The 207777-nt window shown below is 46.7% G+C and overlaps 6 protein-coding genes and 1 long non-coding RNA gene across 13 annotated transcripts; 4 read left to right on the top strand and 3 right to left on the bottom strand.

Annotated features, from left to right (window-relative positions):
• The first annotated feature begins 2902 nt into the window (after positions 1 to 2902).
• Positions 2903 to 16742, top strand: LOC119184015 (neprilysin-1). The gene is made up of 5 exons (XM_075874464.1): positions 2903 to 3343; positions 8509 to 8763; positions 11023 to 11345; positions 13553 to 13868; positions 16335 to 16742. Exons 1-5 carry the CDS (start codon positions 2903 to 2905, stop codon positions 16740 to 16742), a joined length of 1743 nt encoding a protein of 580 aa, XP_075730579.1.
• Positions 16743 to 22968: 6226 nt separating this feature from the next.
• LOC142772265 (neprilysin-1-like) lies at positions 22969 to 51181 on the top strand. Its single transcript, XM_075874463.1, has 8 exons — positions 22969 to 23040; positions 27326 to 27399; positions 28178 to 28637; positions 29744 to 30316; positions 39930 to 40214; positions 42739 to 43061; positions 45253 to 45568; positions 50774 to 51181. Exons 1-8 carry the CDS (start codon positions 22969 to 22971, stop codon positions 51179 to 51181), a joined length of 2511 nt encoding a protein of 836 aa, XP_075730578.1.
• Positions 51182 to 63059: 11878 nt separating this feature from the next.
• On the top strand, positions 63060 to 85624 carry LOC119184014 (neprilysin-1). The gene is made up of 7 exons (XM_075874462.1): positions 63060 to 63089; positions 64156 to 64692; positions 65796 to 66368; positions 72380 to 72634; positions 80099 to 80421; positions 82609 to 82924; positions 85217 to 85624. The coding sequence occupies exons 1-7, from the start codon at positions 63060 to 63062 to the stop codon at positions 85622 to 85624; spliced, it is 2442 nt and encodes an 813-aa protein (XP_075730577.1).
• A 14862-nt stretch (positions 85625 to 100486) lies between these two features.
• Positions 100487 to 123165, top strand: Strip (striatin interacting protein). 5 transcript variants are annotated; one of them, XM_075873667.1, is made up of 17 exons: positions 100487 to 100623; positions 101010 to 101076; positions 101158 to 101232; positions 102244 to 102499; positions 104308 to 104483; positions 105401 to 105528; positions 106927 to 107115; positions 109707 to 109817; positions 110810 to 111169; positions 111853 to 111924; positions 112028 to 112102; positions 113040 to 113137; positions 113746 to 113973; positions 114642 to 114708; positions 114792 to 114896; positions 116364 to 116568; positions 118191 to 123165. In XM_075873667.1, exons 1-17 carry the CDS (start codon positions 100618 to 100620, stop codon positions 118481 to 118483), a joined length of 2511 nt encoding a protein of 836 aa, XP_075729782.1. In that variant the 5' UTR covers positions 100487 to 100617; the 3' UTR covers positions 118484 to 123165. The 5 variants fall into 5 exon arrangements, with proteins under 5 accessions (XP_075729782.1, XP_075729780.1, XP_075729779.1 ...); XM_075873665.1 differs by having other exon boundaries at positions 100508 to 100623; positions 100986 to 101076; positions 109710 to 109817; XM_075873664.1 differs by having other exon boundaries at positions 100508 to 100623; positions 100986 to 101076.
• Positions 123166 to 128818: 5653 nt separating this feature from the next.
• Positions 128819 to 130546, bottom strand: LOC142771796 (uncharacterized). The gene is made up of 2 exons (XR_012886160.1): positions 130389 to 130546; positions 128819 to 129537 (listed from the first exon to the last, which is right to left on the bottom strand). It is a non-coding gene; the product is annotated as an uncharacterized LOC142771796 (long non-coding RNA).
• Positions 130547 to 132820: 2274 nt separating this feature from the next.
• Positions 132821 to 165737, bottom strand: LOC142771799 (ras-like GTP-binding protein Rho1). Of its 3 annotated transcripts, none has more exons than XM_075873669.1 (5): positions 164268 to 165737; positions 142276 to 142442; positions 138201 to 138401; positions 137526 to 137708; positions 132821 to 136179 (listed from the first exon to the last, which is right to left on the bottom strand). In XM_075873669.1, the coding sequence occupies exons 1-5, from the start codon at positions 164305 to 164307 to the stop codon at positions 136141 to 136143; spliced, it is 630 nt and encodes a 209-aa protein (XP_075729784.1). In that variant the 5' UTR covers positions 164308 to 165737; the 3' UTR covers positions 132821 to 136140. The 3 variants fall into 3 exon arrangements, with proteins under 3 accessions (XP_075729784.1, XP_075729785.1, XP_075729786.1); XM_075873670.1 differs by lacking the exon at positions 164268 to 165737 and adding an exon at positions 143336 to 143472; XM_075873671.1 differs by lacking the exon at positions 164268 to 165737 and adding an exon at positions 142789 to 142807.
• Positions 165738 to 174740: 9003 nt separating this feature from the next.
• On the bottom strand, positions 174741 to 196332 carry ben (bendless). The gene is made up of 5 exons (XM_037415903.2): positions 196178 to 196332; positions 195534 to 195635; positions 189063 to 189207; positions 187518 to 187658; positions 174741 to 175812 (listed from the first exon to the last, which is right to left on the bottom strand). Exons 1-5 carry the CDS (start codon positions 196205 to 196207, stop codon positions 175775 to 175777), a joined length of 456 nt encoding a protein of 151 aa, XP_037271800.1. The 5' UTR covers positions 196208 to 196332; the 3' UTR covers positions 174741 to 175774.
• Between the last annotated feature and the right edge of the window lie 11445 nt (positions 196333 to 207777).

The following is a 207777-nucleotide window of genomic DNA, read 5'->3' as shown; positions in this document are numbered from 1 at the left end:
GCTGTAACTGCACGGCACCATGCAAAACCTACGAAACCAAATGCGCTGCACATCCTTCCAGACGGCCTTAAAGTTGGTAGCCGCTGATCGTAGTAGCCGCTGACCGCACGGTGAGCTATCCTGAGTGAGTACGCTCCGGAAAACAACTTGCGTAGCCAGTCCTGTGCAGCAAATCGACTTGCAACGCGATCGCCTTCGTCATGGGCTTCTTCGCGCAGCGTCTGAAAGCACCGACGTTCTCGCCGTACCATTCGTGGTTTCCGTAGAGAAATATAATTGCAAAACATTCATTACAGTGAAAAAATGAAACAAGGGTTAGAAGCAGGTGGGTGGGGCCCCTAATCCAGGGCTCCACTGGCCTCAGCAGCCCGCCGCGCCTGGTCCAGGAGCGCTACTGGGGCCTCCTTTCCCTCTCTGGCGAGTAAGGTCTCCCACTTCTTTATCGTGAACTTTTTCGCCGGAATCTGAGGCGTATTAATTTTGGCTAGCCTTAACTCACATTCCCTTGCAATGTGAGCAAGTGTTGGCTGTACTCTACACCACGGGATAAAAAAAAACGCAGCGTTCGCGTTAAGTAAAAGAGAACTGCGGGTATCTGTATACAGTCGGAGTATTCCGTTTCTCGTTGCCCATTAGCAGCGACTGGCATGTTCCACAAGGAAACGCCGGTCCACCACTGCGTACTCTGCACCTCCCCAGGTTTCGCTCCTACGCAACGCCGCGATGAGCGTCAGCGTCAACGTCACTGCCAGTGTAAGCGATAGCACCCGCTGCTTCGCATCTACACGTGGTTCTCTTTAGCGGGAGATGGCGTAATTTTTAATTATCTGACCTCCATTATTCTAAATTTCCATATGCATTACAGTTTTATATAAAATTTGTACTGTTTCCTTTGAATGACCATTACTATTCTAAAATTCTATGTCATTGTATAAGATCACTCAATTCTCGCCCAACCCCAACTGTGGGTGCGAGCCACAGTAGAAGGTGAACAAGAACAAGATTGCCTAGCACGAGCTCAGAGAAGAAGAGGCGATGAAGGCGATCACGAGCGCATGGTCAGCCTCTTCCGCCTGAGGTCGTCGATCAGAGCCGCTTCGAAAAGCCTCCTGCTTTCGCCTAGACTCGCGTTAGCTACTGTACGGGACAAGTCAAGCCCGAACTACGGGATACTGGTACCGCGCCTGTCACTACCCTCAGGCACCTACTAGGGGAGTACGTGTACCAGGAGGAGCACCAGACCTGTTCCGGCTCGGTGCACGGCCCTGTCTGGCGATTCGGTAGCGACCATCGAGCTCCCGTTGAAGGACCGTGTACCAGGAGGGCCATTGGATCTGGGCGTAACCCATTCTCGCAACCACCTTCGGGGGCCGTCGAGCAAGCAGCGACGCTGGACGAAGACGTCGACGACGTTCAGGACGCCGGGGGCGTGCTGTCATGGTGCGCGACGCACGTGAGCCCGTGCTTGGCGACGCTGGTAGCGAGTCTGGCGTATGCGAGCCTGTACGCGCTGGTGCCGCACCTGGTGACCACAGTGGTGGCGCCACGCTGCTTCGCGCCCGACTGCTACGACTTCCCGAAGGAGCTAGCCATGGCCATGGACGCGAACGTGGACCCGTGCACCGACTTCTACCAGTTCACATGCGGACGATGGAGCAAGGTATTAGGTCACCACCTGCGCATTTCTCCCTGGGGGAAAATGTGATAGTAGGACCAGCACACGTATGATAACGCCACTGTCGTAATGTTTCACAACGATGAAACATTCGGAATCGCCTTCATTGTTCGCAAATATCTTCATGGTGACATGGAGAAAAACAGAATGAATCAAGAGTCCGTTGCTGCTATATAAAACGTAATTAAACAAATAAACAATGTACGTAGGTATATCATTGGTTGTACAAAGAGTAGATGGGAAGAATATCGATTCCTTCTCTTTAATGTCACTATTACTACGCTACCGATGGAAGCTTCAAAGTATCCCTTATGCCTACGTTGCCTTTACTGCAAGATGTGACACTCACGCTTTGTCTTTTGCTTCGGTTCATAACATGTATGACAGGCTCCTGACTATACTTACTGCACAATTGCTGTTTAAAATATTGAATCAGATCTTTATCGACTTTGTCCTTCTGTCGAACGAAGAAAATCAGTTTTGATAAAAGAAAACTTTAGAGTATGGGATAAAACTACTCGAAAATTCTTTAAAACGTACATGTCTAGTTCAACGAATAAGTTTACATTGCACAAAAACAAACGAACATAGAATAAAGGGACAAATAAGACCACAGGGGCATGCTAGTTTCTTCTGCTCGTCCTCGCTTTTTCATGCCATTTTTAACTTCAAAGTAGGAACAAACTAGCCCGCAAAGACGTCCTTTTAATGTTGTAGTTCGAAACGGAGTAGATTAGAAGGGATGTATATTAGTGAGACCACTCGAACAGTACCACTCAATGATGAAAATCAATGTTTCCTTGGTATAAATATTATGAAATATACTTCATAGCAATGATATATCATTGAATGACGCACGCGCTAAGGTATCTGGTAAGCATTGAAATACTAACTAATAAGAATTTATTCAAAGAAGAAGTTCATAGCTAGCCTGTCAAGTGGGCAGTTCTCGAGCAAGTTACTTCACAAGAGCATTCTTCTCATCACCGGAGATAGTTTGACATCATGATTTTATCAGCGCTGGTAATTCTCGCCAACAACAATGCTGTCTAATATCAGAGACCTGATAACCTGGTACATCCTGGACATTCCCAGGTGCATCCGATGGACACGAACCAGTTCACGAGCCTCCAGCGCAAGATCTTCTTCAGCCTGTACACCGACATCAGGCGCCAGCCGAGCTCGGCGCCGAACCGCTCCGGTGAGAAGTCAGCGCAGGCCTTGCGCATGTGCGAGGACATCTTCGTGAACCGCGAGGAGAACCTCGAAGGGCTGCGCGCTTTCCTTGGCGACCACGGCCTCGGCTGGCCCGACGTGCCCTTGGACTCAGCCGAGTTCAACGTGCTCGACGCCCTCGTGGGCCTCAGCCTGGACGCCGACGTGCACTTCTTGTTTCAGATGAAGCTGGTGCCCAACTTCCGGCAGGACGACCGGCTGATCCTGTCGCTGAGCCAGAACCAGGGGCTCATGCTCTGGTTCCAGCACAGGATCCTACACCTGCCCGGCGCAGCCCTGGGCAAGATGCTGCAAAAGCTGGCGGCGGCACTGGGCAACCCGGGTCAGGACTACGCGTCCCTGGTCGAGGACATGGTCCAGATGGACACCGACCTCATGTCCATGTACTTCGAGTTCAAGGAGAAGGACCTCATCGGCTACTCGCAGTTCCAGGTACGACGCGTCGAAATGAAGTAAAATATTTATTTCTCTCGTCACTGTGGGCAGAAAGAAAAGGACGTGAAAGTGTAAAGCCGCACGCTGTGACTTGAAAAGACATCATTGTTCCACAAATGAAAGCATGCCGAAAAAACAGCTTATCATTGACAAACGCACAGAAGTACAGAAACCATCGAAACACCTCCTTGATTTTTGTAAATGCGTAGAGAAAAAACACATGCAGCATGGATCATACAATCTCCGAACCACTCGTACAAAAGTGCGAATGGTCTTGCAGCATTTCCTAACATTTGCTATCGCATTTTACTATTCAACGTAATCACTATCGAAACTTACAAAAATAGAATGAAGCGCCATCCATCAATGCAGTAGTGGTGGAACACTAATGTATCAGTGTATGATTTAAGTTTAGTGATAAGGGTGATGGGCGTTGGCAGGGGGGTGCAAAAGGGGGTGCAAGAAAAGATAATGCCCCTTCAAGCGACACCATCCTTCCCCCAACAGCCATGCAACGCAAGTTTGCAGCCTCCAAGGCGATATCCTGTCGACGCCCATGATCGGGGCTTCTTTGACCTACCTGTATGAGCAGGAAGTACAGTTCTCAGCAATGAAGACACAACAGTCAACCCGTCGTCATAACACAGCCAGCCAGCCAGCCAGTGCAAAACATAGGTCGACAAAACTTGTGGAGCTGGCTCAGATTTGCTCGTAAAATATATATTGCGCCTACGGTGTACTCAGACTCACCCTCACCAAAATACTCTTTAGCCGGAGTGAATAGGATTCACACTCATGAATATTTTCAGACAGACTCACTCGGGCACTCACAATGAAGGGTTCGGTGAAGGCCTGAAGTAACGCCAGCCAGCCTCAAAAGCAGGTCAAGATAAGTCAACAAAGTCTAAAATAATACAGAGAACTGAAATAACCATTAAAGTGATTACCACAATGAAGTTGTTACAAACCAACATAAATAACCCCAAAGTAATCACAATAATAAATATAAAATACCTGAAAGTGTTTCGTAAACACGCGGCGGACACTTCAGCCACGCAACAGGTGGCGCCACTACCTCGCCAAACAAGCGATAGCTCCTTCTTCCGGCGCTTCACTGCTCCATCTGATATGGGAAACAGCCTGACCAAACTCGCTGCGCATAACACGTATCTCATGTCGTAACCAGAAGGAATTCGATAACGCAGAGCAAAAAGTGCGCATGTCACCCATTGAGTTTGCGATTCTATATTCTACTCGTGCCGGGGGAAACCGTACATGTTTACCTCTAACACTGACACCATCGGCGATTTCGTTAACGGTGCAGTGGACACTCTACGAACGGTAATCACCCACTGTTTATGCTACGTACGTACTAACTCAAATTCTACAGTTGTGAAACTTGAGCTGCACAGCTGTGTTAAGCGCATGTTTCAGATTAGCATTTAGTGAAAGAATTGGAACGTTTATTTAGGGGCGAAGCTCCTTAAGGCGACACCCGATCGTCCTTTGTAGTAACCACCTTTATCGGGCATGTGCCTCAAAGAAGTTTAGTTCTTGGAATGTCCGCTAGATGGCGGTACCTGTATATAATCAATATATAATGAAAATATGCGGGACGGTGGTACTTGGAGTGTTTACTAGACAGATGGACAGAAACACGGACGGACAGATCGATCTACGGATGGCCACACGGACAGATGGACGGAAGCACTGACGGATGCACGATTGGACGGATGCATGATTGGACGGACGGACGCACGGAAGCACGAATAAACTGACGGACACATCGCCCCACTAATCATCATTCACTCGGTGGATATGCTGTAATTTTTTCATCAACGCGTTTTCTCTTGTAATTATTGTGCGTGTTTAGAAAAAGATGCTAACGATTTAGAGTACTTCGAACACGGCTAGTCACGGCAAGAATGCTCGCGGACTAGAGGGGGGCGGGGGGAGTTGAAAAGTGGTTAACGATTTCTAGACTGCTTAGTACTCTACTATGGGAAAGCATAAATCCACCCCGTGTGTCTAGAAAAAGTAGCTCACGATTTAGAGTACGAAGTACTTACTATGGGAGAGCATGAAACCGTCCCGATGGCCTCAATGAATGACGTCGAGAGCCTAACCAACGATGTCGGATTGGTTTAGAAAAAAGTAGTAAACGTTTCAGAGCACTCGGTACTCTACTATGGGAAAGCATACAGCCAACCCTTGGGTACTCTATCACGGAAGCTTTTGGCTAAGATCAAAGTGTCAAGAGAGGGGGGGGGGGGTAGAGAAAGTGAGTACGATTTAGAGTATAGGATACTCTACTATGGGAAAGCTTAAAGCCGTCCCGTGAAGCAAAAAGTCAGACTAGCTGAAATGGCTTATTGTCGTAGCAATACAAGAACGGGGAAGTTTAGAAAAAGGCGGTAACGATTTAGAGCACAGGGTACGGACGAAGAAGCAGCAGATGAAGGTGTCAGTGGAGCCAAGCTGCGTAAGCGAAACCCTTGCACAAATTATCTTGAAAAAACATGGTGCTACATCTGGTTACATTTCAGAGCTGAGCAGTCTATACAAATGGTTTCTTTTGTAACTTATACAATAAAAAGTGCTAGTAAAAGCAAATTAACCTTCGATTTTATCCTTTAACAAACGACTACATAATATTCAAAATGCTCGGAGCAGTAAATTTAAATGTCTCACGAATTCTTGAAGCAAGGGAAGGGTGGTAATAGTGGCTAACTGGTGTAACAGGTTCTTGAAGAGAAAAGAGAAAAGTAAGCTCCGTAATGCCTAGTTCACACTGAAACATCCGTTTTCTACAGCGACCGAAATTCCCCTGCCGCCGAAACGCAGCATCGTTCGCACTGGACGCGCCCCGCGCCGCCGAATATGCCATCTACCACGGGGCGAACGCGGGATGGGTGCGCTGTCACCCGGTTGTTGTCGCGGCTTGCAAACGCTACTACGCTATCCGTTGGTGTATACTTCGACGATTCTCGTACGCAAAAACAAGAAAAGACAGTACTGCTTACTTTGCTGGCAAGTGGCTGTCTTGTAATGCACGAAGAACAGAAAAACCACCGACGCCAGCGGCGTTGGTGGGTTTGCTTTGCTCTGCAAGACAGCAATAAGCTCGGTCACCTCTTTCACGAAATACGGAGGCGAAGTAGGCACAGAGTAGGTTAAACTCCCGTCGGTTTCAACACTCAGTTACGTGCACTGCGGCATAACAAGTAAGTAGGGCTTGGCCGCCATTTTTCAAAATTCCTTGACTAGCGCTCCTATTGGTCCGCGGTGACCGATTCGGCGGCAGACACCGCAAAAATCGGTCAGAGAGCGATCGGCGCGGAGAGGGCCCTTTCGGCGGAACTCGCCGCCGCCGAACCGGATTCGGAGCGCTTTCGGCGGCCGGAATGCTCAGTGTGAACGCGGCCTAACTGTCTGCATCAGAGTGCAACACCTCAACAGTAGCTCGCGAGGGAAGTGGGTAAGGAGGGGTCAAAAAGATAGGTATAAAGGGTAAATGGATAGAGGGAGGCGCAGGGACAGCGAATGACAGAAAACGAAGGAAGTAAGGAGGAGATTGGAAAGATGGACACGGTCGCATGAGTCCAAGGACGGGGCACCACTCAGCGAAAGCTCTTGTCGGCGGCAGGAGATGGCGTAGGGCGAGCTAGTCGGCCAGAGCTGCGCTGTCGCCGGAGGTCTGGGGGGTGGGGCACAACCGGTCGGCACGAAATTCAGCGAGCGAACAGGTTCAACTAAAGCCTCTGATAGACATGCCAGACATACAAATGAATGATACAATAATTGAAAAAAAAGCATCAGCTCTACGCGAGATCGCTAACGTATTACTCATCGCGACTAACTTTAACTGCGACTCGCGGCTTGATCCAAGTCTGAGTGACTCCAAGTGAGTCGACTCATGAGCCCATTAGTCAAGAATTGGCTTGTTTCACAGTGTCAATGCTCTTTCACGCCAATGTCTTATGCAATCAGTGCTCTTCCTGACGTCTTTTAATGAAGTACTTTAGAATACAAGTTATGAGTGCTTGCAAGCGAGTAAGAAACAACATTGAATGTATTTATATATTACGAGCTTCTCTAGCTGGCCGGGCAGAGGTCAAAGCAACCTCCTACGCAACTCACACCTCTGATCTATAAATATTGTAACGGTGTATGAATACTGCTCTGTAATACGTATGAGTATACACGTGAGTATATATGTAGACCCAGATAAGGCTGATACTTATGGTGACGACGAGGAGATAGCACTCAAAATATATATCTTGCACTTTGAACTCATTTGGACTCACTCATCAAATTTTCCCTGAGCCGTACTCACACCCACGAAAATGTTTATACTCCGACTCGCTAAGACTCACTCACCAAAATAGTACGCAATCAGACTCGCTCAGACTACAGCTCGATTCGAGTCGAATCCGAGTGAGTTGACCCATCAGTGAGTTCGCCCTCCTATGGTGCTGAAAAGTGAAGACAGCTGCGCACGTTTTTAGGGACAAAGCTCCTTATGCCGTGGGTCGTGCGTCCGCGATGCATGTTGTTGTTGTTGTTGTTGTTGTTGTTGTTGTTGTTGTTGTTGTTGTTGTTGTTGTTGTTGTTGTTGTTGTTGTTGTTGTTGTTGTTGTTGTTGTTGTTGTTGTTGTTGTTGTTGTTGTTGTTGTTGTTGTTGTTGTTGTTGTTGTTGTTGTTGTTGTTGTTGTTGTTGTTGTTGTTGAAGGCGTGTCAGTCAAAATCACATTGAAAAAGTAATGGGCAAGTTGTAGGCAAAGTAACCACTGGATTCGAGATTAAAATATTGGATTCCAAGAAAAGGAAAATTCGCGAGAGGAAAAGGCGAATTCCCGGATCACAATAAGAAGTTTGTGCGTGCAACGTGGCATGCACCAAGCACAGGACCGGTTTGAATGGTGGAAAACTGGACAGGTCTTTGCCTACGGTCAGGCAGAGAGGCAGAATGACGATTGTGATGATGATGTGGGAGGGACGTCAGCGCAAAGTAAACGGGAAGAATACAGGAAAGTTGAAAATTCTCACGTTACTAGCGCTATAGTCCTGTCTATACGTTGCCGTGTTTATTTAGCTGCGTTCTGTACTACGAATGTCTACCAACTGTCTAGCCTTCGCACGCTGTTGTGCGTGACACGCAGGAGCTGGGCGACCTGAGCGCGGGCCGCGTCTCCTCCGAGCGCTGGCTGGAGGCCATCAACCGGCACCTCCCCGAAGAGGCCCAGATGGGCGAGCTCAGCGAGCTGTACATCATTGGCACCGCCTACTTGGGCGTCGCGGGTCGCTTCCTGGGCAAGTACGCTCGCGAGCAGGACCGGCTGCGGCTCTTCATCGGCTGGCACGTGGCCCGGTCGCTGATGCCGCTCGCCTCGTATGAGCTCACCAAGGCACTGCAGGTGGGGTTCCCAACCTCCCCGGATACCGCGGAACTGTCCAGACAAGTCATGCAGAAAAAGAACTTGTTGCTTGAGTTAGCTAACCACTTACAAAATTATTTGACCACGTAGACGCAGCACTTTTACACACGCGCGCACCCAGGTAACTGTGAGTGTTGTATACAAGGAGTGTTCAATTGAAAAGGTACGATGGGACACTGCGGATATAAATGATAACTTTATTCAAAGTATGTGCCTAATCTAAACGATCCCATCAAAGAACGAGCCGAAGGATTCCTTGTTCCCAGTATTCGCGTGACCGTGACGAGAGCAGTCCTCAAAAGCGTCTTTCAGTATGTGGCCCGAGTTTAAGCGATTCCCTTTTAGATGTAGCGTTAGCTACACTGGCCAAGCCAAGGCCAAGCCAAAGCGGTTTCGCGTGCACGTACGAGAGCCGTGCTGCGCATGCGCCAGCAGCGATGACTGGGCGTACCTCGCCAGGCTGCGAATGAATAGATCGATGGCAACTTTATTGTTCCGCCAGATAAGGAGCTTCCCTCCCCCTGCTCTCCTTCCCTGGCAACACACACGCCTAGGTGACGGGGGCCGGCACCTTCGCAATTAGAAGCAGGCGAAGAGGTACTGGCTTCTTGCGGTTTCTTCGGCATTTTAGAAGATTGACGTCATAGGCGCGGCAGATGCATTTTAGTTGTACCCCGTCACTCGTGTACCTCGAGTCACGCAGTCCTCTTGGTCGCCTTTGCCGCGGCGCTCCATACCGATAGCGGGGCATTTGCCAGTATAGTATACCGATGGAAGAGGAGAGCGAAATTGCTGCTCAGCGGCGCAGAAGAGCAGAGAAGCTTCATGATGATGTGAGATGTAGGGTGTAATGTCCCAAAATCACCATATTATTATGAGGGACGCCGTACTGGAGGGCTCCAGAAATATCGACTACTTCGGGTTTTTCAACGTGCACCCAAATCTGAGCCCACGGGCCTACAGCATTTTCGCCTCCATCGAAAATGCAGCAGCCGCAGCCGGGATTCGATCCCGCGACCTATGGGTCAGCAGCGTAGTGCATTATCCACTATACGACCACAGCGGGGCGATCGGAAAATCTTAACTCACTTGGATCCCGAAGTAGTTGTCGGACAATTCACTGTTGAGCGCAAGAAGAACGAACGGAAGACTAAACGTGCAGCGGAGACACCGGAGCAAAGGAAGTAACGTGTGGCAATGTGGCTTCACCAGGAGGCCGATTGACTGACTCAGATACTGTGAAACTTAGCGAAAGCGACAATATGACTCGGACTTTTGAGACGGACTTCGTGAACAATCATTTTGGATATGTGTTCGACGTGTGTGAAATACCAAGGCACATGAAATACTTGACCCCGGCAATCAGTACCATGCGTGATAACTTAAGTTTAGCGACACCCCCTTAGCTCACGCTGCGTTTATGTTGGCATAGCCGAGCAAAGCCACTGCTGAGTTTTGTAGATGCGAAGCAGCTTTTTGATTAGCCTGTGTAACGCTGTCCCTTACGTTCGTACGAACCACTTCGCCACAGGTGTTGGAACGGGGCCAAGTAGGTCAAGTCACAGCTGCACGCTGACATAACTCTCTCCCTCACCCGCAGCAGTTGCCGGCCCCTCGGCCTGCTCGCAACACACTTCTCTGTTGCTTCACCCTCTCCACCACCCGCAACGCTCGACCACACGTCGAACGGAAACATCCTTTCGGTTCAATTATCTGCGGTGAAAATTGAAACCCAACCCACCTCCCGTGTATTTGCGCTTCGAAGAAACATTTACACGAGTGAACGCTACACCGAGTTTCGCTTCAAACCGTTCTTGTAGTACCGGCGTCAACGCCCTTTTCAATTGGATTAACGCCATGCGCACCACTGCCACTTCGCATTCCATCAGGTTTTCCTTCGGGCAGACATTCACCTACTTCACTACATTTTCTCCACTGCGAAAAACAGTCCGTATGTGAACAGTGTGTTTACATCTACAACTAATCCTTATAACTAATTCCTATGCACTCATTGCCAAGCTTTGCTTTTTTTTTCTAGTACGTTCAATATTGAATTCCGTTTGCGTTGTGTAACATTGAAATGCTGTATAATTTATTATTTGTTTGTTAGTGTTAAAGTTAACCGAGTGTCCCGCTGCAGTCACTCTACTTTGGGACCTTCACCTACATACCACTGACCATGGACCTTTGTATCTTCAATTAATAATCGGCTGAAACTAAACTAAACCCTAACTGCAGGCCGAGACGAGCGAGGCGCAGATGGCCGTCACGTACCTCGAGTCGTGCATCGGCCGCGTTTCGGAGATGGCGCCGTTCGCGTTGGCCCACTTCTTCTTCGCCAAGTTCCTGCCGGCGGGAGCGCTCAAGACAGCCGACCGCATGGTGAACTCGATACGCGACTCCTCCCTGCTCGCCTTCCGCAACCTCTCCTGGATGGAGGACTCCACGCGCAGGCAGGCCGTCAACAAGCTCTCCTCGCTGCACGAGATCGTCGCCTTCCCCAAGGAGCTGTCGTCGGCCGAGGCGATCGACGCCCACTACTCTTACCTGCCCAAGTTCAGGTCAGCCACAGCATTAACGCACACCGAATCGTGACGCTTAATACGCCGAAAAAAAATGATCGCAACTCTCTCGGAAGGGAATAGCACTTTGGAATGGGTAACGACGCGATGGAAGTGGCAAAAGTCTACTAAAGACAGGTACATGTCCACGGAGTCACTCTATGAAACGGAAGTTACTAAATCAGTTATAATGGGGTGGTGCACATTCGGTAGCCATTCTCAAATTATGGATGATAGTTTGCTACTATCATTCAAGAGGAATGTGCAGAACAGCTGCGTTTCACTGGTGCCTCCTTGAAGCGGAAACCTGGAGGCTTACATAAAATTGAACTCGAATTGAGGACGATGCAGCGATCGATGGAAAGGAAGATGGGCGTAACCTTGAGGGACGAGAGGACAGGGGCCATGGTACAATTGGGTTTGTAGGGCATCTTAGTCGTAATGAAGAGGAAGAAGTGGGCATAGTCAGAGCGTGTAGCGCGTACAGGCAAGATAACCGCTGCTCACAGAATGTATTCTTGAAGGAGGCAAACGAGCGAGGGGGGATACCATCAAGTGGGCAGACCGAATCTTACTGATGGCTCGATAAACCTGGCCACAACAACAAGAGGACCGGGTTGATTGGTGGAACATGCGAGACACCTTTGTCTTTCGGTGGACGCCATCATGCAGTTGACGATGAGTATGATGACGACGAAAATGAAGGGGAAGAGCAATCCAAGGACAAGCGCAATACGCGCTTGTCCTTGTGCTCGTCATTGTGTTGTTTCCCGTTGTCCTCGCGTTCTTTTTCGAATACCGTTACGCTTTCAAGTGGCTCTATGGCTGGAGAAACAAAAGCAGCACAAGTTATTTGTGGCGGTCATATACAATATATTACATCTATCGCGACTACAATCCGGGGGCACAGGTCATTGTGTACACAAAACTGAGGGGAATTCAGGACTTAATTTCAAAGCACAGCTATAGGCTGTACCCGAATAAACGATTAGGTGCACGTCTCCTGTAGTGTATGTTATTAATTATTTTTCTAAATAATTCGCTAACATTTTATATGAGCATCAATACAAGATTACCCTGCAAAAAGTGCATTAGGATTGAAAGACAGAGCTGATCAACCGTGGACAAAGGTTGTTGTATAGCATATCACAAGAAAACGAGTTTTTAGTTAAGGCTTTTGTGGTCCTTACGAACAACAACCAAATCGGACTGATCTTAATTCTATCAGCGAGATGTCTTTCAACTCGCTTTCCGGGTAAACTAGAGGGGTCCCTTTAATTTAAAGTATGTTTAAAATTTTGTATTACTGTGCCACCACTTCTGTTGAGCAGTGGACGACATATGCGCATTGAGGGAAGTTTAGGCCGCTACGCAATAATGGTGCGAAGATTTGGGAAATGGCGGAGCTGGTGGCGTTGCCCTCTTCTTTTTTCTCCTCCTGATACTAGCTTCCCTTTCCCAATTCTTACTATTATATACGATAGGCTATGCTATACTATATCGTACTGTACTACACTATACGATAGGTTATACTGAACTGAATTATACTATAGGGTATACTATACTATAACATATTATAGTATATTATACTACATGATAGGCTATACTATAATATACTACATTATGATATAGGCTATATTATACCATACTGAACTACACTGTACTATAGGCTATACTATACTACAATATAATATAGAATATACTATACTTTACGATAGCCTATACTATACAATACTATGTGATAATATTCAGTAGGCTATATTACACCATACTATACTACACTGTACGATAAGCTATACTATGCTATACGTAGCTATGCTTGCTCTTTGTCCTTGTTTGGTATCTGTGTTGCATCTTTTTTTTCTTTTTCGATTTCTTTATCCTTTATCATTCTCTTTTGCTACCCTTTTTTCTCCCTTTTTCTCTTTGTCTCTTTCTCCTTGCACTCCTTCTCTCACCTTCTATTTTTTTTTTCTTCGCGTTCACTGTCTCTCTGTCTCTGCGCTCATTCTCTCACCAATCGGAGTTATGGCCACACACGCCATATAGGCGCACGTCTTCTGGGACGAAGCACGAGATGAAGATGACGAAGAAAGCACGAGCTGGTACATGATCACAAGTTTGCAGGTGTCGTGAACGGGCGTAATGAAAGAAGGACTCTACGGCTTTACAACCACGCAAACTTGCGGCAAATATTCTGTACGCAGGCGCCCGTTTCTGCGCACGTACACGGAATCGCTTCGCGCCGCCCTGGCGCAGTCCAAGCCCCTTCTGCGAGGCGGCCGCGGCAACCGGTCCATCAACCGCGAGCTGTACCTGCACGCGCAGCCCATACCGGTGAACGCGTTCTACATGTTCGCCTACCACGTGATGTTCATCATGCCGTCCATACAGTTCCCGCCGTACTTTGCGCGCTCCCTGCCCACTGCGGTGCGCTACGGGGGCCTAGGTCACGTGGTAGGCCACGAGATCACGCGCGTCTTCGACCCTTTCATGGGGAACATGGACCAGACCGGAGTAAAGGTGCGCTAGCTGGTTGCAGTTTGTAGACAAGTTAGGGCGTTAGTTAAACAGCACGCTATAGAGAAATGTTTGCTCGAATCGCATGAAACGCACATTTGTGATAGCATGTAGTTTACTGAAAGTGGACGCTTGGTTAGACAGAAAGGACGAAAAAGTGTTCCTAAAAGATACCAAGTATTATTTGCCACTCTCAACAGATTTGTGCAGTGCTCCTTGGGAATTTACTTACTGTTTATCTGTATATTATGCACATCGTAACCACAATGTTTGTAGTTCATGTGCATTGTTTAGTCAATGTACAAATAATTTACATTAGCTCAAGCAGCTAACTAAGTAGTTCTTCCACTCGAAAATGGTCTTACTGGACTAAAATACAGCGCAACGTGTAATACTAGGCCTAAATCATCGCAGTGTGACTCGCTATAATGCGCGCAATATAAAAAAAATGTTGCTCTTATCTTCCTCATTCAAGAATCGACACTTTACCCCTAAAGACATACGAAACAAATTTTTACAAGTTTTCTGCACTCTCGGATACGTTAAAAAGCTATTTTTCACTCAAAGGAAGCACCTGTTCTCGTAAAATACTGCCTATTCCAATCAAATATATAGATAACCTATCTGATCGAGTGTGCAAAAGTAACGAATTCCGAAACTCTAACGGCGAAGTGTGTACCTACTGTGAAAACTTGTCGTTAGAGAACAACGTTTACGAAAGGCTTCGCGATATTGTACAGACATACGTCGCCTCATGACAAAGAAATGTGCTCAATTCAGGATTAGTATTTCGGCAGCTACTTTGAATACGCACGCATAGAATCTCCAAAACACTAAAAACAAAGGTAGTTGGGCTAAACTTTCAGTGCTAGACGAGCCACTCGCATAACGGCCCGTCAAACAACCCTGATTTTCAGTACTTGGCGAAAATACAGCGACCGGGCACATGAAGAGAAGAAACCTTATTAAGAAGCTCACATTTTTAATAATATTGGGAAACTTGGAGGCCCTGCTGCACGCTTTCATCGCGGCCAGAAAAGCTGGCGATCGGTAGTCTAGGCTCCTGAGAACACATGAACCAGACGTTATAGCACAGTGCACGGCCTGAAACCCAACTTCTCAAAGTCGCGTAGAAATCGCTGCCTCGTCTCTCTTCAAATGATGCCGTATACCCGAATAGTTGCGCCATATGCCCCATGTGCATGGCCGTTGGCTGATTTCAGCATCGTGAGCGCGGCCTCCGAGATGCAACGGTGTGCCGCCGGCTAATCTCAGAGGCCTTGTCGTAAGCTGCATAGTTCCTGTGGCCTCCGCGAAATGCCGCCACGTGCCCGCACGTGCTCACCATCACGCTGAAGCTGCGCATTCGAAGAAAAAAATGAAGAGAAAATTGTCAAGGTCATGACGCACGCTGACGAAGGGAAGCATCTCTTTCCCCCTCGTCATCGCCTTCCCTGCGTAGCTTTCACCGCGCTCGCTGATACGATAGGAGAGAGGAAGGTCTTAAAGCGTGCGATACGTCAACTCCGCTATCGCATGAAGTGTTCCGATTAATAAGCTCTTTTCATGAAGTCATTAAACCATTACTAGTAAATGTGCTGCAAGACCCCTTTAAAGTGATTGATTTATATGTAGTGCTTAACGTCCCAAAACCACGCTATGATTATGAGAGACGCCGTAGTGGAGGGTGCCGGAAATTTGAACCACCTGGGGTTCTTTAACGTGCACCCAAATCTGAGCACACGGGCTTTCAACATTTCCGCCTCCATCGGAAAATGCAGCCGCTGCAGCCATGAATAAAAAAGGTGAGCTGTTCATGAAAAATCGTATGCATGCGAAAACTGTCCAAGGATAGAACAAGGGAAAACATACAACACACGAGTATCCGGTGTTTACGCTATCTCGTTGTCTCGTTTACATCGCCAACTTTTTCACTATTGATCGGGAAGGCTTTTTAGGGGAGAAGCTCCTTAGGGCGTGGGCTGTGCGTCCCCTTTATGTAGCCACCTCTAGTTTAGTTCTTGCAGTGTTCACTAGATGGCGGTACCGTCTCCTGTATGTAGCCACCTCTCGTTTAGTTCTTGTAGTGTTTACTACATGGTGGTACTTGTAGCTGAGGATGAAAAGATGCAAGATGTTATTAAACTAGACGGCGGCACTTGTAGTTGATGATGAAAGATGCGAGATGTTATAAAATAGGAATGATGTCACATATGGCGCGTGTCATTGGTTGAAGGCATTCGTTCGATTTAGTGCGGCGACGTACGCTAGGGGGAGCGATGTAATAAAATCGAGTGGGCAAAATGTACAGAGGATTCATGGTTTACCAGGTTTACCTCCGGAGCTTCGCCCACTCATCATCATTCACTTCGTGGATATGGCGGCACTTTTTTTTTTTTTGCCTTGAAGAGGGCAATTTCGTATGCAGTGACCTTCGACAAGTTAAAGGCCCAACCTCTGTCCCGACAGGTGAACTGGTTCTCGGAGGCCTCCCGGCTGAGCTTCATCGGGCGCCTCGAGTGCCTCGTGAAGCAGTACAGCGAGGCGTCGAGCCACTACCGCGAGCCCAGCTCGCTCACGCTGTCCGAGGACTTCGCCGACAACAGCGGCCTCGAACACACGTTCGCCGCCTACCGGCGAGCCGTGCGTCGGGGCTCCGGGGCCTCCGGGGTGGCAGGCTTCGGCAACGACCAGCTCTTCTTCCTCGCCTCGTGCCACAAGTGGTGCTCGGCGAGGGCAGAGCTCGGCTCGCCCTACTACTCGCCCAAGAACCTGCGCTGCAACGTGCCGCTCATGAACAGCGCAGAGTTCTCCGTCGCGTACGGCTGCCCCAGCGGGGCCCCCATGAACCCTGCCAAGAAGTGCACCTTCAAGTGAAGCTCAAACCGCGCGCGTATTACGTATACATAAAGAATAGCTCACGCAAAAAAAACGTGTTTGCATATATTTTTTACTATCGTATATACATTTTGGTTTTCAATGCAAAGCGATTTATGGGACGTAGTATATAGTTATAGGTGTTCAACGTGTCATGATGTGGTTATCAGGCCTTGTAGATCGTCTCCTGCAATTTCGACCACATGGGGTTCTTCAACGTGGCCCTGCATCTAAGTACACAGGCCGCAAGCATTTCCATCTCAATCAAAAAGGCAGCCCCCGCGAACTTCAAGTCAGCCTTATTTAGGCCATTTTACACTGAAATTCGACTTCGCTTCCCCTGTTTGGGGGAAGCACTATGGGATTTCAGCGATGTTAACTAAAACGTAGACGCTGTCGTAGAAAAGTACGAATAAGACGAGGTATGTACTACGCCATCTATTATTAACTGGCTCATTCATGACAGGGTAAATTCAATATCATCGGGAAAATCAGTTGTCCGGTAGTGAACATGATGGTGATAATGACAGTGCCGATGAAAACAATAATTTTGTCTTGCGGACTTTAATAACTGCGTTTGCTGTTGCATTCTGGGAGAGCCTATTGCTCTACCATCTTTCAGTACATCGCATTCGAAATCGTCGCACATTTGTTCTAAACAGCTGGAAAATGCATGATCTTCAAGGTCCAATCAACTGAAGCAGTCACAGGCTGCGTTCGGTTTGTATATTAATGCGGCTATCTTTTTTCTGTGACTTGCCGTCGGTTGGTGCTGTCAGTAAACTGGTTCACGGCGTAGTTTTTGTCCACATCGCCTTATGAAATGTGAGGCCACGAGACGGCTTTTTGCTTTTCACAGTAGAGCACCAAGTACTCTCAATTGTTGACAACTTTACTAGTACCTGTAAAACCAGCTTTGACTATAGAGCTAACGTATCGAGCTTACGCGGGTCAGTGGTGGCCAACTTAACCATTGGCTACCATGCAGTAATGTAGCCCGATGTTAATTGTTCTCGTAACAGCGGAATAAACACATGTATACGCCTCTGCCTCCATCACATAAAATGCTTCACATAGGGCTAATACTAGGCTAGGAGAATTTTATTGCATAGGTCTGGGCCTAGAAGTGAATGGTGGTATTACTCTTGGAAGGATAGTTCCATTTCACAAATACTGTCCATCCCACGAAACTATTGATCTGTGCAGGAAAACATTGTAACACGCATTGCAACACGCCGCTATCTCAATCTTTTGTTGCGATAGCGGGTTTTCGCCATCGCTGTTATGTTGCGTATTTTTGTGTTAATATATTAAAGCATGAAAGCAAATTTCAGAAGAAAAATTTTTCTGAAGCGCACAACCAGGGATTCGAACCCGACACCCCTCGCTCTGCAGCGCACCGCGTTAGTCTAGCACGCAGCGTACGTCATCTAGCATACCAACCGAGCTATTTATACACCGTTCCTGGTGGTACGCAGAGCTCGGAGATGCTTCATAATGTTCGCTATCACCCGGAACATGGCACGAAAGGCACGCTTTAGAGGTCGTCGCCCCAATCGCGTTTCGTCAGAGGTTGGATGCAGGGCCGCCTTCTGCTTGTACTTCGACCTGCAGGGCATGGTCGCTTGTTCTCCTGCGCTTATCTCGTGATGGGGGAGGATTTCACGTCTTGTGCCTTCACCGAAAAGTTTGCGTTGATGCTTTCGTCCGCATGAGGGCCAGTTGGTTTTGGTGCAGCGGCCACGCTTTTAAGAGGAATGAGCTGTTAAACAGAACACCCAAAGCAGGGTGTAGTTGGTTGTGCGTCGTCGACAATTGCAGCGCGCTGCTCAGACACACAGCTAATAGCTGCGACAGTTAACAGTTTGCGCTGGTCTTGAGTGTGGTCTTTTCGTGCGTTTTCGTGCCCGGGCGATGCGCTGCATGTTTGGAGCTGCTTGTCGTTCTTTGCGTGACATTCCAATTTCTTTCTCTATGCATTCATTGCTTCACCCCTTCTTGCTTCACCCAGGCCGTTCAGGCAGCAATACAGATTGGACTTATCTTATTACCACGAACTAAGTATTTGTTGTGCATCTAGCCACTCAGTCTAACAGCACATTTAGTGCAGGTGAGCTTATTACATGTGTGCTCTAGCAACACGTGCCATTACTGCTGCACCACAGGGCGCACGAATACATCGGTTGTCTTTACATCTGGCTTCTTTAAGTTTACCCTTTATGCGAAGAGGCCAACTTGTTGTATTTGGGCGCACGTTAAAGAACCCCAGGTGGTCTAAATTTCCGGAGCCCTCCACTACGGCGTCTCTCATAATCATATCGTGGTTTTGGAACGTTAAACCCCACACATCATCAATCTAACTTGTTGTGTTTTTGTATTATGCTTTGTATTCAGAAAATTTCTGCCATCTACGTGTACCAACGCTTTTTCGTATCAAAATTGCATTGCAATGTTAATATAGTTGCGACTACAATGCGAGTCTCCTTGTTTGAATACGCGCATGCGCCGTTGAGTCGCTGCCCGAACCCTCTTTTCTTTATCTATGCCGCACTAGAAAGCACAGAAACACGTGCTTTTACGTGTCGCTTCTCCTTTATAATGCTCTTTGTGAGGAGAAGCCTACTTTCGTCAACACATCGTACCATATCATTTTTGGTGCTATTTCATACAAAAATCAAAGTGAATTGTAAGTATACTCAATAATTGGTAGTTTTTTTGAACACACGCATGCGTTGTTTTGTCTCTTCCCTAACCTTTTTCACTAGCCACTTGACCAATGAGACTCGGGGGAGGCTCCACTATTGAAAGGGGCCCTGCAACATTTATATTGCAATAACAATCATACATATAATCTCAAATGGATGTCGTCGTCACCGTCAGCGTCCGTATAAAGTTCACAATGATAAGATCCCCACAGCGCCTCGGACGTTCTACCCGCGGGTAATAGTAGGAGGAGGGGGGGGGGGGGGAGCGAGATTGAAGCGGAGGTCAAACGAGGCAACCCGTCTCCGTCACTCGCAGGACGCCAGTACGCATGCGGTAAGATACTCTCACCTGTTAAATCGGTCGTCGAATGCTCAAGCTGAAAAAAAAAATATCTCACCCATCTTTACCGAGCGTTCATTGCTATCACATTGGTATCTCGCTGTATTGGAAGCTGCAGCGGGATACGTGCTGCGCTCTCAACGCGACGAGACGGTGCAAAAATAATGCATGGAGCGGCCGTATTCTCTTACACCCGGGTTTTGTAGAGCTGCGTGAGAACACATCCAAGAGTTAGCTGCTGACCCCCTTCATATTGCTACGTGCCAGTGCATGGAGCTGAAGAAGACGAAGCAGATAGACTGGCAAGAGCTAATCTGTGTGGCTGGCGCTGCTCGCCTAACCGGCTGTAAATACATCGGTGATCGGTGACTGCCCCTCTGAGTCAGTCTCCTTCCCGTAACAATATATATTTAAATAATGTTGCTTTCGCATTCATAGCTTCACCCTTTCGGGTAAACTGCGACTTTTTTTTAATAATCCTTGAACGACTTCATTAAAAGGGCTCATCACCTCACGAATCAACTCCCGCGATTTTTTTTTTATTTTTTTAAGAATGCGTCAAGGAGGCGGAGTTAAGTGAGATGCCGCACGCGTTAAACGCTTTCTCTGTCCTTTCGTGCCAGCGAGCGCACAGAAAGCTACGCAGGCAGGTACATGGCAGGATGGGCAACAGGCTGTGTCTCTTCATCAGCGAGCATAATGACCTTGTGCACAACGTTTAATGCAGATATCTTTATTAGTTAATATTACTTTGCATCCCAATTGTTTGGAGTACAGTTTCATTCATTGCCTATTTGTGTTGCTTTTTGTCTTTTTGTACAAGCTGATCGGGAATGTATAGCTCTGCATATGCGTTCTTAAACGCCAACTCCGGCAATTTTTAGACGTCAATAGGTATCAATAAAATTTGCTGGGTATTTTCATTTGCACGTTTCCATCATTCGTCCCTAATTACAGGCTGAAGAGATACGCAGAGTTTTTACGAATCAATGTTATAGATTGGCCCGACTCTCCCAAGTGGCTTCCAACAATTACTGGCAACATTGTGTGTGCGTGTGTGCGCGTGTGTGCGCGTGTGCGCGTGTGTGCGCGTGTGCGCGCGTGTGCGTGTGCGTGTGCGTGTGCGTGTGTGTGTGTGTGTGTGTGTGTGTGTGTGTGTGTGTGTGTGTGTGTGTGTGTGTGTGTGTGTGTGTGTGTGTGTTTTGCTTGACTTTTTTTCTATGTGTAAGAAAAATGAATCAGATCTTAAATTTTAAACAGTATTTCTATGATATCTTTGAACGCCCGGCTTACTATTAATGTTATCACGAGCGCGGGGACGTAGCGGCATCTCGCGGCAGCCAGGGTTAGTATGGTGTTCACGATGCTGATATCAACCAATAGCCATAGGCTTCGGGTATATGGGACACTATTTATGTAATAATAAACATGACGTCAACTTAGGTCACCGGGAATCGGTGGTTGTGAAATGAGAAGAATGGCTTCTTTACTCCTGCTACTCTCTAGAATACTCGAAGTGTCAACCAACGTCATATTTGTTATTCTGATGCTCATTCATTCATTCATTCATTCATTCATTCATTCATTCATTCATTCACTGTTTATTCAGACAAAAACGATGATTGCCTAGGTTGAAGGGACTAAAGGCAGTATTATTAAAGCAGTTTCGTAATGTCGTCCCGAAAAAGTTTGTTTGGCTTGTTCCTCGACATTTTGGTGACACCTACTCCGAAGGATATGCCATGAATTGGCCATTAGCCGTCTCAGCTAACGCCCCTCGGCTTCTTCCTCTTCCTCTCGTCATTTTATGGCTCATGCCAAACGCAGGGAATGGGCCGAGTAGTAGCTGAACGTTTTCAGTATTTTCTCTAGAGTTATTACTCGTATAAGCTAAAATTAACTAGTATAACGATTTTAAGTAAGGATTATTGATAATGAAGTATTCGCAAAATTGAAAATTTAGCCACATATTTTTTTTAGACTGACTGATGAATTCCTCAATGACGAAGGAAAAATCTCCGTGAACGTCTTTGACGCCGTTTGTAGTTATCTTCAGGTAACGAAACAAGTGCGATTTCAAATTCTTATTTATGTATTCATTACTATTGATGTAACGAGACGAATAGCTGCAGATGTGTTGTCAGGCCATCTCCATGACTTTGTGTTGCAGTTGGGCAGGCAGGCGCATGCTCCCCACTAGAGATTGTTTCCAACAATGGCAGGTGGTACGCACCTCCACTTGCCCCAACTGCGCCATGATTGAGACCAATCGACATGCGACGATTGAATGTGTGGTCGCCCACGTTTTCTGGCGTGCGGTCCATGCTGGTTCTCGTAGACAGAGAGTGCGAAAATTCGTGTCCGACGGCCGACTTCCACGTGGGCACTTCTCGGCTCATTTAATAGTTGCGGGCCTGTTCAGCCTTTGGCGAAACCGATTACAGGCACCGGGGCTGAGAATTGCCGCCGGCGTGCCTTGTGGCCGATACTGGGGCGAATGAGTAGAGATCCTAACGTTCCTATCTGAGGAGCTTTTCTTCTTAGGGGAGCACGAGTTTCTGCGGCATTGGTTGTGCCCTTTCGTCAATGTTGAACACGAGAAGGCAAAACTCATTTCTCGACCGACGTGGTGCTTGACAGCGTCCGGCGAGTATTTTTTCTTGCTTTGTTTGTAACACATTGTCTTTAATTGCATATATTGTATCGTTGTACCATTGTATTCATTGTGTAAACACATCCGATTGTGTTCTTTTGTACATGAATTCCACGTCTGCCATATAACTAGGTGTAATGATTTGTTCACTACAACGTTGTCATGTTTGTCGTGGCACGTAGATGTATTGATGTCTATGCGCCCCTAATAATTAGATTGTTATGAAATTTTTGCGTTTTGTACATAGTGTAAATAAACGTTTTCAAAACAGTAACAAATTATTTTTTTAATTTTATGTTATTTTACTTTTTATTTTTATTTTATATTTGTGGGATGCCGTGTCAATAAAAGCACGAATGCCAACATGAAACATAACGACTGTTTATTAACGTGGTAGCGGGGCGAGCATGCCGACGCTGCGCTCGAAAGGTTAGAGAAACAATCACAAAATCGAGCTTGGCATCTTGGGTTTTATAGCCAAAATTGGTGACAGAAGCCTCCGGCGACACTGCGGTGGCGCCGTCCATTATGGGAAGCGTGTTGCAGCAAGTGACCGTGCCACGCCGGCCTATATCCAGCGACGAGACAGAGGCTCCGCAGGTTTGTGTGCAGTGGTCGCCACATAATCACGAGAAATTGTACGTCTGATATGAATTGGGTGAAAAACATATATTACACTTGTTTTGCTTTATGCACGTTGCTCTGTTGGTTATCAAAATTCACTCATCGAAAATATGAACTAACTCATATCATCAACTCGTTGTCAGTTTTTCAAGCTTATTTGAGTGTCTGTAACACACTAGCTGGTGCAGAAAGCGAACACGACTATATATATATTTCGCGTGGTCACCTCTCCAGATACTAAGTGAATGTCGTGAGTGAAGCGTTGCAACGAACCAGCAAAAATGTGTCAATCACATTTACAGCGAAAGCTGTAAATGTGAAAAAACACAACAAGGGTGCCGTAGTTGTCCGCCGCTGCTCCCGCCGGTGTCCGTAACCGCTACAGCACGAATTGAGGGAAAAAAAACGAAATGATTTCTTCGAACCTGAATCTTATCTCTGCCAGCCTAGCATTCTACCACTGAGCCATGTCGGTTTTTTCATCATCATCGTTATTATTATTGTTATTATTATTGTTATTATTATTATTCCTCTTTAACACCCTCTGGGTCTTGAGGGTATACTATTAAATAAATAAATGAAATGTAATGAAAAAACATTATTTCAGTCTTGCAATACGCGCTTAGCGCGTAGAGGGCGTCTCCGACGTAGGAACCGACAGGGAACCGACAATGTGCCATCCAGCCTGCTGGACGGCACATTGCTGGTCGGCGAGAAGTGAACTCCTTGAGGGACCTCTCCCACTTGTTTGAGGTAGAGTCGGGAGGAGTTTTCTACACTCCCAAAGCATGTGTATGAGTGTCACCGTGTGTCCACATGATGGGCATGTGTCACTGGGGTATGCATCAGGATAATAAACGTGAAGCGTGGCAAGGTTTGGGTACGTGTGTCTGTAATAGGCGTAGGGTTAATAATGCCTGCGGTCTGTTAAGTTTCGGATGTGGGGGTGGAAAAATGCGGCGTTCAAGGTAAAAGTGCTTTGTTATGTCATTGTACGTAATGGGTGCATCCCGATTGGAGCCAGCCGGTCCCAAGCACGGACAGCCCCAGCGTACGTAACAAGCTACGGCACTTCTGCCGATTCTGACGATTAAGCCAACCGGTTTCGAAGCCGGAAGACCAGCGCACCTGCCGAACAGTCAAGACCCACTCCTGAGCTGTATCAACCTGGACGCATATCAACTCCACCCGGTCCGTGCGTATGCATGACACCGTATCTCTGTTAGAGATTCGGGACCACCCATTGTAAAGACGTGCCATCGCCGTCCCCACTATGACAATCAACCGAGGAGAGTAGAAACTATGAGAACTGCTCTGGTGATAGTTACGAAGAAAAAAGGCACATACATTTCTCCATGAAACAGCCTTTGCTAACAGCTTGGTGCTAGTGAATCACCGCGTTGGCTTCGCTGAACACGAAAAATGACGATGCAGCAGACTAGATGTACCGATAAATACATTTGTTGTCTCTCATTGCATACTAATATATAAATGTAGACGACGTTCAAATTTATTTCAGCGCACACCTCTCTATGCCATCTGCGGTTGACGAAGAGCTCAACAGCGTAGTTGACGCAGGTATACTCTCACCAATAAGTGCACGAAGGATAGCTACATGCATGCTCGTTCTACAGCAGTTGCATACAGCTACGAGTTGGGAATACATGGCAGCACGTGACTGTGCAGGAACCATAACGAAGAAGCCAAGCCTATCGTTCGTAGCTTGAACGTTGCACGAGCCTGCAATAGCTTCTCCTCGAGTTTTCTCAGTATATGCAGCGACATTTACAGGAATAACGCACACCTAAACTGAAATCACTACCCATGAAAACATTTCTGTATTTTTATTGTGCTTTGCACTCACGTCACGAACGGTAATGTTTAATGAATTTTTTTTAAAGTGCTGATAAAACACGAAAAAGCGAAAAATTGGCAGATCCCACGTACAGTAGGAATCGATGATATGCGAAGCACAAATTAGAAAGGTTGATATGTCACTTTAAAACCAGCACAACGTTACGAGGTGGAGGTAAATGATGCCGTACATGACTTGCGTGTCATAATTATCATGTTTGGATGTGTCGTTTACCTTCGTCATTACGTGACGTGATACATAATTTAGTATATGTGGAGCTAGCGAAACAGTCGTGAGCTGCTATGAGCGCAGTATGATGCCATGTTCTTACATGACACGCGTGTCAGCTTTATCATGTGTTCACCAGTCGTATATTTCGTCATCGATTAACGTCTGGTAACACCAAATTTGGTATATGTGGAGCTAGCAAAACGGCCGTGAGCGCATCATGAAGGGCCCAATATACATCAATGTAGTGTTAACGCGCACGCACGCAGGGCACAGCGACGCTACGTCAGCAAAACGCGAGCACTCTATAGTCTGACGGCAGGTGCGACCGGCACGACCAGCGTCCGTCGGCGCGGCCCGACGGCAACCGATGCGAAATGCGACAAGCTGCATTTCGCGCCGATGCGTTACCCAGACAACACTGCGTCTCCCTCTTTTCGTGACGGAAGGACGCCGGACGCGGTGAAAGACGCATGTGTCAAAGCGACGCAGCGCGGCACACGCTTGCGAGTATATGGCAGAACCGGCACTTGGCGTCGTAACGCCGGCGTGCCGCATCGAAATGAACGCCTGCGAGCACGCGCACCGCGTCAAGTCGGTATGTATTGGCACCTTGACTGTGGCATGTAGTCATGTTCACACATGACACACATCTCATGATTATCATGTTCGCACCAGTCACATATCTTCGTCATCCATTTACGTCACGTAATACCAGATTTGGCATATGTGAAGCTAGTGAAACGGCTGCGAGCGCATCATGAGTGGGGCATGTAGTCATGTTGTTACATTATATATACGCATGTCATGATTATCGTGTTTGTATGTGTCATTTACCTATGTCATCCGTTCGCGTCACGTAATACCGAGTTTGGTACATGTGAAGCTAGCGAAACAGCCCTGAGCGCGTCATGAGCGTAGCATGTAGTCATGTTGTTACATGACGTGCATCTCATCTTTATCATGTTTGCACCAGTATCATACTTTCGTCATCCATTCACGTCCCGTAATACCAAATTCGGTACAGGTGAAGCTAGCGAAACGGTCGCCAGCGCATCATTAGCGTGGCATGTAGTCATGTTGTTACATGACACGCATCTCGTGATTATCATGGTTGCACCAGTCACATACCTTCGTTATCTATTCACTTACCGTAATACCGAGTTTGGTATATGTGACGCTATTGAAATGGCCGAGAGCGCACCATGACCGCGGCATGTAGTCATGTTGTTACATGACACGCATGTCATGATTTTCATGTTAGGCTCTGTCGCTTGTGTTCGTCATGCAATCATGTCACACCATATCAGTTTTGCAAAATGTCATATGAACGAAACCACCGCAAGAGCTACAGGACCATGAAATGTAAATCATGACATTCATGGCATCCATGTCATGATTTTCATGTTATGACTACTCAAATATTTTCTTCATGCAGTCATGTTATGTCATACTTGTTTAATATCGATACCATTATCGAAACGACCAGGAGAGTTAAAAGTCATAGGTGGCTAGATAGATGGATACGCTCAAAGTCACCGAAGTTTGCTAAGAAATGCTTCGCATTTAAAACTCGTTAGTGAGGTACACTGAGGAAAAGAATAATGTAATCGTACTGAACCAGTTTTGCCTGCAAAGCACTGAATGTTCATCTTCACAATAGTGTGATGCTTTTGAGATCTAGGTTAAACTGGCACAACCTTCCATGTGGCCTGCCTCGACAGATGTCACTGGGTAGCCTCGTTGAACTAAGCCATGCTCAAGGCAGGCACGAGGCAGTGCAGCTGCATGCGATCACCCGTCCGACTTATCCGTGCGGCCGCTGTAACCACACGGCACCATGCAAAACCTGCGAAACAAAATGCGCTGTACATCTTTCCAGGCGGCCTTAAAGTTGGTAGCCGCTGATCGTAGTAGCCGCTGACCGCACCGTGAGCTATCCTGGGTGATGACGTTCCGGAAAACAACTTGCGTAGCCAGTCCTGCGGCAGCGAATCGACTTGCAGTGCGATCGCCTTCGTCTTGGACTTCTTCGCGCAGCGTCTGAAGGCACCGACGTTCTCGCCGTACCATTCGTGGTTTCCATAGAGAAATATAATTGCAAAAATGAAAGTGGAAAGTGGAAAGTGAAAGTGGAAAAATGAAACAAGGGTTAGAAGCAACTGGGGCCTAATCCAGGGCTCCACTGGCCTCAGCAGCCCGCCGCGCCTGGTCCAGGAGCGCTACTTGGGCCTCCTTTCCCTCGCTGGCGAGTAAGGTCTCCCACTTCCCCATCGTGAACTTTTTCGCCGGAATCTGAGGCGTATTACTTTTAGCTAGCCTTAACTCGCATTCCCATGCAATGTGAGCAAGTGTTGGCTGTCCTCCACACCTCGGGGAAAAAAATACGCAGCGTTCGCGTTAAGTAAAAGAGAACTGCGGGTATCTGTATACAGTCGGAGAATTCCGTTTCTCGTTGCCCATTAGCAGCGACTGGCATGTTCCACAAGGAAACGCCGGTCCACCACTGCGTACTCTGCACCTCCCCAGGTTTCGCTCCTACGCAACGCCGCGATGAGCGTCAGCATCAACGTCACCGCCAGTGTAAGCGATAGCACCCGCTGCTTCGCATCTGCACGTGGTTCCCTTTAGCGGGAGACGGCGTAATTTTTAATTATCTGACCTCTATTACTCTAAATTGCCATATGCATTACAGTTTTACATAAAAGTTGTACTGTTTCTTTTGAATGACCATTACTATTCTAAAATTCTATATGATTGTATAAGATCACTCAATTCTCGCCCAACCCCAGCTGTGGGTGCGAGCCCCAGTAGAAGGTGAACAAGAACAAGAACGCCTAGCACGAGCTCAGAGAAGAAGAAGCGATGAAGGCAATCACGAGCGCATGGTCAGCCTTTTCCGCCCGAGGTCGTCGATCAGAGCCGCTTCGAAAAGCCTTCGGCTTTCGCCTAGACTCGCGTTAACTACTGTACGGGACAAATCAAGCCCCAACTACGGGTTACTGCTACCGCGCCTGTCACTACCCTCAGGCACCTACTAGGGGAGTACGTGTACCAGGAGGAGCACCAGACCTGTTTTGGCTCGGTGCACGGCCCTGTCTGGCGATTCGGCAGCGACCATCGAACTCCCACTGAAGGACCGTGTACCAGGAGGGCCACCAGACCTGGGCGTAATCCACTCTCGCCACCGTCTTCGGAGGCCGTCGAGCAAGCAGCCACGCTGGACGAAAACGCCGACGACGTTCAAGACGCCGGAGGCGTGCTGTCATGGTGCGCGACGCACGTGAGCCCGTGCTTGGCGACGCTGGTAGCGAGTCTGGCGTACGCGAGCCTGTACGCGCTGGTGCCGCACCTGGTGACCACGGTGGTGGCGCCACGCTGCTTCGCGCCCGACTGCTACGACTTCCCGAAGGAGCTAGCCATGGCCATGGACGCCAACGTGGACCCGTGCACCGACTTCTACCAGTTCACATGCGGACGATGGAGCAAGGTATTAGGTCACCGCCTGCGCATTTCTCCCTGGAGAAAAACGTGATAATACGACCAGCACATGTATGATAACGCCACTGTCGTAATGTTTCACAACAATGAAACGTTCCGAATCGCCTTCATTGTTCGCAAATATCTTCATGGTGACATGGAGAAAAACAGAATGAATCAAGAGTCCGTTGCTGCTATATAAATTGTAATTTAACAAATAAACAATGTACGTAGGTATTTCATTGGTTGTACAAAGAGTAGATGGGAAGAATATCAATTCCTTCTCTTTAATGTCACAATTACTACGCTACCGATGGAAGCTTCCAAGTATCCCTTATGTCTCTGTTGCCTTTATTGTAAGATGTGACACTCACGCTTTGTCTTTTGCTTCGGTTCATAGCATGTATGACAGGCTCCTGACTATATTTACTGCACAATTGCTGTTTAAAATATTGAATCAGATCTTTATCGACTTTGTCCTTCAGTCGAAAGAAGAAAATGAGTTTTGATAAAAGAAAACTTTAGAGTATGGGATAAAACTACTCGAAAGTTCTTTAAAACGTACATGTCTAGTTCAACGAATACATTCAACGAACACAAAAACAAACATAGAATGAAGGGACAAATAAGACCACAGGGGCATGCTAGTTTCTTCTGTTCGTCCTCGCTTTTTCGTGCTATTTATAACCTCAAAGTAGGAACAAACTAGCCCGCAAAGACGTCCTTCTAAAGTTGTAGTTCAAAACGGAGTATATTAGAAGGGATATATATCAGTGAGACCACTCGAACAGTACCACTCAATGATGAAAATCAATGTTTCCTTGGTATAAATAAAATCAAGTATACTTCATAGCAATGATATATCATCGTATGACGCACGCGCTAAGGTATGTGGTAAGCACTGAAATACAAACTAATAAGAATTTATTCAAAGAAAAAGTTCATAGCTAGCCTGTCAAGTGGGCAGTTCTCGAGCAAGTTACTTCTCAAGAGCATTCTTCTCATCACCGGAAATAGTTTGACATCATGACTTTATCAACGCTGATAATTCTCGCCAACAACAATGCTGTATAATATCAGAGACCTGAGAACCAAACACATCCTGGACATTCCCAGGTGCATCCGATGGACACGAACCAGTTCACGAGCCTCCAGCGCAAGATCTTCTTCAGCCTGTACACCGACATCAGGCGCCAGCCGAGCTCGGCGCCGAGCCGCTCCGGCGAGAAGTCAGCGCAGGCCTTGCGCATGTGCGAGGACATCTTCGTGAACCGCGAGGAGAACCTCGAAGGGCTGCGCGCTTTCCTTGGCGACCACGGCCTCGGCTGGCCCGACCTGCCCTTGGACTCAGTCGAGTTCAACGTGCTCGACGCCCTCGTGGGCCTCAGCCTGGACGCCGACGTGCACTTCTTGTTTCAGATGAAGCTTGTGCCCAACTTCCGGCAGGACGACCGGCTGATCCTGTCGCTGAGCCAGAACCAGGGGCTCATGCTCTGGTTCCAGCACAGGGTCCTACACCTGCCTGGCGCAGCCCTGGGCAAGATGCTGCAAAAGCTGGCGGCGGCACTGGGCAACCCGGGTCAGGACTACGCGTCCCTGGTCGAGGACATGGTCCAGATGGACACCGACCTCATGTCCATGTACTTCGAGTTCAAGGAGAAGGACCTCATCGGCTACTCGCAGTTCCAGGTACGACGCGTCGAAATGAAGTAAAATATTTATTTCTCTCGTCACTGTGGGCAGAAAAAAAGGACGTGAAAGTGTAAAGCCGCACGCTGTGACTTGAAAAGACGTCATTATTCCACACATGAAAGTATGCCGAAAAAACAGCTTATCATTGACAAACGCACAGAAGTACAGAAACCATCGAAACACCTCCTTGATTTTTGTAAATGCGTAGAGAAAAAACACATGCAGCATGAATCATACAATCTCAAAACCTTTCGTACAAAAGTGCGAATGGTCTTGCAGCATTTCCTAACATTTGCTATCGCATTTTACTATTCAACGTGATCACTATCGAAACTTACAAAAATAGAATGAAGCGCCATCCATCAATGCAGTAGTGGTGGAACACTAATGTATCAGTGTACGATTTAAATTTAGTGATAAGGGTGATGGGCGTCGGCAGGGGGGTGCAAAAGGGGGTTGCAAGAAAAGCTAATGCCCCTTCAAGCGACACCAGCCTTCCCCCAACAGCCATGCAACGCAAGTTTGCAGCCTCCAAGGCGATATCCTGTCGACGCCCATGATCAGGGCTTTTTTGACCTACCTGTATGAGCAGGAAGTACAGTTTTCAGCAATGAAGACACAACAGTCAACCCGTCGTCATAACACAGCCAGCCAGCCAGCCAGTGCACAACATAGGTCGACAAAACTTGTGGAGCTGGCTCAGATTTGCTCGTAAAATATATATTGCGCCTACGGCGTACTCAGACTCACCCTCACCAATATACTCTTTAGCCGGAGTGAATAGGATTCACACTCATGAATATTTTCAGACAGACTCACCCGGACACTCAAAATGAAGGGTTCGGTGAAGGCCTGAAATAAAGCCAGCCAGCCTCAAAAGCAGGTCAAGATAAGTCACCAAAGTCTAAAATAATACAGAGAACTGAAATAACCATTAAAGAGATTACCACAATGAAGTTGTTACAAACCAACCAACATAAATAACCCCGAAGTAATCACAATAATAAATATAAAATACCTGAAAGTGTTTCGTAAACACGCGGCGGACACTTCAGCCACGCAACAGATGGCGCCACTACCTCGCCAAACAAGCGATAGCTATTTCTACCGGCGCTTCACTGCTCCATCTGATATGGGAAACAGCCTGACCAAACTCGCTGTGCATAACACGTATCTCATGTCGTAACCAGCAGGGATTCGATAACGCACAGCAAAAAGTGCGCATGTCACCCACTGAGTTTGTGATTCTATATTCTACTCGTGCCGGGGGAAACCGTACATGTTTACCTCAAACACTGACACCATCGGCGATTTCGTCAGCGGTGCAGTGGACACTTTACGAACGGTAATCACCCACGGTTCATGCTACGTACGTACTTACTCAAATTCTACAGTTGTGAAACTTGAGCTGCACAGCTGTGTTAAGCGCATGTTTCAGATTAGCATTTATTGAAAGAATTGGAACGTTTATTTTGGGGCGAAGCTCCTTAAGGCGACACCCGATCGTCTTTTGTAGTAACCACCTTTATCGGGCATGTGCCTCAAAGAAGTTTAGTTCTTGGAATATCCGCTAGATGGCGGTACCTGTATATAATCAATATATAATGAAAATATGTGGGACGGTGGTACTTGGAGTGTTTACTAGACAGATGGACAGAAACACGGACGGACAGATCGATCTACGGATGGCCACACGGACAGATGGACGGAAGCACTGACGGATGCACAATTGGACGGATGCATGATTGGACGGACGGACGCACGGAAGCACGAATAAACTGACGGACACATCGCCCCACTAATCATCATTCACTCGGTGGATATGCTGTTATTTTTTCATCAACGCGTTTTCTCTTGTAATTATTTGCGTGTTTAGAAAAAGTTGCTAACGATATTGAGTACTTCGAACACGGCTAGTCACGGCAAGAATGCTCGCGGACTAGAGGGGGGCGGGGGGAGTTGAAAAGTGGTTAACGATTTTTAGACTGCTTAGTACTCTACTATGGGAACGCATAAATCCACCCCGTGTGTCTAGAAAAACTAGCTCACGATTTAGAGTACGAAGTACTTACTATGGGAGAGCATGAAACCGTCCCAATGGCCTCAATGAATGACGTCGAGAGCCTAACCACCGATGTCGGATTGGTTTAGAAAAAAGTAGTAAACGTTTCAGAGCACTCGGTACTCTACTATGGGAAAGCATACAGCCAACCCTTGGGTACTCTATCACGGAAGCTTTTGGCTAAGATCAAAGTCTCAAGAGAGGGGGGGGGGGGGTAGAGAAAGTGGGTAACAATTCAGAGTATAGGATACTCTACTATGGGAAAGCTTAAAGCCGTCCCGTGAAGCGAAAAGTCAGACTAGCTGAAAATGGCTTATTGCCGTAGCAATACAAGAACGGGGGGGGGGGGGGGGGGTTAGAAAAAGGCGGTAACGATTTAGAGCACAGGGTACTCTACTATGTGTTTAGAAAAAGTGGTTAACGATTCAGAGTACTTAGTACTCTACTATGGTATGGCTACGAAGGAACAACAGATGAGCGTGTCAGTGGGGCCAAGCTGCGTAAGCGAAACCCTTGCACAAATTATCTTGAAAAGGCATAGTGCTACATCTGGTTACATTTCAGAGCTGAGCAGTCTATACAAATGGTTTCTTTTGTGACTTATACGATAAAAAGTGCTAGTAAAAGCAAATTAACCTTCGATTTTATTTTTTAACAAACGACTACATAATATTCAAAATGCTCGGAGCAGTAAATTTAAATGTCTCACGAATTCTTGAAGCAAGGGAAGGGTGGTAATAGTGTCTAACTGGTGTAACAGGTTCTTAAAGAGAAAAGAGAAAAGTAAGCTCCGTAATGCCTAGTTCACACTGAAACATCCGTTTTCTACAGCGACCGAAATTCCTCTGCCGCCGAAACGCAGCATCGTTCGCACTGGACGCGCCCCGCGCCGCCGAACATGCCATCTACTACGGGGCGAACGCGGGATTGGTGCGCTGTCACCCGGTTGTTGTCGCGGCTTGCAAACGCTACTACGCTATCCGGTGGTGTATACTTCGACGATTCTCGTACGCAAGAAGCAAGAAAAGACAGTACTGCTTACTTTGCTGGCAAGTGGCTCTCTTGTAATGCACGAAGAGCAGAAAAACCACCGACGCCAGCGGCGGTCACCGCGCTCCTATTGGTCCGCGGTGACCTATTCAGCGGCAGACACCGCAAAAATCGGTCAGAGAGCGATCGGCGCGGAGAGGGCCCTTTCGGCGAAACTCGCCGCCGCCGAACCGGATTCGGAGCACTTTCGGTGGCCGGAATGCTCAGTGTGAACGCGGCCTAACTGTCTGCATCAGAGTGCAACACCTCAACAGTAGCTCACGAGGGAAGTGGGTAAGGAGGGGTCAAAAAGATAGGTATAAAGGGTAAATAGATAGAGGGAGGCGCAGGGACAGGGAACGACAGAAAACGAAGGAAGTAAGGAGGAGATGGGAAAGATGGACACGGTCGCAGGAGTCGTAGGACGGGGCACCACTCAGCGAAAGCTCTTGTCGGCGGCAGGAGATGGCGTAGGGTGTTACGAAAGACGGCGACGCCAACACGGTCCCGAAGGCGCCACTGCTTCCAACTCCACCGGGAAGGTCACCAGCCGTTTTGTAGCGTATGTTTCTCAGCTCGCGACTGCTTCTGCGCAGAGCTGATAAGACGAGCGGACGAGACGACGGTGAGTTAAACAAGGTTTATGTACAGCATATATACAGAAGCATTACAAATTCGGCACTGGGGCCGACAGAGACTCGAAGAGCCGAGCTCTCCTAACACATAGGTCTGCTCTCAAACGGGTTCCCTCTGACACACATGTCAGCTTTCACCTAGGACCGCCGATCGCGACGCGCCGCAGGGCTTCTTTTATTTGCACCGGGTCCAACCAAAATGTCCAATCAGAAGCGCCGCTGGTCGTCAGGGCAGACTCCTCCAATGGGGTCGCCGCGCAATGCGTCAGACCCCCAGACATGAAGACGCCAGTTGTTTACTCGACGGGTCGCTTGCCGAGGCTGACTCACTGCACGTGCACGCCAGAGAGGCGCCGTTGAGTTGTTGATCGCGTCAGGCGGACTGGCCTTGACACAGATTGCCTTTTTCAGAGGCACGGCCGTTCGCTGTGGACTCGCAGGCATAACAGCACCCCCGCCGCCAGACAATGCGCCGAAAAGACGAGCTGCTTCCACGGGGCTCGGATGACGGGCGCGCTCGTTCGCCAGGTCCCTCCAGGTTCGCCTCCAGGGCCAAGGGGAGAATGCAGCTCCAGACTCTGTTCCGGGAACACATCCCATTCTTGACGACAGATCCCAGCTCCACTGGCTTGTCGCCACAACTTGCTGGCCAACTTCGCTCGTCTCTTCTGACCATCTTCGGTTTCAGCACTTGTCGATGGTTCTGCAACTTGCTAAGAACGGTTCGACAACAGACAACACACGACACAAGCAAGCGCCCTCGGTCACCCAACAGAACACCAGACAAAGTATAGAACAACATATACCTACCTATCTACGTGTCTATCGGAATTTTGTTCCCTCTACATCAAGAGGCACATGTGGGACACAAGACTCTTAAAGTAAGAACTTGAATTTTTCACACTTACAACAACGCAACGAATTAGAATACCACATGAAGTTGGCCCTTGAGATCACTCTGAACGAGAGCGCTCAGCCCAGGTCGTGATGAGGTCAAAATTTCGCCCCGAATCGCCAGCGAGAAACCGAAAGGTTTAGAAGGTACTAGCTAGAACGCACTGCTCAATGCACCTACATTAGCGTTTAGCTTTCCCTTCTTTTTTTTTTGACAGCGAACGTCAAAGTTGCGCTGTGGAGCAACATGCTCCACCTCAGTAACCGGCCACTTTTAGGCGACGATACCTATGCGGCACCAAGAGCGGCTCACACTTGCGACGTTGCACAGGGGAACAACGATACGGCTTGCTACAAATTGACTCCTCACCGCTTAGCTCGATATCGTGTTCGATCACCCTCGTGTTTCCGGGGCGGTCCGAAAACACGTCTCCAAACTCGGAAACAATCCTTCTCGGGTCCTCCTTCCGGGCTTCACTTAACCTAGGCTCTAGGTTTATCTGCTCCCAGATTACTTTCGATCCCCCTTCGATTACCTCACTAGTCCTCAAAACTTCCGCTCCCTCTTTCTCTGAAGCACGTAAAAGTAAATTTACGACTGCTTTCAAGTTACTGTGATAAATTTTGTTCCGCCGCCTTCCTAATTTCACTTCATAATTCATATCGGGAAGCTTCGATATCACTTTGGCGGGCCCTTCCCAATGAATCTCAAGCTTGTTCCTTTTGGACGGCTGCAGCAGCATTACCAGATTATCAACTTCAAAAGCGCGCTTCTTCACTGATTTCTCGTAGTGCTCCTTCGACAGCACTTGTGCCGCGTTTTTGTGGCTTTCCACTAGCGCTTCAATCGAGAGATCCTCACGCTGCTCTCGAATGAGCGTCTCTCGATCAACTCTCGGCAGCTCGCTCCAACTTTCCGCTGCAGGCGAGAGCGTTGCAACCCTTTCACTCTGACTCAATGGCGCCATGTCGTCTCCCCCTACGCATACCTCGCCGGCCGCTTCCGCGACGGGCCGCTCGCGTGACCGCTCACATGACTCATGCGGAAAATTTCCTTTCTGGGGTTCCGTCGACCCGCCGACAAGGTCACTTGAGAGTTCACTGCATTGAACCAGATCAAGCTGCCGCGATAGCTTCCGCGCTTGCGATCGCGTGAGGGCCATGCACGCTAAGTTGGGGAAGAACGATTTTCCCTGCTCTTTGAGAAGCTGCTCTGAGTTGTTGGAGAAAAGATAAGGAAAATGATCATTTAGCGCGGCAGACACAGTCGCTTCGGTGCGAAGCTTACCGAACGGGCCTTCAATGACAACCGTGGCGATTGGTAAGCGAACACTCTGCTCCTCGGCGACTTGCCTGATCCACGCGCATTCTCCTGTAAAGTCATCCGGAGACACCAATGAAGGATGGACAGCGTCCATGGTTGCCGCTGAGTCTCTAAGTGCTCGGCACGTTTTCTCATTCACCTTAATTTCGTGGAGATACGGCTCCAACAACCGCAAGTTTTTTTTCTGATTCTCGGATTGTTGCGAAGGCAAACTTTTCCTGACAGTTTCTCGCGATGTGTCCTTCCTTTTTGCAGTTGTAGCAGATTAGCGGCTTCCGATTGTTTTCCAATTCAAATGCCTGTGTGGTAGAAACCTCACTCGATTTCTCCGCTTCAGTTTGCCCTTCCCCTACACTGTCCTTCGTAAGACACTGGTCCTTCTTGAAATTACGGTGCGGAGCGGGTCTCCGTTGATCAAGTTTCTTTGAAAAGCCCTCTTTTCTCTCACCCTTTTCAACGCGCACTGCCCTGCTGTGCAACTTTCGGCGAGTATAATACTCCTCAGCTAACTCTGCTGCCTTATTTAGCTGTACTTCACCAAGTCTGTCCTGCAGCCAAAGCCTGACATTATCCTCGATGCAGCGGTAGAATTGCTCCAATGCAACGCATTCCACCACTCTATCGCGGTCGTCATAAACACCTTCGCCCTTGAGCCATTCAATTAAATCGACCTTAAGACGAAACGCGAAGTCAACGTGTGACTCATTCCCCTTTTCAGCATACCGGAACCTTTGCCTGAAAGCCTCGGGTGACAACTTATAACGTCTTAAGAGCACTTCCTTGACCTCGTCATAGCTCTCAAACGCTTCCCTCGACAAGCAAGTTATCGCGTCGGACACTTCGCCGGGAAGAAGAGCTAACAGGTTCTGCGCCCAAAGAGACCGCTCCAAAGCGTTTCGCTCACAGACGTGTTCAAACTTGACGAGATACTTCGCCATGTCCTCGCCTACTACGAACGGTGGCAGTTGGTCCCGAATTCTGAAACCGCTGACCTGAATCGTCGGAGAAGCTACGCTAGGCGCCCGCGAACACTGTAGGATTGCCAATTCTAGTCGTTTCATCTCGAGGCGCTCCTGTCTCTCGGCCTCCTCGCGACGTTCGCGCCTTTCAGCTTCTTCACGTTCGCGAGCTTCGCGCCTTTCAGCTTCTTCGCGAGCTTCGCGCCTTTCAGCCTCCTCACGTTCGCGAGCTTCTCGCCTTTCAGCCTCCTCGCGGCGTGCTTTGATATCCACCCAGGCCTCATCGACTTCCTCAGCCGACACTTCCTCATCCTTCATGATCTCAAGGATCGCTTGCTTTCGTTTCGCACGGCCCAAAGTAATGCCGAGTTTCTCACAAATTTCGATGAGTTCCTTCACTTTAAGGTTCTCCATCGTTCACACTAGCCTCTTGCTGTTTGCCCCTGTTAAGAATCTACTTGCCGTACCCACTATAAGCCTACTAGCAAGACGCGCAAGCAATTTTTCACACTCCCGTGTTTACCCCCTCCGCATTAACTTTGGTTTCAAAGCGCTTCGACTTGGCTTGAAACGATCAAAGCTCTCTTCAATGCTTCACACAACCCTTCTCTAAACTACTACAACCTGAGCTAGAGTAGTCTGGTGAACTGAGGGGAAAACATCAGGCACTCACCGCATCGATGTCGCTGACGCCGGCCGATCCAGCAGCTGCCAACCACTGTTACGAAAGACGGCGACGCCAACACGGTCCCGAAGGCGCCACTGCTTCCAACTCCGCCGGGAAGGTCACCAGCCGTTTTGTAGCGTATGTTTCTCAGCTCGCGACTGCTTCTGCGCAGAGCTGATAAGACGAGCGGACGAGACGACGGTGAGTTAAACAAGGTTTATGTACAGCATATATACAGAAGCATTACAAATTCGGCACTGGGGCCGACAGAGACTCGAAGAGCCGAGCTCTCCTCTCTAACACATAGGTCTGCTCTCAAACGGGTTCACTCTGACACACATGTCAGCTTTCACCTAGGACCGCCGATCGCGACGCGCCGCAGGGCTTCTTTTATTTGCACCGGGTCCAACCAAATGTCCAATCAGAAGCGCCGCTGGTCGTCAGGGCAGACTCCTCCAATGGGGTCGCCGCGCAATGCGTCAGACCCCCAGACATGAAGACGCCAGTTGTTTACTCGACGGGTCGCTTGCCGAGGCTGACTCACTGCACGTGCACGCCAGAGAGGCGCCGTTGAGTTGTTGATCGCGTCAGGCGGACTGGCCTTGACACAGATTGCCTTTTTCAGAGGCACGGCCGTTCGCTGTGGACTCGCAGGCATAACAAGGGCGAGCCAGTCGGCCAGAGCTGCGCTGTCGTCGGAGGTCTGGGGGGTGGGGCACAACCGGTCGGCACGAAATTCAGCGAGCGAACAGGTTCAACTAAAGCCTCTGATAGACATGCCAGACATACAAATGAATGATACAATAATTGAAAAAAGCATCAGCTCTACGCGAGATCGCTAACGTATTACTCATCGCGACTAACTTCAACTCCGACTCGGGGCTTGATCCAAGTCTGAGTGAGTCGACTCATGAGCCCATTAGTCAAGAATTAGCTTGTTTCACAGTGTCAATGCTCTTTCACACCAATGTCTTATGCAATCAGATCTCTTCCTGACGTCTTTTAATGAAGTACCTTAGAACACAAGTTATGAGTGCTTGCAAGCGAGTAAGAAACAACATTAAATGTATTTATATATTACGAGCTTCTCTGAAAGAGCTGGCCGGGCAGAGGTCAAAGCAACCTCCTACGCAACTCACACCTCTGATCTATAAATATTGTAACGGTGTATGAATACTGCTCTGTAATACGTATGAGTATACACGTGAGTATATATGTAGACCCAGATAAGGCTGATACTTATGGTGACGATGAGGAGATAGCACTCAAAATATATATCTTGCACTTTGAACTCATTTGGACTCACTCATCAAATTTTCCATGAGCCTTACTCACACCCACGAAAATATTTATACTCCGACTCGCTAAGACTCACTCACCAAAATAGTACGCAATCAGACTCGCTCAGACTACAGCTCGATCTGAGTCGAATCCGAGTGAGTCGACCCATCAGTGAGTTCGCCCTCCTATGGTGCTGAAAAGTGAAGACAGCTGCGCACGTTTTTAGGGACAAAGCTCCTTATGCCGTGGGTCGTGCGTCCGTGATGCATGTTGTTGTTGTTGTTGTTGTTGTTGTTGTTGTTGTTGTTGTTGTTGTTGTTGTTGTTGTTGTTGTTGTTGTTGTTGTTGTTGTTGTTGTTGTTGTTGTTGTTGTAGTTGTTGAAGGCGTGTCAGTCAAAATCACATTAAAAAAGTAATGGGCAAGTTGTAGGCAAAGTAACCACTGGATTCGAGATTAACATATTTGATTCCAAGAAAAGGCAAATTCGCGGATGAGAATAAGAAGTTTGTGGGTGCAACGTGGCATGCACCAAGCACAGGATCGGGTTGAATGGTGAAAAACTGGAGAGGTCTTTGTCTACGGTCAGGCAGAGAGGCAGAATGACGATTGTGATGCTGATGTGGGACGTCAGCGCAAAGTAAACGGGAAGAATACAGGAAAGTTGAAAATTCTCACATTACTAGCGCTATAGTCCTGTCTATATGTTGCCGTGTTTGTTTAGCTGTGTTCTGTACTATGAGTGTCTACCAACTGTCTAGCGTTCGCACGCTGTTGTGCGTGACACGCAGGAGCTGGGCGACCTGAGCGCGGGCCGCGTCTCCTCCGAGCGCTGGCTGGAGGCCATCAACCGGCACCTCCCCGAAGAGGCCCAGATGGGCGAGCTCAGCGAGCTGTACATCATCGGCACCGCCTACTTGGGCGTCGCGGGTCGCTTCCTGGGCAAGTACGCTCGCGAGCCGGACCGGCTGCGGCTCTTCATCGGCTGGCACGTGGCCCGGTCGCTGATGCCGCTCGCCTCGTATGAGCTCACCAAGGCACTGCAGGTGGGGTTCCCAACCGCCCAGGATACCGCAGAACTGTCCAGACAAGTCATGCAGAAAAAGAACTTGTTGGTTGAGTTAGCTAATCATTTTCAAACTTACTTGAGCCCGTAAACGCAGCACTTTTACACACACACGCACCCAGGTAACTGTGAGTGTTGCCTCGCCGTGGGGGTCTAGTGGCTAAGGTACTCGGCTGCTGACCCGCATGTCACGGGTTCGAATCCCGGCTGCGGCGGCTGTATTTCCGATGGAGGCGGAAATGTTGTTGGCCCGTGTGCTCAGATTTGGGTGCACATTAAAGAACCCCAGGTGGTCAAAATTTCCGGAGCCCTCCACTACGGCGTCTCTCATAATCATATGGTGGTGGTTTTGGGACGTTAAACCCCACATATCAAATCAACTGTGAGTGTTGTATACAAGGAGTGCTTAATTGAAAAGGTACGATGGGAAACTGCGCATATAAATGAAAACTTTATTCAAATTATGTGCCTAATCTAAACGATCCCTTCAAAGAACGAGCCGAAGGATTCCTTGTTCCTAGTATTCGCGTGACCGTGACGAGAGCAGTCCTCAAAAGCGTCTTTCAGTCTGTGGCCCGAGTTTAAGCGATTCCCTTTTAGATGTAGCGTTGGCTACACTGGCCAAGCCAAGGCCAAGACAAATCAGTTTTGCGTGCACGTACGAGAGCCATGCTGCGCATGTGCCAGCAGCAATGACTGGGCGTACCTCGCCAGGCTGCGAATGAATAGATCGATGGCAAGTTTATTGTTCCGCATGATAAGGAGCCACCTCCTCTGCTCTCCTTCCCTGGCAACACACACGCCTAGGTGACGGGGGCCGGCACCTTCGCAATTAGAAGCAGGCGAAGAGGTACTGGCTTCTTGCGGTTTCTTCGGCATTTTAGAAGATTGACGTCATAGGCGCGGCAGATGCATTTTAGTTGTACCCCGTCACTCGTGTACCTCGAGTCACGCAGTCCTCTTGGTCGCCTTTGCCGCGGCGCTCCATACCGATAGCGGGGCATTTGCCAGTATAGTATACCGATGGAAGAGGAGAGCGAAATTGCTGCTCAGCGGCGCAGAAGAGCAGAGAAGCTTCATGATGATGTGAGATGTAGGGTGTAATGTCCCAAAATCACCATATTATTATGAGGGACGCCGTACTGGAGGGCTCCAGAAATATCGACTACTTCGGGTTTTTCAACGTGCACCCAAATCTGAGCCCACGGGCCTACAGCATTTTCGCCTCCATCGAAAATGCAGCAGCCGCAGCCGGGATTCGATCCCGCGACCTACGGGTCAGCAGCGGAGTGCATTATCCACTATACCACCGCAGCGGGGCGATCGGAAAATCTTAACTCACTTGGATCCCGAAGTTGTTGTCGGACAATTCACCGTTGAGCGCAAGAAGAACGAACGGAAGACTAAACGTGCAGCGGAGACACCGGAGCAAAGGAAGTAACGTCTGGCAAAGTGGCTTCACCAGCAGGCCGACTGACTGACTCAGATACTGTGAAACTTAGCGAAAGCGGCAGTATGACTCGGACTTTCGAGACGGACTTCGTGAACAATCATTTTGGATATGTGTTCGACGTGTGTGAAATACCAAGGCACATGAAATACTTGACCCCGGCAATCAGTACCATGCGTGATATATCAAGTCTAGCGACACCCCCTTAGCTCACACTGCGTATATGTTGACATAGCCGAGCAAAGTCACTGCTGAGTTTTGTATATGCGAAGCAGCTCTTTGATTAGCCTCTCTAACGCTGTCCCTTACGTTCGTACGAACCCCTTCGCCACAGGTGTTGGAGCGGGGCCAAGTAGGTCAAGTCACAGCTGCACGTTGACGTAGCTCTCTCCCTCACCCGCAGCAGTTGCCGACCCCTCGGCCTGCTCGCAACACACTTCTCTGTCGCTTCACCCTCTCCACCACCAGCAACGCTCGACCACACGTCGAACGGAAACACCCTTTCGGTTCAATTATCTGCGGTGAAAATTGAAACCCAACCCACCTCCCGTGTATTTGCGCTTCGAAGAAACATTTACACGAGTGAACGCTACACCGAGTCTTCAAACCGTTCTTCTAGCACCGGCGTTGACGCCCGTTTCAATTGGGTCAACGCCGTGCGCACCACTGCCACTTCGCATTCCATCAGGTTTTCTTTCGGGCAGACATTCACCTTCTTCACTACATTTTCTCCACTGCGGGAAACAGTCTGTATGTGAACAGTGTGTTTACATCTACAACTCATTCTTATAACTAATACTTATGCACTCATTGCCAAGCATTGAAAGTATTTTTGCTTTTTGCTTTTTTTCTAATACGTTCAATATTGAATTCCGTTTGCGTTGTGTAATATTGACATGCTGTATAATTTATTATTTGTTTTTAAGTGTTAAAGTTAACCGACTGTCCCGCTGCAGTCGCTCTACTTTGGGACTTTCACCTACATACCACTGACCATGGACCTTTGTATCTTGAATTAATAATCGGCTGGAACTAAACTAAACCCTAACTGCAGGCCGAGACGAGCGAGGCGCAGATGGCCGTCACGTACCTCGAGTCGTGCATCGGCCGCGTTTCGGAGATGGCGCCGTTCGCGTTGGCCCACTTCTTCTTCGCCAAGTTCCTGCCGGCGGGAGCGCTCAAGACAGCCGACCGCATGGTGAACTCGATACGCGACTCCTCCCTGCTCACCTTCCGCAACCTCTCCTGGATGGAGGACTCCACGCGCAGGCAGGCCGTCAACAAGCTCTCCTCGCTGCACGAGATCGTCGCCTTCCCCAAGGAGCTGTCGTCGGCCGAGGCGATCGACGCCCACTACTCCTACCTGCCCAAGTTCAGGTCAGCCACAGCATTAACGCACACCAAATCACGACGCTTAATACGCCGAAAAAAATGATCGCAACTCTCTCGGAAGAGAATAGCGCTTTGGAATGGGTAACGACGCGATGTAAGTGGCAAAAGTCTACTAAAAACAGGTACATGACCACGAAGTCGCACTATGAAACGGAAGTTACTAAAGCAATAAGAATGGGGTGGTGCACATTCGATAGCCATTCTCAAATTATGAATGATAGTTTGCTACTATCCTTCAAGAGGAATGTGCAGAACATCTGCGTTTCACTGGTGCCTTCTTGAACCGGAAACCTGGAGGCTTACATAAAATGGAACTCGAATTGAGGGCGATGCAGCGAGCGATGGAAAGGAAGGTGGGCGTAACCTTGAGGGACGAGAGGACAGGGCGGGCCATGGTACAAACGGGTTTGTAGGGCGTCTTAGTCGTAATGAAGAGGAAGAAGTGGGCATAGTCAGAGCGTGTAGCACGTACAGGCAAGATAACCGCTGCTCACAGAATGTATTCCTGAAGGAGGCCAACGAGCAAGGGGGGATACCATCAAGTGGGCAGACCGAATCTTACTGATCGCTCGATAAAGCTGGCCACAACAAGAAGAGGACCGGGTTGATCGGTGGAACATGCGAGACACCTTTGTCTTTCGGTGGACGCCATCATGCAGTTGACGATGAGTATGATGACGACGCAAATGAAGGGGAAGAGCAACCCAAGGACAAGCGCAATACGCGCTTGTCTTTGTGCTCGTCATTGTGTTGTTTCCCGTTGTCCTCGCGTTCTTTTGCGAATACTGTTACGCTTTCAAGTGGCTCTACGGCTGGAGAAACAAAAGCAGCACAAGTTATTCGTGGCGGTCATATACAATATATTACATCTATCGCAACTACAAGCCGGGGGCACAGGTCAACGTGTACAAAAAACAGGGGGGAATTCAGGACTTAATTTCAAAGCACAGTTAGTCTGTACCCGCATAAACGATAAGGTGCACGTCCCCTGTAGTGTATGTTATTAACTATTTTTCTAAATAATTCGCTAACATTTTATATGAGCATCAATTCAAGATTACACTGCAAAAAGCGCATTAAGTTTGAAAGGCAGGGCCGATCGACAGCGGGCAAAGGTTGTTGTATAGCATATCACAAGAAAAGAAGAAAACAAGTTTTTAGTTAAGGCTTCTGTGGTCCTTACGAACAACAACAAAATTTGACTCGTCTTAATTCTATCAGCGAAATGTCTTTCAACTCGCTTTCCGGATGAACTAGAGGGGTCCCTTTAACTTAAAATATGTTTAAATTTCGTATTACTGTGCCACCACTTCTGTTGAGCAGTGTACGACATATGCGCATTGAGGGAAGTTTAAGCCGCTACGCAATAATGGTGCGAAGATCCGGGAAATGGTGGAGCTGGTGGCGTTGCCTTCTTCTTTTTCGTCCTCCTGATAGTAGCTGCCCTTTCCCAATTCTTACTATGCTATACGATAGGCTATGCTATACTATACCGTACTATACTACACTATACGATAGATTATACAGAGCTGAATTATACTATAGACTATACCATACTATACCATATTATAGTATATTATACTACACGATAGGATATGCTATACTATACTACAATACACTATACTATACCATACTGTACTACACTGTACGATAGGCTATACTATACTACATTATATTATAGGATGTACTATACTTTACGATAGCCTATACTATACAATACTATGTGACAATATTCAATTGGCTATACTACGCCATACTATAGTACACTGTACGATAGGCTATACTATACTATACGTAGCTATGCTTGCTCTTTTTGTTTTTGTTTGGTATCTGTGTTCCATCTTTTTCGATTTCTTTATCCTTTATCATTCTGTTTTGCTACCCTTTTTTCTCCCTTTTTCTCTTTCTCCTTGCACTCCTTCTCTCACCTTCTATTTTTTTTTCTTCGCGTTCACTGTCTCTCTGTCTCTGCGCTCGTTCTCTCGCCAATCGGAGTTATGACATCACACGCCATATAGGCGCACGTCTTCTGGGACGAAGCACGAGATGAAGATGACGAAAAAAGCACGAGCTGGTTCATGATCACAAGTTTTCAGGTGTCGGGAACGGGCGTAACGAAAGGAGGACTCTACGGCTTTACAACCACGCAAACTTGCGGCAAATATTCTGTACGCAGGCGCCCGTTTCTGCGCACGTACACGGAATCGCTTCGCGCCGCCCTGGCGCAGTCCAAGCCCCTTCTGCGCGGCGGCCGCGGCAACCGGTCCATCAACCGCGAGCTGTACCTGCACGCGCAGCCCATACCGGTGAACGCGTTCTACATGTTCGTCTACCACGTGATGTTCATCATGCCGTCCATACAGTTCCCGCCGTACTTTGCGCGCTCCCTGCCCACGGCGGCGCGCTACGGGGGCCTAGGTCACGTGGTAGGCCACGAGATCACGCACGTCTTCGACCCTTTCATGGGGAACATGGACCAGACCGGAGTAAAGGTGCGCTAGCTGGTTGCAGTTGGTAGACAAGTTAGAGCCTTAATTAAACAGCACGCTATAGAAAAGTGTTTGCTCGAATCGCATGAAACGCACATTTGTGATAGCATGTAGTTTACTGAAAGTGGACGCTTGGTTAGACAGAAAGGACGAAAAAGTGTTCCCAGAAGATACCAAGTATTATTTCCCACTCTCAACAGATTTTTGCAGTGCTACTTGGGAACCTACTTACTGTTTATCTGTATATTATGCACATCGTAACCGCAATGTTTGTAGTTCATGTGCATTGTTCAGTCAATATACAAATAATTTACGTTAGCTCAAGCAGCCAACTAAGTAGTTCTTACACTCGAAAATGGTCTTACTGGACTAAAATACAGCGCAACGCGTAATACCAAGCTTAAATCATCGCACTGTGATTCGCTATAATGCGCGCAATATAAAAAAATGTTGCTCTTATCTTCCTCATTCAAGAATCGACACTTTACTCCTAAAGATATACGAAACAAATTTGTACAAGTTTCCTGCACACTCGGATACGTGAAAAACTATTTTTCACTCAAAGGAAGCACCTGTTCTCGTAAAATACTGCCTATTCCAATCAATTATATAGACAACCTATCTGATCGAGTGTGCGAAAGTAACGAATTCCGAAACTCTAACGGGGAAAGTGTGTACCAGCTGTGAAAGCTTGTCCTTAGAGAAAAACGTTTACGAAAGGCTTCGCGATATTGTACAGACATACGTCGCCTCATGACAAAGAAAGGTGCTCAATTCAGGATTAATATTTCGGCAGCTACTTTGAATACGCACGCATAGAATCTCCAAAACACTAGAAAAAAAGGTAGTTGGGCTAAACTTTCAGTGCTAGACGAGCCACTCGAATAACGGCCCGTCAAACAACCCTGATTTTCAGTACTTGGAGAAAATACAGCGACCGGGCACATGAAGAGAAGAAACCTTATTAAGAAGCTCACATTTTTAATATTATTGGGAAACTTGGAGGCCCTGCTGCACGCTTTCATCGCGGCCAGAAAAGCTGGCGATCGGTAGTCTAGGCTCTTGAGAACACATGAACCAGACGTTATAGCACAGTGCACGGCCTGAAATCCAACTTCTCAAAGTCGCGTAGAAATCGCTGCCTCGTCTCTCTTCAAATGATGCCGTATACCCGAATAGTTGCGCCATATGCCCCATGTGCATGGCCGTTGGCTGATTTCAGCATCGTGAGCGCGGCCTCCGAGATGCAACGGTGTGCCGCCGGCTAATCTCAGAGGCCTTGTCGTAAGCTGCATAGTTCCTGTGGCCTCCGCGAAATGCCGCCACGTGCCCGCACGTGCTCACCATCACGCTGAAGCTGCGCATTCGAAGAAAAAAATGAAGAGAAAATTGTCAAGGTCATGACGCACGCTGACGAAGGGAAGCATCTCTTTCCCCCTCGTCATCGCCTTCCCTGCGTAGCTTTCAGCGCGCTCGCTGATACGATAGGAGAGAGGAAGGTCTTAAAGCGTGCGATACGTCAATTCCGCTATCGCATGAAGTGTTCCGATTAATAAGCTCTTTTCATGAAGTCATTAGACCATTACTAGTAAATGTGCTGCAAGACCCCTTTAAAGTGATTGATTTATATGTAGTGCTTAACGTCCCAAAACCACGCTATGATTATGAAAGACGCCGTAGTGGAGGGTGCCGGAAATTTGAACCACCTGGGGTTCTTTAACGTGCACCCAAATCTGAGCACACGGCCTTTCAACATTTCCGCCTCCATCGGAAAATGCAGCCGCCGCAGCCATGAATAAAAAAGGTGAGCTGTTCATGAAATATTGTATGCGTGCGAAAACTGTCCAAGAATAGAACAAGGGAAAACATACAACACACGAGTATCCGGTGTTTACGCTATCTCGTTGTCTCGTTTACATCGCCAACCTTTTCACTATTGATCGGGAAGGCTTTTTAAGGGAGAAGCTCCTTAGGGCGTGGGCTGTGCGTCCCCTGTATGTAGCCACCTCTAGTTTAGTTCTTGCAGTGTTCACTAGATAGCGGTACCGTCTCCTGTATGTATGCAAGCTAAGTTTTGGAAGAGGAGTGAAAGTGGGAAGGAGACAAGATGAGCAACTACAGGAAAATTTTTATCCAGAAAGGCAAATTGAAATAGCCACTAAGCAAATTGAGAAAGTAATCACGGAGGATAATAAGACAGTGTGGACATACACGAATCTAATTAGACTCTTTGAGCTAGAGCTTGCTAAGACACGTGACAAGTCACCCCGGAAAAGAAGACACAAACCCAAAAGTTGGTGGGATGAGGAAGTTAAGAGAGCCATAGCAAAACGTCACGAAGCCTCTAGGGAACACAGACATGCTAAGCAGCGGGGTGAACCGACAGATGATGTTGAAAGAAAATGGGTAACCTTTCTAAGCTGTAGAAGGGATGCATCCCTTCTGATCAATGAAAAGATTAGAAGGAAGGGAGCTCAGTGGCTGGCAGAAGTACATAAAAAAGATAGAAAGGCAGCTGCGAAATTTTGGAACCATCTAAACTCCCTAAGAAATAAAACGAGCCTAGGGCAGAGATTTATAACTACAGCCCAAGGTGCTAGGCTAGAAGGGGACGAAGCTATTGAATATATAAGAACAAAAGTGACAGAAAAATATCAACAAAGAAATACTTTATGCACCACAATAGACGAGGACGAATCAAGTGGTGCAATGGCTCCATTTTCACAACAAGAGTGGGAAAGGGCTGAGAAAAGGGTTCCTAGTAGTACATCAACAGGCCCAGATGGCATTCCAATTAGGCTGATAAAGACATTAGGTCCGAAGTCTAAGCAGGCTTTGAGAGAGGCAGTGAGCACAATAATAATCGATGGTGAAGTTCCCGATGGATGGAAACTTAGCAGGATGAGCATGATCTATAAAGGAAAGGGGGACAAAGCTGACATAAACAACTACCGTCCTATAACAGTGACATCAGTGGTCTACAGCCTGGCGATGCAGATTATAAAGGAAAGACTTCAGGCGTGGATGGAGGATGAGGGGGTGCTGGGGGAACTGCAGAATGGGTTTCGGAAACACAGGAGGTTGGAAGACAATCTGTTCTCACTGACGCAGTGCATCGAAATAGCAGAAAAGGAACACAGGCCCCTGTGGCTAGCATTTTTGGATATCAAGGGAGCGTACGATAGCGTGGTTCAAGAGGAATTGTGGGGAATACTGGACACACTAGGCGTGGAACATGTAGTCACTAATCTTTTAAAGGGTATCTATAAAGGTAACAAGGTAGTTATAAAGTGGGAGAAACAGGTATCCAAGCCTGCAGAGGTAAAACGGGGGCTTAGGCAGGGGTGCCCCCTGTCACCCTTATTATTCATGATGTACCTACAAGGATTAGAGGCAAAATTAGAGGGAAGTGGGCTGGGCTTCAACCTCTCTTTAGTCAAACAAGGAAAGCTTATTGATCAGACACTACCAGCATTAATGTACGCAGATGATATAGTGCTAATGGCCAAAAACAAGGAAGATTTGCAGAGATTGATGGACATATGCGGTAATGAGGGAGATAGGTTAGATTTTAGATTCAGTAAGGAAAAATCAGCAGTCATGATTGTCAATGACAACGAAGGTAGTGAGCTTAAAATACAGGAGGTCACGCTAGAGATAACAGATAAATACAAATATCTGGGCGAATGGATGAGCAATGGGACCGAGTATCTGAGGGAACACGAAATATACGTGATGACTAAAGGAAACAGGAATGCAGCAGTCATGAAAAATAGGGCACTGTGGAATTACAATAGGTATGATGTTGTGAGAGGAATATGGAAAGGGGTCATGGTTCCTGGGCTGACGTTCGACAATACGGTCTTGTGCATGAGATCAGAAGTTCAAGCAAGATTAGAAATTAAGCAACGTGGAATAGGTAGGCTTGCTTTAGGAGCTCACGGGAATACACCAAATCAGGGAGTACAAAGTGATATGGGATGGACATCATTTGAGGGCAGGGAAGCTAGCAGCAAGATAAAATTTGAGAAGCGATTGAGAGAAATGGGGGAAGAGCGTTGGGCCAGGAAGGTTTTCAGCTACTTGTACATGAAGAATGTCGATACAAAATGGAGGAAGCGAACCAGGAAGTTGACTGGTAAATACTTAGAAAACAGCAGGTGGCCAAACCAAAAAGAACTATCGGTTAAGAAGAAAGTGAAAGAAACGGAGACTGACATGTGGAGAATGGGCATGATAAAGAAGTCCGCACTAGAGATCTATCGAACGTTTAAGCAGGAAATCGCCAAGGAAAGGATCTATGATAATACTCGGGGTAGTTCTCTATTGTTTGAGGCCAGAACGGGAGTACTGCGAACCAAGACATGTCGGGCCAAATACGAAGGGGTAGACACAGTATGCAGTGCGTGTGGAGAGGAAGAAGAAACTGCCGAACACTTGATAATGTTCTGTAAAGGGCTTCACCCTATAGTTCAGGATGATGGCGCAGAGTTTTTCAAAGCACTTGGGTTTAGGGACCGGGAGGGCAAAATAAACTTTAAGCGGGTAGACTTAACTAGAAGGAGGTTATCTGATTGGTGGCTAAAGTCAAGGCACGAGTGAAAATTAAACTCTTCACTGCAAAGTACGAATCCTCAAACTCTTTCTTTTTTTTCTTTTTTTTCTTTTTTTTCTTTTTCTTTTTTTTTCTTTTTTTAAGGAAAAAATATAGTTTTTGGTTCATTAGGTATTACGGCTTGGTGGCGCTAGCCACCGCCCGATCTAAAGGGTACAGCCATATCCATCCATCCATCCATCCATGTAGCCACCTCTCGTTTAGTTCTTGTAGTGTTTACTAGATGGTGGTACTTGTAGGTGATGATGAAAAGATGCAAGATGTTATAAACTAGACGGCGGCACTTGTAGTTGATGATGAAAGATGCGAGATGTTATAAAATAGGAATGATGTCACATATGGCGCGTGTCATTGGTTGAAGGCAATCGTTCGATTTAGTGCGGCGACGTACGCTAGGGGGAGCGATGTAATAAAATCGAGTGGGCAAAATGTACAGAGGATTCATGGTTTACCAGGTTTACCTCCGGAGCTTCGCCCACTCATCATCATTCACTTCGTGGATATGGCGGCACTTTTTTTTTTTTGCCTTGAAGAGGGCAATTTCGTATGCAGTGACCTTCGACAAGTTAAAGGCCCAACCTCTGTCCCGACAGGTGAACTGGTTCTCGGAGGCCTCCCGGCTGGGCTTCATCGGGCGCCTCGAGTGCCTCGTGAAGCAGTACAGCGAGGCGTCGAGCCACTACCGCGAGCCAACCTCGCTCACGCTGTCCGAGGACTTCGCCGACAACAGCGGCCTCGAGCACACGTTCGCCGCCTACCGGCGAGCCGTGCGTCGGGGCTCCGGGGCCTCCGGGGTGGCAGGCTTCGGCAACGACCAGCTCTTCTTCCTCGCCTCGTGCCACAAGTGGTGCTCGGCGAGGGCCGAGCTCGGCTCGCCCTACTACTCGCCCAAGAACCTGCGCTGCAACGTGCCGCTCATGAACAGCGCAGAGTTCTCCGTCGCGTACGGCTGCCCCGGCGGGGCCCCCATGAACCCTGCCAAGAAGTGCACCTTCAAGTGAAGGTCAAACCGCGCGCGTATTACGTATATATAAAGAATAGCTCACGCAAAAAAAAACGTATTTGCATATATTTTTACTATCGTATATACATTTTGGTATTCTCGATTAACTCTTATCCCTAACTGTTCCCATTCTAAGCTTCTGAAAACATCCTGTAAGCACGCGGTAAATAGCATTGGGGAGAAATGGAACAGTTAGGGATAAGAGTTAATGGAGAATACCTTAGTAACCTGCGCTTCGCCGATGACATTGCATTGCTGAGTAACTCAGGGGATGAATTGCAACTCATGATTACGGAGTTACACAAGGAGAGCAGAAAGGTGGGTCTTAAAATTAATCTGCAGAAAACAAAAGTAATATACAACAACCTCGGAAAGGAACAGCGCTTCGAGGTAGGTAATAGTGCATTTGAAGTTGTAAAGGACTATGTCTACTTAGGGCAGGTTATAACCGCGGAGCCAAACCACGAGATTGAAGTAGCTAGAAGAATAAGAATGGGGTGGAGCACATTCGGCAAGCACTCTCAAATTATGACAGGTAGATTGCCATTATCCCTTAAGAAGAAGGTATATAACAGCTGCATCTTGCCGGTACTTAGCTACGTAGCAAAAACCTGGAGACTCACAAAGAGGGTTCAGCTTAAATTGAGGACGACGCAGCGAGCAATGGAAAGAAAAATGGGTGGTGTAACCTTGAGAGACAAGAAGAGAGCAGAGTGGATTAGGGGACAAACGGGGGTTAAGGATATCATAGTTGAAATAAAGAGGAAATGGACATGGGCCGGGCATGTAGCGCGTAGACAGGATAACCACTGGTCATTAAGAGTAACTAATTGGATTCCCAGAGAAGGAAAGCGGGTTAGGGGGAGATAGAAGGTTAGGTGAACAGATGAAATTAAGAAGTTTTCGGGTATTAAGAAGTTTGCGGGTAATTAAGAACTGGCGGAACATGGGGGAGGCCTGTGTCCTGCAGTGGACGTGGCCAGGCTGATGATACATTTTGGATTTTGATGCAAAGCTATTTATGAGCGGTAGTATATAGTTATAGGTGTTCAACCTGTCATTATGTGATTATCAGGCCTTGTCGATCGTCTCCTGCAATTTCGACCACCTGGGGTTCTTCAACGTGGCCCTGCATCTTAGTATACAGGCCTCAAGTATTTCCATCTTAATCAAAAATGCAGCCCCCGCGAACTTCAAGTAAGCCTTGTTTAGGCCAATTTACACTGAAATTCAATTTCGCTTCCTTTCTTTGGGAGAAGCACTATGAGATTTCACCGACGTAAATTAAAACGTAGACGCTGTCATAGAAAAGTAGGAATGAGACGAGGTATGCACGAGGGCATCAATCACTAACTGGCTCGTTCATGACAGGGTAAATTCAATATCATTGGGATAATCAGTTGTCCTGTAGTGAACATAACAATGATGGTGATTATGACAGTGCTGATGAAAACAATAATTTTGTCTTGCGGACCTTAATAACTGCGTTTGCTGTTGCATTCTGGGAGAGCCTATTGCTCTCCCATCGTTCAGTACATAGCATTCGAAATCTTCGTATATTTTTTTCTAAACAGCTAGAAAATGCATGATCTTCAAGGCCCAATCAACTGAAGCAGTCACAGGCTGCGTGCTGTTTGTGTATTGCTGCGGTTACCTCCTTTCTGTTACTAGCCGTTGGTTGGTCCTGTCAGTAAGCTCGTTCACGGCGTAATTTTTGTCCACATCGCCTTATGAAATGTGAGGCCACGAGACAGCTTTTTGCTTTTCTACAGTAGAGCACCAAGTACTCTAAATTGTTAAAAACTTTTTCTAAGCACACTACACTAGTGCCGGTAAAACCAGCTTTGACTATAGAGTTAACGTATTGAGCTTACGCGGGTCAGTGGTAGCCAACTTAACCATTGGCTACCATTCAGCAATGTCGACCGATGTTACTTGTTCTCGTAACAGCGAAATAAACACATGTATACGCCTCTGCCTCCATCAATTAAAATGCATCACACAGTGCAGTTATTAAGTTAGGAGAATTTTATTGCAGACTTCTGGGCCAAGAAGTGAATGGTGGAATTACTCTTGGAACAATAGTTCCATTTCACAAATACTGTCCTTCCCATAGAACTATTGATCAGTGCAGGAAAACATTGTAACACGCATTGCAACACGCTGCTATCTAACCTTTTGTTGCGATAGCGGGTTTTCGCCATCGCTGTTATGTTGCGTATATTTGTGTAAATATATTAAAGCATGAAAGTAAATTTCAGAAGAAAAATTTTCCGAAGCGCACAACCAGGGATTCGAACCCGACACCCCTCGCTCTGCAGCTCACCGCGTTAGTCTACTCCACCATGCAGCGTTCATCCAGCATACCATCCGAGCTATTTATACACCATTCACCGCTGGCGGTACGCAGAGCTCGGAGATGCTTCATAATGTTCGCTACTATCACCCGGAACATGGCACGAAAGGCACGCTTTAGGGGTCGTCGCCCCACTCGCGTTTCGTCCGAGGTTGGATGCACGCCCGCCTTCCACTTGTACTTCGACCTGCAGGGCATGGTTTCTTGTGCTCCCGCGCTTGTCTCATGATGGGGGAGAATTTCACGTCTTGTTCTCTCATCGAAAAGTTTCCCTTGAAGCTTTCGTCCGCAGCAGGGCCAGTTGGTTTTGGTGCAGCGGCCACGCTTTTGAAAGGAGTGAGCTGTTAAACAGAACAACCAAAGCAGGATGTAGTTGGTTGTGCGTCGTCAACAATTGCAGCGCACTGCTCAGACACAAACAGCTAATAGCTGCGACAGTCGCCAGTTTGCGCTGGTCTTGAGTGTGGTATTTTCGTGCTTTTTTTGTGTCCGGGCGATGCGCTGAGGTTTGGAGCTGCTTGTCGGTCTTTGCGTGACATTCCAATTTCTTTCTGTACGCATTCATTGCTTCACCCCTGACACGAAACTCACTTATTCGGTTAGAAAAAGAGACTACGACATTGAGATGTGAAAATTGGTTAGCCGTTCAGGCAGCAATACAGATTGGACTTATATTATTACCACGAACTAAGCATTTGTTGTGCATCTGGCCACTCAGTCTAACAGCACATTTAGTGCAGGTGAGCTTACCCCATGTGTGCTCTAGCAACACGTACCATCACGGCTGCACCACAGAGCGCACGAATACATCGGCTGCCTTTACATCTGGCTTCTTTAAGTTTACCCTTCATGCGAAGAGGCCAACTTGTTGTGTTTTTGTATTATGCTTTGTATTCAGGAAATTTCTGCCATCTACGTGCACCAACGCTGTTTCGTATCAAAATTGCATTGCAATGTTAATATTGTTGCGACTGCAACGCGAGTATCCTTGTTGGAATACTCGCATGCGCCTTTTCATCACTGCCCGAACCCTCTTTTCCCCATATCTGCCGCACAAAAAAGCGCATAAACACGTGCCTTTATATGTTGCTTCCCCTTCATAATACCCCTTGTGAGGAGAAGCCTACTTTCGCCAACACTTCGTACTATAGTTATTTTCTGTGCTATTTCATGCAAAAATCGAAGAGAAATGTAAGCATGCTCAATAATCAGTAGTTTTTTTAACACACGCATGCGTTGTTTTGTCTCTTCCCTAACCTTTTTCACTAGCCGCTTGACCAATGAGACTTGGGGGGGGGGGGGGGGGGGGGCGCGGGGGGGTACATCTTAAGGGCGAATGCAAAAGCGAATCTTGCACGCACGGGTTTCATTATTAAGGGGGCCGTGAAACATTCCTATTGCAATATCAATCATACGGATAGTCTCAAAGGGATGTCGCCGTCGCCGTCAGCTCACGTATAAACTTCACAATCATAAGATCCCCCAGCGCCTCGGACGTTCTACCCGCGGGTAATAGGAGGGGAAGGGGGACGAGACTGAGAACAAACGAGGCAACCCATCTCCGTCCCTCGCAGGACGCCAGTACTCATGCGATAAGATGCCCTCTCCTGTTAAACCAATAGTCGAATGCTCAAGCTGAGAAAGAATATCCCACCCGTCTAACGAGCGTGAAATATGTGAGGGGGAGGGGGGGGGGGTTCCTTTGAGAAGCAACTGAGACCTTTGTTTTTACGAGCGTGGTCGTCGCTGGCACGTGCGTTATCTCGCTGTATCGGAAGCTGCAGCCGGATACGTGCTGCGCTCTCAACGCGATGAGACTGTGCGAAAAGAATGCATGGAGTGGCCGTATTGTCTTACACCAGGGTCCTGTAGAGCTGCGTGAGATCACATCCAAAAGTTAGCTGCTGACCCCATTCGTATAAATTTAAATATTGTTGCTATCGCATTCGTGGCTTCACCCTTTCGGTTAAACTGCGACGTTTTTTTTAATAATCCTTGAACGGTTTTATTAAAAGATTTCATCGCCCCACTAATCAATTCGCACGATTTTACTTTATGAATGCGTCAAGGAAGCGGAGCTAAGGACGACGCCGCAGGCGTTAAACGCTTTCTTTGTTTTTTTCGTGCCAGCGAGTGCACAGAAAGCTACGCAGGCAGGTACATGGAAAGATGGGCAAAGAGCTGTTTCCCTTCATCAGCGAGCATAATGACCTTGAGCACAACGTTTAATGCAGATATCTTTATTAGTTAATTATTACTTTGCATCCCAATTGTTTAAAGTACAGTTTCATTCATTGCCTATTTGTTTTGTTTCTGTCTGTCTGTGCAAGCTGCTCGGGAATGTATATCTCTGCATATGCGTTCTTAAACGCGAACTCCGGCGATTTTAAGAGGTCAATAGGTAACAATGAAATTTGCCGAGTACTTTCATTTGCACGTTTCCATCATTCGTCCCTAATTACAGGCTGTACAGATACGCAGAGTTTTTACAAATCAATGTTATGGATTGCCTCGACTCTCCCAACTGGCTTCCAACAATTATTGACAACATTGTGCGTGTGCCTGTATCTCTCTCTCTCTGTGTGTGTGCGTGTGTGTGTGTGCGTGTGTGTGTGTGTGGGTGCGTGTGTGTGTGTGTGGGTGCGTGTGTGTATGTGTGTATGTGTGTGTGTGCGTGTGTGCGTGCGTGCGTGTGTGCGTGTGTGTGTGTATGTGTGTGCGTGTGTGTGTGTGTGTGTGTGTGTGTGTGTGTGTGTGTCTTTTGCTTGACTTTTTATGTGTAAGAAAAACGGATCAGATCTTAAATTTTAAACAGTATTCTCGTGATATCTTTGAACGCCCGGCTTACTATCCATGTGATCACGAGCGCGGGGACGTAGCGGCATCTCGCGGCAGCCAGGGTTAGTATGGTGTTCACGATGCTGATATCAACCAATAGCCATGGACTTCGGGTACATGGGACACTATTTATGGAATAATAAACATAACGTCAAATTAGTTCACCGGGAATCGGTGGTTGTAAAATGAGAAGAATGGCTTCTTTATTCCTGCTACTCTCTAGGATACTCGAAGTGTCAACCAACGTCCTATTTGTTATTCTGATGCTCATTCATTCATTCACTGTTTATTCAGACAAAAACAATTATTGCCTAGGTTGAAGGGACTAAAGGCAGTATTATTAAAGCAGTTTCATAATGTCGTCCCGAAAAAGTTTCTTTGGCTTGTTCCTCGACATTTTGGCGCAACCTACTCCGAAGGATATGCCATGAATCGGCCATTAGCCGTCTCAGCTAACGCCCCTCGGCTTCTTCCTCTTTTTCTCGTCATTTCAGGCTCATGCCCAACGCAGGGAATTGGCCATGTAGTAGCTGAACTTTTTCAGTATTTTCTCTAGAGGTATTACTCGTATAAGCTATAATCAACTCGTATAACGAATTGAAGTACGGATTATTGGTAATGAAGTATTCACAAAATGGAAAATTTGGCCAGATATTTTTTTAGACTGACTGATGAATTCTTCAATGACGAAGGAAAAATCTCCGTGAACGCCTTTGACGCCGTTTGTAGTTATCTTCAGGAAACGAAACAAGAGCGATTTCAAATTCTTATTTACGTATTCATTACTATTGAAGTAACGAGACGAATAGCTGCAGCTACGTTGCCAGGCCACCTCCATGACTTTGTGTGCCGGTTGGTCTGGGGCTTGCTCCCCACTCGAGATTGTTTTCAACAATGGCAGGTGGTTCGCACTTCCACCTGCCCCAATTGCGCCATGGTCGAGACCAATCGACATGCGACGATTTAATGTGTGGTCTCTCGCTTTTTTTTTTTTTTTGGCGTGCGGTCCATGCTGGTTCTCGTGGACAGAGAGTGCAAAAATTCGTGTCCGACGGCCGACTTCCACGTGGGCACTTCTCGGCTCATTTAATAGTTGCGGGGCTGTTCAGCCTTTGGCGAAACCGATTACAGGCACCGGGGCTGAGAATTGCCGCCGGCGTGCCTTGTGGCCGATACTGGGGCGAATGAGACGAGAGATCCTAACGTTCCTATTTGAGTGAGGAGCTTTTCTTCTTAGGGGAGCACGAGTGGCTGCGGCATTGGTTGTGCCCTTTCGTCAATGTTGAACACGAAAGGGCAAAACTCATTTCTCGGCCGACGTGGTGCTAGACAGCGCCCATCGAGTATTTTTTCTTGCTTCGTTTGTAACAAACTGTCTTTAATTGCATTGTATCGTACCATTGCGTTCATTGTGTAAAGACATCCAATTGTGTTCTTTTGTACATGAATTCCACGTCTGCCATGTAACTTGAAGTAAAGATTTGTTCACTACAACGTTGTCATGTTCGTCGTGGCACGTAGATGTACTGATGTCTATGCACCCCTAATTATTAGAATGTTATGAAATTTTTGCGTTTTGTATATACTGTAAATAAACGTTTTCTAAACAGTAACAAATCATTTTTAAAATTTTTTGTGTTATTTTACTTTTTCATTTTTATTTTATATTTGTGGGATGCCGTGTCAATAAAAGCACGAATGCCACCATAAAACATAACGACTGTTCATTAACGTGGTAGCGGGGCGAGCATGCCGACGCTGCGCTCGAAGAGTTACAGAAACAATCACAAAATCGAGCTTGGCATCTTGGGTTTTATAGCCAAAATTGGTGACAGAAGCCTCTGGCGACACTGCGGTGGCGCCGTCCATTATGGGAAGCGTGTTGCAGCAAGTGACCGTGCCACGCCGGCCTATATCCAGTGACGAGACAGAGACTCCGCAGGTTTGTGTGCAGTGGTCGCCACATAATCACGAGAAATTGTACGTCTGATATGAATTGGGTGAAAAACATATATTACACTTGTTTTGCTTTATGCACGTTGCTCTGTTGGTTATCAAAATTCACTCATCGAAAATATGAACTAACTCATATCATCAACTCGTTGTCAGTTTTTCAAGCTTATTTGAGTGTCTGTAACACACCAGCTGGTGCAGAAAGCGAACACGACTATATATATATTTCGCGTGGTCACCTCTCCAGATACTAAGTGAATGTCGTGAGTGAAGCGTTGCAACGAAACAGCAAAAATGTGTCAATCACATTTACAGCGAAAGCTGTAAATGTGAAGAACACAACAAGGGTGCCGTAGTTGTCCGCCGCTGCTCCCGCCGGTGTCCGTAACCGCTACAGCACGAATTGAGGGAAAAAAAACGAAATGATTTCTTCGAACCTGAATCTTATCTCTGCCAGCCTAGCATTCTACCACTGAGCCATGTCGGTTTTTTCATCATCATCGTCATCATCGTTATTATTATTATTATTATTATTATTATTATTATTATTATTATTATTATTATTATTATTATTATTATTATTATTATTATTATTATTATTATTATTATTATTATTATTCCTCTTTAACACCCTCTGGGTCTTGAGGGTATACTATTAAATAAATAAATAAATAAATGAAATGTAATGAAAAAAACATTATTTCAGTCCTGCAATACGCGCTCAGCGCGTAGAGGGCGTCTCCGACGTAGGAACCGACAGGGAACCGACAATGTGCCGTCCAGCCTGCTGGACGGCACATTGCTGGTCGGCGAGAAGTGACCTCCTTGAGGGACCTCTCCCACTTGTTTGAGGTAAAGTCGGGAAGAGTTTTTCTACACTCCCAAAGGATGTGTGCGAGTGTCACCGTGTGTCCACATGATGGGCATGTGTCACTGGGGTATGCATCAGGATAATAAACGTGAAGCGTGGCAAGGTTTGGGTACGTGTGTCTGTAATAGGCGTAGGGTTAATAATGCCTGCGGTCTGTTAAGTTTCGGATGTGGGGGTGGAAAAATGCGGCGTTCAAGGTAAAAGTGCTTTGTTATGTCATTGTACGTAATGGGTGTATCCCGATTGGAGCCAGCCGGTCCCAAGCACGGACAGCCCCAGCGTACGTTACAGGCTACGGCACTTCTGCCGATTCTGACGATTAAGCCAACCGGTTTTGAAGCCGGAAGACCAGCGCACCTGCCGAACAGTCAAGACCCACTCCTGAGCTGTATCAACCTGGGCGCATATCAACTCCACCCGGTCCGTGCGTATGCATGACACCGTATCTCTGTTAGAGATTCGGGACCACTCATTGTAAAGACCTGCCATCGCCGTCCCCACTATGAAAATCAACCGTGGAGAGTAGAAACTATGAGAACTGCTCTGGTGATAGTAACGAAGAAAAAAGGCACATACATTTCTCCATGAAACAGCCCTTGCTAACAGCTTGGTGCTAGTGAATCACCGCGTTGGCTTCGCTGAACACGAAAAATGACGATGCAGCAGACTAGATGTACCGATAAATACATTTGTTGTCTCTCATTGCATACTAATATATAAATGTAGACAACGTTCAAATTTATTTGAGCGCACACCTCTCTATGCCATCTGCGGTTGACGAAGTGCTCAACAGCGTAGTTGACACAGGTATACTCTCACCAATAAGTGCACGAAGGATAGCTACATGCATGCTCCTTCTACAGCAGTTGCATACAGCTACGTGGAGGGAATACATAGCGGCACGTGACTGTGCAGGAACCATAACGAAGAAGCCAAGCCTCTCGTACGTAGCTTGAACGTTGCACGAGCCTGCAATAGCTTCTCCTATGGTTTTCTCAGTATATGCAGTGACATTTACAGGAATAACGCACACCTAAACTGAAATCACTACCCATGAAAACATTTCTGTATTTTTATTGTGCTTTGCACTCACGTCACGAACGGTAATGTTTAATGATCTTTTTTTAAAGTGCTGATAAAACATGAAAAAGCGAAAAATTGGCAGATCCCACGTACAGTAGGAATCGATGATATGCGAAGCACAAATTAGAAAGGTTGATATGTCACTTTAAAACCAGCACAACGTTACGAGGTGGAGGTAAATGATGCCGTACATGACTTCCGTGTCATAATTATCATGTTTGCATGTGTCGCTTACCTTCGTCATTACGTGACGTGATACAAAATTTAGTATATGTGGAGCTAGCGAAACAGTCGTGAGCTGCTATGAGTGTGGTATGTTGTCGTGTTCTTACATGACACGCGTGTCAGCTTTATCATGTGTTCACCAGTCATATATCTCGTCATCGATTAACGTCACGTAACACCAAATTTGGTATATGTGGAGCTAGCAAAACGGCCGTGAGCACATCATGAAGGGCCCAATATACATCAATGTAGTGTTGACGCGCGCGCCCGCTGGGCACAGCGACGCTACGTCAGCAAAACGCGAGCACTCTATAGTCTGACGGCAGGTGCGACCGGCACGACCAGCGTCCGTCGGCGCGGCCCTACGGCAACCGATGCGAAATGCGACAAGCTGCATTTCGCGCCGATGCGTTACCCAGACAACACTGCGTCTCCCTCTTTTCGTGAGGGAAGGACGCCGGACGCGCTGAAAGACGCATGTGTCAAAGCGACGCAGCGCGGCACACCCTTTCGAGTATATCGCAGGACCGGCGCTTGACGTCGCAACGCCGGCGTGCCGCGTCGAAATGAACGCCTGCGAGCACGCGCACCGCGTCAAGTCGATATGTATTGGCGCCTTGACTGTGGCATGTAGTCATGTTCTCACATGACAAACATCTCATGATTATCATGTTTGCACCAGTCACATAGCTTCGTCATCCATTGATGTCACGTAATACCTAATTCGGTATGTGTGAAGCTAGCGAAACAGCCGCGAGCGCATTATGAGTGTGGCTTGTAGTCATGTTGTTACATTATATACATGCATGTCATGATTATCGTGTTTGTATGTGTCATTTACCTATGTCATCCGTTCGCGTCACGTAATACCGAGTTTGGTACATGTGAAGCTAGCGAAACAGCCCTGAGCGCATCATGAGCGTAGCATGTAGTCATGTTGTTACATGCCGTGCATCTCATCTTTATCATGTTTGCACCGGTATCATACCTTCGTCATCCATTCACGTCCCGTAATACCAAATTTGGTACAGGTGAAGCTAGCGAAACGGTCGCCAGCGCATAATTAGCGTGGCACTTAGTCATGTTGTTACATGACACGCATCTCGTGATTATCATGTTTGCACCAGTCACATACCTTCGTTATCTATTCACGTACCATAATACCGAATTCGGTATATGTGACGCTATTGAAATGGCCGAGAGCGCATCATGACCGTGGCATGTAGTCATGTTGTTACATGACACGCATGTCATGATTTTCATGTCAGGCTCTGTCGCTTGTGTTCGTCATGCAATCATGTCACACCATATCAGTTTTGCAAAATGTCATGTGAACGAAACCACCGCAAGAGCTGCAGGACCATGAAATGTAAATCATGACATTCATGGCATCCATGTCATGATTTTCATGTTATGACTACTCAAATATGTTCTTCATGCAGTCATGTTATTCCATACCTGTTTGGTATCGATACCATTATCGAAACGACCAGGAGAGTTAAAAGTCATAGGTGGCTAGATAGATGGATACGCTCAAAGTCGCCGAAGTTTGCTAAGAAATGCTTCGCATTTAAAACTCGTTAGTGAGGTACACTGAGGAAAAGAATAATGTAATCGTACTGAACCAGTTTTGCCTGCAAAGCACTGAATGTCCATCTTCACAATAGTGTGATGCTTTTGAGATCTAGGTTAAACTGGCACAACCTTCCATGTGACCTGCCTCGACAGATGTCACTGGGCGGCCTCGTTGAACTAAGCCATGCTCAAGGCAGGCACGAGGCAGTGCAGCTGCATGCGGTGACCCGTCCGACTTATCCGTGCGGCCGCTGTAACCGCACGGCACCATGCGAAACCTGCGAAACAAAATGCGCTGCACATCCTTCCAGGTGGCCTTAAAGTTGGTAGCCGCTGATCGTAGTAGCCGCTGACCGCACGGTGAGCTATCCCGGGTGAGTACGTTCCGGAAAACAACTTGCGTAGCCAGTCCTGCGGCAGCGAGTCGACTTGCAACGCGATCGCCTTCGTCTTGGACTTCTTCGCGCAGCGTCTGAAGGCGCCGACGTTCTCGCCGTACCATTCGTGGTTTCCGTAGAGAAATATAATTGCAAAACATTCATTACAGTGAAAAAATGAAACAAGGGTTAGAAGCAGGTGGGTGGGGCCCCTAATCCAGGGCTCCACTGGCCTCAGCAACCCGCCGCGCCTGGTCCAGGAGCGCTACTTGGGCCTCCTTTCCCTCGCTGGCGAGTAAGGTCTCCCACTTCTCCATCGTGAACCTTTTCGCCGGAATCTGAGGCGTATTAATTTTGGCTAGCCTTAACTCACATTCCCATGTAACGTGAGCAAGTGTTGGCTGTCCTCCACACCACGGGATAAAAAAAAATACGCAGCGTTCGTGTTAAATAAAAGAGAACTGCGGGTCTCTGTATCCAGTCGGAGTATTCCGTCTCCGTTGCCCATTAGCGGCGACTGGCATGTTCCGGAAGGAAACGCCGGTCCACCACTGCGTACTTTGCGCCTCCCCAGGTTTCGCTCCTACGCAACGCCGCAATGAGCGTCAGCGTCAACGTCACCGCCAGTGTAAGCGATAGCACCCGCTGCTTCGCATCTGCACGCGTGGTTCCCTTTAGCGGGAGATGGCGTAATTTTTAATTATCTGACCTCCATTATTCTAAGTTGCCATATGCATTACAGTTTTATATAAAATTTGTACTGTTTCTTTTGAATGACCATTATTATTCTAAAATTCTATATGATTGTATAAGATCACTCAATTCTCGCCCAACCCCAACTGTGGGTGCGAGCCACAGTAGAAGGGGACAAGAACAAAAACGCCTAGCACGAGCTCAGAGAAGAAGAAGCGATCACGAGCGCACGGTCATACCCCTGGAAACCTCAGTGGAGTCAATCTAAAAAGTTAGCAGTTATTTTAACCAAATTTCGATGCCGTGTCCCTCCATTAAACTTTTACTTGCACAGAGCTGGTCTGGCGATATCCCCCCTGTGTCCATTCTGTGAAGAAACGGAAACAATAGAGCATTACTTTATAACATGTAAAAACTATTCATTAATTAGGAAAAGACTTTTAATTGTTCCTTTTCAAGCAGTAGGTTTAAATTTAACTGCAGATAATGTTCTAAGTTTCGGTGCCTTTAGCTTGGGACATTGCCACAGGAGCGTATTCGATGCTGTATGCAATTTCATTCGAGAATCAAAGCGCATGTCATAATAATGCCTGCTTAAATATATTTCTGACGACACTTGTCTAATTTTGAATGAAATTTGCATATTCATTTGATTGTGACCGGGTGAGATAAGCTCGATTGTCTGGTCTACTCAAAATTTCTGTCTTCCACTGTAGTATTACCTCACCTTTTCTCTTCTTGATTCAATCTTTAATTATTTGTTTAGTTTAATATTCCTTTTTAGTTAATGATTATTTTCTATTACATCATTAGTTTTTTGATTAAGGATAAACCTTTTAATATATATCATTTAGGATACTTCTAGATTTCATGGCCAATCCCCCATAGTGGGTATGTGCCAGTGCGAAGGGGCAACAACAACAACAACAACGCACGGTCAGCCTCTTCCGCCTGAGGTCGTCGATCAGAGCCGCTTCGAAAAGCCTCCTGCTTTCGCCTAGACTCGCGTTAGCTACTGTGCGGGACAAATCAAGCCCGAACTACGGGATACTGGTACCGCGCCTGTCCCGACCCTCGGACTCCTACTAGAGGAGTGCGTGTACCAGGAAGAGTACCAGACCTGTTCCGGCTCGGTGCACGGCCCTGTCTGGCAATTCGGCAGCGACCATCGAACTTCCGTTGAAGGACCGTGTACCAGGAGGGCCACCAGACCTGGGCGTAATCCACTCTCGCCACCGTCTTCGGAGGCCGTCGAGCAAGCAGCCACGCTGGACGAAGACGCCGACGACGTTCAGGACGCCGGGGGCGTGCTGTCATGGTGCGCGACGCACGTGAGCCCGTGCTTGGCGACGCTGGTAGCGAGTCTGGCGTACGCGAGCCTGTACGCGCTGGTGCCGCACCTGGTGACCACGGTGGTGGCGCCACGCTGCTTCGCGCCCGACTGCTACGACTTCCCGAAGGAGCTAGCCATGGCCATGGACGCCAACGTGGACCCGTGCACCGACTTCTACCAGTTCGCATGCGGACGATGGAGCAAGGTATTAGGTCAACGCCTGCGCATTTCTCCTTGGAGAAAAATGTGATAATACGACCAGCACATGTATGATAACGCCACTGTCGTAATGTTTCACAACGACGAAACGTTCCGAATCGCCTTCATTGTTCGCAAATATCTTCATGGTGACATGGAGAAAAACAGAATGAATCAAGAGTCCGTTGCTGCTATATAAAACCTAATTAAACAAATAAACAATGTACGTAGGTATATATCATTGGTTGTACAAAGAGTAGATGGGAAGAATTTCAATTGCTTCTCTTTGTCACAGTTACTACGCTACCGATGTAAGCTTCAAAGTATCCCTTATGTCTCCGTTGCCTTCATTGTAAAATGTGAAACTCACGTTTTGTCTTTTGCTTCGGTTCATAGCATGTATTATACGCTCCTGACTATACTTACTGCACAATTGCTGTTTAAAATATTGAATCAGACCTTTATCGACTTTGTCCTTCAGTCGAACGAAGAAAATCTGTTTTGATAAAAGAAAACTTTAGATTATGAGATAAAACTACTCGAAAATTCTTTAAAACGTACATGTCTAGTTCAACGAATAAGTTTACATGGCACAAAAACAAACGAACATAGAATGAAGGGACAAATAAGACCACAGGGGCATGCTAGATTTTTCTGCTCGTCCTCGCTTTTTCATGCCATTTTTAACTTCAAAGTAGGAACAAACTAGCCCGCAAAGACGTCCTTCTAAAGTTGTAGTTCGAAACGGACTAGATTAGAAGGGATATATATCAGTGAGACCACTCGAACAGTACCACTCAATGATGAAAATCAATGTTTCCTTGGTATAAATAATATCAAATATACTTCATAGCAATGATATATCATCGCATGACGCACGCGCTAAGTTATGTGGTAAGCATTGAAATACAAACTAACAAGAATTTATTCAAAGAAGTTTATAGCTAGCCTGTCAAGTGGGCAGTTCTCGAGCAAGTTACTTCACAAGAGCATTCTCATCACCGGAGATAGTTTGACATCATGATTTTATCAACGCTGGTAATTCTCGCCAACAACAATGCTGTCTAATATCAGAGACCTGAGAACCAAACACATCCTGGACATTCCCAGGTGCATCCGATGGACACGAACCAGTTCACGAGCCTCCAGCGCAAGATCTTCTTCAGCCTCTACACCGACATCAGGCGCCAGCCGAGCTCGGCGCCGAGCCGCTCCGGCGAGAAGTCAGCGCAGGCCTTGCGCATGTGCGAGGACATCTTCGTGAACCGCGAGGAGAACCTAGAAGGGCTGCGCACTTTCCTTGGCGACCACGGCCTCGGCTGGCCCGACGTGCCCTTGGACTCAGCCGAGTTCAACGTGCTCGACGCCCTCGTGGGCCTCAGCCTGGACGCCGACGTGCACTTCTTGTTTCAGATGAAGCTGGTGCCCAACTTCCGGCAGGACGACCGGCTGATCCTGTCGCTGAGCCAGAACCAGGGGCTCATGCTCTGGTTCCAGCACAGGGTCCTACACCTGCCCGGCGCAGCCCTGGGCAAGATGCTGCAAAAGCTGGCGGCGGCACTGGGCAACCCGGGTCAAGACTACGCGTCCCTGGTCGAGGACATGGTCCAGATGGACACCGACCTCATGTCCATGTACTTCGAGTTCAAGGAGAAGGACCTCATCGGCTACTCGCAGTTCCAGGTACGACGCGTCGGAATGAAGTGAAATATTTATTTCTCTCGTCACTGTGGGCAGAAAGAAAAGGACGTGAAAGTGTAAAGCCGCACGCTGTGACTTGAAAAGACATCATTATTCCACACATGAAATCATGCCGAAAAAACAGCTTATCATTGACAAACGCACAGAAGCACAGAAACCATCGAAACACCTCCTTGATTTTTGTAAATGCGTAGAGAAAAAAACACATGCAGCATGGATCATACAATCTCCGAATCTCTCGTAGAAAAGTGCGAATGGTCTTGCAGCATTTCCCAACATTTTCTATCGCATTTTACCATTCAACGTAATCGCTATCGAAACTTACAAAAATAGAATGAAGCGCCATCCATCAATGCAGTAGTGGTGGAACACTAATGTATCAGTGTATGATTTAAATTTAGTGATAAGGGTGATGGGCGTCAGCAGGGGGGTGCAAAAGGGGGGGGGGGGTGCAAGAAAAGCTAATGCCCCTTCAAGCGACACCAGCCTTCCCCCAACAGCCATGCAACGCAAGTTTGCAGCCTCCAAGGCGATATCCTGTCGACGCCCATGATCGGGGCTTCTTTGACCTACCTGTATGAGCAGGAAGTACAGTTCTCAGCAATGAAGACACAACAGTCAACCCGTCGTCATAACTCAGCCAGCCAGCCAGCCAGTGCACAACATAGGTCGACAAAACTTGTGGAGCTGGCTCAGATTTGCTCGTAAAATATATATTGCGCCTACGGCGTACTCAGACTCACCCTCACCAAAATACTCTTTAGCCGGAGTGAATAGGATTCACACTCATGAATATTTTCAGACAGACTCACTCGGACACTCACAATGAAGGGTTCGGTGAAGGCCTGAAATAAAGCCAGCCAGCCTCGAAAGCAGGTCAAGATAAGTCAACAAAGTCTAAAATAATACAGAGAACTGAAATAACCATTAAAGTGATTAACACAATGAAGTTGTTACAAACCAACCAACATAAATAACCCCGAAGTAATCACAATAATAAATATAAAATACCTGAAAGTGTTTCGTAAACACGCGGCGGACACTTCAGCCACGCAACAGATGGCGCCACTACCTCGCCAGACAAGCGATAGCTCCTTCTACCGGCGCTTCACTGCTCCATCTGATATGGGAAACAGCCTGACCGAACTCGCTGCGCATAACACGTATCTCATGTCGTAACCAGCAGGGACTCGATAACGCACAGCAAAAAGTGCGCATGTCACCCACTGAGTTGGCGATTCTACATTCTACTCGTGCCGGGGAAACCGTACATACATGTTTACCTCAAACACTGACACCATCGGCGATTTCGTCAACGGTGCAGTGGACACTCTACGAACGGTAATCACCCACTGTTCATGCTACGTACGTACTTACTCAAATTCTACAGTTGTGAAACTTGAGCTGCACAGCTGTGTTAAGCGCATGTTTCAGATTAGCATTTAGTGAAAGAATTGGAACGTTTTTTTTAGGGGCGAAGCTCCTTAAGGCGTCACCCGATCGTCTTCCGTAGTAACCACCTTTATCGGGCATGTGCCCCAAAGAAGTTTGGTTCTTGGAATGTCCGCTAGATGGCGGTACCTGTATATAATCAATATATAATGAAAATATGCGGGATGGTGGTACTTGGAGTGTTCACTAGACAGACGGACAGAAACACGGACGGACAGATCGATCTACGGATGGCCACACGGACAGACGGACGGAAGCACAGACAGATGCACGATTGGACGGATGCATGATTGGACGGACGGACGCACGGAAGCACGAATAAAGTGACGGACACATCGCCCCACTAATCATCATTCACTCGGTGGATATGCTGTAATTTTTTCATCAACGCGTTTTCTCTTGTAATTATTGTGCGTGTTTAGAAAAAGTTGCTAACGATTTAGAGTACTTCGAACACGGCTAGTCACGGCAAGAATGCTCGTGGACTAGAGGGGAGCGGGGGGAGTTGAAAAGTGGTTAACGATTTTTAGACTGCTTAGTACTCTACTATGGGAAAGCATAAATCCACCCCGTGTGTCTAGAAAAAGTAGCTCACGATTTAGAGTACGAAGTACTTACTATGGGAGAGCATGAAACCGTCCCGATGGCCTCAATGAATGACGTCGAGAGCCTAACCACCGATGTCGGATTGGTTTAGAAAAAAGTAGTAAACGTTTCAGAGCACTCGGTACTCTACTATGGGAAAGCATACAGCCGACCCTTGGGTACTCTATCACGGAAGCTTTTGGCTAAGATCAAAGTGTCAAGAGAGGGTGGGGGGGGGGTAGAGAAAGTGGGTAACGATTTAGAGTATAGGATACTCTACTATGGGAAAGCTTAAAGCCGTCCCGTGAAGCAAAAAAATTGCCCGCAGCTTCCCTCGGGGGAACACTGAGGAGGATGCGGAGCATATAATTGGTTAACGGGGTGTTAAAGTGCGACTTACTTGGGTCGATGGCTAAATTGGTTAACGTGGTTGTGAAATGGGGTGTTAAATTGCGACTTACTTGGGTCGCTGGCTAAATTGGTTAACGTGGTTGTAGGAGGGGTGTTAAATGAGTGAACACGTACGACACGTATGCGAAAGGGCGGTGTTTATTTATTGCGACGAACTTTGAGCACGATGGCTTTTAGATGCCACTTTGGCCGGCGCTGGTCGAAGGGACGTCGATCATTGCGACCTCGGACGTCGACGCGCCGTACAAACCAACCGACGAGCGGCAACTGAGCGAGCGAGCACCGACCTTGAGTATATATACAGCGCGACGGCGCATGCACTGTCAGCTGTCGAATGTTCGAGAAGGGGGAGAAGCGCAACGGCGCATGCGCGCGCGTCAGCTGCCGATGTTCTCGAAGCGCGACGGCGCATGCGCGCGCGTCAGCTGCCGATGTTTTCGAAGCGTGACGGCGCATGCGCGCTACATTATACAGCTAGCGAATGTTCGTGAAGAGGAGAAGCGCACGCGGTGTGTAGAGGAGGAAGGGTGCACAGATGGTGGAGGAGTGAAGCGCGCGCGGTGTGTAGAGGAGGAAGGGATGCACAGATGGTGGAAGAAGGAGGAGGAAGCTTGCGGACGGCGCCGCACTACAAGCCTCGAGTATTAGATGCTCCGCATCTAAAAGTCAGACTAGCTGAAAATGGCTTATTGTCGTAGCAATACAAGAACGGGGAAGTTTAGAAAAAGGCGGTAACGATTTAGAGCACAGGGTACGGGGGGGGGATTAGAAAAAGGGGGTAACGATTTAGAGTACAGGGTACTCTACTATGGGAGAGCTTAAAGCCGTCCCGTAAGAGTAGACACACAAGTCCAAACGCTACATATAGGTACGGTACGGACGAAGAAACAGCAGATGAGGGTGTCAGTGGAGCCAAGCTGCGTAAGCGAAACCCTTGCACAAATTATCTTGAAAAAACATGGTGCTACATCTGGTTACATTTCAGAGCTGAGCAGTCTATACAAATGGTTTCTTTTGTAACTTATACAATAAAAAGTGCTAGTAAAAGCAAATTAACCTTCAATTTTATCCTTTAACAAACGACTACATAATATTCAAAATGCTCGGAGCAGTAAATTTAAATGTCTCACGAATTCTTGAAGCAAGGGACAGGTGGTAATAGTGGCTAACTGGTGTAACAGGTTCTTAAAGAGAAAAGAGAAAAGTAAGCTCCGTAATGCCTAGTTCACACTGAAACATCCGCTTTCTACAGCGACCGAAATTCCCCTGCCGCCGAAACGCAGCATCGTTCGCACTGGACGCGCCCCGCGCCGCCGAATATGCCATCTACTACGGGGCGAACGCGGGATGGGTGCGCTGTCACCCGGTTGTTGTCGCGGCTTGCAAACGCTACTACGCTATCCGGTGGTGTGTACTTCGACGATTCTCGTACGCAAGAAGCAAGAAAAGACAGTACTGCTTACTTTGCTGGCAAGTGGCTGTCTTGTAATGCACGAAGAGCAGAAAAACCACCGACGCCAGCGGCGTTGGTGGGTTTGTTTTGCTCTGCAAGACAGCAACAAGCTCGGTCACCTCTTTCACGAAATACGGAGGCGAAGTAGGCACAGAGTAGGTTAAACTCCCGTTGGTTTCAACACTCAGTTACGTGCACTGCGGCATAACAAGTGAGTAGGGCTTGGCCGCCATTTTTCAAAATTCCTTGACTAGCGCTCCTATTGGTCCGCGGTGACCGATTCGGCGGCAGACACCGCAAAAATCGGTCAGAGAGCGATCGGCGCGGAGAAGGCCCTTTCGGCGGAACTAGCCGCCGCCGAACCGGATTCGGAGCGCTTTCGGCGGCCGGAATACTCCGTGTGAACGCGGCCTAACTGTCTGCATCAGAGTGCAACACCTCAACAGTAGCTCACGAGGGAAGTGGATAAAGAGGGGTCAAAAAGATAGGTATAAAGGGTAAATAGATAGAGGGAGGCGCAGGGACAGCGAACGACAGAAAACGAAGGAAGTAAGGAGGAGATGGGAAAGATGGACACGGTCGCAGGAGTCCAAGGACGGGGCACCACTCAGTGAAAGCTCTTGTCGGCGTAGGGCGAGCCAGTCGGCCAGAGCTGCGCTGTCGTCGGAGGTCTGGGGGGTGGGGCACAACCGGTCGGCACGAAATTCAGCGAGCGAACTGGTTCAACTAAAGCCTCTGATAGACATGCCAGACATACAAATGAATGACACAATAATTGAAAAAAAAGCATCAGCTCTACGCGAGATCGCTAACGTATTACTCATCGCGACTAACTTTAACTCCGACTCGTGGCTTGATCCAAGTCTGAGTGAGTCCAAGTGTGTCGACTCATGAGCCCATTAGTCAAGAATTAGCTTGTTTCACAGTGTCAATGCTCTTTCACACCAATGTCTTATGCAATCAGTGCTCTTTCTGACGTCTTTTAATTAAGTACCTTAGAATACAAGTTATGAGTGCTTGCAAGCGAGTAAGAAACAACATTAAATGTATTTATATATTACGAGCTTCTCTGGAAGAGCTGGCGGGGCAGAGGTCAAAGCAACCTCCTACGCAACTCACACCTCTGATCTATAAATATTGTAACGGTGTATGAATACTGCTCTGTAATACGTATGAGTATACACGTGAGTATATATGTATACCCAGATAAGGCTGATACTTATGGTGACGACGAGGAGATAGCACTCAAAATATATATCTTGCACTTTGAACTCATTTGGACTCACTCATCAAATTTTCCCTGAGCCGTACTCACACCCACGAAAATGTTTATACTCCGACTCGCTAAGACTCACTCACCAAAATAGTACGCAATCAGACTCGCTCAGACTACAGCTCGATCCGGGTCGAATCCGAGTGAGTCGACCCATCAGTGAGTTCGCCCTCCTATGGTGCTGAAAAGTGAAGACACCTGCGCACGTTTTTAGGGACAAAGCTCCTTATGCCATGGGTCGTGCGTCCGCGATGCATGTTGTTGTTGTTGTTGTTGCTGTTGTTGTTGTTGTTGTTGTTGTTGTTGTTGTTGTTGTTGTTGTTGTTGTTGTTGTTGTTGTTGTTGTTGTTGTTGTTGTTGTTGTTGTTGTTGTTGTTGTTGTTGTTGTTGTTGTTGTTGTTGTTGTTGTTGAAAGCGTGTCAGTCAAAATCGCATTGAAAAAGTAATGGGCAAGTTGTAGGCAAAGTAACCACTGGATTCCAGATTAAAATATTGGATTCCAAGAAAAGGCGAATTCGCGGATGAGAATAAGAAGTTTGTGGGTGCAACGTGGCATGCACCAAGCACAGGACCGGGTTGAATGGTGGAAAACTTCAGAGGTCTTTGCCTACGGTCAGGCAGAGAGGCAGAATGACGATTGTGATGGTGATGTGGGACGCCAGCGCAAAGTAAACGGGAAGAATACAGGAAAGTTGAAAATTCTCACGTTACTAGCGCTATAGTCCTGTCTATATGTTGCCGTGTTTATTTGGCTGTGTTCTGAACTATGAATGTCTACCAACTGTCTAGCGTTCACACGCTGTTGTGCGTGACACGCAGGAGCTGGGCGACCTGAGCGCGGGCCGCGTCTCCTCCGAGCGCTGGCTGGGGGCCATCAACCGGCACCTCCCCGAAGAGGCCCAGATGGGCGAGCTCAGCGAGCTGTACATCATTGGCACCGCCTACTTGGGCGTCGCGGGTCGCTTCCTGGGCAAGTACGCTCGTGAGCCGGACCGGCTGCGGCTCTTCACCGGCTGGCACGTGGCCCGGTCGCTGATGCCGCTCGCCTCGTATGAGCTCACCAAGGCACTGCAGGTAGGGTTAGACAATCACCCTAGATTTCACGGAACTGTGCAGAGAAGTCATACAGAAAATGAACTTGTTGCTTGAGTTAGCTAATCATTTACAAAATTACTTGAGCCCGTAAACGCAGCACTTTTACACACACACGCACCCAGGTAACTGTGAGTGTTGTATACAAGGGGTGTTTAATTGAAAAGGTACGATGGGACACTCCGGATATAAATGAAAACTTTCTTCAAAATATGTGCCTGATCTAAACGATCCCATAAAAGAACGAGCCGAAGGATTCCTTGTTCCTAGTATTCGCGTGACCGTGACGAGAGCAGTCCTCAAAAGCGTCTTTCAGTCTGTGGCCCGAGTTTAAGCGATTCCCTTTTAGATGTAGCGTTAGCTACACTGGCCAAGCGAAGGCCAAGCCAAATCGGTTTTGCGTGCACGTACGAGATCCATGCTGCGCATGCGCCAGCAGCAATGACTGGGCGTACCTCTTCAGGCTGCGAATGTATAGATCGATGGCAAGTTTATTGTTCCGCCAGATAAGGAGCCACCTCATCTGCTCTCCTTCCCTGGCAACACGCACGCCTAGGTGACGGGGGCCGGCACCTTGGCGATTAGAGGCAGGCGAAGAGGTACTGGCTTTTTGCGGTTCCTTCTGCATTTTAGAATATTGACGTCATAGGCGCGGCAGACGCATTCTTGTTGTACCCCATGACTCGTGCACCTCGAGTCACGCTGTTCTCTTTGGTCGCATTTGCCGCGGCGCTCCATACCGATAGCGGGGCGTTTGCCAGTATCGTATACCGATGGAAGAGGAGAGCGAAATTGCTGTTCAGTGGCGCAGAAGAGCAGAGAAGCTTCATGATGATGTGATATGTAGGGTTTAACGTCCCAAAACCACTATATTATTATGGGGGACGCCGTACTGGAGGGCTCCGGAAATTTGGACCACCTGGGGTTCTTTAACGTGCACCCAAATCTGAGCCCACGGGCCTACAGCATTTTCACCTCCATCAAAAATGCAGCAGCCGCAGCCGGGATTCGATCCCGCGACCTACGGGTCAGCAGCGGAGTGCATTATCCCCTATACCGTCGCGGCGGGGCGATCGGAAAAGCTTAACTCCCTTGGATCCCGAAGTAGTTGTCGGACAATTCACCGTTGAGCGCAAGAAGAACGAACGGAAGACTAAACGTGCAGCGGAGACAACGGAGCAAAGGAAGTAACGTCTGGCAAAGTGGCTTCACCAGGAGGCCGATTGACTGACTCAGATACTGTGAAACTTAGCGAAAGCGGCAGCACGACTCGGACCTTCGAGACGGACTTCGTAAACAATCCTTTTGGATATGTGTGCGACGTGTGTGAAACACCAAGGCACATGAAAGACTTGACCACGGCAATCAGTACCATGCGTGAAACATTGATTTTAGCGACACCCCCTTAGCTCACGCTGCGTATATGTTGGCATAGCCGAGCAAAGCCACTGCTGAGTTTTGTATATGCGAAGCAGCTCTTTGATTAGCCTGTGTAACGCTGTCCCTTACGTTCGTACGAACCACTTCACCACAGGTGTTGGAACGGGGCCAAGTAGGTCAAGTCACAGCTGCACGATGACGTAACTCTCTCCCTCACCCTTAGCAGCTGCCGGCCCCTCGGCCTGCTCGCAACACACTTCTCTGTCGCTTCACCCTCTCCACCACCCGCAACGCTCGACCACACGTCGAGTGGAAACACCCTTCCGGTTCAATAATCTGCGATGAAACTTGAAACCCAACCCACCTCCCGTGTATTTGCGGTTCAAAGAAACATGTACTCGAGTGAACGCTACACTGAGTTTCGCTTCAAACCATTCTTCCAGCACCAGCGTCGACGCCCGTTTCAATTGGGTCAACGCCGTGCGCACCGCGGCCGCTTCGCATTCCATCAGGTTTTCCTTCGGGGAGACATTCACCTTCTTCACTACATTTTCTCCACTGCGGAAAACAGTCTGTATGTGAACAGTGTGTTTACATGTACAACTAATCCTCATAACTAATTCTTATGCACTCATTGCCAAGCATTGAAGGCAATCTTTCTTTTTGTTTTTTTTTCTAGTACGTTCAATATTGAATTCCGTTTGCGTTGTGTAATATTGTTACGTAAAAATGACACGAGGTGTGTCTATTTAAAATCTATATTCAAAATGATGCGTATGGCGTCGCCTAAGATGGAAGCAGCACGCGCAACCGACAGACCACTTCCTCGTTGTCGTCTTTTCACCACTGATACGTCAGCTACGTAGCATGACCCCCCCCCCCCCCGGCGGTAAAAGCGCCGTCTTGGTGCACATTAACTACGGTCTTCAGTAGGCAGGTGGTAAGGTTTCAGTCTGCTGACGTGCACAACATCACTGGGTGTGGTTGCAGGCAGGCTTGTGGTCTCAGATGCAGGAATGATCTCATAGGTGACGTCGGTTACCTGGCGGATGATACGGTAAGGACCCATGTAGCGAGACAATAACTTCTCTGATAAGCCAACTCGACGAACTGGGCACCACAGGAGAACAAGAGAACCGGGTGAGAAGTGAACGTCAGCATGCCGGCTGTCGTAAATGGCTTTCTGGGTGGCTTGCGAAGCCGAAAGTCTAGAGCGGGCGATCTGACGTGCGTGGTCGGCACGAGCAATAGCGTCGCGTGCATATTCGGTTGACGGCGTTGTAGTGGTTGGAAGTAAGGTGTCGAGTGGTAACGTCGGATCACGGCCATAAAGCAAATAAAAGGGTGAATAACCAGTGGTGTCGTGGCGCGAAGAATTAAACGCGAAGGTCACTTGAGGTAGCGCCAGGTCCCAGTCATGGTGGTCGGAGGACACATACATCGCGAGCATGTCCGTTAGGGTCCAATTTAGCCGTTCGGTAAGGCCATTTGTTTGGGGTTGGTAGGAAGTGGTCAGCTTGTGGTGCGTCGAGGAAGAGCGCAGAAGATCGTCGATCACACGGGACAAAAATGCGCGGCCACGATCTGTGAGTAATTGGCGAGGAGCGCCATGCTGTAGGATGACGTCGTGGAGCAAAAAGTCCGCAACGTCAGCAGCGGTGCTGGTGGGGAGCGCTCGAGTGATGGCATACCTAGTCGCGTAGTCTATAGCAACAGCGACCCACTTGTTGCCCGATTTCGACTCGGGAAAAGGACCGAGAAGATCTATACCAACACGGAAGAAAGGTTCGGTTGGGATGGAGATCGGTTGAAGAAGTCCAGCCGGGGGCGCAGTAGGTCGCTTCCTACGTTGGCATTTATCGCAGGAGGACACGTAACGGCGAACGGACCGGGCGAGACCGCGCCAAAAGAAGCGGCGACGCACGCGGTCGTACGTCCGAGATACACCCAGATGACCAGCAGTTGGTTCATCGTGAAGCTCGTGCAGCACGGTTGAACGCAAATTTTTCGGCACGACAAGAAGGAGCTCAGGGCCATCTGGCTGGAGGCTACGGCGGTACAGCGTGCCATTCAGGAGGACGTACATGCGAAGTGACGTGTCGTTCGGAGCAGATTCGAGACGGTCAATAAGTTGTCGCAGAGAAGCATCACGACGTTGTTCATCACCAATCTGAAGAAACTGGGACATTGACATGACGCTGAGGCTAGGCTCGATGTCTGGTTCGTCGGGCTGATCAACAGGGTAGCGGGATAAGCAATCGGCGTCCAGATGGAGACGTCCAGACTTATAAGCAACCGAGTAGGAATACTCCTGTAGGCGCAATGCCCAACGACCAAGTCGTCCAGTGGGGTCCTTCAGAGAAGAAAGCCAACACAGCTCGTGGTGATCTGTGATGACACGGAAAGGGCGGCCATACAAGTAAGGACGGAATTTCGAAACCACCCAAACAAGAGCAAGACATTCCCGTTCTGTTATAGAATAATTGCGTTCAGACTTAGAAAGCAGACGGCTCGCGTACGGGATTACGCGGTCGTTGCCCCGCTGAATTTGCACCAAAACTGCACCAATTCCGTGACCACTCGCGTCTGTTCGCACTTCTGTGGGAGCATAGGGGTCGAAATGTGCAAGAATAGGAGGTGTCGTTAGAGCGGTGATTAGCTGAGAGAAGGCGTCAGCTTGAGGAGGGCCCCAAGAAAATGGGACGTCTTGTTTGAGAAGGTCGGTGAGTGGCCGTGCGAGTGCCGCAAAGTTTTTCACGAACCGGCGAAAGTAGGAGCAGAGGCCCACAAAACTGCGAACATCATGGACAGAGCGTGGGACTGGGAAGTTTGTTACAGCGCGTACTTTCGCCGGGTCTGGCCGTACGCCAGCAGCGTCAACAAGGTGACCCAATACGGTAATCTGACGAAGACCGAAGTGGCACTTGGAGGAATTGAGCTGCAGGCCGGCCCGTCGAAATATGGATAGAATGGTCGAAAGGCGTTCAAGGTGGGTTGCAAAGGTAGGTGAGAAAATGATCACGTCGTCCAGGTAACACAAACATGTCGACCATTTAAATCCTTGTAGGAGCGTGTCCATCATTCTTTCGAAGGTCGCTGGAGCGTTGCAGAGCCCGAACGGCATGACCTTGAATTGGTAAAGGCCGTCAGGGGTAACGAAGGCGGTCTTTTCTCGGTCCATGTCATCTACAGCAATTTACCAGTAGCCAGATCGGAGGTCGAGAGATGAAAAGAAGGTGGCGCCATGGAGGCAATCAAGGGCATCGTCAATGCGTGGTAGAGGGTACACGTCTTTTTTGGTAATTTTGTTGAGATGGCGATAATCAACGCAGAAACGCCATGAGCCGTCTTTCTTTTTTACTAATACCACGGGAGATGCCCAAGGGCTCGTTGATGGTTCGATTACGTTTTTCGTAAGCATTTTGGCCACTTCTTTCTGAATCACTTCTCGCTCAGATGCTGACACGCGGTACGGCTGACGGTGAATGGGCGCAGAGTCACCAGTGTTGATTCGCTGAGTGACAATTTTAGTCTGGCCCAAGGGACGAACGTCGGTGTCGAAAATGTCACTGTATGAGGCCAAAACTTGGCAGAGAGCGTCGGCCTGGTGAGGCGACAGCTCCGATCCAATCATGTTTCGAAACATACCATCGTCGGAGCTGGGTGACCGTGAGACTGCGCTTCGATCAGGAGCAGATACAGCGACAACACTGACATCGTCCTCTGTTATGGCAGTTAGCTGGGCTAGAGACATCTGGCAGGGCAACACTTGAGGGGGGAAACCAAAGTTAAGGAGCGGAAGTAACACACAGTTATCCGCTATGGTCGCGATGGTATAGGGCACAGTAACACTGCGCGTCAGCCGAACGTCAGTAATTGGCGTAACGATATAATCACCGTCAGGAACGGGAGGGGTCGATGACAAAGACACGTACGTGACGGCTCGAGGTGGCAGGCGAACGAAAGTGGTTGGGCTCAAGCGGCTGGTGGGCTTTGCAGAGTAGTCGGCAAAGATTGGTAGATCAAGGCTGAGGGTACCAGACGAACAATCAATTAAGGCCGAGTGTGCCGAAAGGAAATCGAGGCCAAGTATGAGGTCATGAGGGCAGCAGGCTAGCACGGCAAAAAGGACCACGGCGTGACGACCGGCAATGCCGACACGAGCAGTGCACATTCCGATTACTCGTACAGTACCGCCATCGGCAACACGTATTGCCTGCGTCGTAGATGGCGTAATAATCTTTTGTAAGCGGCAGCGTAGAGAAGCGCTCATAATAGACAGGTGCGCACCTGTGTCAATGAGGGCGGTCACAGGAACATGGTCGACTTGTACTTCAAGCAGGCTATGGTGCGTGGGAAGCGTCAGTAGAGGATTTTCGGTCGTGATTGGTATTGCAGCTTCACCTCTATAAGCTGCAATATCTAGTTTTCCTGCTGCGGTCGTCCAGAGAAGCTCGGCGAGGAAAAGCGCCGAGGTGGCGGAGAGCGGGATTGGTGACGTAGCGGCGACGGGGAGCGAGAGCTGCGGCGACCGGACGAAGAGGCGTCAGGGTAGCGGCGACCGGGCAAAGGGGCGTCAGTGGAAGGCTCGTAAGATGACGACGAATAGAAATTGAAGGGTGTGGCGTCTGAACGTCGAGGGCTCGTCGGATGCATGAGCGCCAAGGTAGAGAAAGTCTGACGTGGTTGGTTTGACCAACGGCGGCGGCAATAGCGAGAAACGTGCCCAGGCTGGTGGCAGGAAAAACAAATAGGTCGGTCGTCGGGTGTTCGCCATTCCGAAGGGTTACGGAAGGGCATTGTTGGAGGTGAACGGCGAGCGTGTCCTCGGGAGTAGGACGGGACTTCAGGGCGAGTCAGGGGACATGCTGAGGGAAGTCCGAGGTTCGCAAACTCCTGCCTCACCACAGCTTGTATTAACGCCACTGACGGCTGTTGTTGGTCAGAGGCGAGCGTTGCGAAAACGGGTGGCTGAAGAGAAGCCGGACAGGCGGCTTCGATTTCCCGACGAACAATACGTGTGACGTTGTCATGCGTGGGGGACTGGCGGGCGGCTTCACACGATGAGGTCGCGGCCGTGTTGGGCAGCCGGGTGAATCGCTGAGTAATACGGCGGCTCTTGGCTTCTTCGAACCGCCGGCACTCTTTAATGATGGCGTCGACGGTGGCAACGTTGTTGTAAACTAGTAGATTAAATGCGTCGTCTGCTATGCCTTTCAGCACATGGGCCACTTTCTCCGACTCACTCATGTGCTCGTCAATCTGGCGGCATAGGGCGATGACGTCGTGAATGTACGCGACGTACGACTCCGTCGACGTCTGTGCACGGGCCGCCAGTTGATTCCGCGCTGCGATCTGCCGCCCAATGGTGTCGCCAAAAAGGTCGCGGATCTTTTCTTTAAAGGAGTCCCAGCTCGTAATCTCCGCTTCGTGCGTCTCGAACCACACGCGCGGTGGGCCATCGAGGTAAAAAAGCACATTGGCAAGCATAAGAGTCGGGTCCCACCTATAGCTTGCGCTGACCCGTTCGTACCGGTGGATCCATTTGTCGACGTCAACGCCATCCTGACCGGAAAATACACCGGGATCACGAGCAGGAGGTAGAACGACGTATGTAGAAGTCACGGTAGGGGCAGGTGGCGAAGACGATGGTTGTTCAACCTGTCACATGGTTGGACCTATGATGACGCGGCCGTTGCGGAGCTTCGTGATGAAGACGGGGAAGTACCCAGCACGTCCACCACAAAGATGTTACGTAAAAATGACACGAGGTGTGTCTATTTAAAATCTATATTCAAAATGATGCGTATGGCGTCAACTAAGATGGAAGCAGCACGCGCAACCGACAGACCACTTTCTCATTGTCATCTTTTCCCCGCTGATACGTCAGCTACGTAGCAATATTGACATGCTGTATAATTTATTATTTGTTTGTTAGTGTTAAAGTTAACCGAGTGTCCCGCTGCAGTCGCTCTACTTTGGGACCTTCACCTACATACCACTGACCATGGACCTTTGTATCTTGAATTAATAACCGGCTGAAACTAAACTAAACCCTAACTCCAGGCCGAGACGAGCGAGGCGCAGATGGCCGTCACGTACCTCGAGTCGTGCATCGGCCGCGTCTCGGAGATGGCACCGTTCGCGTTGGCCCACTTCTTCTTCGCCAAGTTCCTGCCGGCGGGAGCGCTCAAGACAGCCGACCACATGGTGAACTCGATACGCGACTCCTCCCTGCTCGCCTTCCGCAACCTCTCCTGGATGGAGGACTCCACGCGCAGGCAGGCCGTCAACAAGCTCTCCTCGCTGCACGAGATCGTCGCCTTCCCCAAGGAGCTGTCGTCGGCCGAGGCGATCGACGCCCACTACTCCTACCTGCCCAAGTTCAGGTCAGCCACAGCATTAACGCACACCAAATCGCGACGCCTAATACGCCGAAAAAAAATGATCGCAACTCTCTCAGAAGGGAATAGCACTTTAGAATGGGTAACGACGTGATGGAAGTGGCAAAAGTCTACTAAAGACAGGTACATGACCACGGAGTCGCACTATGAAACGGAAGTTACTAAAGCAGTTAGAATAGGGTGGTGCACATTCGGTAGCCATTCTCAAATTATGGATGATAGTTTGCTACTATCATTCAAGAGGAATGTGCAGAACAGCTGCGTTTCACTGGTGCCTTCTTGAAGCGGAAACCTGGAGGCTTACATAAAATGGAACTCGCGAATTGAGGACGATGCAGCGAGCGATAGAAAGGAAGATGGGCGTAACCTTGAGGGACGAGAGGACAGGGCGGGCCATGGTACAAACGGGTTTGTAGGGCATCTTAGTCGTAATGAAGAGGAATAAGTGGGCATAGTCAGAGCGTGTAGCGCGTATAGGCAAGATAACCGGTGCTCACATAATGTATTCCTGGATGAGGCAAACGAGCAAGGGGGGACACCATTAAGTGGGCAAACTGAATGTTATTGATAAGTCGGCTTAAACCTGGCCACAACAAGCAGAGGACCGGGTTGATTGGTGGAACATGCGAGAGACCTTTGTCTTTTAGTGGACACCATCATGCAGTTACGATGAGTATGATAACGACGCAAATGAAGGGGAAGAGCAACACAAGGACAAGCGCAATACGCGCTTGTCCTTGTACTCGTCATTGTGTTGTTTCCCTTTGTCCTCACGTTCTTTTGCTAATACCGTTACGCTTTCAAGTGGCTCTACGGCTGGAGAAACAAAAGCAGCACAAGTTCTTCATGGCGGTCATATACAATATATTACATCTATCGCGACTGCAATCCGGGGGCACGGGTCATCGTGTACACAAAACTGGGGGGAATTCATGACTTAATTTCAAAGCACAGCTATAGGCTGTACCCGCATAAACGATTAGGTGCACGTCCCCTGTAATGTATGTTATTAATTATTTTTCTAAATAATTCGCTAACATTTTATATGAGCATCAATACAAGATTACCCTGCAAAAAGCGCATTAGGATTGAAAGGCAGAGCCGATCAACCGTGGACAAAGGTTGTTGTATAGCATATCACAAGAAAACAAGTTTTTAGTTAAGGCTTCTGTGGTCCTTACGAACAACAACCAAATTTGACTGATCTTAATTCTATCAGCGAAATGTCTTTCAACTCGCTTTCCGGGTGAACTAGAGGGGTCCCTTTAATTTAAAATATGTTTAAAATTTCGTATTACTGTGCCACCACTTCTGTTGAGCAGTGTACGACATATGCGCATTCAGGGAAGTTTAAGCCGCTAGGCAATAATAGTGCGAGGATTCGGGAAATGGCGGAGCTGGTGGCATTGCCTTCTTCTTTTTCCTCCTCCTGATAGTAGCTGCCCTGTCCCAATTCTTACTATCCTATACGATAGGTTATGCTATACTATACCGTACTATACTACACTATACGATAGATTATACAGAGCTGAATTATACTATAGACTATACCATACTATACCATATTATAGTATATTATACTACATGATAGGATATGCTATACTATACTACAATATGTTATAGGCTATACTACACCATACTGTACTACACTGTACGATAGGCTATACTATACTACATTATATTATAGGATATACTATACTTTACGATAGCCTATACTATACAATACTATGTGACAATATTCAATTGGCTATACTACGATAGGCTATACTAAACTGTACGATAGGCTGTACTAAACTGTACGCTCTTTTTGTTTTTGTTTGGTATCTGTGTTCCATCTTTTTCTTTTTCGATTTCTTTATCATTTATCATTCTCATTTGCTACCCTTTTTTCTCCCCTTTTTCTCTCTGTCTCTTTCTCCTTGCACTCCTTCTCTCACCTTTATTTTTTTCGCGTTCATTGTCTCTCTGTCTCTGCGCTCGTTCTCTCGCCAATCGGAGTTATGGCATCACACGCCATATAGGCGCACGTCTTCTGGGACGAAGCACGAGATGAAGATGACGAAGAAAGCACGAGCTGGTTCATGATCACAAGTTTTCAGGTGTCGTGAACGGGCGCAACGAAAGAAGGACTCTAATGCTTTACAACCACGCAAACTTGGCAACTCTACGCAGGCGCCCGTTTCTGCGCACGTACACGGAATCGCTTCGCGCCGCCCTGGCGCAGTCCAAGCCCCTTCTGCGCGGTGGCCGCGGCAACCGGTCCATCAACCGCGAGCTGTACCTGCATGCGCAGCCCATACCGGTGAACGCGTTCTACATGTTCGTCTACCACGTGATGTTCATCATGCCGTCCATACAGTTCCCGCCGTACTTTGCGCGCTCCCTGCCCTTGGCGGCGCGCTACGGGGGCCTAGGTCACGTGGTAGGCCACGAGATCACGCACGTCTTCGACCCTTTCATGGGGAACATGGACCAGACCGGAGTAAAGGTGCGCTAGCTAGTTGCAGTTGGTAGACAAGTTAGAGCCTTAATTAAACAGCACGCTATAGAGAAGTGTTTGCTCGAATCGCATGAAACACACATTTGTGATAGCATGTAGTTTACTGAAAGACGACGCTTGGTTTGACAGAAAGGACGAAAACGTGTTCCTAAGGGATACCAAGTATTATTTCCCACTCTCAACAGATTTGTGCAGTGCTCCTTGGGAACCTACTTACTGTTTATCTGTATATTATGTGCATCGTAACCGCAATGTTTGTAGTTAATTTGCATTGTTCAGCCAATATACAAATAATTTACGTTAGCTGAAGCAGCACACCAAGTAGTTCTTACACTCGAAAATGGTCTTACTGGACTAAAATACAGCGCAACGCGTAATACCAGGCCTAAATCATTGCAGTGTGATTCGCTATAATGCGCGCAATATAACAAAAAGTGTAGCTCTTATCTTCCTCATTCAAGAATCGACACTTTACCCCTAAAGACATGCGAAACAAATTTTGTATAGGTTTCCTGCACTCTCGGATACGTGAAAAACTATTTTTCGCTCAAAAGAAGCACTTGTTCTCGTAAAATACTGCGTATTTCAATTAATTATATAGATAACACATCTGATCGAGTGTGCAAAAGTAACGAATTCCGAAACTCTAACGGGGAAGTGTGTACCAACTGTGAAAGCTTGTCGTTAGAGAAAAACGTTTACGAAAGGCTTCGCGATATTGTACAGACGTACGTCACCTCATGACAAAGAAAGGTGCTCAATTCGAGATTAATATTTCGGCTGCTACTCTGAATACGCACGCATAGAATCTCCAAAACACTAAAGAAAAAGAAAAGGTAGTTAGGCTAAACTTTCAGTGCTAGACGAGTCACTCGCATTACGGCCCGTCAAACAACCCTGATTTTCAGTACTTGGCGAAAATACAGCGACCGGGCACATGAAGACAAGAAACCTTATTAAGAAGCTCACATTTTAAATAATATTGGGAAACTTAGAGGCCCTGCTGCACGCTTTTATCGCGGCCAGAAAAGCTGGCGATCGGTAGTCTAGGCTCTTGAGAACACATGAACCAGACGTTATAGCACAGTGCACGGCCTGAAACCCAACTTCTCAAAGTCGCGTAGAAATCGCTGCCTCGTCTCTCTACAAATGATGCCGTATGCCTGAATAGTTGCGCCATATGCCCCATGTGCATGTACGTTGCCTGATTTCAGCATCGTGAGCGCGGCCTCCGAGATGCAACGGTGTGCCGCCAGCTAATCTCTGGGGCCTTGTCGAAAGCTGCATAGTTCCTGTGGCCGCCACGACATGACGCCACGTGCCCCGCACGTGCTCGCCATCACGCTGAAGCCGCGCGTTCGAAGAAAAAAATGAAGAGAAAATTCTCAAGGCCATGACGCACGCTGACGAAGGGAAGCAGCTCTTTCCCCCTGGTCATCGCCTTCCCTGCGTAGCTTTCAGCGCGCTCGCTGATACGATAGGAGAAAGAAAGGGCTTAAAGCGTGCGATAAATCAACTCCGCTATCGCATGAAGTGTTCCGATTAATAAGCTCTTTTCATGAAGTCATTAGAGCATTACTAGTAAATGTGCTGCAAGACCCCTTTGAAGTGAATGATTTATATGTAGTGTTTAACGTCCCAAAACCACCATATGATTATCAGAGACGCCGTAGTGGAGGATGCTGGAAATTTGAATTACCTGGGGTTCTTTAACGTGCACCCAAATCTGAGCACACGGGCCTACAACATTTCCGCCTCCATCGGGAATGCAGCCGCCGCAGCCATGAACAAAAAGGTGAGCTGTCCATGAAAAATCGTATGCGTGCGAAAACTGTCCAAAAATAGAACAAGTAAAAACATACGACACACGAGTACCCGGTGTTTACGCTGTCTCGTTGTCTCGTTTACATCGCCAGCCCCGCCGCAGTGGTCTAGTGGCTATGGTACTCGGCTGCTGACCTGCAGGGCGCGGGTTCGAATCCCGGCTGCGGCGGATGCATTTCCGATGGAGGCGGAAATGTTGTAGGCCCGTGTGCTCAGATTTGGGTGCACGTTGAAGAACCCCAGGTGGTTTAAATTTCCGGAGCCCTCCATTACGGCGCTTCTCATAATCACATAGTGGTTTTGGGACGTTAAACCCCACATATCAATCAATCAATCGTTTACATCGCAAACCTTTTCACTGTGGATCGGGAAGGCTTTTTTTTTTTTGCCTTGAAGAGGGCGATTTCGTATCTAATGACCTTCGACAAGTTAAAGGCCCAACCTCTGTCCCGACAGGTGAACTGGTTCTCGGAGGCCTCCCGGCTGAGCTTCATCGGGCGCCTCGAGTGCCTCGTGAAGCAGTACAGCGAGGCGTCGAGCCACTACCGCGAGCCCAGCTCGCTCACGCTGTCCGAGGACTTCGCCGACAACAGCGGCCTCGAGCACACGTTCGCCGCCTACCGGCGAGCCGTGCGTCGGGGCTCCGGGGCCTCCGGGGTGGCAGGCTTCGGCAACGACCAGCTCTTCTTCCTCGCCTCGTGCCACAAGTGGTGCTCGGCGAGGGCAGAGCTCGGCTCGCCCTACTACTCGCCCAAGAACCTGCGCTGCAACGTGCCGCTCATGAACAGCGCAGAGTTCGCCGTCGCGTACGGCTGCCCCGGCGGGGCCCCCATGAACCCTGCCAAGAAGTGCACCTTCAAGTGAAGGTCAAACCGCGCTCGTAATACGTATATATAAAAAATAGCTCACGCAAAAAAAAAACGTGTTTGCATATATTTTTACTATCGTATGTACATTTTGGTTTTCAATGCAAAGCTATTTATGGGAGGTAGTACATAGTTATACGTGTTCAACCTGTTATGATGTGGTTATGAGGCCTTGTAGATCGTCTCCTGCAATTTCGACCACCTGGGATTCTTTAACGTGGCCCTGCATCTAAGTACACAGGCCGCAAGCGTTTTCATCTCAATCAAAAATGCAGCCCCGGCGAACTTCAAGTCAGCCTTATTTAGGCCAATTTACACTGAAATCCCATTTCGCTTCCCCTCTTTGGGAGAAGCACTATGAGATTTCAGCGATGTAAATTAAAACGTAGACGCTGTCATAGAAAAGTAGGAATGAGATGAGTTATGCACGAGGGCATCAATCACAAACTGGCTCGTTCATGACAGGGTAAATTCAATATCATTGGGAAAATCAGTTGTCCTGTAGTGAACATAACAATGATGGTGATTATGACAGTACAGATGAAAACAATAATTTTGTCTTGCGGACTTTAATAACTGCGTTTGCTGTTGCATTCCGGGAGAGCCTATTGCTCTCCCATCGTTCAGTACATCGCATTCGAAATCGTCGCACATTTGTTCTAAACAGCTAGAAAATGCATGATCTTCAAGGTCCCATCAACTGAAGCAGTCACAGGCTGCGTCCTGTCTGTATATTGCTGCGGCTATCTTTTTTCTGTGACTTGCCGTTGGTTGGTCCTGTCAGTAAACTGGTTCACGGCGTAGTTTTAGATGCGGAGCATCTAATACTCGAGGCTTGTAGTGCGGCGCCGTCCGCAAGCTTCCTCCTCCTTCTTACACCATCTGTGCATCTCTTCCTCCTCTACACACCGCGCGCGCTTACTCCTCCACCATCTGTGCACCCTTCCTCCTCTACACACCGCGTGCGCTTCTCCTCTTCACGAACATTCGCTAGCTGTATAATGTAGCGCGCATGCGCCGTCACGCTTCGAGAACATCGGCAGCTGACGCGCGCGCATGCGCCGTCGCGCTTCGAGAACATCGGCAGCTGACGCGCGCGCATGCGCCGTTGCGCTTCTCCCCCTTCTCGAACATTCGACAGCTGACAGTGCATGCGCCGTCGCGCTGTATATATACTCAAGGTCGGCGCTCGCTCGCTCAGTTGCCGCTCGTCGGTTGGTTTGTACGGCGCGTCGACGTCCAAGGTCGCAGTGAAATGAATTCCAACGAATCCACAAACACAATGATCGACGTCCCTTCGACCAGCGCCGCCCTTTCGCATACGTGTGTACGTGTTCACTCATTTAACACCCCCTCCTACAACCACGTTAGCCAATTTAGCCATCGACCCAAGTAAGTCGCAATTTAACACCCCATTTCACAACCACGTTAACCAATTTAGCCATCGACCCAAGTAAGTCGCACTTTAACACCCCGTTAACCAATTATATGCTCCGCATCCTCCTCAGTGTTCCCCCGAGGGAAGCTGCGGGCAATTTTTTTGTCCACATCGCCTTATGAAATGTGAGGCCACGAGACGGCTTTTTGCTTTTCAACAGTAGAGCACCAAGTACTCTAAATTGTTAACGACTTTTTCTAAACGCGCTACACTAGTACCGGTAAAACCAGCTTTGACTATAGAGTTAACGTATCGAGCTTACGCGGGTCAGTGGTGGCCAAACTAACCATTGGCTACCATTCAGCAATGTCGACCGATGTTACTTGTTCTCGTAACAGCGAAATAAACGCATGTATACGCCTCTGCCTCCATCAATTAAAATTCATCACACAGTGCTAATATTAAGGGAGGAGAATTTTATTGCAGACTTCTGAGCCAAGAAGTGACTGGTGGTATTACTCTTGGAAGGATAGTTCCATTTCACAAATACTGTCCATCCCATGAAACTATCGATCAGTGCAAGAAAACATTGTAACGCGCATTGCAACACGCTGCTATCTGAACCTTTTGTTGCGATAGCGGGTTTTCGCCATCGCTGTTATGTTGCGTATACTTGTGTTAATATATTAAAGCATGAAAGTAAATTTCAGAAGAAAACATTTTCCGAAGCGCACAACCAGGGATTCTAACCCGACACCCCTCGCTCTGCAGCGCACCACGTTAGTCTACCACGCAGAGTACGTCATCTAGCATATTAACCGAGCTATTTATACACCGTTCAACGCTGGTGGTACGCAGAGCTTGGAGATGCTTCATAATATCGCTACTATCACCCAGAACATGGCACGAAAGGCACGCTTTAGAGGTCGTCGCCCCACTCGCGTTTCGTCCGAGGTTGGATGCACGCCCGCCTTCTACTTGTATTTCGACCTGCAGGGCGTGGTCACTTGTTTTCCCGCGCTTATCTCGTGATGGGGGAGGATTTTACGTCTTGTGCTTTCATCGTAAAGTTTGCGTTGATGCTTTCGTCCACATGAGGGCCAGTTGGTTTTGGTGCAGCGGCCACGCTTTTGAAAGGAGTGAGCTGTTAAACAGAACAACCAAAGCAGGGTGTAGTTGGTTGTGCGTCGTCGACGATTGCAGCGCACAAGTCAGACACAAACAGTTAATAGCTGCGACAGTTGACAGTTTGCGCTGGTCTTGAGTGTGGTCTTTTCGTGCGTTTTCGTGCCTGGGCGATGCGCTGCAGGTTTGGAGCTGCTTGTCGTTCTTTGCGTGACATTCCAATTTCTTTCTCTATGCATTCATTGCTTCACCCCTTCTTGCTTCGCCCAAGCCGTTCAGGCTGCAACACAGATTGGACTTATCTTATTACCACGAACTAAGCGTTTGGTTGTGCATCTAGCCACTCAAACAGCACATTTAGTGCAGGTGAGCTTACCCCATGTGCGCTCTAGCAACACGTGCCATCACTGCTGCACCACAGGGCACACGAATACATCGGCTGCCTTTACATCTGGCTTCCTTAAGTTTACTCTTTATGCGAAGAGGCCAACTTGTTGTGTTTTTGTATTATGCTTTGTATTCAGGAAATTTCTGCCATCTACGTGTACCAACGCTCTTTCGTATCGAAATTGCATTGCAATGTTAATATAGCTGCGACTACAATGCGAGTCTCCTTGTTTGAATACTCGCATGCGCCTTTTCATCACTGCCCGAACCCTCTTTTCCCCATCTCTGCCACACAAAAAAAGCGCAGAAACACGTGCCTTTACATGTCGCTTCCCCTTCATAGTAACCTTTGCGAGGAGAAGCCTACTTTCGTCAACACTTCGTACTATAGTTATTTTCGGTACTATTTCATACAAAAATCGAAGGGAAATGTAAGTATGCTCAATAATCAGTAGTTTTTATTGAACACACGCATGCGTTGTTTTGTCTCTTCCCTAACCTTTTTCGCTAGCCACTTGACCCACGAGACTCGGGGGGGGGGGGGGGGGGGGTACATCTTAACGGCGAATGCAGAAGCGAATTTTGCACGCACGGGCTCCATTATTAAAGGGGCCGTGCAACAATTCTATTGCAATAGCAATCATACGGATGGTCGTCGTCATAAGGGATGTCGTCGTCATAAGCAATCATAGCAATCATAAGGGATGTCGTCGTCAGTGTCAGCTCGCGTATAAAGTTCACAATAAGATCCCCCAGCGCCTCGGACGTTTTACCCGCGAGTAATGGGAGAGGGGAAGGGGGACAAGACTGAGAACAAACCGGGTTGAACCGGGAGAACAAACCGGCATCTTTTAACATCTTTCATTCCCCTCACCCCTTTCCCCAGCACAGGGTAGCCAGCCGGTCTAAGAACTGGCTAACCTCCCTGTCTTTCCGCTTAAACTTTCTTCCTTCCTCCTACCCTCTACTGTTAAACCAATAGTCGAATGCTCAAGCTGAGAAAGAATATCCCACCCGTCTTTAACGAGCGTTGAATATGTGAGGGGGGGGGGGGGGGGGGTTCCTTTGAGAAGCAACTGAGACCTTTGTTTCTACGAGCGTGGTCGTCGCTGGAACGCGCGTTATCTCACTGTATCGGAAGCTGCAGCGGGATACGTGCTGCGCTCTCAACGCGATGAGACTGTGCGAAAAGAATTCATGGAGTGGCCGTATTGTCCTACACCAGGGTCTCGTAGAGCTGCGTGAGATCACGTCCAAAAGTTAGCTGCTGAACCCCCTTCGTATAAATTTAAATATTGTTGCTATCGCATTCGTAGCTTCACCCTTTCGGTTAAAGTGCGACGTTTTTTTTAATAATCCTCGAAAGGTTTTATTAAAAGATTTAATCGCCCCACTAATCAACTCGTACGATTTTATTTTATGAATGCGTCAAGGAAGCGGAGCTAAGGGCGATGCCACACGCGTTAAACGCTTTCCTTGTTTTTTCGTGCCAGCGAGTGCACAGAAAGCTACGCAGGCAGGAACATGGAAAGATGGGAAAAGAGCTGCGTCCCTTCATCAGCGAGCATAATGACCTTGAGCACAACGTTCAATGCAGATATCTTTATTAGTTATTATTACTTTGCATCCCAATTGTTTAGAGTACAGTTTCATTCATTGCCTATTTGTTTTGCTTTTGTCTGTTTGTGCAAGCTGCTTGGGAATGTATATCTCTGCATATGCGTTCTTAAACGCGAACTCCGGCGATTTCAAGAGGTCAATAGGTAACAATGAAATTCGCTGAATACTTTCATTTGCACGTTTCCATCATTCGTCCCTAATTACAGGCCGTATAGATACGCAGAGTTTTTACAAATCAATGTTATGGATTGCCCCGACTCTCCCAACTGGCTTCCAACAATTATTGACAACATTGTGCGTGTGTCTGTCTCTCTGTATCTCTCTCTCTCTCACTCTGTGCGTGCGTGCGTGCGTGTGTGTGTGTGTGTGTGTGTGTGTGTGTGTGTGTGTGTGTGTGTGTGTGTGTGTGTGTGTGTGTGTGTGTGTGTGTGTGTGTGTGTGTCTTTTGCTTGACTTTTTTATGTGTAAGAAAAACGGATCAGATCTTAAATTTTAAACAGTATTTCCATGATATCTTTAAGCGCCCGGCTTACTATCCATGTGATCACGAGCGCGGGGACGTAGCGGCATCTCGCGGCAGCCAGGGTTAGTATGGTGTTCACGATGCTGATATCAACCAATAGCCTTGGACTTCGGGTATATGGGACACTATTTATGGAATAATAAACATTACGTCAAATTAGGTCACCAAGAATCGGTGGTTGTGAAAGGAGAAGAATGACTTCTTTATTCCTGCTACTCTCTAGAATACTCGAAGTGTCAACCAACGTCCTATTTGTTATTCTGATGCTCATGCATTCATTCACTGTTTATTCAGACAAAAACAATGATTGCCTAGGTTGAAGAGACTAAAGACAGAATTATTAAAGCAGTTTCGTAATGTCGTCTCGAAAAAGGTTGTTTGACTTGTTCCTCGACATTTTGGCGCAACCTACTTCGAAGGATATGCCATGAATCGGCCATTAGCCGTCTCAGCTAACGCCCCTCGGCTTCTTCCTCTTTTTCTCGTCATTTCATGGCTCATGCCCAACGCAGGGAATTGGCCGACTAGTAGCTGAACGTTTTCAGTATTTTCTCTAGAGTTATTACTGGTATAAGCTGAAATTAACTAGTATAACGAATTTAAGTAAGGATTATTAATAATGAAGTATTCACAAAATGGAAAATTTTGCCAGATATTTTTTTAGACTGACTGATGAATTCCTCAATGACGAAGGAAAAATCTCCGTGAACACCTTTGACGCCGTTTGTAGTTATCTTCAGGAAACGAAACAAGAGCGATTTCAAATTCTTATTTATGTATTCACTACTATTGAAGTAACGAGACGAATAGCTGCAGCTATGTTGCCAGGCCACCTCCATGACTTTGTGTGCCGGTTGGTCTAGGGCTTGCTCCCCACTCGAGATCGTTTCCAACAATGACAGGTGGTACGCACCTCCACTTGCCCCAACTGCGTCATATGGTTGAGACCAATCGGCATGCGACGATTTAATGTGTGGTCTCTCGCTTTTTTTTTTTTTTTGGCGTGCGGTCCATGCTGGTTCTCGTGGACAGAGAGCGCGAAAATTCGTGTCCGACGGCCGACTTCCACGTGGGCACTTCTCGTCTCATTTAATAGTTGCGGGGCTGTTCAGCCTTTGGCGAAACCGATTACAGGCACCGGGGCTGAGAATTGCCGCCGGCGTGCCTTGCGGCCGATACTGGGGCGAATGAGACGAGAGATCCTAACGTTCCTATCTGAGGAGCTTTTCTTCTTAGGGGAGCACGAGTTTCTGCGGCATTGGTCGTGCCCTTTCGTCAATGTTGAACACGAGAAGGCAAAACTCATTTCTCGACCGACGCGTTGCTATACAGCGCCCATCGAGTATTTTTACTTGCTTCGTTTGTAACAAATTGTCTTTAATTGCATATATTGTATCGTTGTACCATTGCGTTCATTGTGTAAAGACATCTAATTGTGTTTTTTTGTACATGCATTCCACGTCTGCCATGTAACTTGAAGTAATGATTTGTTCACTACAACGTTGTCATGTTCGTCGTGGCACGTAGATGTACTGATGTCTATGCACCCCTAATTATTAGAATGTCATGAAATTTTTGCGTTTTGTATATAGTGTAAATAAACATTTTCAAAACAGTAACAAATCATTTTTGAAAATTTTTGTGTTATTTTACTTTTTCTTTTTATTTTATATTTGTGGGATGCCGTGTCAATAAAAGCACGAATGCCAACATAAAACATAACGACTGTTCATTAACGTGGTAGCGGGGCGAGCATGCCGACGCTGCGCTCGAAAGCTTACAGAAACAATCACAAAATCGAGCTTGGCATCTTGGGTTTTATAGCCAAAATTGGTGACGGAAGCCTCCGGTGACACTGCGGTGGCGCCGTCCATTATGGGAAGCGTGTTGCAGCAAGTGACCGTGCCACGCCGGCCTATATCCAGTGACGAGACAGAGGCTCCGCAGGTTTGTGTGCAGTGGTCGCCACATAATCACGAGAAATTATACGTCTGATATGAATTGGGTGAAAAACATATATTACACTTGTTTTGCTTTATGCACGTTGCTCTATTGGTTATCAAAATCCACCCACCGAAAAGATTAACAAAGTCATATCATCAACTCTTGGTCAATTTTTCAAGCTTATTTGAGTGTCAGTAACACTCCAGCTGTTGTGGAAAGCGAACACAACTAAATTTCGCGTGGTCGCCTCTTTAGGTACTAAGTGAATGTCGTCAGTGAAGCGTTGCAACAAAGCAGCAAAAATGTGTCAATCACATTTACAGCGAAAGCTGTTATAAGAACACAACAAGGGTGCCGTAGTTGTCCGCCGCTGCTCCCGCCGGTGTCCGTAACCGCTACAGCACGAAATAAGAAAAAAAAAAACAAAATGAAAATATCAAGTCTGGAGCGGTGTTCGAACCTGAATCTTATCTCTGCCAGCCTAGCATTCTACCACTTAGTTACGCCGGTTGGTTTTTCATTATTATTATTATTATTATTATTATTATTATTATTATTATTATTATTATTATTATTATTATTATTATTATTATTATTATTATTATTATTATTATTATTATTATTATTATTATTATTATTATTATTATTATTATTATTATTATTATTAATATTACTATTATTATTATTATCACTTTCTGAACACGCGCCACATGCATTGATTGTGAACGCAACTGCAACACTGTTAATACAGCCAGTCAACATATGAGTAATTATATTAAGCCATGGGCTCAACCCTGGAAAGCCAGTCAAGCCCAAAGTCTTGTTGGTTAAGTACATCAGTGTACGGAACCATACTCTCGCAATAAAGTGCTGATCACCTTTTGGGGTCTCAATGAAAACCAGCCATTCTAGCCCACCGTAGACGATGTAATGGAATGTAATGAAAAAAACTTTATTTCAGTCTTGCAGGAAGCGCTTAGCGCGTAGAGGACGTCTCCCACGTAGGACTCGACAGGGAGTAGCTGGCGGCCACTTCGTGGCCCTGCAGGACGGCACATTGCTGGTCGGTGAGAAGTGTCCTGAGGGACCTCTCCCACTTGTTTGAGGTAGAGTCGGGAGGAGTTTTCTACACTCCCAAAGCATGTGTGCGAGTGTCGCCATGTGTTCACATGATGGGCATGTGTCACAGGGTAACGTGAAGCGTGACAAGGTTTGGGTACGTGTGTGTCTGTAATAGGCGTAGGGTTAATGCCTGCGGTCTGTTAAGTTTCGGATGTGGGGGTGGAAAAATGCGGCGTTCAAGGTAAAAGTGCTTTGTTATGTCATTGTACGTAATGGGTGCAACCCCATTTGTCTCTAACTCAGCAAGATGGGGTTGCCCTGTGGCGGTGCGGTCGGTAAGTGCGCGTGCTACATCATGGGCGATCTCGTTGAGGTTGAATAGGGCACCCGGCACCTAGCCGAGATGGGCGGGGAACCAGATGACAGTGTGGAGCTTCAGGGCACCTCGGGTCCCTTCTGCGCAGGATACGTAACGCCTGGTCGGAGATGACTCCGCGTTCGAAGGCTTTTATGGCCGCTCTGGAGTCGCTGTAGACGAGTTCCCGTTTGCTGTCGAGCATAGCTATAGCTATAGCTACTTGGTCCGCTACTTCGGGGTTTCGGGTGAAGATTATGGCAGAGTTAACAATCTGCTGCGTGGGTGATACCACGACCGCGGCGAAGGCTCGGTTGTTGTGATAGGCAGCGGCGTCCCCGAACGAGACGTTGTCCGCTTCCATGTCTATGCGCTTGAGAATGGCGATCGCCCGCGCAAGGCGCCTGCCTCTGTTGTATTCGAGATGTACATTTCGCGGAATGGGAGCGATCGTGATAAGGTCACGGATTTCACGGAGAATTATAGTCAACTCTGGGGTGTCCCTGGCCGTCAAGGAGAAGAAGACGTGCTCGCGCAGAATATGGCGGCCCGCCTTGGTGGTGGTGAGTCGGGTCAATTGCACGCGTTCCTGAGCCTCGGCGATCTCTTCTATTGTGTTATGTACGTCAAGCTCGAGGAGTTTGTGCGTTGGAGTGGTGATAGGGAGGCCAAGGGCTCGTTTGACCACGTTGAGTTGATCGCGCTCAGCACGTAACCATTTGTGTACACCGGCAACGTAGGTAAAATGGCACAAAACAAACGCGTGTACAAGACGCAGCAGGTTGTCTTCATTGAGGCCATGGTGCCTGTTGGCTACTCTACGTACGAGTCGTATGACATTCTCAGTCTTAGTCCTGAGCTTGTGTACTGTTTGGGTGTTGGTTCCGCGGGACATGCATGATCATGCCGAGGACCTTGATGGTGTCTACCATGGGTACTGTACGACCATCTCTTGTGTGGAGGGTCATATTGCGTTCCTCCGGAGGTATCCACCCTTTGGGCTTGGCACCCCGGCGTTTGAAAAATATATCAACAGCTCCGACTTCGCGGGTGAGCACTTGAGACTGGTGTGGTAGAGGTAGGACTCAGCGGTGTCGATGGCCTCTTGCAGGGCGGACTCAATGAAGCCATGCAACCCCGTGGAGCACCATATGGTTACATTGTCCGCAGAGATAGGGTGGTTTAGCCCGTCGATTTTCGAAAGTTTTTCGGACAGCCCGATCATCACAAGGTTGAAGAGCGTGGGCGAGAGGACGGATCCCTGAGGAGTGCCCCGCTGTCCGAGCTCCACTTCTTCCGAGACTAGGTCTCCCACGCGGAGGAAGGCTTTGCGTCGAGTGAGAAAAGAGCAGATAAAGCAGTAAAATCGATGACCTAGGCCGAGGGCTGTGATCGCTTTCAAGATTGACGAGTGCGTTATGGTATCGGATGCCTTTTCTAAATCTAGACCGAATATTGCACGAGTGTCCCGAGTGTTTCCGCCATCTATAATTTGATGCTTTAGGAGTAGCATGGTGTCTTGAGTGGATAACCCTGGTCGGAAGCCAATCATGTGGTGTGGGAGGCAGTCGTTATCTTCCATGTATCGACCAACCCTGTTGAGGACGACGTACTCAGCCACCTTGCCCACGCACGACGTGAGGGCTAAGGGGCGTAGGTGTTCCAGGCTCGGAGCCTTTCTCGGTTTTGGTATGAGAACCGTGTGAGCTAGTTTCCAGGCATCGGGTATCTCACCCTTTTTCCATATTTCATTATAGTGTCGGTGAGGTAAGTGACTGAGGGATAGTCCAGGTTGCGTAGAAGCTTGTTGGTGATGCAGTCAGGGCCAAGGGCTGAGCGGCCATTGAGCTCATGGAGAGCTCGGCCCACATCTTCAATAGAAAAGTCGGCGTCTAAATTGGTGTTTTCGCTGCCAGAGTAATCGGGGTGAGGGGTCACAGGGCCCGTGGGAAGCGGGAGATATTTCTCCACGAGGTTCTTGACAACATCTTCCGGTGATACTGTCTGTTTATCTTGATAAAGTATCTTCACGATCGAATGACGCTGATTCGTGCGGGTGTTGGTTTCATTGAGGAGGTGTTTTGGTAAGTTCTACGTTTTACCATTACGAACCCGACCATCAATCAAGTTACAAACTTCCTCCCACTACTGTTTTGAAAAGATGCGGCAGTGATCCGTCATGGTCTTGTTCAGTTGAGATATGCGTTTGCGTAACCTCCGATTAAGGCGCTGGCCCTTCCACCGGGCCAATAGAGACTGTTTGGCCTCGAGTAGGTGGTCGAGACGACTGTCCATCTTTTCGGTTGGAAGGTCCGTACCGATAGTTTTGGTTGCCTTGTTGACTTCAGCTTTGCGCTGGGCCGTCCACGTCTTGAGGCTCGGTGGGGTATCGGGAGGAGGTCGTTCTGCGCGGGTCTTATACGAATGAGGTCCCAGTCAACCCACGTGTACGACTTGGTCTCCTGTTGACTGTGATTAATAGACGTAAGGTATGCGTTGTAAGAAGGTATAGCATGGAGAGAATTGAACACGCTCTGAAAAACGGAGGAAGTTTCAAAGCATTGAAGAGGAAACTTGGGATAGCCAAAAGTCGGATGTATGCACTAAGGGACAAAGATGGCAAAATAACTACCAATATGGATAGGATAGTTAAAATAGCGGAGGAGTTTTACAGAGATCTGTACAGTAGCCGAGACAACCACGACCTTTATACTATAAGAACTAGCAGTAACCCAGATTACACCCCACCAGTAATGATAGAAGAAGTCAGAAAAGCTTTGGAGAGCATGCAAAGAGGCAAAGCTGCTGGTGAGGATCAGGTAACATCAGATCTGCTGAAAGATGGAAGACAGATTGTGTTAGAAAAACTAGCCACCCTGTTTACGAGGTGTCTCCTGTCAGGAAGAGTACCAGAGTCTTGGAAGAACGCTAACATCATCTTAATACATAAGAAAGGAGATGACAAGGACTTGAAGAATTACAGGCCGATCAGCTTGCTCTCTGTAGTATACAAGCTATTTGCAAAGGTAATTGCTAACAGAGTAAAGAAAACATTAGAATTCAATCAACCAAAGGAACAAGCAGGATTTCGAACAGGCTACTCAACAATTGACCACATTCATACTATCAATCAGGTAATAGAGAAATCCTCAGAGTATAACCAACCACTATACATAGCCTTCATAGATTACGAGAAGGCGTTTGATTCAGTAGAAATATCAGCCGTCATGCAAACACTGCGGAATCAGGGCGTAGATGAAGTATATATAAACATTCTGGAAGAAATCTACAGGGGATCAACTGCTACCATAGTGCTTCATAAAGAAACAACAGAATACCAATCAAGAAGGGTGTAAGGCAGGGGGACACAATTTCCCCAATGCTATTTACCGCGTGCTTACAGGAGGTTTTCAGAAGCCTAGAATGGGAACAGTTAGGGATAAGAGTCAATGGAGAATACCTTAGTAACCTGCGCTTCGCCGATGACATTGCATTGCTGAGTAACTCAGGGGACGAATTGCAACTCATGATTACGGAGTTAGACAAGGAGAGCAGAAAGGTGGGTCTTCAAATTAATCTGCAGAAAACGAAAGTAATGTACAACAACCTCGGCAAGGAGCAGCGCTTCGAGATAGGTAATAGTGCACTTGAAGTTGTAAAAGATTATGTCTACTTAGGGCAGGTAATAACCGCAGAGCCGAACCACGAGATTGAAGTAACTAGAAGAATAAGAATGGGGTGGAGCACATTCGGCAAGCACTCTCAAATTATGAGAGGTAGATTGCCACTATCCCTCAAGAGGAAGGTATATAACAGCTGTGTCTTGCCGGTACTTAGCTACGGAGCAGAAACCTGGAGACTTACAAAGAGGGTTCGGCTTAAATTGAGGACGACGCAGCGAGCAATGGAAAGAAAAATGGTAGGTGTAACCTTAAGAGACAAGAAGAGAGCAGAGTGGATTAGGGAACAAACGGGGGTTAAGGATATCATAGCTGAAATCAAGAAGAAATGGACATGGGCAGGGCATGTAGCGCGTAGACAGGATAACCGCTGGTCATTAAGGGTAACTGACTGGATTCCCAGAGAAGGGAAGCGGGTTAGGGGGAGACAGAAGATTAGGTGGGCAGATGAGATTAAGAAGTTTGCGGGTATAAATTGGCAGCAGCAAGCACAGGACCGGGTTAACTGGCGGGACATGGGAGAGGCCTTTGTCCTGCAGTGGATGTAGTCAGGCTGATGATTATGATGATGATGATGATGATGATGATGATGACTGTGGGGAGGTGTACGGCCAATATGAAGCGGTCGCTACCGAGATCTACCGCGAGGTTGGACCAACGGGCGAGGGCGATAATTTTTGACGAAGCAGAGATCCGGCGTAGTGTCTCTTTGCGTGGACGTACCGGTGAAAGTGGGAAAGGCCTTGTCCGTCATGAGAATAGGGCCCATGTCATTCGCATTTTTCCAAGCTCGTTACCTTTGGGTGTGTCGTACACGTAGCCCCCAGGCGCTATGCGCGTCGTTAAAATCACCCGCAATCACTAGCGGGTTAGGCCCCGTGAGACAGACGGCTTTCTCGAACAAACGTGCGAATCTTTGTCTATGATGGCTGGGACTACTGTATACATTGAGGATGTACACGCTTTGTTGTGATGTGTTGCCAGGGAGAATTTCGACCATAACATGTTCAATTTCGGGCACACTGAGACTGGGCGCTGTGCAGGTAATCTTGTTAGTGACCAGGGTGGCGGTACCGCGTCCTCCCGAGGGGCCGGGCAGCCACTGGTATCCGGAAAACGTGGCGGTTGGTACTACAGTCTCTTGTAGTAGCATGATGTGAGGTTTGGCTTCGTGGCTACGGAGGTATTGTGGCAGGAAGGCTTTCTTGCGGGCGAAGCTCCTGTAGTTACATTGTCAGCTTCGCAACCCGTCATTTGGCCTGGCCACCTTGAAGCATGTAGGAGTCGGCCTGAGCACCCGGCGGGTGCGTAAGGGCCGCGTGAAGTGGTGGACTGGGCACGGCTGTACGTTGCGACAACGGCTGACCCGCGGCAACGGCAGGAGCGACGACGTGATCGAGGTATTGCTTCACTTGACCCAACCGATTACCGTGTGCCGCGAGGGTAGACTGCACGAGAGCCATGCTTTCGCCAAGAAAGCGAAGGCTTTCCTTAATCGCCGATAGCGTGCTCTTAATGCCTTCTAACCCTGCCTTTGAAGCTGGCTGGTCGTGGGCGACCGCGCGTTACTTGGGTGCGCTCTTGCCGCTGTCGTCACCAGCGCCTACGGGTTGCGGCTGCGACGGGGTGATTGCGTTGTCGGTGGTGGGCGTAGCAGCGCGTGCATTTTTGTCAGTTTTCGGTTCGGCAATTGCGACCATGAGTTTGCGTATTGTTTCTTTCATCATCGCGTTTTCGTGCTTTGAAATCGCTATCTCAGATGAGGTGTGTGTATCATGCTCTAGGAATGAACCCGACCCTACCTGTGATGTAGTGTTTCCTTTTCCCCGGACGGCGTCCGCCCACGATGTAGGTCAAGAAGCATTATCAGATCACACGGCAGTCCATCCTCATTTTCTATTAGTAGAAACCTAATGCCAAGTGAGTGTAGGGAAATTAGTACATTTTATGCATTCTTTGTAAACATCCCAGGAATAAACCGCTACCCAACAATGCAAAAATACATTGTCGATAGCCTCTAGCTTTCTTCACATGAAACAGCTATCCATGCCGGTTCTCGAACAAAAACCCTATACAAGCATAATGCTGCCCTATTACAAGCATAATGTCGGGAAGGAACAGCGTTAACATGCGCAGTAGAAGAGTAAAATAACGTGGTAGAAGAGAAGAATAACAACAAGGTGTGCCATACAATATGCATTGAATTACGAGAGGGCCGTCGAATGGTTCCAACCCATTACAAAGGACTCGGTCATAGTTATTCATCATCAGCCACCGAATCAATAAATGTAGTAGCGGTACCTTGCAAGCGCACTTCTATTAGTAGCCCCAGGAGAGTTTCCAACGTGCTCAAGAAGTGGCGCTCTTCCACCTTTCGCTGTGACTGTGCGGCGCTTTCCGCACAGGCCCGACGTTTTTTTTTTTTTTTTTTCGTTCATGTTTAACTGTTTCGTTGTCCCCTTCTTCCAGGAAACGATGTGTTGCCGTCTTTTCATCGCGATGGCACGACTTCACGGGCACGACAGACGCCTGCTTTCGATATCAACATTATTTGAGAACTTCGCAGCGACGGCTCAGCGCACGCCGCAATGCACGAGGGAATGTTTCGCTAGTTTCGCTTCAAGGGTCTCGCATGCTGAAGAGAAGAAACTTGTGAAAACGCAGGATGCCATGCAGGATGCCAACCAATGACGTCACGCACACCATGGTCTTTAATAGTTGGCTTCTTGTGTGGCCAAGCAAACGGCCTGAATTGGCTACCAGTCTGGCTGTTTGTATGGATATGATTTCGTTTCGTTTTGCCTGTTCCGCTTCCGTTGCATCTGTGTGCTAGTTTCCGTGCATCATCTTGGAGCGATCAGTTTTGTTTGGATTTCCTTGTGTCCTACGTTGATGCAGTTGAAACCTAGTAAACATAATGGAGGTGAGAATTTTTCGGTTGCTTTTCATTGAAGTTCTGCCGTTTCTTGATTGCGCTGCGTTAGTCCCGTTGCAGCTGTCAGCAGTACAGCACACGAAGGCCTACGCTAAAGTTGACATTTGCAACCCGAGGTTGAGATGTTTCGTCGTTCTAAAATCGCCTAGCTGCTTGCTTCTTGTGTTCCTGAGTGTTTCGACTCAATAATGCTACGTTTTTAGCCTCACGGCTTATCGTTTTCCACCAGCGCGGTTATGGTAGCCCGGCATTGAGCAGATAAATGACCAAAATAAATCGTAGTTCGCCGCACGCCGTAGTGAGTTTCCCGCAGCGAGCTAACGTTTTTCGTCGTTGCATCTCAAATTCAGATAGACAACTACTGTTTTCAGCAGTCCGGGGATTCGCCCGATCTGGAGTTTGTTTATGATGACGCCGATTCGCACGAAAATGAAATCGCAGGTAAGTCTCTCGTGCCGCCGGCGAGGCTGTCGCTCACTTTCGCACACTGTTTCAAACCGCAACGCCGTGTTCCCTTTTCAGAGCTATACACGTACACGGAAGAGGCCGAGTTTTTTCTCAACAAGAAAGCGTTCGAAGATACAATGAAGGAATATGGTACGTACCAGCCGCCGCAAGCCGTGCATGATGACTACGTTGGTTTCGCCAGCTGGGGTAAGATTCCGTGAAAATCCTGGACGAAACCCTTTTCAAAGTAGTTTCGTTCATTCGTCTAACCCAAGCGGCGACTGGTGTGCAGTAGCCAACACGCCAGGTCAGCCAGTAAGTAAACAACTACCACTTGTGTTTGTGTGCTGAGAGGCTGTAGAACAAAAAAATGTCGCTGAAGTAGTCGTTTCAACAAAGCGTGTTTCCTTGCTGAAACGACAGATTTAGCAGCATACCTTTTTCAACGTTATCTGAACACTTATCGCCTCCAACTTATGTCATATGTTTATTCACACAGCGGCCCGAGCTAACTTATAGCGATGGGTTTGGGTATAGGGGGTGAAGTGAGTTGGTTATAGGTACGGGTTCATAAATTGCAAACATGTAAAAATATCCTGCGGTTATAGGCGTGGGTTCGTAGATGACAAACTACATTTCAAACGTGTGTGGGTGTATAAATAACAAACAACATCATACATAACAAACATGTCACAACATTTTTCAAAACAAAGTCATTACTACACTGTAGGAACTGTAAATGTAAATGAATAAACAGCAAGCATTATTAAACACTGCATGAGCCAGGCCAATTTATGCTAAAAAATCCTCTAAAAGCAATGACCGAATATCACCTAGCAGAACTTTTTTCTGTTATATTAGCAAAGCAACTGTACTTCAATTATTTGTACACGGATTAAGCAGTGCAAGGTTAAATCAATGACTCAGCTAGTAGGATTAAATATATGTTTAGATTATTGGTGTATTTTGTGTATTCATGATATGTGAAATAATTTGGATCAAAAGATAGGTGGTCCTACAGACTTGTTTTACGTTCAAACAGAGATCCCCTGATTGGGCGCGATGTGGCTGAAAGATCTGTTCACTTCGAACTGTCCTTTTGATTAAAGCTCCCCCCCCCCCCCTTTTTTTTCCACATCGCCGCATGTTGACTGGTTTCAGGATTTGAACCAAAATGGCACACACTTGACGAAACAACCCGACAGGACATAGCACTGCGACTGATGGATGGCGTGGAAGTCAGCCCACGTGCTTCGCGGATGCAGGCCGTGCGCTCCATCCTCTACATCATGCAGGGAGCCTTTGGGGAGTGCACCACACTTGAGGAACAGCCGCTAAGGGCACGGCAGAACGTTTTTCTCCTGTATCGACACGGCTTCTTCCACGTCTTTCTTCAGTTGCTGAACATGGAAATCGAGTGAGTCGGGGAATTTGTCGGCTACACCTCACTAACGCCTTCAAAAAACAAGGCACATATTTTCATCATCGTGATAGGAGTGCACATCGTGATCTCTAAATATTAATCAACCTCTCTTGGTCCGCGGGCCATTTTGAGCATAGTGGTCCAGTGCACACATAAATGTTTTTGCTGTCAACAGCTGAGGTTGCATGTTTGCTTGTTCACCTGTTGCCTGCTTTTCTCTGCGAGGTATTCCAGCAGAGTGGCTAAACAGCTAAACGACAAGAAATAATGCTGCCATCTAAGTGATAATAACATTCCAATCGCTTCTTATCAATGACCTATTTTATAAAGCTGAAAATTGTGTGTGGCCTTAGAAGATAATCTCATCACTGCATTCGATATAGCAGAGGTCTGATGCTCACCTCAGCTAGCGGGCTGCAATCAAGGAATGTAGTCTATGCAAGGGCTGGCACAGTTAGTAAGGAAGATTGAAAGGGGTGGAATGGTGTTGAACACAGTGTCAGCCCGCATTGACATTTGAAAGAAATCCTTTTTCTGTATTCCCATATCTCATACATGGGTGATTTTGGAGGGATATTTCTCCTCATGCTTTGTGAAACATAACAATACTGATCTGCAAAACGACTGTAATCTTGACGCCTATTCTGTATTAATCAGTTTTCGTCCCACAGTTGTTTTAGCATATGGTTCATGCATAGGGTGCCTTCTCACCAGAAAAACAAAAAAAGAAGGCCTGATGTGGCTCATACTTACAAAGAAATTTTTTTAATTGAATGTGACTTAGACAGTGATTGGTGTGTTAGGGCAACATTAGATCCAAGCATTTAGTTTATGCCACTAGGCATTGGCTATTGGCTTCTCAGTGCAGCCACAATGTTTTATTGATGGTGTAGAAGTGTTCTGTTTACAAGGGACGATTTTGTTTTAAATCAAAGTAATCTGCTATATAATGTGTGTTTCACAGAATTGAAATTTAGGGGAGTTAATTAGGCTTTCTATTGTTGAGTAACAGCACAAGACAGATAAGGACAGAAAACTAAAGAAGTGATGCAAAAAGTGGTGTACACAAGTGGCCGATGCTTGACTATGTAGTTTCAGAACAAAAACATATAACAAACATTGGGAAAGGCTCAAGACTCGGTTAGGGGCTACTCGTGCTCGAGTTGCTAGTTAATGCCTGTCCCATAGCTTCTGGCGTTCCCATTCTTCATCAGTCTTATGCTGTTCTTTCGGAATAAGAATTTTTTTTTCCAGACCCTTCAAATGGTCATTCACCAGTGAATTGGCTGAGAGTGAATAACTCTGGTTTATAAAGACAATAGTCTATCTTGAGTTACTTGTGATGGCATAAATTTTGCTGTTGTTTGTCTTTCTGTCTGTCTCTCCATTAGTCACTCGATTCAGCCACCCGGCCAAAAGTTTAAGCACTTGCTGAACACCCAGCCATCTTGAACTGGCGGGTGCGTTTGTACTTGTGAGTGCTGTCAATCAAAAAGCAAATATTACGCACGTCTGAGGCACAACGTCAATATTTAAGTATTAGGTGGTGCATTCCTTTACTATAAAATACATAGATACAGAATTCAAAATACCCTAGTGTTTATTATGCTGCGCTAAAAATGTGACACTATGCATGAAAAAGCCCTCTGTTGGCGATATGGTGCTGCTTCCTGGCAGTGGCCCCAGGTTCTGCACAAGCTCCGGCAGAAGACTTTCAATGTAATTCGGAGCAAAGCATGCAAATACGCGGCCAATTTTTTTTTTTCTAATGCACTCTTGGTCTGGTTTTCCCTTCATTATAGGAACAGCTCAGCTGCCACGTCTGCCCTAAGAAAACCATCTGTATCGCTGGGCGACAGTACGGACCTGCGAGCGATCCTGAGCGTCCTGTACATATTCGTCGAAGTGATGCGCGTCTCCGCCGAGGCCGACACCGATGACATGAAGCGAGATCGCGCCAACTTCGCCAGTGAACTGGGTGAGACGAGTCTGCGATAGCCTTTTCCGCGGCACATGCCGACATGCTTTGTTGTTGTGCAGCTTGTTGGTGGTTTTCAGCAAGTTGCTGCTAAGCACTAAGTAGACTCTCGTTAAACAAAACCTGAAGGGACAGGGAAAATATGTGTCATTTAGCGGGAGTTTCATTTACTGTGAGATGAGTAGGGGTGAAGAAGACAAGTACGAGACCAATCATATCAGAGACACTTGTTCCATTTAAGCAGTAGTTCTGTTAAACAGATTACCATTTACTGAGATCCTTAAAGTACATTGCGAGTTTGCTTCCCAATCACAGCAGCCGTGTTTCAAGGGGTTTGCAGTGAAAAAAACGAATGTGTGTCAAATTGGATGCATATCCACGTAGACCTTTATTGAGTAACCAATCTATACAAATAATATAAAGTTTAAGAACAGGACGAGCAGTAAAGCTGTGTTTTAAGGAGTCACGAAGTTAGGGAACAAGAGGGCTTTACTGACAGTTCTAGCTAAACTTAACAGGTACTCCCATGAGCGAATAAAATACGAAGAAGTAGAAGTTAAGTGAAATACATTATTTCATTATTATTACGACCAGTATGCATTACATAGCATCATTTTGTTTGCATACTCAACTTGAAGTGCACATCATATTTGCAAACCATTTAATTAGCGATGTGAGACAGTGTTCTTGAGTTATGAACTGCAAAACCTAGTGCACTTTGTCATTTTCTGTTCACGTTTCATTTTTAGGTGACTGTACATTGGTTGTCCGTTTCATTCTGAATGAACATCGAGTTTCCTTCTTTGGTGCATTCACTACGATGGGGGTCGCGACTGTTATTCTCTCAGCGCTGTTGGCTTTCTTGCAACATGCAACCAAACGCATTGATTGCATGGCCTCTGTGCTTTTTTCCGCAGCCCTGCCTTTGCTGGGCGAAGAGCTGCTGGCCGTCACCCTGTTCCAGATGATCATAAAGTTTAGCAGTGGTGCCACTCCCCACTTCCCGATCAAAAAGGTCCTGCTGTTGCTCTGGAAAACCATTCTGGTCAGTTCTCTCCTTCTTTTAGTGAACAAGCAGAATGCGCATTGATGGAGGGGCCAATGTTTGTCATACGTAGCCGTACATATGAAGCAAAGGAAGCATTTGTTGTTTTTAACTGGTGTATCAATAACGAACCAAAGGAAAATAAGATCAGAAGAAAAAAAGTAACGCCAGGCCTGCACGGAAGGCTCAGCACAGTCACAGCGAAAGCTAAAAGGGCGGCCTTTCAGAGCCTTTTCTAAACACTGATTGGGTAACTGCTGCAAGCACACTTGCTTGATATCCACTACGGCATTAATAATAAAAATTTTAGGTAGTAGGCCCGCATTTGTTATGCTAGTTTTTGTCATTCTTCTGAGAAGCGTGGTATCTGCTAAGCTATTGCGAGGAATTTTGTGCCAATTATTCATGCAGTGGCTGACGACGATGAGGGATTATGCCTGAAGTGGGCATGCGCCATAGTTAATAGCTGAACAAAAACAAGCTTTTGTTGTGGGTTGGAGCTTTGGACGACCCACTCCTTACACTATTCGCATTGTGCGACGACTGGTTGTTCTTTCGCTCTTTGAAAACGCTTTAAAAGTCATGTTAACACGACTCCTTTCCTGACATCAAGCCTGCCTAAGGCAAGTTTGCCAACAAGTCCCAAGCACCGGCGTGGCTCAGTGGTAAAATACTGGGCTGGCACCCAGCGGACCCGGGTTCGAGCCCTACAGTGTCACTGATGGTAGGGTTTGTTTTTTTTGCTGATTTCTCACAATATGGTTACGGACACCGGCAGCGAGGGACAGACAACTACGGCGCTGCGCGTGACCGGAGTTGTGATCTCAGAACAGTTTTCGCTGAAAAAGAAAGGAACTAGCTTTTTGCCACTGGTCACTTAACCAAGGGGTGGAGGGGGAGTCAATAAAAAATGTAAAACTATGGTGATAATAATGACTGTTGTAATAAAGGTAAGCTGTCTTAGTGTAAGTTGTGCCTATTATTTAGTAGTAGTATTAGCAGTAGTAAGCATCACACAGGTAGCGTGATCAGAGGGTGTAGTGAATAGTAATAACTGTTCAGGTTTTACATATTGAAACCTGGATGGAGGGATCCACAAACTTTTATCTTGTGGGTTTATTTGACATACTCATAAATATAAGTTCACCTTTTCTAGCATAATGCTTCCATCAAAATGCAGCTCCCGCAGCCAGGATTCGATCCTGGGACTGATTTGCGAAAGTAAACGATGAAATAAATAAAACGAAGCACGCATATTTCAAGTCTATGAGTTTATTAATGACACTGCATTGTCTTGCTAACCAATCACGTACAATTGCATGCTTACAGCTTCACTGTTCGTCAGTCTTCATGGTGTGGTTTTTATGATAGTTTCAAATCAATGCTGCGCGCATGCAGGTTTCCCTAGGTGGAACGCCGCAGCTGCGGGCACTGAAGGCCCAGTACCGGGAGGCTCACCAGCTGCCTCCTGCGCCCGAGGATACGGTGGAGGTGGCGCGCACCATGCGCGCCTCCTCGCCGCCAAGCTCGGCCGCCGACCTCATCGAAGCCCAGCAGCAACGAAAGACCAGCCGGCCCTTCAAGCGGGTCCGTATTCATTGACATGCCGACATTTCCCATATATTTTCGTCGGTTTTACAAATTAATATGCGTTCAACAATGTTTAAAAGTTGCTCCTTCAGAAGTCCCCAAAGTGGGGAATGGTGCAGTAAAAAAAGTTCTAATGTACCTGCCCATAGCACAAAGGTGCTACAAAGAAAACCCGCATCTTTTTGATACATTTGTCACAGGAACTGCAAAATAAAACGTTATATGGAAAAATTGCATTAACTAAAGCGGTTCGAAAAAAGGAGTAAAGCATGCATATTCCATCAGCAACTTACTTTTATTGAGCAGCATTGAAGTAGTTGCTCAATGTGCACTGCACTCTTATTTCCAACATCCAGCAAAAAATTCTTCCGAAAGTCGATAATAGAAGCTGCTTTTTTCACACTGCATTCTGGAAAATGCTACGAAGCGCATCAAAATGTACCAAGTCCATCACACTCTGTTGGCAGCAATTTTTTTGGCACAGAATCAACACTGCTATAACTTAAGCGGCTCTGCTGCGTGCAGATCATGGCTTGTTGAACACGGCTCAAGCTTGTGTATCGAAGAAAAAAAGCATAGTATGTTTAGATATGTCAACTAGGAACGACATTGGCAGTCGTATTATCCAGTTTTGGTCTAAAAATATGATCATATCTAAGGTGTGGAAATGCATTATTTTCAATTGAGATTGGTGGAGAATATAAATAAAAATGTGCAGGATGGCATAGAGATTCGACTGCAGTTTTCTTTGGAGAAAACTTCCCTATGTGTCCAAACAAGAAATCTTGATCCTGCATTCAGACACTCCATCAGAGCCTTTTGAGCGCAGTTACTCTGCGATTCGAGTCAACTTGGAGGGCTCCAAGGTGTAGCTCCATTCGAAAAATTGAATTGCTGCACAAACTTGAAGGAAAACAAGGAAGACAGGAAAGAGCGCAGTGGTAACGTAGGAAAGAGTCCGCAGAACTGGAAATATGTTGAAGCAATACTTTTTCTGCAATTCAATTTTTCAAGTATGAACCAACTAGTCTGCAAAAAAGTATGGCTCCAAGTTTCAGTGCAAATGCAAGCTAATAAACGTTTCTAAACATAGAAACACTAAATGTTGTATGGTATATACAGTCGAAACGCTTTCAAGAGACACTGATGAAAGAAACAAACAGGTAAGGGACACACTAGTGTGCCTACATTGATATAGGTGTTAATAAGAAAATACATATGTGGTAGCCTGCTTATAAGAGGTATCTCATATGAAAGACAAGAATTGCTTCCCAGTACATGCTTCTCATAAAGGGGTGCAACTGTACTCGAGTAAGTGCCGCACTTATTTGCCGCAATATTCCGGGGGTGTGGCTCTTACACGAGCCAAATCTGTATCTTTCGGCTAAGACTTCATGCTGTTGCTGAGACTGCTGTAACTAACAGTGCCCAGTGATCACACGTACTTCATTTACAGACATCTGTGATCGCTCTTGCTCCTTCTGCTACTTGACAAGTCTGTCTCACAGGCACCCTTCCCATTCGGTTCTTGTTAGCTTGAAACTTTTTCACAATGATGTGACGTTATGCAAAACATCAAGCATTCAGAATCCACACACAGACTTGTTGGATCAGTGCTCTGTTGAACAATCCAGTCTGCGTTCTCGTGAATGTCTGATGCGAACCTCTTCGAGTGACAGCAGTGGAACTTGGTGACCTTGAATAGTACATTGACAAAAACGTCAAGCAGCTGCATGATGCTTGCCCACACGTCAGCTAAATGCACTCATGTTTCGGCCAGTTGGGATTTCACAGGGTCGGTTCCAGAGCATAGATTTACACGTTTGACAGCTGAGGATAGCTTCTTCCAAATATCAAGTTGAATCTTTATTACCACTGTATATCTTACACATGGAGGAAAAAAAAAAACGAAAGAAAAAGCTCCACATAAGTGGCTTGACTAGAGAGCAGGCCAATGTAATGTATGGAGTGTGACCAGCAGCAAAAATAAAGGGTCAACTAACAAGCAGAAACATGTGACTTGTGTGGAATAAAAGTAATACACAATATCCAGAAAAAAACATAAAATACAACGCCACGATGAATTGAAATAATTTTTTTCTACAGACATCGATCTAAGTTTTGCTGAAGGACAGTCTAACAAATCGAAATTAACTGAAGATGGCTAAACATCCATAGTAAAGAGAAACACAAAAGCTCTATGCCAGTATTGAAACAAGATGTGACAACACTCCAATGCTCTCTCAGCTCATACCTTCAGGCTTGCCGCCCTTTCGCTAGTATACGGTAAATCAGCTCTTCAGAAGCCTGTGAGGAGGAAAAGCCCCCATGTGGGCTGTAGTTTGTATTTGTTGCCACAAAATTAGACCTGTAGCCAGGAATTTTTTTTTTTTTTTTGAGGAGGAGGGTGCACCTGTTGAAGGCTTTGGAAAACTCATATATTTACTACTTGTTCTTAGTAAAACACCCCCCTCCATCTGAATTTCCTAGAAGCGAGGGAGGGCTGCCGGCCTGCATACAATGCATCTGTGCATATGTCCTTGCGAAGGGGCAACGTCTGCTCATGAATGTCGTCTGCTCTTCCCTAGCAGCAAAGCCTGGTGAAGCAGAGCAGCATGGATGACTTTCAAGACCTGGACGGGGACTCGAGTGCCGACGAGGAACTCCGAGACATGGAGGAGCGACAATCGATGCCCCTGGTGAGTGGAGTAGGTTTTCAGAGATGGTGAGTGTGTAGGCAGAGATATAATTTCGCTCTAGATAATCATCATCATCCTTAATATTTTTCGGGTAAAATGTAGAGGCGGAAATGCTGATAGTCAAGAAGGGGAACCAGGGCAAAATCGCAAAAGCTGTGCATGCAGGAGTCAGGCTGTAGATTTCTTTGAAAAGTGAACTATTTTAGGCACTATTTTAGTTTGTAATGATTGTTTAGCAGGTGTTTTAAAAACTAATGAGCTACGACTCGTTCAGACATAGTTGTCTGATAGACTGTTGCATTCTGGAATGGTGCTTTGAAAGGAAAGATACCCTGTGAGGTTTGATGAAATTTAAGAAGTCCAAAAGGACTTCTTGAGGGGCGTGTTGGTGCTGAGATTGTTTCACTTCTTGAAAAAGGGGTACAGAAACGAAAGGAAGGCGAAGCTCCAAGATGGCACTTCACTTTGCTCTGTTTTTGCATTTCCCCCCTCCCCATCCAGTTCTGGAGAATCTCAGCAAACAAAGTTCATTTTAAAGCTAATTGCCATTTTAACAGAAAAACTGGGTCTAACTTGGCTGGTTTAGTATTTGTGTGCTGCTCACCTGTACATCTTCATCGTTAAATGAAATTCATGTTAAATTTCAACATGGTGTTTTCCTAGACAGTTTTTTCTGAGAAATCCTGCTTCATAATGTTTTTAGATAAAATGCGGCATTGGTAATAAAAAAATGTTTTTTAGCTCGTTCCATGTTGCAAAAACCGTCGGATAGTGAAGCTCAAAGTATACATGAGCGTATTTGAAGGTAGACTAAGACAGCATAATCTCATTGCGTGCATTATCATAATTTAGCATAATCATCGTCATCAATATTTCATTTTAATTAGTTCTTTGTTCACTGCTCTCTCTGGTTACGTGACCTGTATGACTACTGTGACTACGACGGTGGTACCACAGGGTAGACCGAGATAGCCTAGAATAATCCCGCTCAGGAACCCCAAAGCCCCGGTTTACCTGAGGACCCCGAATCGTCGGAACCCACCATGCGGCCGGCAACACCGGCACCGGGAGACAGCGCAAGCCGAAGCGGGCAGCTGCCACCCCTGCAGTCGACCGTCTCCGCCACGAACGAACAGCCACCAGGCGAGGACACCGGTGGCTTTCCCTCGGTTCTCTCGCAGGCCAGTGCGGCCCTGGGGCTGCCCTGGGTGCCTAAGGTGCGACCCAAGGACATCAAGGAGTTCCTGGACGCGACGCGGCTCAAGTTTGTTGGCTACCAGCTGCCCGACGACCAGACCTCTTTGGCAGGCCTGCCAGAGCCCATACACGAGGGGCTGCGAGTGCTCAAACAGGTGCAGTAATGCTTCTCGCAACTGTAGGTGCTGTAAAGGCATTTGTTGAGTACAGGCATAAGGCTCGACCGTCAGCCTAACTAACAACTCAAGTCACGGACTCTGAGCATGAGCAGCATTCGTGAACAATGCACGGTAGAGACAGGCTCACTAGATAATACTTGAGAGGTGGCCGTGCAATAGTGTTGCTATTAATTACAATTATTTCTGGCGACATCAAGGCAGTCATCTGGCAACCTAGCTGCAGCTCATTACTGAGAGTAGATTACGCTCAAACCTTATTAACCTAAGTTGCAGCTTACATGAAATTAAGTTTTTATATCCTAAAATTCGTTATTCAAATTCAAATCTCTTTATTTTTTCAGATACATTCAGAATTGATTTGTCTGGAATGTAATGTCTAGTGCATTCCTACAGGAATGCTTCAGACATTCGAGACTATGAGCTTTAAAAAAAGCTAATCGTCTCGAACTACACAATATATTTAGATATTTGGAACCCACCTTTAACTTTGTTTAACTTCAAGTATGCTACCAATTTTTTTGAGGTTCGCAGGTCCGCATATTTCTTTGTAAAAATGTTTGAAGCTCTTCGTTTGTACGCGCACGAGTAATTGTAGGATTTTGAGCGTGCGCTGTGTTCGTGCAATTTGGGATCCCTTTTCAATTTTTATTTTTGAACAGCACATGTACACTTCACTGGCCGAGGTTCAAATGAAGAAAGAAGAGGCCATCGCAAAGCATCCGCTGTCAATGGTGAGTGGAAATGCATTAGCGACTCTAGTGATGCACCGTTTAATGCAGCACCAGTGGCTCAGTTCCCTATCATTATCTCTTACTTTCCTTTTTTTTTTTTTAGAAGGAACACGAAATACCGCTTACTCCGACTGAAATCCTGTACCAAGCCATGCTACCCAGCATGCCACAGTATATGGTAAGCTTTATAAGGTCCCCATGTATTTTTTTTTTTGTCAGAAGTTTGTGATAGGTGTTTATGCCCAGTTTCGGGCAGTAACTGATCACTGAAAATGTGTTACACCCAAACTTCATTGCAACAAAGTTGTATCTTACATGAAAATAAGTTTGTTATATCCGAAAATTTGTTATAAAAGTATGTTTTCAACACTATTGCAGCAGTATTCTACATTTGCTTCGTTATAAGCAATATTTTTCACATCCGCTTCGTTAATGGAGGTTTCAGCGTACCGCCGATTGTTACTTTTTCATTCATGTAACTTGTAACAAACATTATTACTTCTAACACCGTGATCCGGCCCTAGTCTGCCATTACCCACCACAGTGGTCTAGTGGTTATGTTGCCCGGCTGCTAACCAGGAGGTCGCAGGGTCGAATCCCGGCCGCAGTGTCCACGTCTTTAATGGAGGCAAAAAGGCTCGAGGCCTATGTGCTTAGATTTAGGCGCACATTAAACCCCATGTGGTCAAAATTTCTGGGGACCTCCACTACGGCATCTCTCATAATCATGTCATTGTTTTGGAAGCCTGCAGTTATTGTTAGTAGTCTGCCATTGGTGTCAGATTACTGCTAGATTAACTTATTAACTAACGATGCAAGCCACATCTAGAAGCTGAACAGTCTTGTTATTCATATGTTTAAAAACTTGTAGCTCCAGTTCAAGTACGACGAACCAACTCGCCCAATCTTCAACACTTGTAGCTCCATCGGCTTGACTGTGTACAAGCTAGTGGAGTGCATTTTCTCTTTTGTTTTGTTTTTTTTTTTTTGTCACATCCATAAGTTCTTTGTACGGACATTCACTGTAATATAATGCTCAACTGCATAAACCATAACTAGGTGTGCAAACAGTTCTGAGAGTTCCTCATGGCCTTGTGCTCTTGTCTCCCGCCCAGATCGCACTGCTGAAAATTCTTCTCGCGGCGGCGCCGACCTCAAAGGCCAAGACGGAATCGGTGAACATCATGTCTGACGTGCTACCTGAAGAAATGCCGTAAGAGTTCCAGTACCTCTTGTTCGCACCAGCCAATATTTACCAAACGCACAGATAAAGACGACAAATAAGATCAAGTGCTTAGCACGATCAAGCCATAATGTAGCAAGCACAAGCGGTCAAATTGGTGCAGTCTCTATCAAATGGTTCTTTAAAATATTCTTGTAAATCTGGCGAAACAGTCCAGCACTTTACCATAGTTATATTGAAAACATCTCTCATCACTTTGATTTGCCCTGATGCTGCACTGCAGTGCTCTTTTCCAAAGAACGGGGCAGTCAGTCTTTCCAACCTATATTTATTATGGTTTGTGAATAATGAGCGGTGGCGTGCTGGCCTGCAATGTTAAGTAATAGTATAAGCTAATGATAGCAAGTGTGTGTTGCTGGCTAAACCATTGTTAATATTGGCTTAACAGTACCGGCAAATGTAAGCTAGTCCAGGCTTATGTTGGCTAGATGATCATGAGTGTTAGCTAATGTTAGCTATTTACCTCTAACATGAGTATCGTCTTCATTCAGTTACAATCCAACAACAGTCTCGCATATACGTGGAAAACAACAATAACTGGTTCAGCCTGAAAATTTTTGCCTAAATGCTTTCCACAGCATCACCGTCCTGCAATCGATGAAGCTGGGCATAGACGTGAACCGTCACAAGGAGATCATCATCAAGGCCATCTCAGCCATCCTGCTTCTCCTTCTGAAACACCTCAAGATCAACCACGTACTCCAGTTCGAGTACATGGGCCAGCAGCTCATGTTTGCCAACTGCATTCCCCTGGTGCTGAAATTCTTCAACCAGAACATCAACTCCTACATTGCGGCCAAGAACACGTGCGTCTCCAGTGTCTTCCTTGTTTTCGCTCTCTCTAGAATGGCATTTTTGTTTCCTAATTTCTTCTCAAGCTCCTCAATTGAAGTCTCTCAAGTTCAAAGCTTCGCAAGTTTTTTTTTTTTTTTCATTGTTGAGGCCATTAAGAAGCATAAAAACAATATGCGTAATGATCTTTGTGCATCATAGCAGTGAAATATTATGAGGTGGTAGATGTACCGAAAAAGTCAGAAACATCTGGTGATGACCCTACATTGCACCTCAATGCTTCTTTAATCTAACAACTCCAACTTTTTGTCATTGTCTCGATGGTTGAACAGTTGCATAACCAGATTGCCACCAGATTGCCTTCCCATTACGTACTGTGCACTTCTCAATATAACTTTTTGCGAGGTTAAGACAATATTGACAACACTTTTAATAAAGGCGCAGCCAGTGACGTGCTTCTTTTCTTCTATTATTTTTTCGTTTGCACATGCTCTTCATTTTAAGCGAAACCAGTGGTGAATAGTGGGGCTTGCCTAATTTTCATGGCACATACACACTACGAGTTCTTGGTTATGTAGGATGGACAAATTTCGTTTTTGCTTAGCCATGTACGGCTTCACTGTAATACCGTGCTGATCATCACCTTTACCTTCTTGTTTTTCTTGTTAAATTCCTCGAGCAGGGTGTCCGTGATTGACTTTGCAGCATGCGTAATCGGGGAACAGCCAGAGTTGACGGCAGAGACGCTGGTTCGTACTCGTTCTCCTCAACTTTTGAAATCCGATTAAACGCTTCGGTCCCCTAACATCTCCTTGTGCAATCTCTGTTGCAGGAGATCGGTGAGCAGCAGCCGTACTGCTGGCGCAACATGTTCTCCTGCATCAACCTCCTGCGAGTGCTCAACAAGCTGACCAAGTGGAAGCACTCACGTATCATGGTCAGTCGTCTGGTCATGTCGCTTTCGCACATTGCCAGTTACCATGCGCAGTTGTCATACAAATAACTGTATGTTACCTAAAACCTCCTACACCCGAGACACGTGATAAATAAAGGGGGATTAATTTCTGCAAGACAAATGAGAGAATGAAAAGTAAACTTCTCTACTACACTCAGCGACCAACAACTGCCGTACGTGTGTTTTGCGATCCCAGTGTAAATGAAACGACCAGAAATTACAGTGACGCTTGCAAGCCTATCAGCAATTCGAGTAGAATATGTTCTTAAATTTCATTAAATAGTCTGAAAAAAAAAAAAAACATGGCAAGTTGCGCACACTAGCGAAAGAGCCTTTGCGTTTCCCTGTTGAGTTATCCGATTACTGAGTGTAGTCGGGTGCTATTACGTGCACCAGAATTGGTGCCTGTGGTTAGAGTGCCATGTACGCTGCTATTCATCCCGGCTGTATCCTGTGCTGCTTGTGTAGTGAAACAAGTTGACAACGAGAAGCGGGGCTACCTTCACAGCAATTAGTGGTATGTGTCAAGTCGTAGCCCACAGACACACAGCTGTCGCTCTGTCTGCGTGTGTGGGTTACGCAACACCAGCATGTGTTGAGTCCATGACTTCGTCACCGCAGATCAAGTAATTCTAATTATAAATTTCTCACGACGTTGCCCAGTTTATCCTGATTAAACACTCTGACCAGTAAACTTTCCACACCACTAAAGAAAACCAGTACTGCCATAAAAAGTGGTTGTCAATGGTTATAAGTTTCACTTGTCAAGCTACTTGCCAGCTAGATATTCCTCTTCATCTCATAGTGCTTTCTTTCCCACTCTTTCAATAGGAAGTTGATGTTTTTGCTTTTTCAAATGACAAGGAGTTTCGGCAGGTTGTATGTTCCACTGCGTGACCTTTGCTCAGAAGCTACTGTTCTAATTGTATCATTTACAAAACAAGACCCCCCTCCCCCCAATCATTGCTCTGAAGGAGCCGGTTGAGGTATGAGCACCAGCTGCAAAGCGCTATAACTGTCAGGTCGGCACGTAGTATGAGCTTATAATCACAGCACCATCTATTTTATGCATGTAGCGTGGGGACACCCCATCACATTTATATATATTTAATGTTGTTGTATTTTAAACATTCACACAGCGACGTTTCAAGCCTCCATACAGCCACTTTCACCCGCATTTATGTGTAATTAGTATTTGATGATTACCATGTGTCTGGCGCTTTTGCCAAAACTGGCCCCTATGTCAAGGTTCTTATCGTCATTGTCGTATATCAGTCTATTATGCTTGTAGAGCTTGAATCAGTGCATTAACAAAAATTAACAAGCGTGACACTTGGCATAACGCACCCCTTTAAGGTAAATTAGGCACGCGATGGTAGGTGCTTGATTTGCTGTCTTCTCTTCACTCGTGCCTGGCACAACTGCGCGCAACTTTTATCTTCCCTGCAGATGCTGGTGGTGTTCAAGTCGGCGCCCATCCTGAAGCGGGCACTGAAAGTTCGCCATGCGACCCTGCAGCTGTACGTGCTCAAGCTGCTCAAGATGCAGACCAAGTACCTGGGTCGCCAGTGGCGAAAGTCCAACATGAAGACCATGTCGGCCATCTACCAAAAAGTCAGGCACCGCCTCAACGATGACTGGGCTTATGGAAATGGTCCGTTCTCTTATATTACTAGTACTGCGATTGTTAAAGATAGCTGCTGTGAAAGAGGAAGCCCACAAAAGTGGTTAGTTTCAGTACTGAAACTGTAGTGGGGATGGATCACTGCGATGAAAGCTATCCAGCAATTAGGCAGAGCCAATCGTATTGAAAAAGGGCACAGCGTTTGTGCACGACCTCTGAGATCGGCTAGTACCAGTGGTGCACTGAACAGTCTCCGAGACTACGTGTTCGTACTATTAGCTTCGTAGCCACACCTCAGCAGGCACTATTCGCTTCATATGTCAATGACAGAATCAATTGTGCCAGCCCTACAGCTTTGTCAAGATTGCTTCAACAGCATCATGTACAGTGCTTAATGAGAATCTAAAAGCGACATGATGTGTGACAACCGACCTGTATACACTCTAGCTCCCAATTAGCTGTGTTTCACCATTACAAATTCGCCCACGAAAGGTAATGCTGGCTCTGATGTATGCGCACGGACCAATATTCCGCCATTAAGTGAAAACATATATATGCATTGCTCAATTCTGAATTATCACGCTTCGATTCATTAGCACTGTGCCCGCGTAAAATGCTGTTTCGTGTTCTTCGTGGCAACAACTAAACTTCGAAGAGGAGTAGGCCACTTGTCGGTTGGCTTCAGTGACAACCTCTCTGCTCAAGGATATTTCGTGCATTCAAGTTCAGGTCGCCATTTTTTCCTGATATTCTGCCTTGTTTGGGTGCTCACGCAGGAGCCATTCCGCTAAAACAGAGTGATCTTCGTTACAGTTTTTGACAACTTATCTTCGACAAGGAGCAATGCACACGGACGCAGGGCCGTCGCACATTCACGGTGCTCCGCAAGTAGTACGGCAGCTTGCAATTGATCTCGCTTTTGCTCGCTTGCACTACTAATGCGTTTATAACATTACATAAACAAATAATTCTGATGGGAGAAATGTTCCTATGGTTCAGTGTGCATTTTAGTGTCATATTTGGAGGATATTTTTCTCAGAGAACTAAACAATGCCTTTGCGGCTGCATACTGATCTCCTTGTGTCATAGGTGTTGTATTTACATGGGCGAACAGGTGAGGTGGGGCTTTTTAAAAAAAAAAACTGAAAGAAAAGGAATGCTTTTTTGCAAATTGACAACTGTATTTTACCTACAACATCCCACACCCGAGCCACGTGATAAATAATAGGGTATTTATTTCGGCAAGGCAAATGAGAAAATTACCAGTAAACTTCTTTACTACACTCAAACCTCATTATAATAAAGTTACATCTTACACAAAAGCAAGTTTGTTATATCCAAAAATTTGTTATAAAAGGTTTATTCCTAACACTATAGTGCAAAACTGTTTTTCATTTACTTCGTTATAACCAATATTTTGTTATATCCATGTTCGTTATATCGAGGTTCAAGTGTATCTTTTGGCGTCGTATCAGGCATTCATTAGGGTTCTGTAGCTTCCCCAGTACTCCCAAGAAAGGTATTCATCGAGTGTAGTCTGGCAATTTACTGTAAGTGTTCACGATTTCCTAGTGACACCTTTAACAGCGCAGATATTACTCCACCAAACAACTGCAACCTATGTGCCTAGCAACTCACTTTTTTTTTTCCAGACCTCGACGCGCGCCCATGGGACTTCCAAGCCGAAGAGTTCTCGCTCCAGGCGAACATCAACAACTTCCACACCCGCCGCTACGACAGGCCCTCCTCCTCGACCCAGCAGCAGCAGCAGCAGCAAGACCTGGTTAACGACTTCCAACCCGTAGACAACAGCTTCCTTTCTGTGCTCGGGCGCGACGTCGAGCTGAGCCCCGAGTTCAAGCTGCACTACCAGCAGTGGCTGCAGGGCGACGTGTTTCGTACCAACGTTAACTGGGATCTGCTCCTCTGCCCGGGATACCTGTGAATTCGCCGGCTCTCTCGGCGTTGTCGGCTTTTTCTTTCTCTCTACGCACCCATTGTCATCCTATGTCAATTAGTTGTCCTGCCCGACCCGCGTGCCAGTCATTGGCGGTTTTACTCGTTTCCCAGCACAGCAAGATGAGTGGGTGCATTGTTTTTAGTATTTTAATTCTTCGCGTCTTTTCTGCGTATCGCTGAACCCATCCGGTTAAAATTGAACAAGCTGAAAGAAATGCAGCTTCGCTGCGGGCGAATGAACGATGTCTCTGTATGGACATTGCTCTAGCGTGTGCTATTGTTTGTGCCATTTGTTTTACGGAAAACGTATAGGAAATACAGCAATGAAATAATTTCTTTTGTGCTTTTGGCCTTATCTGGACCAGTGAGATCTGATTAGGAGCTTAGAGGCACCGGTTGTTATTTAACAGTTTCTTTACAGCCTCCTGCTCTTTATTTACAATTCCTCAGAGCCGTAGCGTGAAAAGCTTAGTCTTTACATTTGTGGTTTAGCACAACTATAAGAAGCCTAACTTTAGTGAGTTTTGTTTTGTCTTGCCAAAATTTGTTAGTAAAGGTAATTAATTGGGCTAATTGGTATATGTCAAGATTCAAACCAAACATCACGTAAGGGTGATAGATGCAAATGAATCGCATACACTGTTCAAATGATCAATGCAGGGCTATCAAACTTCGGCATCATTCAACAATTCAGTGGGCCAGTCTCTACCCTATCCATTGGCATAGCTAGTTCCGTGAGTGACATTGCCGTTTCCTGTTCCACAAGTCGTGAATCACACTGCACTTGGAAATGCTTTCCCACTCCAAGCACCCTAGTAGTTCGCAGAAAAACTGCAAATACATTTCTGCTACGTGATTGTCGTTCCGGTATGGCTCATTTGCACGTGCATTGCACTTTCCAAACCTTCTGCAAATGAAAGGCTTCGCTCACGCAAGCACTGTGTAGTTCTTTGAGTGCCCAGGTCGTGTTTTGTTCTGGTACTGTTCACTGTGTAGGTGCTCGAGCACGTACAGGTTTTTTGGTGTGTCTTCCGAGAAGCTGCCCAACAGCGTTACTCTACGACATACACCGCACATCTGTTTCTGTTTTTTTTCTCAGTGCAGTTCACGAGTGTTGTCTTATCAGATAACTACACTATGTTGCCTCTTGTTCCTACTGTCTGGTATCCCTTAAAAAGGCACAAAAGAGAAAAAATTTTTACAGCTGGATTAGTTTGATTTACACAGTGCCAACAAAGCCACCACCGTTTTAACTTGTAGCGCCTGGTGAACCAAAAAAAGCGTGAGAACGAAGATGGAAATAGTTAATTTTTATTGAGTATTGAATACACTGTATCCTGAAACACCCAAAGGCAATACTTTCCAGCTTAAAGAATTTTTATTTAGCCGGTACTCGAAGGTGTTCCGAGGATTTCACTGTTGAAGGTGTTATGCGTGCCAATGTGTTTGTGCCCGAGAGCATGTAATTTTTAGAGTGCTCACGGAATGAAACGCAAGTATTTAGGGCTAAGAAATGCGAAGCAAAACACATGACCATTTGCGTCATAGTGAGCATTGCCTTTAGTGGCCAGATTCGTAGAGACGTGACATGGTATCTTGAGCAGTTGTACGTTGCAGTCATTTTACTAAAAGTTCTGATGTGGCATTTCAATCTGTGTGTACAGTACACTTTAAACCAAAGAAGGTGTATTTGGGGAATCTTTCTTCCTCTGAACAATAATACTCGTCTATCTTGTGTGCTTTCCTCACAATGCCACCGCATGCCCAGTTCTTCCCAATCAATCATGAACGCCGTGCAGATATCAAGGAAAGTAGTCTAAATTTGAGGGTTCGTTTTTCTCTGTTAGACACAATATTAATGCAAACTAACAGACAATGATGTGGAGGATAGTATAGGCGATGTTATTAGAAGTAATCGTTATGCAAATGTGCATTAACTTAAGGTAAATGTAATGTAAATGTGCAGATATCACTGTGACATAGCGCTTCTGATAAGAATGCAGTGGGCACAGTTTTGTGAGAAAGGAAACTGCAGGTAGCCAAATGACGATAATTGTTGCGTCGCAAAAAGATACCCCAAATACTCTATTTGACTTTCAGGGTAACATAAACACTTATCGTGAGCGTGCGAAAAATTACACTCCTCGGACCCCTCCTTCGGGTTCGCCATCGCCAAGCCAGCGGGAATTCAAAACGATCAATCAAAATCCACACCCTGGCTTACCGGTGCTTCGGTGTCGACGTGAAAATTCTTGAATTATCACTGTCGTTAGCCAACCAATTACTGTGATTTCTAAGTTAAATAGGTTCCAAACAATGCTTATATTAAAGTAATCGATTTTGCATTGCACTTCAGTGTTTTTCAAGACAAAGCATGAACCGAGAGCTCCAGCGTTCAGAAAAAAAAAAAACCTGTATGCAAATGTGTGTTTGAATACAGATGTTGTAAAACATCTGCTCAGTAAACTTTAGACAGGATTTTTTTGTTTGAATGAAGTCAAATCTTTGTTACTTGTTGTCAGCAGAGTTTTTCATTGTTTCAGCAGTTGCCCAATTGAAACTCACCTTGTGTGTTTTAACAGGGCTGAAGGCGAAACCTTTCTCGCCTCTTAGCGTGTTGTCACAGACTACACCAGTTATGTTGCTATGCTAACCAAGGTTCATCTGATATTCAGTGAAGATCTGACTGGTAGCTAACTGCTCGGAGGAGAGTTCATTCAAATCAGTGATATCTTTTAACTTCCATTGGCTGATATCACTGTTCTGTATTAATAAATCTATCAGTGGGAAATAATTTAACCAATTTTCATAGACAAATTGTCCTTCCACCCATCATGCGATCATGCGCTCAATTTGTTTAATGTGTTGTAGTTTAATTACGATTGTTCGCTAGGTATCGTTGGGACATGTTGCAATGACTGATTCTCAAGCCATTTGTTCCAAAAGTGCACAACTGCGGACTTTAAATACCTGCCAATACCTTTTTTTGTTGCAAAAATTCGCACAGCATGTTTGAAACATCCTGAATATATGCAACCAGTTGCTATTTGAACCTAACCGTGAAACCGCAGCTATCGTGCCTGTATTGTTGACATTACAATTCCCAGTGAATGACATGATGTTGTTGCTGGCACTGTTCCTGGCAACCTGAGTTGACTTGTAAGGGTCTGGCTTCTCTATATGTTGCAAATGGCTCTTGAAAAGAAAAAGCCCTGCCCAGTAGTCTTCTTTTTCCAAGAATGTCGAGTTGACTTTCTAACACGGCTTGCATTGCCTTAAGTTGACAATCGAACTAGCCGTTCACACACATTCAAGTACATCACACGTGATTATTTAGAAATGCACAAGTCTGCACACGTCCTTGCTTCTTCAGTAATGCAGTTTTTTTTTTTAATTTACATTGCTCAAAAGGACGGGAAGTTGTGTTAGCGAAACAGCTCAACATGCAGTTAATTTCAGTTCCATCAATTTTACTGAAAGTGTAGTGCAAAATAGCCCAACTAGGAGTATTGTTTCAGTATCATCAGGTGGCAAGTTATTCAAGGTCAGTCTTAAGCAGCCAGCTAGATCGAAGCGAGCACTCATTTTCTACAAAATCAAATGTGCCAGTTAAACAGCTATAGCCCAATGGCAATACCAAGTTTTGAGTAAGGAACATTATTGCAGTTTTTGACAAGCCGACTGCGAGCTGCATTTCAAATGCTAAAAGCTACATGTTGTCTGTAAATTTTTAAAAGCATTGAGTTGTATGCATGCGCTCTTGCAAAAATTTTTGAGCAAGGCGATGATCTCCCCTTGGAAGACGTCATAGGAGATCCTGACAATTTCGTATCCAAAATAAAAAAGAAACCTACTCTGTGAGTAGACTTCAGATAACTAGCCATCAGGCATGTGAACTATAAATAGACAACATTAATTATTGCAAATGTTAGAGTTATCATGCTATGTTTAACATGCTAATTTATTTATGACAAATATTAGTTATCTTGCTATGTTTAACATGCTAATTGAGGAACCAATTGAGATGTAGGGTCTAACATGTACAGAAAAAAGTGCCAAGCAGAATACATAACTGAACGATTGATTAGCTATACATCACTGCAAGAGCTTTTAATGAAAAGCCAAGGTTGTAGATGCATAAAGTGTGTGGGTTTAAAGTGTGGGCATGCGCTGTGTGGTGTGTGTGTCGGTCGGTTTAGTAAAATTCATTTGAGTCACTTGATTCCAATTGAGGCAATGAGGCATTGTGGGAAAGTGGCCTTGGCTTTGCACGAGAGGGCTACGTAGCACAATCCTCCCCACCACCCGAGAGGAAGGTACCGAAAAACCATGGGATGTCGAGAACAACTTCCATAAGCACGCCACTCGGCTGTGCTACGACAAGGTCACTAAACCCGGTGGCCGACGATGTTTTATTGACGTTCACTTCAAGGCATAGATGCACTTAGAGACGCAAAGGCAACTGCGGCCTCCGGTGCCAAACACGGCAGAGGTCGGGCATTTCTTTCGTAGAACACTGCCGCCACAGCGGGTGTTTAGAAATATTTATTTGCACGCGAGTGCTCATCCTCATTGCCAATTGCTTTCTGTACATAGGCTGGTGTAGTGTGCTCTGTAAAAAATGCAAAATCCTAGTGTCGAGAGTCAATAAAATTGGTGCTCACGAAATCGGTGCTGGCCTATGTGTGTTTGTGTTTTGTTTTTTTTGTCAATGTGATGGATGTTTCAGTGAAGTGGCAGCATCACTTTTCTTAGTGTGGCCTGGTTACTGACCCATTGCAGCGATGGCTGCATAGTTTGAATGTCCACTTCTAATGCGGAAATGACCATGTTCGCTTCCCAGTGCCAACCAAGAACCCACCGCATTTTCGCCAATGGATAGAAGAGTACACCAACCTGGCACTCAGTCGTTTAGGCGAACTCGTCTCGAAAGACAGCTCCATAAAGCGCTGCAGAGGCCCCTGGGCATGCCTCAACTCACTACAGCTTTGGTGAAATAGCTGAGGATCCGCCGTGGGAGGCAGAGAATCGACCTTTTTTACGATAAGTAGGGCTTCCCTAGCAGCGAGCACCAAAACGAAATTCGGCGTGTTTCCGGTCGCCGCAGCAGCATGGGAGCTTGTGCCTTCCTTTGCATCGATGGCCTCCGAGATGGTGCACCGACAGGTTTCGGAGGCCACGGGCCACAAAACATGTTTAGGGAAAGCGTCGAGAGTGTTTTGGTGCGCATGCACAGAAGGCACCCATGAAAAATTGCCACTGCTGCTGCCAGGCGCCTGCTGGTTGAATATCGCACTTCCACACTGGTGCTCGGCAGAACGAAGTTCATAGGGCACCCACCCTGTGGGGATCGGTAGTGTGGGACCACCAGACATAAAATTAGTCATCCTTTTTCTTTTCTCTTTAACTTAATCTTGCACAGAACTTCCTGTGTAGATATTCATCATAAGCATGCAATTTTCTTTCAGATTAGCAGTGTAATGGCAAAGATGCAGTGTTTTTTTTTTTTCGTTGCACAAGTTTATTTGCAGATTTTCACTCACCATTAATAGCGTCATCATTTCTACAACAGCCTTCCTCTGTTCTTCCTTCTATCCTACGTGTTTTTAGTTGTCATGACAAAGACTTCATCGATTGTTCTGTGAAGTGTCTTAAATCACCTTCAGAGGTGTGGCCAGGCTAACAATGCTATACTTGGGCTTCATTATTACATGTCTTGCACGAATCGCTTATCTTACACGGACATATCTAGCACGAAATTACCTGAATAGTAACGAAAACTAGCAAACAATGATGCCAATATAAAGAAAACGAGCCCCTAAAATTACACTTTTTTCTTTCATTCATAGCGAGGGTCTTGTTCTGGCAGACTTTATGCCTTCAGGTAGTGTACAAGGAATTATTGGTCAGCTGCCAGCTCGTAATAAGGTCACGTACTATGTGACGCCAATGGTCAAAAATAGTGTTTCATAATGGCAACAGGCGGTGCTGCTTCAAATGCACACACATACCCTATAAGGCGGATGGAGGGTAGATCATTGGTAGAGCATCGGACGGGTTATTTGAAGGTCTCAAGTTCAGACTCTGCCGTTGTCATTTATTTTATTTGTTCACTCTTTTTTTGTTTATATTCACCGGCATTACAATAACATGTAATAGCATCTCCAATAGTCATTTACTTGGCATCATTGTCTGTTTATTCCAATTAATATTATGTCTAACAAAGAAAATTAGCCTTTAAATTTATACTTTCTTTCACAAAATGTGATTTTCTTAAAGCTTAGCACTATCACGGCAAAGATGCAGGACTTGCCTCCCACTCGTAATGAACTTATTTGTTTTAATTGCACTTTACCTTATTTCTACAATAACATTTCAACTGGTGTCATTCATAATCCCTCTCATCATATGGTTGTGAATAAGATCAAGCCCTTAGAAAGCTGTTCACTAAATGCATGGTGAGGGCCTGAACAATGACTTCAATAGCAACTGAATTGAGTGTTGAAGTTTGGGGAGAAAGGCACAGGGATGTTTACTTTTTGGTTGCAAAATCTTAATAAGAAAAAGAAAAGACAATGGAAAAAAATTTTGTACATCCCACCTACATTGGGAATCGATGTTATGCAAAGCATCCGGATGGAAGATGAATTTGTTTTTTGTTTTTCCTTGAGCGAGATGTTATGAAGTGGCACTAAATATATGTACAAATCCACGCACACATGTTAAATAGCCACATATATTTCAGATTAGCAATAGTCCACAGTTGCACAATGATGCCAACAGCAAGATGGACATGAGCAACACCAGAGGCGGTAAGCTGATATGAAGCACAGGTGTTTGCACTGGTGCATGCGAGGATGATAGCCCTCAACACTGCTACACTAATCAACTTCAGCGGATGGCACCCGACTACAATTTACGTTAACCCGACATGACGGCTGTATCACAGGAGTACATGAGTAATGTTTACAAAATCAGATATCCCGTACTGGAAACATTAGAATCTATTTGAAAAGTACATCCGAGGTCTGGTGTGGCTTTGTGGTAGCCCTAGCATTCTGCGTGGCTTCATTGCCACGCAGAATGCTAGGGCTCGATTCCTGCTGGGACACTAAAATTTATAACAAGGGCGTATTCAGAAATCTTTTTGAAGGGGGGGGGGGGGGAGGGGGGAGACACAGGGATCAGCTCTTTTCTGTGACCTAACTATCGGCAGTAGTTTGAGCAGATTGTGTACATGTATATCAAAGTCATCACACTCTCCTCCCCCCCCTCTCTCCAAGTGTATACTTGTGATGAGAGCAAGTAAAAATAATCTCTGTAAAATACAGCAAACGACGGGTACAGTGATCGTTTGGAGAAACGGACTCTCGTCGCACCATTGAATGGACTAGTTCTTCGAAAATGCATCATTGTAATGACCCGCCCAATCAAAGAAGGCATCATTAATCTCTGTTAGGCGTATGTGGCATAGTTCTCGTCGGGACGTAGTGCGTTTCACAAGTCAAGCACAGCTCCGCTTACAGCAAGAAATGAATGCGAGGTATATGCAGCAGGTTTTTGTACATTTATAATTACATTTTGGTTTTGCTTACTTTGCTGAGCAAATAAATTCTTACAGTCGATGTTTGTGACTTCCCGCCTATGAGAATGATTTTTATGTTAAGCTCTATATGTCAAGCAGCCCTGACACTGTGATAGCTTTTAGTCAACATGTTTTTACTTTACTGTGTGTATTCAAGCGTGCTTGCGATATGCAATAATTTTTTTTTGTAAGCTATGCTGCACATTGCGAATACGACTTCGCACGCGTTATTTTTCAGGCAGATTTTCCTACAACCTTGGTTAACAATACTGTTGCACTGCAACTTTTGATAGCAATGAAGTGCCTTAATCGTAGAGGTTTTATCATGCAATCTGCGAGGGCAAGGTAATCATTGTTGAGAAATGTTCAGTTCGTCTCAATCGAAAATTCACCTGGGAGCAGACCATACCTACTCACATAGAAAAACCTTAATTGTTCGCTACGTATATGCCCTAGACAACTTAAATATGCACAAAAACACGCAATGTTCTCAATTTTTTTTTTCGTTTTTTTCCTCGTAGATTTTTGTCGCTCTTCCCCCTGAAACAATCGCGTTGTGGCAAGGTGTCTTTCGTTGTTTGCAAGCATGCAGCCATCATTTCCTTTTACGTAAATATATTCGAAATTGTGCAAAATATTTCACCGCACAGCATAGATATGCCACATATACACTGTTCTCACTAGTACGTTCATTCATATTAGCAGCACTTGCGCCGGCGCGAACAGCAGAGCCTCGTACCACAGATAATCTCGAGTGGTCAATCGACTAGTGATGAAGGAATAAACTTCGGTCTTGTTCAGAGCATAGTGCACCATAATCAATTTCTCAGAACGCGAGAACTCTAACAAGAATTGCCGGCGCATGCAACACGCGTTCACTAGCGCTGTACTGCACACTATCTGTGCCTGTAGGTTGTCTGTTTTGTACATTCTGATGCGAGTCGCTGGATTATCACTACTGGCATCAACTCCTTCACGTTCATTCACGTTTGTGGTATGGTATCACAACGCAACAATAACTACCAGTCATCCGTAGGGGCGCAATTATAAGCGCGAGATACGAGTAAGATACTGGGCCTGCGCCAGGCTCACCGGCCCCTAAAGTACAGTGTAGTTCTAGTACACTCTACCTGAAGGGAAGCAAGAGAAATGTATACATGCAAATTTTTCTGCCAGGGGAGAAATGAGTGCTAGTGTTTAAAGTGAAACTTTACCAGCCGACATGTATCGTCACTAAAGCTCTCATTTCTAGTATTCAGTGTCACTGCCCTAACTTTGCTGAGCACGTTGCTTCCAAGCAATGAGAAGTCACTCCCTTGAATTATGCTGCCTACATGTAATGGCGAATAGTTCGTGTTCTTTGTAAATCAGCGCCCATCTATGAGATTCGATGGCCGCGCCAAAACGCAGTTAGGTAATGCTTGGCGTTTATTTTTCAAAAGGCAACGCTGCCCCTAGTGCACACTCAATAACTGGCGACAAGGCTACAGCAGTCGAAGAAATCGTTCCCAGAGCTGTAGTTCTGCACGCTCCTAGCACGATTCAAGACTGATTAAATATACAAAGGCTTTTTATGGCACTCAGCATATTAAAGCTTTAGTGTTTCAGGCTTGAAAACAGACACGATGGGCTACCTTCTGACGAATATGGGTGAATTGAGAGTTTGGCAGTATAATTACAGGTAAAGGTGGTCACAGGACTTTTCTGGGAGAGGACCAGGTCATGAGAAGTGCAAGCATAGTGAGAAATGGGAGGCCCTAACAGATCCTCTATTTGGGAGAGGATCTTGGAAGTACCCAATAAAAATTAAGCAAAGACGAGGTGCTTCAGCACATCTTTACCTGCTCTCTGGATCTGCACTTATAACCCAGACAACAAGACCTGATGTTGTCCTGACAGCGCAACAATTAGAACTGAGTTAATAAAAAAACACCAGGGACACAATTGGATTTGAACCCGGGTCCGCTGCATGCCAGCCCAGTATTCTACCACTGAGCCACATTGGTTTTTTTTCTTTCTTTATTGACACTGAGCCACATTGGTACTTGGAAATAACTTCTAACCTGGCCTTAGGCAGGCTTGACGTCGAGAAAAGGAATCGCGTTAATATGCGTAATAAAGCATTTTTAAAGATCAAAGGAATAACCAATCATCACACAATGCAAATCGCATTAAAAAAAAAATAGGTCATCCAATGCTCCAACCCATTAGAAAATGTGTTCTTTATCACCTATTCACTCTGCCGCATACCTACTTTAGGCATAATTCTTCATCGTCCTCAGCCACTGCATAAAAAAAATTGCACAAAATTTGTAGCACATGTGTAACGATTACCGTATTTCCCTCCGAAGAATGACTATGGATAGCATAATGAATGCTGGCCTACCACACGAAAATTATGATTATTTATGGTGTAGTGGGTACCCAGCAAGTGTGATTATAGCAGTTACCCCAAGACTGTTTAGAAAAGGCTCTGAAAGGCCGCTCTTCGAGCTTTCACTGTGACTGTTCTGCACAGGCCTGACGCATTTTTTTATATATAAATATATTCAAGGCTTTCAAGACGCATGTCACGCCCAGTGGAAATACGGTTTTCCAATTTCACTGTTTTCCGTAAATTCAACCTTAAATAAAGCATTCACTTACTGCTTCAATGTGAATACCTTGAACTTCATTATTAAAAGCTCAGTAAATGTCATGCCAGACGGAAATATATAAACACGCTGTAACACGCTGTAACACGCAAAGCTTTTTTTATTAATATGAGTTTCAGACAATGAGTCCATGGAGCTTGACAAAATGACGTTGTGATTGAATACTTTCATTGAAGGTCTCTGGAGATGGACAGGGTACCAGATGATAGATTTGCTCCGCAGATCTTCATAGTTGCCGCTGTATTGTACCGAACAACTGGCATTCCTACTCCACCATCGCCATGTGCATTTTGAGGATTCTAACTCGTTGCTTAAATTCTGTAACATATGACGATAAATGTAGAAGTGCTGATTTACAAGACACTTTCGTGCCTGTCAACAATGGTACATGCTGCCATCATTACAAAAGCTGCATCCTTTTCAAGTGACCAAAAAGTCCAAATTACTTTTCAAAGCTGCTTATATACAACTGCAGAGGTTGATCTGGAAAACGTGCATGCACACACGCCCATAATTGGCTCCATAATTTGAACGTCGTGCACTCTAAACCGTGTTGTCACGGCGACAGGTTCGGAACTGCAAATGATAGTGCTACACACGACGTGTCACAAATTCGGAAAAACTTCGGTGATTTTCCTACTATGGAGAAGCGCACACCACGACATTGTAGCGCAACACAATCTGCTTTCGTAGCGCTGGAGGTGTTCTGTGGCGCTGGCTTACTTTACCGATGATGATGATGATTTTCGGAAGAATGGCACTACCCACCATGGATCAGCCACAAGGAGTGCAGCAGTAGAACTTGTGAAACAAATTAAAATAAGATACAATTTAATAATAATCAGGAGAAAAAAAGATAAAAAAGGAGAGGGGGAGAATATGCAAAAAAAAGATAATCTAAATAGGGGAAAAAATATTCATGACAAATTAACAGATTCTGCCACTATGGTGTCCGCTGCTTCATTTAAATCCAGTGTGGCCTGGTACCCGAACTAGGCAGACGTTCCGCACATTATTTGGCATATACGAATAAAGTTTTGCGAGGCAGCTGGACAAGTGAGATGCAAAGCTTCTTAAAGGTAAAGATATGAACTAAATAATTGATACAATTGATATAGATTAACCATACTGTTTTAGATGCCCTGATAAATTTAACATGACATTCTGTTTGATTTTTTAAAATAATAAAATATAGCCTCGATAATGATCCTGTCACAGTGCCGTCGACCCCAGGGAGAGCAATGCCGATGTAGAAAGCTCAAGGCCCCCCCCCCCCCCCCTTTTTTTTTTTTTTCAAATGGTGGTTTCAGAAATCTTTGACTTAGGTTCTGATATCTTCAACACTCCAAGAAGTGTTCGATCGTTCCTGCTTCATTACAAAAGAGAGATGCTACCAGCGCAGTGCACATGGACAAGGAATTTAACACCACTACTGAGGAAATGTGTGATGGGAGTTTCCGCAGTGCAAGAATAATTTCCATTAGTTCCGTCTGGAATATTGTTGTGAAATTGGGCAAGCGACTTTACCGACAACACTGTTTGCTACGAGTAAACAGGCATTAGGGCATTATTTTTTTATCGTCTTAACATGCAGTCAAATGCTTTTTCTTCCATTTCGAACGCGAAAAAGAGACAGGCATGAGGAGACTTACCTGCCGCCATGCCTAAACATGTTGTTTTCTTTAAAGCAGAGTCAGAGAAATTTAAGGAAACTATGCCAGAAAACACCCAATTTCTGACTACGCTACAATTTCTGACTACTATGCTGTAACCACAGAATACCTCTGATGCTTTGAAGGCGGTTGCTAAAGCGCTTGGCTTGGATTGCTTGAACCACAATTTGAGCTGCTTGGAGTATCAATGTTGTCAGGCAGAAAATTAAAATGGTGTGCTTTGGCCACATATACTTCTTTTTCGATTTTAAATGCGAAGCATTTCTTAGCGAACTTCGGTGACTTTGAGCGTATCTATCAACTTTGGCATTGAGATTCCTGTGATTACGACCATCAGATACCCTGTCATTACCTGTTCATCGCCGGCCACAGCGGTAATTGTTTGTGCTCACGTATGCGCAAAATAGAAAGCTGCAATATACCACACACACGCCCGCGAAAAACATTATCAAGTAAAACTGTGAGGTATTCAAAAAAAAAAAAAACGAACACAACGAAACAATTGTACGAGTTACGCGAGCGGGGCTGTCAGATACATTTAATGTTCGCTCGCTCGCTACAAGGTGCCCGTCAAAGTCCATCAATAGCCTCTTTTTTTTTTTTTTAATTATACAGTACGCACTGAAAACGTCCGACAGTGGACGTTTTTTGCACGATGAGTTATCCTCGAACAATACTGAAAAGTATCCTCTCTCTATCATCCTGTGCAGGCCTTTATGAGGGCGCACTGAAAACGTCGTCCAACGTACGAGCACAGAACGAAGACGTCCGCACCAGTTGAGGACGACTTCAGGTCGTCGAGTGTTGTCTGGGTACAAGAGTGTTTTAAATCGTTTTAAAGAAGAACCCCAGGTGGTCGAAAATTCTGGAGCCCTCTACTACAGTGTCTCTCTTGTCATGTCGTGGTTTTGGTGTGTTAAATGCCAAGAATTATTACATCTATTGCCGATTTTTCGTCTCGCGTCTTTGCATGCTACTTCCCTTGGTTGTATATACTATGTAGTCTAAGTCCCCATCGTGTTTCCATGTTTTCCCATTGACTTTCACGCACAGAATGGTTTTCTCCCTCTATGAGCATTCATCCCTCCACATTCCAGGGAAAGTACCTCTGAGCTGCAAAGGCTTCAAAAATCAATGCCTGAATGTCACACCTGTGAGCGAGTTCTGTCAATTTTGTATATTCAGAAAGATAAAGTGGCACAGAGAAAAAGCAGAGGAGTGTAGCACGGAATAACTTCGTTAATAGTGTCGAGCAATGTTGATCAGGGGCGGGGACAAAAATTTGTCCCAGTAGTCCAGCCGTGGCCGAAGGCTGCTCGTTCGGAAACTTCATTTGCTCACATATATGCACTGAAATCCTTTCGAAATGTCAATGCGATTCCAAAATTCTGTAAGTGGTGTTCGTGCAAAAGTACTTCACACACCGGCAAACACTGGTAAACAAGCTCGTTTACCGCTCTAAGTTTGTGAAGGGCTTGTTCACCCCTACACATTCCAGTGATGGTAGCATACTGCGAGATAATCACGCCTTGAATTAAGCTGTACGGTGTACAGCCTGAAAGGGAGAAATGACCAAAAGGCAGGGGCAAGTGCTGACGAAAACAAAAAGTTGTGTTTTCTACTATTTTGTTGTCCAAGCTGTCTGTTCGTTTGTAAAATACACTCACTCACGCATTACCATCAATTATTTTGAGGGATCTGAAAGTTTTCCTTCTTTTCTCCGTCACCACATAGCACCACGTCAAATCAATTTGACACGAGTCTGAAAAAGTAGGAGTTTTTGTGATCGTTTCTGTAGAAAATGGAGAAAGTCGGTACATTGGACCCCTTATCACTAAGTCAACAGAAAAACCGTCAACTGATAAATCAGCAGCCGTGGCAACACTGCTACAGCTCGAGATGGGCTGATTGAGTTCTGTAGAATATTTACTGTCATCATTCGAGCCCTTCCGAGAATGACGGGTAGTACGATAATTTACTTAGTCCATAAGCCTGTGGCTTCAAACACATCTGTGTATTTTTGCTTTTGTTTCACACAAAACAATGCCTCATTGTGAATCTCAGGTGCAGATTTAAATTGATGAGCCTAAAGGGTTCATGGTGGCTGAACTTCTTCGATATACAATTTTTAAAGGCAAAGCCTCATGAATTTAAAAACACAGCTTAGATAAACCCATGTACTACCCATTGTTTCCATACTGGCAGCAGTGCCAGCATTGCAGATCCCACAGACACTAGCTAAAGATTTCCCTGTTGCTTCAGAGAGGGGGGTCAAGCATTGCAGTCAACTTCGCGTGGAAGTCGTATGCGTGTGGAAGTCGCGTGGGAAAATGCATATGCGACCATGAAGCTTTCTTTTTTTATATTGGCTCAGGATAACCAAGCACTTCCAAGAATGGAAACGAGACACCTTTCACCAAAAGTATGCTTTAATAATAATAATAGTTACAGGAGGCCTACCATACACATATAACCGACAGAACAATGCACTAAGCTGTCTCGCTTCCCCGTATAAAAAATTGCGCCGCCATCACGAATGCTCGGCACTGGTACAGAAACAGGAGAGGTTGAAAAACAGCGACGTCGAGAAAAAAACACGCACGCGGACATAGCTTTTTTTTCCCTTAAATATGTACAATACGAGAAGTGAGAAAATGAGAACATCTTCTCTTAGTTACGACTTTGTCACCGCGCTTTGCCACGTTTCCGGTTAGAAATGCCTAGAAAAAAAATAATAAAAACACTCTCTGGAGGATGATTAACTCACGAGCAACAGCGCCGGCCTCGCAAGGTGTGAAAAAAAGGTAAAAATCCATGTAGCAGTTGCTAATTCACAGTAGCTCAACAGTGCATCGCAAAAGCTGCACAAATCCACATACGCCTCTTGCAAAGCTCTGCATTCGCGATATACACTTTAGACTTCATCCACGAAGACACTTTTCGACAACACCAGCGCGGAAAGCAGACAAAAATGAAGCTCATTCTCGGCAAATACATTCAAACAAGAATGTTTATAGTACCGTACAGACAATTATCATTTTCCCTCGCATGCTGTGCATTTGAAGAAAATGTGTCCGTGCACAGAACTAGCAGGAAATAAAAAGAAAAGTGTTTCACAACGCTGTTCAAAAGACAATGCGACAAAAAAAAAATTAGGGCTGAAGCAGTGGTTGTTTCGGCATGATCGAGTGACATGGCTGCCAACGCACTTATACCCGACGAAAACTTTTTGGATTTTCGCGGGCGGGGGAGAGGGAGTGCGAAATAAAAATTTCCAGCGGTGCTTTCACAAACCTTCCTTCGTCCTCGAATCCCTCACTGTGGTTGTGCCAAGTACATAAACACAGTGGCTACTCCCTCACACCCAAACTGGAAACAATCTCACTTATTAACACTCGCCAACTTGGAAACTTAGATAAAACCCAAACTCCAAGAGGTTCTTCTTCCTTTTTGCCGAAGCAAAAATTATGCTAATCTGACAGTCGGAGAGGTCAACACCATATAATTAACCAAACACCAATTCGAACTCATTTCAACCAATTGAACTGTGAGCAAACCCGTGCAAAACACTGTGCAAGTAGAAAGTGACCAAGTATGTTTGGTAGCAACAACTATGTGAAATTCAGAAGTGCACAGACAACCAAGGCTTCCAAAGTTTTTTTTTCTTGTTATTATATAGATGTCCTTACAGCGAGCCTTCGGCCTGCAGCTGAATGGTATCGCTTGCCACCAAGGACTCGATATTTTATTTTTTCCTTCGTACTTCTCAGCGTACGAATGCACGAAGCCAAACCCCAGATGAGTAGGTACTTTTTTTATTTTGCACAATGTACAACCTTAAGAGGCTGCAGTGAGTTGTCGAGTATCGTGATCACTTTTGTCTTCACAGTTCACTACAAGGCCCGATAGATGAAACTTTTCCCACACTTGACAAAGGACACTTGTCAAAGTTGCACTCGGCAAAACCAAGTTCATTTCCAAGATTCGACGCAGTCCAGGTCGCACACTCTGCTGCCACAATCTCCCAGTGTTTTTTAAGTGGCTTCTAGATTAACTAAACTGAACTTTTCCATGCAAGCAAGCAATTTTTGTAAAACAGTTTGCCAGCTTACAATAGCTGCTCCGGAGAATAGCCATGCGTGCAATGCAAGCAAAGAATAGAATGAGGCCAAACAAGCGAGATGGCAATACATTTCTCGCCAATATTCCTGGGCCTAGTCCCCACTAATTTCATTGCTACTAAATGTCCTTTGGTTAAAATGTGGTAACCTTTACAACTCAAGCTTCAAAGAGTAAAAAAAAAGGGGGAGGGGGGGGGCAGAGTAGCACTAGTTTCCAGTAGTCCGCACAAGTGCTAGATTTTCAGCTCTAAAACAAGCTATTCGTGCTCTCTTAAAACACCATTCGTACGTTGAAGCGGCACTTCTATGCAAAGGCCAGGCCAGATAGAAATAGGAACACGAAAGAAAGAAATGTACATCAAATAGAAAAGGCATTTCTTTATAAGAAAACCCACTTACACACAGATACAGAGCTCACAACACTTGAGTCCCAGTCACAGGACGCAGACAGAGCAACAGCTACTGTTTCAAGAGTTTTTTCCCATCAATCCAGTCTTTTCATCTTCATTTGCTGTGCTAGCAAGGTCAGCCATGGGGGGGGGGGGGGGGGTATTATCAACAGAGCACATCTGACCAGAACATGACAAAAGAGGGAAGAAAAAAAATAGTTCAAGAAAAAAGCTTCCAGGCACTTGGTCAAGGGTTCGAATGCCTGCATTTGGCGAGCACAAACTCGCTTCGTGAACTCCCCAGTGCTCTACTAAAGGTACGTCGACAAACGGTAATGGCGAGTGGCAGGCAAAAAGTTGCAACACCGCGCACAGTTAGCAGCGGTGTGTAAAAGTGCGGCAATGAGACACCGTTTTATATACTGCGCATGGCAGGCAGCATAAAATCAACACTCCCTAATCCAGGCATCATGAACGCGACTTCCGCGCCAAAAAAATTGAAGCAACTTTAACTCCGAACGTGCAGCGACCGAGACTTACAACAAAAGCTGGGATTTCGCACCACTTGCCCAGCATAGAGAGCTTGAAACGGGGCTCAACCTTTGCACTTAAGCCTTCTCACCTTGAATCAACCCTTGCACTTCGAATGTACCATTTGGAAGATTTAAGAAAAAAAAAAAGAGAAGCAGAGTGGTTGTCAGCATCTCAAAAAAAAAAATATAAAGCACTCACACACACCCCCAAAGCCCCAAAATGCCCAACGTGACACAAATCCAAAAAAAAGGGTCTTTTCTTTCCTTGCACAAGGCGACGAAGCGTGACCGGCACTTTCTTTGAAGCCTCTCGAAATGCCAGCAGCTCGAACAACACTGAAGGAAGAACCACGACGTGGACTTAGCCGTGCGGGGGCGTTGTCGGTGCATGGCCATCTCTGTCCTCATAGCCCAGTTCGAGTGTCCGGGCGACGATGCACGAAGAGGGTGAGACAGTACTCGAGGATGTTGAAGAGGACGACGAGAGTGGACGAGAGAGGTCGGCACCTGACACACGGCGGCGCGGAGTGTGCAGGCAGAGCAGGAAGAAGGTGCATGGAAGCTTTTTCTTCAACGTAGAGAAGGTGGCGGCGCGCACAACAAAGCGGCGAAGACACTGCAGCGAGAGAAGCACCTCCAGCTCCCTTGTCTGGCTTCTCACCGGGAACGGGAAAAAAGGTTTTTAACTCTAAAGCAGAACGCACTTTGTCTTTTTCGGCCTCTTGACCTGCGAGGGAGCGAGAAGAGACAGCAAAGGCATGGCTTAAGTCAAGGCAAAAAACACCCAATACATCAATGACATGCAAAAGACTCACAATGTGCATTGCTGTCACACCATAAACCAGCTCGAACAACTCGGAAGCATAACCATTTAGTGTAAGATGCACGCGTACTACAGTTTTGTGAACAAAGCTAGAGTACACGTGCATCATATGGGACCCTTACAATAAGTGTAATATTAACACTCTTGAACGCATTCACAGAAAGGCTATAAGATTTATATTTAACATTTTCCCTTTTCGACTCCCCCTCGGACTTGATGCAAGCAAATGACATACCCTTATTACAGGCACAAAGGCAAAAAGCTAGATCACGATTCCTTTATCAACTTTGGAACTAGCTCTAGATCCATCCCCGCAGTTGACACCACTAGCTTACAGGCCCTCCAGACACCACCACGCCAACACCCCATATTTTGCTCGCACTGACCTATTTAGGTATTGATATTTTCCAAGAACAATTAGTGAATGGAATTGTCTTACTAATACATACAATCAGACTGCAAATTGACACTGTTCACCTTTATTGCTGTTGTGTGATGTTTGCTTTTTTTTAATTTGTATTAACCACCCTGCATGGACCAAGAGACTGCAGTGTTAAATAAAAATAAATAAAAATGTAACACAAACCAGCCATCACAGTTCTTTGTGCACACGCACCTGATCAGTCTTAACCGAATTACTGTTTCGGCGTATAAAATACTTTGGCACCTACAGCGACAAAACTTGCGCAGCAGTTGGCCATATCACAACCTACATACCAGACCGAGATATCGAAATTTCACGGCTTTTGCCAACACCCAAAAGACAGCTAAAAGTAACAAAACAACAGCTCATGGTGTGTCGGAGAAGGCTACAGGAGCAGATAATTTTTTGGGGTTTTACATCTAAAATTATGAGGGATGCCACAGTGAAGGGCTCCAGAAATTTTGACCATAAGATGTCCTTTTACGTTTGCTTCAATCTAAAGTAAGGTCTCTCATCATGTTGACTCCATAGAAATGCAGCCATTTTGGTAGGATTCGTTACCATGACACTCAGATGGGCAGAACCACCAGATACAGTTGACCCCCTTCATAAGACACTAGTGTGAAAGGCAGTTCGGTATACCAGACACCAGTCTGTCTACATCAGAACAAACATTCATCCGAAAATAAGAACACTGCGCCCTGGCTATAAGGCACACCCCACGTTAGAGAAAAGAACTGCTCCCTGATGCATGTCTCTCATAAGCGAGTAATCCCACAAGTGTACTGCAGCTGGTGACACACGAAAGCGGAGGCAGAACACCCACCTGCAGGGCAGCCCTCGTTGCAGTCTCAAACACCTCGCGCACACCGTCCTTGGTCTTGGCAGAGCACTCCAGGTAGCCGTAGGCGTTGATTTTCTCCGCCATGGTGCGTCCTTCTTCCGGTGCCACAGGCTTCTGCTTCATCTTCGCAAGCTCCCGCAGCGTGTGCGGGTCATTGCGCAGGTCCTGCGTGGAAAAGGGGCGGCAGACGGTTGAGTTACTTGTGTAGAATCCATACACTATCGCAGTGCAGTGTTAAAAAGGGTCACTACTGCCATGAGATGTGAATCGATAAGCCAGAGATGGCCAGGAAGCAAACGGTGTCTGACAATGGCACACTTACGTATCACTGCACACGAACAGTATGCATAACTTGCTTAAAGCCACTTTTGCCAGCAATCTTTCATACATCTTGATGCACATAATTACATTCTATTATTTATGAGGTATTATGACATAATTGCAAACTTCATGAAGTACAAAATAATTAACTTTACCACTTTCACTTGCTTCAAGTCAACTCTCCAGAACATCGGCATCAAATTATCCAACTTTCAAGCGTCAGTCAATCATAATGTGGGTGTCTGACAAAGGCTAACTCGCAGTTTCGGCAGAGCCCGATTCTTCTTTGCCGTCAACAGGGCGAAAAGTCTACGGCACGACAGTACGCGTACTCACCTTCTTGTTCCCAACGAGTATGATGGGCACGTTGGGGCAGAAGTGGCGCACCTCGGGCGTCCACTTCTCCGGGATGTTCTCGAGGGAGTCCGGGGAGTCGATGCTGAAACACATGAGGATCACGTCTGTGTCCGGATACGACAGGGGCCGCAACCGGTCATAGTCCTCCTGCCCCGCTGTGTCCCATAAGGCCAGCTCAACCTGAGATGGGGAAAGAGAGCAGACATTCGCACGAGAAAAATTGGCTCGAATTTACATGTTACACTGTAAATGTCGTCGAAAGACGATAGTCTTGCATCTGGAGACAGTGAACAAAACGTTTATTTGATGTTCTGCGCAAGAAAATCGGTGAATGGTATTCTGAAGGCGCTGCGTTAAGAGTGCCTCGAGCGTATAGCGGAGGCGAACAAGTGCATCTAGGCACGTTAGACACGAGCGCCATCTGGCTGTTATCTTCGAAAACGAAGGCATGCGCGACCGCGGAGATAGATGTGCGCCAGTCTCGGAGGTGATAGGGTGTAGAATACAAAGCGACGGGCAGGTGCCAACACCGTGTCGTCGTAGCAAAGCGTTGGAAACACCTTCTTGAGCGTCGCGTTGCACTGTCAGCGCAGCGCGATAAACGCTACATTCCTTAGAGTTACTTGTGTGTGCTTCTTCTAGTATAAAGGCAGACATACAAAACATCGACGTGTTGTTATGGCGCCTCAGATATGCACAATATTTGCTTTTTTAATTGACAATCGCACAACTGTGAATCGCACTGCAGATGGGGTTGGCCGTTTGAGGTATCGTTAGGACAGACAAACGGACAAATGTACAGACAGACAGACCAGAATTTTTCATTCGAAGGTCCCCAAGAAAGACTATCGTCTTTAAAACATTCCGGCAAGCTTTTGAATGTTACCCAACTGCGCAAAAAGGCGACGCAAGCAAGAAACATACAAAAGACAGAGCTCGTGGTACTCTGGATGCTTCTTACTCGTGTCCACCTTTTCGCGAAGTGCTAAATGTATGAGTTGTAGAGAAGCCTCTGAACACTGAAATGGGTCGAACTGTCAAGTGCTTTCTAGTGGGTCTACCCAAAAAAAGGTGCCGCTCGCTCTGAGAGTCCGTGCTTGGCCGTTACTGTCACCATTGTGTATGCTCGCTGTGTGCCAGCCAATAAACGCCCTAACAAATTGGTGGAGGTGCTGGGTATCGATCCCAGTACCTCTCGCTATCGCAACTTTTGGGTATGTTGGTACAGTCTGAATCGCATCGACAGAAGCCAGTCAGCTGCTTCAGCTGCCGTTTCTTGCAAAAATATGCACGGATCAAGGTTGCAATGATATCGAACATGCACATACAGAGTCCTCATGTTGTAATTCAAGCATAAATAGAAGCTTGCAGCTAACCTAAGGCAGCAGCTGTGGGTGACGCCACCATGAGCAGCCACGCTATCAACCACTGCAGACAAGTTGGATTAAAGACTGTACAGGTACGCAATGATGCGTTCACCAACTTTTCTTCCATTTGTCCGCATTAGGTGTTGCACTCCTCAATCTTCGACCACAGACAGTTCCAGCTTGCGAAAAAAAAATCGCAGCTTCACCCACAGCTGTCGCTGTCCCTTCTACGGGGAACTTAGACAAATGATAAATCCAACAGTGCTTGCTCGTGATGTCGAAAACTTTTTGGATATTTCAGACAGTTGATTCTCCCACACAGACGCGCTTCACTGGTTTAGTTCGAGAACTTTAACGTCCCGGTAAATTTCACCTGGGACTGACATCACTGCTCAGCTAAACATATCGTTGTAAGTGCAAATGACGAACCTTTAACTTAGCTGTAACTATACACATTATCTACACTGGCCGAGAAAAAGTACTCACAGCCAGAGTGGAAACAGGCTAACGTGCTTTTCTATCATAGGTAAACAGCAGAATTGCTGCCGTTCACCGTGTAAAGCTTACTTTTTTGTTCCTAAATTGCGACTATAAAAATGATGCTAGCTTTTTTTATGAATAGCACCACTCTCTGGAGAGTTTTCAAAGCCTTCCCTAACACAATGTCAAGGCATTCTCCAATCTATAGAAAACAAAGAAAAAGAAACAAAATCTTAGGGCATCATCTGCTAGCTAGGCTGAAAACAAAATAACTGTTGGAGGCCTATTTTAAAGTAAGTAATGAGAAACTTTGCTTTAACGAGACATCTGTGGTCATTTCACAAAACATATTTTGTGGGAATGACAAAGCAAAAGCAAGGCATGCCAACTTGATTGATGGCATAAATGCCCCTTGTTTGTGGTACTGTAAGTGCATATAAGTGTGTCAGTGCGCAGGTCAACAATAAAACCAGTTGACGGAAGCACACTGCTGTACTAGCACTGTTATATTCATTTTCAATACACATTTGACATGTTCCTCAGCAAAACAGTGAATAAGGTCTCTATCAGAATGCTACTGCTTAACGCTACTTAAGTTAACGCTACTGCTTGTTAATCAAGTAACATATCTGCATGAACACAGCACAATACATTCCTCATAGCACCTTCTTGCAATAGTATTCAACTAATCACCTCTTCAAGATAAGTGTGCCAATTAAAGCACCTACTTAGTATTACGTTGCCATTAGTTTGCTTTTCCTATATTCACCGTCGCAACAAAATGAAATCTGAAAAGCGGCAAGCATTAGCTAGGATATAAGTGGATGCCATGCAGCCTTAATCAAGGACTTGCACAGTGCTCCCAAACCAGAGCGCTGTGCCCCTGTCAACAGTGACGACTGGATGGTGCCCGCTTTACTTTTTCTAATGCTCGCCACTATTTAGGTTTCGATTTGACGCCAACAGTACATGTCCTATAGGCCTGCATGTAGTAAGGCCCATAGACTGACCGCACCAACCAGGCTCGGGACCCTTACAATCTTGCTAATCAAAATAGCGACTCATTGAACCAACTAGCTGGGCAGATTATTCCATTTTTCGATCTTGAGTTCCACATGAACAAAGTCCCACGTGAACAGCTCCAAACTTAAATTCGCAAGTTGATTAAGACAACAGTTGATGCGAGTTCTACCCGAAATTCGAGAAATGGAATAAGTGACATCGATACAGCCAGCAACAACTAGGATGAGAATGACCTACGCATTTGGAAAACAAACCATGCAGCATCTGTTTTCACCCACCTACTCACTTTCGAACAGTTTTCACAGGAGATGGATACCTTGGAAGAAAATTGATCTCCGCTTTAAAATCCTGGATATGACGGATATGGTGCTGGCACGAATGTCTACAGGAATTCTCTGCTTACATAGTGGTACAATTGAGATAGCCTTCCAAGGCTTTCAGCAACCATGGTGCAGCAGTTGCCGACAGTCAATCAGTATACAGCAATTCGCATGTGCTACGCAATTCAATAACAGTGATCAGTCGACTAAGCACTTTACCATCCTGTACAAGGCCATCTAGACAATACAATATAACAAACCATGGGGATAGTAGGTCAATCGATAACCTGATGGGGGTCTTAAATGCATGGCAGTTACTGAACCATGATAACCTGATGAGGCCTTAACAAGTCATTCTGCATCAAGACTACCAAGGACCAATCCATTTAACTACGCTTAATTTCCATTGAACTTGTCAAAAGTTATGTGCCAATGAAGTGGCCTTTAACAATGGTGTTTTCATTTATTCCTTAGTCAACAGTGATTGAACGTAGGCTAACTTGCAAGAGGTAAGGGGTGAACTGCCACACAGGAAACTATTTTTTTTTTTACGCCCAAATACGGGCACCAAAGAATAAATAAGCATGTGTACAAAACAAGTAGCAACACATACACCTAAACCTAGCTGTTCCGAATTCAGTAACGCGGTCTGATATGCGCAAAACGCACTTACGTAAGCAAAATGTGCGAGGATGACAGCAGGTACGAGACACAATGCTATCGAAAAACTCTCTCGTATAAAGTAGTGCGGACGGCGCACGTAAGCGATTACGCGAGTGTCCGATGAGGCGGTTCCACCGCGACCGCCGCCCAGATCAACGTAACAAGCCACAAACCGCACACTAAAGGAAAAATGTTGCTCACCTGCTTCCCATCGACTTCGATGTCGGCGACGTAGTTTTCGAAGACGGTGGGCACGTAGACCTCGGGGAACTGATCCTTGCTGAAGACGATCAGGAGACACGTCTTACCGCACGCGCCGTCTCCGACTATCACGAGTTTCTTTCGGATCGCCGCCATCTGTGGTCTCTCTGCACGAAATCAAAGTGCCAGGGGTGGAACGAAACGCAAAAGAGACGGTGACGTCTTTATCAGCCGGCATCGCGTCGTACGACTGCGCGTAGCAGTCACCCAACTTCCGACGGCGAAGCGGAATTCGCCATGACTAACATGCAACTGCACCCACTCTCGACGGCGCCTCGCGCTATTTTTCCTCCTCCTCAAAAACTGTCCGCTTTTACCGGATAGGAACAGAAAATCGGTCCAGCGTAGCAATTCTCTGCCAAGATTAAACGATCAGGATACGTAAGCTCTTTCGAGGGTTACTGCGAGAGGACCCTTGTCGGCCCTTTCGGAAATCATTCCTCTCCGACATACCTCGATCCCACTGACAAGGTCAGCTAAACGTGCCGCCGACACGTTATCTCTGCACGCGAAACAAGCGCATCGGACCCGTTCCGTTGCCGCATCGAAGTGCAACGCGGATTCGCAGAACAAGAAAGAAAAAAAAAAACTGACGAGCGAGCGCAAGTCCGGGCCTCGGCACGCAAAAATCCAGCGGAGAACGGGAAAACGGGCAGTGCATTTTGTTTACTTTCGGCGACATCCGCGGTTCGAAAGACTAAGTAGGCATCGTAGCTGCAGCCGGGAACCCACGAACTGCGCGTCCGAGCACGAACGGAAGCAGAACAGCGAGTATTCACGTTTATAAACGGGCAACGGAGGTTCAATCGAAAGGGCCGCACGAAAGCCGGTACTCGGCGAGCGCTAGGCCTAAGCTCACAATCGGCCATGCAACGGGGGTGCTCGAGATTCCAGCGGCGTTCGCTCGAGACAGCTCCACTCGGACGAGCGATTGAATCGAAATGCCGGCGTTATTGGAGAGGCATTGTCACTGCCGAGAGTAGTCAGAGGCGCTACTTACGTTAGGGGAATGAAATATATACACGGTTGGGAGTTTGACGGCTGTCGTCGCACGCACCAAGGAAAACGGCCACACCTCGCTAGGTAGAGCGGCGGGGCAGCACCTCTCTCGCGCGCGGGAGAGGAGGGAGAAAACAGCGGCCGGTGGAAAGAGTAAAGTGAGGGTATTCGCGTGGAATGTGGCGGCCGCTTGACGTAATGGGCCCAATCAACAAGTGAGCGCGCGCAGTGCCTCTTCAGAATTAAAAAAATATATATAAAGTTCCATTCATTGAGAGCGTTCTAGATTAGGGTGACAAAGGAAATCGCTAAACTACTTAAACAATGAATCCACGCCGAATTATGGCAAATAATGCTTTAACAATTAAGCGGACGGTTAACCAAGGCAACGCTAGCGAACGTTAGCAATTGGTTACACCGGCGCCAGGGGCGTATCAAGGGAGGGGGGAAACACTCCGAGCCCCTGCCTCCCCCTCCTCCCCGAAATGTTTTTCGCCATGCATACATACATAGCGCGAAATGACCATTTTCCTGCCCAGCCTCCACATCAGATCAAGTATATGCTTTCCGCGAAAAAAAAATTTCTGCATACAACCCTGACCCGTGTCAAGCGGTCGTCACATTGGATGACAGTCGGGCCTGACCTGGATCAAATTTCTCGATCATATATACCGATCGCCTTCTTTACGAAGATGCAGAACTGGCGGTCAATTACGGCTGAGCATTTGATCAGTGTGGGGCCGACGTTGAGCGGCCATCAACAGCTAGCCCGTCAACCTGTGCTGGTTGTGTGCGTGAAAATACGGTAGTTGTACACAGTCAGAAATATACATATAGACCGAATGCTAAAGAATGTGAGTCACACCGGAGATGAAAGGTGTGTGCAGGAGGCGCATTTTCTTCAATGAACGACTTCTCAGGCCTTTTGAGGTAATTCGGTCTAAACGGAATCAAATAATATGTCGTGAGGCTGATTTCCGCAGCAGGCGGACTGAGCCGCGGGTCGCGTTGAGGAGTTTTTCAGACGTGCTTCTCGCCGCGATCGAAAAACAAATAAGGCGAAAAAAAAGCGACAGACACGACATTGCATGCCGGCTCAGAAATACTCCGAGCAAAAAAGGAAACCTCGCCTTTTCTTGCGAAGTGCGTGCCCCCGATCATGCATAGAAGCAGTGACAATGCCGCTGTTTTGTAGCAATTATCTATCTGCTCAATTATATGCTAGTCTTATCATCAAGGACGCGCGTTGGGTGGACCGCTTCTTTGACGAACTATCTCGCGTTGCTGTACGGCACTGCATTCTATTCAGGTGCCCCGCCGCGGTGGTCCAGTGCCTAAGGTACTCGGCTGCTGACCCGCAGGTCGCGGGATCGAATCCCGGCTGCGGCGGCTGCATTTCCGATGGAGGCGGAAATGTTGTAGGCCCGTGTGCTCAGATTTGGGCGCACGTTAGAGAACCCCAGGTGGTCTAAATTTCCGGAGCCCTCCACTACGGCGTCTCTCATATAATCATATGGTGGTTTTGGGACGTTAAACCCCACATATCAATCAATCAATCAGGAAAGAAACACGTCATACAATAAATTGGTAGGAAGGAAGGTTGGTTGGTTGGTTCCTCAACACCTTGACGCAATCCACCTACGGGATAGACCATGAATGGGACGGTGCCTTGCTTTTTAAATTAATTCACTTCTTGAAAGAGAGGGTTAGATTAATTCGGTAATATAGGTAATAATATAAAGGTGTTAAATTTCTAAACAAAAAAAACCTTAAAAAGAAAACATATTAAACACACAAAAACGAAAAAAATTATACATAAAACAACTGAAGTTACTTATTTTTAGCATTCCATTCTTTTAGATTCTCGTAAGAAAATTGTAACAGCGGTAAAAACGCTCCTGTGGCTGAAACCAAATGCGACTGCGCCAAATGAAAGCATCACCGGAAGTGTCAAGTTTAAGTCCAACTTTCGTAGGTGTTCTTCTAGTAGATCTTTTCTTTGAATTTTGAATTTTCGGCATGACAAAAAGAAGTGCTCCAAAGATTCCCTCTCATTACAATAAAGGCACAAAGGCGACTGTGCCAGACCCGACCTGTGAAGGTAAAAGTTCAATAGAGAGACTCGACAACGCAGCCTTATAATTACTATTTCTTCCTTTCTTGGTGAACACCACTTGTTCTTCCAAGGGAACTTTAGCTGTGGATTGTCCGATAAAAACAAAGGAGATCTCTCGAAGTTATTGGCCGTTGTGCGTTTTTCAAAGCGTGCTGCTGTGATATATTCCAAAGTAGACAAAATAGGTAAACGGGACAATCAAGGGAAGATACAGCTAGTGCATCTGCATGCTCATTCAGAGCAAAACCTCTATGGCTTGGTACCCAAACTAGTCGAACGAGTCGCACATGTATAGGAATGAGCGAGTAGAAAGTTTCTAAGGTACGCGAAAAAGTTGGTGAGCTTAAGGCAGTACAGTCCGAGAGACAGTCTGTTAGAACAATCACCGCTGATAGATCTTGCGGCACTTTACGCAATGCTAGGACTATTGCCAGTAGTTCAGCTTGGTAAATAGGTGTAAAGTCGGGTAATCGAATTGAGAAAGCCCAATCTAAAGAGGATGATACGATTCCTACGCCAGCCTTCTCTCCATAAACAGAAGCGTCAGTCGCTATCACAATGAATGTTTCTAGATTGGCCAAATGATCTTCCAAAATGCCATTTGTATACTGATATGGTAAGTTTTTTGAATTTTTGGGATATATATCGTCAAATTCAATCCTAATTGCATCTACAGTGTTGAGCACAAGTGTTTCCCAAAAGTTAATTCTTAAGGGCTCCAAAAGTTTCTGTGTAAATAATACTTGAGGGCACCGTAATTTAGGCCATTGCTGGTTGAAGATTGAGGTCCGCTGGTTAATGAACACATGCTGTGACCTCCGATTTTAAGGAATGTTCGTACTGTTACAATATGAAATCTTTTGATAAGAGAAGGCAGGCGGGATTCGTCGTATAGCATATTGTTCGCAACATATTTGGGTATTTTCCAATGCATGGAAAAAGTAGCGTAATTCTTTGCCGCTTTGTGACGTCACCAAGGTGCAGTGGCGCTGCCGTCATTTGTTTTGTGCAGAGCCAGATATTCGAAGGACGCATTACTCCGTATATAAGTACCTCCCCGATATACAGTGCACAAAAGAGAAATAATTTCCCCGACCTGTGCATTAATGCAGATAACAATGATAATATGCACACACACACGCATGTTTTCACGTTTACACTTGGAATACGTCAGCGCGTGCTACACTGAATGTCGAATAATTCCGCTACATTTATGAATTATTCTTGCAATTTCAAGCAATCAAATCAGCGCTAAAGAGAGGGTGAATGTCCAAAACAAATATCTGATCTCAAAGTATCATCCCGGAGAAACCGTCATATATACTTGAAGTTTCTGTACACAAATAATAGTCGCTCAGGTCCTCCTCAACCTGCATAACGGAGGGCAGGGGGCGGATGCCGGACTTCTCTATTTTCGAGAGAGTGAGGGGATACTGCCCCCCCTCCAATCATTGAAGAGGTGAAAGAAGGAGGGGGCATCTGACCCATATCTTTACTGAGTACGGCACATCGCGCCTTTGTTGATAAAGTAGCCCTGTTGAATTATAGTGTTTGGTTGTGGCCAAATACGTTTTTGATGATAAGCAGTGCTGAGCTTTCCCGCCGAGCCGGTTGAAATAATTAGGTGACAATAATACGTTGATAAGCCTGGGGACTACTTTGGGGGCAATCCGGTGATGATCTTTTTGAGCGCGAATGCATTTCTTTGTCGGGTTATGTCATGCATCCGGCGTTGTCCGCGCCGGTGTCCGCGCTCGAGGCAGGTGTTATCTCCCTCTCCCCTAGCAACAGATGCGAGCGCGCGCCTATCCTCGCCACCATAGAGTTTTCTAAAGTTAACTACAGGGGACTTTGTCGCTGCGACCGTTCAGCGACCATGGGAATGATGGGTAGTACACACATTTGCTTAGTCTTCGTACTTGCGGGCGACGAATGATACTTGCGGCTTCATTAATTGCTTTGTTTCGGTTTTGTTTTGAAAAAAAAAGATTCAACCATTTTGAACTTCGTGACCAGATTTCGAAAGGTAAGTATAGAAGAATAAGGTGGTGAAGCGCAACCGCTGAACAATGGCTGATTTTTGTTTCGTGTGAAAACATCTCCAAGTCACACCAACACACACGGAGTCAAAAGCAGGCCAGAAGTACGAAGATTAGACAAATGTATGTACTACCCATCATTCCCATGCTCGCTTAAGCGCCGTGCGGGTCAGCTCCCATATACACTAGCGCCAGAACTCTACGCTCGCCCCTAGTAGAGAGTACTAGAAGTGTACACTGTACCCCAAGCAACCGGAGCATGTGGTGCAAGAGAGTGCAGGAAAGGGTATGTGCAGTGCTTCGCTGCTTCTTCTCTCGCCTTCCACTCTCTCTCTCTCTCTCTTCAATGCGCCATGCCCCACTTTCTCGTCAGCTCGCGCCTCACTCTCGATCGTTCGCTGGCTGGTTGGCTCTAAAGAATATCCGGAAATGTGCGCTCGAGACGCAGCTGTGAAACGCCGAGCCGAGAAAGCTGTTTGTTTTGTTCACTTCATAGAAATTTTAACCGTGCACGCTGGCTATAGTAGAGTTGGAAACGCAAACCGCGTTTCTAGCGACAGAAAAACTCCACGTAAGGCGATCGACGCTATTACCTGCATGGAGTAAAAAAAAATGGCCCCGTATCTGCGTGTATCTGCAAATTTCGTAGAAAGACGATAGCCTTGCATGTGGAGAGAGTGAAAATGACATTTATTTGGTGTTCTGCGCAAGAAAATCGGTGAGTGGTATTCTGGAGGCGCTGCGTTATAGTGCCTCGAGCGCGCAGCGGAGGCGAACAAGCGCATCAAGTCACGTCACACGTGAGACATGTGCGTCATCTGGCAGTTTTATTAGAAAACAAAGTGTGTGGCTCTGAGAATGGTGTGCGCGCCCATCTCAGAGGTGATAAGGTGTAGAACGCAAGGCGACGGTAGGTGCCACCACCGTCTCGTATTAGCAAAGCGTTGGGCGGTCACTCCCCGTTCCGTGCAAGCGTTGCATGGTCAGCGCAGCGTGATAAGCGCTACGGTCATTAAAATTACTTATGTATGACTTTTCTAGTAAAATACGCACATGCAGAATATATACGTGTTGTTATGGTGTCCCAGACATGCGCAATAATTGCTTTTTAATTGACGATTGCACAGAGAGAGAGAAGAAACTTTATTCAAGTGTCCCTGCTGGGGTCAAAGGTGGCGGGGGGTCGGGAGACGGGCCCCTCTGTAACCCCCTTCCTCAGGCGGCGGCCAGGCCTTGAATCCTGGCGGCGTCTTCGGCCAGCCGGACAGCCCAGAGCTGGTTCTCCGGGCGCGTGCTAAGCAGCAAAGCCTCCCACTGCTCGGCCGTGGTGATTGTGAATGTAGGGTTCGTGCTGTGTTTAACTGAGTGAGTAGCTTCGGGGCAGGCCCATATAATATGGTCGAGCTCAGCGTTAGGTGCACCGCACGTTTTGCATTGTGGTGTGTGAATAGCGGGGTAAATACGGCTGTACAGTGACGGACAGGGGAAAGTGCGTGTCTGTATTAGACGCCAGGTAGTGGACTGCTGCTTTCTAGGGCACTTGTCTGGTGGTGGGTATTTAAGTCTGGCCTTGCGGTAATACATTAGGATTTCTCCAAAGGTAACCATTCTGTCCCTCGCATTGTCGCGAAACGAGGAAACCATCATCTCTCGCTCAGCCGCGTCAGGTCGCGAGGGGTGGTGCTCTGTTAGATGACGCGCCCGGTGGACGAGAGCTCGGGCGGCGTCATGAGCGTGTTCGTTCCCCGCAAGCTCCGAGTGGCCCGGAGTCCAGATGATCTCAACGCGGCGACGACGTAACAGAGGTGTACTTGTGAGAATTCGGAGCGCCGGTTGGGAGATCAAACCTTTGGTGAAGTTGCGGATGGCAGTCTTGGAGTCGCTGATGATGCAGGATGCTTGGGTTGAAGCGTAGGCGAGAGCGATGGCTGCTTCTTCGCCTCCTTCTGGTTTGTTTGCGCGAATGGTGCCAGTTGCGGTAATTATGTACTGCGGCCCGGTGGCGACAGCGAGGGCCATGGCCCGATGCGTAGGATATTTCGCTGCGTCTACATACGCCACGTACGTGGCTTTCGCTAACGCTTGCCTAGTTGCTTGGCGCGGTCTACTCGTCTTTCCACGTTATATTCAGGACGATTGCACAAGCATGAACGCTCAATCTTGAGCAACATTGGTGGGCGCTGCGGATGGGGTCGGCCGTTTCAAGTACCCGATGCCGTTAAGAGTGGACAAACAGACAAGCTTACAGACAGATAGACCAAAATTTTGCGTTGAGGGTCACCAAGAAAGACTATCGTCTTTAAAAAGAAAACAATATTCTTCGACCGCTGGATTCTCACGTGCGAAACGCCGTTTTTGACGCTACGCAATGCATTCGCATTTCCTCACGAATCTCTCCGGGGAGGTGGGGGCATTTTCTTTCGTGCGTTGCTTTAGGGGCGAAGCTCCTTAAAGCGTAACATGCCTTACACTTTGACCAGCAAGGTGGTGTCGGTGGGAGATTTCTCTTGTGCGTTGTTGAACAATAAAAAATTCGCAGCGTGCACGTTCACTAAAAGCCGATTTCTCCTGTCTCTCATTCCCCAATATTGGCCCCGCCGCGGTGGTCTAGTGGTTAAGGTACTCGGCTGCTGACCCGCAGGTCGCGGGTTCAAATCCCGGCTGCGGCGGCTGCATTTCCGATGGAGGCGGAAATGTTGTAGGCCCGTGTGCTCAGATTTGGGTGCACGTTAAAGAACCACAGGTGGTCAAAATTTCCGGAGCCCTCCACTACGGCGTCTCTCATAATCATATTGTGGTTTTGGGACGTTAAACCCCACATATCAATCAATTATTCCCCAATAGCAGCCATTGGCATGTACATTGAGCACTATCTGACAAGAAAGGGTTGCTACGTTTTACTCGCTGGGCGTAACCTCCTTGTTTTTAGATAGGTTTAGCGAGCGTTGAGCAGCAGTGCCACGAATACAGTGAACTAGTATATACCATGAGCTCGAGGTGGTTAAAGGTGGGAAGTGGACACGAAGCGCAAACCGTAAGAAAGTGTGCGTGTGCCACCTCTCGTTTAGTCCTTGAAATGTCCGCTGCGATGGCGGTGCTTCTATATGCGGAATATATGATGAAAAGATGCGAGATGGTGGTACTTGGAGTGTTTACTAGATGGACGAACGGACACAAAGACAGATGCATGGACGGACGCACGGATGGCTGCACGGCCGGATGGACGCATGGACGGACGCAGGGGCAGATGCATGGACGAACGCAGGGACGGACGCACGAATAGACGCGCGCACGCACGGGCGGATGGACGCACGTGCGGTCACACATACAGACATAATAATCATGAAATGCGCCTCATGTGAGAACATGACTGCATGCCACAGTTAAGGCACCAATACATTTCGACATGACGCGGGGCATGTGCTCGCCGGCATTCATTTCGTCGCATCACGCCGGCGTTGCCATGCCAGGCGCCGGTCCGGGCGAGCCGCTCTTAATTGCTTTGACGCATGCGCGTTTAAGCGCGTCCGGAGTCCCTCCGTCACGAAAAGAGAGAGACTCAGTGTTGTCTGGGTAACGCACCGGCATCGAGTAATGTTACTCTATGCATGGCATCGGCGCGAAATGCAGCATGTCGCATTTCGCACCGATGCCATAGAGTAACATGCTATAAAGTAGCGTCGTTGTGCCCAGCGTGCGGGCGCGTCAACGCTATATTGTAGTATATTGGGGCCTTCATGATGCGCTCGCGGTCGTTTCGCTAGCTCCACATATACTATATTTGGTGTCACGTGACGTGAATAAATGACGAAGGTAAACGGCACATCCTAAAATGATCATCATGACACGGAAGTCATGTACGGCATCATTTACCTCCACCTCGTAACATTCTGCTGATTTTAAAGTTACATATCAACATTTCTCATTCGTGCTTCGCATATCGTCGATTCCCACTGTACGTGAGATCTGCCAGTTTCTTTTTTTGTTTGTTTGTTTAATTGTGAAGTTGCATGCGCTGCCGGAAGCGGCCCAAGGCACGATGGCAACACTGGGCGTACCCTCGATTCCTACGGCTCACTGGTTCAGTAGAACTCCTGTGAAAATGTGTAATCAAAGGAGTTACCATGCTTAGTCATTCTAAGTGGTATACATGATTAAAGGAAATTGTGCCCTGAAGCATTTGTGTTAGAAATCGTAATGCACCCTTAGTTCTGTCGCGGACTACTTAAAAAATATTGCGTGAAATTTTGAAGCTCACTAGTTCAACTCGCATGGCCGTCGTATATGCCATCGCGCCTGAGTGCGCATGCTGTGTCACCCTCGTTCTATGCAATCGATAAAAGGCGAATGTAGACTTGCGGGACGGCTCAGTGCTCTCCCATAGTTGAGTACGAAGTACTCGAAATCGTTAAACGTGTTTTTCTTAACAGAATTTCGGTAATTTTTGTGAGGCCCTTCTGGATAGGGTGGGGCCTAACGACGAAATCAAAAATGAGGACGACGAAGCGGCACTGTGCAATTTTTAATTTCTTAGCGAGCTTTGGCACCTTTGAGCGTATTATCTATCTATCTGTCTATCTATCTATCTATCTATCTATCTATCTATCTATCTATCTATCTATCTATCTATCTATCTTATCTATCTAGCCGCACATAGCTCTCCTGGCCGTTTCTATAATGGTATCGATACCGAACTTCGTATGACATAACATGACTGTATGAAGAATATATTTGACTAGTCATAACGTGAAAATCATGACATGTATGTCATGAGTGTCATGGTTTACATTTCATGGTCCTGTAGCTCTTGCGGTGGTTCCGTTCACATGGCATGTTGAAAAACTGGTGTTGAAAAACTTGATTGCATGGCTTACACAAGCGACAGACTCTGACATAAAAATCATGACATGCTTGTCATGCAACGACATGACTACATGCCACGCTCATGATGCGCTCGTGGCCATTTCGCATGCGTCATATATACCAAATTTGGTATTACGGTACGTGAATGGATGACGAAGGTATGTGACTGGTGCGAACAAAATAATCATGAGATGCGTGTCATGTAAAAACATGACCATGCCACGCTCATGATGCGCTCGTGGCCGTTTCGCTAGCTCCACGTACAACAAATTTGCTATTACGGGACGTGAGTGGAAGACGAAGGTATGACACTGGCGCAAACTTTATAAACATGAGATGCGCGTCATGTAACAACATGACTACATGCTACGCTCATGATGCGCTCGCGGCCACTACACATGTACCAAACTCAGTATTGCGCAACGCGAATGGACGACACACGTAAATGATGCACCCAAACATAATATTCACAGAATGCGTGTCATGTGAGAACATGACTACATACCCCAGTCAAGGTGCCGATATATTTCGACGTGACGCGGTTCGCGTGCTCGCCGGCGTTCATTTCGTCGCGTCACGCCGGCGTTGCCATGGCAGGCACCAGTCCTGCCATATAATCACAGGCGCACGCCGGGCTGCGTCGCTTTGACGCATGCGTCTTTCAGCGCGTCCGGCGTCCTTCCGTCACGAAAAGAGGGAGACGCAGTGTTGTCTGGGCAACGCGTCGGCGAGAAATGCAGCATGTCGCATTTCGCGCCAGTTGCCGTCGGGCCGCGTCGACAGACGCTGGTCGAGCCGGTCGCGCCTGGCGTCAGACTATGGAGTGCTCGCGTTTTTGCTAACGTAGCGTCGCTGTGCCCAGCGTGCGCGCGCGTCAACGCTACATTGGAGTATATATTGGGCCGTTCATGATGCGCTAGCGGCCGTTTTGCTAGCTCCACATATACCAAATTTAGTGTTACGTGACGTCAATGGATGACGACATATATGACTGGTGCAAACATGAGAATCCTGACACGCGTGTCATGTAAGAACATGACAACATACCACGCTCATAGCGTGCTCGTGGCCGTTTCGCTGATCCATATATTCTAAATTGGTATCATGTGACGTGGATAGATAACGAAGGTAAACGACACATCCAAACATGATAATCATGACACGGAAGTCGTGTACGGCACCATTTCCCTCCATCTCGTAACGTGGTGCTGATTTGAAAGTGACATATCAACCTTTCTCATTAATGCTTCGCATATCATCGATCCCCACTGTCTGCAAATTTTTTTTTTTTGGGGGGGGGGGGGTAGGGGGGTGGAGCCGTACATGCTGGATTTCGCTGCCTCGGAGTAAATCACTTCGTTTTTTCTGGGCGTTTTTCTCGGGGCCGATTCGCTTATCTTCTTGTTGTTGGCGGTTCTTTCTGCCTCTGGCGCAACTGCTGCGAGGCGGTTGCAGCGGGCCGCTGCCTCCGCGCGCTCTTCCCGATCCTAGAGCGATTGTACTCAGATCTGCTGTCTTTTTTAAACGTGAATGCAGTTAATAAGCGACCCTGAATCCGCCGTCCGCAGTGCGCCTCCTCCTTTCCCCTAGCAACGGCGCGAGGAGCGGAGAGGAGCGTCTGCAGCAACGGCGCAGCGACGTCACACACCACGTGATTGCGCGCGCCCGCGCAGCCACGACTTGCTCGAGCTCGGCAAGTCGTCATAGGTATGGATCCATCGCAGGCATCAACCTCGACTGCGATACCTCCAACAACGAGTACAAAGCAATCGAATGCGAGCATTGCACGCGTCGTTGAAGATGTCGCGCCGGTTGGAGACAAGACAGTGCGGCGAAGGGCCCGTGATGCCGAGCGCAAGCGGGCGAAGCGGGCCGCGGACATAAACACCATTACAGTGCGAATTTACTCTCACATATACGCGTAAACTCACCAAGATTTCCCGAGAGGGTCTAATGGTTCCTGGGAATCGCAATGTGATCACACGGGGAAGTTTACGTTAACTCACTGGCGAATGCCAACGGATTTTAACTTTACTCCCCCTCATAGCATCACCCCGTGCATTCGCACTTAACCATGTGCCCCCTCGGGGAAATGCTTGAGAGTTTTTTGTCGGAGGAGCTCTTCTACATTGGTGAAGAGGAATTTCTTCGACACTGGTCTTGCCCGTTTGTGTCGATCTGTGACGGACGAGGGAAATTTGTCTTTCGGCCGGCGTGGTATTGGTAAGCTGATGTGTCGATGCGACGGCAGAAATGACATGCCAACGTGTAAATATGCCAAATGTACATATTCATGTATTATTTGAACCTCTTGTTCACCTTGCAATATTCATACGTGTATATGTCCACTTGTGACACTTTTTTTTTGTGCGGCTGTTTGTGAACCATCGAATGTACATGTTCTTTTACGTCATCTCATATCCATGTTCATGTAAGGGAAGTCTGTTTTGTCGTCATCATTATTGTATGTGTAAGAAGAAAATGTTCTGTTGAAATTTCATTGACGTCTATGACAATAATTTTTTTAAACAGTCTTCCTCTATGGCTTTGTAGGCACCGTACACTGACCAGAGGGAGCTGCGTTGCTCCCACAGCCCCGTCTTAAAGTCCTTGAAATTCGCCATTATGGGTACGCAGACAATAGACGGGGAGACGCTCTCTGGATTTCGTGCCGACCGGTTGTGCGCCCGCGCGCTCCGCGCGCTCGCGACCTTCGGCGTCATCGTAGCTCTGGCCGACTGGGCTGGCCCTACGTCACCTCCTGTCGCCGGCTGTCTTCGGTGACAGCGCAGCTCTGACCTACTGGACCTGCTCTACGCCATCTACAGACGCCGACAACATCTCTCGCAAGTGTACCCCGTCCTCGGACTCCAGTGACCGTTCTTCCATCTTTCCTGTCTCTCCTATCCCCTCAGTTTGTTGTTGCTTCTTCTTCCTCTTTCCTATACCTTTACTTCTACCCTTTTATCCCTCCTTACGCCCATCCCTTTGTGAGATCTGTGGCGGTGTCGCTCACTGAAGCAGACAATAACGGGGCTCACTTTTCTCTTCCTTTCTCTTAAGAACCACTCCACGCGTGCAAGCGTCCCCTGTGTATCCCTGCCACAAACCGCCGACAAAAGCAGGGCGTGAGACGCGCACGTCGTTTTCCATAGCCGCTAGGCTATGTATTTTGGCGCTGCAGTCAGGCTGTAAAACTAGACTTAACGGTGCCTATGCTTTCCCATAGTAGAGTACCATGAACTCTAATTCCTTAAACACTCGTTCTAAACACCGACGGTAGGATCGCGCAATTTTCGTGCGAATTTTCGCCGATGCAGCCTCATGAAATGTGAGGCCCCAGGGACGGCTTTCAGCTCTCCCACAGTAGAGTACCAAGTACTCGAAATCTTTAGACACTTTTTTCTAAACACATGCTTTTTCGTGGCAACGCCGTGAATCAGTAACGTTGAACTTTTTTTTTCTAAACGAATCGTCAAGCGTTTTTTCTAAACACATCAACTCATTCACGGCTTAATTGTTGTCAACACGGCCTCATCACATGTCAGGACCACGGGACGGCCTAGTGCTCTCGCATTGTAGAGAACCAAGCACTCTAAATCGTTTCCCACTTTTTCTAAACAAACCTTCGACTAGGACAGCTTTCTTCTGCACTCCCATAGTAGAGTACCAAGTACTCTTGATCGTTAAACACTTTTTCTAAACAATTATCTCATCATGTTATGTTGAATTGTTGTTGACGTGAGCTGATTATGGTACAACGAATTTTCGCGAACTACACACAGAAAACACTATCTTCACCATAGGATCCGGGATGGTTTTCTGCTCCCTCATTGTACCAGGTCCTCTACATCGTTTAGAGATACACCAAAAGGAAAAAAACAATGAGTTAGTTTATATTTTTAGACTGCATTCTGAGAAATGTAATGCCATAAGTTCCACTCTCATAAGTTCATTATTAGCAGAAAAAATTAAGGTTCAAGTTTCATTTTTAAATTTCGCGCCGAAATCTACGTTACGTGACGTAACAAATTACAAAATGCACTCTTGCGACATGAAGTTTCCTCGTGAAATTTTCCGTAACTTCACATGCCATGTCTACGGCAGCCACAGATGACTAGTGTACGTCATTTTTATCGACTAGAAGCTATATTACGTCACGGTGTTTGGCGCGGGAATCTCAGGCAGGCGTGTCCACCCACGTTTGCTTTTCGCTCGTTTTCTCGCTTACCAAGAGTCATGTCGCGGCAAGAGGGGGTGTTTTCGGGATTGTAAAATTGTGCTTTGGGAAAAATCGTTTTGCTCGTTATAGCGTTCCCTTAAAGAGACACCAAAGTCGAATAACAATTTACGCCAGAAAGCTCAATGTATGACAACATCTAAAACGACGATATTATCAACAACAGTGCCCTATTTACCGAGAAATTAAGGTGAATGCCCAAGAACACAAGCGCCGCAGTAGGACATTTTCAAAATGATGCCGATGAAATCAGACAGACCGCCTACAATTAATCACTAGTAATCGATCTAACTGCACTAAATAAAGAACCTTTCCGTACATCAAGATGCGCAATGAAATGTTGCTTGTTTGTTTCTGATTGATTCATGAAAAAAAAAAGAACCGCCGGACGTTCCTGTGGGAAATGGCGCGAGTGGTTCAAAAATTCAATTCTCGCGTAGTTGCATGGAAAATGTGGTGCCCATCTAGCAGGGCGCAGTTGAAACAAAAGCGTCTGCAATCTCGAAGCCAATGGCGGGAAATGGATTGAAAGCCGTTGTTGCTGCTGCGGCTTCCGCTGCTTTCGGTCTGCTGCTACTAGCGCAGTAAAGCCGGGCAACGTTGTGCACGGCAACAGTGACGTGAGACGGTCCAGTCGGTCCGCTTCTTGAGGCGGGTAATTTGAAGTGCGCTACCCCGATGCGGAGCACAAAAACGTGATTTAATTTCAAAATAGGCCCTTTCTTGGCACAAAATTAACACTACAAGGTTTCTGGACCACCATTTCAACAACCAACTCCGACTTAATTGTTGGCTTTTGTGTCTCTTGAACACGCTTTCTAAACACACATCGAAAAAAAAAGTGTTCTTCGTATGTCGTCTCAAAATTTTAACGGCTTCGGAGCGAGCACGCTCGCACATGGAAAGGAATATATATATATATATATATATATATATATATATATATATATATATATATATATATATATATATATATATATATATATATATATATATATATATATATATATATATATATATATATATATAGAACTTGAAGGAAAGGCACGACAGGTCCGGGTATTTTCTATATTGAATGATCTTTCAGAAAGCACATAAGAAAAGGGAATCGTATTTACTAACGTTTCGGCCGTGGCACGGCCTTTGTCAGAGTAAGTAGGTATGATACAATGCAGCCACTTTTATAGGCTCACGTGATGTACTCTCGGTATAGCAGCTAGGACAATCAAAGTAAAAAATGGTAATCTGTCAGAACCTTGTGTTGACATTACTGACATGTGACGGGTGCATGAATATACAAGTTTCAAATTTCCTTGCACATCGACACGCGGGGCACAGTATGGCTGGCAGGACATGTAAAAGAGCTCTGAAGTAAAGAAACCACGGCTGACTAATGTACGTTTTAATATACACTAAAATATTTTACTAATCTAAGAAGTCGTGTTGTTATAGTGCGAGGCAGGTGAGCTTTCCTACGTTTTAATTGATACCTGAACGAATGGTGTTAAATTTATGGATCAAGAAGGATTCCCTCACTTCCCTATCGTGATTTGTCTTGAAACCAGACTGAATAATAGTGGCCCTAATTTTGTCGAAACCATGACCAGGTATACTGACGTGCTTCGACAGCGGTAGATTAGGGAGGCTTACGGAATGTGCACGGTGATTATTAAAACGAATTCTGAAACTTGTCTCTGTTTGACCTATGTACTAAGCTCCGCATGTTGAACACTCGAGAAGATAGATGACGTTGATACTATCACACGTGTAGTTCCCATTTATCTTTAAAGAAAAACTGGACGATGTACTTAAAACTGTTTTAGATGTCGTCATGTGCGCGCACACTTTGCAACGTGGTTTGTTGCAGGGATGACAGCCTTCATGATGTAACACGTGGTTTTAGATGAGGTTAGTAAATCACGAAGGTTCTGCGACCGCCGGTAGACCACGCGTGGTTGTTCTGTAAAGATTCCTTTGAGCCGCTCGCTCTGTATTAAAATGTTGAAATGTTTTTTAAGATATGGTTCACATTTGGAGCTGAGGCCGCATGTGTCAAAATTAGATTAGTCCATGAACAATCTTTGGGTCTTTTGTTAGTACTCAGCAGGTCTGAACGGTCAAGCTCTTCTGCACGTTTGATGGCGTCTGTGATTATGCTGGCCGGATAGCTCTGTTTTTCGAGCGCGCTCCGAAGTTGTTCGCAGTGGCGGGAAAATTCGCTTCTATCAGAGCATGTTCTTTTAAAACGGACTGCTTGGCTGTAGGGAATACTAGTTTTGTTCTGTTTCACGTGACTACTACTAAAGTGAAGATATTGCTGCCTATCCGTGGGTTTCCTGTAAAGATTAGTTATCAGCTTCCCGTTACGTAGAGTGACCATGACATCAAGGAAGCTTATGTTCACAGGTGAATATGAGTGCGAAAAAGAAATCGCCGGATGAGCGTTGTTAAGATCTGCTATGAAAGAAAGAAGTTGCGATTCACTATGGTGCCAGATTAGGAAAATGTCGTCGATGAACCGCTTATAGTAAATTGGCTTATATTCACAATTTGCAAGAAATTTGTTTTCAATTGATTGATTGATATGTAGGGTTTAACGTCCCAAAACCACCATATGATTATGAGAGACGCCGTAGTGGAGGGCTCCGGAAATTTCGACCACCTGGGGTTCTTTAACGTGCACCCAAATCTGAGTACACGGGCCTACAACATTTCCGCCTCCATCGGAAATGCAGCCACCGCAGCCGGGATTCGAACCCGCAACGTGCGGGTCAGCAGCCGAGTACCTTAGCCACTAGACCACCGCGGCGGGGCAAATTTGTTTTCAAGGAGCCCCATAAATATGTTTTGGTCCGATTCTTGTGCCCATAGATGTACCGCTAACTTGAACATAATGTGTCCCATAAAATTCGAAATTGTTAAGTTCAAGAATGAGCTTAAGCAACGTAGCTAACGTAGATGCGGAAACTGGTTTGTTGGCGTCGCAATCGTTGTACGCGCAGATAACTGCCTCGAGGCCATCTGAGTGAGGGATATTAGTATATAGTGACGTGACATCTAACGTAACGAGAAACGAATTTTGAGGAACCTGTAGGTCAACAATATCTGATAGAAAGTGATTGGTATCTTTAATGTAAGAAGAAAAGCTGGACGGAGTGGTGTTGATGAGGCTATCTACATAACGGGAAAGGTTCTCAGTCACTGTTCCGATTCCAGAAATTATCGGTCTACCGGGATTATCTCTCTTATGAAGTTTGGGAAGAAGGTAAAACCTGCCAGCTACTGGGCTCAACGATATTAGGAATTTCAGAGTGTCATAGCTCATTTCTTTATCGTTAAAGAGCGCAGTCAAAGTATCAGTCAAAGTATCAAAGTATTTTAGTGTATATTAAAATGTACATTAGTCAGCCGTGGTTTCTTTACTTCAGAGCTCTTTTACATGTCCTGCCAACCATACTGTGCCCCGCGTGTCGATGCGCAAGGAAATTTGAAACTTGTATATTCATGCACCCGTCACATGTCAGTAATGTCAACACAAGGTTCTGACAGATTACCATTTTTTACTTTGATTGTCCTAGCTGCTATACCGAGAGTTCATCACGTGAGCCTATAAAAGCGGCTGCATTGTATCATACCTACTTACTCTGACGAAGGCCGTGCCACGGCCGAAACGTTAGTAAATACGATTCCCTTTTTTTTATGTGCTTTCTGCAAGTTCATTCAATAAATATATATATACTATATATATATATATATATATATATATATATATATATATATATATATATATATATATATATATATATATATATGTGTGTGTGTGTGTGTGTGTGTGTGTGTGTGTGTGTCAGCCTCGCGCTAGCGATACGAAGCCTATAGGAAAAGCTGAGGTCTGTGACCTTCCTTTTTCCTCTTTCTTTTTTAACACGAGATCCTATACTGGGGTCCACCAAGACTTCGAAGCATGCAGTTTCAAGCAATGGCATCCTTTGGTGGTCGAACTACTGCTTGCCGCACAAGGCTGAGTTCGGTGAACTAAAGACTTTTTTTACAGGAATTTATTTTATTTGCGTCTTTCAGACTCTCTGAATTTTTTTTCCTCACAAAGAACGCTGAACTTTTGCTCACAGCCATTGACGCCGACAGCGAAATTTCTGCGAAACGATAATCTTTGATGCTATCGCATCGAAAGACTATTCAAAGGGCGTAAACTATTCTGCTACGTACAGACCAGCCAACAATTGAGGAGTAAACTATGGGCTCCTTTATAATGCCCGCTTCTGATGGCCCCGTCTGCTTGTCACCGACTGAACGGATGCTTCACGCTGAAGGAACAGTGGTGCATGCAGTGGCTGAGCAACGATCGCGCACCGGCTTTCGCTGCACTGATCGGGCCAACACGATCGAGCCCCGTATCCTTCCCTGTGCTGCACGGAACTCGCGAGACGTGTCTGTATAGACACCGTTCACAGCCGCAGGAAATGCATCCACACGGATAGATTCGATGACATATTGTGCGGCATGCAGATATGACGAATAAGAGCAGAAGAGTGTAGCGTTACACAATGGACCGTCCATTCGGCCACCCCATAGAGTCTATTACGACACCCCACGTACACGTATGGCGTTGCGAGTGGAAAGAAGATCGAGTCGTCGCAACGTCCGGAAACGAAATTCGCAACGTTCAAAGAGCAACGCCGCAGCAGTGACGTACTAGAGATTGCCAGAACTTGAAACTCAATTGCCAAATTTATTCTCAAGTCTTAAGCTACGACGTGCCTCTCAATCAAATGACAGTTTTGTCACCTTAGCCACATAATTACAACTGCATGATGCAACTATCGACAAGAACGGTGCCGCGTGCGTAACAATGGAAATCGAAGCCGTCACGGTGTGCAGACTACGATTCGATGTAGCAGTAATATAACAAGAAACTTTCGGGTTTATATATGCTCCTTCGATACCTCGATCTACCTAATTTTTTTATTCGTTCACCAACCGAGCTTTAAAAACTGCAGCTGGTTTCCCCAGGGATGACTGCGTCGCCGTCGTTTGCTAATACCTGCATTCGGACCATGCGTTGCAGCTTTGACATTCCGTTTCGAATGCAGTGCGAACACGCCCATTCAGAAAGCTTGTCGCGGACGTATGCAAGCGCATGTCACGGGATCGAATCCCGGCCGCGGCGGCTGCCTTTTCGGCAGAGGCGCAAATACTGAGGTGCGTGTAACTAGATTTAGGCGCACGTTGAAGTACCCCAGGTGGTCGAATTTCCGAAGCACTCCTCTACGGCGTCTCTCATAATCATACGGTGGTTTTGGGACGTTAAACCCCTGCTATTACTAATATGACAGCATAGAAGTGCATAAGGGGCAATGCGTGAAGTGACAGCCCCTGCTAAGGTGGCGCCGTCTCGCGGCTGTCGATACCAATTGTGACAGCCACGGCTCCTTCCTGAACACACTACCCCATATTCTAGTACACTATACCCAAACGTACACCCGCGCCACCACCGCGCCTCCACTGCGTGCCTTTCTGATTGGCTGCGGCAAAGAGGTGAGCCTCGGCAGGCAGAAAAAAAAAAACAATTGCTCCGAGAGCGATCGCCCTTGCCGCCTGGTTTTTCTCCGGCTTTCGCCGCCTGGAGAGGAGGTTTTTCCCGCTTTCCGCGTGGCCGCCTCGCCGCTTTGGCCGCCCCGCCTTCGGTGTGAACGAGTATTTAAAAGAGAGTGCTACACGTGTGAGTCTCACGTGTATGAGTGAAGAGTCAAAGGACACCTTTTTTGGAGTGCAGTGTGTGTATTTCGGCGATGCACACATATGCAGGTTTTGCGAAAGAGAGTTTAATGCTCAATTAATGAAGCTAAAGCAGGTGCTCGAACAAGTAGGCGCGCATACCATACTAGAAATCGAAGCAACGCAAAAAAAGAAAATACCGCTAAAGGAACGAAACACCGACATAGCGCTATTGTCGGTATTCTTCTTCCAACGCTACTCAGTCTTTTGCGACGTTTTCGTTTGTAGGTAATAAAGTCGAGGCTGTCACAAAATTGATTTCTTTTCGTCTTTTATAACCTGACGCCTTCACCTCCCTATTATTCATCAGTAGCCTTGTTTATATTTAATTTGTCATGAACAATGCCCCCGTAAACCATAAGGTAGGGTGAGGGGAAGGGGGACGAGGTTTTAAAAAAATGACACACGTTGGTTGGTATACATCTTCCCCTTCTTGCCAAAATATTATCACGAACAGAATATTCATTCGACGCTGTTTACATACATGACAAATATGGTGGAAAGTATTACATTGAAATCTGCGAGATAGCGCAATTTACACGTCTTACACAGCTATACTAACAACACAATTAACTTGAACTTGCGAGTTCGAAATTCAACATAACGAAGCCAGGCCTCAACTTTCTTAGTATGGTGTACACTCTAGATCACCGCAGTGCAGTCCACTAAAAAATTACAACAGAACACACAGGCGGCACAGACGTAACCAACAATTCAGGGAGACTTGACGAAATGTCTGGATTAAACCTGCGGCAGAACGCTGCGGCAGCACATACAGTTGCTAAGCATTGCCTGAGCGCGGTGAATGAGGACGCTATTCGATCTACGACACACGGAAGACCTCGACCATTACATCTCTGCTGAAAAACACAAAAGACATTATTAGTTCGACGTTTCGACCGGGCACACACATATCTTCAGTAAGATCAATTCTCGGTCGATGATGATAGTGAATAAACTTTATTTTCGTATCCGGCATGTTTGTGGTCCGGGCTAGACCGCACAAGGAGCTACTGGGAGACCCTGTCTCTGTACAGCCTCTCTGGCCCATGGACGCGGGCCACGGTTCCCAGTCAAAACGTCATTTTTTTTTTAATTTTTGCACGTTCGCCTGTACCCATAAAAGCCAACACTTTTCAATGCTTTGAACACTTTAACGAAGACAACGAGATTTTAATTATTTAAACGCTTAGTATACCCGGTATATACTGCATGACGAATTCTTTACAAACACAACATCGATTTTTTCGGTTTTGTTTTAAAGAACGCTCTCCGTTTAGCCCTTTTTCGTGGAAAAGGTCTTCGGCGTTTTCGTAACATTCGGCTGCATGTCTTGCATTTTTTAAGCCCGATGTACCAAATGACTTTTAAGCTTCCACAAAGCGCGCGCAGCTCAACAGCGCCAGTGCCCTTTCAGCTGGACACTTTTCAAGAACAACAATAGATGTCACGACTTTGTTGATTTCGAGTCAAAACGACCGCAATGTAATGCGCACTCTGTAGATACAGCTGCGGCGAGTGGAAACACAATGCCTCTATACGGAAGCACCGCATCGGGTAGTTGGCTAGTCGGAATTGCAATAATATTTTCGGAGATTTGACGCTTAGAAATAACGGTATGAGGGACACCGTAGTGGAGGGCATTGTAAAACTATATCGTCTGGTGTTACCGTAACGTACACCTAAATCAACGTACACGGACGTCTAGCATTTCGCCTTGGTTAGCCTTGGTTAGGTGGTTAGTCGGTTCTTCAGCGAACAGGAGCAATGCAATCTGGTAACGATTCGGGCGATACATTGAATAAAATAAAAACAAAGAAAGAGAGAGTCAAAGTGAAACTAAATTAGTAATTTGTAATAGTGAAATAGCGTGTCTCACCTTCAGACGGCGCCGAGATGCACTGCCGCAAAGTCTTCATCGTTCGTAGTGCCGCTGGTGACTAATGGTGATATTCCTCAGAATCTCTTCTGCTTGGACGAGACGAAAACCGGCGGCTTGCAAAACGAAACTACAGCGGCCTCGCCGTTATTACCGCGTACCTCCTTCGACAATGTATGCTAATCGCCATCGAGAAACTTCGCGGCGATGTTCCGATTGAGGTCGACACGAAGCTGTGACCACGTGTCAATTACACGTGCGCTCTTCGGCAGGAAGCTTGCACGGACGAAGCTGAAAATGTCACACTATTGTTGTCCGCTGAACAGTTGTGCCGCCCTGACATATATCGGACCGTTTAGGAAAGACAACGCACAGCCTCTTGGCGACCAAATAAATGCCGATATTCCGTTGCCTGTAACGTACTAAAGCGGTCTAATAAAAGAGTCCATCCCGCTATACGAACTGGCTATAAAACGCCACACCCTCTCCAGACGTGACGTGTGTAAACTAGCGGTTAAGCAAGCGATTACCTCAGTGCAACGTGAGGATGGAACCGGAACCAACGTTTGTAAACACGGAGTCAGCTTCGAGTTACCGCGGTCGCGCTAACGCAAAAGCGTTGGCGCATAACGAAGGTCGCATACCCTGCTACGAGTAGCACCTCGTGAAAGGTTGTTGGTGGCTTTGGAAGCCCAACTTTACTGACTATCCATGAACTGCGAAGTATATCCCTAAGCAAGCGCGGTCCTTGCACGAGGACGCCGACGTGTAGTAAGTACGACGTCGTATGATAAGACAGCTTTCAAAACGGATCCGGCGACCACAACGAACCGAGACCTATACGTACAAAGTAAAGTGGGACGCCCATAGCATAACGCCTTCGACTTTTACCTTACAGCGACCGACGTTGAAGACCAGCGCGCATACAGGTATACGTCACCGAAGGACTGCGTCACAGGTTGTCTTAATCCACCGCTCACGACCCAACCACAACTAACTACGCAACGCGCGCTTTGGACACACAAGGTCGACGTCTTCCAAACTTCCACAGAGGCACGCACGTCTTCTTATCTCAGGTTACCGATTGCTTTTTGCAACATGTCGCAGACAACAGAACTTCGCCGCACCCAGAAGACGGCAACGAATCCACGTCGTAGAGGAAACGTCCATACGATGCCTTCAAGAAGACGACTTGCAGACGACAACAGCTGCACGAACACACCACCACCCAGTACGGTTCACGCAGGTCCTTCCAGACGATCAGATGCGTCCTGCGTGCTTGCGAGAGACTCAGACGAAGACCGGACGGTAGCGTCCAGATACAGAAGTTGCACAAGCACACGCGCAGGGCGTGTATAGGGCGCAACCGCGACGCCCTGTCTGCAATGGAAGGTCTGAACGACGACGCACTTGCCGCGGGCTGACCTCTTCTTCGCAGCCGCTAGCGACGGGGCGTCATCGCACGCAGGCAGCGATCGCAGCGGCGTCGGGCCAGCTAGCCTCTAAAACACTCGCCGCCGAACTGCTAGAAATCGTCGCACGTAACTGCAACCTCCGGCCGAGCACCAGCAAGCGCGCCCTCTCCCACACACGTAGCGCGCGGTCGTCTCGGCCTCTGCGCACACCTTCCTCCAAGCTCCTCCACGCGTCCCCGCACGCACCGAACAAGTGCGCGTGTATGTATATACACTGTGCGATTCGCCAGGGAGGGTCGGGAATGAAGTCGCACGGCGCGGTATTAAGCAGCCGTGGAGAATGTCCGTTACCGCCTCTCTTTATTTTTTTTGTTTCAATGGGAAGCATTCGGTTTTGTTCTTCGTCGTCTTACAGCCGGTCGCTTGACTACCTCCTTTCCGCGTATATTACAGTCATCATGTACGTACGCAGTCTACTTTGGAATCCCCGTGAAACGTGGAAGGAGGAGCCGCGATTCCTTCTTCCTTTCTGAATGTGTGCGTGTGTCACAGCGTTCGGGCGAGGCGGAAAGACAATGAAGCGTTCTGCGTCGCAAAACCACGTATAGAAGGAAAGAAGTCAGTAGAAAAACGAAAACATTAGTTTCCTTCTCTCTCTCTCTCTCTCTCAGTGCGTACATGTACATGCAAGCACGCGCCTATGTATCACCTATGTATCGTTCACTCTTGAAGGAGCTAGAGGGCGCGGCGCGTTGAACAGGTGGTCTCGAAGGGTTCGAGTAGGTCACGTGCAAGCCGAGCGCGACTGCTCCATTGTTCGGAGCCGTAATCGACGAAGTTCCTTTATATAAAGAACGCCTAGCCGGCTCTGCGAGATCCTTGTCTTGCAAGAAAGTGATTTTCACAAACTGTTCGCTAACGCTTGCCAGTAAAACGGAAAGGATAAATGGGTGCTGGCAAAAGGACAACTGAAACAAGAAAGGATTCAGACAGAGACAGATATTTTACAGCGTAGATTGTCCTTTTTTTTCTTTTGCTGATTTATATAATCCGCAATGCAAGGTCAACTTGAACAGCAATTGATTTCTCTTGCTAGCACGCAGCTAATAATTCCAGCTTGTATCGAAGGGTCTGCCACCGAAGCACGACCTGATGCCGATTTTGTGGTTGTGTAACAAACAGGCGGAGAGGGAGTCTATGGACCAGCACCTCTAGAAGTGAAGCTCTGCTGGCGCACATAAGGTTAAGTGGTGCAATACAATGAGCTCATTTTACGACGCTCTGATCTGCGGGGTGACTGCGACCCACTTTCAGCGGGCTTGTCCAGGCCCGCATTCCAGTCGTCTCGCCACCTTTGTGCGACAGGCCTCGGGCCCGGCCGACAACCCGACCTCGACATTGAACTCATGGACCGTACCATAGTTCACTGCTAGGCTTTCTGGCAAAATCAAATTCGTTAGAGTATCTTTCATACCATGCTTTATTATGCCAAAAACACGATATCGAAATTTAAAAAGAAAAGAAGAGTGAATGAGTGAGGTAGACGTAAACTGGAAGCTTGCCAACGTGCACGCACAACCTGTGAGACTTTCCAAACGTCTAAAAAAAAACACAAACATGCACTTCAGGGCCACTGAAAGTATACGACGGCCTTCAATGTCACCGAAAATAGCGATAGACGCGGCATGAAGAAAACGGAAAGAATAGCACACGCAGACGGCACGACGTCTTTACTTGATTCAAACACTTTTAACTCTGTACATCACCAAGCATGACGCGGAGCCGGGACGGAGTTCTTGATGAGTACACAGGCGTAATGTTTTATGTTTCGCAGACTTTCTTCCACCAAGAAAAATATGGTGACCACCCTGACAACGCATGCGACAAGTTGGTTACGAAGTCGAAATGGGGCGAAGGGCAGAACGCGCCTGCAACGGACGCCTCTACAACAATGCCCAACAGTGAGCGTCCCGGCAGTGTTCTGAGCGTCATGGCGTACTGCCTTTAAAACAAATTGTCCTGTATAACGAAGTTGGTTAGATAGCTAAAGGGGTTTGGCGCTCTAAAACGACTCAGCCTTTGAAATGCGACAAAATTAAGGGGCTCTAGAGTGAGTGAGAGAGAAAGAGGTTGAGGAAAGGAAAAGGAGCAACTACTGCCGCCCTATAGTTGGAAGCACGGCTTGGTGCCTGGGGTGGGGTGAGGATATCAAAGATGTGGAGAAGACAGGAATAGGATTTTGTCGGGGGCACTACATAGTTAGACTGATAGTAGTTTCACTACTATTGCTGAAATCCCATTTTCCTTCTTTACTTTATTTGTCAAACCAAACCCTCTTTCGTTGTTTTGTCCTGTAAAACGGGGTCATTCATGGCGTCAATCCTTGCTGCAAGGGGCGTAGCTAGTGGAGGGGGGGTTCAAGCCACATGAAAAGTTTAAAATATTGCTTGCACATGCACACATACACATACAAACGCACGCACATAAAGTATGGTTGAACTTCCCTATTCCCCTTCCCCGAACCAAAAATTCTGGCTAGCCACTGCTTATTGGCTTTCGCAGCATGTTGTTATGGTTGAGGCCTGCCGTGTGTGTCGTAGATAGAGAGTTATCATGATTAATCGGCCAGCACTCATTCACCGCCCAAACACTCGGTACAGATTGTAAACAAGAAGCTGAAAGGTGCAGCTCCTGGTCGGTGTTAATTAGAGTTAATTGTAATTAGAGCTAATTTTTAGTTGTACAGTGTGGTGCGCCATTGCGCTGGCTCAATTCACATGCTGCAGCAGTTTTACAGCACAGTTATGTTGCTGTCTAGGTTTGCTTGCGTCGCCGATAGATATAAAGAAAGGGAAGAAATGTTGAAAAATAAAGTACAAGGCGGGACAGCGACCGTGGACAGTGAGAGAGAAAAAGAAAGGCATTGAAACAAATAGGAAGCGACAACGAAATGGAAGAATGATAGACTGCGAAACAAATGGATAGAGAAAGAAATGTAAACACGCAGACGCCCCCACCCCCCTCCTATTAAATAGAATAAGAGAGCGAACATAACCATGAATGTATATAAAATAGTACAGTACACAATATATAAAGGGTTAGGAAAGGGAGTGGCGACGTTGGGATAGCCAAGCCAGGACAAGCTATAGGTTCCTACCAGCTATGCTATGACCCAGCCTTGCGCTCTTTAGCGCAAGCTGCGCTATAGTTTTCTTTGTCCGCGGTCCTGAACGCCAGTTGTATGTTGAAACAAACTTGATTTGATTTATCTAAGGCGCACCCACGTCGCACAGCACACAGGCGCCCGTATAGATTCAAGACGAAAGTCGAGTCAGTACATAATTCAGTGGAACAAGCGGGCTGAGAGTCAGCACCCCTATCTCCCTGCCTTCAGTAGTACTTGTCCACCTCTGTTCTGTTCTCTTCTGTTCTGTTTTGCTGTGGAGAGGATGAGGTCCATATTGACTTGGCTACTCCATATCAATAGGTTCTTCAGCGAAAATAAAAATAAAAGAATAATACTGAGTGGTACCCAAAAATGAACACACTAGTTGAAATATCATGTCGATGCCCACCTCTTATCACCGATTAGGATAACTGAGGGAGACCACGGAGCACCAGTATTTATGCCGTGGTGGGGTTCTTGTGATGAAAGTAAATAAACTACAAAAAGAAAAAAAAGCCAGGATCGCCTCCCCCCCCCCACTCTCTCCGGTTTTCTTTCGAATTACTGCCCCCCCCCCTCCCGCCCCCAATGTGTGGCTGGATCTGCCTCTGACTGAGAGATACGATTGCCGCGGAGTTAGCGAGATAAGCGAGGGGTCATTCGAGTAAGCAGCTTTCAGCGACACAGTCAATAGTGGTCTTCGCCACTGTACGTCGGGCTGTGTACCGTCATCGAGCCACACGCATGAGATCCACCCGGATGATGATCTCAGTGCATATGCAAATAAACCGCCAGCCTCCGGCGTGAGTGGCGCACTTCGCGATACACGCTGTGGCCGCAACCTCCGGTACACGTTTCCGTGACGTATACTGCTCGACATACTAAATCGCGCTGTGTGTAAACACGCTTCGAACTGGTCGATTATTTCTTCGGAGGGTGATAATCGAATGTATGCGGTGCTTAGGATCAATTTCGTCATCGTACAGTGATAGTGGAGTCCACAGCTGTACTCGTTGAAAACAGAACGATGTTCGCAATTACTTTGGTCAGGATTATTAACTACGACAACATAATGAGAATGAGAAATGGTGCGCGATACCCCCATCTGTGTTCTCAGTTTAGCGTTGGCGATTTATGGCTGCAACATGGACGTGCGTACGTTAAGCGGGAAAGTGCAGAGTCATGTCCCCTCACTCCGGGTATAAAGAGAAGATGCGAGAAAGCAGATCAGCTCTTGTAAGCTTCATTACTTGGCCGTGGCTCAGGAAAGCAAGTTGAAGTCACCGCTTCACTAGAAATAAACCGTACATCGTTTGTGTCTGTGAGCTTCTAGTTTTTATTTTTGTTTGTGACAGGCGCCCAAAGGCAACTGCGTGGGCTGAAGTTTACTGCTGCCTCCGCTAATTAAGGGCATCGACACTGTGTGTGGGTCCCGGGAGGGGGGTGGATGTTTCAGTGGTGATTTATGCGTTTTGTTTTCATTCTGTTTGCTCCAGGGAGAGCAAAGGTGGGGCAGGCGAAAATTAGGGGGCGCCCCGCAGCCTACACCCTTGCATTCCACCCACCTACTAACTTGGGTCCTTGCGTATAAGCCTATTATGCGGACGCGCTGAGGACCTTAAAGTGAAACTGTCGCTTTCCGGAAGTCTTCGGCACCAGCTACCAGCGATACCAGCTGGCAGGGGAAAAACCCGCGTACGCAGTTGAGCTTGGGCAACGTCCGTCGCGGGAGGTCCACACGAACCGCAGCGAGATGATACAGCCGTCTTCTCTACCGACTTTTTTTTCTTTAATTCCACGTGCACCTAGTCATCGCTTGGCGCCGATGCAACAAAACCCGATACACCTCCGCGCATCCGCCAACACTTTGCACCAGCTCGAACAACAACAGCCCGGCGACCGAGTTTGGGACGTGGGCCGCGGGGGTATCCTGCGACGGCGCCTAACAAGAAACGTTGCAAGTCAAGTAAAACGAAAGCTCGAACGAACGAGAAAAGAATTCAAAACGAGAGAGAGAGAGAGAGAGAGCTCTTCTCACACGCAGTGCAAGTACAAGCTGTTCCTACACACGGACAGACCTCTGCAGAAGGGCCGGGAGACAACAAAGGAATGCCTCACCGCGGTGGGTCACGAGCAGTTGTTCCTATTGCTTTCTTTATATATTTTTTTTTGTTATAGGCAAAAGCGGGTCAAGCAGCAGGTGCGCAAGAGTGCACGAACGAGGCGTTTGTTGTCTCTCCGACTATCATCATACGGGTGGGAAGAAAAAAAAAATGTAATTGCGACTTCCAGAAGGGAACCTCACTGCTGGTGGCCAAGCGGCCCCCTTTGTGGGACGAGCGGAGTACAGCGATGTCGCGGTATGCTCCGCTAAGCTGGGCAAGCGCTAGGCGCGTGTTGGAGCCACGAATTTATAGCAATGCACCACGACACAGAGAAAAACTGCCACAACTGCATTGCTATAGAACAGTACGTGACATAGCAATGCGCATGGTTCTCTATTAGAGGGGGGGGGGGGGGGAATTTACTATTCCTGTCTGCATGGCTGTCGGCAGGATTTTCTCTTGGGGTGGGCATACCAGTGTTGCATCGCGGCTGGGCGAGGGAAGAGCGCAGGTGAAGCTTGGGTGAGGGCGGCGAGGATTGAGAGGGGCAAGTACTCCTTTCGCACCCCCCCCTGCCGACGCCCATGTCTGCCTCTATTGGTCGAGTCTATAAAGAACTAGAATCTATTCTATAATGAACTAGACTATATTCTAGTTCACTATAGTCGAGTCCGAAAAAAAAAAATCTTCGTAATCGATGCAAAAATGGAAATGAAGGAATGATGCGCTGCTCACAATAGTCCCTATGCTTTCCGGAAGTGAAGATGCCCATTTCTTGCTTTGCAACACCTGCCCGGTCCTCTACCACCAGTATAATCAGAAACCAGCCTGTTCATAACCCTGAACTAAACAAAATGACGGGACAGCTCCAAGTGAGCATTTGCGCACGAGGCAGCCTGCAAAAATGCTTCCACATGGGCTAGGTATAGTATATACTGATGTGTAAAGATGCGCAGCATGATCAACTGGGAGCGCACAAGAACACATAATGGAAGACGCAAAGTCCTCGTCCGTTTTGTGCTCTTGCGCCATTCGTCTCTGTTCATTTACGTGGCACATCGTTGCCTTTCAGAGCCAGACTTGATGCCCCACTTTGTTTGATTAGAAAGTGTTGCCCCCCCCCCCCCCCCGTCTTGTGCACACGTCCATATGGTACATGTACAGTAGACACAAGAACTATAGAATGTTCTGCCTGTGACAGGGTACAGAAACAGCTACGGAAAATCCCTCGTGACAGTAGAGAAAACACACACTGGGCTGTGACATGGGAGCACAAAGTGTGACGTCACAACTTCGGCAGTGCACTTAAGGGGGGCTGGGGTCATGCCTATTTGGAAAAGTCCAAGAGAGAATTAATTATGGCCGTGTCCAGGGAGACGTCTTGTGAAAAGGTCAGTATACATTATGCGGAACACTGGCAGGCACCAACACATTGCCATATGTCATTGATAGAACAGTGTACCAGCTTATGTTTCAGTTATTTTTGTCTCGTGATGTGAATTTCAGTCATTTACCAGTATGTTGTAGTAGACAGGCGATGAGAACGTTTGATGAGTGAGTGTTACAAGGTATACAATATAAGAAGGATTAATATGCACCTTTTGAGGAGTATTTTCTGTCCTTGACGAAAAATTGTCGCCCGAGTTACTTGCAATTAATTTCTTTCTTGGAAGCACGACGCTAATTTACAACTGTATAGTAGAAATTGCTATGTCATGCTGACATCCCGCATGCATGGTATAGATTTTGATTATTGACGTGGGAGAAAAACACGCTTCTAAAAGATGCAACTGTCTTTAGATTGCAGGGATCTGACACGCATAGGAATTCACAAACACCAGCGCAACGCGCGCGAATGCAAACTGCGTACACATACGAACGTGTCGAGCGTATGGAACAAACTCTGTCGAACGAACATGAAACTCGGTGCATTAGCAATCCGTGCGAATTGGCGGATTATTTCACCATAACTGGTGACGATACATTTACATATACTATCCATGGGATCCATAGAGCTTTCATATTATCGTATGAAACTCCATGTTGCGATCCCTCTGGTACGGCACCACAACAGTCACGCAGCCGGGCTGAGCCAGTCTATTTTTCAAAGCTCAAATCGTCGAGTGCGATCATGAGAGCTTTGCGATCGCCAGCCTGTCGCATGAGTTGGAGGCACGGCACGAGGGAGGACCAAGGGCACAGCACCGATTTCGAAGTTTATCATATTTAAGCTATTTTTATAAGTAATATTCTTGAAACTCCGCATGCCCATTCAACTCTTTTACAGTACAATGAAGTACTTGTCTCTTGTCATTATACAAGTATACACCGCCAGAGTGCTAGTCAGTCACGGAAGTTGACATGGTTGAACTTTAGGCCACTGTCACCACCGAATTTCACGATGGCAAAATAGAGCACAATACTGTTTACGGGAGCTGCAATGCAATGCAATGACTGAGCCAGATTGGAAATGGTTGGCAGTACACGATTCGCGGTTGTTTGGCTACGTGTGTAACCGGCAGCCGTTAAGTAACAACACGAAGTTCAGCAAAAGTTCAACAGTCCCATTCTTCAGCCTTTTGCATTGACCCATTAAAATCAGCTCACAAGGTTCACAAGGAGCCATTATTTTATCAAAAGCAAAAGCCAAAAACAAGAAACAATGCCACAAGTACAATCGAAGCTGCAAGTACGAAAACTATGCAAATTCATGTACAGTGATGGAAGTGACTTTTTTACTTTTTAGAGCATACTTTAAAGCAGCAAAAGTACTGCTTTGGAGCAGCCATAAGTGTTTTTGGAGCAGAAAAAATGCTAGTTTGTAGAAGCTATCGGTGTTTTCAAGGCAGATATTAAATTTGCCATACATTAATTGGAGTTCACAGCATTGTCAAAGACACACAAATAATATTTATTATGAAATAACAGACAACAATCAATATGGAAATTTCATGAACCAAACAATGAAATGGCCCGTTGTCAAAAATATGCTGTGAAATGAACTATAATGTAAAATACTTATATTTGAGGCAGAAATCGAATCAAACCAGAAAAGCTCGAGTGCTGCATTTTAGAAGTAACCATTGTTCCATACAACTTGCCAAATAAGCTTATCCAGCGCATGGTGGCGTCTGCGGTATTCCAAGGGTTTCTCGCCGACTTCCTCTGAAATAGCGCAATCAGTCTCTGTACTGATCCCCTTCATTTTTTTTTTCTGGGAGAAATAAACATATCACCACCACCAGCTGATAATCAGTACAATATAAAAGCAATCTAACTCCTCACATTTCACCACAGTAGCCTGCATATCTAGCAGAGAAAAAAAACCACCAAATGAGCTATATGCTTAATATGCTAGTTGTTCTTGCATAAATGAGATCACAGTTGATAATGCAGCAAGCTAGTAGTTCACGGGGATAGCAGTACTACACAGATTTTTTTTGGTTTCTTTGGGACTTATAAAACAGCGAAAGTTCGTTCTTCTTATTCTCTCGGTGTCATTTCAGAGCAGGTTTAGAGCAATTATGAAAAAAAAAAAAAATTGCTATTTGGAGCAACATTTCCCTTTTGGAGCAGTTTGGAGCAATTGAAGCAGCACTTCCATCACTGCATGTAGTACCCCTGATTCCAATGGTGGCTGAATGATTGCAGTGCTACAGTTGCCACTAGTAATTACTATAGGAAACTCTAAGAGTACCCTTTTATATGCCTTATCATTTCTCTGCACAATTTATTACCTACAACATCGCTCCTACATTCTTTTAAATTATAAACCAACACAGTAGACTTTGTCAATTTTTAAAAAGAAAAAAAATTTATTTGGAGACTTTGTACAAGACCTTTGAAAAGGAAAAATTCATAATAATGGTTTCCTAAGTGCACATTTCATTTTCATGTATAGCTCCATACACCCAGACACCCCCCCCCCATCTCCGGAAAAAAAAATAGCAAAAAAACAAAACAACAAAACCAAACTGCGCACATGCACACACATTGTAATCCAGAGAAGAGTCGGGTGTTCGTCGTCATCCGTGTCTCGGCACAGCAACAAACACGCATGGATGCGTGCACGCGATTGCTGAATGTCGTGGAACGTTTGAAAACAGGAAAGAAAAAAAAAATAGTAAGCACGAGCAGGAAGGGGGGGATGTCTGAGGAAGGAGAGTTGCATGCGAGGCGTGGAATCACCACTGTGATCCATCAAAGCGGCGAGGGTGCAGCGTGGGCTGGGGGTAGTCACGGCGGCAATCATTAAGTCACATTTTGAATCACTAATGCCACGATCGTCATCACCCGTCATTTGAGAAAGTGACGCGAAAAGGAGGAAGCAATTATTTACAAGGCCACGACGGTATTCACAGTTTCGCCGTACACCGGAAATTCGGGGCAAACGATAAAGGCCAAAAACAGTAGGCATGAGAGAGCAAGCAGCAATTCATTAAGCTAGAAAAAAAAAAAAGAGGACCAGGAGACAAAATTCTGGAAAGACGGCGAGCTCAAAACCTAGACACACCGATGACGACGACGGCCCTTCCCGAAAAACTCTCACACCAGTTTCACGCTCAGCGCCCCCGTTCTAGAAGAGCGATGGATGATGAAAAAACGTGGCGGAAGAAACACAATCATGGCCCCATGGGCAGCACCGCTAGTGGGTGCCATGTTTTTGGGCCACATCGACGACAGTGTCCTTTTCCTGCAGTTCTTCTTGCCTTGTGTACTTAGTTCCTCTCAATCTTGCCATTTTAAAGAAAAAAACATAAAAAACACTTCCACGAAAGCATTGTCGCCGTCAGCCATTGCCACCTTTTCTCTTGCTATGCCTCAGACGTCCATTGCGTATTGCCTTGTCCATTCTCTCGCTGAAACAAAGAAAAAAAAAATATAAGAACCAGCTGTCAGAGTTAAATCAGTGAATGTGGTGAAAAGTTTGTTGTCACAATTATCATTAGAGGGAACGCTGGCACTTCAAAAAATAGTCCGTTGGACAAGTTGATAATTTAAGTCAGAGAAATGTAGTGCAAAAGAATATAAAACAAGACACACAAGGAGATGGGACGAGCGTGTAAGGCACTAACAGCATTGCACGATTGCACAGGCACTTTTGATCATAATCAGAGCTGGTCCAGATTGGGCTGTCCAGTTTTGGATATACCAGTGTCAGCAGCTGTTGCACGAACACTTTTAATTGCAATCAGTCCTGACTAACTTAAGGCAGCTGTTATCTGCAGAGCCATGTGATGATTCGACTGATGTCTGCATCAAACTTGATCCGGATGAGTTCTGGCACTATAGCAGTGGCCTTCATCAATCACACTCCAAAAATATGATCCCGATTATACGAGATTGCTCTGCTCAGCTAGCAAGAGAATGATGTTCACGGGACTTGTGCAATTTATGAATGTGTGACTTCGAACATTCTCCTCAACATTTGTTACACTACATCATTGTAAATTTCCAGGCACTCAGCTTTTTAAACAGAATAAGGCTCTGTTTGTGAAGGCAGAGTCGTACTCTGCATACTTATGTGGCAGATGCGAATTGGCACGCTTGTAGCAAACATTCTACCTGAAATGTCTCATAGGCCAAACATTGATGACACTGAGGCCAATCTGAATAATGTCCATCCTTCTTAAGCTTTAACTGTCATACCAAAGCTTTAATGCCTTCCGCTAGTGAAGGCATTGCTCAAGTTTACACGAACAAATAGCACAGAAATACCCCAATACGACTGTTACAATAAGTGCATTGTAATACACAAACTTTCCGAATCGAAACGATTTGATGAAAGAGGCAAACAAATAGTATGCGACCAAGTTGGTGACCTCGCCAACTAGTGAGTTCTACAAAAACATGTATCACCTCTAAGTGTGCTGTACTTGCTCATTTCCTTCATTTTACAGGATGGAAGACACCGCTACAGAGGAACACCATGTGTACAGGTGTGCACAAAGACACCAAACACACCTGCTGCTCTTCTTGAGTTTCTAGCAGTAGAGTGCTCCATCATAATTTGCGACTCCAGCTCACTCGTAAAAAAAAAAAAGGCAGATCTCAGATACAGTGGGAATCGATGATATGCGAAGCACGAATAAGGAAGGTTATATCACTTTAAAATCAGCACGTTACGAGGCAGAGGTAAATTATGCCATACATGACTTCCATGTCATGATTATCATGTTTGGACATTTGATCTACCTTCGTCATCTAATCATGTGAGCTGATACCGAATTTGGCATAGGTGGAGCTAGCGAAACGGTTGCGAGTGTGCTATGAGCGTAGCATGTAGTCAAGTTTTACATGGCATGCATGCCATGATTATCATGTTTGGACGTGTCATTTACCTTCATCATCCCCGTTCGTGTCATGCAATACCAAATTTGGTATATGTGGTTCTAGCGAAACGGCAGTGAGTGCATCATGAGCGTAGCATGTAGTCATGTTGTTAATTGACATGCAGCTCATGATTATCATGTTAGAACCAGTCACATACCTTCGTCGTCCATGCACGTCCCGTAGTATCAAATTTTAGTACATGTGAAGCTAGTGATACGGCGGTGAGCTCATCATGAAGGGTTCAATATACTTCGACGTAACGTTAACACGCGCACACGCTGGGCGCAGTGATGCCACGCTAGCAAAACGCGGGCACTATATAGTCGACGCCAGGTGAGACTGGCACGACCAGCGTCTGTTGGCGCGGCCTGGCGGCAAGTGGCGTGATATGCGACATGCTGCATTTCGCACTGACGACATTACCCAGACAGCATCGCGCCTGCCTCTCTTTGTGACGGAGGGACGCCGGGCGCGCTCAACCCTGACAGCATTGCGTCTGCCTCTCTTCATGACAGAGGGACGCTGGGTGCGCTCAACGCGCATGCGTCAAAGCAACGCAGCGTGGCGGGCACCATTGCCAGCATGACGTGACAGAACAAACGCCAGCGTGCATGCGTGCCGGGTCACGTCAAAGTGTATTGGTGCCTTGAGTGTGGCATGTAGTCTGTGAAGATAGGTTTGCACTAGGCTTACCTACTAAGCGCAACCGTGTAGGAATGCGACGTCCTCCACTGCCGCTGTGTGCGACGACACTGCGGCTGGGTTCGTCGTTTTCTCCGACACGGCGCAGAAACCACGCACGAGGCAGGAAAACAAGAACAACGGGTTTATTAACTCAAGATGCAGCACAGTGCGACACTCACGGGCTTGCAGGCCGTATAGGGAACTCCACAAGACCAAGCAAGTACGCTTGCCTAGGGTGCGACGACTGGCGCACAAGGGCCGAAGTCAAACGCACGAACGAGAAGCCGCCTGCTGAGCAGCACGTCAACCCCTCGTGGAGGCCTGCCACGATGAGCGAATCGTCGGGCGCAACATAGCTCGTAGGAGAGGAGGGTGTCACGCGCGGCGCAAAAGGAAATGGCGCTGCGTTGTGACGTAGGTCCGCGCAGTGTGCCAGGACATGTCAGCGCGGGACGGATCCGACGCCTCACTCGCCCAGACCAAGAGGCCCCCTGGCAGCCATCTTGGCAGATGCGGTGCTTATGCGCGCTTGGGCCACGCTGTCGGCACGTGGCAGCTGGGAAACGAGGCGACAGGTAGGAGGGCGCTCTCGATTCCCACAAGTCATGTTCTTACATGACAGGCATCTCATGATTATGTTAGCCTCAGTCACATACCTTCCTCATCCATTCGCATCCCATAATAACAAATTTGGTAAATGTGAAGCTAGCGAAACGGCCGCAAGCGCATCATGAGTGTGGCATGTATTCATGTTGTTACATGGCACGCATGTCATGATTTTCATGTTAAGGTCTGTCACTTGTCTTTGCCATGCAGTTATGTCATACCATACCAGTTTTTCTACATGTCAGGTAAACAAAGCCACCGCAAGAGCAGCAAGACCATGAAACGTAAATCATGACATTCATAACATACATGTCATGATTTTCATGTTATGACTAGTCACTTATGCTCGTCATACAGTCATGTTATGCCATACCAAATTTGGTATCGATACCATCAAACGGCCAGGAGAGCTAAATGTCGTGGGTGGCTAGATAGGTAGGTAGATAGATAAGGTGCCAAGTAATGATCTTGTTCTAAGGCGCCGCAGATGTGCTCATATTCTTTGCCCTATAAGTAGCCTTGGAATCGCAAAATGAAACTGTTGAAAGTAGAGTTGTGTGTGTGTGTGTGTGCCTTCTTTGTGTCTTCATTTTCAGTGCACTTTTACCATTTATAAGCCTCCTTAAAGCATTGCAGTTGCTAACCAGGTTAGGGCAGCAGAACAAAGCAGTCACTCACTAGTGACCAGCACTGAATTTCCAGATTTACTGTATCGTATGTTACCCATATGTGAGGGTAATTGAAATAGACACCAACCACGAACGATTGCGTAGACACAAGACGTTTCACCCTGGCCGAACATGCAGAAGCAAATGACCTCAAAACAGACTGGGATAAGGCAAAAGTAATGGAAAGAGAAAAGACTGAGAATTATTGGCTTATCATTGGATCTGAAGGTCGTTCCCAGGTCACTGGACATGTAAGCTCTATGCAGGTGAAGCGACCACTCATTTGACTCGACTTAGAGGCTTTCTACGAGCTAGTGCGAAAAGCACCCGTAGAAAGGCGGATGCCCAAATGGTGGACAGGGTCAAGCATCTGCAAGGCACTTGGTGTTGCAGACTGATATACGATCGCCCCATAATTTAGACGTGTGCATATAACTGCCCCATGATGTCCGCGATAAAACCTTGATGACAATCATTGGTTTCAGGCACTTGTTTTTGAGATGTTTAATGTGAGGGATGAATGTTAGTTTCTTGTCTAAAATAATGCCTAAAAAAAGTTTTGCTCAGACTTCACTGGTAGCCTCTGACTGTGCAGGTCAATATCCAGATCTGGATGGAGAACTCTCTTTATTGAGAATAACACGCAGGTGCTCTTTTGTCGGTTAACGGTGAAACAGTTCTAATCAGCTCACTTAGTTACCTTATTCAAACCAAGTTGAACTTGCTGCTCGCACATTGCGAGGTTGCATGATTTGTAGCCTATCTGCACGTCGTCGACGTATATGCAATAGAACATGCTTCGTAGAATACAGGTACCGTATCACCGGACTATAGGTCGAGTGGAAATATAGGTCGACCCCCTAAGCTCAGGCTACCGAAAAAAAAAGTTAAACAATCCAAAACTGCCGAACCACATTTATTTGCGAAATGGGCGCAACGCACCCCGATCGTCAGAGCTCCCCTCAGCCACCATCACAACTGCTACTATTCGTCCGACGAAACACCACTGTCTTCCAAAGTTTGTCGCTGGCCGCCTCCCACAGTGCGTCGTCCTCCCTGCCATCCAGCGAGTTGCTAATGCAACATTTCTTGAAAGCCTTTTCCACCATGGAATCTGGCAAGGAACCCCAGGTGGAAAGCACCCAGCCACAAACAGTCGCAAGTGGAGGCCTTTGTAGGCGGCTCGTCGGTGTCTTTGGGTTGTGGCCGGACATCCACTCTTGGTACTCCACCCACACTCGGTCCTTGAACGGCTTGTTCAGCACAACATTGAGCGGCTGGAGGGTGGACGTCATACAACCTGGTATCACAGCGTCGGTTAAGTGACCACGAAACGCATCCAACACCAGCATGCTGCGAAGACGCAACAGTGCACCTGGCTGACGGTTCCACAACACTCTTATCCATTCGAGCATCATGGCCTCGTCCATGTATTCCTTTTTGTTGACGCGAACGACAGCACCGGGCGGGAACACTTCCTTCGGCATTGTCTTGCGTTTGAAAATGATGCAGGGAGGAAGCTTTCCAACATCTGCCGTGCATGCCAGCATGACGGTGAAGCGTGAGTGCTTGTTGCCAGTGGGCAACAGCTTCACATCCTTGGCACCGCGCTGCACGATCGTCGTCAACGAAGGCATGTCAAACCACACGGGGGTCTCATCGGCATTGCCAATCTGCCCCACCATGCAGTCGTTCTGCTCCCGAAGCCAGCTCACGAAGCGCTGAAAGTTTATGAGCTTGTCCTCTAACTGCTCCGGCAACTTCTGACAGATGGATGTGCGCCGCCGGAGAGAAAATTTTTTGCGTCGCATAAATCGACGCACCCAAGAGTTTGGTGCACAAAATTCTTCTCTCATAAGCCCAGCTTCTCGAGTGAATTCCACGGCTTTCTTGCAAATGGTATCCACGGTCACTGGCACCGAGCGCACACGAACTTCCCGGACAAGGTCCGCTAGCTTATCCTCCAGTTGCCGATGACCTACAATTTGTCTACAAAACGACATTTTTCGAGAATTGCACATCTGCAGCTTCCCTTTCTGCACCCTCCAATAGCGCACAATTTTTTTCTGATACGCCAAAGCGGTGCTGAGCAGCCATATTCCCGAACGCTTCTGCGAACTCAACAACATCTAGTTTAAACACAGCCGAGTACTGCCTCCTCGTACCGTTACTCATATTCAGCAAACGAAAAAAAAATACCACTAAAAATGCAGCGCAATGTCAAGCAGAGCGAAAACTCTGAACAGATTGGAAGCAAATCACGAGCCAAAGAAAAGAGACAAAGAGAAAAAAAAAGCCTACGATTGGATTTGGATGCGGATATGGCTGCATCCGGCTTCTCAAGCATATGCAAGCCACATGTTGCCAGACAGCGGCACACTTTCAGCTAGATACCGCTATATAAAACGAGGGGCAACTTTAGCTTATTATTTTATTTAAAGTATCTTGACTTATATTCCGGTTTATATGGTATGCAAGGTTACTTTTTATGATAAAGACTGTGCAACTCAGCACACCACCTTGTGGCACTGCCGTTTCCTGTACGAAAGTTCGAGACAAGACATTCCCCACTCGGACACGGAAAGTGCGATTGGACCAATAACCTTGATATATGTTCAACACATTACCTCAAACACCTAAGTGTGAGAGGCATACCTGCCAAGTTAGGTAGGTAGGGGGGAGGGGCTGAATTATTTGCCTCTAGTGTTTTTCAGCACCAAAAAAGAAAACGAAGACAAACAAACAAACATCGCAAAAACAAGAGGAGGGGGGGGGGGTCTTAATAGCAAGCACCACTATCAGCGTTGCAGTTTTATGGTGGCTTGGAGTGGCCGAACACACGAGAGTAGAGTTTCCCACTAAGATGAAAGTCTCAAAGGATGAACACAACTAACAGAATCTATTTCCGTCCAAACAACTCGCTTATGTCTTCCCGAGACGCACGTGAACGGACGGGATGGTGCAGCCGGCTACCGCAAAAACGCGGGTCAAAATTTTTGCTCACTACTAGATTCTTACTTATGACAGGAATGCCAAAATGTGTCTGGCCCTTTTTATTCATTATGATAGCAAATGTATGGGCCGTTTAGGCTGGTTTTATTGCCGTCGTCGCCTTCATTCACCGTATGTATACGTATCTATATATATGGATGAACACTCAAGAAAGAAAAAAAAAATGCCCCAGCTCGTCGCGACGCGTGCTTATCTTTCACGCCTACTTTGTCCCATTGATAGGGAGATTCAGATGCTTGAGCGCACGCGCTTATCCTTTGGTGGGGAGAATCGTGTGCCTTCGGCTTTTACTGTAACAACTGCGTTAGCTGCCGGGCCCACAAAGGTCACTTCGGTCTCTGCACAGGCCCCATTTCCGAAAATAGCACGCTTCTCATACACAGCGAGGTATAACAACTGGGACACTTGTTCGTTGCACTGGTATGGATCAAGTAGGCTGTTAGTTTCAAGGAAGTGCACGAGTCTGCGATTTATCATCTTTACAAAAAGTTTGCATAGGCAGCTTGTCAGTGCGATGGGCCTGTAACTCGTAATGGAGGATGGATCCTTGCCTTCTTTCAAAATGGGAACGACAATGGCCTCTTTCCAGCTCGAAGGCATGTCACCGGAAAACCAGACGGCATTGTAAAGGTGAAGTAAGGTTTTTTTGCGTTTCAAGAGGTGGGTTCTCCAACATTTCATAGACCACACGATCAGATCCCGGAGCAGAATTGCTGTAGCAGGTTAGAGATGCCTGCACTTCAGCTAAAGAGAAAGATTGGTTGTACAGTTGAAATTCGCAATAACGAAACCCCGCGAGTACGAAATCCCTGCAGCAATGAAATATTTCCGGATCCCCGGCGAACGTTCATAGCAGCCCATGTATTACGTGTCTCGCGGCAACGAAATGTTTTTGGACAGCGATCCCGCATTAACGAATTTTCTACCATTGTGCGGGCCTTATTTCACCCTCCCGCCAAAGGTTAACTGTCGGAAATATGCTCGTATGAGTGTTATGCGCACTCAAAATTTGTATACGTCTGCTTTTGCCGCGCTAGCGTGGGCACCGCCATTTTTGTTTACTTAAATCGGCAATGGGGTCTGTGTCCGGCAACATGCCTGGCCACACTGCAGCAGGCGATGGCAAATGATCATGCTAGAGTGCAGATGGCGCCGTCGGACGAGCTCATCAGGCCGAAGCCCCGATGTCAACTTGTGCATGGCTTTCGAGATGGTGGCCGCCGCATGGGTTGCAACATCCCCATCGCTGATTGAGAACTGTTTCAAGCACGCGGGCTTCACCACCACCGTGCAAGCATCACGCACGGATTGCGCTTCGGCCTTACCAGACGAAGATTTGGACGAAGGTGCACTTGACGGCGAGAGTGGTGGCAGTGCAGTGCCTTTATCCCTGACCAACACCTGGGGGGAACTTCGAGCCATCGACATCGACATTCCAGATGAACTCACCGTTGATGCGTTCATTCGTGCTGATGGCGACGTAGTCGTGTACGAGGAAGTGACCGACGAAGCCATTATCGAAAGCATGCGCGAAGCTGACGACACCGAGGACCAAGAAGAGACGCACGCGGAGAAACCCAACCTGCGGGTTGTTTTGGATGCGCTGGACATTCTTCGATCCTTCTTCGGCACCCATGACGATGACGTAGCAATGGATCACTTTTTCCAGTGCGAAAGGAGAGCTTTGAAGTTGTTGCATGGCAAGGGTTAGCAAAGTAAGTTGACCGACTTCTGGCAATAATTTTTCGTTCTGCTGGCCGTATCACTGTTTTTATGTCTAATACTCGTGCCAACGAAATTCTCGAGAAAAAATTTTTCGGTTTCCCCGGTGATTTCGTTATTACGGGTTTCGACTGTATGCCTCGGTATTTTGTACATTTGGTATCTAGTTTCTGCTTCTCCACCTTTCTCTTGTGGCGTTGGAACTCTCGAGAGTAGCGGGACAAGCTGGAAACTTGCTCGAAGTGTGCTCCTAGGTGGTTTGCCTGGTCTTTCAAGCTGTTGCCTTGTGTTTCCACCAGAGGCAGCGCATATGCTTGTTTTCCTTCCAGCCTTCTCTCCCTGTACCACACCTTACCATCATGTGTGCACGAAGTGATGCCAGATAAAAATTTTTGCCAGCTGTCTGTCTTCCTGCCTGTCTGCGCGTCCTCCTGGCCTGGGATTTTACGTTCTTGAAATTTGTGAGATTTTCGGCCATCGGTGATTCTCGAAGCAATCTTCACGCTTTGTTTTGTTTTTTACACGCTTTTCGACACTTGTCGTTCCACCAAGGGAGACGTCGTTTACCAGATATTCCTCTTGTCTGAGGAATACATTTGGTGGCAACGTCAGTTAAAAAAGCTGTGAAGTAGTCCACAGCAGCCTCCATGATTAACACAGACAAGCCATCTCAGGTTAGAAGAGTATCTTTTCGAAACTGTTCCCAATTAGCTTTTTCGGTGAGCCACTTGGGTACCTGTGAAGGACATTCATATGATTTTGCTGTACTCAAAGCTACCGGGAAATAGTCACTTCCGTTAGGATTATTAATGGTTTTCCATTGAAGTAGGGGTAGAAGCAACGAAGATGCAATGCTTAGGTCTATGGAGGAATAGGTATTGTTAGCAAGGCTGTAGTATGTAGGCTCATTCAGATTCAGGAGACAGGCTCTAGAAGAGAAAAAATCTGTTCAATTAGGCGACCTCGCACGTCGCATCGAGAGTCGCCCCATAGACTACTACGCGCATTAAAGTCCCCTAGGACAAGACAGGGTTCAGGAAGTTCATTTATCCAGGACTGGAATTCATGTTTGTGTAGTTGAAAATGTGGAGGTATGTATATAGAGCAAATGGTGACGAGCTTACTAAAGAGGACCGCTCGAACAGCCACTGCTTCAAGGGATGACCGAAGCGGTGAGTGCGTGCATACAATCCCTTGATTGGCTACAATGGTTACACCTCCAATGGCTACACCTCCAGATGATGCCATTGCAGCATCACGATCCTTTCGGAAAATAATGTAGCTATGAATAAAGTGTGTCTGGATTTTAAGTGTGTTTCTTGTACACACAGCACTTTTGGTGAATGTTTGTATAGAAGTTCTTGGACATCGTCAAGGTTCCTAAGAAGGCCCTGACGTTCCATTGTATAATTTGTGCGTTCATCCCGAAAGTAAAGTAGCGCTCTGTGTACAATAAATGGGGTTTCATTGTTTAGAGAGAGCTGAGAGTTAACAGAGCTGTCATCGTGCCCTGTTATCGGCTTTTTTGTCTTCCTGATGCGGTCTAAGGAGCCACGCCGATCTTTCAGTACCAGGGGTACCGTGGAGTCCATTGCCTCCTGGGAAGCACTGGATGCCCGCACGCACGGGCCGATGGTCTAGGTTTTGGGCCTCGCCTGGCGAGACGAAGACTTGGCACCTGACGACCCTGGGGTCGCTGGTACCTCTTCACGAGCTGGCGGAACAGACTGTGCTGCTACCGCCAAGGGGGCAGGTGCCACAGCCTACAACTCACTTTGCGCTGGCCGAAGGAGCGGTGAGAACTGGTGCGACGTTGCCCCCGGCGCGCCGCATCAACGTAAGGTGTTGTGTAGAATGGTGCACATCTGTTACAGGCTTCCTTAAATGAGACGTTTTCTTTTACTTTAAGCGTGATAACCTCTTTTTCTTACTTCCAGTTTGGGCAGGAACGAGAGTAGGCTGCATGATCACTGTCACAGTTGACGCAGTGAGGTGTGTTATTGCACTTTTCAGAAGTGTGTCTTTGGTCTCTACATTTTGCGCAAGTGTTTTGACCTCGGCAGCCATGCGAGCCGTGGCTAAATCTCTGACATTTGTAGCAACGTCTAGGGTTCAGAATATATGGGCAGACGGGGAGTTCGATGTAACCTGTCTCAATGTCTGTAGGTAGTACTCTAGATGCAAATGTTAAAATGAGGTGCTTGGTAGGTTTTCTCTTACCATCGCGTCTGATGATGATTCGTTACTTCAGTTACATTCTGCTCTTTCAAACCTTCCAGGAGTTCCTGTTCGGAGAGCCCAAGGAGGTTTGCTTCCACGTGAGATATTCATCGAGCGGTGAGGTGAAGAGAATATTGGGATGCTGCCCAATGCTGTTAGATTGCAAACTCTCAAATTGTTGCCGCTCAGTAAGTTTGAGCAGGAGGTCACAACTTGGCATCTTAGTTACTTTGTAACCTGGTCCAAAGGCTCCGGTCAGAGACCTTGAGACAAGAAATCGAGAAATTGATCTTGCTTGTTTGTTCGGAGTTTCACAATGAAATACATGAAATTTCGGGAAGAATAGGCTGGGGCGGTTGAAACATACTAGTTCTTCGGTGCGCACGCTTTTTCGAGGGAGATGATCAAGTAGTCGGGAAACTGAAGGTGTTCCCATAATAGTTTAGTTGTTTCGGCAGCAATGGCGGCCATCCACCACGCAGCCCAACTAGAGGACGTTGTAGCGCTTGTATAGGACTGCAGATGTCAGCCGTACATTGCCACTATAGCCAAATATAACTGCCCAAGGTTGAGCAACTACGCAAGGATAACCCTCGCCGCCAAGAAATTCGGAAGTAAATAGAAGAAAGATGACAGGACAGATATAGAGTAGGAACTCAAGCAAAGTGCTAACATAAATCACCAGCTCAGCATTATCTCTTCCAGATAGGATTTTCAGCAAAACGCAGTGACGAGGGTGCGGAAGACGACACACTGCTGGAAACATTGGTAACATGGGCAGCTATGCTATTTTGGCCAACGGGTCATAAATCTTTTGAGAAACTGGTAATATGGGTGGCCTTGCTAGAAGTAAGTAGATCATAAACTTTGGTGTGGATAGGCGTATCACATCCCAAGGAAATGAACAGCAGAACCTTTCACAAAACTTCGTACTGCGAACAACAATGTTTGAGAGAACAAGACCTTGGTAATGCGGGCAACTATGCTAGACCTGAGCTAACACATTGTAAACTTTACAGAAACCGTGGTATGTGGGCAGATGTGTTATATCCGAGGAAATGAACCCTAAAGCTTTCCGGAAAGCTTGATAATGTCAGCAATTATATAAGACCCAAGCAAATGTAGAATAAAGCTTTCCAAAAGCTTCGGCTTGTATGCTGGTGCACTAGACCTGAACAAGTGGATCATATGGCTTCTCAGAAACTATGGCAATGTGGGCAGATATATACCCAAGCAAATGTGGTGAGCAGGACCACATCAACTAGAGCCACAAAGCGTGTCAAATGAGGCTAGCTGCGCACTCATTTCTCGGGACCGACCTGTTCTGATGGCTTCTGCCTCGTTGACCTTCCACTGCTCAGCCACGTCATTCGCCAAGGGGTCGTCCGGGTTAGGGGCACTGAGCAAAGCTTGGATGGACAATAGCACCGTACGGATCTGCAGCGCTGGGCTCCACTTGTCTGAAATAGGAACGGCATGCACTCAATCAGCATCAGATGCACTCTTGCACATCGTATGAGGCGGTCGAGGAAACCAGGAAATGCAGTGCATCACGTGCTGTAAGATACATTTACTTGTGTTTAAAACAAATGGCCCAAACATCCGTGTGAATATTGACGAGCCTGCGTGGCTTCATTAGCTGGTAACTGCTGTATGATAGGCTACTCGAGTCCAAGGACGACTTTCAGATGATAAGCAAGAGAGAGAACGGGAGGCAAGAATGAATGCAAATCCTCAGGTGTTTCTTGCAACGCCTTCTTTAATCTGGCATTAGGCGGATGGCGTTCACCTGGCTGCAATGTTTTATTTTCTGTGCTAGTGTAGTGCTTTATATAACGAACCCACATATAACAAAATAGTGGTTATAACAAATTAAATTAAAAGTAGTCGTGCAACATATATAGTGTTCGTCACATACTTTTATAACAAATTTTTGGGTATAACAAACTTATTTTCGTGTAAGATGCAACTTTGTAATAATGAGGTTTGAGTGTATGCTCATCATACTTGCGTTTATTGGCACTCAATTGCCCCACTTGTCCATGTTGGGGCATTTACGTCCCAGCCTACATCTTACTGCCATCTTTCATTCTATTGCCAAGCAGCCAAGTTATTTTCTTCGAAGCGGTTAGTCAAATAAAAGAACCCTACTGAATTGAAAGAATGTTAGCGCTTTATTCAGAAGAAGCTCGGCAAATTGAGCTAAAAGATGTGTTCGGCAATTTCGACACATTCTTCTCATTTTGGTGGCAAAAGAGTTGAGAGTTAAAGATTCATCGCCACTGCCTAAAACTTTACAGTTTGGTCAACAGCGATGTCAGAATCCCTGACGAAACTTCCCGAGGCGTTCAAGCTTCCAAGTATCCTCATACAGACACAAGACGTGTCTGTATGAGGATAGCCAATTATCTGAAACACTGCGCTTGACCTCGTCGAAATCGTTGAGTGCTCTTGGATGGAGCATTTATGCAAATTTTCTAATGTGCAATTTTGCAAATTTGATGAAGCTCACTTTGGGGGGGGGGGGGGGGGGTCTGTATCTCAGTATATTCCTTCAGTTGCAAACATAATTGGCTATAATGCTTTGGTCTTTCAAACAGAGCCTTGGCTGCCTTCTCGAATCAGACTACAGCAGCAACATACTCTGTCCATTTCATTTTACACACTGTGAATAATAAAAAGCGCAATTTTGAAGGCGTAGGACCCGAGATGACTTGGCATGAGGCAGCTTGAGTGCACCGACTTCTTGACACCTCACGGGCGGCCAATCTGCTAATGCAGCTCAGCATAGCTTTCAAATAAGCGAAATGATGAGTTTCTATCCAATTTTCGCATGCGAAATTACAGGGCAATATGGTTCTCACCTTTGAGTATGTCCAGACATATACGACCTAACTTGTCTATGTTGGGGTGGTAGATCTTTGTCATGAAACGCACTTTGGGAGCAAGCATCGGGTACTCTTCAGGAAGAAACAGTTCCAATTTAAACACTCCTCCTTCAAACGGTGACTGCAAGAGAAACAAGAATGATAGAGGAACCCAAGTGACTACAGAGGCATGAAATGAGACCAGCTTACACCTGAGGACATTGCCTCCTTTATTAATATGCCTGACGAATAGCTAGAGCTCCCAGCAAAGTCGGCCTGCCTTGAGTTTTGAGCAAGCGCCGCGCGGTGGCACTCGCAACTAACACTATCATCACGCCCTTTTTTATTGTGGCCCATAGGGGCGTAAAAGTGGAGAGTTATTCGAGATCTGCAACTATACACAACCATTTCGTAGGCTATGCAAAATATTGAATAGTTGCACCCTTTGCCACAGGTGACGCTAGCGACTGACACTAATCCAAAAAGAAGGAAGGAAAGGGTATAGCAGCTGGTTTCTTTCTCACGCGGCAGGCATCTAGTCTAAGAAGCGGTGCTCAGAAATGAACGGTGTCTAAAGGCAGTGGCACGAGGGCAGGCACAATACATAGGGGCAGCGCATATCCTAGTGCAACCGCTGCAAACCTTGTGCATTTCTACAGTTAACAATATTAACTGCTGCGGTTTCTCAGCCAAGCCATAGTGGTGGACTCTGGGTTGATTCAAAACTTTCCAGGGTTCTTCAACATGTGTCTAAACCCAAGTCTTTCTTATCCTGCAGAAAGGTTGCCGTTCCCGACATCTCCATAGTTTGTACGGGAGCAGCAATGCCCAGTCTGGTGACTTTGCCAGATGAAGATGTGCGAGTGTTTACATCGGACATGCATGATCGAAATTCGGTTCTTGTCTTTCTCACCGGCCCGTACAGGCAAGAAAGTTCAGCATATGTAGAATTGTTAAGATTCAAAGCACCACCACATGAACACGGCCGAACTTCAAGTTCCCATATACCACTCTCGACTGGGAGAAAATTCTCCTTTAGTCCATCTATTCTCGAAGGGAGTAGATCTGGGAAAATATCTAGAGCCCGCAGCTTTGAGAATTTGACTACCTTTTTAGAACTCTCCTGTGTGATGCACACAAGACTGCTTTAGAAAACACGGGTAGTACACTGTAATGTGCTCTTACATCAAGAAGAAACGAGCTGCTATACTACAGCACCAATGCGTGCTAAGGCTCGAGCGCCTTGCAAACCGGTCAGCACAAGGTGCGTGGAACACACGGCAGCACTGCAGACTTTCGGGAATCGCATTACGGGATCCCTCGGTGCCACTCTTAAGGCATATTTTTGACTAAGTTATTCATCTAGGCAAGTGATGGCCATATAAATTGGTTTAGGTTAGCCTACCGGGCTTGCATTTGTATGGCCACACTGACTGCAAATCTCACACAAATTACGGCTAAAACTTCCATAAACCAACATCCTTGCACGTTTTCTGGGAGATTTCCTTGTTGAAGGGCCACTAAAGAGAAAGAATGACTTGGTTTGAATTGACGAAGTGCACTCTGAGAAATCTAATGCCACGTGTTTCACTATCACAAGTTCATTATTAGCAGAAAAAATCAAGGTCGAACTTTCATTTTCGAGTTTCACGCCGAAATGTCCACGTGTGACGTTTGATATTTCAATACACATTTTCGGTATTTGAGTGGCATTAGCTCAATGAAATTTTCTGACACTTCGTATCCTAATTCTGTGGCACTCACAGATTACAATGTACTTCATTTTTATTGATTGGAAGCTTTGTAGGACTTAGCAGACGCCTTCAAAATTTTTTATGTCACGGTGTTTGGTGCGGGATCTCATGCTGGAGTCGCAGTCCGCATTTTCTTTTCGCACGTTTTTTCGCTTACCAAGCGTCGTGCCGCTGTAAGAGTGGTGTATTCGGGATTGTGAAATTGTACTTTACCAGGGTGTCTACCAATTACATTTTTCCAAATTCCCTGACTTTTCCAGGTTTTCCATGACCATTTCAAGCAAATTCCATGACCGGTACGTCTGCTTGGAAGAAACTGCGCACTGGAAAACAAACTCCAGAGCGGTAAAAAGAAATTATGAGGCGCTCATATAAAATGGAAACCATGCTGCTTTATTGCATTCCCTTGTCTGAAAGCATTTTTTACAATAAATAAAATATTCAAAGACACAATAATTGTCCCTCGACAAACAGAAAAGCTTGTTTACTTGCATCGGCAATGCCTTCACTGTTTCAAGGATTCAATCTCTTGCTGCAGCATGGAGACCTGAAGCTGTGCGTCTTCCATCAGTTTTTGCTTCTTTGATTCAAGCTCTTTCACAAGAGCCGCAGTCCTCTTCTTTTTCCTTTCAGCATCCAATACGTCCAACCGTTCCTTCTTTTTCCTCTCCAGGTCTTCCTTCCATTTGATGTTGGAACTTCGAACCATGTCTATCATCTTGTCTGTTACGTCAACTTCTGCAACACCACCTGCTGCAGACACCTCATCGTACACTAACCTTTGTGCTACAAGTGACTCCTCCTTCACATTTTCCACAAGACATTCCTTGTTCACTGAAAATCCCCGCTCCACGGAAGAATTTCCATGTGAAAGGCACAGCACAATCTTCACAAACAGCAGTAGCTCTTCATGAGAACTTGCACAGAGTTCCACCCACAGCTTCTCCAAGCGCTCTCTTGCACGATCAAATTTTCGCAAACGCACTTGTGCAGTGCTGTTCGAGCACACTTGTACATATGATCTACTTGCTCTCTCTTCTTGTAGGCCTGTAAGGCGCCCATGCTCTATAAGTACTTCAAGTGCAATGTTTAGCTGCTTCTGGCCAGCTTCCACAGAAGCGGCACAAACTGCTGGGTTTAAGCAACTGGCCCCCCTTGTCAGCTTGTATTTCAGAGGTGATCTTTCGATTATCTTTGCTGAACAGGCCTTAATAAATAAGATGCATTCTTTTTTGACACTTACCACCGCAGTGTGAGATGGTTTAGTGATCTTTCGCAACTCACTTTTGGCGGCAAGGCCTATGTCAAAGGCAGCTATACCAATGATGTTGTTTGGGTTCTCCAGATCAATTTTTATCAGTTTTGAAAATGTGCCTGCAGCATCCAGCTTTTCCTTTAGCACGATTCGTCCCAGCAGTGACCGCAACAGGCCGTCCAGTGCTGTTGCAAGAAAAGGTAGCATCGGCTTTTCTGTCTGAAACTCAGCCAAAAATGGCTCCAATTCTTCTGAAACTGAAAGCATAAAGGCCAGCTTTACTGGCAGCATCTCGTCTTTCACAGCCGTCTCGACATGAGCATAGCTGCCACACGCTGGAAGTTTCTTTTCTTTCTTGACATGCTCAACATATTTGACCACATTTGGGAGGACTTGCAGTGCCCTAGCAAGAGCCTTGCCATTTTCCAGCCAGCGCACTGAGCAAAACTTTAGCGGAAGCAGTATGCTCCCTGTGAAATTGACATAGTCGGCTCGGCGTGCAGGGACGTTTTTGAACAAATTGTACAAGCTTCTAAGAAACACTGCTGTGTTCCGCTTTGTCACATTGTGGCCTGTTTTAAATACACCACTCACAACGTGCAGTCCGCAGCTTCCAATGTCCACAATATTCTGATTTCCATCAGACGCAGAAAACTCTTGCTTCAACGACTTCAACAACTTCAAATTGACGTTTGGACCATCCATCGAAAGTTGAAGTATTTTTGCCGGCTCAATGTTCTCAGTGGCCTTTTTGAAAGCGGCAGCTAAATCTTCTGCGCGAGTGTGTCCTAAAAAACAGGACGTCAGGTAGCGGGTTTTGACAACGTTGTCAGCTGGGTCCCAAAACCTGATCAAAACGTCCATTTGCTCTTTCTGAGCAATTTTGTTCAGGGACTCGTCAAAAGCTACGACCACGTGTGGGACACTATGCAGCTTTGATAGCAGCCTGTTTCGGAAGTACGGGGCTATACCGTAACAAATTGTATAGCCAACTTTGTCCTTACCAAGTTGCAACTTCTTCGCGACGTCCCACGTGGGGAACATGATGGGAAAAAGCGCCGCTGACGCTGCTGCTGAACGAAACGATCCATGGGTCGCTATAGTGTTCAGACACCAAACAACTTCTGCTTTCGTGACACATTTTTTGACCAGAAACCCATTTAAGGATGCCTTCCCGTCAGGCGCGACGGCCACCGGTTTAGCAGGCACGCTTTCAGCACTCGTGCTTGGCACAGTCGATACACATTCACTCGTAGTCGTAGCAGTCATGGAACACGGCAAGTTGGGTCCAGCACCGAAAAACGCGCGGATGTTTGTCTGGGAAGCACTTTGCACAATGCTCACAGCAGTTAGGTGTTTCTTGCTCACAGCGTGACTGGAGACAGCAGCGATGCCCATATTGCTAAGCGAGAAAGTCTTCTGGCATGCTGCACAGTGAGCCTTACTTGTATCGTTCGGCACTGCTCTAATCCATGAGGCGTGCTCGGATATTTCCGCGTTCACCCAATCAGGGTTAAATGAACACTTCTTCGCAAGAGGCATAGCAACTCACTGCATGCTCACGGCATCACAAGAAGAATGGCAATTTGGCTGCAGCCCAGGCATCTTGATATGTGGATTGGATTGGATTGGATCCGATCTGGATTACCATATTTGCTTTGCTCTACTACTGTTTTTGTATCCCAGTCCAATTTACGCACCTGTAAACTACACATTTCAGTAAAAAAATAATTACGACTCGCATATTCTGTGCACCTTGCCCTCTGCTGATGGCACTTCCAGCCTAACCAGAAAACCCTCAAGCCGAGCCGAGATCGCGGCCAAGACAAACATGCACAATTTTATGCGCGTGAGTAACGTTGTACTCGGAAAGTAGAAGCGCCAGCTATGCACTACTTTTTTTTAACTATGCTTCTGCTTAGCTGTTCTGTGTGGTTTAAGGAGCGATTTTTAAAGCTTTGATTAATGCTAATGAATATTTTCGTGACGATCTGAAAGACTACAGTCAGTTTCCATGACCTGGCCGAATTTTTCAGAAATTCCCTGACTTTTCCCTGACTTTTCCAGGCGTGTTCAAATTCCCTGACTTTTCCAGGTTTTCCAGGTTGGTAGACACCCTGTTTACTACTACACGAAAAATCATTTTGCTCTTTAGTGTCCCTTTAATTTTTCCCCGTGGCTCTTCAAGAGAGTGCGAAAAATGAAACATGTTCAGCATTGGCTAAGTAAACACAAGTTATTGTGGGAGAATCGCACACACGTTACCAGCCCAAATGCATCAATTTACGTCATGGCATTACGGTGCACGGAGACCCCAATCAGGTCAAGCACATGTTCAAAAAAACAAGAACACTTACGAGAAAGACCGACTGTGAGACGCCGTTTCGACAGTTCCGCCACAACTGCCGAAAAATGCAGTCCCAGACTTTCCAAGAGGTGTCGCGCCTAGGAGTGGAGTGGGTCGCTTCTGCATTCTATGCAGCAGTGGACAGCCCCGTATTTCCACCAAAGTCATCTAAACGTTTTGACGCAAACATAACCCACGGGGTCCCTAACATGGTGATAAAGAATACAGGACAATCCCAGCTGCATTTCAGCTAACAGAGAAATTATCGCAAACCTGTGTTCTGCCGTGGATACTGCATGAAGTAGTCTGAATCACACCCGTCTAGAGCTGTTATCTAGTTCAGTTTGGCTAGACTGCCAAAAATGTGGAACAACGGGCATTCCTGTTTGACAGCAGATGACATTTCTCCAGTTGGCCTCCAGATGTACGACGTTGCCATAGAAACACGCTTATCGCCGCCAATAAAACACTCATCCCTACAAGAAGCGTATCGCGCAATCCTTAACTGCACAGCGCATGACGACAAATCCCGGCATCGCCTCGACCAAAACGAGACGCAAGCTGTTACACTTCAAGTACGCATAAGTTTACATAACCCGCGAACTTCGGCGAATGCAAACGGCTCGACATCAGGCACGTATTTGACCAGTATATTCTGCATCGATCAGTTCCCGTTGCGACACGTTTTCAATTGATTCGCGGCCAATCATGACGCCCGGACCTTACGAGTGACACCTCCGACAATATTTCAGCAAGGGCAGATCGATAAGTTGTCCAATACCACACGCCCGGATCTTTACTGCGGTGGCAACAAAGTTTGTTTAATGGCTAAACAATGCAAACGAAAGATCACTGCCGACGCTTGCCGCTCACAGCCGATGAACGCTACGAGCGTTCTAGAATTTTCAACAAAATAGGTAAGCTTGTCTCTTTGCGAAAACGCTAAGAGGCCTTGAATATAAGGGGGCACAGTTTACGGGCTTCTGTTTACAAACTGACAACTACGGTTTACTGCAAGGCATCGCCCCACTTCATTTTTTTTTTTTTCCCTTCGGGGAGGGCGAACGTCCGAACGGAGGTCAAGGTTTCGCAAGTATGACCGGCGTACTTACCCCTTCGGGACCGGCTACGACAACGTGAAAGTACCTCGCGTTCTGTTCGTCCGGAATCGCACTAATGCCGGGCACAGGTTCGGCCATGAGGCGCTGCGTTTCCTGCAAAGAAAGCGAAAGATGAGACGCCGTCAGAGAAGGGAAGACTGCACCTACACGCCATCTCGCACCACACGGCGACGAGCGGCTAAATGAAAACTGTCACACTAGAAAGTACACCAAGACAGGAAAAAAAAAAAAAGCTAACAGAAGCTTCCGACATTGGACCGTTCGCGGGACACATAGCGATCGTTTCTTTTCCGTTTAAAGCCTGGGGCGGAAAATGCTCGAATCTCGGCCGAGTAATTGCACTCCGCCCCACGACTACTTGCTTTCGACTTTCGCACCGACGGTCGCCGAGCGTAGCCCCGCGACCTGCACTCGAAATCGTTAGGACGAACTCTCTAACGCACAGTTTTCCGGCACCGCTACTCGAGACGGGACGTTTAGCGGTCCAAGTTCCCAAAAGCCGGCTGTGCCACCGCCGGTAAGGCCTAATGTCAACGTCATACAGGACTCCATGGGGCACCGGCAGTTGGCGAGGCGACAGCGATCGCTCGGAGCGCGGCCTACACCCGCTCGCCAATGGTTCCGGGCCTATTTACCTTGATGATTCTCCTCGGTAATCCGGACATCGTGCGGGAATTACTACGATTATTTTATCCAAGGATGGAACAAAGAAAGCACAGCGCCTAGCACACTCATACGGTGAACATCACCGCTGCTGCTGACACCCATGAGCCGCAACTCCGTACGTCGTCTTTCTGTTCTTCTAGAAAACTGTTTATTTCTTACTTTTCTGACACATTTCACAAAAATCACGCAAAGTTTAGTCGGCTTAATAAAAAATAACTTGCTGTTTTTATGATACTTCAAATATATAAAATCAAAACTAAAGACCACAATCAAAGTCGACGTTAAACCGCGAGGACATGTAGCAAATCTCAGAGGCTATGCTTTTGTGTCGTGTTCACTTGACGAATGTCATGTCATTCTACGAGAAGTGGGTGCTTCCCTTTGTGTGCACGCACTTCATGCTCTTTGCATTTAGCTCTGGTAGTAATAACTATAATAACCGGGAAGAAACTGGATAGCTGTGGAGTGGTGGGTTGTGGACATGATTGCCACCTTGGAGGAATCCTTTCTACGTATTTTTTATTCCCTCTATGAATGAGACGATGATGCCATGCTCAGAACAATAGCTAGATACAACGCAATAAAGTTGTCAGAATAACACAAAAAGCGGTGCAAGCGGAGAAGAAATTTTGCTTAAGTTTTTCATCAGAACGAAACGAAATCTTTGAGGCTCACGAAATATATTACAAGTGCGTTCATACATTAATAAATATTTCTTACACTACATTATTTATTTTTTTCAAGCGCTAATCACTGCATTCGGAACTGGTATGGACTTCCTCCGTGATGCCAAAGCAACACTTTGGCCAAGTTTTTCACGCTTCACGCAATAGAGGGCGCTACAAAACCAAATAGTGCTGCAGCCTCGCGCCATTGATTGCAGTGGCGCGTTTTCTTAAAAGTTACCTGTTTTTCACTTCAATCAAGCAATGAATTATGATATCCATAGTTCTAGTCGAGCAACTTCAATTGTACTTACCAGCTAGCTTTGTCACCACAAAAAGAGTCGACGAGGTTAAAGTTCTCAGTACTATGTTCAATTTGTGATTAAACAGGAGACAAATCAAACCAGACCGGGATGTACGCGTATGTAACCATTGCTTCGAGGCGTGGAGGAAGGATACATGCTTTAATGTGGACCGGGGGCACCCCCGTGTCCCGAAAGTCATGCTAGGCGCCCACATAGAGTAGGAAGGTGGGGGTGAGGGACTATGTAGCGACAGGTGTCCCTCACGCGTCTCCCCTCCCAACGTTCACCAACGTGCGCAGATGCGAAGGGGGAGGAGGGGGTTGTCCAGTTGTCTTGAATCTCGCGCACTCCACGTGAAATTTCTGGACGCAGGCTGCTCCGACGTTTGCCACCTCCATGCCAGTTGTTTCTTTCGTTCTGTTACATTATAGCAGGCCCGTAGCCAGCAGGGGCGCTGCCAGGGGAGAGGGAGTTGGGACTCTCCCCCCTACCGATATTTTTTTTTTCAATTTTGCTTGCGTATATGCACACGAACACATACAAAAGCACGCACAAACATATAGTGTGGTTGAACCCCGGGCCCTCCCCCCAAAAATTACTGGCTACGCCTCTGTTACCCACATTTTTTTTTTTTTTCGCGGAGAGTGTACTTGCTGCAGGCCTTGGCTTGTTCGGCAAAAGACATGGTTTGTTATTTATTCTTGGTAAGACTCCCACTCCGTGAGATTTTCAGAAAGAGCGGGGGGGGGGGGGGGGGGCGTGCCTTAGGAACCCGCTATAGCTGGCTTCGCTGTATCGCTCAGACAATCTCTTGGACTCGAATAAGTTCAATATAATAATGTCATTGGCCGTAAGAATCTGTGGCGTCATCATCATCCAACTCTTGGGTACATTGTTTGAAGAGAGAATAGCGGGGGGGGGGGGGGCAATGCGATCAAAAACTAACTCTGTTTCAGGCAGGAACCCAAAATAATTCCGCCACTCTTGCTATTAAAATTTGGGATTTTTTTTTTCCTGCAGCCGAAGATATGTCTGAACAGAAACGTAGCCAGTGACTGGGGAGGCGTGATGCTCAGAAATCGATGCTTCGCGAATAGATCCTTGCCCCCTTACCAGATGTCTCTAAACATCCCTGAACCACGACTGACCTTTATCGCTCATAAGAACACTGAATTCTTTGGCGTACCCTTCCCTGATAAAGACATGAATGTGTTTCTGATTACCCCAACGCCTCCTCTTCCCCACAAAAAAGTGAGAGACAAAAAGTGCGGGCTGCTTGTACTACTAGTGGTGCAAGGCTGGGCTAACAGCGTAGATTGTGACCGGCCTAGAATGTTCGCTTAATGTTAATTAGAATTATTTGATTAGTGTGATCTTAATTACCAATATTCTAAGAGTATCTTCATTAGCATGGTCTTCATTAGCAAGATCTTCTATAAATAAATCATATTCTCTTTCACCTATCCAACCTGCTTCTCTGCTAATAATAACTAGCAGACAATAATCGCAAGCAAAGCAACAAGAGATGTTAGAAGTGATTGTGATATAAATGAGGATAGTAATATGGACGAAAACTTGCCGCTGCCAGGAACCCAACCAGCCACCTTCGTATTACGTTTGTGATTCGCTTTAATGTGGACCGGGGGCACCCCCGTGTCCCGAAAGTCATGCTAGGCGCCCACATAGAGTAGGAAGGTGGGGGTGAGGGACTACGTAGCGACAGGTGTCCCTCACGCGTCTCCCCTCCCAACGTTCACCAACGTGCGCAGATGCGAAGGGGGAGGAGGGGGTTGTCCAGTTGTCTTGAATCTCGCGCACTCCACGTGAAATTTCTGGACGCAGGCTGCTCCGACGTTTGCCACCTCCATGCCAGTTGTTTCTTTCGTTCTGTTACATTATAGCAGGCCCGTAGCCAGCAGGGGCGCTGCCAGGGGAGAGGGAGTTGGGACTCTCCCCCCTACCGATATTTTTTTTTTCAATTTTGCTTGCGTATATGCACACGAACACATACAAAAGCACGCACAAACATATAGTGTGGTTGAACCCCGGGCCCTCCCCCCAAAAATTACTGGCTACGCCTCTGTTACCCACATTTTTTTTTTTTTTTTCGCGGAGAGTGTACTTGCTGCAGGCCTTGGCTTGTTCGGCAAAAGACATGGTTTGTTATTTATTCTTGGTAAGACTCCCACTCCGTGAGATTTTCAGAAAGAGCGGGGGGGGGGGGGGGGCGTGCCTTAGGAACCCGCTATAGCTGGCTTCGCTGTATCGCTCAGACAATCTCTTGGACTCGAATAAGTTCAATATAATAATGTCATTGGCCGTAAGAATCTGTGGCGTCATCATCATCCAACTCTTGGGTACATTGTTTGAAGAGAGAATAGCGGGGGGGGGGGGGGGGCAATGCGATCAAAAACTAACTCTGTTTCAGGCAGGAACCCAAAATAATTCCGCCACTCTTGCTATTAAAATTTGGGATTTTTTTTTTTCCTGCAGCCGAAGATATGTCTGAACAGAAACGTAGCCAGTGACTGGGGAGGCGTGATGCTCAGAAATCGATGCTTCGCGAATAGATCCTTGCCCCCTTACCAGATGTCTCTAAACATCCCTGAACCACGACTGACCTTTATCGCTCATAAGAACACTGAATTCTTTGGCGTACCCTTCCCTGATAAAGACATGAATGTGTTTCTGATTACCCCAACGCCTCCTCTTCCCCACAAAAAAGTGAGAGACAAAAAGTGCGGGCTGCTTGTACTACTAGTGGTGCAAGGCTGGGCTAACAGCGTAGATTGTGACCGGCCTAGAATGTTCGCTTAATGTTAATTAGAATTATTTGATTAGTGTGATCTTAATTACCAATATTCTAAGAGTATCTTCATTAGCATGGTCTTCATTAGCAAGATCTTCTATAAATAAATCATAATCTCTTTCACCTATCCAACCTGCTTCTCTGCTAATAATAACTAGCAGACAATAATCGCAAGCAAAGCAACAAGAGATGTTAGAAGTGATTGTGATATAAATGAGGATAGTAATATGGACGAAAACTTGCCGCTGCCAGGAACCCAACCAGCCACCTTCGTATTACGTTTGTGATTCTCTACTAATCGAGTTACAATGGCAGTCATCCCCTCTACCCCTTCATTGGGTATATCTGGGCGCCTAAATACGCCAGTTCATGGCGTCGAGTTGCAAGTTCGATCCCTGTCGACGGCCATGAAGTAAATAGAAGAAACATAGGAGGCAGTACGCCTATACACACGCGGAAAAAAACATTTCTCGGCAATGAAGTTAATGCTGCGGAGACAAATCGCGCGCATCCGAGCGCCAACGAATTCAATTTCATAATGGAGTACGTATTTTCCGAGTAAGACGTAAAAGTTACATTTATTTTCTACATGCGGCTCTTTCGCGACAAAAACGCAGCGCACGCTATAGTGAGATATTAGGTGCTGAGCTCCTTCGGGTCGAGCCATGTGCCCTGTCCGTCGACGTGACGCGCTATTAATATCCACATTGATATCCTGTGCATTAATATGGACATCGTCACACCATATGCACATTTTGACTGATAAACAACTTTACACACGTGTTGTCACGTCTTTGCATGATAGAGTGGGGAATGTACGGGGGTTAATGATCCCCCCCGAAGCTTCTTCCACTCGTCCTCATTCACTTCGTGGATGTGATTTTTTCTTTCGCTATATACCTTTTTCATCGTGTTATTTCTGGACGCGTGAAAAAATACCGCCTTTTACTCGAATCTCAAAACGCTAAGCCGCGTCTCCGTCAAACTGATTGCGCGAAGCCATCATTTTCCATAGCGGTACGAGACGCGGGCCTATAACCGGACTACTTCTGCGCAAGAATGCCTGTGCAGAGCCCACAATATTTGGTGGGCTCATGAGCAAATAATAATAATAATAATAATAATAATAATAATAATAATAATAATAATAATAATAATAATAATAATAATAATAATAATAATAATAATAATAATAATAATAATCGACGCGCGAGCGTGCAAATAGCGTCTATACAAGCCAAGTTCCCTGGTAGCCATGCCCCTCCCCCCTCTTCCCTCTCGTTTTCCATAAGCCGGGCTGATTTCCCAGCATGCTTTTCTTTCATTTTAAGTGTGAATACACTTTATAAGTGACCCCAAACGATCCACCGCCGTCGGCGGCGTCCGCTGTCTTCTCTCTATCTTCAAAAGAAAGAGGACTTCGCGGGCCGCAGCGCGACGCTCTACCGAATAAGCCACGGACGCGACGCTGATATCGGTGTCAGTAACGCGCCTTGTATCTTTAACGCCGCTGCGCGCGTCCCCCTCCCCCTTCGCTCTCTCCTCCGCTCTCCTCGCTCGCTGCACCCGTGCATTCGCACTTAACCATGTTCACCCTCAGGAAAATGCTTGGGTTTTTTTGTGTCTTGGCGTCAAAATTTTCACGTGACGCTCGCTCCCAGCGTTTCAGATGCGAAGCAGCTTATGGCCGAGTTCAATGCGGTGTGTATGACCCCATTTTAAGGCCGAACTATATGCAGCGTTTTTACCGGCGTTTTGTGGCGTTGCGTCTCTCGGCGTCATGACATGCACGCCGTCAGAGAGGTCGATCAAACCACGTGTAAAAAAATTGGCAGCATATCCACGGAGTGAATGATAGAGAGTGGGTCGAAGCATTCGTCCGTCCATTCGTTCTTGCTTCCATCCACCCATGCGTCCGTCTGTGTGACCATCCACGCGTCCATCCGCCCGTCCGTGTGTGCGTCTGTTTGTGCGTCCGTCAATGCGTTCGTCCATGCATCTGTCTATGTGTCCGTTCGTCCATCTATTCAACACTCCAAGTACCACCATCTCGCATCTTTTCATCATATATTCCCCATTAGGGTGCCTTGATGCCCGCGCGCTCCGCGGAGGGTGAGGACAGCCGCGTCGTCTGCTACGACGGCCGCCATTACGGCTCCTGCCGTAGTGGGGCAGCATGCGAAGCGCATTACCGCTTGCGGTGCTCGCGTATGGTAGGAAAGAAGTACTCGTTGGCGAGCTTTTTTTTTTTTGGTGCAACTTGGACACCTCTTAGTGCTGTTGTTGCCTAATTGTTAAATGGAACAACGCACGTCATACAAACTGGTGGCCTGTGCTTGTACAATGCGCCAGGGGCTGACATAGACTGAATGAAATGAGCCACGAACTCCCACACCAGAAAGATTCGCGTTAAACCGTTGTCGTCGTTAAGACGGAGGGGCGCATGAACTTTTATTACTACGCTTGCTGAAAGGAATGCAATATTTGGGTCTTTGTGAATCAGCCGAATAGCAAAGGCAGGAATCGCTGTACTTTATATACTTGCGTGTGTGTGTATATATAACACACACACACGCACACGCACACACACACACATTATCTGACATTCGGTACCACCTTCCCCTGCCTCACCATTTCATGCACTGTGCAGGCAGCATACCCGAGAGTAACATGCTTTACCAGTGTACCTTTATGAAACGACACCCACGATTTCAGTGAACAGGCCATTTATTTGTGCGCCTTAATGCTGCGTTGTCCCACTAGTGAAAATCAAAGTCAGATACAAGACAAACCAAATGCAGTACGAAATGAAATGTTTAAAAATAAAAAATGCAAGAGTCAAAAGCGTGCCCACGTGAGCCGAAACCTTTTAAGCATACAGCTTATCTTGGCGTGTCCATTTCTCATGAGAGGTTGACGCCGGCACATGTTTTGCTTGCATGTCCATTGCAACTCCCGACTGGAACCTGCCGAAGGTGAATGCGCAGCCTTATTCTTGCGTACCTCTCTGTGAGCAGTCGGTATATACTGTCCTCGTGCTCCGCGCATACACACAAGCTGCGGCGGTGCACCTTGTTTAGGTATGCGGTGAGTGAACGAAGCGGCGACTTCATCGTGACTACTTTGTCCGTGCACCAAGAGTTTATGGCAGCAAAATGCTCCTCATAGTCTATCAAGGCTTTCATAACTCCCTTGCTGGGGTAGATGAGGTTGCCTCCATCTGAAACGTACTCTTTCAGTGCTGTCAGCGAAGCATGCTCGTCGTTGGCAGTTCCAAGGAGAGCATCTTTGCATTTTGCGCACTTCACAGATGTCAAAATTCCCTTCAAAATAAATCCTCCTAGGTAAAAGAGAATACTGCATTCTGTGGACGACAATCCTTCGATGAACAAAATCTCTGAATCATCGATTTCTTGAGCTTCCTTCTCGACGCAGGCTTCCTTCCCCTGGGATAGCAGGTCCACCAGGTACTCCCTGTCATCAAGCTCGTAGCTGGTCGTCCTCGGTGTATGCAAAAATTGGCTTACGCTCACCAGTCTCAGAGCGCACTTGAGATCGTAGGCATTGGGAACCGGCTTCATAAGCCGCACCACAGAAAAGAGGTTCTCTAAGCAGTCCTGCAGGAGCCTGCTCGTAAGAAAAAACTCATAGCCTTCGTCTCCTAAAAGAACGTCTTGGAGGCGAAGTACAACTGTAGTTGATATGAGTACACCTGCTTGCGACGGTTTCCAATGGGATGTGGCACCCATTTTCATAGTTCTGATGGTTTCTATTGCTGTGTGTAATGTATCTAGGGCTTCGGAGTACTTAGCCCTACTTCTCCGACTCAGGGCCAGTGTTGGATGCCGCGAAGACATCAGTGCATACCATTTTGAAATCAGCTCCATGAACCAAGCTGTTGTTTCTGCTTCCTGTTTAAGAACTCCTTCCTTTATAAGGAATCTGATCGCTGGGGGAGCTTCCCGAAAAAGTTGTACAGCGACACCAACCTTCATTTTGGTGAAGTGGCCTGCGCTGATGTGCATTTCGGATAAGTTTGGGGCTACCTTCAGTTCTCTTTTAGAATCTTCTTCGAGCACAGCCTGAACATATTCCAAGTTGACTTGTGAAGAAGGCAGGCCATGTTTGGCAACTGTGGCCTCACTCAACGTGAAAACTTCTGAGCTCAAGAGCTGGCCTCTGAGGTTCTTCAAGACGTGAGCCGGATCAGCAATGAAAAAAAGTTCCTTCCCGTCCATGCACGGATGAGGTATGGAGCACACCGTGGAAGAATCTCTGTGACTGGAAAAGGCGAATTCCCTCCACATTGCGCGGTTTGCCGAGCCCATGTCACATGTGATTGCGTGAACTCTCAGATATATTTGACTGCACAGCTGTACTAGTTCCAACACATAGTTTTTCAGCAAGCCGCCATCGATGTTTCTTCCGGTAAATTCATATGCAATCACCTGCTTCCATCGCTGGTTAAGTCCGCCCAACATAAATACCAGAGCATGAACCGCAGGCTCTTCAGGCTTCGGAGGAAGAGTTATTCCTCCGAGAAGTGCGTCTTCAGCCCGATCTAGCTCAAACCCCGGCACTATCTCCATTTCATCCAAAAAAAGGACGCAGTCCTTTTCTACATCCTCCATGGTCTCGGCTTTGCATTTCATAACGTCTATCACTTCGTGAAGAACGCCTGGGAGAAACTTCAAATTTTGAATCCTCCGTGCGAGCGTTCTTTTGGATGGGAGAGGATATCCCATTTTTCTCAAAGTTTCATATCCGGTTGTTCCACAAGCAAACTTAATTTGAAGGCCTTGCTTGACAGTGTGCGGAGACCAAGAGTTCCCCAAGCTGCTGCTCCTTGAGAGAGCGCGTACTTGATCGTCGTTGAGAAATTTCATATTTTGCGAAATATTTGTTGCCTCAGTCTCGAGTTTTTGCACTTTTTTCTTGAGACCACTAATGGTGTTCTTGGCTGTGTCATGATGTTGCTGAAGTTCAGAGTACTTTCTTGTAAGGTCAGCAAGCTTCTTCTTCAGTTCTGCTGATTCTGCAGTAGAATTTGATGTCTCACCAGCCGCTGCATTAACTTCTCTTGAATCTGCATCACTAGTGTTCGCTGACAGTTCAACAACGGCGTCGTCAACTTCCATGGTGTCGTGCCCATAACACGATGTTCCTTGCCGTGTAGATTCAGGAACGGCGTGGTTTTGTGGGGTCTCTAGGGTAGTTTTAACTGCAGCTGGATATTGACGCAGACCAGGAGGAGATTTGTTGGTCTCGTTGCTGGAGGGTGCAGGCACAGTTCTTTCTTTTGGTGGCTTTCGTTCCTTAGGCAGTGCTGCAAGCAGAAATGTATGTATTCATGAACATATTCAAGCAATGCCAGTTCATGTCTAGCTTGTTAATTTTACAAATGTAACACATGCAGCAGATACCGGCTTAGTTATTGACGTGAGGAAGACACTTGTCCTTCCCCCGCCCTTTCCACAAGGGATAGGGGAAGGTCTTAAAATACCATAATTAAATTGTGCTCAAAATTTCTCCCCACAATAAATGGCTCTAATTCAAATTGGAGCTTCATATGCCAGAGCTACACGTGTGCGCCGTTGTGGAGGGCTCAACTGACATTCGCTCCCTATGCAGTTTATTGATTATTTGATTGTAGGGCTTAACACGCAATACTTTTTTGCAGACTAGTTGGTTCATACTTGAAAAATTGAATTGCTGCACAAACTTGAAGAAAAAAAACAAGAGAGACAGGAAAGAGTGCAGTTTTTTTTTTCAAGCTTAACACGCCAACGCAACGCAGGTAATGAGGCGCACTGTAGTGGGGGCTCGTGCATCGTGGATCTCGTATACATAATGGTTTCCGTTTTCCCCCTTTGTAAATAACATAGCCACTGCACCTGACATCCTAGCAGTACACGACCGTGTGCTAAGTAGCGGAAAACTGTTGTGCAGTGGGTCATGCCTGTAAACACTGAAATCCAGACGTATATACAGTCATGACCAAAAAATGCAAACAAGAAATATAAACCACAACACTCAAGTATCGCAATTTTTTTTTACATGCAAGTCAAAGTGATGCAACGTAATCACAAAAACAAAGTTGGGAAATGTAGCTTTCCAAACGCACTAATAGCGTGCCATTATTTGACCGTCTAATATTAGCAGTATTTTTCGATTTTGCGTGGTCTGGTTCACATTTTTGTGTTCGCATTTCCTAGCTTTGTCCGTGACTGCATTTCCAGAATTTATGCACTAATGTGGACGCAGCATATGAGGACCTATTTGGTGTTAGCTTCGTAGAAATCCCAGGTACATAGAGTATTTGCAACTGGTGCTGCTTTATGTAATGCAAGAAAAAAGTTCAGTCTTACGTTTGAATGTGAACAAAGTTGGGACGGCATTTGGTTTCAACTTCTTCCAGCCATCCGCACGATGTTGCTCATAGTTGTTCTCTTCAAAGTGAGCCTGCAAATAAAACCAGAATTAAAAATTAACACACTGGCAGAAGAAAAACGAATGTCTGTCACTGTCAATAAACAAGATTTCATGTATGCATTCAGTATGATTCGCAGCAGGAACTAGCAGCAACTTTGAAGCACAAAAAGAAGGAAACTAATTGAGCTCACGCGCGCTTTCACGTAAGCCACTTCAGTGAGCGCGATCATAGACCCAGCCTGCTGTTATAATAACCCTTTCAATTTTCGCACTGAAGATCTGTAAGGATTCCTGAATTCATGTGAATAAAATATTAGTCTATTGTGCCGACAAAGGACCAGGTCTGATTTTATAGCGAGCGTTACAGATTTCGTTCTATCGAAAGCTTTGTACCCAAGCCTCCAAGTTCCCAATGCAATCGAATTTATTTGTCAGGTAAAAATGACAACACTCCGTAACAGCGCTTGTTTTGTTCGTCACTGAAGTGTTCCTGATTCCCAAGTATACATACGACGATACACACAAGACGGGCAGAAGTCCGGCCTCGTAATATTACGAGTTTTTCGCAGGAACAGCATGTTTATGTTCAAACGGCTTGATTTCACAAGAGGCGTTCAAATTTCGACCGATCAGTGCCAACGCGTGCACGAATAAACATGGGCAGGCCTCGTAAGCGTTGTGAAATCCCCCTACCACGCACCCGAGCCTATGTTAATTCCCTGCGAGGCCATATGCGCGCATTTCACGTCCAATTTCCTCTTATGTGAATTACGTGAACTCTACGTGCCGTACTCTTGAAGTTCGGCAGCAGTCAGGCGCCGTCAGATTTCCGTACTCGCTCGCCGGCACGCGGCCTGAACTCACTCCCCGTTTTCTGCCCTTGCATATAATTTTCTCCCTCCTCCACTTTCTAAATTCTCATCTGTTTAACTACACCTCCTGCGTCCCCATCTCTTGCCTACTTTTCGTTCAGCTCAACTCCGCCAGCACCCGGTCGACGCGTACGCTGTCGGGGCAAGTTGGCGAGCGAGTACGGCAATTTCACGAAGTCTGTCTTCGGGCTGCGAGGCGGACGGTCACGACAGCGGCAGCCGGTCTCGCGAGCAAAATAGCTGCGAAGCGCAGTGCACGAAATTAACAGCCTCGGGTAGGGGGTGGGAAGGATTTCACAACGCTGCTGCCAAGGCAACACTTTCCCGTGCAAGGGCACTGAAACTAGTCGCAATTCCTATGAATGTAGTAGCACACTCGAGGCCCTTGAACCAGCATGAAATGTTATCGACACGGGGGCTTCCGAAGCCCCCGTACTTGACGCATTTTCTTAAAGCGTGATCTTTTAACACGAGCACGCCGCACAG

The sequence above is a fragment of the Rhipicephalus microplus genome, chromosome 9, assembly GCF_043290135.1.
Source record: "Rhipicephalus microplus isolate Deutch F79 chromosome 9, USDA_Rmic, whole genome shotgun sequence".
In the NCBI taxonomy this organism is placed as follows: domain Eukaryota; kingdom Metazoa; phylum Arthropoda; class Arachnida; order Ixodida; family Ixodidae; genus Rhipicephalus; species Rhipicephalus microplus.
The sequence above is the reverse complement of the archived record's forward strand: the minus strand, read 5'-3'. Positions and strand labels throughout refer to the sequence as shown.

Coding starts and splice junctions, on each gene's coding strand:
- ben (XM_037415903.2), bottom strand. CDS start 196,207: ATGTCCGGATTACCGAGGAGAATCATCAAG. Junction 195,636..196,177: donor TACCGAGGAGAATCATCAAG/GTAAATAGGCCC, acceptor CTTTCTTTGCAG/GAAACGCAGCGCCTCATGGC. Junction 175,813..187,517: donor GGCAGAAGCCATCAGAACAG/GTCGGTCCCGAG, acceptor TCTTTGTTTCAG/CGAGAGAATGGACAAGGCAA.
- LOC119184014 (XM_075874462.1), top strand. CDS start 63,060: ATGAGCGTCAGCGTCAACGTCACCGCCAGT. Junction 72,635..80,098: donor AGCTCACCAAGGCACTGCAG/GTAGGGTTAGAC, acceptor CCCTAACTCCAG/GCCGAGACGAGCGAGGCGCA. Junction 80,422..82,608: donor TCCTACCTGCCCAAGTTCAG/GTCAGCCACAGC, acceptor AACTCTACGCAG/GCGCCCGTTTCTGCGCACGT.
- LOC119184015 (XM_075874464.1), top strand. CDS start 2,903: ATGTGCGAGGACATCTTCGTGAACCGCGAGGAGAACCTCGAAGGGCTG. Junction 8,764..11,022: donor AGCTCACCAAGGCACTGCAG/GTGGGGTTCCCA, acceptor CCCTAACTGCAG/GCCGAGACGAGCGAGGCGCA. Junction 13,869..16,334: donor TGGACCAGACCGGAGTAAAG/GTGCGCTAGCTG, acceptor CTGTCCCGACAG/GTGAACTGGTTCTCGGAGGC.
- LOC142772265 (XM_075874463.1), top strand. CDS start 22,969: ATGGGAAGCGTGTTGCAGCAAGTGACCGTGCCACGCCGGCCTATATCC. Junction 23,041..27,325: donor ACGAGACAGAGGCTCCGCAG/GTTTGTGTGCAG, acceptor GGCCTAATCCAG/GGCTCCACTGGCCTCAGCAG. Junction 45,569..50,773: donor TGGACCAGACCGGAGTAAAG/GTGCGCTAGCTG, acceptor CTGTCCCGACAG/GTGAACTGGTTCTCGGAGGC.
- Strip (XM_075873664.1), top strand. Junction 107,116..109,706: donor CCAGCCGGCCCTTCAAGCGG/GTCCGTATTCAT, acceptor GCTCTTCCCTAG/CAGCAAAGCCTGGTGAAGCA. Junction 112,103..113,039: donor CCAGCATGCCACAGTATATG/GTAAGCTTTATA, acceptor TCTCCCGCCCAG/ATCGCACTGCTGAAAATTCT.
- LOC142771799 (XM_075873669.1), bottom strand. CDS start 164,307: ATGAAGACTTTGCGGCAGTGCATCTCGGCGCCGTCTGAAG. Junction 138,402..142,275: donor TCGAAGTCGATGGGAAGCAG/GTGAGCAACATT, acceptor TCCCCATCTCAG/GTTGAGCTGGCCTTATGGGA. Junction 136,180..137,525: donor CAACGAGGGCTGCCCTGCAG/GTGGGTGTTCTG, acceptor GCTCCCTCGCAG/GTCAAGAGGCCGAAAAAGAC.